Below are 247,000 nucleotides of genomic sequence, written 5' to 3'. Positions count from 1 at the left end.
GCCACTGAACACAGAGGGCACATGAGGAGGAAATGTGTGTAGCTGGAGAAACTTTTCGAGCTACATTCCAGCTGGAACCACTTTTGCCTTAGACCCTACCTTTTACCGATTTATCCATGGGCCAACCATCTGTTGAATATCAACAATGCTGTATTCAGCTGCCATCTGCTGGTTTTCTATTAAACTTCAGCAACTATGAGACTTCTTGCCTTCAAGGAACTGTGTTCTTTTAGCCCATAGCCTCAGGGACTAATTCAGCTCTTTGTGAACCAGTCCCTGGACCTCGTCCAGCTTTATCCTATCTTTTCGACATCTTTGATAATGGATTGGAAAAGATCCGTTATCCCAATTCTAAAGAAGGGTAATACCAAAGAATGTTCAAATTGCCCTACATGTGCTCATCTCACACACCAACAAGGTTATGCTTAAGATTCTGCTAGCTAGGTTTCAATAATATGTGAGTTGAGAATTACCAGAAGAGCAAACTTCAGCAATATGTGAATTGAGAATGGCTGGAAGAGCAGGCTGGTTTTCAAAGAGGTAGAGGAACCAGAGACCAAATTGCCAATATTGTCTGGATCGTGGAGACAGCAGGGAGTTCCAGGAAAAAAACAAACAAACCCTCTTTCTGCTTTATTAACTACACTAAAGCCTTTGACGGGGTGGATCACAACTAAATGTGGCAAGTCATCAAAGAGATGGAAGTACTGGATTATCTCACTTGTCTCTTGAGGAACCTGTATGAGGACCAAGAAGCAACAGTTAGAACCAAACATGGAACAGCTGATTGATTTAAGAATGGAAAAGAAGCTTGACAAGGCAGACTATTGTAGACATTTATTTAATTTATATGCTGAGTACATCATGAAAAAATGCCAGGGTAGATGAATCAAAAGCTGGAATTAAGGCTGCTGGGGAACATATCAAAAGTCAGCTAATATCACTCTAATGACAGAAAGTGAAGAAAAATTAAGGAGCTTCTGGATGAAGGCGAGAGAGGAGAATATAAAAGCTGCCTAGGAGTTTAACATCAAAAAACCAAAATCAAAAAATTAAGATCTTGGCAAATGGTCCCACTACTTTCTGGCAAATAGAAGGAAAAGAAATAGAAGCAGTGTCAGATTTTATATTGTTGGGCTCAGAGACCACTATAGGCAGCAAATATATACATGAAATTAAGGAAGGAAATCTATTGCAAATCTGGACAGCATACAAAAAAAAGCAGAGATAGCACCTTGCTGACAAAGATCCAGATACGCAAAGTTATGTTCTGTTTTGTTTTTTTCCCAATAGCTATATATGGCTATGAGAGTTGGACTATTAGGAAAGCTGAACACTGCAGAATCAATGCTTTCAAACTGTAGTGCTGGAGAAGACTTTTGCGAGTTTTTTTGGATAGCAAGGAGATCAAATCAGTCAATACTGAAAGAAATTAATTCAGACTATTCACTGGAAGGACAGATACTGAAGCTTTAAATACTTTGGCCACATAATGAGAAGATGGGACTCACTGGAAAAGACTGATGTTGGGAAAGATTGAAGACAAAAGAAGAAGAGGATGGCAGAGGATGAGACATAGAGATGGTATCATGGAAGCAACAAACATGAGCTTGAACATATTTTGGGAAATGGTGGCGGACAGAAGGGCCTGAGGTATTATAGTCCATAGGGTCACAAGGAGTTGGACACAGACAAATGACTCAATGACAACAACAACCTTAGTTTTCGTAAATTAATACAAGTAACCATTTAATTATTTGGGCTCTTTCTGGCTCCATTTGTGAGCTTATCAGTTGTTTTTTCCTCTTGATTTTTTTTTGGGGGGCAGTTGGTTGAAGTCATTGTATATGCTCTTCTTATTCTGCTGTTTTCTGGCCAGGGTCTTTCTTTCCAGATCTTATGTAGTCTTTCTGGTTGCCATTTCCAAGGACATAAAAGCCTTCCATGATACCACCATGCCACAGTTGATCCAATCAATTCTCAGTCATCGGACACAGAGGTTGTTTACAGGTTTTCATTATTGCAAGTAAAACCATTATGGATATTTTTGTCCTGGTATATCCTTTTTTCCCCCCCTTAATAACATCCTTAGGCTGCAGTCTCTGTGGTGAGATCGCTGAGTCACAGGATACTCGTTTTTGTGACAGAACTGGAAAGTACCTCAGTGATCATCAAGTCTAATCTTTCATTTTAGTTTATCATGTTTAAATGTTTTATTGATGCTCTTGTTCTTACATTACAATAATTTCTGTTATCTACTTCTTTCTCCTTTTCCCTCCTCTTTTCTTCCCCCATTTCAGTGAATCTTCCCTAATGACAAAGTGAAATATTTCAGCAGAGCAGATCAATGCAACTGACGGCATCTATACCATTCCATACCCTTAGCTCCTGCTTCCCTAATGAAAGGGTGGGGTGTATATCTTTATCTTTTTCAGTAGTTAAGAACTGTCATTATGATCTTACAGAGTTCTAGTTCTTTGTTTTTTTAGATAAGGAAACTAAGGCTTGGAAATTGTAATGATTCTCACCCTTTACATAAGGCAGTTTTAGGCTTGATGAAAGGGAGAAAAAAATTTAAAGCCACGCAAGAAGAAAATGGGCTGCCTTAAGAGGGAGTGGGTTCTTGATGACATGAAGTCAAGCAAAGGCTGGGGGATCCTTTGTGGCTCTAGAAGGCTAGGTAGGGAGTCAGAAAGACCTGAGTTCAAACACAGCCTCATATACTTCCTAGCTGTGTATCCCGAGGCAAATCACCATCACTACTGTGCCTCAGTTTCCCCTATTATAAAACAGGGATAATTATAACAGAATCTACCTTCACAGGTTTTAAATTTAAATCTCATTTAAATGAAATAATATCTGTAAAACACTTTGCCAACTTTAAAATGTTATGTGAATGCTCTGATTCTAAGAAGGTTACAAAAGAATTAAGTAGCTAAGTTCATTTCAAACCCATGCCGATCTCTCAGTCACATAAGACAATATATATCATGTACCATGTATATTGTATTGGAGTGCAATGAATATTCAAGTGTTATTCCCTGACTGCCTCCAGGATATGGAGCAAGCCTGCAGAGACTACAGAAGCATATTGGGAATAGGGACTCATTTGATGAAGGCCAGAATAAGCTTTCAATATTTGCCATTATTTTTAGCTCCATTTGAGCCTTCTGGAATCACAGAGTGATTCAAGGCCAAGTGGATAATGGCAGCAATTTCATTTTCCATCAGTCCCATGAATCATACATGTCTCCACTAAGAGTCTGACGTATGAATATTTCAACACGGGGATCTGAAGAAAATAACATCCTCGTTTCAGAGAAGTTCCGTCGAGTCAGACTATGCTCATTTAGACAGAACAGCATGGAAGCCTTCTTACTGTGTTACTGCCGCCCAGTCACACAAACAGGATGGCTGACTAATGGGCAACCCGGGGGAGTGGATCTGGAGGCACAGGGCTTGTGGGGCAAGTCACCCAGCCCCTCCTGTCCTCAGTGTTCTCATCTGCAAAATAAGGGAGGTGGGCTTAATGATCTCTAAAGTTCTTTTCTTCTCTAACTCTATCATCCTGTGAGTGTTGGTGACAATTAAATTGCTATCTTCATTATTAATTAAATTGATTAATTAAATTGATATCTTCACCTGTTTGCTCATCTGCAAAATGGGAATAATAATACTTGTTTTGTCCCACCCCACAGAGTTACCAAGAAGAACACTTGAGGTACCTCCTCGCGTGCAGGCCACCAGAAAAAATGCCCCAGTTCCAAAGTATTCTGTGGATCAATGTTCCCCTGAAACTATAGCACGTGAGCCCTCACTGAATGTAGTACTTTTACTTAGCCAGTGGCCTGAAGTCAAGAAAACTTGAATTCAAATCTGGCCATGGACACTTATTAGCTTGTGAAACTGGGCAAATCATTTAACTTTTGTTTGCCTCAATCCACTGCAGAAGGAAATGGCAAATCTTCCCAGCATCTTTGCCAAGAAAACCCCATAGACAGTATTGCATGGTATGGTCCAAGGGGTCATGGACATGACTGAATGACTGAAAACAGAGCAACATCAAGGAACTGTGGAATGCTGATTCAAAAGAAAAAAGTCATTTAATCAAATAACATAAAAATGCACACACACACTCAGCTGATTGCATCTGCAGGCAGAGATATTATTGTACTCCAGTGACCTAATTCTACAGATCTCTGCTGCCTCTCCATCAAGTTAGATATCATAACAATAACAATAGTGTAAAAATAACAGCTGAGATACCCATAAATTCATAGAAAACAAAATCCAAGAAAGTATCTGGTAGTAAATCTATAGCCTCAAATGTCTTTGCACGAATCCCTAAAGTTTAGACAATAAGCAAGGCTAGATAATAGTAGTTTTTTTAAAGTAATTACTTGCTTGCTTGTTTTTTTTTCTTTCTCATTTTTCTACCTTTTGATCTGATTTTTTTTGTGCATGATAAATGGGAAAATCTGTTTAGAAGACTTGCATATATTTAACCTATATTGGATTGTTTGCTGTCTAGGGGAGGGAGAAGGGAGGAGGAAGGGAGAAAAATTTGGAACACAAGGTTTTGCAAGGGTGAATTTTGAAAACTAGTTTCGCATGAATTTTGAAGAATACAAAAATGGTAAGGCAAGAAAGCAAAGTTAACTTTCTAGACATTATGGAGACTTATGGGATGAAACTCATGACTGGAATATGGGAGTGGAATATGGGTTTCAAAAGAAACAGGATAGGGAAAAAGCAATTGTATCTTTGTATTCAATTCATTGTGATCCTATTTGGGTTTTCTTGGCAAAGATACTAGAGTGGTTTGCCATTTCCTTTTTCAGCTCACTTTACAGATGAGGAAACTGAGGCAAATAGGGGTAAGTAACTTGACCAGGGTCACACAGCTAGTCAGTATGGGAGGCCAGGGAGATGTTTTCTTGACTCTAAGTCTAACATTATCTACTGCGCCACCTAAAAAATCCAGGCACCAGGGAATAAAGAAGAATGATAGAGGGCACTGGAGTAAACACATGATTAAATGGATGAAGTATTTATCAAGGGTTTACTAAGTACCAAACAAAGTGCCAACTATTGAGGAAGGGGCTCTCAAGGACCTCACATTCTAAGGGGGTGAAAGTCAATGGGGGAAGAAACAAAACATTTAATTATCAGAGTATACTACAGACCACCTAGACAGAAGGAGAGAATAAAGGAAGAGTCTGGGAAACAGATCACAAATCTGGCACAAAAGTCAGATATTGCAATGAGAGGAGAAATTCATGAGCCATCATCATCCACTAGAGCTCTTGCTCTCTACCCCATTCTCCTTCCCTCTTTGCTCTTCCCCACTCTCTCCTTCCTTCTCTTTCCCCCTTCTTTGTCTCCTTTTTTTTCTCCCTTCCTCCTTCCCTTCTCCTTTTCCCTTCCTCTCCCTCTCCTTTTTTCTTCTCCCTCTGCACAATTCCAGTGTCAAGAACAATGTTTTGCTACATCGAGAAAAGGGAGCATCACAGAAGGACCTTTGCTTGAGGTAGATGATTAAGGTAGAACTGCTCATATCTTAGTTCCTATTTTCTCTGCATTGGAAATTATAACAAAGGTGGCTAATGGATGATAGGAAATGTGCACTTAACTTGATGAACTTAAATCACACCTGGCCTAGATGATGTGGGAAGAGCTATAACCTCAAGTCCTAAAAGCCTTGGCAGCTGTGATTGCTGAACCAATATCAATGATATAGGAGAAAGAGCACAGAAAACCAAACTGGAGAAGGGTAATGTCCTGATTTAAGAAAAAAAAAAGTAGAGAGCAGAGTCTGCAAATTATGAGTCAATGAGCTTGCCTTCAACTTCTGGGGAAATTTTAGAATAGACCATTTAAAAGTGTTTAATGAATATTTAGAAGGGATAGAGGTAATGATTACAGAGATCCAGTCGGGCTTCATTAAGAAGAAGTCAAACCACATGTATCTTAACTCCTCTCTTTCTTCCCTCCCACTCCCCTCACGCTGCCATATTGAATCTGATGTCAAATGTTGGTGATTGGATTTTTGTGACATCTGTTCTCTCCACTGATCTTCGGAGTTAAGGATGACCTATAGGCTGTTGGCCTGGGTAACTGGGAGAATGGTGATGTCTTCACAGTAATAAGGAAGTTAGAAAGTGGGGAGGGTTTGGGGGAAAGATAATAAGCTTTTTTTAAGAGCCCTGGAGTTTAAGGCATCTGCAGGATATCTGGCTTGAGAGATGAGACTGGAAGTTAAGAGAGAGGTGAGGGCTGGATTCTAGGAATACTTGAGCGGTTTATGAGTATCTTTCTCTAATGCTGTCATGTAGAGCCCCCATTAGCTATATTCTCCCCACTATTAGACGTCAATAGGTAGCGCCCCAGTTCTACTTAGCCACTTAATTCAATCAGCTTTTTATAAAGAAGTATTTATTTTGAAGAAACAGCAGGAATAAATGTATAAATATCCCCCCAACATTCAGAAAAGACAAGGACCTAGGTGTTGAGGAACTTTTGCTGATATTTTGAAATTCAGTGTTGTAGGGTCTAATATCTTCTCCTAGCACAGAAAAAGATCAAACCCAGAGGTCTGGAGCATTTCACCAGGGTGCTTGGGCACAGTGGGGAGAAGCCCCCAAAGCCTTGCTCCTTATATCATTATCTCTTACTGGTTTGGTCTGATCAGAACTCCAGCAGAAAGCCAAAGAGAAACTGGCTAAAGAACCTAAAGAGCCAGTACAAGTCCTGATTATGTGGCCAGTCAAAAAAGACTGCTAACCATGTGGTTAACAGAACAGAACATCGACCCATCCCACAAAGGCCTCTCCTTAAGTCTCCTTCACCAGTAGAAGGAACATTACACCAGTGCTCATTGTCCCTCATTACACTATCATTTAAAAATTATTACTTTCTCCAGTCTTTGAAGCTTATTCCTCTGTGGTTCTTTTTGGACTTCAGCATCTGGTAATAATAAAGACAAGGATTATTAAAAATACACTGAGGGAAGCTGTTTAAATTATCCGGAAATGTTAGCGGTTTCACAACTTGGATTTTCCAAGTTGGAAATGGAAGGCAAGAGCTAAAAAGGCCTCCTTTCTGGAAGCAGATATGGAGGAACTGGGGTTGAAATGAATCAAAGAGGAGGGGGTGTGTTTGAACTGTGCAAAGGTATTTTTAGACACAGGCAGGAAGATTCCAACTGGCAAAGTTCCCACAGACCCAGACCCGGTTTCATTCCCTATATTTAGCAAAGTGACATATCATTGTAAAATAATGACCAGTCAAAGACATTAAGGACAAAGGCTACATTAGAACACAAGTCTACAGAGCACAAAATAAATGGGCTTTTTATAGTCAAATACATACATATATATATATATATATATATATATATATATATATATATGCTTAAAGAAGCTTTTTAGCTTCCCCTACAGTGAAAGAGCACTGGCTCCATAGTAAGAGGACTTGGGTTCAAACACCATTTCTGACTTTGTCTGTGGGACTTACCTGGGTCTCAGTTAGCTTAGCTATAAAATGAGCACACTGAAGTAGATTGCCTCTAAGGTTCCAGCTCTATGCTCATCATGCTATGATTTAATGACTGTATCACTCTTTGTGTCCTCTTCATGTGAGCAAAAATTTGGAAACAAAATAGGTGCCCATTTGTTGAATAATGACTAAATAATTTGTGATATATGAATGTAATGAAATATTAATTGCAATATAAGAAACACTAGGCATTCTTGTATAAAATTATGTAGAGAAAAGTAAACAGAACCAGGAAGACAATATATACAGTGACTGGAACAATATAATTTGGGATTATAGCATAGACAGAAGATGAGAATTTAACCATAGACTAAAGCACAAAATTAAACTGTGGGTCGCATAACTGAATGTGGGAGTCCTGGAAATTTGACATCAGTAAACAATTTCTGAAATGCAACAATTAAAAATTTAGTCAAAACCAAGTGCATAATGAATCCCAGGTATTTCTACCAGTATTGCCTATATTGCTTCACATGACCCCTGTGATCTTGGATCTGAAAACACAACACCCACGTTTTGTGCTGCACATGCACAAATACTTCCAGAAACACCTTGGGTCAGATTCCAGATAGAATAACATGAACATTTCTTGGGCAACATGGGGCTGTGGGTGGAAAAAGTTTAACAAGAACTAGGCTAAGGTAAGACTATTTGCTGCTGGGATTCAGAGTCTGAATCTAGGAAGATAAGAGGAAGAGAGTTGAAAGGACAGATTTCAGAATTGTATCATTTCAGGAGCACCATACAAATATGAAGCTGGTGTGATGTACACAAGAGTTGTTGCCAAGGAACAAGTTCACTTGTGTAAATAAATAGCTTTTGAATAGATAAATCAGAGAAGCAAAACTAAAGAACAACTAGTTTGACTGAAACATGTTGCCTCTAAGTGTTTGGTCATGCACAGATGAATCAACTCTGCTTCATAACCTTATTCATTAAAGTATTTTGGGGGAAAATTTCAGAGTTGTAAATTACTGAGCCCGAGCAATTGAGCCTCCTTGGCAGGTTTCTGGTTTTCCACCCTTCCCCAAAGATACAGAGAGCATTGATGGGAGAGGGAGACTCAGGTTTACTTGTGGATTGTGCATTTGTAATTGCCTTTATATATACAAGTATCCATGATATTATTTATTTTGACTTATTGCTAAGGAAGTTATATTTAAGGCTTCAAAGTGTTATCATTAGGAGTGGCTGATTTGTATAAATGGAAATGCATTGATAAGGTCTTGGACCATGGTGAACAGGGAAGCTTTCCCCTACTGTTATCCCCACTTCCCCCAACAAGGCTATCTTTGGATCCCGGGGAAAAGTTGAGTGTGATAGCAGCCCTTCTTTGGGAACTTGGGTATATAAATGTGAAGGCAAATCGTGTTAATTGTATGCATGGGTCAAAGGATTAGAAGCTGATCAGGAACCGGTGTGGTAGCTGGGTTCTGCTCAAGTTGAAAACTTATCTGTCAGAGCCCTGGGTGTCTGGGTAAAGCTAGAGGTATTCTGGTGAGATGAAGAAATGGATTAGAGCCCAGACAAGGAGCAGGCTGGGAAAAGTTTATATTCTATTTTTTTTCTTCTTATCATTAATCATAATGATGAAATTCTCATCTTTTTGATTGTGTTCAGAGATAGAAACAGTTCTAGTATAAGTAGCCAGCCAATCATCATTATTTTTCTTTTATATTTAAAGTTCTGGGGACTATTCCAAAGATGGAAAAAATAATTATTTTTTTTTAGTTAAATATTGGACTATAAACTCATTTTCATTCTTGGTACAACTCTGAGGGCAGACAGGACTAGGGAATGATATGTACCTCATTCAGCTTCCTTATAATTTTCTTCCACTAGCCTCTCTATTTAAAAAATCAATCAATTAATTATTTTTACAGGCATATATTAACTATCCCTCCAACTGAACAATAAAAAAGGGAAAACCTTCTTAACCAACATGCACAGTCCAACAAAACAAATTCCCACCTTGGCCACATCCCAAAATATAGATCTCACGTTGCTTTTTAAGTCTATCTATCACCTCTCAGGAAGTAAAGTCTCTATATTCTAAAGCTTTTTGTTCCATGTAGCTTAGATTTGTGACTCTTTGGTACCCCCACATCTGTTAATATTGATATCAGCATTATAATCATCCTTTGCTGATTAGCTTTGAAATCTCCTTACACTGAAGCCCTTTAGTTTAAACCTCTATCTTACAGTCACCTCCCCAGAGCTTATGTAATAGTTCAGTTGAAGAAGGTCTCTTTTCTAACTTAAGCCATAATCTTCTCACTGGATAGGAGGATTTTCCATCATTCTGGCTCTTTGATCAATACCGGCTAAGACAAGTCTTGTAGTTTCATTACTTTGGGTAAGAGACACTTTTTCTTCCCAAGACAAAAGTCACATTCTTTTCTCTCCATCTGTGCATGTGTCTGTTTGTGTGTATAATTAACAAGATGGAACGACCACTCTTGGGTTTATTTTCATCAGGATAATTTCATTATATTAACCTCTAGTTCTCAGACCATACCAAGTGCTTAAGAAAAAAGTAATTCCCTCTCCCCTCCTCCTCCTCCCCTAAAGAAAACTGGGTCATGGACTTCTAAGGAAATAATCCCAGGCAACAATAGATTTGGCTTCTCTCCTAATTAATTGTCCTTCCTCATGATCGTAATTCATTCTTAATCAATTCACCAGAATGATCTCTATTTGCAGAGACCGAGGAGGTACAGCCTTGCTGACCCCAACATAGCGGGCACGTCATATTTTATGCCCGCGACCCTTTGCCCAGCTGACCAGGAGAAGCCTGGGTGATATATCAGCACATGCAGGCCTGGCTGAGCTAATCCCTACCCAGTTATAAATTACAGATTCCAAAAATACTCACCCCTGGGGCAAAAGGCTCCTTCTACTGGGAATCAAGATCACTTGCCCCCCTGAAGTCAATTTGTCTGCTTTCTGGGTGATTTCCGTGTTTGGAAGAGTCTTTTGAGGTATACTGAACGCTTTGAAGAACTCTCCCTAGCAGAGAATTGGTTGGCCAAGGAGATACTTTGTATAATCAACAGACATGCCATTTTTAAAAGGCCCAAATTATATAAAACACTTTTTTGTTGGGTTTTTTTTAAGGTAAGGGTGATCTTTAGCAAATAGTTGATTTTCTTGATGAGTTGATATTGAAAATTCATTTTCCTTCCATGCAAGGAATGGATAGTCTGCAGATTAAACTATAATATATCAGATCATAGAATGGAAGAATTTGAGATAATTTAGTCCAATCCCTACATACAATGGAAATCTCCAGTATGACATATCTGGCAAGTGGCCATGAGATCCTGGCTTAAAGACCTCCAAGATAGGGGAACCACTTTGTTAGGACTCTGCTTGTTAGGAACTTTCCCCTAACATCAAATCTAATTGTCAGTTTTGCAGTTGCCTCCCAAAATTACTTCTGGTTCCATCCTCTGGGACAAACTCAACAATTCTAATTCTAGATTTCTTTCACAGGTTAGTCTTCAAATTCCTCAAGAACATCATCACGCCATAACTATGAGCCATCTCTTCCACAGTTCCTTTAACCAATCTTTATATGTCATGGACTCAAGGTCTTTTACTATCCTCGTTTTCCTCTCCAGCTTCTCAAGGTCCTTCTTAAATCTAGAACCCAACACAATACTCTACAAAGCAGAGGACAATGGATTCACCATCACCCTATCAATGGAAGCTGTGTCCCTCTTAATGCACCCCAATATCTCATTAGTTTTCCTGGTGGCCATAATTTACTGCAGACTCATATTGACCTTGTGTTCCACTAAGCAACTGCTTTTTAAACACGTCCCCTTCTTCTCGACCTTGTGAATGTGACTTTTTGTATCCAATTATAAGAACAAATATTTATCCCTGTTGAAATTCATCCCCAGTCTTGGTTCTAGCCTAAGAATTAAGTGCCTCAGTCTCTGGTGCCGATGGGTCCCATTTGCTGGTGATTAAAGCCTAGTGTATGAGGAAGAACATTCATGTTGGAGTCAAAGGCTCAAGTTCAAATCCTCTCTCTCCCATTTATTAGCTGGATGAATATTGAGTAGTCATTTTGCTTTTCTGGACCCCAGTTTAAAAAAACACAAAGGGGCAGCTAGATGGTGCAGTGGATAGAGCACTGACCTTAAAGTCAAGAGGCCTTGAATTCAAATCCTTAATAATTCCTAGCTGCATGACCCTAGGCAAGACACAACCCCAATCGCTACACACAAAAATTAATTAAAAAAACACAAAACAAGACAAAATTCCTGCAAAATAGAGATAATGAAATTACAGCTTCTGTTTCCCAAGGACTGTGTAAGGTTTAGATTGAGCTAATGCTCATAAAATATTTTGCAAAATTTGATATTCTACATAAACACCAGTAGTTTTGCTGTGATAATGGTGATGATTCTGATGAAGATGACTTTAGTGGCTCTAATCCCTCAACCAATAAACACTGATTAAACATTTACTATGTGATAGACATTATATCTTAGAAAGACATATATGGATAAAGAGAGAAAGAAATAATGTTGTGGATTAAGAGGGAAAGATACCCTCTCCATCTTTCTTCTTTAACACCACAGGTTAGGACTGTTAGAATCTACGACTACTGAGGTATGGATGTAGATTGTGGATGTGGTCATTGCTAGTACAGAGGGAGAAAAGGAACAAGGATAGAGCTTTGAGGAACTCAGAGGGTTAATGGGCAAGCCCCAGATCCAGGAAGAGACTGAGAACTGAACTGATAGGTAGAATCAGGAAAGAATAATGTCAGGGATCCTAGAAAGAAGGGAAAAAAGGATAATTAGCAATGTCAGTCTGCAAAAGGGTCAAGAAGGATAAGGACCGAGAAAAGTCCACTGGATTTGGCAATCAAGAGCTCATGTAACTTTGGAATGAGTTTGGTTAAATGATGAGGTTGGAAGTCAGATTGTAGAAATTTAAAGAGAGCAAGAGAAAGATCATGGAGGCATCGACTGTAGACAATCTTCTCAAAGAGTTTAGCTATAAAAGGAAGGAGAGATATGGGATGATAACTATTGATGATGGTCAAGTGAGGACTTTTTGAGGATGGATGTGTTTGTAGGCAGTATAGAAGTAGCTTTGAGAGATGGGGAGAGCTTGGGGAAGATTAGAGATTGGAAAAAGGGGATTATAAAGGAGCAAACTGGAATGGAGTCACTTCTTCCTATAGGAGGTTATACCTGACATCACTATCACCACCATTATCATCTTTCACTGTCACCTGTGAGACTTTGGATGAGTCATTTATTTATTTCTTAAAGCTTTATATTTTCAAAATATATGCATAGAATTTTCAACATTCACCCTTGCAAAACCTTGTGTTCCAAATTTTTTTACCTTCCCTTTGTCCCACACCTTTCCTTAGATGGCAAGTAATCCAATATATGTTAAACACATGCAATTATTTTATACACATTTCCACATTTATCATGCTGCACAAAAAATTCAGATCAAAAAGGAAAAAAATGAGAACAAAAACAAAAAGCAATCAAACAACAACAAAAAGGTGAAAATACTATGTTGTGATTTACAGTCAAACACCACAGTCTTCCCTCTGTGTGCAGATGATTCTCTCCATCATAAGACCAAGAACTGGCCCGATTCAGCTCATTGTGGCTGAAAAGAGCCACATCCATCAGAATTGATCATCACATAATCTTGCTGTTGCTGTACAAGATGTTCCCTTGGTTCTACTCATTTCACTTAGCATCTAAGTTCATCTATGTCTCTTATAAGGAAGAACATTCATGTTGGAATCAAAGGCTCAAGTTCAAATCCTGTATCTCCCATTTATTAGATGGATGAATATTGGGTAGTCCTTTTGCTTCATCTAAGTTCATCTAAGTCTCTTGGATGAGTCATTTAAAACAAATCTTATTTGTAAAAAATGAGGGGATTTATTGGTGTAGATAATATCTAAGGTCTCCTCCAGAACTAAAACCTATGATAGTATGAAAAGAGCATGGGGCTCAAGTCTTAGTAAAGCACCTATCAAATTAAGCCAGTGGATTACAGAGCACCCAACCCATGAGAATGATTAGTGGTTCCCAAGTAGGGAGGCAAGGATAAGTATGTCAGGAAGAACATATCATACTAAGGCTTGGAGAGCATAGGGGAGATCCTAGCTAATTCTTAGGTCTTTGCCTCCTTTTGCCCACGATGGCAAATTTGTCCAACTTCAATGGCCATGAGGCCATCCTCTGGGCCAGGAATGGTGAGAAGACTGAGCCTGAAGTGCTCTTCTATCATTATGTGATTCTCAGAAGTGGCTCCCCTTCAGTTTTTCTGCCAGATGCTTGACTCCAATCTAGGCTTCTGCTTTTATACCAGCTTTCTAAGATGCCACTAAATAGTCCTTCAATCAATAAGAACTGATTTCCTATTAAATCTAGCTAAAATATCTTTGATTGATCTGATCCAGTTGTCATCTATTCTCACCTGGTTAACATATTAGGGTGTAATTAAGTATGACTTACTTTAAATAAAGTGGAGTAATTGACCAATTCAGCCATCTCATCTTTACACTATCTCCCAGTTTTAATGCTTTCTTCCTCAGTAAATCCATTGCAATGGGTTTGACAATACCAACAGTCCCAAATTTTGAATGGTTCTTGAGTGACTAAGTGACATTATCTTTTTTAAGCACCTTTGCCAGTGCCTTGCACTAAAGTGTGTCAGGAAAAACCAATATTGCATAATTCACTATCACACTTAGGAATTAAGATTCTTCTGTACTTCCAAATACATGGTGATACAATTTTAAAAAGCAAACATCATTTTATGAAGTTATATTAGGTTATCAACTTTTGATGTTTGTAGAAGCCTTTCTCCAACCAAAACAATTAAAGAAAAGGCAAAGAATTCAAGCTTTCCTTTTCAGAGGCAAAGCCTGGCCCCTTACAGGGCACCCTGAGCAAGTAGGACTCTCCCCATGGGATGAAGGATATGAGGTTCTAGAAGTCACCCCCACATCCTTCAGGTAAGAAGCCAAACTAATTTGATTTGGTGCTGATGTGGCAATTTGGTCCAGGGAGGCTGGGCTACTCTTTGCTTCCTCTTTCATGGAGGGATTCCCCCTATTCTAGGCTAATAATAGCTGCATTTAAACTGGCTCTGAGTGATATCATAAGCAAATTTGAAGAACTAAGGATAGTTTATCTCTCAGATCTGTGAAGAAGAAAGAAATTTATAGCCAAAGAAAAACTGGAGGTTATTATTGAATACAAAATAGGTAATTCTGATTATATTAAATTAAGATTTTTTTAAACAAACAAAACTAATACAGACAAAATTAGAAAGGAAGAATTAAACTGGGAAATCATTTTTACATTCAAGGGTTTTGATAAAGACCCAATTTCTAATTTATATAGAGAATTGACTCAAATGTATAAGGAGTCAAGCCATTCTCCAATTGATAGTCAAAGAATATGAACAGACAGTTTTCAGATGAAGAAATTGAAACGATTTCTAGTCACATGAAAAGGTGCTCCAAATCCAAATTGATCAGAGAAATGCAAATTAAGACAACTCTGAGGCACTACTACACAGTTTGGCTAAGATGACAGGAAAAGATAATGACAAATGTTGGAGGGAATATGGGAAAACTGGGACAGTGATACACTGTGGTGGAGAGCATTTGGAACTATGCCCAAAGGGATATCATACTGTGCAAAGCCTTTGATCCAACAGTGTCTCTATTGGGCCTATATCCCAAAGAGATCATTAAAAAGGGAAAAGGACCCACATGTGCAAAAATGTTTATGGCAGCCATTTTTGTAGTGGCTAGAAACTGGAAACTGAATGGATGTCAATCAATTGGAGAATGGCTGAATAAATTATGGTATATGAATGTTATGGATTATTATTGTTCTGTAAGAAACCATCAGCAGGATGATCCCAGAGAGGTCTGGAGAGACTTACATGAACTGATGCTGAGTGTAAGTGAGCAGAACCAGGAAATCATTGTACATGCAATGTATATTAAGATTACACGATGATCAATTCTGATGGACGTGGTTCTCTTCAATAATGAGATGATTCAGGCCTGTTCCAATGGTCTTATGTTGAAGGGAGCCATCTGCATCTAGGGAGACAACTATAGAAACTAAGTGGGGATCACAACATAGTATTTTCACTTTTTTTGTTGTTTGCTTGCTTTTTTTCTTTCTCATTTTTTTCCCTTTTTGATCTAATTTTTCTTGTGCAGCAAGATAATTGTATAAATATGTATGCCTATATTGGATTTAATATATTTTTTTAGCATGTTTAACATATATTGGATTGCTTTCTGTGTAGGGGTGAGAGGGGGAAGGAGAGAAAAGTTGAAACACAAGGTTTTCAGGGGTCAATGTTGAAAAATTATCCAGGCATATGTTTTGAAAATAAAAAGCTTTAACTAAAAAAAAAAAAAAAAAACAAACCTGGCTCTTGATCTGAGATCTAGAACTGGGATCCTTACTTGCTGTTTTCCCCCTATGGCCATAGCCTCCCCAATATCTGCTCCCATTACTACTTTGTTCAATAATTTTCCTAACGTCCAGAAAGTTTCAATTCTTTAGTCTGACATTTTTAAGACTTGACATAAATTGCTTCTATTAGGTTGCTCCATGCACTCTGGGATCTAAGCAAAATAGGCTATTTTTTGTCTCCTAGAATTTGCCTCCCATATCTGTGCCTCTATTCAATAGACTCCTCAGCCAGCCACCCATCAAGTCTTTCCTTATAAAAGATTTTTTAAAACTAAGTATTTCAGCAAAACCAATGGACAAATCAGTGATGTCTGATTGCTCACCAATAGTCCTCTAATGAAAGGAAATTGTGTTCCCTTACTAAGAAGTAAGGGCCAAAGATCATCTGTACCCAAATAAAATGATGTCTCCTTTTGGACACATCTCATAACTCTACCTGTTGATAACAACTTTTACTTTGACCTTCCAATAGTGCTTTATTTTTTTTACCTCTCTAATAAATTTGTATAATTATCGTTGTGTATTATAGCTTTCTATGAGACTGTAAACTCCATGAAGGCAGGGTTAAGATCTTATCCAAAAGATCTATATCTCCTCTAGGCCTACTTCTCCAGCTCTAATCATTCAGATTGTAATACTTCAACTTGGGCTTTTAGGGATCCAAATACACCTTTGATTGATTTAGTAAGCAGTCTTGAACTCTTATATCTACATTAATTGAGGGTAGATCACAGTACAGTATTTTCACCTTTTGGTGGTGGTGTTGTTTATTTGTTTTTTTTTTTCCCCTTTATAATTTTCCCCCTTTTGATCTGATTTTTCTTTGCAGCATGATAAATGTGAAAATATGTTTAGAAGAATTGGCAATGGAGTTTAAAGGTATTTTAAAATTCCTTTTTTTCCGTTACCAACATACATGCTTTATTTTTATTTCTCCAAAAATATGATCAGCATACTTTCCAATAATTCCATATTAATCTATATTAAATAATTTGGGCTATCAAATTAACCTTTTGATATAGAGAAATTTTTAAAATACACATCAAAAGAAAACTTTAGTTGGTCTTGTACTGTACTAAAATGTTTTGTTGCTTTAGTCATCACCTCAGAGTAGGCTCATAGAATCAGACATCTAGAGTTTGAAGATGCCTCTGAGGGCCAACTGAGCTCAATTTTACAGATCGGGAAATTGAAATATTATTAAAATGAAAAATAAATTTTTATTTTTGTTACATTTGAAGCTCTGGATTGACTTCCTCCTTCCCTATCCCACACAAGAGAAGGCCATGATATCCATATCTATTTATCTATCTATCTATCTATATCTTATATTTGTATAAATGTTTTTTTACTTATATTTGTATAAATATAAAACCCTACTATATATATACTGATATTTATAAGTTCTTTCTCCAGAGGTGGATATTATCTTCCTTCATAGGCTCTTTATGGTTGATTTGACTATTTATAAATACTCAGAATTATTTAGTCTTTCACAGTTCTTGAAATAATATCACTGTTATTATATACAACTTCCTCTTTGTTTTGCTTAAATATTCCTAATAATAATTTATTTCTACTTAATGCTTTAAGGTTTCAGAAACTCTTTGCAGTCAACACCAATTGTGAGCTCTTAGTTTGTCACAATAAACCTTAACAAACCATCTGAAAGCAAAGATCCTTGGTAAAGAAAGGGAATTGATGCACTGGTGGGAGTAGTAGTGGGGCACGAAAGAGATAGGAGAGTAGGAGGTGGGTGGAATTAGAGCCACCAAGAAATTAAACTGAGACATCAACTTAGAGACATCGTGGTAGAATGGAAGGAATCTGGGACCTCGATTCAGAGAGATCTTGTTTTGATTCCTAATTGTGTGACTATGGGCTAGATATTAAGTCAAACTTGGTGAACTCAGTTTCCTTATCTATAAATGAGATTGATAATAATATCCACAATGTTGACCTGCAACCCATTGTGAGTCTTAGCAGGGGATAATGTCTGTATGGTGTTTTGCAAACCTTCCAAGAGTCAGTGTAAAAAACACCAAAATCTATTTGGCTGGATCATTGAAGGTGTCAAGCAGTTCTATGCAGTAAATCTGGGCGAGATTGTGAAGGACTTTACATGCAAAAGAGAGATTTGTATTTTTCTCTTAGAGGCAAAACTCACTGGAGTTGAGTAGGAGAAAGACTCTGGCTCTAGAGTTAGAGGACCCAGATTCACATCTTTTTTTATGATACAATCTGACTTTGGGCTGATCAATTGAATCTGTCTGACCCTCAATAAATGATCCCCTCTGAGGTGTCTTCAAACTTTAAATGTCTGATCCTATGATTCCACACTGAGGTGTCCATTGAAGCAACAAAAATAGATGAGATTCTCTCAAGAAAAAAGACAGACCCTTGGGAACTGTCCATCTTGAAGGAAAGAGAACTGCATGAGGAGCTGGGAGAGGAGAGAGAGGAGTTGTTAGTGAGTTTCTCTACAGAAGAGTGGGAGAATAGTCATAATGAATTTATGGGGAAAGTGGGAGTCATTCACATTGTATGGTAGCACAGGATAAAGGAGGGTGAGTTTATAAAAAAGTGCATTCTTGTTCTTTTCGACAATAAGGTGGTTAAAGGTGATTCCAATAGACTTGAGATGGAAAGTGCCATTCACTTCCAGGAAGAAAAACATGGAGACTGAATGTGAATCACAACATAGTATTTTCACCTTTTGTTGTTGTTTGCTTGCTTTTTTTCTTTCTCATTTTTTACCCCTTTGATCTGAGTGCAGCATGATAAGCATGTTTAGAAGAATTGTATATGTTTTAACCTATATTGGAGTGCTTGTTGTCTAGGGGAGGGAAGGAGGGAGAAAAATTTGGAGCACAAGATTTTGCAAAAGTGAATGCTAAAAATTATATTTGCATGTATTTTGAAAAATAAAAGGTTATTATAAAATTTTTTAAAACTCCATTATGTTTAGCAACTAGAGTAGAGTAGATGTGATGGAGTAGAGTGATGGAGAAAGAAACAAAAGTGCAAAGGGCTGAGGACTGTTTGAATGATGAGATAGACAGTGGAGGCTCTTCCTAAGTGATTGCCATGGAAGAGATGTACAGATATAGGAAAATTGTTTCAGAAGGATAAGAAAAAGGTAGCATTTTTTTTGGTTGTTTTTCCAGATAGAAAAGACTTAAACATGTTATATTCTGAGGGAAACAAATTAAAAATGTTGAAAAACGCAACATGGAAAAGGTTTGAATGATGTAACAAGATCAATGAAGAAATTGAAGGGAGAATATCATATTGAGAGCAAAAATAGAGATTAAGCTTTAGCAAGTTCAAGGACCTTTCTTCTCTGAGATTAAAGGGAAGGTGGAAAGAATGGTATTTAATAAAACATTCAGTAAAAATAGTATTTCAAATTTGGAGTTGGAAGGGGTTTTGGAAATCACATTCCCTCATATTAGAGATTTAAAAAACCAAAAATCCCTCAAAGTCATACAGGGCCAACTTAGCAGAGTCTTGACTTGAACATAAGTCTTTTGACTACAATTCCAAAATTTCTTTCATTAACACATTGCCTCTATTATTTTCTGCCTAATTCTTACCTAGCCTTAACCACTGATTGGACTTTGCCTCAGTCAAATAAAGAACTTAAAAAAAAAAAAACAAAAAAAAAAAAACAAAAAACAAAACAAAAAAAAAAAAAAAAAACAAGGTTGACCACTGCAGGGGGGGAGGAGGAAGAGTGTCATCTCCAGTCATCTTGATCTATATCTGGCCATTGGACCAAGGTGGCTCTGAAGAGGAAAGTGAGGTTGGTGACTCAGCACAGCCTTTTCTTGTTTAAATACAATTCACTTACAAGTCACAGTATCACCTCCTTGATGTTATGTCTTTCTCTTTGAGAAAAGACAACAACAATTTCTCCGATAAGATTGAATGACTTGGGATGGTTTCTCTGTCAAGTATGACATTGATTAAGCTCCTACTATGTACAAAATTTAGAGCCAGGTTTAGAATTAAACAGGAGAAAAGAAAGTGGGTTAGATTGCCTTCAGAAATTGCAAAGTTCCTTTAACTACTTTCAAAATGCCAATAGCCTATGAGTGTTGTTGGATGGACTTGAGTCATAGAACACTAGCCTCTGAAAAATTAAATAGGACTATAATGGGGCTTGAATTGCAAATGAGCTTATAGGGCCAACTCTGGGATCATGCACAAAGCTGCCCTACCTGCTTCTGACTGACCACATGGGCCCTTTGGGAATGACTAAGCAATTTCCTTATTGGCTCATGAGCCAGATATTTAAAAGGGGGTGACCTATGTCTGGTATATTTGACTGGAGAGGTTGGGGGTGGGGAGAAAGTGGCCTTTTTTTCTTACTCTGGAATACAACCAAACTGCAACCACGTGGCAGTCAAAGCCAGTATTCAGCTTTAGGTCTGAACCTGAGTTTGGGACTGCCTCTTACCTGTTTGTCTTAGTCTCCGTTGAATGGGCATCAATTCTAAGATGGACCTAACCAGGCTGGTAGGCTAGCTTGTGGGCCCAGAAGTTAGGAGGTCCTGGGTCTCTTAATGACAGCTAAATCCCAATAATCAAATTCTTACAACTATTCCAGGGCTTTTAGAGAAAAGGACCAATAGGCAAGGGCTGAGCCAATCCCTGGCCTGGCTTCCAAAGACATGAACTTTTTAGTTCCTGGCTAAGTGAACTGTCTAATGAACAGTCCTGAAAACTGTGTCACGTTTAGATGGTTTTAAGTATCACCCTCTTGGCAGAATACAACAATAGTTTTGAAGTCTTTCTGTTAATGCGTTTGTTTTCTGCCTAGCATTTTTTTCCATGGGTAGGAAACAAATATCTGTGCCATACATATTGTACATGGAATACTCCAGACCCTAGCCATGAACCAATCATGTATCTTAAGCAATTTGTCTGAGGCGCTGGAATAGGGGATGTAACCTTAGCCCATGGTCACTCAGCTAGTCTCAGTGATCTAGTTTAAACCCAGACTTCCCTTGATTTCAAGTCCACAAGGCTAAGCTCCGTCAAATTGAATCAATAAGCATGTATTTATTGCATACTTACTATGTGCCAGGTGTTGAACTAAATGTAAGGGATACTGAGAAAGGCAAAAACAGTGTCTGTTCTCAGTTGGGGGGATGAACTTGCAACCTATGATCTACATAAAAGACAAATGGGAGGCAACCTCAGAGAGTGGAAACCGTTGGTTGAGGGGTGGGTGGGAGATCTGAAAGGCTTCTTGTGGAAGGTAGGATTTGAACTCAATCTTTTTTTTGGGGGGAAGTTAATTTTATTTATTCAGAGATTTGTCCCTTCCCCCAATTATCTCCCCAGGCATTTCCTTCCTACCTGCAATAGTCTTAAAGGAAGCCAGGGAATGCGAGCGGAGGTAAGAAGGGAGCGCATTTCAGGCATTGGGTACAGGGTGAGGAAAGGTACACCTGTCTGGCACAGTAAGAAGGCAGGTATCCCTGGATAGCAGAGTAGGGAGAAGGGCGTAGGGGAGCAGTAGCCCCTCAGGGTTAGGACTGCTGACCCTTTTTCAGCGCCAATCACCCACCTCTGCTGTCGTTCCCCCATTTCTGATCCGTGACCTCCAACATTTGAAGTGGAAACAACAGAACTTTCTTAGCAGGTGGGCCAAACCAGGCTCAGATAACTGACAGGCTCCGGGGCTGCCGGTGAGTTGGGGGCCCGCGAAGACTTCCCTACAGGCATGGGCATCTGGAGCCATTTCTTTCAGGGACGATGACGGCGTTGGCAGCCAGCGCTCTGGGGCACTTGGCGCTCGGTCGGACACTATCCTGGGCCATCACCCGTTATCCTGGCCCTGGGCTCGGAGGGCTCTGGAAGAGAGGAGGCGGCGGACGGTTTTGCACCATCTGCCTCACTCACGCACAAGTCAGCACGTGATCAGGTCTATTACATTGTTGGGCCAAAAGGAAAGAGACAGAAAGAACACCAAGAAGCAGGAGTTTATAAGGACGGGAGCAAGTGAAATGAGCAGAACAAAGAAAGCGAAATACGCAGCGTTAAAAACTGGAAACAGTATCACCCCCGCAGGAAATTGAAGGAACCGTGATGGGGGGTCCTTCCCGCTGCGGGAGGGCGGGTTCCTCGGGCGTTTGTGAAGTTCGGCCGCCCTGGCGGTGGGAGCCTGGAGGGTGGGAACAGGACACACTTTGTCAGGCTGCTGATGCGCGGGTTGGTTTGGCTGGACTTTCCTTCTTCATTTTTAAGAATTATTTTTTATTTTTACGTTATTGTCAGAGAGCACTCGGCCTTGGGAGTTAATGTAGTTTTTTGATTTTTTTTGGTGAACAGGAGGCTTCTTATTGGAGAAGGTGTGTCCGGAAAGGAAGGCAGAATAAGAAGTTCTCCATACAAATTTACGCCTCACGGGAGAGGGGAGGCAGGACCGATTACGCGCGCACTGTGTGAGTGACAAGTAGGTGAGGAGCCTGGGGGCGGCGCCTCCATCCGACGGCCCGAGTCCTGCCAAGGGCTCCGAAGACCCAGCGGGGAAGGTGCGCACGGGGCCCGTCCCGCCCGAAGCGCGCACGGGGCCCGTCCCGCCCGAAGCGCGCACGGCCCCCAGCTGCCCGCTCCCGCCCCTTCCGCTTCCCGGGCCCGAGCCCGCGGGCGCCACGGGCCGAAGGAGCAGGCGCGGCCCGCCCAAGGTCACAGCGCCCAAACGGGTCCGCCCGCCCCTCCCTCGGGCGCCGCCGTGGCCTTTGCCCTACTTTCTAGCTCCTCCTACTTCTTTGAGCCCCGCCTCGACTCCCGCCACTCTTGATTGGCTGCGTGGCTGCCAATGGGCTTCCCCCGAGGCCGAATTCTCGCTCTTGGCCTGCGTTTGGGAGTGTGGGGGGTGTGTGCAGGGGCTCGGGCCAGGTCTCGCGAGAGTTGGGTCGGTCTACGAGCCGGAGGAGAGTCGAGGTCCGGGACCGGAGCGGGCGCCGGAGCGGAGGAGGCTGGTCCAGGGCAGCAGCCGCAGCCGGCGGCGGGGGAGCAGCAGCAATGGCGGCAACGGCCATATTCCGGGCGGCGGCGGTGGCGGCGGCCCCCGCGCGCCTGAGGCGGGCCACGGTGAGGGCAGCTGGGGCCGAGGCCCCAGAGCGGGAGACCCCCGTGAGGGCCCGAGCTTGGCGGCGCGCCCGAGAAGGCGCCTGCCGAGTGCGTGGCGCGGGGCATCCCGGGGAGGGGAAGCTGGGCCGTGGCTGTCTCCGTGGGCAGGCGGGAGACTGAGACTGGGGGTGGAGGGGCTTGCGGAGCCTGGACCGAGCCCAGGCCCTCGGACTCCGGCACCAGAATGGCCCGAGCCGCCCTTTGGGAGCTAAGCCTCCAGCCGCCCCCTCCCGGGCGACTCCCGAGCCCCGACTGGTCGGAGTGGGGGCCAGACCCCGACCTCTGACCTCGCAGCCGTTCCCGGAAGTCCCCCCAGCACTGACAGCTCAGAACCCCCTGCGGGACGTCATCTCCCCGACTTCTCCGGACTTCCGGTGGGGGGGCCGAGGGGGATCCCCGGTTCTAGCTCCCGCTGTGGGTCTGAAATCTCCCCGGGACCCTCCTCCCTGCTCTCAGCTGCCTCGCAGCCCCGGCTTGTCCGTAGCGCAGAACCCGGGCCGTGGGACCCCAGCCCCTCTAGGCTCCTTTGTTGGGCCGTGGGGTGACCCCTTGGGAGGGCCAGGCAGGGGTTAACGCTGGTTGTCAGACGCCCGGAGTGTGACTGAAGAGCCGGTCTGACCAGAATCCTGCCGGCAGCCATGTACCCATTGTAGAGGTGGGAAAGCCGAGGCCGGGCCCGTCCCTCCAAGTCAGCGCTCGGTGGTTTCTTCCTCTGCTCCCTCTCATCCCCCCTGTGAGGCACCTCTCTCCTGGTTCTCCTGCCTGGCTTCTCGCCAGCCCCGGGACCCCGGGCCCTTTCCCCCAGTAACAACTCCTCTGGGGCCCAGCAGCACCGGAGCACTGGGACATCTCTGTGCCGGTGACCCTCGGGCGCAAACGTTCCGCTCTGACTTCTCTGTTGACTTCCAGCTTCTGCTCTTCGGCCTGGATGCCCCGGAGGCCCCTTAACTCCACGTGTCCCGAGAGGAGGTCGCCGTTTCCCTCCCTCCGCCCCTCAGGCTCCCAGCTGCCGCCTCTCCCGAACAGCCCCTTCTCTCTTCTGACCCCCGTGGCAGCCCCCGGGGGGGCTCTGCTTGACCCAGGGTCTTCCTCCTCCCAGCCACCAAAGTCACTTACCCAACTTGTCACTCTCCTGCTCCTGACCAGTGATTCCCCGAAAGAAAACGCCCTGTCTGGCATTCGGAACGCTTTTAGTCCTTTTAGTATGGAAGTAGTGTAGAAGGCTTTTAGTCTCTACCTTTCCGCTCTTCTCATTCCTTATTCCCCGACACATACGCTTCTGTCCAATGACACGGGTCTCCTGGCTTTTCCATGAGTAAGACATTCCCTCTCAGCTCTGGGAACATACTTCCTCTCTAGCTACGATTTCGTTTAAGTTTCAGCTAAAATCCCTTCTTTTACTGGAAGCCTTCCTCACCCTTTATTCTAAGTCTTCTGCTACCTGCTTCCTATTTATCCAGCGTTTGTTATTTACTTTGTGTACATTTGCTTCCTTAACGCTTCCATTAAACTATAAACTTCCTGAGGGCAAGGATTGCCTTTTCTCTCTTTCTGTACTCCTAGCTCTTAGTGTACTTGGTAGGTGCTTAATGTTTATTCATTGATCCTATTCAGCGATTAAATTAATTTTATGCAGTGATTTAAGCAAAACGTGATCTGAGGTTCTAAATGTCTCCTACTCCTAGTTCTAGTGCTCTCTCGTATTATCTGAGAGACTTGTAAGTAATCCTCATAAAGTCTGACTTGGTGACAAGTATCTAAAGATGGAAATTTCAAATGGTCTTTGGTACGGTTCCAAAGGAATTTGCCCTTGACTTATTTTTAAATTTAGAAGTCACTCAAGGAGAATCAGTCCCTCTTTAGTCATCCAGGGCCCGTGCTTGATGAAATAAATTTGAATTACAAATATATGAGGAAAGGAATAACTGCCAGAGTGGGAAAACAAAACAGGAAAGAAGTCTGGACCTATTCCCCTACCCCTACCATATCAGTAAAATAAAAATATCATCCCATCTCTAGCCCTAAGGACAGTTGGGAGATGCATTAGGATAAGGGCAGGCTGTAGAGTGTTAACCCCGGGGGAATCTGAGTAACAGCTTAAAAGACCCGGAAGAGAGGTGTATTAGTAAACTAAAAGTGAGAGTTAATCCATTTTAGACCTTGGGATTCCCAAGAACTATAATTCTCCCTGTGGTCCTTTGGTAAAGGTCTTATGGGAAAACATTGGTATGAACACAGGAGAAAGTGATCAGTTGCTGTTCTGTCCATTGAGGAAATGCCTGAAGACAGGTGATCTCAAGCTTTTTTCCTTTAAATTGTTTCAGTCCATTTTACTCTAAAAATAAACATGGGGAACTAGGTGATTAAGGAAAGATTAAGGTTAGGAACTGTTTTTAAAGTTTATCTTTAAATAGTCTGCTCTGGTCAGAGTGTTACATTCTGTTCTGAGTGCTGGATTTTAGGAGGAACAGTGACAAGTTAGAATGTATCCCTGTTATAGCAGTTCTGCAGTTGAAGGAACTGGAGAAGAGAGTACTTGGAGTAAATTGGTGGTGGTCTTTAACTGAAAGATAAGACTTAGGGAACCAGGGTCAGGCCTGTGCTTTTGGCTTGGTCCAGGCCTCTAGACTTAGGAGCAATCTGAGGACAGCACAAGTGACAGCTATCCAAAAGGAAAGCAATGCTCTCATTGTAGAGCTCTACTGGCAGCTTGATGGAGGTGGGAGAAGGGATTCTGCCTCAGTGGTTGGATTGCATGACCTTGAAGGCCCTTCTCCACCCAGAAAATTTTGGAAGTGGAAGAAGTCAGTGTGAGGATCGATCAGAAGATGCAAAAGAGGTCCAATTCTCATCCTGGCTCAAGAGGTGGCTCTGAACACGTCCTTTGAGTTTCACTTTCCATCTCTTAAATAACAGTATGATTTTGTCACTCCAGTGAAGAAGCATAGAACAAAAGTGAAGGAAACGAGAGGAGGCCAGACTTGGTTCTGTTACTTTTGCATGGTGACATTAATCTGAATGTGAAACATTTGTACCTAAAGGAAAAATAGTAAAGAAAGGTGTTTGGGAAGGACATGAAGCATGCTTTCAAGGTCATCAGAGTTTGCTGTTAGGGCAGAGGTTTACTCTAAGACCTGCTTTGTCAGAAGCTATGGAAGTATTGTAGCAAAATCAGAAGGTTGGTCAGAGCCTTGATTGATGGAATTTGAACTCTGTAATCCACAATTTTGGTTTTAATCTTTTTTGAAAGGAGAATTGGAGCCAGTTGGGAGGGGGAGGTTTCTAGAAGAAATTTATTGTATGAGGCACATTCTGTAAAATGATGCTGACTGCCAAGGTGTCTATTTAGGGACTTTCCTGTTTTTGAAATGAAGTAAATTGAGCATGCTTTTAATATTGATATCAATGTCATGCAGATGTTTTTATCTGGATTTCTAAAAGCTGCCATGTTTTATTACTAAAAAAGGAGAGGATTAATTTATTTAATTTAAATAAAGTAGAATGAATTATAGAACTTTAGAAACAGTTATTGCCTTCCTTTTCATTTTATGGATGAGACTTGCCTGAGGTCACATTGCTAGTTAATTCTGGACAGAACTTCATCCTTTCCAGTTCTTCATGCTACATTCAGTTACATTATTGTTAAATTATTAACAGAAAAAAAGTGACTTTTAAAAATCATTTTGGGTAGAATTGAAGGGGGGGGGAAGTGACCAACATGCCTAAAGTAGACTATTTTTTTCCCCCTGAGATGAAAAGCAAAGACAAAGGAGACTGTATGTGTGTCTTTTCCTTTGTGTTTCTATTCAGTTCTTTAAAAGTTCTTTAAAGTGGATAGAAATGCATTTTTACCTACCTATTCTGCCAAACCCCTAAAATATAGGTTCCAAAATTATCATCTGAGGAGAGGCTGGAAAGTTTTCTTGCCACTGTAGATGATGGGTACTAGGGATGTTTGAGGAGAGACTGAAAGGAAAATTTAGTGTTCAGTTACATTCACACTCAAAAATTCTATTTGTAGCTAAAGTCTGTGTAGTTTTGGGGATCATTTCTGGAAATCTGAGAGAGACAAAATATGTAGTCATTTTTCTTTTTTAAAATTGAGCATCTCCACATCATTTCCCTTGGTTGGAGACATTTGTTCCTTTTCTTTGCCTGACGGTGCTGTGTGGTTATTTCTGTGTATCTCTTTCTATTTTGTTAGAGGTATGGAGCTGGAAGTGATCTTAAAAATCACGGAGCCCAGTCCTGATTTCAGAGAAGGAAACAGGGGCCTAATGGTCATGTGATTTGCCCACAGTCAACTAATGAGGGACAGACAGACAGAGTTGAGGTCTTCTAACTTTAGGTTAAAGTCAGCAAGCTTTTATTAATGCTTGCTGTGTGTCAGGTGCTGTTAAATGTTGGCGATGCAAAGAAAAGCAAAAAAAAAAAAATCCCTGTTCTCAAGGAGCCTATAGTCTAATGGGGAGATGGCATGCACACAACTATGTACAGATAAATCTGGAGTAAATTGGAGATGATTTTAGAAGTTAGGACTTGTTCAGTTATATCATTTTAGTTTTACAACTTGCAACATCTTCCCCTGTAAAATGCAGGAATTGGACTAGATTTTTTTCTCTTAAGAGATTTGGTCAGACTTGAGACAAATCATTGTGGTGGTTACAGCTGTGTGGACAGTGGATTGGAGAAGGAGAGCCTTGAGTCAGTGATTACAGCAGTAATCCAGGTGAGAGGCAATGAGGACCTGTAGAAGGCTGGTGACTTTGGGAATAGCAGAAGGGATGGAGGTGAAAATGATTTCTTGTTAGGGCATTCTATAGTTGAAAGTGCCTTGTCAGCACTGATATTCTAGATTCTTAGGGATATTTCTGCCTTTGATATTTTGTGATTCTAGTTTACCTCTCTAAGAAGAAAATGGCCTTAATCACCTCTGTTGAATACTTAGAACATGGTTGTGTGCTCCACAGATCATGGAAACTTAAGTTTATTCATTCATTTTATATGGAAAACATTTTTATTTAAAAATGTTTTTGTACATTCGATAAGTAGATAATGAGTGAAAGACACTGAGTAAACCATAATGATAATAACTGACGTTTATTTAGTACTTTAAAATTTGTGAAACACTTTATATGATCTCTTTTCAATCCTTACAGAATATATGTGAAAAGAAAGTAGCACACATACTTGGTGATTTTGTTTTGAGATAAATGACTGAGGCTGTTGAATGAATTGCCTAAATAAGAATCTTAAGTGGAATTTGAACCCAAGTCTCTGACAAGTCTAGCCCTAATTCATTATACCAAGCTGCCTCTCAAAAGTAATTCAAATAGAGTTCCTGTCTTCAAGCAGCTTAAATTCCAGTAATGTTACCTGGTTTTTTAAGTATTTGAGGCTAGTATATAATTGGGAGAAATCAAACTAAAACAACAAGCACAGTGTGGTAGAAAGAGCACTGGGTTGGGAAATAATTCTGGGTTCTAGTCACTATTCTGCCGTTGCTGACATGGGAATATTTTCATCTTAAAAGGGTGGTATTGGGCTTTATTATTTCTGTGGCCCATCCTACTTCTGTCATTCTATGATGCTAATAACATTAAAAAAAATAATACTTTGTTCCTTTTGGATAAAAATGTTTGACTATAAACTTCATGCCCTTCAACAAATAGAAACTTTCAAACAGAGAGACAAAAAAGGTTGTAATAAGATCATAAACTTTCATTATTTAAAGTTCAACAAAAATTAAGAAAGTGGTATATAGTTCCTCTTATTTGTTCATTTCTATTCTTTTTTCCTTTTTTGTTCAGATTTGGATCTTCTAGAGTGACCCTTCTCTGTTGATGCAGAGCAGCAGTGTGACTAACTTTAGTCTTAGAGAATTCGCTGAGGGAATGCCTGAGGGAGGCCCTGGGTGGTTATGACTTATCCATGGCCACTGCCAGCGTGTGCCAAAGACAGAGCTTGAAGCCAGGCCTGCTTGACCCTGAGTGTAATCTTCAATCTGCTACGCTACTACCTATTGTTTTTTGGTGGATTAATAGTATCTTGCTATGTTTTATATTCTAGTTTGTTCAGCTGTTCTTCAGTCATTGACCATTTAAGGTGTTTGCTTTTACAAATAATGTTGGTAAGAATATTTTTGTACAAATAGATCTTTTCCCTTGTCAATATCATCTTTATTGTGTAGTCTCCAGAATAAGATTAAAGAGTTTGTTGAATAGTTTTGTAACTTTAAAAAATTATTTTTTAGTTTTGTAACTTTTAAAAATAATTCCATTTTTCTTCATAAAGAGAACTACACCACGATTATTGTAGTATGCCTCATATTTCCAAGATTCTTTTTTGTAAAACAAATTAATAGTTTATATGAAGTTCTTGGATGCTTTTTAAAACATGACATGACATCAAACATAATAATGAAAATTTTTTTTTCAAAATTTTTGGTAATTGAACCTGATCTGAACAGTTCCAAATAGTAGCCATATCTAAGCCTTCTTATCTAATGTAATATGATCTTATATAATTCTTGTCCACATTATTCTATAATCTATAGTGAATCAGTAAGTTGAACTTCCTCTGTTAGTGATCCCAATCTTTTGAATATGAGGATCCCTTTTTAATATCTATATACTTTTTGAGACTCCTATGTTCCCGTAGTTACACTACAAATATTTTTTGACTGAGAGAATATATGACTGGATATTGCTCTGTTGGAATAATTCTGCAGCCCTCTGTTTGAGAACTATCCTTTCTTTTAGTATTTTATATGTATCAGTAAAATATGCAGGCGTTCTAACTATATTACCTTTGTTCCCACAAAACCACTTTGCTTCCTTTTCCTTCCATTCATATCTGCTCAGAAATAGATTTCTGGGCACCTCTGGAATAGCACCTGGTATGGGAATAGTAACCATTTGGCAATTCCATTGCTTATTAACCACTTCCAGGTTGCAGTTCTAAGTTTGATAGGAATGCTTGTGGAAACAAGCATTGTGGTAACAAGGGAGCAAGGGTCTTATCTAGGTATGAGTTGCAGTTGTTAGGGAATAGTATTCTCCCTGAAAATTTATAGCACCCTCACCTCTTTATACCTTCATACCCTTTTACCTTTATTATACCTTGCTGAAAAAGCAGCATGACATAAAAAATAAGCAGACACCTGCCAGACATCCCTTCTCCCCTTAGAGATGAGGGGATCCCAATTCTAATGAAGTGCAAAATCTAGAAATAGGTTTGAAAAATGAACAAACAATAACAACAAAAAAGAATCTGGTCATAAAAAGTTCTGTGAAGACAAGTAAACTCAACATGAGCTCAAAGATATCTGTAAGCAAAGCCTCAAAGAAAAATACAGATTGGATTGCCCAACAAAAAGGAGCAAATGCAGAAAAATTAAATGTATCCTTTCTGAATCATGATACAAAAATTATATTCAATAAGGGCCTTGGAAGCACAACTGTTTAAAAAATTAGTTGGAAACAAAAAAATTTAATCCCAAAGAAAGAATGGGCTGCTGCAAGCTTTTTCTTTATTGGGCTGGCAGCTGCAAAACCAGCAGCCATGAAAACCTTGATTAAATTGATAGGTCTTTGGATGATATCCCCAAGTTGGATAAGAAGAAAGAAAGCAAGAAGAATTTTCCAAAATGGAATATGAGACTTAAACATATCAGTGCCTATCAATTCAGGATGGGACAGTCCAGAGGGGAACTACAATAGCAGACTAGTTTTGTTAAAGAAAAATAATTGTTTGAGCCTAAGAGGAAGGATTGAAACTGAAAAAAGATGTTCTTATGCATTGACCTGGCAGCTTGGAAGCAAATGAGGTGGAATTGGCCCTATCAGTCAACCACCTCTAAGCGAGAAGAACATACAATAATATTACCTAATGTTAAAAGAAAGACAAGTTTTCAGGGGCAAAATGAAATGCAGATGAAACCAGCCCCAGGAAGCCTCAGCAGTAAAGTAGAAGGAATAACATTCCAGTCAGCTTTACGAGAAATAAATTAAATTAGCAAAAAGACATGCTGCAGCTTTTCCTTTTAGAAGAGGGCTAAAAGTTCAGACCCAGGTACATCCAGAACAACTTTTAGACTGATCAACAGCAAAGAGAATGGTTAAAGAGACTCTAATCTTAATGTTGGACTCCTACCATAAATGGAGCAATTTGGACTGTATCCATCTATAGTCTTGGAGCAATTCATCTTTCAGTAGGTCAGAAACCCATATTAACTTGTTTTTCTGTATCATCATTACTGATGAAAAGGGATCATCCTGAAGAGAAGAGTCCTAAAGGAGTTCCCTTATAATTTTACACAAACAGTGCTGGAAAACACACTAGAATGACTTTGAATGTTTTGAAATTCTGTAGGAACAAAGAATTGCTCTCATTTAGAACGAAGGAAACTAGCTTTGTAACTGTCCAAGGAACATTTGATTGATAATTACTTGTTTGAAAAGTTTAGTTGACAAAAGAAACCATGCCATAGAAATTCAGTGGAACTTTGTTTTGATACAAATCTTAAGTAACTTTTACTTATGAATAGTATTTTTTAATGGCATTTTATTTTTCCAAATATAGGCAAAGATAGTTTTTTTAACATTCACCTTTGCAAAACCTTGTGCTCCAAAATTTTCTTCCCTTTCTTCCTTCCTAAGACAGCAAGTAATCTGATATAAATGTGTGCAATTCTTCTAAACATATTTGTCATGCTGGGCAAAAAAAAATCAAAAGGGGAAAAAACACGAGAGGAAAAAAACAAGCAAACAACAGCAAAAAGGGAGAAAATACTTTATTTTAAACCACTTTAAGTTATCATAATTCTTTCTGGATGTGAATGGCATTGGAATAGTATTTTTTAAAAAATTATGACGTAGTCTCCTGAGATAACTCCAGGAAAATCTTGATCTATTCTTTTCTTAAAGGAATCCCTTTCAATCTGACAGAAAATTCCACATGGATTTAATTAGATGGTAAAAGATTAACATTCTTTGTTACTTATGTAGCATCCTTCTGTAGTATATGTGCAACAGTCCTGTAGAAGTTAATTGATTTTGTGATACTGATATTTAATATCTTTTATTTCTCCTACCCATTAACATTGCTTAGTCATGTCCATTGTAAGAGATATGAGTTTATATCAGTTTGTTTCTAATTGGTATTTGACATGGAATAAATTACATCAGCAAGGATATAAAAGAGTTTATCAAGAAATTCAGAATTTCAGTGTTTACATGTGTGTACCTGAAACTTAATATTTTTCTCCTCAGTCAGCCTTTTTAAAGGCATTGGGTCTGTAAATAGAAGGCAAATTTTCCAGTATATCCCATTTGCTTTTTTTTTTTTTTTTAAGTATTATAAGACTGTAGTAACTTTTAGCAAGAGATTTGACTCTAGGCATTAGTCTCAGTGTGTTTAAAGGTTGTAAGTTCAAGTTTACATAATTACCTTTAATGGCCTGGGGGGAGAATATATATTGTAAAAATCTCACTTTTTAAGTTTTTATTAAATGAAAAGGGAAATAGTTAGGGAATGGCTAATTGAAGAGATAGGTGATGGGACTTGAAATATTCCATCTAGAGGGCATAGATATTATCTAAACTCACAATGGGTTGAAGACCTATTGAACAAGTGTTCAAATCATATTTTAAAACACAACATAAATTGAATCTACCTTGTTAGAAATCTCAGCTGTAAAGTTAACATTCTTAAGTACTGAGCTCTCCTATCTGGGATGTTAAATTTTACATTATTGAAACACTGGGGGAAGATAACATTGAGGTGACACTTAAAAGAGTAGTCTGGTATACTTAAACTTGTCAAATAGGGAAAAAAAGCAGATACTAAATAGGAGTTGAGGTGTAAACTTGTTTTATGCTTATGACCAACTTCATGTTAATTAAGGGATGTTCAGACAGAGAGAAATGGTCATTTTTATTTGAGTTTTTCAGGATCTGTTTTGCCAAGAAGGTGTTTGAAGGAATCCTAGATACTTGTGTAGCACAAATAGTATAATACCAAAATACAAAAGAACATTTCATATATAGATCTTATAATTTCTTGAATAGAAGATAGTGGAGAGAAGCCAGAGCTCTCTTCAGCTTGCCTCGGAAATATCTCTAAATTGAGCCTCTTAACGGATTCTAGAGTGACAGAATCCACAAAAAGATGAAGTAAAACAATATTCTAGTTCAAGACAACTTAGAATAACTTCAGGAAAGTTCTTTCTCACTTGAGTAAAAGGGTTGTTTGTGGGAGGCTCTTAACTGCAGCACAGATCAGCAGCCATGGCTCTTCAGATGTGGCTCAGCAGGCTAGTGGCACAACAGGCTAGCTGTGAAGCCTCCAGTGCCAGCTCAGAAGGTGAATTTCAAGCCCTGGACCTTGGCACAACAGGTACAACTAGATTGGGTCAATTCTGTGTGGTGGACAAGCTGCCAGCCCCTTTGGGCCCAGTGTGGAAAGCAAGTGACAAAGTCCCTTCTCCCCTGCAAAAGAAACTTGAGTCAGTGTCCCCTGAGCCCTAGTTGAAGAGCTCAATTTTCAAAGATGAGCAAAAAACCAAAAAGAGCTTTGACCATAGAAAACTATTATAGCAATAAAGGAAGATCAGAACAAAAACTTGGAAGGGGACAGCAATGGTAAAATGTTCACATGTGATGCTTCAAAAGGGAATATAAATTGGTCTCATGATCAAAGGTTTCTCCTGGGAGAGCTCAAAAAAGATTTTGAAAATCAAGTAAGAGACATAGAAGAATTGGGAAAAGAAAGAGTTATGCAGGAGAATTATGAAAAAAGAAACAACAGCTTGGGAAAGGAAGCATAAAAATTGACTGAAGAAAACAACTTAAAAGTAGAATTTGGCCAAATAGAAAAGGAGGTTAAAAAAAGCTAGCACAAAATAATTCATTAAAGATTAAAATTGGACAATTGGAAGCTAATGACTCTGAGATATCAAAAATCAAATAAAATCAGAAGAATGAAAAAATAGAAGAAAGTGTAAAATACCTCATTGGAAAAATAACTGACTTAGGGAAATAGATTTACAAGAGAGAATTTAAGAATTATTGGATTACACGAAAATCAACAAAAAATTAGCCTGAATAACATTTTTTGAAGAAATTATCCAGGAAAATTGCCCTGATATCCTAGAACCAGAGGGCAAAAAAGTAATTGAAAGAATTTACTGATGACCTGTCATCAGTGGAAAGAGTGATCCCAAAGTGAAAACTCCAAGGAGTATTATAGCCAAATTCCATAATTATCAGGTCAAGGAGAAAATAATGCAGGCAGCCAGAAAGAAACAGATTAAGTTCCTATGAGCCACAGTCAGGTTTATTCAGAATTTAGCAGCTTTATATCTTAAGGGGTCAGAGGGTCCAGAATATGGTATTCCAAAAGGTAAAAGAGCTTGGATTACAACCAAGAATCGAGTTACCCAGAACAATTGAGTAGGGGAAATTTTCAATTTCAGGGGAAAATTCAGTGAAATAGGGGACCTTCAAACTTTCTTGATGAAAAGACTAGAGCTGAATAGAAAATTCAGTCTTCAAATACAAGACTCAAGAGAAGCCTCATAAAGTAAATAGAAAAGAAAATGATTGTTGTCCTTTATATTCAAAGAGGACTAAAATGACATTACGAAAGCCAGATTACAGGGTATCTTGACTGTGACTGATCTTCTGATCACGATGCTTGGAATACTCTGCCACAGATTGGCCACCAAGAGTCCATGGGACCATTTGGGTTGGAATGTCCAACTTTGAATATCTTGTGCTTCTGAGCTACTTCAGTCCTGCTTTGCTCCTAGAGCACTACCCCTTCTCTGCTGAGCGCAGTCATGCAGGGCAGTCCTGTGCCAGTATCTCCCATGTTGTACAGTCAATTCTAAAGTTCTTGAGACCTTGGGAGTGCCCTTGTATTGCTTTTTCTGGCAGTGCTTGGCTTCTGTGAATTTCCCACAAAATATCCTTTTTGGCAAATGTACATTTGGCATTTGGACAGTGTGGCCACCCAATGGAGTTTTGCTCTCTGCAATAGAGTTTGAATGCTTGGTAGTTTAGCTTGAGAAAGGACCTTAGTGTCTGATATCTTATCCAGGTGATCTTCAGAATCTTCCTGAGACATATGGAAGTGATGGAAGGGATTCAGTTTCTTGGCACGATGTTGATAGACTGTTGGGGTTTCTCAGGCACACAACAACAAGGTCAGCACAGTGGCTCTGCAGACCTTCAGTTTGGTGGTCAATCTAATATTCTCCTCTCCCACACTAATCTTTGGAGCTTTCTAAACCCTGAGCTAGCTCTGGACATGTGTGTGTCAATCTCATTATCAATGTGGACATCCCTGGAAAGTGTATTGCCTAGGTAAGTGAACACAACATTCAGTAATGTTAAGTTGTTTATATCCCTACAGGGGAAGATGATATTTGTAACTCTTGAGAACTGTATGTTAGAGAAGTTAGAAGAATTGTATACAGACAGAGGATGTGGGTATGAGTTGACTTTGATGTGAAGATAAAAATAAACTAAGGAATGAAAAAAAGAATTGTAGTGGGAGAAGAGGAAAGGAGGAGGCAGAATATGGCAAATTATGTCACATGAAGAAGTACAAAAGACCTATTAAAGTAGAAGGAAAGAAGGGATGGAGTAAGTATTCTTTGAATCTTACTCATCACATTTGGCTTAAAGAGGGAATAACACACACTGTGTTATTATTAGTTTATTATTTTATTTATTTTACTAATACTAATACTAATATTAGTATTATTTATTAGTTTATTAGTTGAATATAGAACTTTATCTTACTTTATTTCTATGGGATAGATATGATTTCCTATAGGGTAGGATAGGAGGGGAAAGAGAAAGAAAAGGGAACAGTGAAAGGTAATAGATGAGAGGGCAGAAAAATACTTCTACTTAAGAGAAAAGGGAAAGAAAAGGGGTGAGAGAAGGGAGGGAGATGGGAGTCAGAAGCAAAATACTGGTGAGGAGAGATGGTGAAAGGAGAGAAAAAATATAAATAGGGAAACTAGGGTAGAGGGAAATACACAATAATAATAACTGTGAATATGAATAGTATGAACTCTCCCATAAAATGGAAGGGGATAGTTGAGTGGATTAAAAGCTTGAATCCTACAATATGTTTATAAGAAATGTGTTAAGTAGATGCATACAGAATAAAGGTAAAAGGCCAAAGCAAGATTATGCTTTGGCTGAAGTAAAAAAGCAGGAATTGCAATCCTGATCTCAGACTAAGCAAAAGCAAAAATAGATCTAATTAAAAGAGATAACGAAGGAAACTGCGTTTTGCTAAAGGGTATGTCAGACAATGAAGTAATATCAATATTAAATATATATGCACCAAGTGATAAAAACATCCAAATAAGAAGTTAAATGAGAAACATGATGAAATAAGACAGCCCCACTATACTGTGGGGGATCTCAACCTCTTAGAACTAGATAATCTAACCATAACATAAACAAGAAAGAAGGAGTTGACTAGAAATTTAAAAAAAGTTAGATGTGATAGACCATTAAGGAAAATCTAATGGAGATAGAATTATATCTTTTTTTCTCCAGTACTACATGGCAGTTACACAAAAATTGACTATATATTAGGACATAAAAACCACAGTCAGTGGAGAAAGGCAGAATATATGAAATACGTCCTTTTCGGATCATGATGCAACAAAAATTACATGTAATAAAGAGTCATGGAAAAATGGATGAAAAATTAAGTGGAAACTAATTTTAAGACTGAGTGGGTCAAACATCAAATCATAGATGCATTAATTTCATCCAAGAGAATGACAATAATGAGAATATACCAAAACTTTAAGGGATGTAACCAAAGCAGTTCTTACAGGAAATTTTATCTCTTCAAATTTTATGTGAATAAAATAGAGAAAGGAAAGAGGAATGAAACTGGGCATGCAGCTAAAAAAGATAGAAAAAAGAAAAACCCCTTTACCCTTACCCCATTAAATACCAAATTAGGAATTCTGAAAAATCAAAGGAGAAAGCAACAAAATTGCAAATAAGAAAACTAATTGCAAATAGAAAACTAAGTTGGTTTATATGAAAAAAAAAACCTAGTAAAATAGATAAACTTTTGGTTTGGTTAATTTGGTTAGATTTGATTAGAAGAAGAAGAAAAGAAGATTACCAGATGAACTCACCACCAAAGGAGAGGAAATTAAAGAATAATTACATGATATTTTGCCCAAGTATATGCCAATAAATTTGACAGTCTAATTGAAAGGGAAGAATAAGGGAAGAATATTTGTTAAAATATAAATTGTCCAGATTAACAGGAAGAGGAAATAAAATAAGTAACTCATTTTTAGAAGAAGAAATCAAACAAGCCATCAATGAACTCCCTAAGGAAAAAACTCAAACCAGATGAGTTTAGTGAATTCTACCATACATTTAAAGAATAATTAATTCCAATACTATATAAATATTTGGGAAAATAGGCAAAGAAGGAGTTCTGCCAAATTCCTTTTATGACACAAATAATGGTGCTGGTACCTAAATCAGAAAGAACCAAAAAAATTTTTGATGCAAAAAATTAAAATACAATATTAGCAAAGAGATTGTAGAAATTTATCATTAGAATAATACATTAAGACCTCATAGAATTTATACCAGGAATGCAGGGCTGATTCAATAATGGGGAAATAATTGACCATATCAGTAACAAAAGAGAAATGATTTATTTCAATAGATGCAAAAAAAGCTTTTGACAAAATACCTTTTCCTATTAAATAGCGAGCTTACAAATAAAGGGGGTTTTCCTTAAAATGATAAGCAGCATCTGTATAAAACCATCAACAAACATTATTTGTAATGGGAATAAGCTAGAAACATTCTGGAAAGACTGGGGGGTAAGAAAAAAAAAGGATGCCTCAGAGATCCCTTATTGTTCAGTATTGTACTAGAAATGTTAGCTTTAGCAATGAGGAAAAAACAAATTGAAGAATTTAAGAGTAGGCAGTGAGGAAACAAAACACACTCTGCAAATGATATGATGCTGTACTTAGAGAATCAACTAAAAAACTCCTTGAAACAGTTAACTTTAGCAAAGTTGCAAGATATCAAATCCACATAAATCATTAGCATTTCTGTATGTTACCAATAAAACCCAGCAGCAAGAGATAGAAAAATCCCATTTAAAATAATTATAGACAATAATAATTAGAAAAAATACCATTAAGTAAAAAATGGATAGGGATTTTAGATCACATTAAGGATGTTCACTATTTTCCTGTAAAAGGAGATTTTTTTATCCTTTGCCATCTCAGTTTATTCTTCTTCCCATCTTCTGCCTCAGAAAAATCTGGATTTTTCCTCTTTGGCCTCTTAAGAAGTTAGTGATAGAAAGATGTCAATGCCATTTGTGAGCATATAGCAAGGTAGTCGGTCTGAATAAACATAACTTTATGATTTATACTGATGAAGAATTATGGAAAGTCACCCTAAGAATCCAAAAGTAAAATGAAATTGCTCTTAGGGATTTTATGTTTCTAATAGCGACCAGGGACCCACCTAAAATCATTTTCATAGATGCAGTGTTTTTAGTAAATCTAAGAATAGTGAGTTTTAAATTGAAGGTGGTCTAGATTGAGATGATTTTAAAAAATAAATGATCAAAACATGAATACAAGTTCTCAGAGCCATACTGGAAAAGTTTGAAAGATAGTAAAAATTATTTTTATTTTCCTATTGCATTAGTCTTGGAAAGGATTTTTTTTTTTTTTTTTTTGCTGAGGCACTTGGGGTTAAGAGAGTTGCCCAAGGTCCCACAGCTAGGAAGTGCTAAACGTCTGAGATTGGATTTGAACACAGGTCCTCCTGAATTCAGAGCTAGTGCTCTATCTACTGTGCCACTTAGTTGCCCTTGGAAAAGATTCTACAACAGTAATAAAGTGATAATTTTATATTGAAGTCCCTTATTAGATGTTGACATTAAGTACATCAAGCAGCAGATTGGTTTTGGTTTCTCAAGCTTTTTTTGTTAATGCTTTAGTAACATTATTCATCCTAAAGTTTCCTTTTTAAAAATACAAATTTGTATTAAATACAACTTAAATTGAAATTCGTGAATATTGACTTTTAACATAGTAAATGGTCATTTTTGTTAAAGGAGAAAAAAGTCTCTCTCTTGGAGTTTATCTAATTGGCATCCTGTTTTATTGTATACAATTTCTGTGTTCCAGGATGCAACATAAAATTCTTTTTGCATCAGGATCAATATTAAAACATTGATACAATGCATCATAAAAAGGAGGTTTGCATTTAATGAAAGGTTGCTTTAATACTGTATCTTTTAGTATTTTTGACTATAGTAGGAACTATTCTGAAGCTATTTTTAAAAAATGTTGCAGGTTTAAAAAAAGTGAGTGGTCAAAGAACAAATCATAGCAATGATTTCATTAAAAGTAATAACAATGTGACAAAATTCCAAATTATGTGGATTGAAACCAGAACATAATTAGGGGAAGTGTTATATCTCTTTTTTATTTTTTTATTATAGCTTTTTATTTACAAGATATATGCATAGGTAAATTTTCAGCATTGACAGTTGCAAATCCTTTTGTTCCAACTTTTTCCCTCCTTCCCCCCATCCCCTCCTCCAGATGGTAAGTTGACCAATACATGTTAAATATGTTAAAGTATAAGTTAAATACAAAATATGTGTACATGTCCAAACAGTTATTTTGCTGCACAAAAGAATCGGACTTAGAAATAATGTACTATTAGCTTGTGAAGGAAATCAGAAATGCAGGTGGACAAAATAGAAGGATTGGGAATTCTATGTAGTGGTTCATAGTCATCTCCCAGAGTTCTTTCCCTGGGTGTAGCTGGTTCAGTTCATTACTGCTCTATTGGAACTGATTTGGTTCATCTCATTGTTGAAGATGGCCATGTACATCAGAATTAATCATTGTATAGTATTGTTGTTGAAGTATATAATGATCCTATACTATCCTGAGTCCTGTTCATTTCACTCAGCATCAGTTCATGTAAGTCTCTCCAGGCATTTCTGAAATCATCCTCCTGGTCATTTCTTACAGAACAGTAATATTCTATAATATTCATATACCACAGTTTATTCAGCCATTCTCCAATTGATGGGCATCTACTCAGTTTCCAGTTTCTGGCCACTACAAACAGGGCTGCCACAAGCATTCGTGCACATACAGGTCCCTTTCCCTTCTTTAAAATGTCTTTGGGATATAAGCCCAATAGTAATACTGTTGGGTCAAAGGGTACACACAGTTTGGTAGCTTTTTGACCATAGTTCCAAATTGCTCTCCAGAATGTGTCAGTGTCCCAGTTTTCCCACATCTCCTCCAACATTCCGAATTATCTTTCCCTGTCATTCTAGCCAACCTGACAGGTGTGTAATGGTATCTCAGAGTTGTCTTAATTTGCATTTCTCTGATTAATAATAACTTGGAGCATTTTTTCATATGGCTAGAAATAGTTTGAATTCGTCTGTTCGTAGCCTTTGACCATTTCTCAGTTGGAGAATGGCTTGATTTCTTATAAATTAGAGTTAATTCTCTATATATTTTGGAAATGAGTCCTTTATCAGAACCTTTGACTGTAAAAAATGTTTTCCCAGTTTATTGCTTCCCTTCTAATCTTGTCTACGTTAGTTTTGTTTGTATAAAAACTTTTCAATTTGATAAAATCAAAATTTTCCATTTTGTGATCAATAATGATCTCTAGTTGGAAGTGTTATATCTCTTAAAGCTTATATCAGTAAAAGAGATCAGATCATTTGTGCATACTATTAAATAAGCAAGAAAAATAATTCCTCCTTCCCCATCCATGAAACATAAAAATACAAATCATGAAAATTAAAGCAGAGGTCAATAAAGTAAAAAACAAGAAAAATCCAAAACTTTGTTTTAACAAATAAAACCAGGCACTGGTTTTGTTTTGAAAAAAAAATTTTGGTAAATCATTAATTTATCTCACATTTTAAAAGAATTTCTAGTATCAAAAATGAAAAAGTTGAATGTACCACCAATGAAGATGAAATTAAAGCAGTTATTGGGAAATTTAAAAAAATTTTAATAGCCTTTTATTTACAGGTTATATGTATGGGTAACTTTATAGCATTGACAACTGCCAAACCTCTTGTTCCAATTTTTCCCCCTCCTTTCCCCTACCCTCTCGCCCAGATGGCAGGATGACCAGTAGATGTTAAATATATTAAAATATAAATTAGATACACAATAAGTATACATGAACAAACTGTTATTTTGCTGTACAAAAAGAATTGGACTCCCAAATATTGTACAATTAGCCTGTGAAGGAAATCAAAGATGCAGGTGGGCAAAAATATAGGGATTGGGAATTCAATGTAATGGTTTTTAGTCATCTCCCAGAGTTCTTTCTCTGGGTGTAGCTGGTTCAGTACATTTCTGCTCCGTGGGAACTGATTTGGTTCATCTCATTGCTGAGGATGGCCAGATCCATCAGAACTGGTCATCATATAGTATTGTTGTTGAAGTATATAATGATCTCCTGGTCCTGCTCGTTTCACTCAGCATCAGTTCGTGTAAGTCTCTTCAGGCCTTTCTGAAATCATCCTGCTGGTCATTTCTTACAGAACAATAATATTCCATAACATTCATATACCACAATTTATTCAGCCATTCTCCCACTGATGGACATCCACTCAGTTTCCAGTTTCTGGCCACTACAAAGAGAGCTGCCACAAACATTCGTGCACATACAGGTCCCTTTCCCTTCTTTATGATCTCTTTGGGACATAAGCCCAGTAGTAACACTGCTGGATCAAAGGGTATGCACAGTTTGATAACTTTTTGAGCATAGTTTCAAATCGCTTTCCAGAATGGTTGGATGTATTCACAGTTCCACCAACAATGTATTAGTGTCCCTGTTTTCCCACATCCCCTCCAACATTCAGAGTTATCTTTACCTGTCATTCTAGCCAGTCTGACAGGTGTGTAGTGGTATCTCAGAGTTGTCTTAATTTGCATTTCTCTGATTAATAATGACTTGGAGCATCTTTTCATATGGATAGTTATAAAAACATAAACTGTCCACACTATCAGAAGAGGAAATAAGATGAAATAAAATACTTCAATATCTTATCTTAGCAAAAAATCAAAACAAGCCACATTTAAATGAACTTTGTAAGAAAAATTTCCAGAACCCAGATAAATTTACGAGCAGCTTGTCCCAAGCATTTAAAAAACAGCTCAATACTATATAAAACTCTTTGGAAAAAAAAGGTAAATGAGTCCTACCAAATTCCTTCTGTGACCATAAATATGGATTTTATGCCAAGAATCAGGGAAAGAGAAAAACAGGAAAAAACACTCTAGGCCAATTTTTAAAAATAGCTTTTTGTTTTTCAAAATACATGCAAAGATAATTTTTAACATTCTCTCCTACAAAATCTTGTGTTCCAAGTTTTTCTTCTTCCTTCCCATCATTCCCCTCCTCTAGACAGCAAGTTATCCAATATAGGGTAAACCTGTGCAGTTTTTCTAAATATATTTCCACATTTGTCATGCTGCACAAGAAAAATCAGAGCAAAAGGGAAAAAATGAGAAAGAAAAAACAGAAGCAAACAACAAAAAAGGTAAATAAATTATGTTGTGGTCTATACTCAGTCCCCACAGTCCTCTCTCTGGGTGCAGATGGCTTTCTCTATCACAAGACCTTTGGAAATGGCCTGAATCACCTTATTATTGAAAAGAACTACAGTTGATGATCATATAATCTTGCAGTTGCTAAGTACAGTGATCTGGTTTTACTTACTTCACTTAGCATCTGTTCATGTAAGTCTCTCCAGGCCTCTCTGAAATCATCTTGCTGGTTGTTTCTTACAGAACAATAATATTCCATAACATCTGTATTTCACAGTTTCTTTAGCCAATTTCCAATTGATGGGCATCCACTCTGTTTCCAGTTTCTGGCCACTACAAAGAGGGCTGCCACAAATATTTTTGCACATGTGGGTCCCTTTCCCTTCTTTAAAATCTCTTTGGGAAAAAGCCCAGTAGTAACACTGTCTTATCAAAGGGTATGCACAGTTTGATGGCCCTTTGGGCATAGTTCCAAATTGCTCACAACTCCACCAACAATGTATTAGTGTCCCAGTTTTCCCACATCCCCTCCTACATTTATCATTATCTTTTCCTGTCACCTTAGTCACTCTGAGAGGTATAATGTGGTATCTCAGAGTTAGCTGTCTTAGTTTGCATTTCTCTCATCAGTAGCGACTTGGAGCAGTTTTTCATATGACTAGAAATAACTAATTTCTTTGTCTGAAAATTGTCTATTCATATTCTTTGACCATTTATCAATTGGAGAATGCCTTCTATTATACATTTGGGTGAATTCTTTATATATTTTAGAAATAAAGGCTTTATTAGAACCCTTGCATGTAAAATTTCCCCACCCCCCAGTTTTCTGCTTCTCTTTTAATCTTGGTTGCATTGATTTAATTTGTACAAAAACTTTAAATTTTATATAATCAAAACTACCCATTTTGCATTTCATAATGTTCTCTAGTTCTTCCTTGGCCATAAATTCCTTTTCCACAGATCTGAAAATTAGATTATACTTTGTTCTCTTAATTTGCTTATATTATCACCATTTATATCTAAATCATAAACCTATTTTGACCTTATCTTGGTATAGGGTGCTAGGTGTTGGTCAATGCCTAGTTTCTGCCATTTTATTTCCCAGTTTTTCTAGCAGTTTTTGTCAACTACTGAATTTTTATCCCAGAAGCTGGGGTTTTTGGGTTTGTCAAACACTAGATTGTTGTAGTCATTGACTGTTGTGTCTTGTGAGCCTAACCTATTCCATTGATCCACTACTTTATTTCTTATCCAGTACCAAATGTTTCTGATGACTGCAGCTTTGTAATATAGTTTTAGGTCTGTTTCAGCAAAGGCTAATTTTCTTAATGAAATTAATGTAAAAATTTAAAATCTTAAGAGATTGCAATATATCACAAAATATATGCTAATTAGGTTGAATTTGTATTTGGAATGCGAGAGGTTCAGTATTATAAAAATTATCAGCATAGTTAATCATAATAACATTCCACAAAAATCATTTAAGTAGATGCAGAAAGAGGTTTTGACAAAATACAATATCCATTCAAACATAGGAATAAGTAAGAGTTTTTCTTAAAATGTTACTTACCTAAAACTAAGAGTAAGCATTATCTTTAATGGGGATAAACTAGAAGCCTTTCAAATAAGATCAGGGATGAAGTAAGGATGCTTATCATCATCATCATCCATCGTTGTATAAGAAACTTACTATAAGCAAGAAGACAGGAATAAAAAAAGGTGATGAGGAAATAACTTACTTTTTTATAGATGTATATATGTTAGGTAAAGTGCTAGCCCTTGAGTCAAGAGTGACTGACTTCAAATCCGTTCTTGGACATCTGTTAGCTGTGTGGCCTTGGATAAATCATTTTACTCTATTTCCCTTAGTTTCCAAATCTATAAAATGAGTTTGGGAAGGAAATGGCCAACTACTGCAGTGTATCTGCCAAGAAAATCCCAAGGGGGTCACAAAGAGTTGTACACAACTAACTAAACAACAACAAATCTATGATGGTCTACTTAGAAACCAACTTAAAACAAATAACTAGTAAATTTGCAAGTTATAAAATAAACCTACAAAAACCATCAGCCTTTCTATATATTACCAATAAAATCTAACAGGAAGAGATAGAAAGAGATTCTATTTGAAATAACTTTTCAAAGAAACTAAGATTTTAATGACATCTACCTTGTATTGTAAAGCTTTCTTATTTTTACCAAATTAAGATGTATATTTTATGGTGTAGTATATAATTTATACAATCTAACAAAAGATATAAAATAACTGAAGACACAAGTATAGGAAGTTTACCTGCCAAGACATCCGTATACGTCTTTAAAACATATATAAATATGCTTTAAAAATGATTTTCACACACAAGATGGATCTAAACAATTGGAGAAGTATATGTTGCTCTCAGATTTACTGAGCCAATATAATAAAAATGACAATGCTACTTAAATTCATTATTTAAAAAATTTATTATTGCTTTTTATTGACAAAACATATGCATAGGTAATTTTTCAACATTGACCTTTGCAAAACCTTCTGTTCCAAATTTCCCCCTCCTTCCCCTTACCCCCTCCCCTACTTAAATTCATAATGCAGTGCCATACTAAACCATGGAAGTATTATATTATAGAGCTAGGAAAAATAACAATTTATCTGGGAGACGAGATCAAGAATATTAAAGAAATCAATGGGATCATGTGCAAAAATGTTTGTGGCAGCCCTTTTTGTAGTGGCAAGAAACTGGAAACTGAGTGAATACATCAGTTGGGGAATGGCTGAATAAGTTACAGTATATGAATGTTATGGAATATTATTGTTGTATAAGAAATGATTAGGAGGATGATTTTAGAGAGGCCTGGAGAGACTTACACCAACTAAGAGAAATGAACAGAACCAGGAGATCCTTGTACCTGGCAACAGCAAGATTATATGAATATCAATTCTGATGGATGTGGCTCTTTCCAACAGTGAGATGATTGAGGCCAGTTCCAATGATCCTGTGACAGAGAGAGCCATCTACCCCCAGAGAGAACTGAGGGAACTGAGTGTGGATCACAACATAACATTCTCACTCTTTTTGTTGTTGTTCGCTTGCATTTTATTTTCTTACTCATTTACTTTCCTTTTTGATATGATTTTTCTTGTGAAGCAAGAGAATTGTATAAATATTCATTAAAAAAAGAAATCAGTGGGGAAAACAAGTGAAGGAAAGCAGCATAGCAGTACTAGATTTCAAACTATTGCAAAAGGGTAGTCATCAAAACAATCTGATACTGGCTAAGAAATGGAGTGGCGGATCAGTGGAATAGATTTGGTACGTAATATTCAGTAGTAAGGGAATCACAACACCCTAGTGTTTGATAAATCCAAAAATCCTAGCGATTGGGACAAGAACTCGCTATTTGCTAAAAAAAAAAAAAAAAAAAAAAAAAAAAAAATACAACCCCTGGATAACTGGAAAAACTGGAAAGCAGTCTGGCAGAAACTAAGCATAGACCAATATTTTACACCATATATCAAGATAAGATCAAAATTGGTACATGGTACAGACTTCAAGAAGAACATCATAAACAGATTGTGGGAAAATTACTTGTTAGATTTATAGATGGGGGAAGAGTTCATGACAAAAAGAAGGTCACCGGAAATAAAATGGATAATTTTAATTACATGATATTAAAAAAGCTTTTATACTAACAAAACCAAAGCAGCCAAAATTGGAGAGAAAGCAAAAGTAGGAAAATTTTATGTAATTTGTTTAATAAAGATCTCATTTCTCAGTTGTTTAGCCATACGTTTAAAATTGTCATTCCCCAATTGATAGATCGCCAGAGATATAAACAAAGTTTTCAGAAGTTGTCAAAACTATTAATAGTTGTATAGAAAAATGCTCTGTTACTAATAAGGAGAGAAACACATTGGCTTTGTGATCCTTGACAAGGTGTTGCTTATTGTCCCAAACAATTCTGTTTGACTCTAGTGGCCTGGAGCAGGAAGATCTAAATTCAAATCTGGGTCCACATACTTCCCACCTGTGTGACCCTGAGCAAGTCACTTAATATCTTATTTTGCTGCTTTTTACAGCTGAGGAAATCGATAATAATAGCACCTATCTTTCAGGTAATAAGTATCAATTGAAATAGTAATTGTAATGTGCTTAGCATAGTGTCTGGCACATAATAAGCACTATGTGAATTCTGGCTATTATTGGAAAGTTAAATTGATTTGTTCAGAGTCTCAAATAAGTGTCACCGATGTGATTTGAATCCAAGTCCTGGTTCCCAAGTCCAGTGATATACCCATTATACCATGTTGCCTCTTAAATTAATGATCACCTAAAAATGTTAATAGGTAACATAACATATTAAAAGCCTACCAAGTGCATTGCATCATGTATGTTATCTTACTTGATCCCCACAAAAGTCCTGGAAGGTAGATACTATTGCTGTAATGCCCATTTTACATCTGAATAAATAGGATGAGCAAAGTTAAATGACTATTAGGTGACCAGAAGCACACAGATAGTAAATATCTGAGTCAAGATTTGATATCAGGTCTTTCTGACTCTAACACTCTGTTCACTTGTACTGTCTATTATGCTGTATAGGAATAAAACAACATAAGCCTTAAGCATCATGGAGTATACTTTATAGGAGTAGATTTAACTAAGAAGTCTCCCCAGTATTCTTGTTTTGAAAGGAATCCTTTAAAATCTGGAGCTTTATTATTTTGGCTTTTCCTATAGCTGTCATCATATTATGTCATTCAGGATCTGCTGATCCAGTAATATTTGTAGTGCTAAAAATAAGCCAAGTGAGTTATTGGCAAAGAAACTCTATGAATATGTAACAACAAAATGAATTGCCTAAAGGATTATTTATTTATTTGAGATTATTGAGAAACTGGTATAACAAAAGATATTGGACTTCTCTCTGGTAATCTGATTCTTAATTCCATAATTTATTTGTGGTGGGATCTTGGATATATCACATAATCTTCTTAGGCCTAAATTTCCCTGTTAATTGGAAGTTTGCAGTTAGAATTGCTATTTCTAAGTTGAGCCCTGGAAATTGTAAAAAACAGAAAGACATTTATTAAGCACCTAATAAATACAAGGCACTTTACTACATGTTGGTCATAATACAGCAACTGAAAAATGCAGAGATATGATGAGAGTAGACCTTTATCATTTTGGGGAAATGAGGGGAAGCCTTCAATCAGGACTTTTTATAAATGTAGTACAATAGGTTGAGAAAGAAGACAACTGGAAATAAAGATTTTTCCAATTGGTCAGGGTTGAGTTTTTCCAGAGGGTTCGGATATTCAGCAATGGTCTGATCAAAACAAACAAGTAAACAAACCAAAAAACCCCAACCCAAGTAGCTCAGGTTACCTTATAATCAAACTGATCATTAAATAGACCTCAGCTGATACTTTGGATCCTTTGATTAGATTTAATTCCTTTTATACTATTTTCATGGTATACATTTACATGATATACATATACATACTTAAAGATTTTAAGTATGGGGATGTAGTTTGCTTGTTATTTTTAAGTTGAGGGTAAATGTTCAATTACAAGTGTTCTTTTTATATAACTATGGTTGACATATCAAAATACACCTCAGATTCTGTTCCCTACCCACATTTGTTTTCTTGGCAGAGGAGAGATGGACACATGCTTTCTATTGATTTTTGGTTTTATTGTAGTTTGACTGAAACTGATTCCTGAGCCTTGGAAAAAAAAACAATTTGGAAATTGTTGGCAAGTAAAATGATAAGAGTTATTTAGCACTTGACAGTAGACAGTGAGCTTTTCTTACAACAATTTATGAGGGGGGTGGTGGGTGTATTAGTTTCTCCATTTTAGAGGTGAGAAATCATGATTTTGTTATGAGTTTAAAGACTTAAGTTGCTAAGACTCCAGGCTTGTTTTTTACCGAGGGCTTCAGGTTCTTATAGTTCTGCCCTCTTCACTATTCTATACCTCTTGAATTAATGTCTATCTATCACGTGACTGGCCATTGATATATCTATGCCCCCAATATAAATTTAGGATTTTTCCTGAAAGATCTCAATCCTGGCCCCCCTTAGTCTTTGAAGTATGAATTCAGGTATGGGGGAGGAGGGACTAGACCCATCTGGGACTTATCCTTGGTATCACCTGAAGAATTTGATGGCTCTTTGGAAGGGAAAGAGTTCCCCAGATCAATAGGAAGAAAAATGATAGGAACTCCTAAGCAACTTATAGAATGGAGAATGTAGATGAGGCCAGGTAATAGAAATGCATTTTAATGTACCAGAGAGTTAGGATCCCTGGAACCTAAATTTGACAATGCACTTATTGTATATTCTGACTCTCATTGTTAGCTTATTTCTCTCCATGCTTTTGGACAGAGCAAGGAGTGGCTCTTCTCTAAACTTCATTCTCCTGGTAACTGTCCAGTAATCTGCTGGGAAAAGGTGCTTAGTGAATGTTTTATGAATGAAGGGGAGTTTTACAATGTTTTATTCTAACTGAGATTTTAGTAGCAATAAATATTGTAATAATAATTTATTACCAAAAATAATTTTAGTAGTAATAATGATTTTTACAAGATTAGGCAAATGTTAGATTCTGGTTTTCTATTATTTTCTGCCTTAGAAAATGTGGAAGATTGAAAAACTTTTGCTTCTTCCATTCTGTTCTCCCCTCCCCCATTCAAGTTGTTCCTAAAATTTTTAGATCTTTGATTCGGGAATCTCTTCTGATTTTATACTTCACTTAATGTCAGTACTTAGTAGCTCTTTGGAGAGTTCTCTTCAGTGTTTCACTGACCATAAATGGGAGTCTTACATGATGTTTATGATAGGAAGAGACACCAACAAGGAATACTTATTGGAAAACCATTAGATAGTCAAAATTTGAGGGATTGAAGTATATACTTTTTTTTACAGTCACTATTTTTTTTTGCATTGAACACCCCCTTAAACAATATTCAAGTGTCTTTGTAAATTCTAAAAGTTGCAAAATCTTCAGGAGTAAGACCCATTTTATCCAATGACAGGATGTTAAATTATGGCAAAAATGAGCCTGTTGCCACCAAATCATGGATTTATCCTTCATGTGGTGACTAAAATCTCATAACATTTATGGTAAATTATGCATGAAACATAATCAAAAGTATAGTATTTGATCTATCAGTAATAAATAGTTTGTTACTGACATTTCAGATGAACTGATCTTTTAATCATAAATCATACCCTGGGGGCTTAAATGCATAAATTGAATCCCAAGTGCTTTGGAAGATTCCATGCTTTTCTGATCAAGATCAATAATGCCATGTAATTTTATTCATGATCCTAGTATGGTGCCTTACCCAAATCTTCAGAATGGTAGATTGGGATTTGTGGTTAATTTTAATGCCCTTTCCCCCAAAAAATCTCTTATTTTGTATTGTATCAGTTATTTCTTACTTGCTGGCAAATATATTTTCCCTGCTACTTAAACTTAAAACCTCTGAGCCCATCACTGCTTAGTCATTCTGTTATACCATTTCAATCACTATTTACTTTCTGGAAAACCATATGTGATCATGATGGCCATATGAGCAGAGGATAATGCACCACAAGGTGCAGGAATGTCTTTTTCACTCAGCATCAGTTGGTGCCTCCAGGGCTTCACTTAAAATCTGTGCTAGTCTTGTTCCAGACCATGTTTCCTGACAAGAACTGCATTGACACAAATTAATGTCTGAAAAGATAGTTGGAGAATGAATTTTTTAAAAAATGTTTCAGTAGTTCCTGAAAGTTTGGTACTTTGGTGGTTAATTTCAGTGATGTGAGGACTTCTTCAGCAAGTGCATATCACAAGCCCTCCATGTCTTTTCCTTATTTGCAATTCTTAGACATGTTTTCTTTTTTGGGGGTGGGGCGGCGGAGGGCTGAGGTAATTGGGGTTAAGTGACTTGCCCAGGGTCACACAGTTACTAAATGTTAAGTGTCTGAGATCAAGTTTGAACTTGGGTCCTCCTGACTTCAGGGCTGGTAATCTACCCACTGTGCAACCTAGCTTCCCCCCTCCCCCCCCCCCCCCCATATAACTCTTCTGCTTAAGATCTTCTCTTGTCTTTTTATATATCGGGGTAGGAGAGTGCCTATGCACTAGTGGGCCTGTGCTGTCTCATTCTCACTAAGTGATCTGCTCTTTTTTAGTAGTGTAGCTCTTTGATTATTTTTCCACTGCTATCTGTGTGTGCTGTTCATAATTGTTACCATGAATTTCCACAAAAATTTCAAAAGATAATCCCTACCTTAATGGTAGAGAAGACATTAGGAGTTACCACTTCCTCTGCCTGCTTTCTTCTTTTTTTATCAGTAACTACAGAAATTCTTCCTTGACTAAGACTGTTTGGAATATTTACAAGCTGAACACAGGGCATTGTCAGCAACTTCCTTCTCAGTTTCGGGAATTTGCATGTTGGAAACATAGTGGTTATGACAAAATTGCTGTCCTGCATATTGGAACAGACTCGTAGTCAGCACTTTGGAGAGAGATGAACAAGATCAGTCGGGACCTCAGTTGGCATTGATTTTATTGGCTGTGATTAATTTCATGAAACATCAACCCCGAACCAGTCCCTTGGGTTCTCTGAATAGACTGCCACCATGGGTGCCAGTCTTGAGGCCATTCTCTCTTTGGCTGGTGTGTTCCCTCACTATAGAATTCAGTGGTAAGGCTTGTCCAGTGTCCAGCATTCCCACAGTTAGGAAGAAATGAATGGAACAGCAGTTATATAGTAATGTGTGAAAATTTGAAAGTGATGACATATGAAAATTTTAATGATAGGATGATAATAAAGGAAAAAATGAGGGATTAAACAGCCTGCTTGTCCTAGGATTCCAGGTTCTTAGGATTTAGAAGTAGAAGTTTCCTTAAAGCCTCCTCTTTTTACAACTAAAAGTAGGTACAGGAAAGTGTGACTTGCCCAAGGTCATGCTGCTTGGAAGGATTTGAGGTTGGCCATAGCTAAGAAGGGATCCCAGACTTCACCAGACTGAATGTTTAGGCATCCAAGGCACCAAAAAGGGGAGGATCCCCTGCCTTGGACTGTTAGTGCTTAGGCTGGTTAGCACAGTGCTGTTGGTCTGCAGAAGTGATACTGCATCAGTGCTCGTGGAGCTGCAGGCTGGCCTAGAGTCACAGCTTTACTGTTTGAACACCACTGGGTACGAGTGCACACACGTATGCACACATGCACACATGCATGCACATGGCACACACGTGCTCAGCGTGTACACTGCATACGTGCCTGCTTACACACCCACCCACGAACACGTCTCTCTCCTCATACATACATACACTTTACATCATCCTACCCACATTCTATACGGATATATACACCTTAACACACATGTGCACACAGTCTGTGCACCCAAACCTACCTGTACTGTACATGTACACCTAACTGTATACTTAGACATTTTTGTGTTTTGCACATTGGGAAAAGTTTTTAGTGTTTAGTGGGATGGGGGTCGCTAAAGCACCCTAACCTTGTTTTTTAATTTTTCTCTTATTTTAGGCCTCAATGCTACGATTTCAGAGTACTCTAGTAATAGCCGAACATGCGAATGATACACTTGCACCCATTACGCTAAATGCTATTACTGCAGCCACGCGAGTTGGTGGGGAAGTGTCCTGTTTAGTAGCTGGAACCAAATGTGACAAGGTGAGAAACTTAAAGTCAGCCAGAGCAAGTGGCTTCTGTATTCAGAGGCAGCATACGTCCTGGGGAAGAAAAGCCAGCAAGAACGATCTTTATGAAATAGCCAGTGCCAAAGCTTTTCCTGATGCCAGTATAAATGAGGAAGAGACCAGGAGATGCTCTCATTGAGTATTTCTTCTTCTGAAAGGAGCATATAATGAATTTGTTGTAGTCATTACTGTTTGTCTGGTGTTCCAGGTCAAGAATTAGAATAATAGTTGACTCCTTAACAAAGCAGTCCTTTAGGATTGGTGAATAACTGTTTGGTGATTTTTTTGGATTCCTCAGAATGGTCTCTTTGTACAGAGAATTGTGTTTGTTTTAATCGGTATAAATAGAAGGATTAATTTGAATTAATTTGAATACTGCTTCTGTTGAAACTATCAAAGCATAATCACCTTCAGTTTAATTCATTTAAATGTGCTATAATGACTCTTCTGGAAGGCTTGCCCACTGGAGTCTTACTTAATTGGCCTTCCAGGTCTGTGTCAGAGTATGAAGTGACAACATCATTCCCTGCTGGCTGCCACCACGCTGGTGATTTGTACTTGGTGAGTTGGACTATGACTCCACTCTCTAGACAGAGCAGAATGAGCACAGAACATAAGAGGTCATGTTATTCTTTGAAAGGTTTAAAAATGGGAGAGGAGACCAAGTATGGCCCAACATCACACTGAACTGACTCTATGTGTCCTCCAACATTTCTAATCATGTTTTGGTGGAATTATATTCCCTTCCTGAGAATGCACTGCTCCCTGATTTATATACATTTTTAAAACTTAGACACTAGATTTATGATGTTTAGAAGCAGTGACAGTGAAAAGGACACAGGTTGGGGAGCAACTTAAATCCTGCTACTTACTACATCTGTGACTATGGCTCACTAGGTCTCAGTTTCCTCAGTGATAAAATGAGAGATTAGACACATTGACCTTTCTTTTCCTAAAACTGATTTTATGAATTTCTAGATTTTAAAGTATGGAAGGAACCTGAATGAGTATGAAACCCTTATTTAAAGGCTAAGAAAACCACTGCATGTGTGTGTGTGTGTGTGTGTGTGTACGTTTGTTTGCTGTGGGAACTTAATAAATGCTATTTGAACTGAAGTTTAGTCTCCTTTTACATGAAGAAGCACTTTGTAAAGGTTTCTTGAATTGATGTCTTGCCCTGGATTTCACATCAAATGGCTAGAATCTGTGCAGAGACTTGAACCCAGTGTTGAGTTCTTTCAGCGATACTCTGCTGACTTGATTCTTATAGATATAATTAATATTAGCAGGGATAGATCACATAATGAGCCACATTTTCCCCCTTGTCAGCTTGGGGAGATAGAATTACTGGCTCTATTTGGCAGCTGTTTTGTCTTCTAATTATTTAAACCTAGGTAGGAGCATAGACTTACAGTTGGGAGGGCTCTCAGGAGATCATCAATCCAAGCCCCTCATTTCACAGATTAGGGAAATCAGGTGTTAAGAGGGTAAGTGACTTACCAAGGTCCTACAGATGATTTATGGTGGCAAAGCTGGACCTTAGGCCTATGTCTTTCAGCTATAAATGCTGTTTTCTTTCCAAAATATCAAACATATAAGAGTTAAGTCCTAAATATTGCTTTTTGTAAGACCCAATAGTAAAGCACACAATTTACTATCACCAATTTAGAGAGCCATTTATTATCTGGCATACTAATAAATATTGTTCTTTGCCAAAGTAGGACTCTTTCTGAGGTTAATCTTAAATAATTCTCTAAAACTGAATGTGGACTGATATTAACTGATACAAAGAAATCATTTTTATTTGAAGCATTCATTCTTCTAATACTGTTTCCCCTTTATGAAAAGCTCAGCATTTACACAGACTAGTCTTACAACCATATTGTGAGGTAGGATATGCTAGTCGTAGTAGGTGAGGAAAATGAGGCTTCAAGAAGGAGCCTGACTTTCCCACACTATATGATCATAAGATGGAAGCCCTTGTTCTGTATACCACAAGGTACTGTCTTAAGCAGAGAGATTTCTCAAAGATGTCCCTCAAGGTTTCCCTTTCTATATAGATATTTGTAGTAGTGCCCCTATTGACATAGTTGATGACTCTGACTTTATGATGGATTATTAAAGCAAAGGGGGAACTTTTTTTAAATCACAGATAGCCCAAGATCTCTGCAAAGTGGCTGGTGTATCCAAGGTTCTAGTGGCTCAGAATGACGTGTTCAAAGGACTCCTTCCAGGTAAGGTTTCCCTGTGGAACCGAAAAACCTGTTACAAGCTACCTTTTAATGGGAAACAAAGAATCTAAATCAGAGGGTAATATGTGAATGAATATGAGTGTTCTGAAGTTTGTCATGTATGTTTAATTCACAGAGGAACTGACATCACTGATTTTGGCAACTCAGAAGCAGTTCAATTATACACACATCTGTGCTGGAGCATCTGCTTTTGGAAAGGTGAGGGGAAGATGGGAGATGGAGGTTTGTACTGACTATATGGAAGGTTTAAACCCCATTATGTGTATTTGATTCAGCCAGACACATAAACCAAGCTTTGTTTTATGTATCCAATCTCAATCGTCAAACATCTTGTTACTGTCATGCTAAAGAATTGCTTTCTTCAGCTGTTGTCACTGTCTATTCAAAGTCCCTTTGCAGACTTTGAAAAAATCTGCTATAAAAAGCTATTTCTAGACTGAAACTTGGAAATTATTTTCTTTTCTAAAAACTGTGAAAGGTGATCTGATTTGAATTTAGGCTGACCAGAAGGTTTAGACTATTTGCAATGGGATAGGAAGCCTTCCACCTCTAAGTTTCATTGATTGAAGGCAGTGGCCATTTTGTGGATATATGTACTTTCCACTTATAACATACTTGACAGTTTCCAAAATGGTTTCATGTGTGTTACTTTTTTTTTTCTTTTTTTTTTAACCTACACAACAATCTTGGCAAGTAGGTATTGCAAGTATTGTTATTCCCACTTCACAGCTGAAATTTTACACTTGAATGGGTTAAATGTCTCTCCAAGTGACCACAGAACTGCCAAATGATACAGTAGGGATCCCTGTTCCTCTAATTCCCAAGGTTACAGCTTCATGCTGTCATCTGAGACTAGTGTTTCATCTACTAGTGGCTTTCTTGTGGGTGGTTTAGTAGAGATAAAAATGGAGAACTTAGCTTTCATTACTAGTTTCTCTTCTTTAAAGGCCTTTTGGTGAATAAGCTCACAGCAGAGTGTGAATTACATTTCCAGTCAATAAGTATTAAGGATCTCCTACAAGTGTTGGGCAAAGTGTTGGGTTAAAAAGGAAGGCCAGAGGCAGACCCTGCCCTCCAGGAACTCATGGACTAATGGAGGAGAGGGTATGGAAACAACTGTGTCTGAACAGGATTTGACATAGACGGTTCAAATTGAAGAGAATCATTAGAGGGAATCGTTTAGTCATCATTTTGAGCTCTTTCCTATTTCGTTGTAGTTTAAATTTTCAAATTAATTCAGTCAGTTTATGGGTAAAAGACAACATAATCCACTTTAAACAGTATAGCACAGAGGCAGCTAATGAAAGCTATGGAAGAAAAACAAATTGCTGTGAATTTATAAATTCCTGCATAATTTTGCTCATTGGTTTCTTTTGATTCCTTATAAAGAGACTGTTTTTAGAAATCGTTAGCCAGGATGATTGAGAAACGTCCTGTATTGTAGTGGGCAACGCACAGGATTGGAGATTAGGAAACCTGGGGTTGATTCCCAGCTCTTGAACCTCATCTTCCTCTCTAAAATGAGATTATATTACTTGCATTAACAACTTCACAGAAAAGCACTTTCTAAATCTTGTAAGAACTAAATAATCATGAGTCGTAATATTTTGAAAGTCATTGTGGTGTCATAGAAAGAGTTTGGAAGTGGAATCCAGTAGAGCCCTGTGTTCAAATTTCTGTCTGACATATACTGTTGTCTTGGGCAAATCAGCCTCGCTTTCAGCCTTAGTTTCCCCATATGTAAGAAGGATGTTTGAGATTTGTACTCCCTGCTTCATAGGAAGATGTGTTTATGAGTTATGATTTGTTTATTTATTCATCCAACATTTATTTTGAGCACCCACTCTAGTTTTTTTTTTCCCCCCGAGGCAATTGGGCTTAAGTGACTTGCCCAGGGTCACACAGCTAGGAAGTATTAAGTGTCTAAGGCCAGATTTGAACTCAGGTTCTCCTGACTTCAGGGCTGGTGCTCTTTCTACTGAACTATTTAGCTGCCCCTTGATCACCTGCTCTGTAAAATAGACAATATGCTAGGGCCTAGCTAAGAAAGATATAGTCCCTGACCCCAAGGAGCGTATGATCTATTAACAGAAGTGAAATAGAAACATATTGAGTCTTTGAAAAGGCTTTTTTTAAAACTTATTTTTAATATCCATGTCTTTAATCTGTTGGGTAAAACCAAAACAGTCTGGCCAAGTTTAAGTTACAAATTAATACATTTGTTTAAAAAAATTTGGGAGGGGGTAAAGTAAATGAACATTGTGGCAAAAATGGGCCATCTTGGCAGAAAGTGGAACTCATTAACAAAGCACGTCACAAGTAGAGTCCCACTTGATTCTTCACTCATGACTGAGCCACACCAGAAAAGGACAGTTGCTAGTGCTATTTGCTTATCTCTGGGCTGAGGTTAGTTTGTCCAAGGGCAAAGGTCTTGTCCCAGAATCAGCTGACATAAGTCATCTTTGTCCCAGCTACAAAATAAGCCTGAGGGTGGAGAATCTTATCTGCTCCTCCTTTCCAGTGAAGATAAAAATCAATTGTCACAGTGGAGTTATTGTAGAAAATCTAACAATTCTAGGAGCCTGAACATGTAGACTAGAAGTGATCCTGAAGGGAGTTAATTTTCTCTGAGGTTGAAGAAGGCAGGAAGTTAGAGAGAAAATTTAAAGATGCAGCATTTACCACTCCCCCCCAAATAAAAACAAAGTAAAAAATGTTTTAAAGTAGAATTCAGGATCTAATCAAATTAATCAGAATAGGAACTAGGATGAAATTATTGAAATAATTTTTTAAATCATAATTTCTTCCATGTCTCTTTCTCTTTTTCTCTTTTCCTCTCTCTCTTTTCCCCCTCCCCTCCTTCTCTCTCTCTCTCTCTATCTCTCTGTCTCTCTTGCTCTCTCCCCCCCAACTCCTCTCAACAAAATCCCTGCCCTCAGTCTTTCAGACTCCAGGAGGGTTTCCTTGACAAATTAATGTGTCTGTCAGGAAAAACCAAGGCCAAAAGTAAAATATCTGGAGAGCTGTAGGGACAGGCATAATGAGGACTGTAAGGATGACTCCCACTGAAGTCCCACTAAACTGGCTTCACAGAACAGTTCTTTCTCAAGGAGAATGGTGATTCTCCATAGAGAGGGAAAGGAAGTGTCCCCTAGAGCTGAGAAGACCCGGTAGCAGCAATATCTTCCTGCTTCTCCTGCAAAACCGACACAGAAGAAACAAGGGGGTTTTGAGCTGTCTGATGGTGTGCTTTCCCTTTCCCCCACCCTTCTGGCTTCCCTTTTTTTTAGCCTTGGGGACCCTCCCCTTCCTCAGGGCTGCATCTTTAACTGTTTCTGGCAGAGCTCTCCTGCCCAGTTTTAGTAGCATTCCAGGCTGGCTTTGGCCATCTATTTTCAAAGCTTCATGTGAGAGACACCCCCCTCCCAGCCCCTGCAATACATAAAAGTGGCTCAGTGTGAGACCCCCTCCCTTCTGTGGCACATACAAGTGACTCAGTGTGGATTGACTGGCCCCATCAAGAAGACTCTGGACTCTGGCGTGCTGGGCTTTTGCTCTAAGGCACTCACTGGGAGGACACCGTGGGCCATCCCTCCCCAGTCCTGAGCTCGGGGCTGAAAGCAGCTGCAGAGATTGCCCTGCCCCTTCAGCTTCTCTTCCGTCTGGTCCCTGGGGTACCCAGGGAGCTAGGGTCCAGGGCAGAATTCACATTTGTGTCCTTTTTTCCTGTGTTACTCATAGATAAGCATTACTTGGGAGGGCAGAGTGTTCTTTCTGAACAGATGTATCTGTGTGTATCACACTGGCTTCCCCTTCCTCCCCTCAATAAAGCCAGTCTTAAGAGCTTCAGGCCCTCGGGCTACTTGGACTGATCTGAACCTGCCCAGAAATTCCCTTTGCTTGAAGATCTGCAGGAGGAGGAGGCCCCAGCCTAGGGAGGCAGCTCCTTCTGCTTTTGGATCCTCTACTTGTTGGACAGGGGTCCGTCTGTGAAGCCTCAGCGGCCCCTTGTCAGCTTTTGCCCATGGCTCCTGCTTCGGGAAACAACAAGAACAAGTTGGCCCCTCATGTGTGGGATGGGCCTGCTTCTCCCTGCTACATATCCTGATTTCCCTTCCCCTCTCTCCTTATGGCCCGAGTGTCCTCCTGCAGCTCAGCGGTGTCCTTTCTGCATGTTCAGTGCTCCTCAGGACAGGGAGAGAAGGAGGGGAGAGGCAGACCCAGCTCCCCCATGGCAGTTGGGGTGGCTTCCTCTTTGGTTGCCATCGGTACTCCCGGCTGGTGCCCAAAAAGGGCCTGTTTGGTAGCTCTTGGCATGTCAGGCTAAGAAAAGAGTTGGGAGAGAGGAAGGAGACCAAGGGGAGAGGAGGGAGTAGGCAGTGGTAGGAGTGCAGCTTGGCAGGAGTAGGGAAGCTGGGAGAACCAGCCCTCCCTGGGCAGGGTGTGCCTGTATGAGCGACAGATTATATAATAGAAAAGCGTTTCATCCATGTGAGAGTGATGCAGAGTTCTTAGCAGTCAGAGGGCAAGGCTGGTTCTGAGGGAGCCGGGGCCTGTTAATCCTAAGGTGGAGGCCCAGACCCACCAGAAGCAGGAATGGTCGTTATTGGTGGGAATTAGCCAACCTCACAAAAACTTTGTGCTTTTGTCTGTTGAGTCTCATTTTAGTTTTACAACAACTCTGTGAGGGAGGCAGAACAGGCAGGATTAACTTTGTCTTACAGATAAGGAAACTGAGGCCCACCGAGTGGAAGGGCCTTCCGCGAGGCCGTAAAGTCATCTGGTGACACAGCCTAACTTATAGGTGATTGTCTTTCAAGTGTTCTCATACCACAGACTAACTGAAATTCACATCTGGATCTTCACCATGTACTACTTTTTACCTCTGTGTAATTCTTTAATTTATTAAGCCAGAAATATTTAAGAACTTTAAAGAATAATCTTGAGGCAGCTCTTTGTATCATCATCCGGTAGCAAAAGAGTTTTTAATTAATTTTAATTAATGGACCATCAAACAATTTAATGTTCATATGTATCCCAGAGTACCTTTCACTATTTGAGAATTTAACCAGCTCTGAAAGTTGTTTTTTAAACCTTTCTTCTCTTAGTTTAGTAATCCATAATGGTACATTTGGCAAACAAGGCATTTTGGTGCATTTCTGAACTACTAAAACAATATATGTCATAATTCAGTATATTGAAATAAGGGGTTTACTTACTGTAAGAACCATAAAATTCATAATGTTATTACAGTAATGACCAACACTCGTTTAACTACAGAAGTCCCTTGACTCAGGTTGCTCTAAGGATCTCAGATGTCAACAAGCACATGTAACCAAAATATGGTAAAAACTCAAAACTGTGAATTTTTAAAAAAATTGTTTTGTGAATTTTTTTTTATCTTTAGAACCTTTTGCCCAGAGTAGCAGCCAAACTTGATGTTGCCCCAATTTCTGACATCATTCAAATCAAATCACCAGATATATTTGTGAGAACTATTTATGCAGGTAAGCATTAAGGAAAAGGTATGTGATCAACATTCCAATTCTTTTAAATTTCAAAGGCAGAAATTAACCTGAAAAATTATATAAAAAACCAAATGCAGGGATGTTTTCAAGTGGACCACTGTACAGGTTTCTTTGGGGAACTATATGCTTTCTGCATCTGCAAAAGGTAAAATACAAACTGAGGTATTTGAAAGACACAGCCTGTTTCTGGCATGGAGAGGAATTCAGGTTCTTGATGACTCTTTTCAAGCAGCAAAAGCTTGGAGGATGGAGCCAGTGGTAATTTCTGTATGTCTGCCCTACAAGGAACAGCCACGGCAAAGGCTCAGTAGTTTCCCTGTGGAAAAGGCCCGTGACCTGCATACAGAGGGAGTCAGGCCCTGCCTTTCCTGTTCTTTCCTGGAAGTGTGTAGGGATTGCGTTGTTACAGAGAAACTCAGAACTCTAGCAGAGTTCTCTGATTCAAAAACATGACTTAAATTTTTTTTAAAAAATGTTTTTTTTCTGAACTCTTTAACATTTGAATACTGCCCGAGTTGGGGTTTCTTTTCTGTACTACTTCTGTGTGTGTCTCCCCCCCCATCTCTCATCTTACCAGAGAGCTTCATATTGAATGGATCATTCCACCTTTCCCCACTCTGAAATCCTTCTCCCACTGCCCAGCTCTCAGGTGACTTGGACCACGAACCTTTCCATGCCTGAGCCTCAGTCTGTCATTCTGTCACTGAGATCATACCTCCCTGGCTATTTAGCTCAGTTGCATCGTGTAGAGCTGTGGAGAGCCAAGGGCCCTGACCATAGGGTGGAAAAGCAGACGACCTTCCTCCTCCCTTCCCTGTTGTCCTAGCCTCTGGAAGCAGGAGGAGGGGAGGGAACCTGCGCTTTGCCTGATTTTTATTTATTCTGCTGCTGTTGCCCAAAAGCTTTGTCCCAAGGCTGTGACCTTCAGTGACCTTCACCTGGACCACCTCCCATTCTGATGGGACAGAAGTAGATATAGGATTTGGAGATGCCATTTGAGCCAGTACAGTCTCGTCTCTTTGTCCATCCATGGTTTTCTGGCTCCCATTTTCATTAAGAAATTCATTTCAGTATCTCCTGTGTCAATTGATCCATCCCTCAATATATTCTGGTCTCTTGTGGTACAGGAAGAGCATTGGACTCTTTGTTCTTTCTGATTAAAGTTATGTGTTTCTTTACAAATGGTCATTTCTCAAAACTTAGACCTTTCATCTTCAGGAATGCTCAAGGGAAACAGTAGTTAGAGGTTAATTCCTTCTTAATGTCATATAGCTAATCCATAGGAATCCCCTCAAGTACTTTAACAAGGGGGCATCTGGGCACTTAGGTGTCACCTTGTTTTAGCACAAAAATAGTAATGTAGTCATTGTAAATTTGTTGCAGTTTGTGATCAAGTTATAGGTTACATGATTTCTGTTTAGAAATTCAACTCTGTAATCCTTTTGGCAAAAAGCCCATCCTGAGTATTTTCCCGTTTTGTTCTTGAGACATAATTTCTGAGTCTTACCAGTAGTATTTTGACACCCCTTTGTACCATTACATTTAAGAGTGTTAATTTGTGGATGTGAATTCTTCTTGTTGTAGGGAATGCCATATGTACTGTGAAGTGTGAGGAGAAAGTCAAAGTGTTTTCTGTTCGAGGGACCTCATTTGAAGCGGCATCCACAAGTGGGGGGAGTGCCGGCACAGAGAACGGTGGGTATTGGGTTTTCATTTGATGGGCTTCAGCAGGACAGACACATGAGAGATTGCATTGGGATCAGAGGTGGCCTCCCATTCGATTGTTACAGGCACTTCCTTCACTCCTTGCAAGGCTTATCCAAGTGGCCTTTTTGAGATAAATGTTACACGTATGAATAATAAGCATTACTTATCTACTGCCCAAGATAGTTTTGGCCTGGGGAAGATGGGATGAGATCCAAGTTTGAGTGGGTAGAGGGAGGTGGGGAAAGAAGTGCCCTGAAGGCTAGTCTTTCGTATGAATACTAGGTTGCCTTTCTCTCTCCATTTATTAATCATTTCCATCACACTAGGACATTCATTATAATAGAACAATGTGACCTGAAACTCAACAAAAATCTCATTGAGGACCCATTAATCTTTAGCTGTGTCAGAATATGGCATGTGTACTTTCTCTTGTTAAAGTCACTTAGGCGCATCCCTCTTAAGATCACCCTGAGCAGTGTCGTTTAGCAGGATGATTGCCAACACATTGTAACCTGACCTACTACAAATGAACATTGGGAAACCGAGATAGGGCGTCATTCACTCTTAAAATGTTTCGGTAGAAGTAGTCTTGCTTTTCTGTCATTGAGGATCCCACTAAGGATTTAGGGTGATCTATGTGAAGATTGGTAGAGATGTTCATGCACGTACAAGGATACCCAGCTCAATAAAGTGTTGTTTGTGTTGATGTGAGCAGCTCCCAGTGCCTCTCCAGTGGGGCTGTCAGAATGGCTTGACCAGAAACTATCAAAAAGTGATCGGCCAGAGCTGACGAGTGCAAAAGTGGTGGTGTCTGGTGGTAAGTAGGAGGTTGTTATTTGTTATCAGTATTAAAAGCAATCCACCGTACTATGAATTTATTCAGTGGTTCTTTTCAAGAAGTACTGAGGTAAGTGGGTGATAGACGGCAGCCTGTTTTACTGATGAAGAAACTGAGGCATAATTGAGTACAATAAATTATTAACTCAATTTGTGCCATTGCCAGTCTTCATGAGTGGCAGCAGGGGGAGCATAGTACAAATTCCACTTCTGTAGCTTTATTTACCACTTGATGTATTTGTCTTATTAACAGATTTTCATTGGTTAGCTGTGGAAGAAGGTTGGGTTTTATTTCAAAGACAGCAGTGGTCCTTTTGTTTATTTATGTCAAAGTCCTCATGTGGTCACTTTATCTAACTCTGTGCTCCTACACATGGCCATGCCATCTAAGATAGGGAGCATCTGTCTTCTTTTGAAATTATCTCCAGTCTCTATTCATTAAGCCCTTCAAGTATTTCTTCCCTCTTGGGTCTTTCTTTATAGAAACTCTTTTTTGTTTCATGTTAACTATATTTCTTCCTTCCTCCCTCCCTCCCTCCCTCCCTCCCTCCCTCCCTTCCTTCCTTCCTTCCTTCCTTCCTTCCTTCCTTCCTTCACGACTAGCCAGTGATGGCCTTCATATATGTAAAGGCATTTGTCAGACTCCCTGTAACATTGCCTTAGTCTAGAAAAAAGATCCCACTTCTTGATCTGTCACTATATTTTTCACATCTTGAGTCATTTTGCTGCCTATCTCTAGTTTTTCCTTATCCTTTTATAAATGTTACTTAGCCAAACTGCCCATGTTGTTCTGATGAGGACCTTGGCAGGCAGGTCACACTTGCTTTGTGATAGCCTGCTATCATGTTTAAGAAAACTGTATCCCTGTGACTGGGGGTAGCTGTGTTCTGCTACATTGGTGCCCATTCAACCCAGAAATGTGAGTGTCCATCAGGAAAAAAACAAAGCTAAGCCATCCTGAGGAGGTTAGTCTTCAGTAGCAGCTGATTAGGAACATTGGGAAAGGTGGAATTCAGGGTTCTGGAGTGTTGTGCACAGGTTTTTTTTTTTTACCAAATTGTAAACTTGATAGGAATAATATCTCAGCAGCTTTATTGAGAAACATTTAAGACAGACCTGTATATTGGCTTATACTCTATTTTGTTCTTTTACAAGGACGTGGTTTGAAGAGTGGGGAGAACTTTAAGCTATTATACGACTTGGCGGATCAGCTCCATGCTGCAGGTAAAAGGACTTTTGTGGGGCTGGAGAAACATTTCCTTTGGAGGGATTATTTCTTTTCTCTGAATTTAGACTGACAAGTACTAACATATTCATGGTAAAAGTCACCCTGGCATTGGTGTTACGCATTCAGAGAATCATTCATTAGAATCGGCCTAGGGACTCTGTTCCCACAGCCTCATTTTACAGAGAAGTAGAGATCCGGTCACTTTACCCAGATCATGGTGGTAGTGAGTCGTCGCCATAGCTTCTTTTTCAGAGCCTGGTTCTATCTTGTAGTCTGGGCAGGTCACTTCAGCTCTCTCTCCCTGACTTTGCTCCAGTGTCAATTAGTGGGTTAGATTAGATGATTCAGTCAATGATCCTGTGCCTATGAGACTCAGTGTTTGTCAAGTGCTTTGTAACCATAAAGTGTGAGACCAATGACAGTTGCCCTTGTATTTATTGTTCTGGCTGTAGAGTTGTTTTGCTTTTCTGTGGTTTTCAGCTCTTCTCTCTGAAGTCATCATCCATTTGTTTCCCTCTTGAATAGCGCAGTATTGAGTGGGGAGGAAAGAGCTTCCTCTTCTGCATCCTTGATGTGAGGATTTTATACTAACAAAGTACTTTTCTTAGTTTCTTTAATTTTGGTGAAACTTCACTGATTATTTCAAGCTCTAGAATCAATTGCTTTTCTCTTGCTAGGGATCTGATTTAAGTCTCTCATGTAATAGATTTGTTTTTAAGAAGATAGGGAGAGAGCTGCTCTTAAAAGTATATTAGAAATCTGGGGTGGGGGGAATCCTATAAAATAAAAATCAGGTGTTTTTACTGGTTCACTTTTTTATGTCGAGTAACATCTTTTATCAAAGGTGGTAGTTAATTTAAAAAAAACAATGTTTTATTATTTGGATATTGGATCACTGGGTCTGCCCTAGCCAGCAAAATCCATCTCTGCCTTTTCATTCTGTCTGTTTTTTTGTCCGTATTCCCTAAATTAATCCTTCACAGATCATCTCTCCAGGCTCCTAAAGACCTTCTTCTAAGACTTCTGATATTTTGTGGATAGTAGTATGAGCTGCCCTCCCTTACTCGTGCCACGGGATCTCCCCACCGCTTCTCTGGTTAGGCATCCCTTTTTTGTCTTCCTGACTTCTCCCTGCATTGTGGACCACGTTCAGGAGCCTGCTTACACTCACTGTGGGGCTCTTCCCTGGGTACCACAATCCATAGCGCTTTACAGGGAGATTATTAAGGTTTTGTGTTGAGGAGTAAGTGGGAAGCACGGAAAGACCTGCACAAGTCCCCAGGTTCCCTCTGGTCCGCTCTTCTCTTCAGTTTGAGGTCCAGCTATGCGTTGTTGTTTGTTGTTCAGTTTTGCCTCACACCTTCAACACGAGTTCTTTTCCCATCCTAAATACTATTAGTCTGTTCACTGTAGTGCTGCTCCCACATGTACCCACATGATATAAAGATGTGAACCAGAGAGGGTGGCTGGGCCTCTTTTTGGAAGAGGCCTTGTGCTGTCCCTGGGCTTCATAGAATCGGAATGATATCATTTGTTAGCAGCTTATTAATCCTTCTTAATTTTTATTTTTAACTAAAACAACACAAATTCTATCTTTTCCCTCCACTTTCCTAAGCAGAAGAGCAATAAAAATAGGTTTGTGAAGAGGTTGGAATTCAAAGTTGATTGCTATTTCTGTACGCTTTCCGTTCAGTTTATTAAACATTTATTGAGGGCTGACTCAGCACAGCTCGGAGCTGTAGGACATAGACTAAGAAGGGCCAGTCCTTGCCTTCAAAGAGCTTGTTGTCCGTGGGGGAGAGGGAGGCACTGACCCAAATAGGGACAGGACAGAGGGTGCGAAGTGCCCTGGAGGCCTTGGCCCACTGAGAAGGGAGCCAGCTCCGGGCGGCATCCATCCACGAGGGCGGGCTGGGCATCCAGGGGCTCTGTCTGGGCTGGGCCTGCCACTATTGGTGGGGTTAGTGTGTCCTGTGGGTGAGGCTTGTACAAGGACAGAGGCCTGGGGTGGAGGGAGGGAGTGGCTGGGGCGTTTTCAGAGGGCGCACCCAGGGGGGAGTAGGTGATGAGGCTAAAAGTGCTGTGGGGGGGACCAGGGACCGGTCTCAGCAGGGGGTGTCTACCTGTTAGTGGTGGAGCCAGCAGAGACTTGTAAGCCTAATTTCTGTCTCCAATGTGAGGCTGCTGAGCAGAGGAGCCTCCTGGGAGTCTGTTCCTTACACACGTTAGTGTATCAGCGGCCTGGAGTTCTCGCCAAAGTTAGTCTCTAAAGGTACGCTTCCAAGCACGGGTCGGTCCTTCGGCCTTCACTGACGTGAGTGTGAAGAACGTGAAAAAAAGCATCTTTTCTCCTTCCACAGTCGGTGCTTCCCGGGCTGCTGTTGACGCCGGCTTTGTATCCAATGACCTGCAAGTTGGACAGACGGGGAAAATTGTGGCCCCAGTGAGTATCGCAATAAAATACATTGTGCAGCTTTGCAAAGAATGGGGTTGGGCACAAGCTGAAGAACGCCCTGTCTCCTGACTGTATTCAGAGGTCGGGGTGGTATCTTGGCCCAGTCATCTGGGCAGGGCAGGCTCTCCTGCTGCTGCTCCAGGCTGGCCTGAGCGGGTAGGACCCAGAATGGCCACTGACCAGCTGCAGGATGCAGGGCAGGGTGCTGGCGTCCTTCCTGGCGTTGGTGGGAGGAGCGTGCCGGTGTGCCAGGGCTGCTGCTGGAGGATGGCTGCTCTGAGGGACACTTACCTGTGGTACTGGCAGAATCTCTTTTCTTCCAGCTCTATATGTTCGGGAGCCAGGGAGGCAGCAGGGTTAGGGAGGGCGAGGCTTCCTGCCTCTAGATTAAGGAGACTTGGATTCCCTTTTTAGAAGTGGGCATGTGACTTCACTAAGCCTAACGTTCCCCAAAGAGCAGTGAGAGGCTCCGTTATGCCCAAACACCGGGCCTGGAGTCAGGAAGAGTCATCTAACTCCAATCCAGCCTCAGACAGCTGTGTGACCCTGGGCCAGCCACGTCACCCCGTCTGCCTCAGTTTCCTCATCTGGAAAATAAGCTGAAGGAGATGGCAAAAAAACCCAAAAGGGGTCACAGAGAGCTGGGCACAACTGAAAAATACATGGAACAACCTTAACAACAAAGATTCCCATTTGTAGAATGAGAGGTTGGACTGAAGCTCTGGGGCAGGCCCTGCTGAGTCTGTGGTGGGGGCTGATGATTGTGCCGATCGTTGGGGAGGCTGGGCTGGCATGTGGGGCAGTGAGCGAATGACCCCAGGTTGTTGGTGCTCCCTCTGTGCCTAGGCCCTGGGCACCAAAAACAAGCAAGCGCTTCCATGTGATCCAACCCAAATGTAGAGTAGAGCTAGTCAGAACTGGGCACCCAGGCTGAGGAGGCCTGGCAGGGGTTGTCGGGGGAGAGCCCCAGGCTGTGGGGGAGAGGGAAGAGGGCTGTAAGGAGGTAGCTGGAATGGAGGAGAGAGAGTCTTTGTGGAGAGGCCCTGAGGCAGGCGCTCTGTGTCTGCCCTCGTGGAGCTGGGGGGTTGGCAAGGAGATCCCCTCTACCAACATGAACTGCTGCCCCTGTGCTAAAGCCGCTGGCCCCAGCCAGACCACGGCCTCCCTGGGTGCAGCCTTGGCGTTGCTGGAGGTCTGTGTTAGGTCAGCGAGCACTTGTGACATCTGGGAGGATCTGAGAACTTTGCAGAGGGGGAACCCCCGGGCTCAGCTTTACAAGGACTGAGTCAGAGAGGGAGCCGGAGGCTGGGAAGGCGGCTGGAGCCAGGCTGCGGAGCACGGACATTGGACAGGAGTCAAGGGCTGGTGGGGACAGGCTTCTGGCTGGAATGGTTTGGTGGGAGAAGAGGCCAAACCGTGGCGACCGTGGTCAGTAAACACTTATGGGGTCCTCCTACGGGCTGGGCCCAGGGCTGAGCTCTTGAGAGTAAGGAGACACCAGAGACAGTCCCCATCCGTGGGAGTGTAATTGTGGGGGGGAGGGAGGAAGCAACGAGCACATGAATACTGAATATCAGCCAGACGGAGCTGGCCTCCACCCTGTGAGTGCCAGAGCCGGGCAAAGCAGGCTGGAGACCGGACAGCCAGGAGTCTGAGAGGGTCTCACAGTCAGGAAAGGAGGCAGGTTAGGCCCATTTGCAGGGCCCCTTCCCCAGTGCGTGCATGTCAGGGGTCTTCCCGAGGCCACGTGCGGAGATCTCAGGCCTCACATCTATAACTTCCCAGTGACCGTAGCCCTGGCAGTGAAGGGTAACAATAGGCACGAGATGCGCTTGATTCATAGCAGGGCTTCGTGTCTGAGATCCTCTAGAGAGCGAGTGCAAAGGACTGTTGTTAGGGCAAGCTCAAGGCCCAGAGCGCTTGCTGCATCTCAGGAGCTGGGAAATATGGTGTCTTCTAGGAGCCTGACAACACACCAGTTCTTTACCCACTGAATAGGAAAGAATTAGGAGAGTGGAGGCCCTGAAATGAACAACTTTTGGGGAAGGCTTCCCACAGAGGGTGGGGTTTTAATTGGGAATTAAAGGAAGCTAGAGAGGTCAGTAGTCAGAGGGGAAGACGTGGGGAACAGCTAGAGAGAATGGCCAGAGCTCAGACATGGAGGATCTTGTGTCACTGCAGGGGAGTGTGTGTGGTGGGAAGGGAGGCGTGAGAAGCCTGGGAAGGTAGAGGGGGCAGGTTGGGATGTGCTTCTAACGGCAAATAATGGATTCTTTGGGCAGTAATTCTGTTGTTAGAAATATATACAGACAGCATTTGAAAAATGATTCTGTGATTCTGGAGGGGATGGAGCAGCGCGCACGCACACGTGTGTGTGTGTGTGTGTGTGTGTGTGTGTGTGTGTGTGTGTGTGGTGAGGTGGAAATTGCCCCAAACCAAATTGTGTTGGAAAACTGGTAATTATGAAAATAGCCTGAGGTGACCTTGTTTCCTCTGTAGAAATTGAATTCAAAAGACCATTAAGAGGACTGAGATGAAAAGGCATGTACATAAAAGTTGTGTGTTAAGTTGAAAACTGTTCATTTTTAGTTGCAGTTGAGTTATTTACTTTGGACAGAGAAAAGTGGGAGAAATTGTAGGTGATCTTTTTTCTTCATGTCTTATTAGAAGCAAATGTCCTAAATTCACATTGGTTCTGAATTCTCACAAACAGGCAACTATGGTTTTTGCCCCTGTACTTCATGACTTTGAAAGATGTGTGATCTTGTCTGTGTGGGTGCTCCTGTCACTCAGGCATTTCCCAGCTCCTCGTGTTTCCCCAGTTTTCATGACCAAAATAGCATCTGTTGGCCACTGTTCGGTTGATAAGCTCTCTGGACTTAGCAAGGTTGGCTTCAGGGCAATAGTCTTGGAGCTGGAAGGAACGATAGAGACCCTTCACCTGGGAGATGAGGAATGGGTCACAAGGCGACGCCTGTTGGTTTGGGCGATCACCAGGCCTGCATTTTCTTGATACTCCTTCAGCTTCACCTTTGAGATCCCATGGTCTCCTTCATGCCCAGGGAGACTTAAGGGAGGTTCTGAGTCATAGTTTTTCAAACTTAGAAAATATTTTAAATGCTCAAAGATTTTAATGTTTTAGTAAAAGACTAACTTTTCTTTTTTTATTTTTTAAATTTTTTTATTATAGCTTTTTATTTACAAGTTATATGCATGGGTAATTTTACAGCATTGACAATTGCCAAACCTTTTGTTCCAATTTTTCCCCTCCTTCCCCCCACCCTCTCCCCCAGATAGCAGGTTGACCAATACATGTTAAATATGTTAAAGTATAAACTAAATACAATATTAGTATACATGAAAAGACTAACTTCATTACAACCAACTTTATTTTCTTAGAGTAATGATTTATATTTAAGCAAATCAATTTCAAGAATGCATAAAAGATTCCAACAGTTTTTCAGTCCAGTCCCTCTTTGTTAGGAGTTCCTAACGTGATGTCTGTTAACTTGTTTTTTTTTTTATATATATATATTTTGGTAATTATATTTGAATATCATTGATATCTTTTATAATCCTATATATTTAACACCCCTTAAAAACTTTCCTGAGAAAACTCTCCACAGATTTCCCTAAAAACTGCCAGGCAAGTCCGTGACACACAGACATTTAAGAACTGCTCTGTATATTCATTGGGATTCTTTTCATTCTTCTTCACTTGAACTCTTAGGATAAGAGAGAATATGTGCTCCATTTTTCTGATTCTGCTTTTTTCACCTATATGATGTTGTGTAGTTCTTAACTGATTTACACCTGATTTCACCATATTGTCATTTTGCACCTTATTTTGTTGGGCAAAAATTAGTACTGTACATTTAGTTTGCTTCTAGTATTTTACAGTAGTCATTTAATCTTCCTATAAAATTCTTGTACAGATAATTTATTTTTATTTTTTTCAAATGCTTTCTATGTATATTTCTAACAATAGAATTACTGTCTAAAGGCATTATGGTGTTTATTTTTTTCTGTATAGTGCTAGATTATTCTTCAAAAAGTCTCCATATATCTGCAATTCTACAACCAGTAGGCGAGTGTGCTTATTTCTTTACAAATCTACCAACTTTGAGTTTTGTCCTTTTATTTTTTTCCCCAATTTTATGAGTCTGAGATGGTATCTCAAAATTGTTTTTTTTTTAACTTGATTTCTGATTATAAGTGAGTTGGAATTGCTTGAATAATTAAAATGCTAAAAACTTTGAAAACTTATATTTTAATAATTAATCCTCGAACCTAAGATCTGGAAGAGTCTTAGAGTTCATCCAATTCTAATCTCCCACAGTATCTCCATCAGATGGTTATTTAATCCTTGCTTGAAGGGTATCCAGTAACAATGAGCTTACTACTTTGTGAGTCTAATATGTTTAAGGACAGCTCTATTTTTTAGAAGTTATTTCTTTTTTTTAAAGTATTTTTTTAAAATAACTTTTTATTGACAGAACCCATGCCAGGGTAATTTTTTACAACATTATCCCTTGCACTCACTTCTGTTCCGATTGTTCCCCTCCTTCCCTCCACCCCCTCCCCCAGATGGCAAGCATAGAAGTTACTTCTTAAATTAAGCTAAAAATCAGCATCCCTCTAACTTGCACACATCTCTAGGGCTAGTCTCCTATTAAGGGAGATCCCTTCAGAGATTCAAAGTTATCTCCTTACATGCTTCCTACTCCCAACATCTTTTCTTCTCTTGGAAACTAATCCCTCTTCCATTTTCTCTCTCTTCAGATCCATACGTGCCTCTTTTTTTTAGTTTTCTTTTGGAAATTCAGGTGACCTAGTTAGGATCATATAGCCAGTTAGAAGAATTTAGATTTGAGCTCGAGGCACCCACCCACCTCTAAATCCCTAGCTTCTTCCCCTCTCCCAGAGCTGGCTGCCAGTGACCAGAGCATGGGACCTCTGCAGGAAAGAGTTTCAGGGGAACTGGTGACTTTCATTGATCTGCACACTTGGCTTTTGTTTCTTCATCTATTGCAGTGCTCCTTTCTGGCTCTGAATTTATGGTCTGGTGATCATAAATAAGGCCCTGGGGTGCATGCCGCCTTGTATTAAGATTTCCGGTTCATTTTATTACTCATATACTGTTGACACTGGTCAGTTGGCTATTGAGGCCATGAGTCTCATTTCTAAACTGCTTTGCAGGTATTAGAAGGCACAGCCTTCATTATTCTCTTGTGTTATCTGAATCTTTTTTTTCCTCTTTCAGTTTTCAGTTTAAAGCCACTTGATTAGGCCATCTGATTTTCTATCAAAACATATTCCTTCCTTTTTCATAAATTACACTGTACTTCTTCTAGTGAGGAGCCCATTCTTACAGTATTGTTGTTTTTAATTTTTTTGTTTCATTGACATGCTTTGTTTTCACATTAGAAAAACTTCCAGGTTACTTTCACTCCTTGAGATGGTTCTTGAAACAAAGTAAAACAGTTAAGCAAAACTATTGATACAGCAGCCTCATCTGAAAAAACATACAACATTCTTTTTTATTAAAAAAAAAGAATGGAGATCTTTCTTCTTCCTCTCCTACTTCCTATGCCATTGGAAAAAAAGAAAGAAAAACAAATTTCCTTGTAATAAATATGTATAATCAAGCAAAATGAATTCCTTCTTTGGCTAAAAGCAAAAAAAAAAAATTTGTCTCATTTTACACCCTAAATCTATTACGTCTCTATAAGGAAATGGATATAACATGTTTCATCCTCTGGAATCAAGAATGACCATTTCCTTGGTTATAGTTCTTACAACTTTCATAGTTATTTGACTTTATGGTATTTTTCTTAATGTATACTTTTTTTCTTCTGACTATTCATTTCATTCTTTATCAATTCATTTTTTAGATACAATTTTATTTTATTTTCAGTATAAGTTTATCCTTTCCTCTCTTCTACCCATTAAGAAGGCAAAAAAAGCAGATCATGCTTAGTGAATTAGAGCAATTTAAGATGTACCAAATTGTAGAAGGCCTTGAATGCCAGGCCATCAGATCAGTAATGGGGAACTATGAAATATTTTTGAGCATCTCTGTCTCTGTCTGTCTGTGTTTGTCTCTTTTTTAAAGAAATATTTGGATAAATCTCATTGGGTGACAAAGTGGACTTGTTCTTCAACAACCTAACCCTATTTTTTAAAATAACTTTTTATTTTTCAAAATACATGCAAAGATAGTTTTCAACATTCACTCTTTTTTTTAAATTTAATAGCCTTTTATTTACAGGATATATGCATGGGTAACTTTACAGCATTAACAATTGCCAAACCTCTTGTTCCAATGTTCCAATTTTTCACCTCTTACCCCCCCACCCCCTCCCCTAGATGGCAGGATGACCAGTAGATGTTAAATATATTAAAATATAAATTAGATACACAATAAGTATACATGACCAAAACTCAACATTCACTCTTGCAAAACCTTGAATTCCAATTTTTTTCCCCTTCCTTTACCCAGAGATCAAGTAATCGATATATGTTAAATGTGGGCAGTTCTTCTATACATATTTCCATAATTATGCTGCACAAAAAAATCATATCAAAAAGGAAAAAAACGAGAAAGAAAAACAAGCAAACAATGACGAAAAATGTGAAAACATTATGTTGTGATCCACCTACTCAGTGCCCACAATCCTTTGCCTGGATGCAGAAGGCTCTCTCCATCACAAGACCAATGGAACTGACCTGAATCACTTAATTCCAGCTCAATTTCTACAGTATTGAGCGCTTTTCTCACAATAAACCTGTGAAATATACAGTGAATATATTACTCCCATTTTCCAGATGAGGAAAATGTTGCTCTGAAAGGAAGGATGACTTGTTTAGGGTCCTCCAGATTTTAATTGGTGAAGGGGGGAGGGTCTCCCAGCACTTCTTTCATGTTGCCTCTAGGATGGTGGAAATGGAAGAGGGAAGAAAGGGGTAGACAGAAACAGCATTCTGTAGCCAGTGTCCACAGGAATGGTGATGAGGGAGACAGACTCTTGTAGGCCACGAGGAGAAAGGGATGCAGGAAGGAGGATGCTCAGGTTTCGGACAAGAAAGTTAATCACAGCATTAATGATGAGAAGGAGGGGAAAGTTTAGGGTATGGATAAAAAGATCAGGTGAGTTGGAGACATCTAGATCTTTGTTGGTTTGGTGTTCATAGATTCTCCATTTTATTTGACAAAGATCTTAAAATAAACTAAGCATAACCTAGTTGTCTGACACGTTAGTGGGGGTGGGTGCTTCCAGTGTCTCCTAACCTGTCATTCATTCTTTTGTTCCCCTCTATTCAAATATTTCCAGTCATATGATTTGGAAATTGAAAGAAAGGAAAGGCTACTAAATGTGCTAAATAAAATTATTAATATATCTTTACTGTATTTAAATTTTTTATAATCGTCAGAAAGGAAACTATTATGGTGTATTCTGTCTTGTGCTGTTTTTTTAACATTAATTTTCATTTTCAGATATCTTCTTAATTTCTTCTTTTTATAGCTTTTCTAAGTGATCATTGTTAAAGTTTTTAAATGCTTAGGTCTTTTTCTTATTCTTTTAGCCTTTCCCCTAGTTTAACACACAGATCTTATTAAGTTTAGATTCATCGAAACAAGATGCTAATTGCAGCTGTCGCCTGGTTCTTCAGACTGCTCATCTGCATTTCTTTTTTTCTCCCTTTCTCACTTAGTGCTTATTAACGCCTTCATTTTCTAATTTCCCAAACATTCAGACTGTCTGTATCAAAACTATTAGGCTTTCTTTCCTAAGTTTGGGTGCCAATTGCAGCCTCTTTCTGACTTCATACATGGTTTAATGATTTGCAGTGGTCCCAACCATTTATCATTTGCCCCCCTCTATGTTGATGAGCTGCAAAAAACTCAAATTAGCCTGGCCTTCAGTGGCTCAGAGCTTTTCCAGATGGACAGTCCCTGTCAGTGTATGCTCCCTTGGAGTCCCCCTGGAGATGCCAGAATTGTGCTCATGCATGATGAGGAGAAGAGAAAGACTTCACTGGAGGTCCTGTAATCCACCCCTGGTGAAGTTCTCACACCTGCTGCCCATTGGTGTGGGGGATTGTGTTACGTTGCCCGGCTTTGTGGGTGTTTTAGTAACAGAGCAGCAGGTGCATCTGTAACTGTGAGGAGAGGCAACCTCATGGCAGTTGGTTGGCCAGATGGAGGAGAAGCACTGGGAAAATAAGGGTATAAGGGAAATTTGTTTTCTGAGTATCTCTTTAGAAAATTCACTCAAGTTGAAAAGTGTCCACGGGAGCAAACTTTGTGAAGCTATTTGTATGCAGCTGGGACTGAATTTACAGACCACCTTTCTCTGACTTGCTAAAAAGCTGAAGATTGACAACCCCTTTCATACTGCATTATCCAGTTTGGCTTTTAACTCCAGGAGAACTGTGTTCACAAATTGATGCTCTGTTCCTCTGGGGTTGGTGCAGAAGCATTAAATTGTACTAAAATATTCATATGTGAGTGCATTTAGCTGAAAGCAATTGATGTTCCCATTCCCAAGGGAGCCAAGAGAAATGCTGTATGGCCCTGCACTCTGGCAAACACCCTAAACACACTTCTTGAGGATAATTACATGGCCTGGATGATCAAAGCTCACACAGCTCAAGAGGATAAGAAGGAGGTAAAAATCTGGAGTGGATACACTGTTACTGAGGCATATGTGTGCTGTTCAGCTGTTGACTAACTTAGAATTTTAAAGCAGTTTTTCCTAGAGTGGGCCTATTGCTAACCAGGTTTTTTGGGGGATAATTCCATGAAAAAAAGGTTGATTTCAGAAGACCTATTCAATATGAGCAAGGTTCTTCCACTGACATTTCACTACATAAAGTTAGAATTTCTAGCCACCAAGAAGTCTTATTGAAATCTTTCTACATAAATATTATTCTAGCTAATATAATGATAAAGGACATGTCATATAGATTATCAGTTTAATTTAAAAGTTGGCATGGAAAATCATTAGTAGCCTATTGGGATGAAAATAATTGGGATAATAGATAACCCTCTGTTACCTGTGAAAGACACAAAATTCCTCGAACTATCTCCTATTAATGTCTAGCCCTTTTTTGAGGGGCTTCTTTTTTGCTACTATAATTTATTGTCTCATGCATGATTTCAGGTGTATTAAATAGGTATATGTCACAGGCATAGTATTAAGTAACGTGAGACTCTTGGAAGATCCAGTGTCTAGTCAATGAATAATTGGTAGCTTGGCATGTGTAACTGAAAGCATTCAGCCCAGGACCGAGGACAATAGCAAGGTGGTAAGGAACATCTCAGGAACCTTGTTTAACTGCCAGTTGGAGAAAGGCATTTGAAGACTGTTTATGGGGAGAGTTTGTCCCTGACTTACTGATTTGGAGACTGGTAGAAGTTGGCTTCAAATAGAATAAACGTCAAGTTTGAGAGAGGGAAGAGTTTCTTCTTGGTGTTAGATTTTCCTACAGCATCACTCTGACCCCAAACTTAAGCAGTTTCAAAGGGTTTTTAAGGAGATTTTGAAGCGCTTGAGCTGAACCTCAGGGCTCAGGTAGCTTGTTGGCTTTCAGGGCCTCCTTTGGACTGAGGTTTATTTATCTATTAATTTTAGATTAAATATGTAGAGGCTATTGGAGAGAACAGTGTGCATTCTGCAGTTTGGGGGAAGGGAAACAGTAAGGAGTAGGGAAGGGCCCCCTATCTGGGAAGTAGGAAAAAGCTGGGTTCTGGGCCTGGCTTTATTGCTGTTTCACTGGGTGACTCCCCTTTGCTGGTAAGTGGTATCCTCTATAAAATCAGGGTTTGGATGGATTTTGGAAGCCTCTTTTACCTTTCTGTGTACTCTGTTAAACCTCTTGCTGTGAAATCTTATCTGACCTTCTTTAAATGTAAATAAAGCCTTGGAAGAGTCTGAATTGTAATTGTTTTCATGCAGGGCAATTGATCCTCTAAATCAATTTTGTAAATATTGATTTTAATAAGACACTTGTATTTCCATAGATGCCCCTTTCCCCTTGTTTCACTTACAAGAAGTTTAAGAGACATTTTTCTTTTCTTTTCTTTTCTTTTTTGCTGAGGCAATTGGGGTAAGTTACTTGCCAGGGTGTAACTAGGAAATGTGAAGTGTCTGATGTTAGATTTGAACTCAGGTCCTCTTGACTTCAGGGCTGGTGCTTTATCTAAACACTGCGCCACCTAGCTGTCCCCAGGCATTTTTCTTAAATGGGAAAATTTTTGAGCCAAACTGAAATAAGTAATTAAATGGATAAATGCCAAAAAGACTAGCTAAAGTCGTGTGTTATTTGTAAAATGTTTTCTTTATAAATAGATTTCAGAGTATCACCAATCCTACAAAACTGACACTTGCAGTCAAAATACTTTCAGGTACTTAATGAAAAGCTGCCTCTTCTTCCTCTGATTTACTATATTGGTTTTGTGAATGAGAGCTCCCATTTTTATAGTCCTTCTATGTTTACAGAGTCCCTTTGTGATCACAGGGATGTTATTGCTCTGTAGAGGAGACTCCTGATGATGTTTTATCTGAAGTTAGTGTCAGAACCCAGACTAGGAACCCAGCTTTGCTGACCTCCAGACTGAGGAGGGGAGTAGTCCTTCATTGTCTCCACTTCCGACCCCTCAATCAGTCAGGAAACAATTTTGCTTTCCAGCCCTGTCTGTGAGGTCTTGCAGGAGACGAGTAGTATCTTTTATCTTAATCCTTGTGCTGGAGCAACTGAGCCAGCCAGTGCAGAGGATGACAAGAAGTTTACCCATGATAGGTGACAGTTTATCCCTAAGTTAACTCTAAGAAAAGTAGTTGCTTTTTGGTTTGTTGCTTGTATGCAAAAATTGTCAAGGATAAAGTGAATGTCTCCAAAGTTCTTTGAAGTCTTTGGACGGATGATACCAGGGAGAACTGAGAATACTGAACAGGTTAAAAACCAGCATCCAGTAGTTACCTCTTAGAGACCCACCTGTTTGGGTCTTTAGGTTTTAAAACAATAAAAATCCTTATCTAATTACTATAAAGATTATATGAGGTAAAAAGAATATTATTTGGATTTAAGTTGGCCATTCATCTGGTATGAAAGGCACTTCTCTCTTGATTACTTCTTTCCAACAAAAACAACAAAATGAAGCAAAACAAAAGCTACTCTGCTCTCCCGCCTGATCCTGTGAGATCTTCAGGTTTAAAACTGGAAGAGACTAGTCCACCTTGCTGATTCTACAGTCAACAAATGGAAGTCAGCAGATATTTATTTTAAAAAATGCTTTTTAGATTTTATTTATAATGGCCTTTTGTTTTTCAAAATACATACAAAGATGATTTTCAATATTTATCCTTGCAAAATCTTGTGTTCCATATTTTTCTCCCTTTTCCTCCCTCCTCCCTCCGCCTCCCCCCCCCCGATCCCGAGAGCAAGTATTCTGATATAGGTTAAATATGTACAATTCTTCTATGTATATTTCCACATTTCTCATGCTGCACAAGAAAAATCAGATCAAAAAGGAAAAAGAGGAAAAAATCAAGTGAAGAAACAACAACAAAGGTGAAAATACTATGCTTGATCCACGTTCAGATTCCATAATTCTCTCTCTGATTACAGAAAACTCTCTCCATCACACGTCTGTTGGAATGGGTCTGAATCACTTTATTATTGAAAAGAGCCATGTTGATCATCGCATAATCTTGTTGCTGCTATATTCAATGTTTTGGTTTTTTCTTTTGCTGAGGCAATTGGGGTAAGTGACTTGCCCAGGGTTACACAGTGTTAAGGGTCTGAGGTAAGATTTGAACTCAGGTCCTCCTGACTTACGGGCTGGTGTTCTATCCACTGAGCCACCTAGCTGCCCTTATACAATTTTTTTTTGCCAGCAGATATTTAATAAGCATTATGGGCTAGACTTATGGAGAAACTGAGACATGCTGAGAGGAAGTGACTTGGCCAATATCCCACAGGCTTGTTGTTTGCCATCGCAACGCCAACTTATGTTTGTTCCATGTAGTAGTTCTCAGGCCTGTCTTAAGTCTCATTTACAAGAGAGCTGAGTAATAAGTACCTAGACAGAATGTATGTTAAAATGGAACATGATTCTCTTAAGTTTTTGGTTAAAAAAAGGAACATGATTCTCTTAAGTCTTTGGTTGAAAGAAATGGGGCGTTATACTGTTCCACCACGAGCCTTTGATGGAAATACATTAGTCTTATAATTTTAGTGGAGGAATAGCATAGCACAACCAGTGACAGAGGAAAGGATACAGTTTTAATTGAAGGACATTGGCAGGTTGGAGACAATTTGAATTTAAGGGCTCTTGATAAATCTTGGGTGAGACTTTTGACTCAGTTTCCTAACATACAAAATGAGATCAGAGCTAGTGCGTGGCTGTTGTGAGGTGGTGCGTGTGAAGTTCTTTGTCAGCCTCTGTGTAAATCTGAGTTATTACTAGTAGTTATTGCTCAGATGGCAGCTGGGGTCAGGAAGCAGTGCCTTCAGAAGCAGACTCCCCCGGCTAGTCGTGCCCCAGGACTTCCTGGGATGATGAGACCAGGGCTATGGCACTGACTGACCCCATAACTCTGGGGTTCTACTTGGGCTTGGCTTTTGTGTGTTTGTGGATCCAAATGATCCTTTTGGGGCAAAGCCCTCTTGGTGTTGGAAGAGACAGAGGATTTACACTTGTGAGCCCTCTGGTAGGAAGACTCATCTCAGCCAGCCTAGGGACCCCCTTAACCCTATTTGCCTCATCTATCAAATGGGCTGGAGAAAGAAAAGGCAAACCGATGCAGTGTCTCTGCCAAGAAAACCAGATTACGAAGTCTGACACAGCTGAAAAGCTTCTGAAGGGGGCTGTGGCTTGTCTCCCAGGAAGGGCCGGCTTACGGGGGCTCTTGGTCTGCAGTACAGGTCATTTGGTCTTGGAGGGAACGACTGTGATTATTAATCCCCAGACTCTAGAGGAGGCAGGAAGAACTCTCTCCAGAGGCTAATTGGGGAATGTCTTCAGTACCATAGGCCTGTGCTGAGGGGAGCTGAGTGAGCGTCAGGCTCCCATCGGGGTGCTCCGGAGCTTGGCCGATAACCAGTGACGGTTTCTGTTGTCTTCGGTCTTCCTCCTTTCACTCTTGTGGGGTCACGTGCTGCCTTTCTTGAGAGCCAGGCCTGAGCAGGGACCTCTGTCCAGGGTGTGGTGTTTGCTTTCAAGGAAAATGCTTCTACCTCTTGTTTCAGATTCATTCTGGGGGTTGGGGCCCCGAGCAGAGGCCCTCAGGCCCCATGACAGGGCCCTGGAGGAGGTGAGGCTTGGGGAGCCTGCATTTGTGGCATTCCTCACTGACACATCAGGAGAAAACAAAGCAGTAAATCTGCAGGGTGGGGCCTCAGGCCATCTTCACGATGGGGAGCTCAGAGTTAACATACATGTGGATTCACTGAAGCAATTGCTGTAAACCTGGGAACAAAAATGACTCCTGAAAAATGGAATTTTTCCATGTAATCTTAGCATCATCTTGCTTAGGGATTGTTATTGAAGTTAAATCTGATAGAATAAAGTTCCAGCATCTCTCAATTACAAAAGGCCCCTCTATTGGTCACTTATTCCAGCTCTTGCCTGAAAAGGAGTCCCCTCTAAGAGCTCCCCCCTCTTTCCCAACCAGTGGTCATCCAACTTCCACTGGAAGCCTCCAGTTCTAAGAAAGCCCCTCTCGAGGTTGTGCCTCCTATTTGGGGGCAGCTCTCCTAAAAGCACCTCTTTGACTTACACGAACTGATGCTGAGTGAAATGAGCAGGACCAGGAGATCATTATATACTTCAACAACAATACTAGATGATGACCAGTTCTGATGGATCAGGCCATCCTCAGCAACAAGATCAACCAAATCATTTCTAATGGAGCAGTAATGAACTGAACCAGCTATACCCAGAAAAAGAACTCTGGGGGATGACTAAAAACCATTACATTGAATTCCCAATCCCTATATTTATGCACACCTGCATTTTTGATTTCCTTCACAAGCTAATTGTACAATAATTCAGAGTCTGATTCTTTTTGTACAGCAAAATAATGTTTTGGTCATGTATACTTATTATGTATCTAAGTTATATTTTAATATATTTAACATCTACTGGTCATCCTGCCATTTAGGGGAGGGGGTGGGGGGGTAAGAGGTGAAAAATTGGAACAAGAGGTTTGGCAATTGTTAATGCTGTAAAGTTACCCATGTATATATCCTGTAAATAAAAGGCTATTAAATAAAAAAAAAAAAAAAAAAAAAAAAAAAAAAAAAAAAAAAGCACCTCTTTGCCTGCTCCAGCTATTGCTCTTCTGTCCTCAGGGCCTGTCCCATGAGATGGACTCATGTCTTTGGTGTTGGCCATCACATCCCTCCCTGTGGGTCACAGCTTGGCAGCTCTGGGAGGCCGCAGGATCATGACTGAGGGGGTGGGTGAAGGGACTCGGCTGGGGGGCTGGCTCCAAGCTGGGCTGCAGACGCACTCCTCTGGGACCTCTTTCAAGTGGCCTTCTCTATTGCTGCAGGTCTTGGCTCTTCCATGTTCTCTTGTGATTTGGACTTTGGGCTTCTGTTCTGGCTTCAGTGGCTCGTGCCCTTTCACTCTGACCCTTCACTTTGTACCCCTGCTCCTGCCTAAAGGGGGCTTGACCTGCATCTTTTGGTTCTGACCCTGTTGCTTGCCTGGATCACTTCCTGAGATCCATCTTGTCTGATCTCATTCAGCTCCATTTCACTTAACAGACATTTACCCAATTTGTCCTAGGGGAACCCACAGTTTTCTGGCCTTTGCCCTTTGAGGAGGGTTCCAAAGCTAGAAGAGGGCTTACCTCTCTGCAGACCGGCTGGCCCTGGTATGAGCAGCCCCTTCTTTTTCAGATGAGAACTCAGCCTGATATTACCTGTATCACCTGCAAGCTCAGTATAGAGCTCATTTAGGCCAGGGATCAGCTAGCCAAGAGTGGTTTTTTGGCACATTTAAATAAAGTTTTATTGTATTTAAAAACCAATCCAAAACAAACCCTTGTGGGCTGTACAGATGGGGGCCTCCCAGACTCCCAATCTAGCCCAGTCTCCTTTTGTAGGAGAAAAAGGATTAAGGCCTAGAGCTGAGGTGGCTTGTCTAAAGTAGTAGGGGACAGAGACCACTTTGACCTTGACCTGACCTCTCGGCTGCAGTCGTGGTGCTCCTTCTGTTATCCTGCTTGGGGCAGGGTCTGACCACGGCCTGCCATCTTCAGAAGGATGCCCACCTCTAGGGTGCTTTAGACTGACCTAGGAAAGATCATTGTTTCCTCAGTTGAGCTGGAAGGGATCTTAGACACTCTCATCCGCACCCTTTTTTAACCAATGAAGAAATGGAATCCAGAGGGATAAGGGCTTGACTGAAAATCAGAATAGGAAGTGGGGGTTTTCTGTGACCCCAGCCCGCTACTTCCCATGACCACCCTTCCACGGGCTGCTAGCACGCCCTCTGTGTCACTGGGGCTCCTTCCCCAAAAGAAGAAAGCTGAAAAAACACATTTGGCCAATGGGGAAAACGGCGTGGCCTGAGCAGCAGAATGAAATATTTTCATAATATTAAGGTATGGCAGGAGTGCAGTAATTAGAAAATATAGTTGGGTTAATCTGTTTCACAGAGGGGCTCATTCATTTATTTGTTGGGATAAATTACAGCATTTAACTCCTAACCTGGCATTTGTCCTGGGTATACATATCATGTTTCAGCAGTAACAATTACTATTTGAGGTCGTGCCATTTTATGCCTCTGTAAAATAATAGGAGAACTCATTTTAAGTTCTGCTAAAATCCCATCCTGGCTGCCCATTATTTCTGAGCCTGTGGCCCAGGATCCTGATCTGTAATCATTTTTACTTTGGGAGTCTTGAAAGAAACTTGGTTTTTCTTGTTTCTGCCAAGCAATGAGGGCATGATAGCAGAGAAAGAACATTGCACTTGAAATCAGGAGACTCTCACTCTAGGCCAGGGCTTCTGAAATTTTTACCTGACTCTAGGTATACAAATCAAATGTTTACTGATAATATGTCATAAATTTATTTTAAAACAATTCTTGAGTATGTAATATAGATCTATAATTTTACCATTTATTAAAATGAAAATGAGTTTGCATACTAACGAGATGGATGTCCTTGTTTATTTTTACATAAAGAATTAAATCTTGGCGGGACATTGGATATCTTTTGCTATTGCCAAGTTTTTCATGGTCCCCCACATTCAGTTACACGACCCCCGGTGGGGTCACAACTCATGGTTTAAGAGGCTTTGCGCCAGGTGCCTAGATCAGGTCCTTCACCCGTCCAGCTCTCTGGCTTCCCATGAGCGGCGAGCGCTCACGCTGCCTCCCTCCCTGCACTTGAAGGAAAGCACCTTGGCAGCTGTCGCTTGCAGCGGATGTATGTGCTCTTGTTAAAGTTCGTCAGCAAGACGACAGGAACAGCGCTTTCTATGGAGAGATGACTGACACTGCTTTAGTTTGTGCATTGAATTGCTCCCATTTTAATGACTTTAATGCCTCATCTTCTATACTGAACTGTCCCCGGCCTAGAGTTGCTCCATTCCCAGAGCAGTGCCGAGTCCAGAAATGATGTTGTGAATTTGTTCAGGGAACTTCAGGCCACTTTCAAACCCCTGGGTCTGCTGTGTGTGCTCTGTGGCACGCCTGCAGTAGCCTCCCCACCTTCCCGGCGCAGTTCTTCCCTGGAAGGAGGAAGGTGAACTTAGGTGTGTTGTTGGGGAGGCACTCGTCGCTGCATTTCAGACCATGTGGTTCTCCGCATGTGCTCTTTGCACAGGTTTTATAAAGCGAACATTTTAACAAATGACTTTGTTGTTGTTGCTGCTGCTGAGGCAACTGGGGTTAAGTGACTTGCCAGGGTCACACGGCCAGGAAGTGTTGAGTGTCTGAGACTAGATTTGAACTCAGGTCCTCCTGACTTCAGGGCTGCTGCTCTACCCACTGTGCCACCTCGCTGCTCCCCCTCCCCCCAAATGACTTTTAAGAAGTAACAGCCATAATTCCTCTTTCCTGTAGCAAGGATTGTTATCTTCGTCTAGAGCTTCATCAAATGAAACTAAGGAGAGCGGAGGTACTTGTCAGATTCAGCTAGTCAGTAAGCATTTATTAAACACCACTGTATGCCAGGCACTGTGCTAAGTGCTAGAGATAGGAAGGCCAAACAGCCTCTGCCCTTCAGAAACTCACAGTCGGATGGAGGAGACAGAAAACCGGACAACCAGGCTGTGTCCAAGATAAAGGCTCCGGCCTTCAGGAGGATGGGCTTCCTCTGACGATGGGATATGGACGGAGAAGGTCAGCAGGAGGATCAGGGGCAGACAGAGCTAAGACTCCTCTCTGGGCCTGTTCAGCCCTCAGACCAGCTGGTGGGAACAAGCTCTGCTTTTTAATTCATTTGGCAAAATGATCCCAGAGAGGACGGGTCGGAAGGAAGGGTGCCCTTGGCCTGTGTGGCTTTTGGCGTTTCCTGTGCCAGTGTGAGAGGAGGGAAGGGGCTCGTGGGGGAGGGGGGATTTCGCCTTCCTGTGTCTCTCCCAGAGATGGAGACCCTGCTCTCCTCCGAGGCCGGGCCTTTGGCTGACTCGCTAAACTCGTGCTGCTGATTTTCCTTTTCTGTTGTTTGTCCCACTGAGCTTAAAACGGCCTCATTGATCTTGCTTTGAGCCGGCTCTCAGAAGGCTCTGGACACACAGGACTCACATCAATCTCTCTCCAGATCTGCCGTCAGCCCCTCACTGTCACAATTAACTGCCGTGTGCTTACAGGGAGGCTCTCTGTGGCGCCTGCTTCCCAGTATCTTGGATCTAAGACAAACACGGCGGCTAAAAACAACATGTCCAGGAGTGGGGTGGGCGGGAGCCGGCTCCCAAGGTCTTACTTTCTTTGTGAGGGGACTTGCCTGAGCGGTCTGGGATTAAGGGGAAGCTCCTCCCCCAAGAACGCCCCCCTCCCGCTCCCATTCTTCAGGTGAGTCTGGTTTGTGAAGCTTGGACCAGAACCCTTCCAAGTACTGTTGATTTTTCTCTTTACTAAGGATGCTTATGAGAAACAAAACCAGAGAAATGATATTAGAAGAACATCATTGGCTATAGGGCAAGAGCAGGGCAGACTGGGATCTTTGCTCTTAAGAGAAGGCAAAGATTTTGGATTTACCCACCTTTGCCCTTAGCCACTCCCTGTGCCAAAGGCCTTTCCACTGAACAATGGAAGGTTTTAAGAGAAGAAATCACATTTCCATGACTGCATTTTTCTAGTCCTTTTGACAGCTCTATTGTGGAGAAAAGCTCCGGACTCTCCTAGGCAGGGATCCTCCTGAGTGTGGGCCGGGAGCCCAGCCCAGAGCCTCCCTTCTTGGTCCTCCTCTTCCTCCTGCTCGCTTCTCTTCCCTCCCCCATACCTTTGCCTCCTCTTCTTTATCCCCACTAAGACCCCCCAGGATCCCCTCTTCCTCCTGATTGTTTCCTTTAATCCCACCTCCTTTTGAAGCCTTAATTGTTGTTCTCCACTCCAGCCACTCTCTCATTTTCTCTGCAAGCTCTTACTCTGTGTCTGATTTAGGAGGTAAGCTCCTCCGGGCAGGGATTGTCTGCTCAGGTTTATGAAGCCGCGTCTAAAGTGCTCCATAAATTAGCGTTTGCAGAGTGCTGTGTAAATGCTAATTATTATTATTGGATAACAAAAATGCTTTTTGAACCGTAAGCAAATCATCTCGAGTTGGGAGCTAATTGCCTGAATGTGTTTGAAAGACCCAAAGCTTTCCTCCTTTCCCCTGAAAGCCTGGGAGGGTTCGTCTGTCCAGAATCTGCCGTTTCAGCACTTACCGGGGGTGGGGCTGGGCTTAAATATTTGTGGAATAGCTTATTTTCAAACAGCAAACTGGAAATTGACCCTCTGAGTCTCTGAGACCTGTTGAAAGGTCCACAAGGGCCCCGGATCTTTGTGGAACACGCAGCCTTGATTCATTTTTGTTGTCCAGAATGGCCATTTCCCCCTCTGTGGGTGTTTGATATCAGAGTGAATTAGCAGGAGGGACTTTTAAAATATGATGAGTTTAAGGATTAAAAATATATGGCAGCGACTCTCTTAGGTTATGCTTGATTTTTAAAAATTGCTTTTAAAGACTAACTCTGGTTGGTGAGATTTGTCATGTGTGTCCATGTACGCCTGGGAGACACTCGTGCTATCTTCATGCCTGTGGGCCAGCCGCCCCTCATCACCTTTGCTTTAGTTTCCCTGACCTCGGACTCCACAGAAATCTCCCCTGGAGGCCTGTCCATTTTGCTCGTGTCTTACCTATCATTTGTGTATTTAGCGTATTGCCTGGCACACCCTCAGTGCTTAATAAATGCTTGGTGAATCGACTATGGATTAGTCTTCTTGGGGTCTGCCTTCCCTGAGACCCTCCTCTCCAAAAACGCCTCCCAGCACTCAGCAAATGGTTAGACCACCCTCAGTACCTTTGTAGCATTATGATGGCTTCTAGCTTGTGCTCTTCACAGCCTGGAGAACATCAAGTCCTCATTAGCAAATATTTATTGATTGAGTAACTGATTGACCTCTGTGCCCCAGTGAGCCTTACAGTAGGAAGGCTTCTTGAAGAACACACACTCCTTCCCTCCCCTCCCCCCTTCCTCCCTCTCTCTCTCTCTCTCTCTCTCTCTCTCTCTCTCTCTCCCTCCCTCCCTCCCTCCCTCCCTCTCTCTTTTTCTCCCTCTCTCTCCCCACTTCTCTCTCTCTTCCCCCTCTCCCTCTTCTTCTCCCTCCCTTTGTCCCTTTCTCCTTCCCTCCATCTCCTCCCTCCCTCCCCTTCCCCTCTCTCTCCTTCCTTCCCTCCCTCCCTCCTTCTCCCCCCCTCATCTATTTCTCTTTCTCTCCATTGAGGGGTAGCTCACTGTTCCTTCACACATCAGTTGCTATTACTGACTTTAGAGGGATTTGGGAGAGTAACAACATAGGAAGTTAATTCTTTTCAGGATTGTCTGTTTCCTTTTATAACAAAGTGGTTCCCTAGTGTCCTGGGACTCCTAGAATCATTGGCTTTCCAAAGTTCAAACCCACTGATATGCCCACAGTGCATAGGAGAAAATTATACATGTCAGAGTTATTATGAATTGGAGGGAGAAACCTTTCAGAGTCATTTTAAGTATGGAAATTGGAGGCCTAATTGAATAGGAGAGACTGGCCCCTCACATCCTCAGGTAGGTAGATGTAGTTGAAAAGGATCACAAAGGGAGTCGGCACATCCTTCTTTAAAGCTTCATGGTTTCAAACTCTCTCCTGTTCAGTGGGTCATGGGCATAGTGCAGAGGGAGCTGCAGGGGAGGCTGCTCATCTATTTGTCAGATAATGGAGGTTCCTTTGCCTTTAACTTCTAATAAACCGCCATGCTTTGGAGCCACCCTTATGTGCCGCTCACACTGTGGCAGGATTCTGGTATCTTTCGATAACTTAGTTTAGTTATGTGTTAGCTGCATCTTCTCCTTCACCCCCACGTTGTTGGTACAGTTGAAATGTGGTTGTAAATTTGGAGCTTAAAATATGGCCTTGTGACCCACATTTGCTAAAGTGTTTGTGGCAGCCCTTTTTGTAGTGGCAAGGAACTGGAGACTGAGGGGATGCCCATCAGTTGGAGAATGGCTGAATAAATTGTGGCATAGGAATGTTATGGAATATTATTGCTCAGCAATAATCAGCAGGATGATTTCGGAAAGGTCTGGAGAGACTTGCATGAGCTGATGCTGAGTGAAGTGAGCAGGACCAGGAGATCATTGTACACGGCGACAAGAAGATGTAATAATCAACTGTGATAAACTTGGCTCTTTTCAACAATGAGCTAATCCAGGCCATTTCTAATAGGCTTGTGATGGGAAGAGCCATCTGCTTCCAGAGAGAACTGTGGGGACTAAGTGTGGATCACAACATAGTATTTTTACTCTTTCTGTTGTTGTTTGCTTGATTTCTTTTTTCTTTCTCATTTTTCCCTTTTTGATCTGATTTTTTCTTGTGCAGCATGATAATTGTGGAAATATGTAAAGAATTGCACATGTTTCACCTACATTGTATTACTTGTCAAGGGGAAGGGAAAGGGAGGAAGGAAGGGAGAAAAATTTGGAATGCAGTTTTGCAAGGATGAATGTTGAAAATTATCTTCACATGTAGTTTGAAAAATAAAAAAGCTCCAGAAGAAGTGGCCTTGTTAGGCATAAGGGAAAAATTTAGTCTCTTGACTAAGTCCTTATGAAAAGAATCCTTGTTTTCTGTGAAGTTGCTTTTGATTTTAGCCTTTCCATATAGCTGATCTTAAAGTGCAGACCGAGAATGAGTTTGAGCTCCATCCTGCCAGGCAGGCTCGACTTTTCCTCTCCCCATCATTAGTAACCCATTTGTTGAAGCTGGGCTGAGGACACAGCACATAGAAGGAAGACTGGCAGTCTTCCTGGTCAGCGGGAACACCATGTGGAAAATGAACTCATCATGAGTGCCCGGGGAAGGGGAAGGGGAGGGTCCAAGCCTGGGCCTTGGGGCTCCCAGGGAAGGGGATCCCCTCCCCTAGGGCAGGTCGGCCCTTTCTGTGTTGCTTTTAGGCTTGGCCATTTGCGCAGACGCCCAGGCAATGTTCCTCAGAGCCCAGACTTGTCCCTTTCAGTCTGAGCCCCTTCCCCCTTTTCACTGTTTCCTAGAAATGCTTGTTTGTACTTACTTGTTTGTAGGTTCTCCCCCATTAGACAGTAAGCTCTTTGAGGGTAGACATTCTTTTGTATTTGGCACAGTGTCCGGAACACAGCAGGTGTTTAATAAATGCCCATGGACGGACTGACTACCCTGGCAGCAGCGTGCATCTCTTGCACAAGTATTAGTGTGAGTTCTGGGCTTTTGAAAATGTCTCATTGGGTCAGTGTCAATTAACGCTGCCACCGTTTGTCACAGGAGCTGTACATCGCCGTGGGCATATCAGGAGCCATCCAGCACCTAGCGGGGATGAAGGACAGCAAGGTACGTGACGGGGCGCTGACCTCCGGGGAGGGAGCGGGTCTCCGATGGTGGGTCTCTGGGGCAGGTTTCTCAGGTGGATTTCCCAGGTGGATCTCCGATGGTGGGCTCCTGGGGCGGATCCCTGATGGCGGGTTTCTCAGTGGCTTGTGTGAGTGGTTGATGTGTGAGACTTGTTGCTTTGAGACGTAGCTCGGAGCAGTAGAGCGATCCTTGCTTGAAGTACCACGTGTCTGTCTGACATGAGGCTGCGCCCCCAGACCCTGTTCTAGGCTGGAGGACCCGCTTCCTGCCTTCTGTGGGGTGGAAGCATTTGAGCCTGTTCTGATGAAGCACCGGGCCCCTGGGCTGGGCAGAGAGGGGCTCCTGCCCTTAGGGCGCAGACAGGGGCACACACACTTCCTGCTGATGAGGGGGCCGGGTCCAGCCCTTGGTGGTTCCCAAGGCGCCTCTGCACCTTCTATGAGCTTCCCAACACCTTGGGCTTGGGTCCCGTCACCTGCATTTTAAGATCAGACAGTGAGATGGCCTTTCTGACTCCCAGGTGGGACCTTCCCTCCTTCCTGCCTTATCCCGTCCACAGAGGCCTTTGGGCCCCCAACCTGTAGCTCAGGGTCAGGTGCTCTGAGAAGGGTTGGAGAGGAAGAGCTTCCCTTTAACTCGCTGCCCAGCTCGTGTCCAGGGGGTGGGGAGGACTGGATCGGATGTCCTCCTTCTGGAATGTGACATACTAATCCATGCATGACCAGGCATAATTTGGATTATGAACCGAGTCTCTCGGAGTCAGCGATGCCAACATGTGTGCATTCGCCTGCTCCCATGGAAGCCAGAAGTGTCATCTAACTTTAGCAGGCCCCATGTGGCCCTTGGTCTGGGCCCTCGGCTCGCCCTCGGTCTTTTCACAAAGCAACATTCATGTGGGGTTCTGGTCAAAGGTGGGCGACACAGCTACCTCTGGGTGTGACATGGGAAGGAGGGATGCCCTGGGATGGCTCTGACTGGCGAGGGGAGAATGGGCCCATTCACGGCAGCGCCCTTGCTCGATGGCAAGCGACACACGTGCAGAAGGTTTGCTAGCAATCAACTGCAGGGGGATGAGTCCTGTCGAAGACGTTTAGTCTGTAAAGTGTCGCAGACCGGGTGCTCTTTCCAGAATGTGCTTCGCTTCAGACACAACTCTGATTTATAATGAGAATTATGAACAGAGGCAGTTGTGGAGGGTGAAAGAATAGCCTTTTATTCTGGAAAAGTCAGACTGATCTTAGCGAGCCATCGGGTGCCTTAGTTATCTGCTATTTTAAGGATGAGACAATTGTGAAAGGAGAAAACAACTGAGAAAGAAGCTCAGACGTCCCTATTTCTGAAAAGGGGGCAAAGAAGGCATCCCCAGGAACAGATGCCCAGAAGGGGACAAATGCCTGGAAGGGGGAACAGGTCCCCATTTTGTGGAGGATGGGAGTGAATCAGAAACCTCGAGGGCCGCAGGATGCCCGTGAGCAGGAGCCGCTGCCTCCCCCCCTCCCTGGGCTCCCCCAGCATTACTTTGCTGACAGGGAGTCCCAGAGACAATCCTGGCGGGGGGTCCCATCTCACCAGAATCTGGGGGGCCCTGCCCAGGGCCAAGCTACAGCGGGGGAGGGGGGCTGGAGTTACAGCCAGGGCTTCCTGACCCCCACACTCAGCCCTCTGCCCACTGCAGGAAGGAGAAGGCCCCGAGACAGGAGGCAGGCGGCTCCCCTGGCCTCTCCCTGAGTGAGATGCGTGGTCAAGCTGGGCTTGCTCTTCTTTTGTCTTACAGACGATTGTGGCCATTAACAAGGACCCAGAGGCCCCGATTTTCCAGGTGGCAGATCTGGGAATCGTCGCAGATTTATTTAAGGTGAGTGGCCTTGGGGGGGAGTCAGCTTTCCTCGTCTCGCTGTGGAGGGGACATCTCCCGGGTCAGGGCATCTCCAGGGTTGGGGCATCTTGGTGTGGAGGGGACATCTCCATGGTTGGGGCGTCTCCCGGGTCAGGGAGTCTCTATGGTTGGGCCGCGGGGGCTGGCAGAACCTCATGGAATGTTTACAGCAGAATTGCTTTTCCCAAGTGTTTTCATTGGGGCCTGGCGCGCTCCGGGCGGAGCGCTGGGACAGGGCAGGCTTCGGCTTCTGCCTGCAGGAAGCTGACAGACCACGAGAGCTGGAGCGGGCCATGGAAGTCATTGACTTCAGACCACGTCGGGCGGGGGGGGGGGGCAAGGGGAGCAGTTCCCCCGAGTCACCCCCCACTGGCGGCAGAGCCCCAGTCTCCTTACTTCCCACTGCCGTAGTGGGAGACCCCATTCGGGGCAGGCAGCTCTTTGGGGCACTCATCGGGCCGAGTGCAGCGTGGAGCTGAGGCCTTCAGAGACCCCATGCTGCCCATTGCCCTCCGGGAACGCACCAACAGGTAACTGTCCCCCTGTAGGTGTCGGCACTTGCAACTCCTGACACCGCCCACTGCCACCTGCTTGGCCAGGCCTGGGGCTGCCTCCTGTGGCCCAGTGACTGCTGGCTGACAGCCGGCCTCTGATTCAGGGAGAAGCTTTGGTCAGGACGAAGGCTGGGTGGCCATGCTCGTGGGGGGTCACTCAGCCGTGGCTCCCGGCCGTGTCTTGGCCCGCCTATGAGTGGGGGGCTGCCGGCCCTGCTCGGCTCCTGGTTGTGTTGTTCCACAAGTGTTGGAGTCATGAGATTTTTGCTCTTCTCTGCAAGAGTTTTTGTTCTTTTTGGGGTAAAGTGAAATTGTCAGAGTGGAGGATTAGGAGACATTGGGTTCATTCCTGGAAAAAAGAGATGGAGTCAGACATTGGCTGCTGCTCACTCTGCAGTGCGAGGATGGGCAGGGCCTGGGGTGGGCCGAGGCGACCCCGTGTCATCTGTGCATCCTCAGTGGGGCATGAAGGCTGGCATTGTGCCTGTGCTGAGGTTGCTGAACCTAAATGACATCCCCTGGGAGCCTCCCCCCGCCTGGAATATGAGGAACAAGCAACCCTGGGAGCGTCGGCGCTCCGACAGCCCGGGGTGGGCCTGTGTGGGGTCGTGCTTGGGCAGGGCCGAGGGCTGCCATGGAGACTCCTGATGGATGCAGCCTGTTTGAACGGGAAAACGAGGCCGCAGCACAGCTGGGGGCCGGCAGCCAGATGCACCCCTCCTTCCCCAGCGGCAGGGAGAGGGTCAGGCTGTTGGGATCCACCTTCCGGCCCATGGCGGTCACTGCCGGGGTCTCCAGATGAGGGCAGAGACCTCACAAGACCATGGAGGGCCTGAGCTTGAATCCACAGCATAGGAACAAAGAGGACGTTTCCTCAGGGGGATGCGCTCCTTCTTCTCAGCTCAGAGGGTCCCAAGAATTGGCAGCAGAGCTCTGCCGGCCCTTGTGTGCCGCCCCTGTGAGCCCGATCCTGGGGGGCTTCCTCCAGTTGCCCCGAGTGGGTGCCCTTGGGGAGTCACCTCTGCTTTCACAAGGGACGCTTGTTGTTTGGGAAAAGCACAGACAGGCCTGCAGGCCCAAGGGACTCCGAGCTCGGCCCACCCGCAGTGGGCCCTGCCTGGAAGCCCGCTCTGGCTCTGGCCCCAGGGACACTGCACACATGCGGCTTGGCCTGAAAGCAGTTTCCACAACTGAACCGGGCTGGCCCTACTTAAAAGCACCACGAGACACCCGCCTCCTCCATCTGCCCCCGGATACTTACTCTGGAGGGACTGCATTGTCTCCGGCTCCCTCCTTTTGTAGACAGGGACGAGGCCTGGGGGCTCCAAGAGCCTGCTGGGGCTGGGCCGGAATCTGTCCTCAGGACCCGTAACAGTGGGCGTGGAACCTCCTATAGGGGTTCTGGTTGGGAACTGACTCTTGCTTGGCTGGTGAGGCCCCCACCCATGCTCAGGGCCTCAGGACGAGGCTTCACAAAAGGCTCATGCCCCCCGCCCCCCAGCCCCCTCACACCCACCAAGACGTTTAAATGACAAGAAGATCAGTGGATCCCGGGAGCTGTCACTTCTCCAGCACAGCCACATTTGTGCGCTCGCTTACACTGACCCAGGAGAGGGCCGGGCTCCTGGTGCAGTTTTCAGATACAGAAACGGGGGCTAATGGGGCCAGAGGGGCCCTGACCCATCCAGCACCGCCTCTTGGCGCCCAGAGGGGTTTGGGCTTTTAAAATGCCTTTTTAAATGATGAATTTCAATATCATTTTCTTTTCCCCAAGTCAGCGGGGCAGAGCTCCTCTGGTTCTAGTAATGCCCATCCAGGAGAGGCAGAGGGAAACAAGTTAGTTTCTGCACGTGCGCGCACACACACACACACACACACACGCACACATGCACACACGCACACACACCCGCATGTGCTTTTACAGAAGGGGCTCCATCAGGCTCACCATGAAGCCGTGCCAGCCTTGGGCACTGGCGCCTGCAGGGGGATCTGTGTCGGGCCGTGGGATTGCTCCGAGAGCCCCCAGCCGTCCCCAGAAGCTGTGCCAGCACTTAGTGCTCTCCCTGAGTGAGCGCCGCCCGCCCGCGCCAACGTGGGCTTCCAGGGAGCCAGAGACAAAGCGACATTTGCAACAAACAACATGTCGACAATTTCCTTAATAAATTTTGTACGAACGCATTACTTCCACCTGCTGGAAATGCAGCTCTCTTCAATAATTGAGAACCTCCTCACCGGGGGCGAGTTCAGGGGGGATCTTTGTGAGCCAGGGCGGCCACAGCCCTCACAAAGACGAGGTAACTGATAGGGAGCCGCCAGGCCGCGTCCCGGGCCCCCCGCTGCCCCCGGCTCCTCCCTGTGCCAGGCCCGGCGCGGAGCCCCCAGACCCAGGCGCTCGGGTTGCAGCAGTGGGCTCTGCGGCAGGCCAGGGCCTTCTGCCCTATGGTCCCCAGCAGCCTGAGGCCGTGAGCGCCCGGCCTGGCAGCCCAAAGGTCTGGTTTCAGGCCCAGGCCCTGCTGCTTGTGTGGCCTGGGACCAGACGTTTCCCCTCTGGGGCCCTTTCCGCTTAGCTTCTGCCCCCAGAGCAGGGGATGCAGGGTTAGTAGTGACGTGGAGCCTCGTCCGCAAGGGCCGCCTGAGGTCACTGGTGATGGAGCTGCTTTTGGGGTCAGACCTACAGAAGGCGAGTTCTGGCCTCCTGAGGGTCGGTGTGAGCTTGTTTCTGAGTCTCAGCTCCCGGAGCTGTGGGAGGTGCCTTGGGGCGGGTGCTTTCTCTCAGGTTTGTTCTGTCGGGATGTGCGGGGGGAGCTGCCTTTAAGGTGTCCGTGGCTGACAGATCGCTTAGTTTTGGGACGAGCAGCCTCCCTCCCACGAGTGTCACGGGGCAGCGTCTGGTGTGCGGCCTCTCCTCTGGGCCAGGAAGGGGCGGGGCCCCCAGCACGGCTGCATGGACAGCCAAGGTGGCCTTGGGACCCCGGCTCCCCCAGTCAGCCGGCAGTTTGGGGCGCCCCAGGGGCCTTCTCTGCAGGTCCTCCCTGTGCCTCCTTTTTGGCCTCTGCTCCCCGGCCTGCCAGCTCGCTTACCCTCCAGGGGCGGCGGCTGGGGGCATGTGCCAGGGAGGGACACCCTTCCAGCCCTTATCCCCCTGCCTTGGCCCACTTAGTGGGGAGGGCGCCTCCTCCCTGTGGCCTTCCCCCACCCCACCCCCCTTTCTTGAGCACTGATTGTAGGTTTTTTGGTGACCCTGAGGGTTTGGCATGCAGCAGGTGCTTAATAAGTGTTTGCAGCATTGAGTCATTGCTTCTGATAGCTACGAGTGCTGCCTGGGAGACTCTGGGGCTGCAGCTTTGAGGTGTGACTAGTGCAAGCTGCGGGAAGCCGGAGCCTGGGTGTGCCTGGGTGGTCTCTGCGCGGACACGGCCTAGAGAGGAAGGGCTTCTTGCGCACGATTTCTTCTCCAGCCCCTTGGTCTGGCAGAGCCCGGGAGCCCCGCACTGCTGCCCCGGGAGGCTCTGGCCTGGCTGGGAAGGGGCGGGCAGCAGGGCCCTGCCCTGGGCTCTCGGAGACACCGGCCTCGTCGCCTGTTGGCTCTGAGCTCCCGTTGGGGTTTTTTTGCAGGTCGTTCCTGAGATGACCGAGATCCTGAAGAAGAAATGACGAAGCTGCCAGAGGTCGTGCTTTGAGAGGCAGTTACCCAGGTCACAGAATCCATCAGTGTGGCAGGTGCCGCGGGAAGCTTGGACAGCCGATTTCAGACAATTTAAAAAATTCTCTGAGGTGCCAGAATGTCTTCGGTGGGAAGACCCACGTTTTCTGTTCATTCTTGGTCCCAAACCTCATCAATTTTGAATGTTTTCTAATTCTCCAATAAAACCGATAATAATCAGCCTGACACTGAGACGCCTTTCGGGCTTTGGCTTTCAAGAAGTCCGACCTGAGCCTTTGGGGAGATGGGCAAGGGGACGGCTGGCTTTGCTTAATGGTCAGAGCCGTGTGCCCACGTCCCCCTGCCCCGTGCACACGTACGTGCACGCACACACACACACACACACACACTCCCCAGCCTGTCTGCGGGACCCTGGAGTCCTTGCTCTGACCTTAGTGGTGTTATTGGGACCTCAAGAGGAGCCTCCCCTGCTCTCTCCGAACGTGGCTCAGCTGCTCCAGGACAGGGCAGTGCCAGGCCGGGGCGGCACGTAAGTTCATCCCGCTGCCCCGGGCAGCTGCCCTCTGAGGCCCCGGGGACGTCACAGGTCCCGGGCCGCATGGCTCGTGTTGGGCCAATGACCTATGTGACGTCCTCCTTCCCCCAGCCCTTAGGAAAACTAGGGGGTGGGTTTTATTATTTCCAGTCTGCAGATGGGGAAACTGAGGCCCAGGACTGGTCTGACCCAGCGGGCATAGGGCACAATCAGGGCTCAGGATGGCACAGGGCAGCACCAAGGGAGAAAGGGCTGAGGAGGGCACAGCTCGACCCCGAAGCCTGCCCAGGCTCTGAGAATGGACCAAGATGCACTGGGGGCTTTGGCACCTTGGGTTAGCTTAGAACCCTCTGTGCCCGCTCAGGAGAGGGAGCAGCCGGAGCCCCATGGACCGCTGCTGGGGCCAGATATTTTGGTGCTTCATGAATGTTTAAAACGTTGTTTGGAGAAGGCACTGGCTTCTTGCTCCCCCAAGGTGTGTTCTGCAGCTCCCACGAGGAGTCGGGCCTTGGTTATTTTGGCAGCCCCGTGCCCCGGCCCCCCTCCCCCATCCCCCTCGGTCCCTACAGGTCCAGGCCCAGGTGGGCCCGCTCCTGTCCGGCCCCTCCCCCTCGTCCGCTCCCCAGTGCCAGGCTGTGTGTCAGCCCCACTTCAGTCAGCCCCTGGTCGATGCCACCCTTCACAAGCCTCATGTGCCTGAGGCTGCCCCAGGCCCCTGTGCTTCTCCCTCCTGGGCCGCCCCAGTAAAGCCCCTTTGTGGAGTCAAAGAATCCGCCAGATGTCCCCCCCTCCAATCCCTCACACCTCGAAGCTCCGAGTCTCCCCTCCGGCTTTAACCTAAGAATCGGGGGTCTCAGGACCTGGCTCGGCACCGCCTCCGGCCCGAGGCTGCCCCCGTGCCTCCCTCGCCTGTGATGGGCTTGGGTCCGGTTTCCCGATGCTCCCCCGGCCAGTCACCAGCCCCCGCCGACCGCCTGGCCAGGCCCTCTGCCTCTGTTTCCTCCGGCTCCCGCCCCCGGCTGGTTTCTCCTTTCTCCCTGAGGCGTCCCCCAAAGTCGTCGGTTCGGTGGCTCCTCTGCTCATGGCTAAACCACCAACTCCGGCTTTGGGGGCCCCTAGAGGGCAAGGCCAGAGTTCGAATCCTGCCTCGGATCAGGGCACAGCCTGTTGGCCTCAGTGTTCTTGTCTCTAAGCTGGGCACAATGACATCTGCAAAGCCTTTATTATTAACGTTGTTTGGGATCCTCCCCCAGCTCCTTTTGGCTTCATCCCCAAAGTCCGGCCCTGCGGGGTGGGAGCACCAGCTCCGCCTCCCACACAGAATTCTGCAATGGTGTCTTCCGCCCCTGGCCCGCCGACCCTCCCTCTGCCCCCGGGCTCCCAGAAAGCCTTTCCCCCGTGCTCCCCTCTCTGCCCTCCCCCCCCCCAGCGCCTCGGGCCTTGTCCTGTGTATTTACAGTGAGGTGGCGGCCCCCAGTAGCCTGTAAGCTCGGAGGCAGGAACCATTTGTCCCACCTTTGTCCTTGTATTCCCTGTGCCTACAACAGTGCCTTGCTCACAGGAAGCGCCTAATAAATGCTTGTTGAATTGAACTTAATGTTCTCATCTGTTCTGGGACGGGGGAGGCTGCTGGTGCTGGTGCGAAATGAGGAGCCGCTGGTGGGAGAAACAGGTCAGGGCCACAAAGGGAGCAGATGGATCTATCTGGAGTAAAGGTTGCCGGGCCAGCGTCAGAGCATCCCTCAGAGCATCGGTCCGAAGTGAAGGTCGGGGTGAGCGGGGGTACAGAGGAAAAGCAGGGGGGTCCCAGGGCCTGAGGAAGGAGTGGGGGCCCTGGTGGGGGGCCCAGGAAGCTGGACGGACAAGGAGACCTTTTATTGTTTTTATAAAACTTTTTTGCTTTTCAAAATCCGTGCAAAGACAGTTTTCAGCAAAACCCTTACAGATTCTGGTGTTCTAAACTTCCCTCTCTTCTCCTCCCTTCCCTCGACAGCAAGTACTCCAATAGAGGCTAAACATGTGCAGTTCTTTTAAACATATTTCCCCATTTGCACAAGAAAAATCAGTTCAAAAGGGAAAAAAAACAAGAAAGAAAAAAATTAAGGAAAACAACAAAAAAGTGAAAATATTATGCTTTGATCCACATCCAGTCCCCATAATCCTCTCTCTGAGTGCAGATGCTCTCTCCATCACAAAGCTATTGGAACTGGCGTGAATCACCTCATTGTTGGAAAGAGCTGGGTCCATCACAATTGACCATTGCATAGTCTTCTTGTTGCTGTGTACAATGATCTCCTGGTTCTGCTCATTTCTCTCAGCATCAGTTCCTGTCAGTCTCTCCAGGCCTTTCTGAAATCCTCCTGCTGGTCATTTCTTACAGAACAATAATATTCCATAACATTCATATAGCACAATTTATTCAGCCATTCTCCGACTGATGGGCACCCACTCAGTGTCCAGTTTCTGCCACTACAAAGAGACCTGCCACAAACATTTCCCTCCTTTAAAATTTCCTTGAGATAGAAATACACAATTTCTATATTTATTATATAAGCTCGGTAGAAACACTGCTGGATTAAAGGATGTGCATGGTTTTATGGCCCTTTGGGTGTATTTCCACACTGTTCTCCAGGATAGTTGGATCAGCTCACAACTCCACCCACAATGCACCAGTGCCCCAGTTTTCCCACATCCCCTCCAACATTCATCATTATCTTTTCCTATCATCTCAGCCCATCTGAGAGGTGTGTAGTGATATCTCAGAGTTGTCTTGATTTACTTTTTTCTAATCAATAATGACTTGGGAGTATTTTTTCAGATGACTAGAAAAATGGCTTTAATTTCTTTGTCTGAGAATTGTTCATATCCTTTGACCATTTATCAATTGGGGCTTGTATTCTCCTAAATTTGCGTCATTGTTGTATAGTCTAGAAATGAGGCCTTTATCTGAAAGACTGACTTTCCCCCAGTTTTCTGCTTCCCTTCTAATCTTAGCTTTGATTTTATTTGTACGAATCCTTTTTTACTTCATTATAATCAAAACTATCCATTTTGCCTTTCATAATCTCTAGTTCTTTGGCTGTAAATTCCTCCCTTCAGGCAGGAGATCTTGAATCTGAATCGTGCTGTGTGAGATCCTGGATAAGTGCTAACTTTGCTCACCTGCGAGCTGGAGAGAAGGCAGGACCTGCACTCACCGGGTGTGTGCACAAAATGCGCTTTATAAAACCTGAGGTGGGTTACTGAGAGTTCCGGAGCCGAGGCCGAGAAAATCAGGAGCAACTGGAGAACGGGTGTAAAATGTAACGGGGCAGGACATGGTTAACCGAGATGGGCAGAGGCTGGGAAGCTTTTATGTGTTTCCAGTTAGAGATGCAGCCAATCCCCAGGTGGGACTGGAGGTGAAGCGCAGTGGGAACCTCACTGGATTGAGGAGTGATGTGAGGGAACCGAGGTGGGGGCAGATGTACATTGGGAGGAGAAATCCCACGGAAGCCGGGTGTCCCGTGGAAGCCTTGGCCCACGCTGCCTGAAAGCCGACTCTCTGCAGGATCCCCATCAAATATCCCCGGGAAGAAGGCCCCGTCAAATCAAATCCCATCTTGAACATTAGGGCAGATTAACTGCACAGATCCTCTGCTGGTTAAAGGCTGCTAAGGGAAGGTGCCATATTAACCCTCCTTCTCAGGCCTAGTCCCGTCTCCCTCCCCACAGCTTCCTGTTGACCCCTGAGACCCTTTGGATTTCCCTATTTTCCAGGCCACCCTAACCCGGTTCACCCATGACTTAACCAGGGGTCCTCAAACTACGGTCCGCGGGCCAAATGCGGCAGCTGAGGACATTTATCCCCCTCACCCAGGGCTATGAAGTTTCTTTATTTAAAGGCCCACAAAACGAAGTTTTCGTTTTTACTCTAGTCCGGCCCTCCAACAGTCGGAGGGACAGTGAACTGGCCCCTCATTTAAAAAGTTTGAGGACCCCTGACTTAACCTCTTCTTTCTTGTCCACAAATTTTTTAACCATCGACCCTTCCCGTTAGTCCTTCTGAAGACGCCAAATTCCTCCCAATTCTCTCACTGTCTCTAGACTATTCCTCTCTCATTATCCTTCCACTATCCCTCTCTCTCCTTTTGAAATCCTCCTAATCTGCATGTACCACCTTCTCCTGGGGCTGGATATGACGCTCCAGATCTCCATTTCACTTCAGGCACACAATGAAATAGGCATCTCTCTAATTTGGTTTTCTCTTGGTCTTGTACCTCTTTGAAGCACTAATGGCCAGGGGTCCTCAAACTTTTTAACTAGGGGCCAGTTCATTGTCCCTCAGACTGGTGGAGGGCCGGACTAGAGTAAAAACAAAAACTTCGTTTTGCGGGCCTTTAAATAAAGAAACTTCCTAGCCCTGGGTGAGGGGGATAATAGACCTCTGCAGCAGCATCTGGCCCGGGGCCGTAGTTTGAGGACCCCTGGTAGCCCTTTGAAGGCCGCTCTGGGCTCAGTCTCCTGTCCTCTGTCTCCCCTGTTCTCACTAAACTTGGTCTTCATGCTTAGAGTGCCTGCGATCCTTCACCACTCCTGCCTCGGTCCTGGCTTGGCCATTCATCCCATTCTGGCCCCGCTCGTTTCCCATGCAGCCCAGACCCAGTGGTTGCTACTTGGGTGCTGATCTTAATAAAAAACACAAGTCTGTCTCTCCTCCCCCCTGGCAAAGCTCAGGATCAAAAATGGATTCCATTCCTAGCCTTGCCTCCGGATCCTCATTGGGAGCCAGACTAGAAATTATTTGGTCAGAAGATCTTTTTTTACAGAAAAGGAAACTAAGCCCTGTGGAAGTTGAACTCCTTTGTGGCCCGAAGCGAGCTGCCCCCCCCCCCCCCCCAGCTTCCCTTGGGGCCTCCTCTGCTCCCTCATTTGGCAGGTGGAGGAGACAATCCCAACCTAGTTAAGAGCCTTAATTGATGTTAGGAAGGCTCCCGGACCTTTGGTGAAAGGTGCCCTATAAATCGGAGTCATTGGAGGATTTGGAAGCTGTTCCTTCTGGCTTTCCCCGTTCTGATTGATGGGTGGGGTCGTCAATTTAATTTCCTTGTTTCAGAATAAATAGACAGTTTGCTCCCCCACCCGCTGACGGCATTTTTGCATAAAATCCCGCCAAAGCCATCTCTTTGGCAGCTGGCTATAAATTTCAGCAGCTGACGTTCCATCATTTTCTTTGGGTAATTAAATTAAATATGCACCAGACGCCAATAGCAAACTTTTTTCAGGATTGGAGCCTAAGAAGCTAACTTCATTAGGATTATATTGAGCATTTAATGTCTGTGAAATATGATGGGACCTGAGCCTCCATAGATTTTATGCCTACGTGGAGAAAGGGGTGATGGAGACAAGCATGGCTGCAGAATCCAGTTGCAGTTTATTGGCTCCTTCAGAGAATTACGCTAGAACCTGGGGCTCCCAGGGAGACTCTGGGGGAGGACAGAAGAACCGAGGTCGGGTTTTGGGGACCCCGTGTAGACTTAGAGTTTGGGGATTGGAGGCAGGCTGGATGGGACCCTCCAGATTCTGCTTTTCTAAAGGAGGTGAATCATAATCCCTGAAGGTCTCTCTCTCCATCCTCCGGCCCCATTACCCAGACCTACCCTGTGGCTCTGCTGTTTCTGGAGCCCTCATTCAGCCTCTCTGCTGGATTCCAGCTCATCCCTTAAAGCCCCCTGAACTGCCAGCTCTTCTAAAATATTCCCTTGGATGCCCAGCCCCAAGTGCTTGCACCCAGCAAGTGCTTAATAAATGCTTGTTGATTTGGTTTGATTTGTGCATTGTACTATATAGATTCAGACCAAACTGATTTCTTCTTAAATTAAGTCTTCAGTGTGGAGAGGGGAGCACGGTGGAATGAGAAATCAGAGGACCTGGATTCAAATTCCGACTCTGCTTTCTGTGTGAGGTACCTGTCCTGGGCTCGGGGCTCTCATCCGGAATAGAAGGGACTTAGAGCCACTTTGCAGCTCTAATTACTAGGCAAATATGATGGGAGAGAATGGGGACCTTTTGTGGCACACAAGGGTCATGGGGAAACCTAGGAGGAACACAGAGAAAGAGAAAAATGGTGGCCGGGAAGGGGAAAGCTACTGTGGCCTGGGAAGTGAGAGGGATGGCGACTGGCGCCACGGGAGTGGACTGACACGCTCTTTCCCGGACTGAGGGGAGGATGGCTCCAGACGTGGCAAGCTCGTCTCCCCGAGCGGCCCTGCCCCAGCGTGAGCCCTTAATAGGCGCTTGTTGACTGACTGCCCAGCCCTGCCCTGGGTGGGCGTCCCCATCAGAAATGGGCTCCCTAACCGGGTGGCGGGTGGGCGCAGCCAGAGCCCGGGGGGGGCAGCTCTCCCCATCCCAGGCTCTCCCCCAGCTCCGGGACGGGCAGCCCCGCTGGCCCAGGGAGACGCGGGGCTCTCCTCCCGCAGCAGGGCCGGCTAAGCCTGGTGGGAGGACGTAGTCACCTTCCCAGGACGGCGGGCTCTGTCCCCTTCAGGTAGGGTGCAGGTACTGTCCTGTACCCTTCAGGTAGAGAAAGCTGAAGCCAGGAAAAAAGCATCATGAACTTGGAGCCCAAAGGCTTTCGGGATGGGCCGGCACGGTCCGGCTTAGCTCTCTGTCTCCGGGACCAGAATTGTGCCTTTTTCTAGCTTCGGATCCCCATGCTCGGACCCCGGGGGCTCTCCTCTGGTGGGATCGGGACCCGCCTCCGCTGCCTCTGCTGCCTCTGCTGCACGGTTCTTCCCGCCTTGCCAGGAGCCATCCGGAGAGGATGCTCCTAAGGACTCCTGGGAGTGACCCCCGTGAGCTGTGGCGGCCTCCCTCTCTGGTCACGTGCGTCCTGGAGGGCAGCTTCTCGTTTTATGCTTTCCAAAGTAATGTGATATAATGAAGGAAAAATGACATTAGACGTGCTGAAGGGTCCGTAAAACTTGCTCCTCTTTTTTTTTTTTTTAAAGAAAGCAGTATTTCTTAAGGCTCTCATGAGAGAGTATAATTATCTGGGGGAAACTCCAAGTGCCTTTGAAAAGATTTTCCTAAAATTATGAATATAATTTTGTGACAAACACTCAAAATACAAAGAACAAATTAGGAGGGCTTCCACTGGGGGAAAGGACTGGGGAGAGGGGAGAGCTTTTTCAAAACCACCAGGAATGCATTTTAGAAGTTGTAGAGAGAAGGAAGAGAGGGATGGGTGGGAGAGGGGCTGGCAAAAATAGAGCAGCTCATTACCACCTAGATAAATACACATATGTGAGTACATGTATATTTATAAATAAACATATCTGTATATTCACACATACATATTTGTATACATAGAAAAACATTTGTGCACATATGTTTATATTAAATATATATTTGCATGTAACAAAATGTACATGTGTATGTATACATATAGAATTTGTATATACACAAACATGTAGTACACATTTGTGTACACATATAGTTATATTAAATATGTATTTGTATGGAATACAGTGTATATATTTATGTGTATATATATATATAACCTCTATATATACAAATCTGTAAAATATATATTTACTTGTGCACACATATTTATTTTATATATTTGTATGTGGCACAAATGTATATGTGTTCTTATATAGGTATGTATATTTATTTGTGCAAATATATATATTTGTATGTAACACAAATGTATATGTGTATTTATCATTTATAATTTTCACATATACAAATATGTAGGTAAGTATATGCACATGAATGCATAGTATATATTTAGATTATAGGTGTGCACATATATATTATGTGCACATATATATGCATGTGTATGTTTGTACAAATAGTGCAGTTTCAAAGCTACTAAGAACTTCTGGGACTCCCACCGTTTATGGTGAATGTGCAAACTGTCCAGCGGGTTCCACTGATTTCACTGCCACCGTGCAGACAATTCTTCCCAAGTTTCTCTGCACCCTTCACGTTTCTCACTTTCCCTGCCCACAGTTTGCCCCACCACCCCCGGCAGGCGGGTCCTTTGTGACCATGGAAGGAGCTGCTGTAAGTACTGTTGTATAAGTGGGCCCTTCCCCCTGCCCTGATCTCCTTGGAGGTCTGTGCCCTTTGGGGCAAGCACGGGACCAAAGAACATCCCAGTTAGTGGCGTGGGGGTTAGGGGTCCGAGCTGCCTTCCAGAGTGGCCGGCCCTGTCAGAATCCCCCCGGGGGGATGGGATCCCAGCTTCCTGGTGGCCCCCTCCCACAGACCGGAAGAACCGCGGGTGCAGCCAGACCGGGAGCCGGCCGTCTCCTGTCCGGGGACCAGCCGTCTCCTGTCCGGGGACCAGCCTGTCTCGGCCGCCTCATCAGTATTCCTTCCTGGTGTTCCCCTTCTGCATTCTGCTGTCTCTCTGGCCGCTTGTGTGCGAGTCATCCTTGGCAGCACCAGGGTGCCCGGCACCGAAGAGTCACTGCAAAGGGCTTTCTAAATGAACTTACTACCTCCTGTCTACACCCTCCTTGAACCTTTGAAACGTCCTTTGCGTTTTTGGCTTGTTAGGTTATTTTTTTAAACAAGTTCTCTTGATGGCAGTTGCTTTTCCGTCACAGTCATTTCTGGATATTGCCCCTTCCTTCTGTCTCCTGTCTGTCCCCATAATTTAAATACTCCCCTGTAACAAAGAAAAACAGGTAAACAAAACCAGCCCCCAAAGTGATCATATCTGGCAACGTATACACCATTCTGTACTTGTAGCCTCCCACTTCTGCTTCCTTACTGTTCTCCTGCATCAGGACCGGTCATTCCAATGACTCAAAATCTGCTGTGCTTTTTGGGGCATCAGGGTGGCCCTTGCATTTAAGTCATCACTACAGATATCGGCTCTTTCCCTGCCCCTTTTTCCTGAATTTTTCATGCAGTGGGAGCCACATTCGAACTTCTCATGTAGTGTGGGTGGGTTTTTCCTTAAAAAGTATGGAGGTCCCTCTGACCCCAATGTATTTGGTTCAGGGGAGTAAGGGCTTAGGGGCTGGTTGACATTCTTTCTGGATCATCTGAATTACAATAAGGGCAAGGTTTTCAGCCTGGCTTTCGGACCATGATGGGCAGCTCACAGGCAGGAAGACCTCTCCCGGCTGGCTCACTCAGCCCTTGGTGTCCTTGGTGCTCAGCCTCGCTGACTATCCTTCCCCTGCTGTGGCCAACGGAATCTTTTTTTATCTGTCGGATGACTTATGTGTGTCTCATTTTGTTCTGATATTGAACCACCAGGGAGCTGAACGCTGAGTAAAGCCTGGCCAAGGCCACTTGGTATTCATAATTTCTTTCTAAGCACTTTTGATTCTGCACATCATGCTACTCCGTGGACTGTAGCCATGGAGCGTCACCAGGAGAATACTGATGGATTGTCATTCCGGGGAGCAGCTCGACATCCCTAAAAGCCCAGTCCGTTCCCCGCAGGTAATGCAACCTGTTTTCTTCCTCTGCTCGGTTCTGGATCTGGGTCATTGTCCACTCACAGGATCTATCCGAGACATGTGTGCTGACAACATCCTTAGAGCTTCCTGTAAGGGAGGATTTGAACTGATTCCTGGGCCAGGGCTGTTCCCACTGAGCTTTAATGAATCCACATTAGCCTCTTCTTTATATTTTCCTGTGGATGCTTCCCAGAGCATCTCAGGATGGATTTGTTGTGGGCCTTTTTACATTTCTTGATTTTTGGGACAGGGCTTGTCCGGTCTGGTCTTGAATTCTCAGGAACGATACCAGGATAACATGGGTCCTGACAGTTGGAAAAGAAACAAAGACACCAGTGTGGGCCTACAGACAGACTTTGCTATTTGAGCATCAGAGCAGCTACATATGGAGAGAATCACCTTCAGCAGTGACAGTGACAACCCATGAAACAGAAATCTTACCAGTTTTCAAAAAGGAATTTTCAACAAATACAGTAATTACATTATTTGATTCTCATAATTATTCCAAAATTTCATTGGAGGTAGAGAGACAAATATTCTACAAACATTTGTAATAAAGACTACAAAGCTTTCCTTTCTCCATATGTAGTAGACAGGGAAAGTACATAGATGCCACGTTACTCCTTTCCTTATTTTATTTTGGGAAGCAGGTTTGCATAATTTGAATGACCCATCCCAGGGAGCTGTCCCTTGGCGCTTGTCTCCAAAAGAGAAGTGATTATCTGAGCCTCTAGTCATATACTGGGGATGGGGGAAATATTCTATCTGAGTGCTGGTAGGGAAAGTAAGTCAACTGTGATGTTATCATCTCTTTTTGGAGAAAGACAGCCTCTTGTTGGATCCACAAGAAGATTTCTCCAGGAGTCCCTGGCTTGTAAGAAGTCCCTTCTTGCTTGTAAGACTCAGGAGTATAGAGGAAGTCTCTCTAGAAATAGAATCCCTTGGAACTATGTTTTTGAGGTCTGATACAATTTAACTAGAGGGTTTTGGAGATAGAAAATAAAGTCGTCTCCCAAGAAAGGGAACAGCCCTCATCTACTGGGAGTTGAAGAAAACTGAAGGAAGCCATGGACTGCTGGCAGGCTAGCCTATGAGACAAAAGGTTATAAATAGTACCAGAGCCATCTGTTGGAAACCTAAAAGAATTGTGGGAGAGGAGAGATGTAGGTGGAACAGTGAACTGCTACAGGTGAGAGTTGGCAGAGGAGCAATGCTATACAATCAACTAATGGAACCACGTAGGAGAAATAACCTGCTGGAGCCCTACCTGAGGAACAGGAAGTGGCTGAGTTCACTGGTGGGTGTTTTCTATATTTCTGATATAAATTTTAAATAAACCGGTTTTTATTGAGCCTTATGAGCCACCTGTGCTTGTAAGGGGGAACTGGTGACTCTACCCTTGAGGCGGAGGTTTTAGTGGGTAGGAGGGACATGTTATCAGATACTGAAATCCCCAAATTTTCTGGGTAGATGTAATAATGAACCAGAGAAATAAGAAGGCCTATTAAACATAGCCACATGTTTCATGTATAACTCTAGGTCTGGGCATTTATAGAATTAGCATGTTAGTGGGGAAGGGACTGGACTTGGAATCTGCCTCCATCTCTCTTTTGTGCCTTTATTTGATCACTTGACAGTTTCCATGTTTGGTATTGAACGTGTCCCCACATGAAAGCAATAGCAACATGGAATGAGTTGTATTAATGAACCCTGAGCTGGGAGGTGGGAAGTTCAATCTTGCCTTTGGCAATTAGAAGCCATATAACCACAAGGGAGTCATAGAAGTGTGTCAAATTGAATTTTAGAGCCTGCTGTGGTCTCCAGAGAAGCATTATATCTCCCGGTGGGGATTGCAGTGGCTCTGCATGAGAAGGATTAAGCCAAAGCCAGACAGAGACAAAACTATGGCTTAAACGACTTTCTTGCAATTATATGGCTACTAAGTGCCAGAGGCAAGATTGAACTGGTCTCTTCCTGACTTTGGTGAGCCCGATATTAGGGAGACTCTCAGGCTAATTCTTGCATTTTTCTGAGCAGAAGTCAATGGAATGTTGCTACTATTGATCTCAGGATCTCAATCCAATCTCCCTGAACAAGAATCTTAGGTTCTGGAGTCTGAAGGTCTGAGTTCAAATCCTACTTTGGCTAGTTACTCTCTGTATAGCTTTAATCAAGATCCCTTTCTCCGTTTCCTCATCAATAAAATAGGGAAAGGGAGATTGGACTAGAAGATCACTTCTTTCAGATCTAGATTCATGACCCTAGTGGACATCCATATTCTGCAGTAAGGAGTAACACTTGCCTTCTGGGGCAGATGGTTCCACTTTTATAGAGTTCTCCTTGTTAGGGAATTTTCTCTTACACTTGCAATCTGGGGCAGATGGTTCCACTTTTATAGTGTTCTTCTTGTTAGGGAATCTGCCCTTACACCTGCAATCTGCCTTGTCCAAGCTGCAGCCCCTACCCATAATTTGGCCTTTAGATTCATGAAAAATACCTGCCTGTTTTCCAGCCTGTCACTGTCTTGCCTAGAACGTGGGATGTGATGCTCCAGGTGTGGTCGGGCCAGGGCAGAACACAGAGGGCCCATCCCTTCCTATCGCTCCTGGGATTCATGGCCACGGTTAGCATCCAAGCCCATTATGTTTTATGGCAGTGATATCACACTGTTGACTCACATCTACACAAAGCTGCCTCTCCCCGGGTCGCCCTTTCTGCCCCATGGGCTGGCTTCTTAAATGGGTTACCACCTCTCAGAAATGTTGGGAATAAAGTACTTGGTAATCCTTAAAACTTCTATGGGATCACAGGATTTTATAGCGGGAAGGGACCTTGAAGCCACATTTTAGACACCCTCCTCCCATTTTATAGATGGGGAAGCTGAAGCCAAGGGAAATTAAAAAGTTTGTCCAAAGTCACACAAAGTCCTGGTCTTCTTATCCCAAGTCCTCTTTTTCCTAATAATAACTGGCATTTATGTGGATCCCATAACAAGACCAGAAGACAAGGACTCCAGTTACTATTATTATTCTTTTTACCCACGAGGAAACTGAGCCTTGGATTTCATGATTAGTATCAGGGGCAGGATTTGAATCCAGATCTTTTTGGCTCTGCATGCTTAGCACAGTTCTTGGCACATAGCGGGTACTTCATGCTCATTGCCTGAGCCCAATACTCTGCCCATGAGACCACACTGCCTCCTAAATGAAAGTACCAGGAGGCACTCACTAAAAGCTTATTGACTGATTTTTATGCAATGCAGAGAGTGGCCAGAGCCCAGTTTTTAAGCTCCTGGGCGCCGTGTCCTACCTTCAGGAGCTGGAGGTGAGCCCGTTTTAGGTCATGATGCCATAGTTGGCTCTTCGCTCAGAGCATGCACAGGTGCTGGTGGCTGTCTCCTGGCTAGGTACTGTTTCTGTTGGCCGCTGGAGCCAGAACTGAGCAACATGACAGGTCCCAGTGTGGAAACTCACTCTCTTTTTCTCTTGGCCACAAAAGGAACGTCAGTGGGAGAAGGGGAGGGCGCACTTTCCAGCCCATCATACCAGTTAGTGGCCCCCGGGCAGAGCCGTGTCTGGGATGGGAGCCAACTCCTCTCTCCTTTGGAACAGGACCTTGTCGGATCTTAAAAGTCCAAGGATGGGAGCCCGTAACAGAATGTATCATAATGGAACCCAGTGATGGCCACAGCCCCAGGGGAGGATGGAAGGCAGCCAGCACCGTGTTCTTCAAACAAGAGAATGACTTCCATTCAGATGTGGACTTGATGGGGAACGATTTGTAGCTAGCCCCCACGTTTGAGCCTGCTCAAAATATAGGAGAGGGTTCTGCTGATTGGAAGGGGGACAAGTTGTGTCCTTTTGGGGTTTGTGATGAGGGGGTATTTTGGACTTGGGATGTCTTTCCAGCAAATATCTCTAATTATGTTAGTGGGATAAAAGGTATTGGGACACTCATCACCAGGCATCAATGACATGGAGAAGAGACTAACTTTAAGGAGTGATTGCTGTGGAGCACATCAGAACAGGGGCTTCAGCCAATAGTATTGAAAGAACTACTGCCATTGTCTCCTCAAGAGTGCCCCAAGACCCTGAGAGTGAGATGCAACAGGCTCTCTTGGCTAGCGTGTGTTAGGAGAGTAAGTTCGAAGTGTTACTGCATTTACAAATATGGTCATTCAAATGACTGGTCTCAGTGATGCATTATTGTAACAGCTGCCGCTGTCATCCTTCCTGGATGCTTCACAAGTGGAGCGACTTGTGGCTTTATAGACTCTGTCAACCAGGGGCTGGTGCTGGACAGGACTCCTCTGTTCTGTGGGGAGTTGGCCATGGGGAAGGCGGGCAACAGGTCACACTCAGGGAGACCTTCCATGGCCCAGCTTCAGTTATGTGCCTCTCCCCTGCCCGTACACTCCAGACCAGCCGGACTCACCTCTTCATTGCTGCTCGTCTCCAGGCTGTTGCTCAGCTTGTCTTCTGGGCTTCCTCACTTTCTCCCTGCTTCCCCTCAGAAGCCCATGTCTCTCCAGGCTCCCCACCCATGACAGGAGACTTTCCCACTCCCCAACCCGGTGTTAGTGCCCCACCCTCCCAAATTATCTCATCTTATAGGTATCTAACTGGGCCTTTCTCCCTGGCTGTCCCTATGCCTGGAATACTGACCCTCCTGGTCTCTGCCGACTGCCTTTCTTCAGTTCTCAGCTAAATTCTCCTCCCTGCTAGAGCTTTTCCCTCTCAGTCTTAGTGTGGCCCCTCAGAGCCCATCCATAACTGTCCTCATTATTAAAGCCACAAAGTTATAGCCTTTTTCCCATTTCCAATCTGTCTTGTTTGCAGGTCTCTCCTTTAGACCTGATCTTGAAGGCAGGGACAGTGTTTTTGCCTTTCTTTGTATTCTCAGAGCTTAGCACAGTGTCTGGCACATAGTAGGTGTTAAACAAATGCTGATTGACTGACTATATGTTCTCTCCCCTGCCTAGCCTGGCTATCCTGAAGGACTGGGTCTGGCTCATTTTGAGAGCTTAATGTTTGTTGATGGAGTGAGGGGAGTGAGCACCCACATTATTCGATACAATCCTGCCTGTTTTAGAGTCAGCACAGATGCTCTGGCCAATTGTCTTCCTTCAGTGGGGAGACATGGTCAGGAGACCAGGTTTTTTAGCTAAGACCGGACACCCCAGTCAGATACCACAGCGTGATCCACTTAAAGCTGCCTAAAGGACCTGGCTTTGGGGAAGAGTAATCTCACCACGAGGAGCTTAAACAGATAATTTTGCACTTGGGGCAATCGCTTGGAAAGCTTCATCCTTTAGCGCTGGACACGCCTTTCCTCTTTCTCTTTCCCCTTAATATCTTTTTAATTAGGTTTCTAAAAATTAGTATTATTAAAGCCCCAAAATTGTAGCCCTTTCCCCATTTCCACCTTCTTAGACTTTACCAAGTTGGCCCAAGATTGGAAGCTCCTTTCCCCTTTTTCTTTCCCCTTAATATCTTTGTCAGTTAACTAGGTTTCTAAAAATGAATATTATCAAAGCCATAAAGTTGTAGCCCCTTCCCCATTTCCAATCTCTTAGACTTTACTGAGTTGGCCCAAGACTGGAAGACCCTTTCCCCTTTCTCCTTTGTAACTAGGTTTCTAAAAATTAATATTATTAAAGCCACAAAGTTATAGTCTTTTCCCCATTTCCAACCTCTTACACTTTATCGAGTTGGCCCAAGACTGGAAGACCCTTTTCCCCTTTTTCTTTCCCCTTAATATCTTTGTAAGTTAACTAGGTTTCTAAAAATTAATATTATTAAAGCCGCAAAGTTGTAGCCCCTTCCCCATTTCTACCCTTTTAGACTCTACTGAGTTGTCCCAAGATTCGCTTTCAGAATATTCCCAGATCCTGGTGATAAAAATATGAGACTGAAATATGAGAACTATGACATACAAGACAGAAAGATGAGAAATATGAAATATGAGATTGGAAGTCAAATGAAACAGAGACAACCTCAGACACCATTTCTTCCTGTCTTGACCTTCCAGAAAGATTCTCTGAAAAGGGCTTTTGGGGACAAAAATACACTGAAATAAATAAATAAAAACCAGCCACAATCTTGGTACAAAGGGGTTTAGAGCTGTTGTGTACAAAGAAAATGTAAGAAATCAGAGAAAGAATTTGACACTCAGCTGTCCTCTCCCCTGCCAAAGCCAGACCCGGACATAAAGGTCAACAATCTTTGTAAAAATGACTTTAAAAAAAACAACTGCTATCCCATCCTTGTCCCCCTTCCCGTCCCCCCAGAGTCCACCCTCCCCGCCTCCGGGGCCCAGAATGAAGTCTGAAGAACCTGATCGGCTTGTGAAGTCACCGGAGAGTGCAGTGGCCCCTTGGGGTGGGCGGCTGGACCTTCGGAAGTCGGGACAGAATGGATTTGTGCTAGCTCTCAGGACTCATGCATCCGGAGGAAGTGGGCGTCTTCTCCGGCCCCCCAAGGAGCAAGGCCCTGCTGGTAATGGTCCCCGCACACGGTTGTCTCCCGTCCTCCCCCCTCCCCGCTTTCTCCAATCCCTCCCCGCTACCCACACCGGCCTCCCTGAACCCCACTTCAGAACGCGTCAGGACTCCGGGATCTGGTTCGACTTCTGCTCTTTGGAGTCCAAAGCCTTGTACTTATCCTCGAACGTGGCGGGGTTGGGCTGAACGTGGATGACCGGCTTGATCTGGAACACGGTGAAGCCCTCTTGGTTCTTCTCATTGTAGACCTTCACCCTGTGCTCCACCTCCGGGCTGGTCAGGGCAGAACTGGCTGGGCTCGGCCGTCTGAGGTTGACCAGGTCCAGGCCCTTCTGGGCTAAGCAGGAGTCCTCCGACAAGGAGGACAGGAGTTCCTGGACCACAGTACTGTTGACCTGGGGCTGGGGGGCGGTCCCCGGGGGGAAGGGCCCGCCCTGTTCCAAGGGGCAGAGCTCCGACGACTCGTCCCGAGTTGTGCTGAAGTCTGTGGAGGAGCCCAGAGTCTGGCTGCTATCGCTCTGGGCCCAGGTGACGGAGCTGCCCAGGGAGCAGGACACGCTCCCCGACGTGATGCTGGGGCAGGTGCCGTTGCTCCCCAGTTTCAGGGGCACATCCGCTGTGAATCGGTCAGAGGAGGTGTCGGGATGGTGGATGTCGATGGCGGCCGTGGTGATGACGCAGATGGCGGGCTCCGGGACGCCGCTGTCTGTGGGCAAAGAGGAAAATCGGAATTAAGAGCGTCTGCCCACAGCCCTCCACTCCATACGCTCCCTAGTACCTCCAGGAGCAGATAGAGAGCTTCCCTTTGGCCTCTAAAGCCCTTGGTCACCTGACCCCTTCCCAGGCTGCTTCACTCCCCTCCACGGGCTCTGGGAAACACGGACACCAGTCCTCTCAATGTCCCTTGCTCACGCCCTCCCGTCCCTATCTCTGGACTGTCCAGGCTGAATGCTCTCCCTCCTCCTCCGCTCTGCCTCCCGGCTTCCCTGACCTCCTCAAGAAGCCTTTCTTTGGTGCCCATCTCCACCCCCGTATTGCTAGTACCTATCCTCCCCAGCTGCCTCCACTCCCACTGTAATATCTCTTCTCTGTACAGTCTCTGCACGTTTTCTTCCCCATTAGAAAGTGGGTCCTCGAGCACAGGAAGTGGGTTTTTGCCTTTTGAGATGATATCCCCAATGTCCGCACAAATGCCCGGGGTAATGTAAGCGCTAAATAAATGCTTGTTGACTGGCCGACTGAGGAGATAACAGTTTCTGTGAAAGGAATATACATATATATATATTTTTTTTTTTTGAGTGGTTCTTAATGGACTTCAAGTTCATTATATGTCAAAAGGTAGGAGAAGAGGAGAAACAGCTGGGCATGAGAGAGAGAGAGAGAGACTGAGAGAGAGAGACAGAAAGAAACAGAGACAAAGAAAGAGACACACAGAGAGAGACAGAGACAGAGAGACGGGCGGAGACGCCAGCTATTCCCCTAGCCTTTGCAAGAGCATCATCAAGGAGTCACAGGGCTGGTGTTAGCTACTGCCTGGAAAAGTGGTCTGGGTGTGGAGGAGGGAGGGGGGAGTGTTAATGGAGACTCGGCCTTTATGTGGAGTGCTGGGAAGTTTATGAGTCTGAGTGCTCTTTGAGAGCGTAGGAGTGTGGGAAGGTGAGTGGAAGCGGTTTGGGGCAAATGATGGGCGGGGGAGCATGGAGATGGCCGGGCTGTGGCGGGGGCCAGAACCTGCTGCTGCCCCCCAGCGGGTCACCCAGACTGACTCCAAACTGCAGCGAGGAGAGACTTAGGCTCATCACCCAAACGAGACATTTTCTGAGTTCTCTCTGGGGAGAGAAAAGTTCTCTCTTTGGGAAAAGGGCGATGGGCATCTCAACATGATCCCGACCACGATGGGACATTCAGTGACATAGTTTAACCTTCAGCATTACTGGGACCTAACATGCCAGAGCCTATTATCCCTTCAGCTCTTATCTCCTACCCTCCTTCCCTTCTTGGCTAAACCACTGGAGAAAGTCGTCAGTTGCCTTCATTTGCTCTCCTTTCTCTGGAGGCTCTCAAGGCTTCCATCACTACCCTGATGGCTCCCTCCAGTTCCAAAGGTCCCTTCACTGCCAGGTCTCTGATGTCCTCCTTCTCTTTGACCACTAAGCCGCCTCCCCCAACATCAGCCACTCTTTCCTTCTGGATGGGCTCATTTCTCTGGGTTTTCACAACACTGCTCTCTTCTGGTTCTCCTTCTTTTGGGGTGGGGGGGGATGCCTGGCTAGGGGGAATTAATCCAGGTTATGTGACTTGCCTAGGGTCACACAGCTAGCAAGTGTCTGAGGCCGGACTGAACTCGGGTCTTCCTGGCTCAAGGGCTGGTGCTTTCTGCCTGACTTCCCTTTGTGAGTTTCTCATATTGTAAGAAAGGAAATTCCTTTCTTCATTCCTAAGAAAGGAAATCGCCTGCCAAGGTTTAACCTGTTTTCTCTTCCCCCTTCTCTCATCTCTTCTCCTCTTCTCTCTCCCTCTCCCTCTTTCCAATTTCCTCCAATCCAATATATGTTAAACATGGTAAAAATATATGTGAATCCAATATAGGCATTTATATTTCCACAATTATCTTGCTGCATAAGAAGAATCGGATCCAAAAGTAAAAAAAAAACAAGAAGGAAAACAAAATGCAAGCAAACAACAACAGAAAGAGTGAAAACGCTATGTTGTGGTCCACACTCAGTTCCCACAGTCCTCTCTGGGTGTAGATGGATCTCTCCATCAAAAGATCATTGGAACTGATTGGGCATTATCTTTTAGAAAAGACATTGACAAATCCGGAGCGGTCCAGAGCAAATTAACTAGGTTGAGAAATCCTGCAATGGAGAGCTCAGTTGAAGGTATTAATACTATCCATTCTGAAGAAGAAAGAGAAGGCTTTTGGAATAGCTGGATAAGGGACACACACACACACACACACACACACACACAGCCCACAAACACACTCATAAGCCATCTTTAAGAATCTAAAGGGCTGTCATGGACAAGTAGGGTGGTTCTTGTTTCCAGATACAAAAACTTCAAAGAATAGATGAGAAGCAGATTTTGGCCAGAAGAAGAAAATTCCCAATACCAAGATCTGGTCCAAGATGGGACAGGTGGCCTGGAGCAGCAGGGGACTCCATATCACTAGAGATCTTCAAGTGGGGATTTAGTAACCACTCTTCACAAATGTTATAGAGAGAATTTTTGGTTGGGCATGAGTTTAATTAGATGGCCTCCAGGAACTCTTGGAGCTCAGAGATTCTGAGATTGAAAATGAGGTGATCAGAGCCCAAGACAGAGAAGTCCCTGTTCAGGTGAATATGTCATTGCCAACTTTGCCAACTGTTGGGTCCAAGAGATGTGACTTTATCAGTTAGGTACCCTTACTTTCCCAAGTACTTGAGTGAATGGGAGATGCTGGCTTAACTTCTTGTGGGGTCAAGAGTCTTTCTATCTAGTATTCCCAACCATCAGAAAAAAATTAAGGAAGGGCAGCATATTAATATAAAAATCAAAATTCTATCTATCTAGCTGTCTATCATCTATCTTCTTATTCCTATAGAATAACTCCTATAGAATTATTCCTTAACTCACCTTTAAAATTAAGAACAAAATTGAGGAAGCAAAACTTTATTACAAAAGCATAAAACATTTTTAAAAATTAAGTTCTGTATTTTAAAGAATTGTGGGAGATTCAGGGAAAGTAGGAATGGAGAAAGTAAGAAAAGCACAATGAAGAAAGAGAGAGAGGAGAGGAGAGATAGAGGATGAGAGAGGCAGAGTGGTTTGGTCACCTGTTGGTGACTGTTACTCAGAGATTACATGCTGTTCAAGGTTAGCTTCAGAGTATTATTATTTGTTATCTATTTGTCCTCTAACAGTCAGATTAACCATTGTTCCCAGCACTTTATCTGCTCTATCAATCCTTCTATCTCTAGAGGCTCTGTGCTAAATGACAACCAGCACAGGAAGAGGTGACTAAATGGGGTGTAAGTAGCTGGATTCAGAATAGTCACTCTAAGGGTTAAAGGAAATCAAGCTACAGGTTAGCGTTGGCCCACAGTCTGGAGCTTCCCATTCTGACTTTCTCTATCATCTTCTCATCCTCCTCAGGTAGTATTTATTTTGAGTGCTCACCCTCACTCCTGGGCTTGCTTTCAGATAGACCCAAGATCTGTGTTTGTATTCTAGATATACAAGTCATACAGAAACTGAATTCATGGATCACATTTTTAAAAAACGAATTCGATGTTCAGGAGGAAAAAATAACTTTTTTAATACTTGAAGATATTTCAACAAGAATTTGAGGAGCATAAGATTGAACCCAAATTCACAATCCTGAATCTGCCATTGATGGTGTAATCTTGGGTCTTTTTGGGTCACAGTTTCCTTATCTCTAAAATAAAGGTATTGAATTAGATCCTAAGATCTCTTCCAGACCCAGATCCCAAGATCTGAAAATGCCTGCAATGGAGAAACATTAGTCTGCACTGTCCCAGAGGTCAGACTCTCTGTGGGCTGCTGCTTTTCTCTTGAGCACTTTGTCATTCAAGGCTACCACCATCAGATGGAGGAGGTAGGGTCTTACCCTTGGAACATTCACTTGGAGCTTTTTGCTGAGGTTCCTGTGGGTAGCACGGAAAAGGAGAAGACAGAATCTGGAAAATAATGACATCTGCCTCATGGCGGCCACCCGTTTGGGCTTGTTTGGATGGTCAGGGCTCAGGAAAGGACACTTACCACTGCTAGGCTCATTGTGATACTGGCTGATGTAGCTATTCATGTCATCCTTCACCAAGGCTTCTGGGAGGGGGAGACAGAGAGGCAAACTGCTAAGGGTTCCTTAATATTTATGGAGTATCCATACTATGGTAGGTATTCATTCAATTGTTTGTTTGACAAGCATTTATGAAGCGCCCACTATGTGCTAGATGCTGGAGATAGAAGGACAAAAATGAAATTGGTCCCTGCCCTCAACAAGCTTGCACTTTATTGGGGAAACTACACGCATGCCGAAGAATAAATATAGAACACATTTTGATCTGTAATAATATTTTCTCCATCGCTTTCTTAAGTCTAGAAAATCAGCAAAACAATAAACTGAGCCTTGATTTGTTGCATTTGCTGATTTCCGAGCCCATCTCGAAAATTTAACAACCGACTCTCCTAAACCGTTACCAGCTCGCTCCAGCTCTTCTCTCTTCCTCTCAATCCTGCTCTAGCTCTAGTCCCACGTCCTCCCTAAAACTTTCCTGTATAACTCCAGCCTAACACTTCCCTCTCCCCTTCCTAATTTTCCAGGTACTAAGTATTCCATACATCCCACAATTCACAGCGATAGACGATCCAGTGACTCAATGCGCCTGGATTTTCTCATGCCCTCGTTGTCTCCGGTAGCTACCTTGCCTCTCCAATCCCACCATCCGGCCCAAGAGCACGATCTTTCTTTGCTCTATCCCTGGTCAACCCAGCAACATCCAGCACAGGGAAGAGCTTGGGGGACACAAAACAAAGACTTCTCAAATATAACCTGAGATCTCTCAGGTTAAAAAAAAAAACTTTGTTTCTAAATACATTTCTTAATTTATTTAAAAAATATTTTTTGGGGGGGCATGCATTGCTTAGTTTGTTTTTTAGATTTTAGATTTATTTTTTAGATTGTGGATTGATATTCACTCAGATTTATCGATATTTCTCCTTCTATGGTTTATTTTCTCCTGATTTTGACATAAATAATATATTTGACTAATAAAAGGATTCTGCTAAAATGTCGAAACATTTCTTTTAAATTCATTGAAAATGGAATCGAAAATTTTCAAATTAGAGTCTTAAGGCCTTATCCTGAGAATGGGCCCATAGGCAGATCGCTGAAGGGAATAAATGGATTCCCAGCCCCTGCTCTGGGAAACGAATGAACTTCAGATCCGTCAGTGATCAGGGATTCTCAGGGAAGGAGAAAGGGGCTCCTCGGGAGGGATCTCTGAAAAGCCCGAGTGGAACCGGGTGGAAAGGGACCCCGACACCCCGCTCTGGGACTGCTGGGACAAGCAGGCTCTGCAGCGGGGGCTGGGGCCGGCGGCCGCGGCCCTGAGGGGGAGCGGGGGTGGGGGGCTGCTGCTGCTGCAAGCCGGGGGCACGTGCTCTCGTCCTCTGAGAGGAGCCTCTCTGGCCAGCCCGCATCTCGCTGAGGCTCTAAAAGCCTCCTCTCTCTAAGTGCTCGGGGGGAGGGGCGGGCTGAGCAACCCCCCTCCTCATCCCCCACCGGCTCGGGAGGCTCCCGGTGGTTTGCAGGTGAAAGGAGCAGATGTTTGGAGCGCTCTCCCGACACGCCCAAGCAGGGCCGGCCCTCCCGGCGGCGCCCGGTGCCGCGGCCCACCCGCTCGGAGAAAGCTTTTTTGGCCCCTGTTGCTCCTTAAACGCCTCCAGTCAGAGCTGGGCTCGAGCTAATGTCGGAGTTTAAAGGGGGCCGGGTGAGACGCCCGGGGGCGTACTCCGGGACCGGCAGCTCCTGCCGGGAGCTGAAGGCAAAACTCGCTTCTTTGTGCCCATCCATAATTCATGCTCTAAATGCCATCTTCCCATCACGGCGGGGGGTGGGGTGCGGCTGCCTGAGCGTGTGGGGAAAGGGGGCGGGAGCTGGCCCCCCTGGGGATCAGGGAGAGAAACCCAAGCAGGGCTGGCAGCAGAAAGGTGCGCAGGACCCGGAGGAAGGGGTCGCGGGCCGGGTGGCAGCCACGGGGGCAAGGAGGGGAATGGTACCCAGCCCTTCCGTCCGGCTTGGCCGGCCCTCTCCTTCAGGAGTCCCTGGCAAATGGGAAGGGGACCCATTACTCCTTCAGAATAGAGTGGTGAGCACCGATGTAACCAGGGTGAGGTGGTGGGGATGTTGGCTCAGGTTGCCCGATATAGTGAGCCCTTGTAGTCCTTTGACAGTGTAGAAACAACAGATATTGTTTAGTAAACACGTAAAATGCATGATTCGTAAATGCCCTATGAGGTCAAGCAGAATGAATCTGATTCCTCTTGCTCATCCCATCCTCCCTCAGTCTTCTCTCTGAGCTAAACAGCCTTTCCTTCATTCTATGTTAGTATAAAATGGGAATCTCCTCCGCCCTTGCCAAAGATGTCTGATTTGAGGTGTTTGCCCCTGGTGCAAACTTCCCTAGTGAAAGGAACCCAGAGTGAAGAAGCATTTCTTGTAAGATTTATATAAAGCCCTGACATTTCCTAAGCATCCACCCAAAGCCTGGGAACATACTTCATAGTGATTTGGAAGGTGTAGACGCTACTTCCGCAGGTAGAGACGGCAACCCTTCCGCCATTTAAGTTTATAGTATCATGAGTTGCTATGATTGAAAACAAAATGTTTCCCTGGTAGAGGAGCCCTCCTGTGCATTTAAACTATATAATGAACACTTTGAGGGCAGGAAGTATCTTAGATATTTCATGGGTTCAAATCTGGCTACAGATGCTTACTAACTGTGTGAACCTGGGCAAGTCACCTCATCCTCTTTACCTCAGTTTCTTTATTTGTAAAATGAGTTAGAGAGAAAAATGGCAAACTCCTCCAATATCTCTGTCAAGAAAACCCCAATTGGGGTCACAACGGGTGGGACACAATTTTAAAAATGGCTGAACAACAACAGAGGATACCAGGATATCAGTTCACTAACTGATCTCACCACTCCGTTCCCTAACCTGCTGAGCTAAGGGGCCAGGGTTGAAAGGCCTTGAGAATTAAAGATCAGATCCCGGCCTTCCTGTATCTGGCATGTTCACCCATCCCATCTGGAGTTGCTGAATTCCTCTTACCTAACTGTTAAAAGCCAACTCAAATGCCTTTCCTTCCATGAAACCCTCCCTGAAATTCATTGTAATGAATTATCACATAGTACTTTCTTTTGTGACGTTCTAGTATTATACGTTCTAAAAACCACGCCAGCATGGGAAAGTTGGAAAGATGGTAGATCACTCATTACCTGAACAGGAATCCCCTTAGTCATGTCCTTGACAAGTGTTAATCGAATCTTTGTTTGAAATCCTCCAGTGACAGAAAATTCACTGCGGAGGCCGCTTATTCCACTTTGGGACAGGTCTTAAATTTGAGAAATATTCCTCTTAAATCAGGTCAAAAGCAATATGGAAATATGTTTAAAACGATTGTACATAAATAATCTATAACAGATTGCTTGCTGTCTTGGGAAAGGCGGAGGGAAGGAAGGAAGGAGGAAAAATGTGCAACTCAAAAGCTTATAAAAGTGAATGTTGAAAACTATCTTTACGCGTAATTGAAAAAAAAAATACTATTAAGTGGAAAAAAATGAATCAGGTCAAAATCTGCCTGCCAATTCCACTCATCAAATCTCTTCCTGTCCTATGAGGTCAAGTAGAATGAATCTGATTCCTCTTGCTCATCCCATCATCCCTCAGTCTTCTCTCTGGGCTAAACAGCCTGAGTTCCTTCATTCTATGTTAGTATGAAATGGGGAACAGTCTTTTCATTATTTTTTCCAATCGTTTGTGTTATAGTGTCTTGTACTGTTATTAGATCATAAGCTCCATGGGGACAGGGCCAAGTTTTAGCTGATCTTTTTATCTCTCCGAGGACCCAACAACGGATTCTACAAGTAAGAGATTTATTGTAAATATTTTGTTTCCAAATGGGGAATTCTCTTATTGTGTATATATTCCCATGGATCTGTGATCTCACCGAGGTGGACATTCCCTCCAATGGTGCAGAGTGTCACCCATCTCTCCTTGCCTATTTTGTATGCTTCTTGTCTCTGACATCATGTCAGTTTATCATAGAGGGGTTAAGGATGAGGGTCCTCCCAACATGGGCTTCCTTAATTTCTCTTGATATCACAAGTATCCCAGTGGAGCATTTGAATTATCCACCAGCCATTCTTGCTGGCCACAGTGCCCGATCATCTCTTCTGTGAACAGTATGTTTCTCTGTTGTTTCTCATCGACTCTATGGTGCAATTTGTTCACACTTGCTATATACCCCTCCTCTTCATCTGCAAGATGTTCATTTTGAATTCTTTGGGCTATACTACTGTTAGGCTGGTGGACTCTACTGTGATGAAATTACAGGAACACGCATCTCCCCCATATGTTATTATATAGGAAGAAAGAACATGTAGGAAACTGGAAAACCCATTTGGACCTTTCTCCCAGAAGCCAAAATGACCTAATTCTGGCCAAAAGACCAGTGCCCTCAGTCTGACCTTCTGACCTTCCTTGTTGGTCCCTCGGTGGGATGTGGGCATGGAAGAGAAAGCTGCCCCAATTTAGGAATAAAAAGCTAAATTTAGAGAAAAATCCTTTCCCTCTGCTGAGCTCATCTTTTATTTTGGTCTCCGGGCAAAGGTAAAAGCAGTAAATTTGGTGCTACCATAAATGCCAGCCCAGACAGGAGACGCCAGTTCTTCTTCTTACCGGCCTTCCCCCATCCCAACTTCTGTCAAGGTCGGCCTGCGAGCATCTTCTCAATGGTTTCAGTGTTGCGGCTGCCAACAGGCCAGCTTGGAATAGCATTTGTGCACATTTTTACGACGGCGTTTGGAAGGGGCTGTTAAGTGGTTCCAAGCATCCTCGTGCTCCTCCAGCCTTACAACTTTTATTTCGGCCCAGTCCCTCCCAGGCCCATCAGCTCTTCTCTGTTGTTCAGTGGATGTTTTTCTAGACAAAAGAGCTATTCTCCTTATAACAGGCTCTGGGGTGGGGGGCGGGCAGCCCAACGTGTCCTGGGATTATTTAAAGAAGGACTTCCTGATAATCAGAGTTATGCCCCAATGGCGGGGGCTGCCCTGGAATCAGCTGGCTGCGGTAGCTGTGAATTAGCTCAGCTATGTGGCAGGGCTGCTGGATGAGCTGGCAGCAGAGAATACATTGGGATTTGAGGGCAGCCTCCGACCTCAAAGATTGCCCTCAGTGTCTTGGGGCCCAAACATTCACTCTTGCATTTCTTGAGAGCTTTGAGAATTTTTTATCTCCAAAAATCCTTTTGAATGAAAAGGGCTCCCCTTTGGTATTGGAAGCCCCCTATGACTGGGTTCCAACTGAGCACTTTCCTTCATGCCCTCTGTTGTCCAGCCAAACTGGCTCCTTCCCATTTTCCCAGATTTATTCCCTGCTTCCCTTCCATACTGGTACAATCCAGAACCGTTGGCTTTCTTGCTGTTGCTCACGCATAACATTCCATCAACCGCATTTGTGACTTTGCACTCTCTCCTCCCCTCAGCTTTTTAAAATTCAGTTTCCTTCAAGTCTCAGCTCAGCCCAGGGAGTGGAGAACATCTGGGCTGCTCCATCCCCTCCATTCATGGGGATGAAGAGTTTATATTTTTGTGGCGCTTTAAGCTGTAAAAATCCTCCCCTCACAATTGTTCTGATAAGTGAGAAGTGTGGGTATCACGATCCCCCTTTTACAGAGCTGCAGACTTGGCCAATGTCAATGAGCTTCTGAGGCCAGCCTCCAACCCTGGTCTCCTGAGCTCCATCCAAGCCACATTCTACACCTCTCAGTGGACGTGCTTGGATCAGGTTAATATGTTTATCGGGCACTTTGAGAATTACAAAGCACTGTGATCCTTAACAGCCTTGGGAGGGAGGCACTCTTATTAACCCAATTTTACAGCTGGGGAAACTGAGGCAAATCAAGTTTAAGTGATTTTCCTAGGTAGTGTCTCAAGGCAGGTTCTGAACTCAGATTTTTCCTGATTCCAACGACTCTCTTCCCATAATTACCTAACATGGAACTGTGGGCTGTAGAATTCCAAGATTTAGAGTTTGAAGGGATCATTGACATTATCTAGTCCAATTCCCTCAGTTGTAGGAAACACAGTTGAAGAACTGTTAAGTCTTCTGAAAAGAGGCAAATCTCCCCTCTCTGACTACGCTGGGGCTATGGGATCATGGCTTTAGCGGTGTAAGAGACCCGAAAGATCATCTAGTTTCATCCCCCCATTTGTTAGATGTGGAAACTGAGGCTCAGAGGTAAATTGACTTCCTGGATATCGAGGCAGCCAAGGGAAGTAGTCGTACCCACTAGTGAGATTCTGTTGGGGTCCCCATTTTGGAGATGGGCCCACGTCTAGTATGCTTATTTTATATCTGGCTGCATACAAATTTTGTTACCATATACATGGAAGGATCTATCAGCTCTTCCATCCTTTCTCCAACTCCCTTTGATGTGTTGCCTCCTCTATGACATAATGTAAGTTCCTTGAAGACAGGGATTGTGTTTCTTTTGCTTGTAGGTGTATCTCCAGCACTTTGCATTGTACCTGACATACAGTGAGTGCTTAAGAAATGCTTACTGTCTTGCAGCCAACTTGGAATGTGAAATCCTAAGCCTCTGGGCCAATGGGACTTTTGGCAGTGGGCAGGAGGCTACAGAGAATGCCCACGGCTCTGTTCCTTTGTACCTTCAAGATACTTTCCTTCCTCAGCACCCAGAGCTCTTGGCAACCGTGACCTCATTAATCCTTCCAAAACCCCAGTCAAGTGCAGAGCTGACAGCCTTCCTTAATGAGCTTTGCCCTCTGGGGAAAGCAGCCTGACTTGCCCAAGGTTGCAGCATCAGGGAGTGGAGGCTGGTGAGGGCAGGTGACATGAGTCACTGGTAGAGTCTGGGAGGGAACCCAGGAATCCTGACTCCGAGCTTGGCAGCAAAAAAAAATCCCAAAGGATTTTGAGAGTGACACCGAGTCACTGAATGTCTGAGCTGGAGGCATCCTACCTAGGTGGGAAGAGCATAGGATTTGTAGGCTGAAGAGCTGAATTCAAATTCTAGCTCTGCTACTTAGGACCACCAGGTTTAAACCTGTAAGGATTCTTACAACTCACTTCATCCAATCCTTTCATTTTATAAATGAGGAAACTGAGGCACAAAAAATTCAGTTCAAAAGTACTTGGCTTAATCAAGATTTGAAGCTAAGTTCTCTGATTCCAAATTCAGCACGCTTCCCACTTCCCTACTTCTTATTTGACTGACTCTTAGTGAAAAAGCATTTATTAAATGCCTTTGGTATATACTGAGTATATAAACACAAAAGAGAGACAGTCTCTACCTATAACAATCTTATGTTTCTAGTAGTAAAACCTAGAAGAGTTTTTTTTTTTTTGGAAGAGTTATTTTTTCTCTCTGGACCTCAGTTTCCTCCTCTGTAAAATGAGACAAGCTCTTGGTTTGAGTTCTCTCTGCCATCTCTTCTATCATATGCTTCACAGCCCTGGCAGAGGACTGTAACTTTTTTCCTCTGACCTTTGGCACCTCACCCAGATCCCTTCCCTCTAGGAGGTAACAAAATCACTAGCACAGAGAGCCTCGTCGGTGGCGGGGGAGACAGATGGACAAGGCCTCCATCTGAGCGACTCCTGCGATTTTGAAATGTCAGTATGGTGGAATGGGACTCCGAGGGCTGGGATGATATACGGGCCGACGTGGCTACACCCGCTGGGGACTGTAATTCATTCATTATGGGTGAGCTTCAAGACTAATAAATTTGGGAGGGAAGTATTAATGCCTACACTGGGGCACTGTGAACTTGGCAGTCCCTGAAGCCTGGGACTTTGCAGCCCTGGGTTTTAAAGATGATTTAAAGGACTTGGGCTGGAGCAAGTCTGAACAGAAACCAGCCAGCGTTTGTCTGCTTGAGACCCAGTCGGCAGCTTGGGGTGAGGGATGGGGTGGAGTAGGGGGGGAAGGGGGGAAGGGGAGCTTCTCTGGCTCTTCTGGAAGGGCTTGGCCATGGTTGGAAGAATTTCTGTTCAGATTTCACCACTTCCACTCCCTCTGGATGCCGAAAGATTGCTGAGGACAAAGAAGCTTCCTGATTTCATCACATTTCTGTCAGACTTTCCACAGTAGCAGGGACTGAGCAAGTAGTGGCTGTTTTGAACCCTAGCATAGTTCAAAGTGGACTGGTCTCAGGGCAGAGGGCATCGGAGCTGGAAAGGATGGCATCCTCCTGGCTTATACTTTATTCAGTGCTATGAGGCACAGGAGACACTTTCTATTATCTATTTTATCTTATTTAATTCTCATTTTTATAGCAGAGGAAATGGAGGGAAGGAAGCTGTCCAAGATTACGCAGCTAGTTGGTTGGAGGACCAGGTCTTGAACTCAGGTCTCCTGGTTTCAGAGTCCCTGCTGTTCTCCTCACACTGCCATGCTCTGTCTTGTTTCTTGTCCTATCTTCAGAGCCGTAACTGGGAATTCTGGTTCTTAGGATAAATTTTGGGGTGCTGGCCATGAGGGATGGACACAGACACTCTGGGAAACCCTAAGGTGATCCCAGTGATGATCCTGGGGGTAATTCTTTGTCCAGACAGTCTATGCTAGTTGGGCGTCATTACCCAGGTGCAATGGTGGTATAAGACACACTGGGAGACACAAATAAGAACCACTGCACCATAGAGAGGAAGGGACCCAGGCCAAGGAAGTGGTAAGGGCTCCATCTTGGAATGGTCCTCAGGCCTTGATATCTCCATGGAGAAATGCCCCCTCTCTATGTGGGTACCAAAGACAAAGCCTGATGACTCTGGGCTGGCCCCATCTTTACTTGTCACCATAGTTCCCATAATTCTGCTGGAATATGCTCCGCCTTTCTTTGGAAACAACAATTCTACCATCCAGCCTCCAGCCCCTCGTTATCTCTTTCCAACAAAATCAAGTCTCCTAGTTGGTTGTAGTTAATGGCGATTTGGAAATGGCACAGAATCAAAATCTAAGCGCTTTGAAGTAGCTTTTGAGCTGAGCAGAGTCGATCAGCCATGGGTAGCTATTGTTGTCACTTCTGAGAGTCAGGATGCTTGGGCTTCATCCTGACTGTTGTTAATTTACTACGTAAACTTTCTGGGCCTCTGTTTACGCATCTGTAAAATGAGGGAGTCAAAGGGACTCAAGAGTCCCTTTTAGCATTGACATTTTGTATTCTAAGATCCTTCTCGTCTTATGTCTATGTGCTATAGTCCGGTGGTTCTCAAATCTTTGTTCTCAGTATCTTCATGTTGTTAAAAAACTATCGAGGATCTGTTCAAAGAGTTTTTGTTCACATGGGTTATATTTAAAGCTATTTACTATATTAGAAATAAAAAATAATTTTGAATTTGTAGACCCTCTGAAAGGCTTTCAGAGACCCCAACAATTCTTCGGACTACACTTTGAGGACCACTGCATAGTCTTTCCAAGCTGTGACACTGTGCTTAAGGTGCTCTTGTTCATTCTAGGTTTTATATTCTAAGGCCCCTCCCAGCTATATCTTAGGTTGTGTGTTCCATGGCCCCTCCCAGTTCTGCCATTCTATACTTTATGGTCCCTCCAAGTTATGACATTCTGTTTCCTAACTGTATGGTCCCGGGTAAGACACTTCCACTGTCCGCCTCAGTTTCCTCAACTGGAATATAGGGATAATAATAGCACCTAAATCCTAGGGTTGAGATATTTGTAAAAGAGCTTAGCACAGCTCTTGGCTCAGGTGTTTTATACATGCTTATTCCCTTTCTCTTCTCCCTTCTATGATCCTGCTTAGCTCTGGTATTCTCTGTTCAGTGAATCTAAGGTCTCTTCTTGTCCAGCCACTCTCTGATAATCTACATTCAGCGATTTCTTTTAGTTCTGACATTCTGGGCTCTAACTTTCCCTCCAACTCCGATTTCCTAGGATCTAAGTTCTAAGTCCTCTTCCAAGTTTCACATTCTGGGTTCCTCTGTAGCATTCTGTGCACATTCTAAGGTTCCTCCCAGCTAGGCCCCTCTGTGATTCTGCCACATTTCTGATGATTCCTGGACTCCGTGGGATCATCTCAGATTCTGCGTTCCTCACGCACTCCATGTGTCTATGCATTAATCCATGCATCTGTTCTCTGCTGTCACATGTCAGCGAGCCTTTTTAAAACACAGTTGGCTTGGAGGTGGGGTTGCCAGCCAGGGCTTCCTTCATTCCTTCATGGGAGCAGCCAGACAGCTATTCCAAGTCTTGTGGGGCTCTCCCTCTATGGGCATTTCCCAGATGCCAACTGAGAAAGCAGTTTCAGTGACTCCCCAGTGAAAGTCTAGGGTGGGGAAAGACTTATTTCAACTCTACCGATGGACCAGAGCCTGAGCAAGAGGAAAAGCATGATATGGGTGTAGATTTTCTCAGCCATTTATTTTGTCTGTGCTCTCAGAGACTCTGGCCCTTGGTTGTGAAATAGCTGACAGATGAACTCAAAACTGGAAACATCTGCCTTCGGTATTGATGGGGGAACGAGGAAATGCAAGGTGGGGGATGAGGGTGACGTGTGGAAGCTGGAACTGGGAGATGGCACGTAGGTCACCCACAGAGGGAGAATCAGGGCCAGGAGGAAAATGGGACTCAGAGGCGCTTTGTAGGGAATCAAGGAATATGGAGCAATTTGAGTCTTGTTGACCAGTGTATGTGAAGGGTGTCTTTATGGAGAGAAAAGGCCATTTCTCCAAAACCTATCCCAGTGTCCTGGATTTCGTTATTATTCATGGGGACTTCTTGGACCATCACTTTCCAGGATCCTAGACTGGCAGTCTTGGAGTCACTTTCAACTCTCACTTTCACCCTCTCCCCCCATCCAGTTCATTGCTAATTCTCATCATTTCTATCCTCCCAATACCTTTCACTTATCTTCTCTCCACTCACATAGTTCAGGCTCTCTCCATATTCACTTCTAATTGTCCTCCCTCCCTTGAGCTTCTCCTCTGGTCAACAGTCAGTCAACAAATATTTATTTAGTAAATGTGCTTCTAAATGTGAGTGATACAAAAAGAGACATCTGCCTTAGGGAACTCACAATCTCACAAGCAAAGAAATATGTACAGATAAGTATCCACAGAATAAATAGGGAATAATTACAAGAGAGAGAACCCCAGAATTAAGAAAGGTCCTCCACACAGCTGCTGAAGCATAGGACTGAGCATGTCACTGTCTCCTCAGTAACTTCTTGTGGCTCCCTATTACCTCTAAATATTAAGTTTGTTTTTTGCAAGGCAATTGGGGGTCAAGTGACTAGCCCATAGATGGTTAGTGTTAGGTGTCTGAGGTTCTATTTGAATTCAGATTCTTCCTGACTTCAGGGCAGGTGCTCTGTCCACGACACCATCTAGCTGTCGTCCAAATATTAAATATAAAACCCTCAATTTGGTATTTAAAGCCCCTTACAAACTGTGACTTTCTTGTTCTTACACGTGACACTTTCTCCTGACTCCATACTTTTCCACGGGCAGTCCTCCATTTTGGAACACTTTTCTCTCCTCCCTCCTCCCCTGCCTTACTTTCCCTCGTTCCTTTAAGTCTCACTTCAAATCCCACCCTTGGGAGGAAACTTTTCCTGATCCCTCCAAAATTATTGTTTTGCTTCAGGACATTGTAATCCCCACTGATATTACTGAGATCCCCAAGGAGGAGGAGGAGGAGAGGCAGTTCTGACAGTGAAGTCCGCATGCAGAAAAGGGAGAGAAGTTAGACACCTGCCAGGTAAGACCTGAAGCATCTGCCTAACGGTGCTCCCTGGGCAGGGGATCGGGATGAACTCACCGTGAGGAGGCCTCAGCTCCGTGATGTTCTCTGTGGTCTCGTCATCGTCCGAATCTCCCGTGTCCACCACCTTGTATCTGGCGCTGCCCTGGGGGTTGAGGACGTGAGGGGCTTGCAAGGCTGCCTCTCGTTCTGCTGCCAGGTCTAGGTCTTGTTGAGCCAAGTGGGCCCTCAGCTGCCGGATCTCAAACTGGAAGACCAAGGGCAATGGATCACTGGTTGGGCTTGGTGGGGAGAGGGGATAAGAGGTGGCCCCCTTTTTGGCAGGGAGGTGGGCCATCTTTCTTTTTTTTAAATTTTATTTTCCCCAGTTATATCTAAAAACAGTCCTCAACATTTGTTTTTAAAACTTTGAGTTTCCAGTTCTCTCCCCTTCTCCCTCCTTACCCCAGGCCCTCATCAAGAAAGCAAGCAATTTTATACAGTTGCATATATTTTTGTACACGTGTACAAAACATTTCCATAACAGTTATGTTGTAAAAGAAAATAGACAAGAAAATCTTAAGAAAAATAACCACAACAAAAAAGTACGTTTCAATCTGTATTCAGATTGTATCCATCGGGAGGGATAACATTTTGTATCCTAAGTCCGTTAGAGTTGTCTTGGATCATTGTATCGCTGAGAATAGCTAAGTCGCTCTCAGCTGGACTACAGCACGACAGCAGTTGCTCTGTATACAGTACATGGCCCTTTGCATCAGCTCCTGGAAGTCTTTCCAGGTTTTTCTGAGAGCATCCTGCTTGTCATTTCTTACTGCACAACGGCGTCCCATCAAAATCACATAGCACAGTTTGTTCAGCCGTTCCCCGACCGATGGGCAGACCCTCAATTTCCAATTCTTTGTGGGGCATCTTTCTTTAGGAAGCTATTTTCCTGTATGAGAGTCATTTCAGTGCCAAGGAGAGGGCCCTGCTCTCTTATCAGCACCTTCGGGAGCTGCCTTCAAGGACACTTCTTACGGGAAGCCATTCCTTATAGCCCTAGGTTGAAATGCTTTGTATAAACAGGATTTACTTAGCTAGTGATATTTCCCTAGGGTCCAGCACAATGACTTGTATAAAGAGATGCTTAATAAATACTTGTTAAATCAAATTGAATTGATTTGGGATCCAAAGACCTAAATTTGAGTTTCAGTCCTATTATTTTCCAACTTTGTGACCTTAAATAAGGCACTTAACTTGAACCTCAGTTTCCTTACTTATAAAATGGAATTATAATGTTTATAATACCTACCCCATGGGGTCCCTGACTTCTCCCAGCTGTTAGTGTCCTCCTTTGACAAATTTCCTTGTATTTATTTTGTAAATTGTATATATTGTGTACCTTACATTTATTCTATGTGCACATATTTGCACACATTCATATATATACACATGTGCATATATGTATTTTTTAAATTAAAGCTTTTTCTTGACAAAACAGATGCCTGGGTAATTTTTCAACACTGACCTCTGAAAAGCCTTTTCTTCCACCTTTTCCCCTCCTTCCCCCCAGCCCCTCCTCTAGATGGCAGGTAGACCCATACATATTAAATATGTTAAAATATATATTAGATCAATATATGTATATATTTATACAGTTATCTTGCTGCACAAGAAAAATCAGATGTAGAAAGAAAGGAAAAAACCTGAGAAGTAAACCAAATGCATATATGTATTATATAGCACGTATGCATGCACAAATACACATATACATATGTAGAGTGGCAACGTAGAATATATTGTATATAATTTGTGTATTAGATATAATACATGACATAATGTCTGCATTACAATGCATGCATATGTCTGCGTGTATACATGCATTTATGTTTGTGGAGTGACCAAGGAAGGGACTTTGGCTTTGGGAAACCTTAGGGATGGTAAATGGAATCATTGGAGAGCCAGCTGACACATTTCCTATGGAGGCAAGAGTGATGGAGATTTGATTACAATCTCTCAGCAAAAGGTAAAAAAGAGTAGGTCCCGAGAAATGGTTGGCTGAAGAAGGCGGGGCTCATGGCAAGCCCTGAGGAAATCTCCATTCAGTCTGTTTTTTCTATTGAATGGCCTTGAGGAAATCAACATACACAAATTCTTTGCCTTAAGAAGGTCCAATCCTCTGCAGAAAGGATGCTCTGGGAGGAAGGCAGAGAAGGATGGACAGCCACAGCATCAAGCCCTGTATTCCAGAAGAAGGAGGCTACTCAATGGATTTCTCCTTCCAGGTTTTATTAGTCTGAGGGAGGCTTTATTTAGAGTTTTAGATTTAGATTTGGGTAGGTCCTGAAATGACTTAGCCCACACAAAAGGCATCCAGGTCCTCTGACTCCAAGTGCCCAGAGCTATCTCACAAGGTAGGGAAAAGAACTTTGTACACATTAGAAAACAAAAGAAGTGAGAATGATAGTAAGGATGATTATTCTCTGATTTAATTTTATTTTTGTTATGGGGAAGAAAAAAATAAACTCTGTGGATGAAGCACTAAAGCTTGGAACCAGGAAGCCCTGAGTTCAAATGTGACCTTAGATACTTCCTTGCTGTGTGATCCTGGGCAAGTCACTTTATTGCTGTCTGCCTCAGTTTCCTCAGCTGTAAAATGGAAGTTATAACTTTGCCTTCCAGGATGGTTGCAAATTAAATGAGGTTATATTTGTAAAGTGTTTAACACAGTGTTGTTTGTCCTTCATTCTCAAAGAGGACCAGGACATCAGAGAGGGGGTGCCATGATGTGCAAGTGAATTGGATTGGAAGGAGGCCAGGCTGTGCAAGGTCACCTCCCTCACTTTCCCCTCCAGACCCATCTGGGGCTAGTGGCCAGATATAGATCAGGATGACCGGACATGGCCCTGGATGCAGTGGGAGATCTTGGCCTTTTGAAGCTAAAATCTTTACCAGATCTCAATTTGACTGAGGCAACCACTCCCTTCAATGATTAAGACTTAGTAAGAAATGAGGGAAAAAATGGCTTCTTTTGCCTAATAAAAAAAAATCAAATTTTGGGGGAAAGCTCACAGGGTTTCTGACCAAAACTGAAACAAATGCTATTTATAGTCACTCGGAACAATCAGGATCCAAACAGTGACTCAGTGGGCTTGACCCGGGACCTATTATTGACCAATAAATGAGAACCAGAGTGATCTGGGTTTAAGGCTCAAAGCATCTACAATCAGCATCAAAATGTATATTCCTCTGGATAGAGCACCCGCAGGTGAGGGCATAATACCCTATATGGAAAGGAGGGAGGAGAGCGGAGGAGAGGAGAAGAGGAAGGGGCTGTTGACCCTATCAGATAGTCCCAATTGGATCTGGTGCTTAATAAATGCTGCTTCTTTTCTCTCCCCCCTTTGCATCCTCCATTGACGAATGGAAGCTTTTCCTAGCTGGGTCCCAGGTCCGGGTGATGTTCCAGCACGGAGGAAAACGTTAGGACCCCTAATGCCGATTCCGAGGAGTTCTGGGGGAAGTTTGCCCACTGGGCTGACCTTGGGAGTCAAAAGCAGAAGTGCCTTTAGTGCCACCTAGTGGTCAAAACGCGCACACAGACTCACGCCCGGCCAGTTGGGTTTCGTGGCCAGCCCGCTGTGGAAACTGCCCAAGCGTGAAATATCTTCCCCTCGGGCCACGAGAAATAAATTCTCGCTGTCCCACTGTCACCCGCCTCCTCTGGCCAGGATGGACGGCCTCTAGGCTCCGGGTTACGCGCCGGGGGCTCCCCGAGGGGGGCGACGGGCCCCTGGAAGCCGAGGGTGGCCGGTCAGAGTGGACAGAGCAGGGGAGCCCCAGGCCCGGCTTCCCTGCCAGGGGCTGCTTCCTTTGGGCAAGAATGACGCCAGACGGAGCCACGGCCACCCAGCCTTGGAACCTAATTCTTTATCCTGTCTTTAAGACAGAGCTTTCACCCCAGACTTATCCTGAATAGAAACTGAGTTCTAACCCTGGCTTCAAATTGAATCTAATTCTAGCTTCAGCCTGAGTCTGGTACAAACTGAGCCCTAGCCTTGACCTTTGATTTGTTCCTTCTCCTGAATATAAAGTGAACCCTAACTCTGGCCTTCGATTGAGCCCTAACCCCAGCTCAAAGTGAACCCCCCTCCAGCCCCAGCTTGGTGTTTAACCTTTAACCTGAGCCTTGACCCCATCTTCACACTGAGCCTCCAGCCCGACAATTTCTTGACAAACAATGGCTTCTTGAAGACAGTTCTCATTCCCTCCTCCTCCTTCTCTCCCAAATCATTTTGTCTTCAAGCTGGACAATTTTTGGTAATTTTACCCAACCCCCTACCCTCATATGACATGGTTTCTGGTTCCCAACCTCAGCCACAAAGCATCCATCTCACAAATATATATATATATATATATATATACATATATATATATATATATACACACACACATATACATACATACATATATATATATACATATACATACATATATATGTGTATATATATATATATATATATATATTCCTAGTTGTGAAATACAAGTCCAACTTGTACTGGAGGAAGAATTCTCTTTCTAAGTGTTTTTCCCAGCCAGACTCTACCTAAGACTTCCAAGTACAAAGAACTCATGCTCTCCTGAGACATCACATTGCACTTTTGAACCATCCCCGATGTTTTTCCTTTCACTGAACTGAAGACTGACTCTCAAGCAACAAGTATTTATTAAACACTGACTGTGTGCCCGGTGCTGAGGATACAGAGACAAAAGACCAGTTCTACCTAGTTCCGCTTCGGGGACCAAAAAGAAAAAGTTTATCACCTGTGTCATTTTTTAACCCCCGTCTTTAAAACGATCCTTCAAAGACTTCAAGACAATACTAGCATCCTCCCTGCTTGGCCAGAGATTTAAAGCTAGAAACTGATTTTAGACAAAAACTAGATTAAAAGAGCAAACAGGAGTCTGGAGGTGATGAGACTTTCCTAGCATCACATACTAAGTGTCCTACCTAGGATTTAAACCCATACCCTTTGATTCCAAATCCGGGGCGATTTCCACAGCACAAAACATGGCCCCTGCCTTATTGGAGTATAAGTTTCTTGAGGAAAGGAGCTGTTTTTGCCTTTCTTTAAGTCCCCAGAATTTAGCACAGTCCTTGGCACTTTGCAAATACTTAATCGATGCTGATGGATGGATTGATTTTTGGTGATTTTCTCACTTAGCAAATGCCGAAAGCTCTTTGAGAGCAGGGACTCTCTTGTCTTTCTAGTGTATTTCCAGCCTTAGCACAGCACCTTGCACCTAGTAAGTGTTTAATAAATGGTTTTTCATTCATTCATTCATTTCTTCATTGATTGAGTTCTTCATTCATAAAATGGGGCGTTCAGAAGTGAACACAATATTCCAATGGAACACGACCCAGGCAGTGGACAAAAAGCCAAACTCTCCTTTCATTATGGCCCCGATGCTTCCATTAATGCAATCTAAAGTCACATTAATTTTTGGCTTCGATGTCACACTGCTGACTCAGTCCACCGGGCAGCCCAGTTAGTCTTCCAGGTAGGAAGGCTGAGATTCCTTGGAGAAGGGAAGCTTCCCTGCACTCTGTCTGCCCCCATCCACAATGATTAGCCATCACCCAGGGCTGAAAGCGGTCCCTCTCCTGACGTGGGGGAATGATTCCTTCTGATGGCAAGACTCAGTCCTTGGGTGTGCTTGTCATAGGGTTTGAATGTGTCATTGAATGAATGAATGAGAATAGGGTTTGAAAAGCAAACGAACTATACAACAGTTGGGCATTTGCTGAGTAGAAGGAGAGCAAATATGATACCCATTTTATAGATGCGAAAATGGGCGAGGTTAGATGGTTCTAGGACTGGGCGGAGGTAGATGACAATGCTGGGTAAAGGTGGAGAAGCTGTGGCCCTTGCAGGGTGTGCTGATCAATCCCCATGGAACAACGGTAGCATTTAGGGACTTGGAACGACCTAGCTTTGGGAGGGGCAAAAAACTGCCTTAAAGTTCTGAGCCTCCAGGGGTTTCTGTATGAGAAAGGCGTTTGGGGAGAGGCTAGAGGACTTCAAGTCTGCGGGAATCAGGAAACTCTCATGGAAGGGGAGTTGGGGCTAGTTAACCTGAATCACAGAAGTGCAGCATGTTTTTTGGAAACTAAGAACTGAACTTTACATTTCTGCCTATTCAGTTTCTCTCAGATTTGATCTGTCCTAAGGGGACTTTTTGGATCCTGACTGAGCCTCCCATCATTCTATCATCTGAAAATAGATTAACGTGACATTCGTGACTTCTGGGTGGTGGATACAATGCCCACTCAAGCAGGCTCACCTCAACTCAATGAGCATTTATGAAGCACCTACTATGTGCCAGGTGCTGGGGATAGAAAGACAAAACCAAACAGCTCTCAGGGACTTTGCGTTCCACTGGGCCAATGGTCATCCTACTCTGGCCCCCCCCTGTACAAGGAAAGGTTTGCTCTAGAGCACAGAGTCATAAAATCTTGGCATTGAAAGCAACCGTCCAGTCCAACCCAGACCGGAACAATTCCCTTTGTACAGTGTTACCAGACCCACGCCCATCCAGTTTTTGCTTGAATACCTTCAGTAACAATCAACTCATTACCTTCCAAACTGCTCCTTTCACTGTGGGGCAGCTCTCCTTGTAAATTTTGCCCTTTCGTTGAGCCAGAAGTTCATTCTCTTCAGCTTCTATCAGCCCCCCTTTTCACCCGCCCCCCATTCTGTCTTTTGGAATCTGGCAGGGAAAAGCCCGAGCCCTCATTCAGATGAGAGCACTTGCAGCGTCTGCACTGGGCTTGCCTGCTGTGGCTGAATGGGCGATGCTCAGAGTCTCAGATCCGGTCGGTGTCGGCCCAGGAAGGATCGTTTGCTTTTGAGGGGAAGGTTGGAGCTTTGAGACCAAATGTGGAGAGTTCAGGGACGAGACAAAATGGCTGAAGGACAGGCTCCTGAGACACAAGGAGCTGGGGCTGGGGCTGGTCCTTCTCCACGGCATCCTGGACACAAACCCCCAGATTCTCCCCTCACACCCAAACACACAAGTGCTTCCCCTGAGGGGGAGGGGGCCAGTCCATCTTGGGGGTTTGCAGTGGGTTTGAAATTGGGGCCCGGGAAAGATGTTTGTATGATGGTTATTCCATGTGCACCATTTCTGCTAAAGCTGCGCCCCTGCCTCCAGCCTTGCTCAGGGTGAAGGATCCATCCCTGCTTATTCACAGACAAAACCATGGAGGGCCTGGGGTCAGGGGACAGGGAGGGAAGAAGGGGCTCCCCTGAGCCACCTCCCATGGGCACTCCCAGCCAGATACCCATCTCTACAGCCCAGAGCAGTGTGTGTGTGTGTGTGTGTGTGTGCGTGTGTGTGTGTGTGTGTGTGTGTGTCTGCATGTGGAGTGGGGTGGGACTGTGGGGGGTGAGGTGGGGGTTCCATTCCAAACTGAGCTAATGGCTCGCCTGGGCACTCAGTGTCATTTGTTATTTATAAGGAGCAAATAATCCAAGCAGCCGTGGCCTAATGAGGAGGGCAAGCGTGCATTTATTCCACAAGCAGGAGGCAAACAGCTAGCGAGATCTGAAGGTCAACACACTCTCTCTCTCTCTCTCTCTCTCTCTCTCTCTCTCTCTCTCTCTTTCTCTCACCCCATGTGCAAGGATGTCTGTGGCAGGTCTCTTTGTAGTGGCCAGAAACTGGAAACTGAGTGGATGTCCATCAGTTGGAGAATGGCTGAATAAATTGTGGTCTATGAATATTATGGAATATTATTGTTCTGTAAGAAACGACCAGCAGGAGGATTTCAGAAAGGCCTGGAGAGACTTATGTTTGTGGCAGCCCTTTTTGTAGTGGCTAGAAACTGGAAACTGAGTGGATGTCCATCAGTTGGAGAATGGCTGAATAAATTGTGGTCTATGAATATTATGGAATATTATTGTTCTGTAAGAAACGACCAGCAGGAGGATTTCAGAAAGGCCTGGAGAGACTTACACAAACTGATGCTGAGTGAAATGAGCAGGACCAGGAGATCATTATATACGTCAACAGCAATACTATATGATGATCAATTCTGGTGGATGTGGCTCTCTTCAATAATGAGATGATTCAAACTAGTTCCAATTGTTCAGTGATGAAGAGAATCATCTACACCCAGAGAGAGACATGTGGGAACTGAGTGTGGACCACAACATAGCATTTCCTCCTTTTTTGCTTGCTGCTGTTGTTTGCTTGATTTTTTTTCTTTCTCATTCTTTCTTTTTTGATTTGCTTTTTCTTGTGCAGATGACAAATGTGGAAATGTGTATAGAGGAAGTGCACATGTCTAACATTGCGTCACTTGCTGATGGCGGGGGAGGGAGGGAAAAATTAGAACACAGGGTTTTGTAGGAGTGAATGTTAAACATTATCCATGTATATATTTTGAAAATAAAAAGGTATAATTAAAAAAATCCTCCCAAACAATACACATACCACACATACACCATACGTACCACCCCCATACACACAACTGCTCCCACAGTACAGCTCCCTCATATACAATACACATCATGTAGCACACAGGTACAACATAAATACCGCATACAAATCCACACAGTGGGTCAAGGGCACACAGATCTTTGCGGCTATAATCACAATCTCTCCCTTTCCTCTCCTCAGTCACGACTGAACTGTGGTGTCCAAGATCAGACGAATAACTAACTGAAAGGCAGGTCGTGTTTCAGAGGCCCAGGCTGGAGGACAGACATCCAAGCCAGGGAAGCCTGAGTTCAGCAGTCCTCCCTCTGAGGGATAACATAGCCTGGGCTCCCAGTGCTCTAGCCCACTTTCTAAGTCTCTTTATGCAGAGTTGGCCACCCTCCCCTGGTACAGGGCATTTCTTTATATCCCACATCCAGTCTCTATTCCTCCCGTAATATTATCTCTAAGCTCTACAGGTGTGATAATTATTATGCAATTCTTCATTCGGTTTTGGTGGGTGATTTCATCAGTGCAAATAAAGAAATCCCAGTTTCTGTCAGTATAAATCTGAGCCTTCCCAACTTGGTGAGCTGCTCGGGAGCCTCTCCCAGATCTCCTTGATCTAAATGACTTCCCTCTAGCTTCAGTTTATCTCCTCTAAATCTGGTTGGTCTGGAGCTGTGCATCTGATCTGCTCCCCACCCTTTACACTGGGATGTCCTGGAGGGCACAGAGAGTGTTTTTGCCTCTCTTAGTACCTCCAGCTCTTAGTACAGTGCCTGGTATAGTTGTTAATAGCCATTTTCAGTCTAATTCTTTATGACCCCATTTGGGATTTTCTTGGCAAAGATACTAGAATGGTTTGCCATCTTCTCCAGATCATTTTACAGATGAGGAAACGGAGGCACACAGGGTGAGGTGACTTGCCCAGGGTCACGCAGCTGAGGCCATTTTTGTATGTAAGTCTGACTTCCTAGCCACTACACCACACAGCCTCTCAAAGCCTTCATTCCATCAAGGTTGTATTTTGATTACTGTGTTTTAACACAATTGGTTTCCTTTGTAATCCTATGTATTTTATTTTCTGCATCTAAAAACATTATCCAAAAGGGATGTCACAAGAGGCTCTGAACCCCAGAAGGTGAAGGATATAAATGACTAATGAGGTGAGATACAGAACTTCAGGGGATGCTAAGGGTGGAGCCTGACCCAGAACCAGGACCCAGGGGAGGCAAAGGAGGCATTAGCCCAGGGCGGAGCACCAGGGGAGTGGCCACCCCGAAGGACACTTAAAAAGGAGACTCTTTGTAGGGCCACAAGTTGCCAGCCCAACCCTCTCCTTCCTCCCGGACTTGAGAAGGACAGAGGTCGGGAACTGGGGTGGGTGAAGGTACAAGTTGTACTCTGGGGGCAAGGATAGAGGTTCAGACCATTATGGGATGGGCAACCTCGGGCCTGGGAAGGGCTGTTGCCCAAAGTCCCTCCCAGAACTAGGTCCAGGATCCTGTGAATTAATAGTCTTCCCAAGTGGGATGAAATTGTGGGTCCTCGAAGCACGTAAGTAAATGCAGTTATTACTTCTTGTCTTGTATTTCCCAGGATACCTGGTATAGTGCCAAGGACAGCACAGGGCAGGCTTTTAGGACTTGGAACCGAGAGACCTGGACAGAACTTTGCTCTCCGCTTACTTCCTGCCGCCTCCTCAGCCTTTGCCTTCATATGTTGTTTTCCCATGAAAATGTGGGCTCCTTGGAGGCAGGGACTGTGTCTTGCATGCTGCTATCGGCATACATATATATACATGTATATGTATACGTGTGTGTCTAGATCTTCAGTGCTTGCTTAGCACAGAACGTAGTAAGCGCTTAATAAAGTTTCTCTCTTCTCTCTCTCCCCACTCTTTTTATCTTTCTTCTCTTTCCTCTTTCTCCTCACTCCTTTTTCCTTTTCTCTTTTCTTCCTGTCCTCCCTCTTTCTCTCATCCCTTCTCTTTTCTATCTCTTCTTCTATCCATCAACCCAATCATCTATCTATCTTTCCATATCTATCTATCTATCTTCATCCATCCATCCATCCATTCATCCATCTATTCATAAACTCATATCTCTCTCTGTCTCTGTCTCTCTCTGAGTCTATCTCTGTCTCTTTCCGTCTCTATCTCTCTGTCTCTCTCTCCTTATCTACCTACTTCTGAATATGTCTCTTCCCCTGTCTGGCCTTCATTTCTTTCCCAGCTCTCCCATTCTATGGTGGCCTGAGCTGGACCTATGCTCATGACCTCCTTCTCTTCCTATCCTGTGCCTCCACTGTTCCTTTTGTCCAACCTTATTTTCAGCCAGAAACAGTAGCAGTTGTACTACTGGAGGTAAAAAGACCTCTCCCGGTGTTTTCTTGTTTGAGCTCCGATCTGCCTGGGGAGGTAGGTGCTGTTATTATTAATATCTACACTTTACAAATGTGGTAACAGGCTCTGTAAAGGTTAAGATACTTGCCCAGCCTTGCAGAGCTGGGATCTGATGGGGAATCGGAACCCAGGACTATCCTGACTGGGTCCAATGCTCTCTCTGCTAAGCCACATTGCCTTTCACTGGAGATTATAACAGGACGTGGATTATAATGGGAAATGGGATGCAGAGAGGATGATATAAGAATGCATGAAGTTGTACTGTCCTTGTAGAGTATCTGGCAAACAGTAGGTGCTTGATAAATGCTCATTGACTGACTGACTGGATTCCCCTAGACCACTTAGAACAAAGCTATACTGGGGAGTAGGGGGAAGAAGCCTGAACTGAGAGTCAGGAAACCAGTGTTGTCATCCTCATCTGGGCATGTTACATTAAAGCTTTGAGTCTCAGTTTCCCCCTCTTTAAAATAATCCCTCTAGTTCTCAGGTGGTTTATAAGGACCAAATGGCCCAACCTTTGTAGAAGGATCTTGTAACCACACAGAACCATGTAATGACAAGTGACATTAACTGGCCCAGAGAGGAACTGTGGCCTTCACATCCCACCTCTTATATGCCGGCTCTCAGTCCCTGGGAAAACCACTTAACCTTTCAGAGATACCTCCGGCAACTCTCCTGGGCAAAAACCCTGGAAAATAGTTGCTGATCTACTTTGTTGGTGCTACTTGTATGACCCTGAGCAAATTATTTATTTTCTGTTTCCCTCATTTTCTCATGTATGAAATAGGGATGATAATAGTCCCTACTTCACAGGGTTGTTGCAAAGATCCAATAAGATAATCATCATATTTTATATATATTATATTTTTGCTTAGTATTGTGCCTGACACATTGTAATTTAATCACTACATAAATATCAGTTATTGTTACTATGCATATAATTCTGATTTTGAGAGAAAAAAAAGATTTCACTCAGCTCTTCAGGGTGAAGGACAGGGGAGGCAAAAACCTGTGGACCCACTGGAAATGGATGGCAACAAATCTGATGTTGGCAAACTGGGCTATTGGAAAACAACAGAAACTACCCCCAAACAACGGACTTGGGAAGAATTAACATGCAGTCATAGCCCCACTTAATGCAATCCATTAGCCAATTATTTATAAACAGACAGAATGACAGGGACCGCTATAGATCCTCAGGGAGGCCCCCCTCGTGCATTACCAGTGAATGGAGGTGCCATCCGTCCTGGCTCGAGCTGGACTCCATGTACATGAGGAGCCTCGGGAGGAGGAGATAAATGCACTGAGCACTTCTCCTTAATGGGCCGGCCGGGGAGGGTAATTGACGTGGCCTTGGATGGATCGATGGACACTTTGGCAATGGGCTCCATTGCATCTAATGGAGGAGCCGTCATTTCTGCTCCATCCTCTTAGTGCCGTCTACACAGACGATCCAGCTCGAAAATTCATCTGCTGTTGGGACGCCATCCAATGTTTATTTCCATTAGATTCGCCATTGTTGGGAACAATAAAAAAATCAAGAGATAGTTGCAAACTAATGATTTACAAGCAAGGTGAAGTGGAGGCCAACCTTGGCCACTTTCCATGCACTAGGAAGATGACTGGGAGTTGGATATAAATTTAAATTATGGCGAAAGGATAGCATAAGTTATTCCTCTGATAGCTAATTTTATCAGCTAAAGAGGCATGTCATTAAAGCTATCAGCTGTTTTACAAATCACTCTCTAAGTTAAAAAACTTGACTTTCCCTTAGTTGAGAGTTCTGAGAATCAAGCTGATGAGTTCAAGCCAACTTCATCAATATTTATGAAGAACCTACTATGTGCAAGGCCACAGGCTGAGTGGGAGGCGGGGGAAGAAGAAAGATGACAGAGTCTCTGATCTTCAGAAATTTGTTATCTAAGGGGATGGGAAGTAGAACATGTCCACAAATAAGTTCAATGGGAAGTGAAAGGGTTGGAATAAAAGGTCTCCAAAGTGTCCTCTATCTTTGAGACATTGTGGTTCGGTGGAAAGAGCACTGGTGCTGGACTGAGTTCAAAATCCTCCTCTGATAATTATCACCTGTGTCTCAAGGGGTTGGACCAGATGGCTTTTGAGGTCCCTCCTAACTGTGGATCAACAAAATGATGAAGGAAGCTAGTTCCAGTTGGCTCGGAACTGGATGCTTCAAATAGAGACTCCATCTTACTTAACCTGTGCACCAGACCCCCACTACAGATGCACGGTGTCATCAGGGCAATGGGAAGGTCCATAAAAAGTGCCCTAGAAAAATCTGAGGAGGGAGAGATCTCCTTCAACTGGAATCAGGGGAGGAAGAAACAACGAAGCTTTAAAAACAAAATGGCACCCGAGGAGGGACTTGAAGTAATCCCAGAGGCAGAGATGAGATGGGAGTGAGTTTGAGATTTCTTCTATTCAAAAGAAGTCCATTCCTGATTTTCCACACTCCCCCAACTGCCATCCCTATGAGGAATGAGCAATTTCTCCCTTGTGAAATTACTATGGCAATACTAAATATGACTAGCATTTGTATAGTAAAGCACTTTATAATTGTATTATAATATAACGTAATTTATATTGTAAAACACTTTAAATATGACCTCATTTTATCTTTACTATAACCCTGGGAAGTAGGTGCTGTAAATTTCCCCATTTTACAGATGAGGAAACTGAGGCAGATAGAGGTTGTGACTTGCCCACAATCATATTGCTAGGAAGGGTATGAGGCTGGATTTGTATTACCTATATTTGCAGGATTTGTCCATATCTTTGTATATATGTTATATTCTCCCAGAAGAATATAAACTATTTAAAAACAGTCCCCATCCCCCCTTTTTTTGGTCTTTGTCTGCAGGGCCCCCAAAATGGAGCCTTCCCCCACTAAATGTTGAGGGGTCAGTCTGTGTGAATGCAGGAAGGCGAGCAGGACGAGGTCAGGGAACAGTCTATGAGAACATAGAGTGTAGTAAGGGGGAATTAGTCTGAATTAAGACTGTAAAGACTTCAATTATGAGAGGAGGCACAGAACTGTGGAAGGAATACTGGAGGACACTCACCATGGGCTGACCATTGTCCCTTCTTTGAGCCTCAGTTTCCCTGTCTATAAAATGGATATAATCATACTTATTCAGGATGACTGTGCGGAAGGAACTGTGCAGACCTCAACCTGTGACATAAATGTGAATTGTTATCATCAGGCTTGCCCTTGGGGGGAAAAAGTCACCACTCTGACCCTCAGTTTCTTCATCTGAAAACTAAATCATGTAACCTGTAAGTCTTGTACCTCATAAGTTTGTTGTGAACCTCAAATGGAATCACATGCATAAAGCACTCTGAAAACAGTAAAATGATTGCTGGAGGCAGCCCATGCCCACTGACCCCCTGGGCTCCCCTGCCCCCCGCAGAGTGAGAAAATGAACCCAGCAGAGAAGTGATCTGAGGCCAGATCGAACCAGCAGCTGCCACCATTGCTCGCCCTCTGTCCAGCTCTATAGAAGCCAGGAGTCAGGCAGCCTTTTGCCTGGAGTAAAAAACACTGATTCCAAGGGAGGGAAGAGATATGGCTGAGAAGAGTCTGATGATGGAGGGTAGCTGTACAAGGAGGTGTAAAAGACTGAGGGAGAAATGAGGGCAGGACTGTGCTAGCTGAAGGAAGAAAGGGCAGAATTGTGAGGGCTGGGGCAGGGGAAGGTAGGACTGTGCAGGACTTAAGAGATGCCATAAAATTGGGACTACGGAGGTGAGATTGTGTAGAGTGAGTAAATATGGCATAAGTTGACAAAGAACAAGAAGTGAGACATGAACGGCAGTCTCCAGATCACTATGGCGAAAAATCATTGCTCTCCCTACAATGTCAGCTCCCTGGGACAAAGCTCTGATTGTCCCACCCTAGTTACAAGGTCACGTTTGGGATTATATCATCAATTTACCCCATATCACTGAGAGTCGGTCAGCTCCTCTGAACATTTGTCTGAATGCTCACTGTCTCCTTTCATCCCCTGCTCCTGAACCGACAATGCTCACACTTTCATCAAAAATGCCGGTCCCCAAGTTCCACGCCCTCATCACAAGGAAGACGCTCCCTCGCCATCTCCTGCCTTTCTTCTCCACATCCAGGCTATTCTTTCCAATCTCCTCCACTAACATCGACCCTGAGATTCCTTCCTGCCAAACAGACCAAGCATTTTGTGCTCTACTGCCACTGGTCCTCGATACCTAAGTACTGATTATTCAAGTGCCGCTTCTCCTTTACCAAGGCTTTCCATGGTCTGACTTCTGAGTCACCCCCATCTGGATGGGCTCCAAGCTGATCAATATCCTTCCCCAAAGCTGGCATCCCGAACTATCTACAACTCCCACGAGTATTCACGGGGTCACAGAGTTTGAGCTGGAAGGACTCCAAAAGCCATTCAGTCCCATCCCTTATATTACAGAGAAGGGAACCAGGGGATTTCAGGAGCCCTGAAGGTCACACAGAGAGCTACAAACTTCAGAGGTGGGATTTGAACACAGATCCTCTGCCTCTGTCTTTCCTTGTTCCAAGTATATTCTGAGATAGAAGATAATAGGATTAACACAGTTCTCTTCTCAGATGCTGAGAAATTATATTACATATATATGTAACATAACATAATATGATAGATATTATGTTAACGCTGTTGGTTGCTTTATCAAATGCTGGCTCATGTTAACTCATATTGTCACTAGAATCCTCATTTCTATTTTATGTAAATGGTCAGGCACAAGACTTCCCAATCCTTGGCACATGCTAGGCACTTGGTGGGGAATATATATATATTTTGCACTGAACCCTGTTGTTGCCAACCACACCTCTATTTTAATGGACTCTGAACCACATGTCCATATAATATATTCCAAGAGGTTTTTACGTGAATTAGAATCTCTTGACTTCCTGGGCTTAGTTTAATATGTCCATCCACGCTGATCACTGGGTCAGTCAGTGAGTGGTTCCGGTGGTGTTTGTTGCCCAGCTGTAGGGTTTATGACATTCATAGGGACCCACAGAGAAGCAGGATTTTAGCCTTGGCAGGGAGCACCCGGTCCAAACTTCATTTTACAGATGAGCAAACCAAGGGCACCGGGGTTAAGTGTGACCTCCAGATTCAAGGACTGGCTCTTTCCACTACGACATCACGTTTCCTCTCCTAAGGCAAAATCAATCGAGGCTGTTCTCTCTACTGGGGTCGTCCTGCTCTTTATGGCCGAAGGCACAGCTGCGAGGTGGCTGCTCCATATGGGATGGGGCGACTTCCCCTTCCATCTCCAACTGTTCATTGATTCTCCCCATCTGTACTCCTTGTCCTCAGAGAGAGATTGAAAGGTTTACAAAGCCTTTTAGAGACATGGACTGCTGAGTCTCAGAAGCAACTTCGTGAATCTGAAATTATTGTCTTCGTCTCATAGTTGAAGTAACAGAGTCAGAGATTAAGTCACTTTCCCAGCATCACACAGTTTGTAGCAATACTTGAATTTGAATCCGTTTCTGATTTCAAAACTAGTTCTCTACCATTCTATAAAGTATCCTACATTTCTTCCCTTTTTTGAGGTAAACAGGGTTAAGTGACTTGCCCAAAGTCATCCAACAAGTGTCTAAGGTTGGATTTGAACTCAGGTTCTCTTGATTCCTGGATCAATGTTCTATCTGCTGCACCACATAGCTGCTCAGAGTGTGCTATATTTCTGACCCACTCTTCCATTACATATTAAATATGCTCTCTGGAGCCCTATAGCCCTATTCCCTAAGCCCTTCTTCCTGATCCTGTGTCCTCTTGTTCTCCCCTTGCTCCTCTCTGCCCATCTGAATCCTGCTCATCCTTCAAGGCTCAGCTCAACAGCACTTCCTACAGGAAGTCTTCCAGGAGCACTCCAGGTCACACTACTGTCAGAACATCTTCATTTCTCTGTAATAATCATTTGCCCTTTTCCTATGTCCTTGGGCTGCTAGCTATCTCCTTGGGAATGTGTGCCTTGTTTCTCTAGCCAAACTATAAACTTATAGAGGATGGAGAGTAGATCCTCCATTTCTTTGAACTTTCCAAAGTTCCCAGCACAGGCTCTTTTAATTAGTTGGTCAAACAACGAAGCATTTATTGAAAGTGACTACTATGTGCAGGCACTGTGATGAACTCTAGGGCTACAAAGAGAGGCAAAAGCAGTCCCTATCATGGTTCTCAATATAAATTCACAGGCACACGTATCAACCAGTCTCTCTCCAGCTTTGGCATTCACCCTTACTTTCCCTGGTTGAGATTTGTCCAGGGGAATGCCCACAACCTTTCTCCTCAGGGAACTCAAAGCACCTGCTTCATGGGGTTGCAGCGAGCCCCAAAGGAGATGTTCTACATAAGAGACTTTGTAAATCTTAAAGTTGATTGGCCAGAAAGCATTTATTAATTGTTCACTGTGCACCAGGAACTGTGTAAATGCCAGTTATCATTATTGTTACTATTGTCATTTTTATTATTATTTCACTGGACCTCTGATTCCTGGGAAGAACCTTCAGCTGACCAGGACCCATCTTCTATGGTCTTGGAGAGTTGTTTGGGGCATGCTTGGGACTCCCTTATCCTTGACCCCATCCAGCCAATATTTCTTGCCTTAATGGACCAAATTCTCTTAGAAGCTTCTCTCAACCTCTGTTCCTCTGTGTTCTCCCTAGCCACATTCTCCTTCACCCCCACTCTATCTGATCTCTGCTCTTGAAGGTCACCAATAACCTCCCAGTTGCCGAAGCCATTGGCTGGTTTTCAATCATTTTCCTCCTTGACGGGTTGACAGAATACGATGCTGTTGACCTTCTTGCCAATTCCTCTGCTCCCTCGGCTTTGGGGACATCATGTTCTCCTAGTTCTCCTCCTTCCTCTCCAACTGTGCCATCTTTGTCTCCTACACTGGTTTTGTGGCTTCTGTGCACTTCATAATGTGGATGCTACTGGTGGTTCTGTCCTTGACACCGGAAAGTTCAGACCTCATTCTCCCCCCACCTCTTCCCATATTTGCAGGGGGCATTAGCCAGTGAAGGAAATGACAAATCCCTCCAGTATCTTGGTCAAGAAAACCCCAAATAGGGTCATGAAGGGTCAAACAGGTCTGAACAACAACAAAAATCACAGTCACAAGAGCTTGAGGATAGTGGCCAGAGGCCATTTGTACTTGTTAGTATATCCAGTCCTGTCTGACTCTCTGTAGCCCCAATGGGAGTATTCTTGGCAAAGATACTGGAGTGGTCCGCCATTTTCTTCTCCAGCTCATTTTACAGATGAGAAAACTGAGGTAAACAGGGTAAAGTGATTTCCCCAGGGTCACACTAGTCCGTGTCTGAAGCTGGATTTGAACTCAGAAGTTTTCCTGACTCCCTGCCAGGTGCTCTATCCACTGTAGCTCCATCCAGCAGCCCCACAACATGGTGGCAAAAACTAGGGAGGGCAGGGGAATAAATGGTTGTCTTGGGGAGGAAGTGTGCCATTAGGAAGGTTGTTGTGCCCTCGAATATATTGGCACCCTGGGGCAAAGCCCCACTTCCTCCAATGTAATCCCAGTGTCATATCACAGAATAATGGGATTTGAGAGTTGGAAGGGACCTCAATGGCTTTTTAGTCCAACCTAGGCGCACACAAAATCTCCATTATATTGTTGTGTGCCCCACAAGTGCTCACGTTTTATACTCAGTGTTCTATGATTATTGCACAGTTAGAGAAAATAAATAACAACTTTTCCTATTGATTAGAAGTCTTAGCATGCAAAACCATGGTTTTTTTTAATTCCCTGAGAGCATCTTTGGGACATCTCTAGTAGCTGGCTTGAAGACTTTTATTCCATGTATCTTGGAGGTTATAACTAATTATTTGGGATGGTGGCATCTGATCACCATGTTTTTAATCTATTCTAGTCTTCCTCCTTCCTTCTTTCTCTTCCACCCTTTTCCCCTCCCTCCCTTCCTCCTTTCCTTCCTTGCTCCCTCCCTCCCTTCCTCCCTCCTTCCCTTTCTCCTTTTCTTCTTTCCTTCCCCTTTCTTTTCCTCCCTTCTTTCTTTTCCTGCCTTCCCTCTCTCCTTCCCTTTCTTCCTCCTTCTCTCCTCTCCTCTCCTCTCCTCTCCTCTCCTCTCCTCTCCTCTCCTCTCCTCTCCTTTTTTTTCCTTTCCTCCCCTTTCCTTTCCTCCTCCCCACCTCCTCCTTCATTAAGGTTTTATTATTCTTATGGTTACTACTACTACTACTACTACTACTACTACTACTACTACTACTACTACTACCACCACCACCACCACCACCACCACCACTTTTTCTGCCCCAGTGAGGCAGGATAACACAGAACCATCCTTGCCAATTTTCTCCTTTTCCATCTCTTCGGAGACGAGATGCGCTTTAAGTGTTTTTTAAATCAGGCTGCTCTGCTCCCTCTCATTGCTTTTCCAGATGTTGCTCTTCAGGGAAAACCTGTCTTTCTTTATTGGCTCTTTCCTGAACAGAATCTGTACAGTTTAACCTCTGCTAGAAACAGGCACCCACAGCTGAAAACTAGATCCAGGAGGGACCTTAGTGAAACAGAGACCGTGTCTGGGTTCAGATCCCACCCCCAAAGCTTTGGTGCCTGGGTGACTCAGTTTCCTCATTTGTAGCACATGGTTTAGAGGATGCCCTTACAGCTCTGTGACTCTGTGAGCCTTGGCATTGAGAACCCTCCATGCTGGGGCCCGTGGCCGCACGAGTGGCAGGGCAAGGATCTGAAGCTCGCTCTCAGAACTTCCCCCCTAAACATTTCAAAAGAAAACCACGGGGAAGCGCCTGGGTCTGGGACATTTAAACGTGGTGGGAGATGTTTCTCCTGTCCTGGCTTTGTGGATATTTGTGCCATGAAGGTGACTTTACTCAAGCTGACAGCCTGTTCCCTGACGAGTTATGAAGCTCTTAATTTATAGGGGGAGCTGGGATGCAGCATCTCCTCGGCCGCTGCTGCAGCAAACTCGGGTGCTTCCCTCCAATGGCGGCTCAGCCCAACGTCTGCATGGCCCCACTTCTGTCGGGCCAGGGGAGATTTACGGGCCGTCGTCTGCCGCTGGGTGAGCCGTGGCTGTCCGTTGGTCCTTGGCTGCTTCCCAGGGCTGTGGTTCCATCAGTGCGGGGCTCCCTCTGCTGTCCTCGAGAGCTCAGGGGCCGACAAGGCTCATCATCTGGGAGCCAGACCAGGGTCCGCCAGCATCCTGGCTCTGCTCAAATAAGCTGGGACACCTCCCAGCTCACTGTCGTGTTGGGAGGAGGGCTTTAAGGCTCATAAGACTCCGGAGTCAGAAGTCTTGGGCTAACCTAGTCTTCTCTAGTTTAGCCTTTGTCTTTTACAGATGAGAGAACTGAGCTGTGGAGACTTGCTCATGTCAGGATTTGAACTCGGGTCTTGGACTCTGCCTAAAACTCACCTGCTCTTTTGTTTCCACCCTGTGATGACCTCTTCTTCTGCAGAGTCCCAGTAACTCCCACAAAATCCCACTCTATTCAACACAACAGCCAATGAGTCCCTGATTCTAGCGGACACATGATGAGGGGATGTACCTCCTGTCAGAGGGATGGACTCATGTCCTGGGCCTGGCTAATGGGGAAACTAGCTCCCATCTTTGTTTGGTTTTGCTTGATGAGGCGTACTTGTTACCAGGATTTCCCTTTCTCTTCTAGTTATATGTGGGGCTGGGGAGATAGGAGGGAGAGAAGGTGGGCTTTCACTAAAAGAAAAAAATTATATAACTTTATTTTAAGCCCAAAAGAAAAACCTGGTCTATTAAAATGATTTCAAAGATGTGACCTGTTTATTTTAAGGAGGATAGTTCTTTGCTGTGATTACACAGTCACCTGTCCTTTCCTTGGTTTTTCAATCTTTTTCACTGGAAGATCTAATTTTATTAATTAAGAGATTTATTCAGATTGTGAATAATTAGTAAATGTAAAATACTGGAGCAGGGAAATAAAAGTCACATGGATACTCAAAGACAAGACTTGAATCCTGGTCTTTGGAGTCCCCCATGTGCCTTCTTGCCCATGCTGGCTCAGCTTGTGAGTCTTAGATACTCACTCTGTGACTCTGGGCAAGTCACACTCTATCTGTGAGATGGAAATAATTATAATTATAGTACCTATCTTACTGGATGGTTGTGAGGATCAAATAGTGTGTAAATCACAGAATTTATAAAGTTCCAAATACATCATCATCATCATCATCACTATCACCATCACCAAAATCATCACTATCATCATCATTATCACCATAATCATTATCAAAATCATCACCATCATCATCATTATCAACATTATTATTATCAAAATCATCATCATCATCATTATTATTCTGGCTGTGCATGTATGGGATAAGCAGCTCCAGGATCCTGGGTCCAGAGGGATGCTTCTGACTTTCGCTGGCACAATTAAGTATGCAGGAGCATCTATAGGCCCCAGGGCTATGTGGCGGAGGCCAGCCTTCCCTGCCTGACAGGCAGTCCCGCTGGTCTCTGACACAATGTCTCCTGCTTGACGGATAGACTAGAAAGTCCCCTTCAAGGTGCAGCTCGAGTCTCGTTTCTGCCCCCATCCCATCTTTCCCAGGGAGCTCTCCTTCTGCTCCTGTGTGGCTCGCTGTTGGCACCACTCCCAGCCTCACAGAAGGAGACCTGCCGCGGGACAGACCTCGGGGACCACCGGCCCAGCCCCCTCACTCACGTCGTGTCCCCCATGGTCTGGGGGACTTTTGTGAGCGGGATCCCTCCCTGAGCTCTCAGAGCGCCTGCAGATACCAGGGGCTCGGTAACTTATCTTGTTTGGAGGAGTCTGCTTTAGAGAAGGCCAGAGGCCTCTGAGAGGGGAGGACTCAGGGAGCCTGCAAGGAGAGCCTGATCTTGGAGAGGGAAGGCTGCTCTGGGAGTTACCGGTGGGCTCCAAATCTGCCCCATCTGGCCAGGTAATGGAACTGCTCTGGAAAGCCCCTGCCCTCCGTTCTGTTTACTGATCCATGACAGAAGATGAGCTTCGATTACCTCTGAAGTCAGAGGATCACAGAGCATAGATTTTTGGAGCTGGGAGGAGCTGTGGTGGCTGAGTGCAGCCTCCTTATTTAGTATATGAGAAAACAGAGGTAAGTGGAGGCGGAGTTCAGAGTCAGCCCGCTAAGGAAGGTTCTGAAGCACAGTGGAACCCTGGCCTTCCTGACTTCAAGGCTGCTTTTCAATGCTCCCTCCCAGTTGTGACATTCTGTGTTCTAAAGTTCCTCCCAATTTTACATTTTATGTTCTAAGGCAATAGTCAATATTCTAAAGTCCGTCCCAGCTGTGATGTTTTGTGTTCTAAGGTGACATTCTATGTTCTAAAGTCCCTCCCAGAAGTGATGTTTTATGTTCTAAGGTGACATTCTATGTTCTAAGAGCCCTCCCAGTTTTAATATTCTGTGTTCTAAAGTGGCATTCTATGTCCTAAAGTCCCTTGCAGCTGTGATGTTTTGTCTTCTAAGATGACATTCTGAGCTCTCTCCCAGTTTTAATATTCTGACTACAAAGGTGACATTCTAGATTCTAAGGTTCCTCCTGGCTGTAACATTTGAGATTCTAAGCTCCCTCTGAGCTGTGACATTTTAGGTTTTCAAGTCTTTCCCAGATGTAAAATTTTAGGTTCTAAAGTCTCTTCCAGCTGTGACCTTTTAGATCTTAAGGTCCCTCCCAACTGTGACTTTTTAGATTCTAAGATCATGACAGTTACAACACTTTATGTTCTAAGACTCCTTCTATGCCCCTAATATTCCAGGCTTCGAAATCTCAGTAGGATCAGGGCTATTGAACAAAGACCCAGCCAGAGGAAAACCCCAGGCGCCTTACCCCTTGCTCCTGGCAAATCTGTGTTAGCCTCTCCAGCTGCTCATCCTGGATGACCTTGGCTTTCTCGTACTGCTGAATGACCATCTCCAGTTCCACCTTCACCGGCAGGACATAAGCTGAAAGACAAGAGATTATTTAATAACTCAACAAATTTAACAAACACGGCGCTGACCTGGCTCGGGCTGGAGCCTTCAGAGACATCCGCTCTTTGTCCTGTCCTGGTTAAAATGTACCTGAAGGTACGGACATTTTAATGAAATTTCCATGCTCCTGCTTCTTTAAAGGAAAAATTGTTGACCACCCAAGGGCTGCTAGAAGATGGGACCTAGTGAAAATAGTCACATATTCTTAGATCCACCTAGGAAGCCTGAACTGTTTACCCGAGGCTCTTCAATAGTGTTGGGAAGTCTGTGGGTCAGTATCAAAAGTTTCAACTAGTCTCTGAGTTTTTTGTCATAGTCAGAACCCCCTTTTATATTGTGCATACTCAAGAGACATGGGTTCAGATCCTCCCCTTGAAACTTATTAGCTGTGTGACTCTGGTCAAGTCACTTAAAAAAAAAATCTCTCTGTGCCTCAGTTTCCTAATCTGTAAAATGGAAACAATAATAGCACTTACCTCATGGGGTTACTGTGAGGACCTAGTAAATAAACATATGGTAAAAAGCTCTTTATAAGCCCATATAAAAGCCACCACCAGCAGCAGCAATTGTTGTTGTGAGTTGTGCAATCATGGGGGAACTCATTGTACTTTTATGGAACTCAGCTTTCACATCTTTAGAAAGGGGATAGCAATGTATACACTGATTGATTGGCTGGTAAAACTTTAGGTGCTACCACAAATATCAATGAACTTGATTGTCATTTTATTTAAAATTATTATTATTATTAATTCTTTCAAATTTATGATTAAATTTATTGTCAGTATTAATTTTTTTTAAAAAAAGAAGGGATTCTTGCCCAGGTATCGGATAGGTAAGACAGACTACAAGTTCCCTCCCAGCTCTGATTCCGTTATTCTTCACTAATCGGTGTGACCAGACAGGTCTCCCGTGCAGGACACGATAGGGCTGCCCCTTCGTGTGTGCTCCAATGAACAGCAGGTTCATGTAGCATTTTTTTTTTTTTACCGGGAATCTTCAGGAGGGGGAGGGATGGCAAAGGAAAAGGGAGCGGCACATCCAGGAAGAGCATCCAGGAGGGGAGCTGTTATCTTCCATTAGTGTCTAAGCATCCATCTGGGCAGAGTAGGTAGGGAAGATACAGGCCCCCGGAGGAGTTGTCACTTTAATGGTCTGACAGAGCGAGGTCAGCTAGAACAGGGGCCATCAGGGAGGTGGTGGAGTGCAGCTGATGGAGTCCTGGACCCAGCCTCGGGAGCCTGCTTGTTTGCCTTAATTCTTGGGTTTACTAGCAGTGGGCATATGGGGAATGGGATAAGCATTAATGTGGCACACACTATCAGGCACCGGCTAAGCTCTTTACAATCAGGAGATCATTTGACCCTCCCAACAATGCTGCTGTTAGTGTCCCCATTTTTTGATTGAGGAAACTGAGGCAAACGGAAGTTAAATGACTTGCTAGTCCTTAGATCACACAGCCAGGGAGTACCTGAGGAACTCGGGTCTTCCTGACTCTACGCGCTGTGCCATCTGGCTCCCTCTCTCCAAAACTCAACTCCTTGTTGGTAGAATGAGTACAATAAAACTTGGATCCCCAAGTTATGGGCTTATGGATACATAGATTTTGAGTTTGATCTCATTTTACACATGAAGAAACTGAGGCACAGAGGGATTAAGCGATGACTTTGGGTATGCATCTAATAAACATATAAGGACAAGGTTTAGTCCTTTAAACACTAAATAGAATTATCTTTCCAGTACATGGATCTGATTGTGTCTCCCTCTCTCAGCCAGCTGCCCTTGCTGCCAAGGTGGCCTGATATCTGTCTTATCTATGCAAATGTATTCTCTCCATAGAATGGATGCTCTCTGAGAAAAAGCACAATTATTCACTTTTATCTGCCTGGAACACAGTAGGTGCATAATAAGTGCTTGTTGCTTGCTTACTAAACAATTTTCAGTGGTTTTCTACAGCTTCCAGAAGCAAATTAATCTTCTAAAAATCATGTACTCCTGGACCTTTCTTCCTAATGGATTACTTTCTTTTAGGCTCTTCCAGTCACAGCTCCCTGGACATGCTGTCATCTCCCACCTCTATTTGCTTACATTGTTACCCTTGCCTGGAATATATTATGGAATATGCTGAAGCTGGATTCGATTTCAAATCCTGGCTCAGCTGCTGACTAGTTTTATTACCCTGGAGTAGTCATTTAACTTTTCTCTGGACAAGTTTCCGCATTTCTAAATTGAGGGGTGTGGACCAGAAGAAATCTAAGGTTTTTTTTTTTTTTTTTAATAGTTCTAGATCTTTGATCTTATGATGCTTGTTGCTCCTCATCCTTCCAAACCTACCTCATATCACCTTCTCCATGAAGTCTTTCCTGATTCTCCCTATGACTTCAGGCTGTACTTCTCTTTGCACACATCTAAAATGCATCGTGTAATTATAGCATGTTTGCCTGGAACCTAGTAGGTGCACAATAAATGCTCATGGCTTGCTCACTTGATAGTATCCAGTGGTTTCCTACAGCTTCCAGAATCTAATTCTGTATTTGTCTTTTAGTCTGCAAGTCCCAAAAGGCAGGGTCACTTCTTATCTAACTGCTGAGTCTCCCCCTGCACTGGGGATGGTGATCCACACACAGGGATGTTTCGTGCTTATTTAAGAAATAGGCCAAGATCTTCAGCCAGCTGGAGGACTGCCCAACGTCCCCCCCACCCCCAGACAGATCTTTCGAGGGTGCATGCACTCACCATCAATGATTCTCTTTACTCTCCATATTCGGAGGGTGATGATCAGGCTGATGGCATCCCAAGGGCTGCTGGGACCATTGGCAACGGTGGAGGCTACCATAGGGGCCAAGGATAAGATGATCACAGCCCCATCAAACACCTGGGAAGAAAAGGAGGTGGAGGATATCAGGCGGTTACTTGACCATCAGCACTGGGAGCTGTCCACGTCAGCTGGGGATAGGATGGGGTTGTGGGTGCTTTGAGCAAGGGACAGAAGCCATCTGTGTTCAACAAGGGGACAGATCATTCCCATTATATATTTTGAAAATACTTCTTTAAGAGGCTATGACTATTTCCCCCAGCCTGGAATTTATGCTGCTTCTTCCTTTCCTTTGTCTCTGTGAATCCTTCCATCAAGGCTTAGCTCTGGTACCCCCTCTGCCAGGGAGCCTTCCCTGGCCACTCCAGTTCTCTGATTTGTCCCTTCCTTGAATATCTGCCTGCACTTACTCATAGGGTTGGACAGGTGTAGACTGTAAAAGGGACTTTGGAGCTCTGCAAGACTATTGTTAGTTATTACAATCATATATGAGTCTTTGTGACTCCCTTCTAGAGTTTTGTTGGCAAAGATAGTGAAGTGGGGGCAGCTAGATGACGCAGTGGATAGAGCACCAGCCCTGAAGTCAGGAGGACCTGAGTTCAAATTTTATCTCAGACACCCAACACTTCCTAGCTATGTGACTCTGGGCAAGTCATTCAACTCCAATTGCCTCAGGGGGAAAAAGTGGAGTAGTTTGGCATTTTCATTCTAGCTCATTTTATTTTTTTTTCTAGCTCATTTTATAAAAAAGATGAAGCAGACAGGGTTAAGTGACTTTTCCTATATGTGCTTAGGGTCACACATATAGGAAATGTCTGAGGCTGAATTTGAACTCAGGTTTTCCTGACTCCATCTTACCCACTGCGTCACCCAGACACCTCTAGCCTAGGAGATCCTAAACTTGCTGAAGATTATGGACCCTACCTCTGGCAGTCTGGGGAAGCAATGGAAACTCTTCTCCAAATCATGTTTATAAAAGCATATAATAAAATACATGGGACTGCAAAGGAAATCGGTTAGACAAAATACCAATATCAAAATATTTTCCTCACCAAGTTCATGAATCCCAGTGATCTAGACCCTGATCAGATTTTATAGATATGAAATTTGAGATAAAAGGTAAAAAAGTCATTTACCCAAAAAATACAGCTCATCTGAGCAGGGTTTAGTTTGTGAACCTGAGAGTAACAATTCTCAGCCAGTTCAATAAAATATCTGTTAATTGTTTGCAACATATTCTGTGCTGGGGTGAAATAGGACACACTTCTAATTCTCAAGGAGCTTAGAATCCCATCATTGAGCATTCTGTCCCCTTAATCTTTTCTGCAAAGGATCTGATGAGAAGGTAGGTGAATGTACTTTTTAAATTGGAGAGCCTTAAACAAATGGACAGGTGGAAGGCATTATTACCATTAGGATAATGTCACTGGCAGATTGGATCAATAACATACAAAACGATCCTCTTTCCTCTGTCTGACTGTTGAATATCCTAAATTGCATCAGCTCTGGAAGTGCTGATGACATCAGCTCTCCACTCAGTTTTTCCATATTCCTTGTTCCCCCTGTCCCATATTAGAATTTTCCTCTGGGAATCTCCTGGTGTGAGACACCAACTGTACCCATTCCACAACCCCCTATAATTTCAGTTGGAGCAATATTTCCTAGTTTTTTGGGAAAACTTAATTTGGTCTTTTCTTTCATCTGACAAATGTCCTCTTCTTAGCATGTCCCAATGGATCTTTGTAGCCCATACGGTTTAGTATGGCTTCCTTGGAAGTAAATTAAATTTGACTTGAGATGCTCCTTGAAATTGGTTGGGATTGTCTGAGGCATTTTGCCAAGGCTGGGCCCTGGTGATCTAGAGTCATAATACCAGCTGAATAATTGTTCATGAGTGAATTTAATTGAACTTGAGGGCACTGGAGAGTGGAGGGACATTTGTTTCTTTGCGGGCAGATGTAGTAACTGTCTTCAGAAATCTTAAGGGATGTCATATAAAGCAGGGAAGAGATGTAGAAGCTAGGATGCTGGGATTCTAGCATTTAGTATTGTCAGGAATCTCTGCAATCATCCAGAACATGGATTTTTAACCAAGAGACTCATGGGTAGATTTCAGGAGGTTATTGAACTTGGATGGGGGAAAATTTATTTTCATGAATTTGATTTCATGAATCATTGATTTCTCTTATTATCCTGTGTATTTTATTTTGTTCATTTAAAAACTTATTCCAAAAGAGGGCTATGGGAATCATCAGTGGATGATCAGTGGATCAGTGGACCCAATGGGTCCACCCAAAATTCAGGATAGTGTGTGTGTTTAGGGTGTTTAGGGTTTTGTTTTGTTTTTGCTATTTTTTTTTTTTTGCTGGGACAATTGAGGCTAAATGATTTGCCCAGGGTCACGCAGTGTCTGAGACTGGATTTGAAGTCAGGTCTTCCTGACTTCAGAACTAGGGCTCTAACCACTGTACCATCTAGCTGCCTTAACAGCAAGACAGAGTTTGATCCAATACAGAGAAGAATTTTCTAATGGTGTCCAACAATGGACCACCCATTAAGGTAGTAAGTTGCCCATCACTGTAGGGTTTTCAAATGGAAACTGGATGCGCACTTATCAGGGATCTTGGGAAGGGGATTCCTGCTCAGATAGGAGTTAGATAAATTGGCCTTTGAGGTTTTTCTATGCAAGTCCAAGATTTTATTATACTGATTATTGTATCTTTAGCAATGGCAGACATTGGGCATGTCACTTACTTCTCTGGGCCTTAGTTTCCCCATCTGTAAATGAGAGTAAATTTTTGGACATGGCACCTAAAATCCTATCCACGAAATCCCACAAAATCTATGGGCCTGTGACCCCCCCCTCAGTATTCTCAGTGAAGATGCTAGACTTCCAGATTCTTTCCTGCTCTATTGTTCTATGTTCTAAAGTCTGTTTCAGGTTCATCATTCAATGTCCTATATTTTAGATTCTCTTTCTTCCAACTCTGCCATTTTGTATTCTGTTCTAAAGGCCTTCCATCTCTACTCTTTCATATTCTAATGACCCTTCCAGGTCCAACATATGACATCTTGTATTCTAGGTTCTGTTATTTCCAGCAATGCTATTTTGTATTTTAAGGTCTTCTGGCTTCCAAAATTCTATACTGCCTATTCTAATACTCCACCATCTCTGGTGCTCTGTGTTCTAAGGGCCTTCCAGTTCTGATGTTCTTTGTTTTAATGAACCTTTCAGGTTCAATAGTGTGGGTTCTGTAATTTCCAGCTCTTCATTTTGTATTGTTTTTGTCTTCCAGCTTCCAAAATTCTACTCTGCCTGTTCTAAGAGCCCTTCATCTTTGCTATTCTATGTTCTGTGTCCTAAGAGTTTTCCAGCTCTGATGTTTTGTGTTCTAATAAAACTTTCAGATTCATGATTTGATGTCCTATATTGTAGATTTTGTTACTAGGTTCTGTTGCTTCTAGATCTGCCATTTTGTACACTAAGGAGTTCTAGCTTCCAAAATTCTATTCTCTGTTCTAAGAGCCCTCCAGGTCTGGCATTCTCTGTTTTAAGTTCTAAGGGTCTTCCGGCCTTGAAATCCCTCATTATAAGGTCCCTTCAGTTCTGGCATTCCATGGATCTTTACCAGTATACCGCTATGTGAGTTATTTCTGGGACCACAAATTAAGGGAACAGATACCTTTAAAATCTCTTTTTCAATATCACCTCCCTCTTTTTTCACCCTCCCCTCATTCCACCATGGATAGAAATCAGGAAATATCAGGCCATCAAGGATGAGAGCAACAATCTTACCTCTATTTTGTTTTCAATATAATCCCAGATCCCAAGGACCACAATGCGTAGAATTGTCTGGGGAGACAAATTGAGAAAAGACATTTTATGGAGACTTCTTGTTCATAACTTCCTTCAAGAGAAAACAGAGTATTTTTGATTTTCATGGAATTACAAAATCATAGAAGGTCAGAATTAGTGGGGACTTTGCAGCCACCACATCCATACCGGACATGAGCAGAAATGCCCTCCACACCATCTCTGGTAAGAGACACACTCCAGATTCCACCCAAATACCTTAAGGAATGGGGAACTCACCATCTCATGAAGCTTCCTGTTCCACTCAGAAATACCTCTAATTGTTTCCTAATATTAAAGTGAAATTGGTCTCCCTGTATCTTCATATCCCAAATCTCCTATTTATTTGGTGGCCATGGGCAAACTACCTCCCCTCAATGGGGCTCAGTTTCCTTCTTTTTAAAAGGAGTTGGACAAAATAATTGTCTTTCCCATCCCAAGATATTCTAGAAGCTTGGAGATGGAACAGATCCTTGAGTTTATCTAGTCCTGCCAGTAGCAAAGCAGGTTCCCTAGGAAACAGCTGAGATGTTTTCTTTACTGAAAACATCCCAGATCCATTGTTCTAGAGCCAGGGTGGGGAATGTTCAGCCTGCAGACTGTACAAGGCCTGTGAAATCATTCGGTCTAGCCCTTCCAAGGGCAATCACAGGTGACAACAATCTCCTATGGCTTTAGTTCTTTAAGGTGATAATTTTGAATGGCCCGTGAATGATGTTATAAATAATTAAAAAGTCCTTGGCAGAATACAGGTTCCTCACCTCTGCTCTACAGAGATGCTTCCTCACCAAGAGTTCATAATGACATTTAGAGGACATGATCACTACTATCTCTGATTTAGCCACTGTTTATCCTGAAAACCATCTTGATCCATTACTTTGGACTGGTGAATGAATGAGGATTTACTTTATTGAAAGCTCAGAATATGCCAAATAGCCCCATCCACTTCCATCTTGCTCCTGCATGTTATGACATCACCTCCCCAATATCATGGTTTTCTTTGAGAATGAAAGACAAACAGGAACCTCGTTAGTAGCAACAAGATCTTCCCCATTGGAGAGCCAACCAGAACTGGCCAATTGGGCAACATAGATTCTTTTTTCCTTCCTGTTTCCCTTTCCCTTTCCTTTCCCCTTTTCCTTCCCTTCCATTCTCTCCCTTTCCTCTGTCCTTACTTATGGATGCTCTGTCCAGAGGAATATAAATATTAATACTGGACCATGCCTTAAAATGAAATTACTCTGACTCTCATTGAGTGACCAACAATAGGTCCTTTTTCCTTTTCCCTTCCCTTTCCCCTTTCCCCTTCCCTTTCCTTTTTCCTTCCTTTTCCCTTTCCCTTTCTTTTTCCCTTTCTCTTTCCCTTTCCATTTCCTTTTTTCCCTTTCCCTTTCCTTTCCCATTTTCTTTTTCTTTCCCTTTCCCTTCCTTTTCCCTTTCTTTTCCCTTTCCGGTTTTTTCTCTTCCCCTTCCCTTCTCTCCCTTCCCTCTGTCCTTCCTATGGGTGCTCTGCCTAAAGGAATGTAAATTTTAACACTGGATCATGCTTTAAACCGAAATTACTCTGACTCTCATTGAATGAACAATAATAGGTCCAAGGCCAAGGCCTACATCGTCATTGTTAGGGTGCTGATTGGCTCTGAGTAGATGTGTATAGCAATTGTTTCTGTTTTGGCCATAAACCTGAGGGTCTCCCCTCCCAGATGTGTGTGTGTGTGTGTGTGTGTGTGTGTGTGTGTGTGTGTGTGTGTGTGTGTGTGAAGGTCTCCCACAGTATCCAGGGCCATCTCCAGTTGTGCTGATCTATATTTTGCCTTTGGACCCAGATGGCTCCAGAGGAGAAAGTGAGGGAGGGGACCTTGTACAGTCCTCCCTCACTTCAATCCAACTCACTCAGAAGTCATGACATGATCTCTCTGATGTCATGGTCTTCAATAACGAAGGACAAATAACAACAACAGCTCCTGAATAATGAATAAGGGGCAATTGTGGAATAGCAGACAAATGTAGACCAGCCTTGAAGTGTCATTGTCATCGTCATCATCAAAATCATCATCATCACCATTCCTATCCACCAGGGAAGAGGACCCCATCCCCTCCTCAGGCCATCCATTCCTTTTCTGAGGCTGTTACTGTTAGCAGCAGTTAGTTATTGTTAGCAAGTTTTTCCTGACATCAAGTTCAGTTTTTTTCTTTTTGCAACTTCTATATTTTTCTTCTGTCCTCAGGAGTCAAATAGAACAAAGCACACCCTTCCATGACAGCCCTTCAAACACTTGCTGGCAGCTATTGTGTCATCCAGGTCTTCTTTCTTCAGGTTCAGCTTGTTCAGGTATTTCAGGTGGTATAGTTTCTGGTCCTCCCCCCCCCCCCCCCTATCATCCTAGCTGCATCCCCAGGGATGCATCAGTGTGCAGATGTACTTCACACAGCTGGCATTGAGAACTGGGCACGATCTTCCATGTGTGATCTGACCTGGACAGGGGTGGTGGAACCATTTCTTTCTTCATTTGGGACCCCCTACTTCTCTCCATGCAGTCTAAGGTCAAGTTATTTTGAGGGTATTTGGGTCACACTGATGACTTTTACTGAGTTGGAGGTTGGCTGGAAGCTTCACCCTGTTACCCCAAACTCACATAGAACAAAAACAAAGGGTGATATGTTACCTCCATGACCTAACTGGTTGCCAGCTCTGGTTGTGCCCAGATGCTTCCTATTAAACTGACATCAGAACTGGGCTGTGCCCAGAGCTGGCTGCTTTTTGCCTCTGAATCGCAGTACTTGCCCAGCACTTAGTCCCGGGTGCTCCAGACTCTGGCTTCTCTGAGTCTCCAGAAAGTCTGTTTAGATGGAGCTTCTGCTCCCTCATCAAGGACAGAAAGGAGCAGGAATATTATGAGGAAATCCAAACCCTCCGCCTCTAGAATTCATAGAGGGAAGGACTTCTTTTATATCTCAGTTCCTGGCACTTAGTAGGAGCTTAATAAAAGCTTGTTGGTTGACTGATTACTTCAGGAGCTCCTGAAAAACACCCCAGATTAAAGATATGGGGGGATCAAAGCTCATAGTGTTCTTCTTCAGGAGACATCTTCAGGAAAGGCTTGAAGACTCCTTGTTGGGTCCAGTGGGCAAGGAATTCTTGTTCAGGTACAGGTTGGGCCCTTAGGCTTTGAAATCCCTCCAGAAGTCAAGATTCTGGGGATCCCCAAGAGGCAAAGTGAGCTCAGACAGACTGGTTCTTCACCCCAAGATGAAGAAATCTGTTAACAGCAGGTGCACGGGCTGGGGCTGCTGCCCTCCCTCCTCCACCCAGACCTTCTCTGAGAAGCACTGAGCCGTCCCCAGAGATAAGGAACTGACAGATGGTGGTTTAAATGTCCGGGGCACCTCCAGAGCCTGTAAAATGATGAGGGTTTAAGTGATAAAAAGCAAGGGAAGAGGGCAGCTGGAGTCCAGCCCTTAGAAACATCTGGAATAGCCTCCTCAGGGTCCCTCAAGCTCAGCTTGGGCTCTGGCTACTTCAAGAAGTTTTCCCAGCCCACTCGAGCCTGACAGATGCCCCTTCTTTGCCATACGAAACTGCTTTGCATTGTTAGTTATACCCAGAGAATCATACGTTGAGAGCTGGAAAGGATTTGAGAGGTCATCCTATACAATCCCCTCATTTTATGGGGAAAGAAACTGAATCCCAAAGAAATCATGACTGACTCCTGGTTATGCAAAGATTAAGTGGAAGTGCTGGTATTTGAACCCCAGGCATGGGATCATAGATCTGAGCTGGAAGAGACTTCCACGCCCATTTAGTTCAACCTCTCGTTTTACAGATGGAGAAACTGAGGCCCAAGTAGTTTAAATAGCTTTTCCAAGGTCACGCAAGTAGACAATTGAATGCAGCTTCTCTGAGACTAGACCTAGGGCTCCTCCTGAGCCAGAGGAGTCACAATAGTCAGGAGCTCCGAGGTGTGTGATTGGGGCAAATCATTCACATTTCAGTTTCCTTATCTCTTAAGTGAAAGATTGGCCAAGATGAAATCCTTTCTAACTCTAAGCACTATAAAAGACCCTCTACCAGAGTATAACTAGAAATTTTGGGGCCCAGGGCAAGTGGTCAATATGAACTCAATACAAGAAACCACTTGGACAAATTCACTCGGGGTTAAAAGGGGAAGTCGCTACAGTGACTCATGTGGCAGAAGGAATGTGAGGGTCCAACTTTTGCACCCTCTAAAGCAGTGGTCCTCAAACTTTTGTTCTCAACATCTTTATCCTATTGAAAATGATGGAGGATCTGTCCAAAGAGTTTTTATTTATATGGGTTATAGTTATAGATATTGATCACATTAAAAATAAAAACCAATCATGAATTTGTAGACTCTCTGAAAGGATTTCAGAGATTCCGAGGATGCTCTGGACCAGACTTTGAGAACCACTGCTCTAAAGTTTAGTGTCCTGGGAGAAAACTTCCAGCCACCGTGTCTTTGTAGGAGCTCCGTCTGAGTCCGGAATCTTAGGCTGTCATAGTTCGAGAGTCCTAATCTTGACTCATCTTACGGAGACACAGGATTTGGCGTCAGGTCCAATCCCTGCTGCTTGCTCCAGGACCTTTTCTGTGTCCTGTGTAACTCCTTGGACAAATCACTGGCTTCCATGGGCCTCACTTTCTGAGAGGCAAATTAGGGAAACTGATTCCATTGATCTAAATCCCATGATTCTAAGTACTTGGGGCCAAGGCAAGAAATAGAAGAATTTCCCGCCTGCATCTCCGGGGGCCTTGAATGCCTCAAAGACAACTTGGGATTTTCAAAGACACTTTGTCAGAGCTTAGCAAACTAGAGGGTGAGCAGGGCCAATGGGCTGAGTACCATCTGGGCCCAGCTTCTCCAAGCTCAGGGGCGCTCCTCATCAGAAGGGCACTCACCAAGGGAGAAATTCCTGGAGAGGTCCATTGTGGGGGGCTTTACCTGCCTGCAAGGAGGGATTGTGAAATGACAGAGCTACGTTAGTCATCAGAGAAAGGGCTCGGGTTGCAGTCACACAAAGGAAGTGACATGGCCCTTGCCCTCCGAGAGCTAGACTCTCATCGAGAAGCCAAGGTTTATACACATGAAAATTAGCAGTAGCTCATCTTCATATGGAACTGAGTCTGTTGTCTCATTTGTTCTCACAACAACCTGGGGGAGGTAAGGGCTATTCCTACCCCCATTTAAAGAAGAGGACACTGAGTGACTTGCCTGATCACACAATTAGTGTCTGGAAAGGATCTGAACTCAGCTCTTCTTGACTTCAAGCCCGGTACTCTCTAATATACTGGGCAGACATTCATGGATGCAAGTTTTCTGCCACTTGGACAAGCCTCTGGCTCTCATCTGTAAAATGGGATCAATCACAGCACCCACTTCACAGGGTTACTCTAAGGTTCAAATGAGATTATGTGCACAGAGTGTCCTGCAAACCTTAAGTCTCCAGGTAAACACGAATTATAATTATCAGGGAGAAGAAATGAGCCTGTGATTTCATTGATAAAGAAATTCCCTCCCTTTACTGGCGCGGGTTGAGGTTAGAATTTGAGGATAAGTGAATTAATAATAATCATTATCGTCCTCCAGCGTCAGCATTAGCATCATTATTGTCCTTCCTAAATTAGGGTGCCCCTAATAAGCCTCAGAAATGTTTAGGGCGAATGTGCTGAGGGCTGGTCTGGCCACAGAAGGCCTCCCAGAGCAGGTGGGATCTGAGCTGGGCCCGCACATTGCTGAAATGGTTGCTTCTGAGCAGATGTGCACCTGGCTGCCTGCTCCGGGCCCCCAGAAACTTGCTGTGAAGGCCCCAAGAGATCCAAAGGTAGAGCAGGTTCCATCTTTTCTAAGGACTGCCCTGGTGAGCTGGACCCTGGATAAGAAAGAGAAACAACAGTAACTAAAGCTGATGCTAGGTGAGCTCTCTCAGGCTCAGTTTCCCCAGCTGTAGAAAGGAAACAATAATACACCAACCTCAGATGAACCAGAATTGATATTTTAAAGTTTGAGAAGCGCTTTATATTCACCACAAGAGAGAGTCAGAACAATTGACTTATGGAGCAAGTGAAGGGCAAAATTAAAGTTAAAATCAGGAAGATCCCTGGTCTCTGAGCTGGGTTTGAGACTGTCACAGTAGAGCTGTATATAATGAAGAACCGGAGGAGGTTTTAGATGGTATTGTCCAATAGAACAACTTTGTGTTATATGTGTCCCCGGGACAATTTTGTGCAAGGAACCGTGCTACTCGCTGCCATCTGAAACATCGAGAACCTGCAACGTCTGGGCAGCCGTGGTCATTGTCACAGAAGGTCTTTGACCTTCTGAGCTCTTCCTTCCCATCTCAAGGATTGGGTAGTTGTGGAAGTTTTAAAAGGGTGTCCTCATTTTAATGACTGGCTTATGCAGAGGTACATGCATAAATATATATCTGTATATATATATATATATATATATATATATACAGATATATATTTATATATATATATATATATACACACACACACACACACACACACACACACACACACACACATATATATATATATATATATAAATGTCTTGTGGATATGTGTATGGATATGTATGGATATGTGCTCATATGTATGTATTCCAACACTTCATCTGCCTTTGCCTTTTTCTTTCCTATTTATCTGCATAAGGAATAAAAACAAGCTTGGGATGAATACAATTGGAGAAGGAGAAAATGTCAAATGCAACAGCCCTTGGTGGTTTGCTGAAAGGGCACCCTCTGAAACGATTCGGAAGGAGTCCGGCTCGGCGTTCAGAAATTAAGTGGAAGTTATAAAGACTTTCCAACCCTAAATCAGGAAGAGGCTCAGGACAAGGCCATGGATCCCCATAGGAGAGGAGGAAGGATTTCATAAAACACAACTTTTTTCCTGGGTAATTTAATTGTGTTATTAATAAGGCCAGCAGGTTATTAATAAATGATGGTCACTTGGCCATCTCTCTTGGACCAAACAGATGTTTATCTTAGCTGTTTGTGGGGGCTCATCGTCTTGGCCATAGCCAAAGAGCCCATTCTCTTGGAGCTCTCCAGCCACTGCACCCAAGCAGACAAGAGGCAAGAGAGCCAGCAAACACTCCGAAGATATGAAGTTCCTTTAGGAGTTTCTACAGAGAGGAATTTAGGCACAAAAGCAGAAGAGGCACATGGCCACTGACAATGGGATGCTGCCCAGGAGCAGCCATACAAGACTGAAGGAAGTAACACCTTGGATAAGATGGGGCCATTTGCTGGCACAGGAGTCCGGTGGGAGAAGGTTGCTGGCTTTGCCAGGAAATACTAGCCCGCCTGCAATGGGGGATCTCTGAGCTGGGACAAGCACCCATTTCCTACATGGTTATCCCCCCAAGTGTGAGCCTCAGCCACGTGTGCTCCCTGCGTGTCCCTTCACAAGTGCCCCCGGGCTGCGTTTCCTACGAGCGCACCCCTTCATGGGTTTTCCCAAGGAACTTTTTGTCTTCCCACTGGTGATAACAGGAAAATGCCTCGCGCTTTTATGGGGCGATTTGTGTTGTTGGGACTTTTCTTATGCAATTTCACAAAATACCTTTGCTCTGAACTCACAGAGAAGTCTGGCTGATTACTAAAAGTAGACACAATAGTTCCCTTTCATAGTCCTGGGATTTGAAGTTGACTCAAATCCAACCCCCTGATTTTACAGAAGAGGAAACAGACCCAGAGAGAAGAGATCCGTCCAAGAAAAGATCTGGGAAACGGCAGAGCTGGGAGATCCTCTGACCCCAAACCTAGCATTCCTCCCTCTGTTCCAGGCTGTACGATTTTGAGGGACAGAAGTCCTGTAGAATACCCCACGTTGGAGTCAGCTGGTCTGGGGAGAAGAATCCAGAAAGTGCCCTCCTTGACTTTGGGCCCAACATAAATACCCTGTGTTCTGTATTGCTCACATGTTCTCTCTGTTGCTGTGGGGGTCTCTAACAACCAAATTCTCCAGAAGTCCCTGGGTTTGCATTGGAGGGAGTTGGAGCCCAGCCCATTCTGGTCTTTTTAGACAGAGGGGAGCAATTCTAGACTCTGGGCTTGACCTTTTAGTGAATTCCCCAAGTGTGAAGAGATTTCTTTTCCTTCTCCTGAGCCGCATGGAAAATTCAATGCCTTCTCCAAATCCTCCTTTTGACAGGGACGCTGTGTTCTGGTGAGCCAGGAGCGGAACGGGAAGAGTGGCTAATGGGCCTTGACTGGATCATGCATTCCGAGGCCCACGGCTGGCACCTGGAAGGCTCATCAGGCAATCCCTTCCTAAAAAGATTTCATGCTTCACTCCCTTCCCCTTCGGTGGACCCACCTGGCTAGTGGGAAGAACATTTGCTGGCGGATGCTGGATTAGGTGGGAATGACTTCAGGGAGCTTAACTGAAGTCACTTCATATGCTTAGTTTATCCCAGGAAGAAGAGCAAAAAAGAAAGATTCAGATAAATACAGAAAGGCTTTATAGATTTATTTCATTCATTCATCCAGCATCTTCTTCTGTGCAGGCCCTATTCTGGGCACCACAGAAATGGATACACAAAGAGGGAGAAGACACCATACCTGCCCTTAAGAGGCTTACAATCTCAATGGCACGGCCGCTTGAAGTACAGGGCTACAATACAGGGTACTGGGCGATAAACAGTTTGAACCCAGAAAACTAAAATTCTCTAGGGAATGGGCTGGGTGGGGAGGCAGTCTTCATGGAAGAGAGGAGGAAGAAGAGTAGGAGGATTTGGAGAGGTAGAGATGAGAGCAAAGGCCTTCCATTGGTGGCAACCCGTCCACAAATAAGACATTTTAAGGTAAACAACTCTGCCTTATTTAAATCCAATTCATGTACAAGTCAAGACATCATCCCATGAAACCGCTGGTCTTTGAAAATGAAGGTTCAGCACTGACAATTTCCTAAGATTAAAACATTTTTTAAGAAGCATTGACTTGGTTTGACTCGGGGGTCATTTCACAGACTCAGAAGAGAAGGAGTCTCAGGACACTTCATAGACTGGCTGATGCCTGAACAGGATCTCTTCTGAAACATATCCAATGAGTATGTTGCTTCCATAGCAACCGGGAGCTCCCTGCCTGGGGGTCACTGACTTCCCCTTCAGGACGGAGTTCACAGTTGGGATGCTTCTCCTTATGTTGAATGTTTTTGCAGCTTCCCTTCATGGCTCCTAGTCCTGTTCTCTGGTACCCAATGGAACAGACCAAATCCTGTCTTGTCCAACAGCTCTTTATTTAAAGACAACATTCACACTCTTCCAAGTCTGGTCTTCCTCAGGTGGGCATCTCTACATCCTTCAGTGGATCCTTATGGCACAGTTTCAAAGGCACAGAGCCCTCCTTTGAACAAATGGCAGCTGGTCAATGACCTTCCTAAAACAGGGTTCCTAGAAGTGGGTGTGTTATTTCAGGTGCAGCAGAATCAGGGTAAAAGGACGGCGAGACAAGTATCTTCCTCATTCTGCACATTAGGCTTTTATCAAGACCACAGTTGATCTTTTGTCTTTTGTCACCCTGGACTGATATTAAGCTTGCAGTCCACTAAGACCTTGTAGATCTTTTCCATTCAAACTGCTGTCTCATTATACCTCCTTCATCTTGTACCTGTGTGATTGACTTTTAAGTCCAAGTGCAGGACTTTTCATTTGACTACCTGAAGTTTGATTTTATTCAGTTTGGCTCATCATGTCAACCTAGGAGGATGTTTTGGGTCCAAATCTCTTGTCCAGCATGTTGGCTCTCTCTAGTTTCTCATTTGTTCTCACGGTTTTTGAATAAAAAGCTTCTGGTTGCACCTGAAAAACAAGGAGAAAACTTTTGTTGGCACATTGGTCTGCTCTGCTCATAGATCCTACCTGAAATCAACTGTATTCAAAGGGGAACATGAAAGGAAGAGAGGGTTAACTATGGGAAGGAACCTGCTCTTGGCTGAAGGAAAACTGCATTCAGGGAGGCCATTCACTCATCTTGGGGCACTCTTTGGTCTCTTTCTGAGTTAGCACAATGATATGTCCTGAATTTTGTATTGGTCTAAAGTCTTGCACATCTGACTGAAAGGGCTTTAAACTTTGTATACATATGATATCTATCTATCTATCTATTTATCTATCGATTATCCATCTATCATCTATCTATCTATCTATCTATCCATCTATCCGTCTATCTATCCATCCATCCTCCATCTATCTATCTATCCATCTATCTATTATATCTATCTATCCCATCTATCTATCTATCTATCTATCCATCTATCTATTTATCTATCTATCTATCCACACATATATAATCCATCCACCAAGATAGATATCATACATTCAACCAATGTAGAAAGAAGACTAGCGAGAGAGAAATCTCTAGAATTTAAGAGGAGACAAATTCCAGGAAAAGAGTCATGGTCTCAGGAGTCTATTATATACAAATGCATAAAATAAGTGTAACTAGCAAGATGAATGAAATATCTTAATGCAAAAAGGCAAATTTAGCCTCACTGATATTCCTGAGCCTGGATGGGATGAGACCTCTGTCTGGAATATGGCTCACCAAAGAGCCTTCTTATTTAGAAGCCAGAAGATAGACTCATAAAGAGGAGGAACATATTAAGAAGTCATATTCATGTAAGGGAATCCAGGAACCAGAGCAGGGAAATATGACAGAGAGCAATCATGTGGAGATCAATAGAAGCAGATGCAGAATATTTTAATTTCAGATCATTTGGACAGAAAGAGGAAGAAGTATTTGGGGAAATGGTCACATGGAAGCATGATATAGTAGAGGAAAAAGCAGGGGTGTAGTGGTAAATGTTTAACAACCAGCTCTCTAGGGGGCAGGAAATGTATGCAGGATCCTCTTTTGTGTTTAATCTGCATTAGTAATATTTTATCCATCCTTTTCTTAAATCTAGATAATCAACAAAGCAATACATCAAACCCAGATTTGTATTGTTTGTGGATTTCTGAGGTGCAAACACTGAAAATTTAATAATCAGATCTCTTGCATACTACTGAGTAGGGGACTCGAATGATCTAGAAATCTGCTGTACCTTTTTCTTTCTCTTTGTCAACAGAAGAGAGCAGATCAAAATTTCTTGGTTTAATTTGAGTGATAATTTTGTTCTTTAAAAGGTAGAAGAACCAAGCCTGGGGTAACCTTTCTTGTACTCAGTTCCCACTGAAGAAAGAACTGATTTCTGGGGTGGAAAGGCTAGGAATTTTATATTATAGGGAGTGACCACTCCATCTTAGAATTTTTTAATAGAGAGAAAAGCCATGATCTGGATTAAATCACTCAAACGCTAGATTTCAAAAGGATCAGAGAAAGGATAGATAGGTTTCTGTGGACTAAAGTCTGAGAGAGGGAAGAATTCCCAGAAGAATGACAAGCTCTCAACAATGAAGTTGTACCTTTTTTTTCTTTCCCTTTAAATCTGTCTTTCCAGGAATGGCACACTGGGGACGTCATATTTTAGAAATGAAAGTGATGAAAGAATGAAAGGTATCCATAAAAATAAGACAAGTGTGTGTGTGTGTGTGTGTGTGTGTGTGTGTGTGTGTATAGTTTGTTAAAGAAACAGGAATATGTTTAATAATACCTATGATAGCAGATAACATTTATATAAGGTTTGCACAGCACTTTATATGTAATCTCATTTGATCCTGACAACAACTCTGGGACGTGGGTGTTATTATTACACCCATCTCACAGCTGAGAAAACAGGCTGAGAGTAGTTAAGTGACTTGATTAAGGACATACTCCTAATTGACAGAATTCAAACTCAGGGATTGATTCCAAGTCAATTTGCCAAATCAGAATCCAAATTTTACTTTTATTTTTGTTTTTTTAAATAGTATTTTATTTTTCTAAATACATATAAAAACAGTTTTCAACATTCATTTTTGTAAAACTTGGTGTTCTAATTTTTTCTCTCTCCATCCTTTATCCCCCCTCCCCAAAACAGCAAGCAATCTGACATAGCTTAGATATGTGCCATCCCTTTAAACACATCTCCATGGCAGATTTTACTTTTAAAAGAAAAGTGGAGTTCTTGAAAATGAAAAGAAAAACATTTCCAATGAGGAGAAAAAGATGAGGCTATTTAAAAAGGCTACTTGGGTACGCAAAGAATTTGCTGACCCAATTTAGATATTAATAATATACAGAAGGTGAACCCGAGGGCAGAAAACAGAAATTGAATCTAAAAAGCATGGCTCAATTTTGTAAGAGTAGTGTTAGGACTGGGAAAACTTATCTAGTTAGAAAAATCAAGGATAATAAAAGATTGCTTGGTTTTTTTTTTTAAAGGCTACAATGAGGAAAAGAAGAGGATAAAAGAAGAGAATGGGCCATTTCTCCAGGGGGGATGGAGTGATAAGTGATGATGGAGAGGAGTAAAACTTCCAAACTGGCTGAACCAAAGTCAGGATAATATGGGACATTTTCCTACACAAGTGGAGAGACCAAGGCAGAGAGAGAGAGAGAGAGAGAGAGAGAGAGAGAGAGAGAGAGAGAGAGAGAGAGAGAGACTGACTCACTTGCTTTGGGTCACACAGCTAGTATGTCGGTAAGAATTCAAACCCAGGTTTTCTGGCTTCAAGACCAATTGAGACATTTATTTCTGAGCCTCTTGGCTAATTGCCCAAGGGCAATGAACAGCTCCTTCCTATGAGTCCAGTCTTCTTATACTTCCATTCTCTCCACAACAAACCAGTCACAGGAACTTACTTATTCCTTTTGGAGGAGCCTCCATCTCCCACCTCCACACCTTTGTGTATTCAGCCTGGGATCCCTGACTCCCTTCACGTCTCAGTTTAAACACCACTCTCTACAGAAGGCCTTTCTCAGTCTCCCTGCTTGGTATCATTTTCTCCTGTAAGGTTGTCTTCCATCTTCTCTGTAGGTATATTTACATACCCATTTATCTTGTTTCTCCTCTTAGAATATAAGCTTCCTGATGAATGGGACTGTATTTTTGCTTTGTCTTTATATCAGCGGTGCTCAGCATTGGGACTGGTACAGAGTCAGTGTTTAATAAATGCTTGTTGATTGATTGCTTGGGGCTCTCTTTCATTTCCAAGATGGAAAGTGGATGTAGGAAGACCCTTCCCTTCTTTTCTGTTTTTAGACTTGGGAACCAAGGTTGTGGAAAGGAAGATCTATGTGGTAGGATCTTCAACTCTCCCAGGGGCCCTGCTGCCTTGCGGTGCCTTTAACTTACTTTTGGTTCTTATACAACCTCGGAAAAAGATGGAGCTCAACTTATGGCAGTGCCCTTGGAGCAGAAGACTATAGTCTTAACTTAGCATGGCATACATCCTCCCCTTGCCTCAATTAGCCTCAAAGTTCTATTCCTTCAATAACCAAAATCCACTTACTATCATGTGGGCCAGAAATCAGTGGTTTCTAAAACTGGACTTCTCCCTTTTCCCCTTCAGACCTGCATCCCTCTTCCATTCTGCAGGAGACCATCTTCCTGGTCTCCTAATCCTGAAGCTTTGGAGTCATCTTCCCATCTCTCTCTCTTTCTCCACACCCAGCCAATAATCTTTCTGAAATCTAGCCTCTCCTATCCATGGATCCTGCAACAGTCTTAGCTTAGGATCTCAGCTCTGCTTATCTAGATTATTTTAATAGCCTCGGAATTAGTCTCATTGCCTTGTTTTCCCCTCCCTAGTTTACTTTGTACGTGACTGCCTGAGTAATCTTCCCAAAGCACTACCAGAGTGCTCCAAAAAACTTCCGCTGGTCCCTGTGATCTGCTGAATAAAGCAGAGACTCCTAATTAAAGCCGTTCACCATCCGACTCCAAATTACTTTTCCAAGTTCATTCTGTGCTATTTATTTCTTTTCACACACCAGCCAAACTGATATTGGTATAATTAGAGAATTCATTAAAAGGTGGGAAATGGAGTTGAACTGCTCCCCTTTGAATGGAAGAGTGAGGATGGGTGATGTTGCCAGCTCCATCTGAGTGGGATCTGGCATTTCTAGATCATTTTGGTCCTCACAGTTCCCTCACCTTCCCCAGGGCTACAGAGTACGCTCTCCTTCCCTTCTTATTCTGTCCTGTCCCCTTTCTTTACCTTTGGTCCCATTTCATCTCCTAGAATCTGTCCTTTCTACCCAATTTGTGGAGGTAGCGTGGTATCTGATAAAACCTGAACTAGTGATCCCAACCTCCCGCTTGTAGCCCTACTGTATGGCTGACAAGTCATTCAACCTCTGTGCTTTTCAGTTTGCCAATCTGTGAAATGGAATAGCAACATTTGCCTCATCTACTGCCTGCACCTCATGAGCATCTGATGAGACAACAGAGATAAAAAAGGTTTCGAAATGTGTCAAAGCTATGACCGAAGTCATTAACTCCTACAGCTCCTTCTCATCTTGTAGCTTGAGAATAGTCCCAGTCCTGCCGCTGCTGACGATATCATCTTCTAGCCCTATTTTGGAGAAATCATCTACCCAAAGGAGTGACTGACTATTTATTACTCGCTAGATAACGAGAGTCGGCACTCCAGGCTGAGGTCGGGGCGTTTCTGAGTCTCACCATCCTCTGCCATGGCTGATGCATGGACTGGAAACTGCTGCAATTTGGAAAGAGACCTCAGAGACCCTCTAGATCAAGCAGGAAACTGAGGCCCCAGGCTGGTAACTGAGCTGCCCTAAGTCACACAGGTGATGTTCCCAAGGCAGAAGCTGCATTTTTGCCAGATCTCTTCCCTTATTATGGGACTCAAAGCCCGAGCTTTGGACCAAAGCTCTTTCCACTGTCCCCCCTCCCCACTTTGCAGCCCGGCTTGGGCACGGTGCCATCCCATAGGAAAAAACACCCGGGGCATCACAGGAAAGGAATGGAATACACATACTTACTGGAAACTGTTCCCTCAGACGAAAGCTCCTCCCTCCAAGCCGCACCTGGGCACCGTTTGCCTGGGCTCTCCTCTTGACCGACGCCACCCTTTGCCTTCTTTGGGGGCCTTGGCAGCCAGGTGGCATCCGACTGGGGGGGTGGGACCCAAACCTGCCCGTGGGAAGAAATCTCCCCGCCCCCATCAGTTCCCTGCCAGCCCGGGCGCCATGGGATTGCCATGATGCCCACGCAGAGCAGGACCGTTAGTTTCAGATGGAACATCTCTGGGCTGGCAGTGACAGGGAAGGAAACGAGAATTCACATGGAGTCATAAATTTTCCAAGAGCCAACATCCTGCCTGCCGAGGGATCCAGGAAAAGCACTCTGACAACTGGCTAAACATTTGTGTTGGCACTCTCCAATCCATGGCACATTTGCTAGGGTCTGAGGCAATTCCAACAGCTGGCTCTGGCCAGCGGCGTAGGGCTGTTTTTTCAGCGTTTGGGGGAATGGGGGCTTAGGAGGGTAACACAAGGAGAATGGACGGAGAGCATTAGGGGCAGGTGTCCAAAACACCCTAAATCACTCAGTTTGTAACAAAAAACACGGCTCTGTGTAACTCCCTCCATCTGCCAGGGCTTCTTGTCTCCCCTCTGCCTCAGAACAAGGTGAAACGCGCCTGTGCTTGGAGCCTCCTCAGAGTAACCCAATGCCAGAGGGTGAGATCCCCCCAGGGGCACGAGCTGGGTCCCAGTTCAGACAAGTGGGGTTTTGGAATGGAACCAGAAGAGCCCGGATTCCATGGAGCCCCGAGTGAAATTCCACACCCTCCCTCCTCAATTCCTGCCCCAGACCCACGCAACATCAAATGCTGCAAGCAACTAAGAGAGTAGGCAGATGTCCTCATGGAAACATGATCTGTTTGGGCTCAGCGCCAGGACTTAGCCAATGCCATTTTCCTTTCCTCTCTCCTCTCCCTCTAGGTGAGTCTTATCCATCTTCTGAAGTCCCCTAAAGCCACAGCTCCTCCATGAGGAGAGCTGGAAGAGCACTCCGAAGCCATCTAGTCCAAAGCCCTCTTTTTACAGATAAGAAACTGAGGCACAAAAGTTACACAGATAGGAGTAATAGAGCCAGAATCCAACTATAAATCCACCCCCTTCCCATTGTCCTTCCCCTCCCCACTTTAAAAATTTTTATTTTCAATAATATTTTATTTTCCAAATACACGTAAAGATAGTGTTCACCATTCGTTTTCGGAAGACTTTGTGTTCCAGATTTTTCTCCCTCTCTCCCCCTCTCACTTCCCCTCTCCCCCAGACAACAAGCAATCTGATATAAGTTAAATATATCTCCCTGTGTTTTTCAAATAGCGACAGTTACCACAATCGCCTTGATCAAATGACCAAAAGCCCTCTGAGGACTTTAACGTATTATACATGTTCTTCTTTTTGTTGCTTGTTATTATTTTTGTTATTATTATTGCTCACATTGTTTAATGGTTTCATGAGTGCTGTCTCTTTTCTCATTTTTCTCCACAGCTGCCAGAGTAATATTTCATCTCAGAATTAGGATGGAGGGATATCATATTAACAAATCGACATTTGTTAATGCAGTGAAATATTATTTTCCCTGAACTTTTCATGTGCCGTATTTCTTTAGCCGAGGCACAGAACACCTGCAACTCAGGAATTCTGGGTGTTTTATTTCTCTTACCTTTCAGGATGGTCACTTCATCTTTTTAAATTCACTTCAATGTGAATGGTCGGCCACTCTTCCCTCTGAGTCTCTGGTTGCACGGACACATCTTTCTCCCCAGGATGTTCTTCTCACTTTCTTAGCTCCCCGATCTACCAGCTCATGTCCCACCACCAGCCTCCTCTTAGGTCCTATAGCACCCATGATCTACTTATTTGGCTCTGAATCTATCAAGAAATGTTTATTAAGCCCCTCCTGTATTAGGCCTGAGATCACACATTGCTGCTGCTTCTTCTCACATCACTGGGGCATATTCTTCTTTCACTTTGGTCTCTCCAGCCAGATTGCTGGAGGAAGGGAGGCTACTTGAAACTATGTCTCCTTGCCCCCTAGTCTAAGTTATACTCGTGACATATTTCTATACTTTAGTTGATCTCATCAATGTAGGCATTTCATCAACTGTGCATTTAAATCATTAATCTACCAGTTATAGAATTCTTCAGAAAACTGCCCAAGGGGCCAAAAAAGATGGGACTATGGGCTGATGATGCGGAGAATATGACCAGTATCCCAGAGGCCAGGAAAGAGAAAATAGACCATTCGCCAAAGCCCCTCAAAGCCCCTCATATTACGAATGAGGAAACTCAAGCCCCGGGAATCAAAGGCCTTGCCCAGGTTCCATCGCTAGTAAGCGGCTTTCTTTGAAGAGAAAGGATCTAGTGTTTTACCCACCTCCGAGAAGAATACAGACAGGATGACCAGGCTGATCCAGTGACTGACTCCAGCAAACTGGGAGGAATTTGAAACTGCAAGGAACAGGATACAAGAAAAGCCAGGCTTAGGACCAAGGAGTTAAGTGCATAAGGAGGGGGTATTTAGAATGTGATTAGGGGGCCTGGAATCAGGGCCAGCTCTAGGGAGTGCAGGGAAAAACCCCCTGTGGGTGTATCCTAGGAATATAGTGTCACTGAAGTCAATAGATAGAAAATCTCAAAGATGATCATGAAGAGAAATGTAGGCACAAGCTAAGGGGATGTGTGTGTGTATGTGTGTGTGTGTGTGTAAGTGTGTGAGTGTAAGGGTTTGTGTGAGTGTGAATGTGTGTAAGTGTGTGTGAGTGTGTGTGTGAGTGTGTATACAAGGCAAGGAAAGAAAGACAAACAATTCCAACCCTTTCCCTCAAGGCCAGTGGGAGGCTTTAAGAGTTAACTTTGGGAAGATGCTCTCCCTGCCTTGGATTTTTTTTAACATCAACAAATGAAACCACTGTAACCACCAAACTTGGGGGCAGAAGAGCTGGGTTTAAATCCTAGCTCTATGACTTACTAGCTGTGTGATCTTAAGTAAAGCAGTTCATGTGCCGAGACCTCAGTTTCCTCATTTGTAAAGGGAAGGTCCCTTTCAACACCAATGTTCTATGAGCCACCTAGCCACAGCCTAAGGGTAGCATGTATATTCACGATGGTTCCATATTCTTTGACCTGGATGGGGTCCTGCCTCTTACTAGCTACTAGTGGCCTCCTTAGTGATCTTACTCATACTCAGCATCTCCCCTCCCCAAGCTGTCTTTCACACATTCTTGTGTCACTTGCCTTGGCGATAAAATCATTCCCGTGTTAAGGCTCATTACTATCTGACTCGAGCTTATTTTTCGATTATCCCTCGGTGATGTCCCAGCAAAAATGGCCTTGTCATTGTTACTTAAACATCGCACTATATTTACTGCTTTCTTTGCCCAGGATCTATTCCTAGAACGTTCTCCCTCTTTACCTTCACTTCTAGAAATACCTAGTTCCTTTTAGAGATTAGCACAAGGGTAACAGTTTTGAAAGAGGTCATTGCCAGCCAGATGTGGGGACGCTTCCTATAGTTCCTGCTGCTGGGGAGGCTGAGGTTGGGGGACTGCTTGAATTTGGGAGCTTGAATTGCAGAGATGACCTAAAGCACTAACAGGGGAGCCCCCCAAGAGCAGAAGCCACAGGGCAGCTCAGCCACAAAGACAAACCTTCCCACGTCAGAGATGGAGCAATTCAAAGACCCAGTGAGCTGTGGGACTGTGCTCACAAATGTCTGCCATGTTTTTAGCCTGGGCAACACGGGGAGACCTAGTCTCCAAAAGAAAAGAGTCGCCTTTTTGACTCCCTTAGTTATTAACCCCCCTTCATTGTACATTTATTTTAAATAATCCTATATTTACCTGTCTGTGGACATCCTGCATCCCTCGCTAGAATGTAAGCTCCATAAGGGCAGAAGTGTATCATTTTTGAATTTTAAATCTACCGCAGTCTTTTTGATCAATGCATTGATTTTTGACCAGCTTCTTTCTCTCTTTGGGTCTCGGCTTCCTCATGTTAAAAAAGTTAGGTGTGACATTCTTGGGAAGTCTAAGGACCTTTTTGGTCCTGACCCTTGGTGACTCATGTCTAATGGCTGTTTCCCTTAGTCACTGCCCAGAGTCAGGAGCCTCCTCTCCCCTCCGCTCTCCAAGGTGCTGGCCTTGGGGGATTTCTTGTCTCCTTGCAAGGGGCTTGACATGGAAGACCTGCCAAGAAAGCCTCACTATGTCTGGAGGGATGGCTGGGCTCAGTGACTCGCTGGGGACCTCACATGAACCTCTGGCAGTGAAAGGGCACGGGGATCTCAGTGGGCATCTTGCCCAATCCTTTCATCTTATACATGAGGAAACAGAGACTCAGGAAGGTTATATGATTTGCCCAAAGTCACAGGTGGGATTTGAGAACCCAGATCCTTTTTTATAAGCCCTGATTGTCAGAGCTAGGGAGAATCAGGCAGAGGAGTGACCTTGGAGGGGGACTCCATCACTTCTCAGGAGGGTCACCAGCATCACCTTAGGGAAAGATGTCCAGCTCTGGTACATCCTAAGGACTATCCTACATCTACCCTATTGGGACAGGAGGAGAGCCTAGCCATTTAACCCTCTCACTCCAGTACCAGATCAGCAGCTGAGTATATATAAGCATTTCTAAGGCATGAAAAGCCCAGAGTGGGGGCTGTACTGTGAAGGGAAGGCTGGGCCTCCCAGGGGCAGCATAATGAGTCTGGGTGACTGGTGGTGGAAGAGGGAGAGGGGAATAAGGTACCAAAAGGGACAGTCATAGGATTTGGAGCCAGAAGGGACTTTGGAACCATCTCATGCAACCCTTCACCTGCCAGGAGGGGAAACTGAGGCTTAGAGAAAGTGCCTTGCACAAATTCACACAGGGAGTTTTATCTAAATTTGTGATCTTATCAAATTAGGGACTCCCAGCTGAGAAAGCACGTTCTATCAATACACAGGTTTATAATTTAAAAGACTAATTTCTAGCACTGAGAAAGTAAGAGTCACAACCAGCCCATAGCAGAGTTAAGACTTGAATCCATGTCTTCCTAAGCTCTGAGGTTGGCTCTTCTGCTTCTATTATAATCGCATTTTAAAGATGGGAAAATTGAGGTTCTCTGAATATTAAGTGAGTTGCCCGGGATCCCACGGCTAATATGTGTCAGAATCCTGGGCTTGCTTACTCATTGTGTCCCCCACTCTCTTGTAACAATAATGGATCCCATTTCAATGGCTCTTTAAGGTTTATAGAAGGTTTTCCTAAGGGAGCCTTCATTGCATGAGGAGGCTTATTTTTCCATTGAGGGCCAGGGAGGGGAAGGGACGTTCTGAAGGTTACACTGGCCTCTTTGTTGTTCTTTACACGTGATGCTCTGGCCCCTGATTCTGGGCATCTTCCCTGGCTGTCCCTGGTGGCTGGAATCCTCCTCCTCATCTGTGCCTCGAGGCTCCCTTTAGATGTCACTAAACATCTTGCACAGGAAGCCTCTCTCCCCTGTCAATGCTGTTGCCTCCCTCTGTGATTGCCTCCAAGTTCTCCTGCTGGATCTGGCTGGTTCTTCGCTTTTGTATGCTGCCCACTGCTGACCCCTCCCACCATCAGACTGTGAGCTCCTTCTTTGTGTCCCCAGTGCTTAGCAGCATCCTTGGCACATAGTAGATACTTAATCATTGCCTGTTGACCTGACATAGAGTCCGGTGGCTCCAAGCTAACTGTGTGCAAGGCTATTTTTAATACCAGAAGAGTTGGGGAGTGAGAACTCTGGGGAAGGGGAAGGGAAGGGAATGAGCATTTTCCTATAGCAATACTCTGTGCCAGGTGCTGTGCCAAGTGCTTTGCCATTATTGTCCCATTTGACCCTCACAACAATCCTGCCTGGGGTTTGTGCTGTTTTGTTATTATTCCCTTTTTTACAGTTGAGGAAATCGAGGCAAACAGAGGTTAATGACTTGCCCAAGATCACATAATTAGTAAGTGTCTGAGCTGGGATTTGAATTCAGGTCTTAACTGGATCAGAGCCCTAATGTCTGTTCTATCTCTCTCACAGGGAGGGCAAGGATCAGGTCACTGGACAAGTGACAGGGAGAGAATTTGGCTTTGTGGGTACATTCCTTTTGGCCACTGGCTTTAGGAGATCTGCTCCTTAAACTGGTCTGGTTCCTCTGGACCTGAAACCACTTAGGGTCAAGGGAAAGTGCTCCAGGGAACCCAGCATCTGTGTGATTTGAAAAGAACTGGAGGAAGACTGAGAACATAAAACTCTCTCCGTCCGTTGTTCCTCAAATGAATTCCTGGGCCGTTTTTTATTTTATTTTATTTTATTTTACGGCTTGTTTGAGAAGCGCCATAAATCTCTGGCCATCCATTTTATGGAATTTAAGATGCCTTTTATGAGCTGCCATTGGATTTCCCACCAAAACCAATCTCCTGGATACTTCATTTTAAGCAAAATCCCAGTCCGTGTCTGCTGGTTTCTTAGCCCTACCCAATGGTTCAGTTACAGGCCGAAGCGGCGAGGGACCGATGGAGAATTCACGGCATGGAACCAGAGTCTCTGTTATGATTAAATCGCATAAAAATCAGACAGTGTGGATGAGGGGAGGGCGGGAGGGAGGGAAAATATAACGTGCTTTAATTCAAGACAGGTTGGCCGAGTATAAAACCAATGTCTGTCAACCCTGTGCTGGAGAAATACTTTCACTGGGACCCGGGGATCAGGCACATTAACGTCAGATGAGTTTGTCCGGTACAGAAAGTCCGTCTGTTCTGACAAGCATCCTTTGTTAGAAAGGGCTTCTCTAGTGGAGGGTTTGAGGGACCCAAAGATCAGAGTCAGAGCTGAAGAGGAAGGGGGCCGGGGGTCCAAGGTCCTCATTTTACAGCTGGGGAAACTGAGGACTTGAAACTTGCCTGGGGGGACACATCCAGTAAGGGACAAAACTGAGATATGGACAAAAGGTCAGTGTCGCAGCCATAATATCCTGGGTCACAGACAAGACAGACTGGTTCTCTTCAGCCCGCTGACTAAGCAGAAAGCAGAGGACGTCTTTGCTTCCATGGGAGGAACTCTGGGAGCGACCTTTGCATGGAGCTGAATTACTCTGAGTGAGAAGTGAAAGCAACTATTCCATTTATCTGCTTATCTTTCCTTGTTTCCCTCACGAACCTCATGCTCTTTGTTGGAGGAAGGCACAAGGAGCCAGATAGTACAGAGGATAGAATGCTGGATCTGAAGTCAGAAGACCTGAATTCAAATCTCACCTCAAACATGATGTATGCAATCCTGGGCAAGTCATTCACCTTGTCTGCCTCAGTTTCCCCATCTTTAAAAAAGGAATACTAATAGCACCTGCCTCACAGATTGGTTGGGAGGAAAAAAGAATTAACATATGAGAAGTGCTTTGCGAACCTCAAAATACTACATAAATGATAGCTGTTAAGCACGTGGGAATGGTGACAGGTACAGAGGAAGAGGGAGGAACAGCAAAGATTTTTGAACAGCAGATCTTTAAACTCTGTGAGGGGCTGGGAGCTCCAGGAGGCTGGGGACCCTCTCTCCTGATGGAGGGAGGCTGTGAAGAAGGAAGGAGACTCACCTGAGATAATTTTAAAAGTACATTTTCTAGGGGCCCCAACTTTTTCCTGATGAAGAGTTTCTCCGATTTGTTTACATTCAGGAGAGGGGACTGTGTGTACTAGTTATTGTGGGGATCGCAGAAGTAGATCTAGAGCAGAGAGAACCTCACGGAACTCATCTGGTTCAATCCTCTCGCTTTTCAAATGAGAAAAGTGAGCGACTTGTTCCCCCGGCAGTAAGTGTGTGACCTGGGATTAGAATCCAGGGCTCTCTGGCTCCAGGCCCAGCTTCCTTTCTACCCATGGCTCCTGCCCCACTGCAGGGGAGGAGAAAATGGCGACTGGCCACATCACCAGGAGAGCCACAGGACGGGCCCAGCTGGCCCTGACCGGTTTGGAGCCACCCAAGGAAGGCACAAGTCCCGCCCACAGGGGGGTGCTGCTGGTTGGGTCCCCCTGTCACAGGCAAGCATCCCCAGGATACATCAGTAAAGACAGACGTGTATTACACACTCACACACACACACTCACACACACACTCACATTCTCTTTCACACACACTCTCACACCCCCCCACACACGCACACACAGTCTCACACTCACATACTCTCACACTCATACTCTCTCACACACACTCTCTCACACTCACATTCTCTCTCTCTCTCTCTCTCTCTCTCTCTCACACACACACACACACACACACACACACACACACACACTCACACCTCCCACCTCACTACTCACACTGGAGAGCCTTTATGTCTATCAGCAGTTCCAGCGTCAGCAGGATCACCACCAGGATGACACAGGCTATCAGGAAGCTGTTGAGACTCGCGCTCAGGAGGAACACCTGCCACACCGAGGCCCGCCTTCCGCAGCACGGCTTCAGCCAGTTGGACCTGGGGGACAGAGCGGGAGGATGGGAGAGGAGGAGCCGGGCACCCCCACCAAAGACCCGCCAGGGCCCCCGCCTTGGGGTCATCACCGCCACACCTGATGACCTCTAGTTGCGTTCCCGTCCTCCCTGGGTTAAACACGGCAACCTGCCTGAACTGATGCAGGACAAAGCAAAGAGGTGGTGATGATAAACATGGAGCAAAAAGAACGCTAAGGGAGTGACCATAATGATCAGTCTTGGTCCAATAGAACAGTAAGGAACGGACCTTCCTCCTTCCAGTGGAGAGGTGAGGGACTGTGGGACCCAAATGCTGCATACACTGTCCGAGACACACACCATATTGATTATCTCTGATGAGCTGTTTTTATTTGTTACAAGTGAGGGGTTCAATGCTGATGTAAGAAAGGCTTATATGCAGGAACGATGTAAAAACAGGAGGCAATAAAACACATGATAGAGAGGACTAGACTAATGTTTTTTGCCCTGTGCTAGGTCCTATATGTACCTTTCTCAGAAGGTTTATTTGCTATGGGTTCTCTTTATGGTGCTGGGATTTGATGGGAAGTCAAGTCTCTGATATACAGATTTGATACGTGTCTACATATCTATTAACATATACATACATATGTGTGTGTTTATATACACATGAATATTCAGTCCTTCTTTTTAAGGTATTAGGAGTAAGAGCTCCACTTGAATTTAACATTATTTTCCCTACACAAATAATAATAATAATATATATATATACACACACATATATGTGTAAATAATTTATTTTTGTGACAGGGGTGTGGGAAGACAGATAGAATCCTGCTCCTGTTTCAGTTCTTTGTCTGAGGAGAGCAGGAAAACCAACGTCTAATTCCAATTTCCTGCTTTCCTTTTAGGAAGGAATCAAAGTTTCCCTAGGAGAAGTGTGGGCAGAAGAAAGTCTAGAGATGCTTATTTAGGTCTTCCTCTGAGCTGGATTTAAGCATCTGGGTGGTGCAGTGGAGAGAGCACCAGGCCTGGAGTCAAGTCAAGGGTGACCTCAGACGCTTACCAGCTGCATGACGCTGGGCAAGTCATTTTACTCTGTTTTCCCATCTGTAAAATGAGCTGGAGAAAGAAATGGCAAACACTTCAGTATCTTTGCCAAGAAAAGCCCAAATAGGGCTCAGGACAACTGAAATGAAGGAACAACAAATGAACTGTATCTAAACACAATTGTGTGGACAGACATCACCTTCTTCACACACCCATAAAGCCATCCCATCTCTTGGATCGGGGCCTTGCTAGACTGCCTCCCATGCCCAGAATGTAGACCTTTCCTGCATCGATTCCGTGGATTCCTGCTTTCTTGCAGGGTGCCGATCTCCCCAGTATGTGATTGTCATCTTTTAGCAGCTTCAGATCCCACGTTCCACAAAAAGTGTATCCCCACCCATTAATGCTACTGCCTTTACTCTGATTTATCTCTGACTACTCTGATTTATCTGATTACATCTCAAATTTATCCTGCATGTATCTTTTCTCAATAGTATTTTATTTTTCTAAATACATGTAAAGATAGTTTTCAACATTCATTCTTGCAAGATTTTGTGTTCCAAAATTTTCTCCCTCCTTCCCCTCCTCCCTCCCTGAGACAGCAAGCAATCTGATGCAGGTTAACCATGTGCAATCCTTTAAACACGTTTCCTTATTTGTCATGTTGCCTGCACACATTTTGTTTATGTGTTAACTCCTCTCATTAGAGTGGAAACTCCTGGCAGATAGGGACTGTATTTTGCCTTTCTTTATATCCCCAGTGCCTGGCACATAGAAGGTACTTAATAAATGCTTGTTGTCTTGACTTGTGTTCAAAGGTGCCAAGTAAAAGGGAATGGATACTACAGTGTGTCCAAAGTCATCCCCCTGGTGTGGGAATCCCTCAAGTGAAGGCTGGAAGCACTGGGGTAAGGATCAGAGGAAGGAGGAAAAGAAGTCATACTGGGGAGCAAGGCTATTGCAGACCTTGACAGGCAGTGGACTCCTCATCACTAGAAATATTCGAATGGAGGGCCAGGTTTGGGATTGAGGGAATTCCTGTTGGTGTATTGTGTGGATTCCTTGGCCTCTAAAGTCCTTCTTCATGCTAGGATTTTGGAGGGACTCCCGGAGACTGTGATCTGTTTAGGAGAGGATGCAGGCAAAGATGCAGGAGCTGTGTTCTAGTCTCAGGTCTGACACCAGGCAGTCTTGGGTTCAAATCCTGACTATTTAGTTGAGTAACTTTGGGCAAGCCTTAGGCCTCAGTTTTCTCAGATGTACAATGAAGAGATTGCACAAAATGATCTCCAGAGAAAAAATTAATATTTCCAGGAATTGAGAGTTGGGTGTGGAGCACCCTATACCTTTCAAGGGCAGAGAAAAAGGAGGCAACAAAAGTTGGAAAAGAGGGGGGGGAAAGTCAAAAGTTCTAACTAATCTGGATCATGGCACTAACTCACTTGTTAGCTCTGTGCCTCAGTTTCCCCATTTGTAAAATGAGGGGGTTGGATAAGATGACCTCTCAGGTCTCCTCTATCTCTACATCTTCAATTCTGTGGAGCCAGCAAGTCTCCCCATTTTACAGATGAAAAAACTGAGATCCAGAAAAGTTAAATGATTTGTCCATATACAGCTAATAAGTATTTGAAGCAGACTTTGAAAACTCGGTTCTCTCTTGATTCCAAATCTAGTACTCCATCCACTGTGCCACATCCATGATCTCAACAAGTCAACAAGCATTTATTGACCACCTACTGTGTGCTTACTCTGTGTCAGGCAATGAGGATACAAAGACGGAGTTCCTGCCCTCAGGGAGTTTACATTCTATTTCTAAGCTTTTCCCAGTCCCCTTGACTTCCCAAGCAGGCTGGTCAGGTACAAAAATGACAGATCTTTGGTTTGAACCCAAATGATGGGAATCTATTCATTCTAAGGAGAAGTGAGAGGGCCATGGAGCCCTCGTGGGGATCTGAGGAACAGGATGGGACAGGACAACTTCACCCCAAAGCCCGGCCAGTCATCCACTGGTAGGCTGCTGGTCCAGAGAAGGCTGCATGTCATTTTTGTGTATGTCAAGGTCTCCTGATGTTTAAAAATACCTTTGGCTAAGATGACACCTTGGTCCTTCTCTCTCCTGACTCATGCCTCCTTGTCTCACCTACGTGTCTCTCCCTAACACTTGGGAGAGGACCCTCCCTCATATACGTGACACTTCCTGCCTCGGAGGCCAGGCTCTCTCAGCCCCATTTCCTTCTTTCGCACATCCCGCCTCCCCTTCTCACGAGGCCTCCTGGCTGCCTCAGCAATTTCTCCAGGAGATTTTCTTCCTCCCTGCTCTTTCCCTCTGTCTGTTGACACATCCCTCATTCCTGGAAGGGCTGTTTAAGGCTCCCCTGGGGATGAAGCCTTTATTAAGTTACTGAGTCCCCCCCCCCTCCATCCTACATCAAACCAAGTGGAATTGGCTGTGCCCCCTGGAACTGACAGCAGTTGATGGCCATCTGAAACCTCCGCCAGGTGCGCTCCCGAGGTGATAAATAAAGAGGAGCAGGCAGACAAAGGCCATCGCCCTCCCCCAGCAGGTCATGCTTGGCTTACTGGCAGGCAGAAGGCTTCTTTTTTTGTTGGGTTTTTTTTTTTTTGCCTCAACTTTCAGAGATGGGAACTCTGTATCCAGACAGATTGGGGAGAGCTTCCCAAAGTCACCTTAGTGAAAAGTGATTGACAAAGAATGTCAGAGCTGGGAGGAAACTTAGAACAGAGAATACGAGAGCTAAGGAGAATTTTAGAACAGAGAATGTCCAAACAGGAGGGACCTTAGAACAGAGAGTGTCAGAGATGGGAGGGATTTTAGAACAAGAAATGTTGGAGCTGGAGGAGATCTTAGAACAGAGAATGTCAGAGGTGGGAGGGATAATAGATAGAAATTAGTCCACCCTTCCCATTTATATTTTTTTACCTGAAAACCAGAAAGTCTTCTCAAGGAAAGCTTACCAGTTCATAAATAATTTATACAAAGTAAAGCATATGTATACATAAGCATAAATCACTCTTAGTTTTTATATTGTATTTAAATGCATGATGAGTTTGAAAATGTCGCCCATAAATATTAGTCAGAATTAATACCAAATTAGAAGAAAGAAAATAGATGAGAAAACCTATCATGTAATTATCTTACTAATAACCCAATTCATTAAATATGCTATGCTAGGTGGGGCAGTGGATAGAGTGTTGGCTCTGGAGTCGGGAGAACTTGAATTCAAATCTTAGATACTTCCCAGCTAAAAAATGTGATCCTGGTCAGGTCATTTAATTCTCCTTTGCCTCAGTTTCCTCATCTGCAAAATAAGCTGGAGAAGAAAATGGCAAACCATTCTAGTATTTTTGCCAAGAAAATCCCAAATGGGGGTCATAAAGAGTCAAACATTATTGATTTTGAAACAAAGAGTCAAACAATTGATTCTGAAAAATGAGGAATGGATAAAAGTAAAGACATTGACTCTGATGAACATCTTTCCACATAGAAGTTTAAACAATATAAAATAGTCACTACCAGACTGGGCTAAAAAGCCCAGTAGCTTGGTCTCTGAGAGAGCAAATATTTTGCTCTTTAAGCAGAAAGACACAACAACCTATGTTTAGAGTATAACTTCCCGCTTAAATACTTAGAATGTAAGTCCATATGGAAAACATTATGGAGGGAAGATTGGAATAGAAACTGATGAGTAATGTTGCTTCACAAAATGATGAAAAGCAGCAAAGGGAAGAGGTGTTCATTAATTAGAGGAATAACTGAATGAATTATGGATGTAAATATAATGAAATATTACTGTGCTATAAGAAATGAAGAAGGGAATGGATCCGGAAAAACTTGCAAAGATTTGTATGAACAAATGCAAAGGGAAGTGAGCAAAACTAGGATAACAATTTATATAGGAGTGGCAATGTTGTAAAGATAATCTACTTTGGAAGACTTAGTAACTCTGATCAATGCAATGACCAACTCTGATTCCAAACAGCTAATGAAGCAAAGTGCTCACTTCTTAACAGGCTAGAGGTGCCAAATGAGACTGATATTTTTGGATGAGATCAATATTTTGCTTTCTTTTGTTTTAAATGCAATCTTTTTTTTTCTAGGAGGAAAGGAATCAGAGAAGAACAGAGGTTAGTGATAGTAATGGCAAAAAAAAAGAAAAAATTGAAGCTTTTTTTAATGTCCAGAAAAAAACAGATTGAAGTTTAGAGAAAGCCACACAAAGAAGGAAAGCTTTAAAACAATAGGTTGCATATTTATTATATACCAAAACCAAATAAAAACCTCCAGATTTCACATAATAAAAGTATACTCATTCCTTTTTCTATTTTTTTGTGTGTTCCTCTATGTTGGTGTCTTTCAAGTTCAAAATAACTAAAAAGAATAAAAAAAGAAAAGCAGCTAAGGGGAAAATGAGGTTATTGAAAGCTTTCTAGGAGCATGAACTTTGCCACCTGGTACCCGGAGAATTTACAAGGACAACAAATGGACTTGAAGTGGAGCAGATTTGCCAGCATATTTCTAACAATGTAATAGTGGAGCCGCTATCACATCGGATCTCTTAACACATCATTATGTGATGATATAAGAAAGTAGAAATAGATTAAAGAAAACTGAGCCAAAAAGAGCAGCCAGACCCTAAAAAAAAATATGTGCTAAAGATGAACGATTGAAAAGGCATTTGGGAATCCATTTCCAAGATAACTCAAAGAAGGAAGATTCCCCTGTCCCCATTAAAGTCTTGAAAGAGCGATGAGCTTAGAGTCACAGAACACGATTTCAATCCTGGCTCTGCTGTTTGATATGACGTTAGGCATGCCGTTTTATTTCTGGAGATTGTTTCCTTCTCTGTGAAATGAGGGGATTCAATGAGATGATCCCTACTCTACGATCTGAGGAAAAGTTCATCAATGATCTTATTATATAAGAAGACTTCAGCAACTACAATCCTATATGCTAATTTCTCATCTCTATTAAAAGTTATGTGGCTTAATGTCAAAGAGAAATATTAATCATAAGAGTTAGAGTGATGTTAGGCAAGTGATTGCTCAGTCTAAGATGGAGCACACCCAGATGCTGGGGGGGTGGGTGGGAAAGCTATGGGTCAGAGCCAGTGTAACGTGGGCCAGCGTGCAGAGACTCATGAATGCTGATTTAACCTTTTCCGGTGGAAATGCTTACACTTGGGTGGAGTTCCTAGGGCAGATTAAACTGAAAAGAGAGTCTTATGTATAACCCCATCCCTAAAGAGCTGGTTATGGCCAGAGCCAAGGGGCAGTCTAGGAGCAATCGGACATATTTGTTCTCACTACAGGGAGGAAAGGTAACTCATCTTCGAAGCAGCTGTCGCCAATAATGCTAAATTCTTGGGCTACCTGTAGCCAATTTATTTAAAAATAAGAGGCATACCATATATTGATTTAACATATTTCTACCATGTTTACATATATTGGATTACTTGCCATCTAGGGGAGGAGGTGGGTGAAGAGGGGAAATTACACACAAGATTTTGCCAATGGTTAATGTTGAAGAATTATCCATGCATGTGTTTTGAAAATAAAAAGCTTTAATAAAATAAAAAAAGAGGCACACCAGCTTCCGGAACAGTGTTTCCTAAGCTGGCAAGCTGACGATGTGGAGTGGAGTCAAAGAATCAGGGGCACCTCTTCAAGGCAGAGAACTGAAAGCCATGGGGTTGGCTTTCCCTGAGTATTCCCCCCCCCCCTTTCTCTCTGTGTCTCGGAAGTTGTCATGCTTTGGGTTCTCAGCTTATGATAGTTTTAGGCAGAGAATCCCAAGGGCTGGGTAATACTGAGTCTTCCACAAGGACAATGACACATTTATTCTCAATAACACCTTCTGAATCCTTCCCTGTTCTCTTAGATGGGCCTGTGCCAAAAGTCAGAGAACTCGGGCAATTGGGTCAGAAGACCTTAAAAAGTCACATTAGCTATTATGGAGACAAGCCTCCCTTCTAAGCATGGGAACTTTAGAGAGCCTTGCCCAAGAGCGAATGAGGATTTATATTTTGCTCTCTGATTTCCAAACCACTTGGACCATATTGAGTGATTAAAAAGAAAGAGAAGGAGCAGATGGGGAGAGTGTGACCCCTGAGGAGTAGGTGATGTTTGTCCTTCTGCCCTAGCCACATAATCATTATCTATGAGTAAAGCCCAGGCTACCCTCTCTCCTAAAAGAAAAGGTACCGGACCTCTGAAAATGCCCTTCATACTGCAGAGTAAATAACGCACTCTAAAAGAATTTTAGTGTGGAAACAGAGAAACGTGAGCTGAAGAGGCAAAATTGTCAAAAGTTGGAGGGTAGAAGGAGGAGGACCATTGAACACTTGGAGGGAATGGATAGGAAGCTGTTTGCAAGGAGGAAGCAGTTGCTTGTTACCCAAGGAAAAAAGACATAGATGCACAGGTGCCTTTATGTGAGAGAGAAGCAAAAATGAGAGGAAGAAGAAATGAATAATCGTGATGGATTGGCCATCTCTTGCAGGGGCAGCTATTTGTCAATGCGATAATGAAATTATGGGAATCTGCCATCTTCCTGGGGCAGGTATCCAAGGCAGAATGGAGAGCCTGGTCAAGCCAGATGACCGCTGTCCACTTCTGCTGATATGTGGACACAAAGGATGCAACACAAAGTCAGGAAAGCATGGTCAAAGAGCAGAGAGCGTTGGGTAGTAAACTGAAGATCATGGGGTACAAGTGGTGAGTTTTTTTATCTTATCACTGCTGCCAATTGAGAACAGGGACTTCAGATTAAAGGGGAAATGAGCAGCCAGTTAGGTTGATGTCTTAGAACAGGATTTCTGGACAATGGATTAAAAACAAGGAATGACTCCTGCCCAGTGATGATGTGCCCTTTAAAAGAGGCTGGTAAGAACCTAATTAGGGCAGCTTAATGGTGCTGTGCTGCATAAAACACAGAGCTTAGAACTAGGAAGACTCATCTTCATGTATTCAAATGTGACTTAAGACACTAGCTGTGTGATCCTGGCCAAGTCATTATCCTGGTTGCCTCAGTTTCCCCCACCTATAAAATGAGCCAGAGAGGGAAAGAGAAAACATCTCCAGTATCTTTGCCAAGGAAACCTCACAAAGAATTGGCCATGACTAAAAAACCAATTAAACAACAAGAAGACTGGCCAATGGAAAATTTGTTTTGACTATCCACAAGGGTTTTTAAACAAGGGTTTTGTTTTCCTTTGTTTTCAACTGGAGGGAGTAGGATGAAAGGAAGAGAAGGTGGATTTTTTCTGATTGGAAAAATTTTTTTAATTAAAAAAGAAATTTTTGCTCAGTCTTGCAAATCTGATCCCAAAAGGCATTCAAAACTGAAAAGCAGAATGAAGATGCCCAGAAATTCACAGGAGGCATAAACCAAGAAACTGGCCAGTCCCAAAGTCCGTGGCTTCAAATGTCTATATCCAAAAACAGAGAATATAAATAGCGAGCAAGGTGAATCAGCAATCTTAACACAATGAGGCAAATTTAATCTGAAAGGTATTCCTGAATCTTGTTTGGATGGAATCCAGGATTAGGCTATGTCTCTGGAAGAGCACACTTAATTTAAATGGAATGGAATATATAGAAGGGGATAGTGGTATAAGGGAATCCAGGACCTCTGGGGCAGAAGCGGGGTAGCAGGATTGGGTGGGAGAGAGGCAATCATGAAGGTTATTTGGGTGAAGATCAGTAGACACAGAAAGAAAAGTGATAATGTCATTGGAGGATAACATAGTAGCTCCAAAAAGTTAATGCAATTTTAGTTTGCTTTAAGGAAGGTCTAGCATCCAGAATCACAGAAAGGATGTTCTCTCTATACTCTGCTCCTGTAAGACCATGTCCAGAGGATTGGATTCATCCCTGGTTGACACACCTGGTCCAGTCTTACCTTGCCAGTCCTCTTACACTTCCCCTATACTTCCTATGTACTTTAGGATCAATGACACTGACTTCCTGGCTGTTCCTTGTATAAGATACTCCATCTCTGGAGCTTGGACATTTTCACTGCCTGCCTCTCCCCCATGCCTAGAATATTATCCCTCCTCATCTCTCCCCCTCCCTTCCTTCAAACCTCAGATAAAATCTCACCTTTGTCAAGAAGCCTTTCACAGTCCTTAATTTTAGTGCTTTCCCTCTGAGATTGTGTCTAATTTATCCTGTCTATATTTTTGGTATATTGTTGCTTGCATGATGCCTCTCCATCAGATTGTAAGCTCCTTGAGAGATTGTTTTTGCCTTTCTTTATATCCCTGCATTTATTAAGCACTGTGCTCAGCACATAGTAAGCACTTAATAAATGCCTGTTAACTTAGAAAAGCATCCAGAGGAGGAAAGGAGACGTTGAGAATCAGGGATGTGCTGGTAAATGTTTAACAATCAGCTTTCCAAAAGCCCACAGCATGTTTGAAAATTTAATCTGCATTAGTAACATTTCACCCATCTCTTTCTTAAATCTAGACAATCAATAAAACAATAAATAATAAAAAAATGAACAATGAATGAATGAATAAATTTGTCCTAAGAATCACACTGAACATTTAACAATCATCTCTCGGTGTGAGCTGACTCTAGCACACTCCTGCTTGAGATCATATTATAAGAGGGTTGTTTGGAGGAAATGAGAATGAGATGTGGGGGCACAGAACATCAGATATTTCCAAGGCCGTCCTGCGGATGAGGGATTTCATTTGTTTTGGTGCCTTCCAAAGGAGAAAATATGGCTCAGTGGGTGGAATGAGGCAGATTTCAGATAGATGGAAGGAAAGAGTTCCTGACAATGAGACCTAGAAAAGGGCAGGGAGCTCGGTCAGGTCCCACACAGGTTTCTCCACTAAAAAAGACGCATTACTGTCTGCCTTGCTGAGGCAGGTGGAAAATGCATAGCAGAGTAGCTGCTTAATAAATGCACTTCTCTCCCCCTCACTTTGAGCAAAGCCTGGATGGCCACTCACTGGGGACGCTGGGAAAGAGAGGCTTATTCGGGAGTGGGTGGACCTCGATACTCTCTGGCGTTCCTTGCAGCTCCAAATCTCTTCCCGGGAGCTATAAATGGAACTAGAAGCTGCTGATGGACTTAACTATGGCAACGACCTTTCTCCCATGGAGGCGGCCTGTAGTCAGCTCATGAGATATGGGTAACCAAGGTTTCTTAGCTGGCATTTCCCGACCTGCCCCAATTATGGTGACAAAAGGGAGAGAAAGATCCGGGTGAGATTTTGAAGGCAACAGAGGGGAGGAGGACAAACACCGGGACAGCCTTCCCTTGGTGTCTTTCTGGGAGTCCTCCCCTTTCTGCCATGGATTTCCTTGGGAAGTCCCCTATACTGAATGTGCAGCAAATTGCCTGAGGTCTAAGGTGAAGGATGCACCAAAGGGATGTCCAGAGATGACTCTGTCACAAGGTCGGGGCAGCTTCACCCCAAGAAGCGCCTTCTGCATCCCTCTCTAGCCTAAGCTGGGGTCGGAGGTCATGGGGCGCTCGAACAGTACGGCAGAACCCAGAACCACACAAGATCAAGAATCAGGAGATCCTCGCGTCTATTCTTCCTCGCTAACCCCAGAAAGGGGATGAGGCTGGACATGGACAAAGGGAGACAAGTGGGAGCACTGGGATGGGATAGGGAGGGAGGTAGAGGTGGCGGTAAGATGGAAGAGGAAGGGGACAGCCCACTTCCTCTGCAATGACCCACCGCCCGCCATAACTGGCTCCATTGCCTTCTTCCCCCTTGGGACTTCATAAATGCATCCCTTCTGCTCACACAAAACCCAAGGGAGGGACCTGGGCATGTTGGAATAAAGGGAACAGATGGGCTGAGAACATCTGCAGACTGCTGGCAGTCTCCTTCCTGATTGTTCCACTGTTTGCTTTCTCTCTTCTCTTGACTAATAATAAGGGCAGGGAGGTGGTGCAGTGGATAGAGCCCCAGGTCTGGAGTCAGGAAGAGCCGAGTACAAATTGTGGCCTCTGACATAGCTGTCTGACCCTGGGAAAGTCAACTATCCCTCTTTGCCTCAATTTACCCATCTGTAAAATGATCTGGAGGAGGAAAACGGCAAACCACTCCAGTATCATTGCTAAGAAAACCCAAATAGGATCAAGGAGGATTGAACACAATTAATAATAATAATAATAAAAAAGACAAATGGTAGGCACCCAGATACTAGGAATGTAAGCTCCCTGAGGATAAGGACTTTTTTGTATTTGACCTGTATCCCCAGAAGCCAGCCCAGGACTGGGAATATTGTTGGAGCTTAATACAGGCTTGCTGGGCTGGGGCAGGGCGCCCCATACTTGCATGCCTGTGGTCTGGGGTGTCAGGGAGCCTGAGGGAGGTAGATCTCTTGAGCAGGAAGTTCTGAGCTGGGGTCAGGTGAGATCCAATCAGGGGTCCGCACTAAATCCAGCACCAAGAACAGGGAGCAGCAGGTTTGCCCCAAAAGCGACAAACTGGAGCAGGTCATCGGGGAGCCGGCCAAGGTTTCTGACAGGCATGGGATCATTGGGGGCAGAATGGGGGGCAGGGGCAGGACTTGCCAAAGCCACTCATCAGCCTGGCAGGGACTCGGATGGAGGACGGCTGCCCATGTCTTTCCTTAAAGCGGAAAGTTCTAATCACCTGACTGTGCCACGGAGATGGGGCCCCAGATCCAAAGCAAAAGGGGCCTAGGGGGACACCCAGTCCGAGCCCTTCCTTTTAAGGAGGAGGAAAAGGGGTCCCAGGGAATTAAGCATCATGCCTAAGGTGTCAGGGATTCAGAGAGAGGCTCCAAACATCTAGCAGGAGCAGCCCCCCCCCTCCCCATTTCACAAGAATCAGTGACCCGCGGACACTATTCCTGTTCCTCCTCCTGTCCCAAGGGGACGCGAGCGCCCGCTCTCTCAAAGGCTGCGGCCTCTGCTCTCCGAGTCCTGGCCTGGGGAGCGGGAGACCGAGCTCTAGTCCCTCCGGCCCCGCCTCTGGTCTCGAGAAGAAGGAGGGGCTCTCACCTCTCTGTCTGTCTCTCTGTCTCTCTCTGTCTCTGTCTCCGTCTCTGTCACTGTCTGTGTCTGTATCTCTGTCTCTTTCTTTTTCTCTATCACCCATATCTATCTATCCGTGAGGGAAGGGCCTGTTGCACATTAATCCTGGCATCCCCCTGGCACAGCCCCTGGCACAGGGAAGCTATTCCTGGGGCGCCACACACCCCCCCCCACTGGACCCCGGTTTCTCCTCTGTACGAAAAGGGAGCTGAAAGATGCCGTTCCCCGTCCTGCCGCTGTCCCGGGAGCAGATGCAGCTCTGTCAGTGGCTGGAGGCGGTGCTATCTTTGGAGAGGCCAGCAGAGGGCAGGTGCTGCCCAGTTTCCGAGGCCGGAGCTTGGCCGGCTTTGCGCGGAGGCTCCCGCCAGGCCGCCCGAGCTGTGAGCGAGAGAAAGCAGATGGCCTTTCTTGGCCCCGGGCTGTCCTTCCGTGCGGGGCAGCGTCCGACCAGGACGCCCCAGGCTTTAGAATAAAGCTCCTGCGGGAGAGGGAAGGGGGCCCCTCGGAGGCCCCTCGGGCCCGGGTCCCTTCGCCTGGGAGGCGGCAAGAAGGGGGTCGCAGGGGGAGCTTGGTCCCGCGGGGAGGGGACAGAGCCTGATGTCAGCGCTCCGTGGGGGCTACGACACTTTCCTGACATTTACCTGGCCCCAAACTGCGACCTGGGCAGGCCGGAGCACCCGGTGCCAGCGCACGGACCTTGGTGCCAGCGCACGGACCTTGGTGCCAGCGCACGGACCTTGGTGCCTGCGCACGGACCTTGGTGCTTCCGCACGGACCTTGGTGCCTCGAGGCAAGCGCTCGGGGCTGAGGATTTTCTAGTCCCGGAGCCATGTGACCGGACTCTCGGGACTCGGTTTCCTTATCCGTCACAGTGGAGGCTAAAGTAGAGGTTGGGGGTCACTCCCCTCCCTCCCAGGACTGAAAGTAGAAGTTTGCTGGTTCCCGCTCCATGCTCACTTTCCGTCCGGCCTGGAGGAGCGATCTCCAAAAGGCTGTCCTATAAATATCTGAAAACCCAGATTCGCTCCTCTCCCTCAAACTCTACCTTTTAAACTCCCCTCTTACTGTGGAGGGGGCACGGACTCCCGGCCCCCAGACCGACAGCCGAGGCCGTATCCCTGACTTCTCAGCCCTTCCTCTCACCTGCTTCAGCCTCTTTCCAAACCTATTTCCAGTTTGTCACCAGAGCCCATCAATTTTATCTCTGGAAACGTTTCTTGCCTCTTGCCCCCCTTCCTTCCTCCTCGGTGGAGACCCTCATCGATGACCCCTATTGCAATAAACCGCTGACTGAGCTGCCAGTCACTCGTGTCCAGCCTTTATTCAGTGTCAAAGTCACAAATCAGACCCGTCTCCACCCCTTCCCTCATTCAGTAAACCTCAGTGGCTCCCTATTACCCCAGATCACCTATAAACCCCTCTGTGCCAGGATATAAATCCCATATTTTAATCACCTATAATACAACCCTATCTTTGGCATTCAAAGCCCCTCACCACCTAACTCTGCCCCTATTTTAATCCCGTATAAACCCTCTGTCTGGCTTTCGTAACCGGGCCCTGCCCCGTGCCCCTTTCCAGTTTTCTCGCGCCTCCCACCCTACCTCGCCCACTGGCTCAGTGACCACGAGCCTTGTTTTTCTCGGCTCTGACACCCATCTGCGGCCTAGTATCATCAATGTGAAAAAGGCTCCTGGGCTAGCTCTCCCCCCTTTCACAAAAGAGGCAGCCCTGAGATGATTGGCTCAAGGTCACCCAGGTAGTCACCGAAGCGGGAGGAAGATCACACGTGATCATGATTTTTAAAGCCCGGCCTCCCCCCCTTCAGGAGCCTCTCTCCCGGGCTGCCTCTGATTGCGCTCTGACCTTGGCGTGATCTCCCTTCTGCCGGGAGCCCTTGCGGCTGCAAGCGGGCGGGGGGCGCAGCAGCTGATGGGAGATTGTCGGCTGGGAGCAGAATTCCTGCTAACCTCATTTCCTATTTACTCCCGGCTGCAGCTTCTCGAGGGGACCCGGGCCGGGCCCTCGATTAATGACAAAGTGTTTCTCTCGGCGGGCCGCGCACTTCAGACTCGGGGTCCCTGATATTTATCTGGCCTAATTGAATTTTACTTCCCCTGCTTGGGAGTGAGAGCCCGCCAGAGATAAATGTCTCTCCGAGTCTGATTTTGGAAACAGAATGAATGGCTGGGGCTCCCCCTCCTTCCCTCCTCCCTCTTGGGCTGGAGTGCTGAACTCCAGGGCCTGCAGCTGGGCTTGTCTCTAGGGTGCTGATTTTTAAGGGCCGGGACGCTTCTTTAGCTACTGGTGACAGAGACCTGGGCAGGCGGCTTGGCCGATGGGGAGAATATAAAGAGCCAAGGAGTCCTAGGAACTTTAGAGGCTCTCCCTGGGCCTGAGCAGAAAGCCTCCCTCCTTCATCTCTTGTTAGCCATCATCCAACCTCTGCTTGGACGCCCAGGGATGAGGAGCTCGTTACCTCTTCAGGAAGTCCCTTTCACTTTGGGGGAGTCCTAATTACTTTTAATCAAATGAAATAATAATTATAAAGCAGTAAACAATGCCTGGCACTTAGTAAGTACTACATGTTAGCTGGAATTATTATTAGTAACAACCATAATAATAATAGTAGTATTTTATGGAGCATTTAAAGTTTATAGGACATTTAACATAGATTATCTTGTTTGATCCTTTCAACCACCATGGGAGGTAGGTGCTGCGATTATCCCCATTTTATAGATGAGGAAACTGAGGCAAATAGAAATTTGGTGATATATCCAGGGCCATACAGCTGGTGAGTGGAAAGCCTGAGGACATGGATGCTCACCCATGGGAAAGGTCATGGTTTCCTTATTTGTAAAATGGGGGGCTGGAAGACTGAATCCTCTTGAAGTTCTCTGGCTACCCTAAATTGATGATCCTATAATTATTGAGCTCTTTGTCTAGCTAGAACTAGTCTTTATGGACAAATCATTTCCCTTTTCCACATGAGAATCTATTTCAATAATAGAAATTCTAAATGTCTATAATTTATCTATTATAGATAATTTATCTATTATCAATAGATAAATAGATGGATAGATAGGCTATATAGATGTAATGAATGAATGGATAGATGAAGACAGGAAAATAAATATATGGATGGATAGAAGATTTTCAAATCTTCTGAGATCTGAAGACAGATTTTGAACCTGATGAAGCTTTCGCTTGTCCAGACTGAGCAGCCCCCAGAACTGGGCCCAATACATCCAGTGGGATCTGATTGGGACCCCCGAGTCCCAGGGGGCTCTGAAGAGGAGCTCAGGAATGACCGGCACTTACCCTTCCCTTTGGAACTCCTCATCTAGGTTGGACAACAGCTGTGAGCCGGCGGCGGAGAGGTCCAGGGCAGCCAGCGGCAGGTCTCGGTAAGCCAAGTTCACTAGCTGGACCGGGGCCAAACTTTTCGTTTCTTCTTCCACTTGTTGGGAGATGATCTCAACTTCAGGAACTCCCCCTTCTATGGCGGGCCTGGGGTAGGAAGAGAGGGAGGAGAACAAGGGGAGTCGGGTGGCCATGCTTGAGAACCTGAATGTCCGGAGGCTTTTAGGTAGGAGTAGGGGATAAACTTGGCAGCATCAGCAAATGTCTAAATGTCTCCCATTTAAGTATCATACCAAAGCTGTGAGGTATGGAGCTCAGGCAGGATTATTCCCTTTTCACAGATGAGGCAGTTAAGGCTTTGAGATGTTCAGTGATTTGGCCATGATCATATAGCTACTAGGCATCTGTGGCTGAATTTGAATTCAGCTCTCCCTGACTCCAGACCCAGAGCCCTTTACTATGTCACTTGGCTGCCAACCTGCCAGAGTTTCTGTATTTCATTTTTAGAGTTCTCCTTTAGCTGAAGCTTAATACCTTGGAAAACTCACATAACTTCCCGAGGACTCAGTTTCCTCATCTGTAAAATGAGTAGGTTGGGTCAGATGGCCAGGTCTTGACCTAAGAGCCTCTGATCTCTGTCCCATTCTTGTCCCCACTTCATGCAGAGGGGATAGTGGGAATGGCCCCTTACCCTTCCCTCCCTCTACCCTTCCCTCATATCATCCTGCCATGGGATCCCCCCTGGCTGTGTCAAAAGAGCCCTGCTTGCAGACTTCCAGTAATGAGGAATAAAATAAGGAGGCAACATGTAATAATAATGATAATTCCTTCTTCCCTACCTCTCCTCCTCCCTCACTCCATTTCTTTTTCCTTTCCTTTCTCCTTTTCCCTTCTCTTCTGTTGCCCTGACTCCCTCCCTCTTCTTCCTTCTCTCCCTCGTTCCTATTTTCCTTCATTTCTTCATTTCCTTCTTTTGTTTCTTTCCCCTCTCCCTCCTTTTTTCTTTTCCTACCTTCCTTCATTCCCTATTTCTTCCTCTTTTCCTATCCCTTTCTTTTCCTTCCTTTCTTCCCTTCCTTTCTTCCTCCTTTCTTATTTCCTTCTTCTTTTCTACCTTCATTCATTCTCTCATTTCCTTCCTCTTTTTCTCTCCTCTTCCTTCACTCCTTCCCTTCTTCTCTTCTCTTACACTTCTTTCACTCTCCCTTCTTTCTTCCCTCCCTTTGTTTCTTCCTTCCTCTCTCCATTTCTTCCTTTCTTCTTTCCTTCTTTCCTATTTAATAAATGTCTTTTATTCATGCATTCATATGGTCAGCCTCTAGCCTCTCTCTTATCTCTTATTTATTCCTCACACATCTGCCAAAAATTCATAGGTCACTCTCCTGCTCAAAATCCTTCGGGCTCTCCCACGGCCAATTGAATAAAGCACAAATGTCATCTTCCCTGGCATTTAAATGGTTTGACATCTAAATACACACTAGACCATATAGCCTGTTAGAGCTATTGGTTGACTCCAGACACCTGACCACACTTGACTTTTGCATCCCTTCCAGCCATCTTACCATCTACCCAACCCATCTCACCATCCACTTGCTGATGCTGCTGTGCACCCCTTATTCCCACATCAGCTCCTTTCCATCTCTTGCCATGAGCACAGTAATCAAACAAAACAGATATCATAGACAGCAACGTTCTCTGGGATTCCCCAGAGCAAAATCCCCTCCCCTGGTCATCACCCTCTTATAGGTCTTGTTTTCCCCTATTAGAATGAAAATATCTTGAGGGCAGGGGTTGTCTCTTTTTATATTTGTGTCCCCAGAGCTTAGCACAATCCTAGTTACTGTTTGCTTTTGTTTGTCAGAGAACCATGACCCTGGGGAGGTGATGATTGGATTGAAGTGAGGGAGGGCTGTTCAAGGTCACCAGTCTGACTTTCTCCTCTGGAGCCACCTGGATCCAGCGGCCAGACAGAGAACAGGGTGACTGGAGATGGCCCTGGATACAGTGGGGGACTTTGGCCTTTTTTGAGCTGAGGTCTTCAACGTATCTCAACATAGTAAACATGGCTAAATGCATTTTCCATTCATTCATTCCACTGACAATTTCCCTTCCAGCCTTCTCGCACCCTGTCCCATCTTGCCCAATTCTGTTTTTGCCAAATGTTCCCTTATCTTGCCCAAGGTGAGCAGAGTAATTTTTTGGGCTCCATGTTTTCTTTTGGTTACTCTGCCACATCATCTTAGGTTACTTACTGGGGACTGGTCATGGTGAACGGTACATTCGAAGCACTTGGCTTTCCTGATCTTTAGCTGCCCTCCTCTCTGAAGCCTTCATGCATTGTTTCTACAAAAGATAAAAAAAAAACCATTAGGTCCTGAAAACAAATAATGGAATGACAGTTTTATTTTAAAAATTAGATACAAATTCAGAAAGTTCCAAATCCTTAGTGCAAACCCATATAGTTCTCTTCAGTAACAACCACAAATAGTTGTTTTCACTTACGTTGGCCTAAGTGGCCAGTTTTTGGAAAACCTGGAATTCCCAGTGGCCTCTGCATTTTCTTGTGGCTTCATTCAATATAAAGGGAAGGCTCGGGAAAAAAAGGTGGATTGACTAGATGGAAAGGGCAAGAAATGATTCTTAGATTGTCCAAGTGCTCCACTGGTACTCTGGGATATAAGGATTAACAGACAGACCCACAGAGAGAAAGTTTGATAGATAGAGAGTAGGTAGATAGATAAACAGACAGACAGAAAGACAGAGAGCACAATAGATATATGATAGATAGATAGGTAACTAGATAGATAGATAAGTAGATAGATAGGAAGATGGATCAATAGATAAATGGATAGATAGGATATATGGATGTGCTGAATGAATGGATAGATGAAGACAGGAAGATAAATATATGGATGGATAGACAGACAGACACAGACAGGAAGAGTATTTATTGTGTACTTATTATATACTAGGCTCTTTTCTGCCAAAGGCCATTTGGATATTTGTAATCTCATTCGTAGGCCATACAACAATGTCACCTTATAGAACGCAAGCAGAGGCTAGGGTATTGTACCAAGCTTTCATCTCGTCATTTCCTGTGATCTCCTTGGCAGATTATTTTGCAGACCTTACACAGCCCTCAGTCAAATGTTCTTCACCCTGCGCCCCTGCTTGACAAAGGAAAGGAACTGTCCCACCCTTTGGGTTGATCCCTGTGGTGGACTCAGGGGAGATCCCAGATAAGTCCTACAGGATGGGTTGTGATTTGCATTGTTGGAAGGACCGTCTAAATGGGAGTTCACGGCTCCACTTGAGTATCTGCATTCATAAGTATAAATAAATAGGGTATGCTCAGAGTCTGAGTTTAAGAGGGGAAGAATAACGCTCCAGGTAATGAAGACCCCAAACTACAGCCTAGCCCTCAATCCAAGGAGCACTGCGGGTCAGGGATCAGAAGCAAGGCTTCCAACATCTGGAATACAGGAGGAAGAGGTCACCGACTGGGAGGCTATTTATCTTTTAGCATATACAAAGAATTATAACATAGCTGTTGCCTTTAGAGAGTTCACAGTGTGTACAGTAGGGAAGACTTGTGGGACCATAAGACCATGGTTTCTAGAATGTCACTGTGAACCAAGTCCACCATTCCACAAGCAACTTGAAAATATGCTAAGAAATGACTCGTGTCCGTCCTGTTCCATCTTCAGCTCAGAAATACCCCTCCCAAGCATCTACCCCAGGAACATAAAAAACCCAAGTGAGATCCTGCCCACCCCAACTTATTCCCAGCAGCACATTTGGTGAGAGCACCGAAATGGAGACAAAGTTGATTAACCAGGGAACGCATAAGCAAGTTGTGGCCATTAACGTAATGGAACATTACCACTCCTTTAGAAACGATGAATACGGAGAATTCAGACAAAGAAAATGCCAGGTTCTTGTTTCCTGAGCAGCTGATGCTGTGATGAGACCCATAAATGGCTTATCAGGCTGTTATTTAAAAATAATAGCCCCCAAACAGAATGTACTGTGAAGCACAGAGCCAAAGGGGAGAGACAGCTGGTCTGGCACTCTCTAAATGCACCATCAATGTGCAAACCTGCTGTCTAGTGATCCTGGGAGAAGGAGAATTCAGCTTGTGGCTTTAGAGTAATTGGTTCTGACTCTCCGGGGAGAAAAGTTTGTCTGTTATTTTAAGTTCCAGTCAAAAGTTGCCTGCTGCTTTTAAACCGAGTGCGTTTTCTGGCCAGTTATGTTAACTTACTCCAACAGCCCTCATGGCTGCCCTTATGCCACAAATCACAGTCCAGACTTCTTGGGGCAACAGCCTCGGAACACCTGACCTTCCAGAGATCTTAGCTGTGGGCCAGAAGCTACCTTTTTGTACAGATGGGAAAATTGAGCACCCCACAGGAAATGTAACACACTCCAATTTGCACAGTGGATTAGCCCCTGAACTGGGTCATGTGGCTTTCAGGCTTGAGATCTTTTTTGTTAGTCAACAACTTCATTAGACACTTCCTATGAGCAAAGCCAAAATTGAGATTATTTAGATACGGCACAGTTCCTACTCTCACGGAGTTTCCAGTCTAGCAAGGGAATAAGACATAGACACAGATCACTGTGTGAGGGAACTTGGTTGGGAAATTATCATGGGCGGCTCATTGGGAAAGTCCTTCCCCCTCTGCCACTATAATGAACAAGAGAATGGAGAACCAATCTGTGTGAGGTCCAAGGGCTGCTTACCTCCTGGGAGGATCCGGGAAGGCTTGCAGTGGCAGGACAGGTATAACTGAATCAGGAGAGCCCTCTAGGTGGCAGTAACACTAACTTTCCCCGTAGACCTGCCCCAGTTCCAGGGCTTTGGAACCATCAGGGTGTTGGTCGATACCACAACCAAGATGGCTCACTTCTTCTTCCTTTGTGCCATGGCTGTTCCTGAGGGAAATCTCCTCAAAAGAAGGGAGGTTGTAGGGAAAGTTTGTCAGCTGACACAGAGTGAAGGAATAAACCCACAGGACAAAATATGAGATGACCACAATTAAGTAACAGAAAATAGCTCTGAGACTTCAGAGTGCCGATCCAACCAGTAACCAGGACTTGTGAAGTTTTCCTTTCTTTCTATTTTTTTGGGGGGGAGGAGGTGAGGCAACAAGGATTAAGTGACTTGTCCAGAGTCAGACAGCCGGGAAGTGTTAAGTGTCTGAGGTCAAATTTGAACTCAGGTCCTCCAGATAAAGGGTCAGTGCTCTATCCACTACACTATCTAGCTGTCCTTGGGACAAGGAGGACACATGCTTTGCCACTTCTTGGTAGTGAGATGATGGACTAGAGAGGTCTGGAATGAGGTAGCCACTGTCCGATGTGTTCATTGTGTTGAATTGTCTTAGGATTTAACTATATTTATTTGTCCAATGGAAGACTTTTATGTGGATGTGAGGGAAGTTGGTGGATAGTGAAGAGAAAGACAGAAAGAAAGGAAGGAAAGAAGGAAGGAAGGAAGGAAGAAAAAAGGGAGAGAGAAAGAAAGAAAAAGAAAAAGAAGGAAGAAAAAGGGAGAGAAGATGAAAGGAAGGAAGGGAGGGAGGGAGGAAGAAAGGGAGAGAGAAAGGGAGGGAGGGAGGGAGGGACAAAAGGAGAAAGAAAGAAGGAAGAAAAAAGGGAGAGAGAAAGGAAGAAAGGAAGGAGGAAAAATGAAGGAAGAAAGGAAAAGTCATCAGTGAAATATTTTTTTTTAATTCACAGAAAGAAGTTTAGGCCAACAGACAAGCAGGGCAACACTGATACTATTATTTTAAATTTAATAGGTATTTTAAAATATCATAGAGATTAGTAGTTTCAAATACAATAAATCTTTTCTGAATTTTGCATATTGAAATATTCATGTTGATGTTTAAAGTCATACTAAAATATAATAAAATTAAACAGATTGAAGTAAATGATCCCTAAGGTCCCTTGCAGCTTTAAATATAAGATCCTATGATTCAGGTGGTTCCTGTCTGTGGAAGCAACAGGATCCAATAAGAGGCAGTATGGTGTAAGCAGGGAGGTAAGAAGACTTGAGTTCAAATTCAGATTTGCTCCTGAGACCTTGATTAAGTTATAGTTTTCCACCCTCCCTCCTTCCCTCTCTCTTCTCCTCTCCTCTCTTCTCCTCTTCTCTCCTCTCTTCTCCTCTTCTCTCCTCTCTTCTCCTTTTCTCTCCTCTCCTCTTCCTTCCTTTCTTCCTTCCTTCCTTCCTTCCTTCCTTCCTTCCTTCCTTCCTTCCTTCCTTCCTTCCTTCCTTCCTTCCTTTCTTTCTTTCTTTCTTTCTTTCTTTCTTTCTTTCTTTCTTTCTTTCTTTCTTTCTTTCTTTCTTTCTTTCTTTCCTCCCTCTTTTCCTTTCTTTTATCCCTTTCCTTCCTTTTTTTTCTTTCTGTCTTAACTTAATAGTATTAAATTTTTCCAATTATATGAAAGATAGTTTTCAACATTCATTTTCATAAGATTTTGATTCCCAATTTTTTTCTCCTTCCCTTCTTAATCTCCCCCTTCACCAAGACAGCAAGCATGAACCTCAGTTTCTTGTCAGCAAAATGGGGTTAAGAACATGACCTAGCTTTCAGGTTCATTGGAAAAAATGTGCTTTGCAAATTTTCAAATCCTATAAAAACACGAGTTGTGACTATGTTATTTCTGCTCTCACCCTATTATGCTGCAGTTTTCACAGCCAAAGAGGAGAAAGGGTGAGGGGTTGTGGGCTGCCTTGGCTGCCTTGCTGTGATGTACCTGATAAATAGCCAAAGAGGTCTGCAAATGGGACAGATGGCCTTTGCATCCCCAGGGTGCTTGGAGCACAGGGAACCAAGTCCGGCTGTCCCCTTTAATCCCTGTACCTTTAGACCTTCCCCACCTCAATAGTATTTTGTTTTTTCAAATACCTGTAAATATAATTTTTAATAATCATTTTTGTAAGATTTATAAGATTTTGTTGCAATTTTTTTCTTCCTCCTTCCTTTGCCTCTCCCCTTCCTGAGACAGCAAGCAAGCTGATACAGATCATATGTGTACAATACTTTTAAGCATGTTTTCATATTTGCCTTTGGATCTTTTTTGAAAATAAAAAGGACTGTAGACTTCTCAAATCAGTCAATCGATATGTATTGATTAAGTGCCTGCCAGTGCAAAAGCATTGGAGATATAAGCACAGAATCAAAACGGTCCCTGCCCTCAAGAAACTTTTAGTCTTTTGGAGGAGACGACATGTAAGTATAGATGTCTACACAGAATAAATACTTCAAAGCACCTTCCAAGAATTAAGGGATTTCACAAAGTACAGTGAGGAGCGATTGTGTTTGGAGCGTGTGGAGATGGAGGGCTCTAGATGAAGAAGTCGGGGGCCAGACTATATATGTAAGGGTGTGCTATAGAACAAGGCTAGAAAGACAGGGGAGAGCCAGGCTGTAAAGAGCATGGAATGACCTGCAGAGGAGTTTATATTTGACTCTTAAGATAATGGGAAAATCACTACTGTGTTCCAAGTAGAAAAATGACCTTGAGATTCATGCTTATGGATAAGTCCTTGGTGGGGGGGCAGAGAATGGCTTGAGTGAGGAGAGTCTTGGGGCCGAATGATAAAGCTTCAGGAGAGGATGGTCAGGATCTGGATGAAGATGATGGCTGGGAGTTTAAGGATGGATGACACCAATATTGTGGACCTGCCTTACCTCTCTTTATCTGAGCCACTCTTTAAGACAGTAAATTGATGATTTACTTCCCTCTAGTCTGGGGAGAATTCTTCACCAGGAGCTCCCTATGCTGGTAAAATGGCTTAAAAATCCATCCGAGATCCTCTCCCATTTTTATTATGACAGGTTTTCAGCTTAACTTTGAACCTAAATCCTCCTGGTCCGCACCTGCCGGTGCTATGGAAGGAGATGGAGATAAAGGATTGATGGTTCAAGATATCTTCAATTCACAGAGGTGGGAGAATCAGCTCCCATCAGCCAGCGGATATTGTCAATCAAATAGCTTTTAAAATGAGAGATGGGAGGCCATCAGGCAATGTGCATGACTCTGGATTGAATGAGGTCATAGCACCAAGAAAGGGCTTCGGTGTCTTGGGAGGCTGGGGAAGTGGATGCGGATGAGAGAGGGATAGTTTATCAGTCTAGAGATAAAACTGTTTCAGGAAAGACGAATGCCAGTCATTGTCCTCTGACCTAGAACATTTGGTAAGGTGCAGTTAGATGAAGCAGTGAATAGACTATCAGGCCTGGAGTCAGGAAAACCTGAGTTCAAATATGGTCTCAGACACTTATGAGCTGTGTGCAAATTCCTTAGCCTTATTAGCCTCAGTTTCCTCATCTTTACAAATCCAGAGAAGGAAATGGCAAATTACTCTAGTGTCTCTGTCAAGATGATCCCACATGGGGTCAGGAAGAATTGAAATGAGTGAATAACAACAATAAGTGGGCAGAGAAAGTGAGAGACACCAAGAGACTAAAACTTTGGGGAGACAGGTTGAGGCAGAGAATCAGTTCCTGCTTTTGGCCTCTTGCTCCAGCCTCCATTGCTGCTCCATCTGATTTGCTCCCTTCACTTATTCCTTGAATTACTGGGTTTTGACCTCCCATGCCCAGCTGTTCAGCTCTCCTCCTTTTCCAGAGCCCATTGTCTCTACTCTTAAACAGGGATCGCCCTTTCCTGCTCAGGTATTTGCTCAATCAACATATACCCACGTGTTGGTTCTTTCTTGGGTAGGATACAATGGCATGGGGCTGGTGGATTATCAAAGTGGCCCAGGTAGAAAAGCTGGATGTCCTGTCCCCCTCCGAGGGGAGGGGACTGGCTAACCCATGGCAGGAAAGCTGGTCGTGAGCCCCAGGGATTCAATAGGAGGGCAGACCTGGATTGAGGAGACGTAGGTTTAAATCCCAGTTCATACTTCTACCACCATACCCCTAACCAGGATCAAAAACTTAAGTTCCCCAAGCCTCAGTTTCCTCATCTGTAAGATGGGAGCTCTAATAGACTGTCTACTTTACAGGACTGTTGTGAAGACTGCTTAAACCTTGAGTGTTAGGGAATGCTATCCCTTTTATTACCGTTATTATCAAGTGTTAAAATAATGCTGCCCGGATTTTTTTCTCCCTCAACCAGGCTGGGAAGATGAATCCCACAGTTGGCGAGGGTGATCTTAGCTTGACACCTCAGAGCTTGTTGAAAACGGCTTCTGAGGGGATGTTGTGTTGTTTCATCTGCCAAGGGTGCAGGTCCACCGCCGAATCAGAAGGTCACTCTGATCACCCAAGGTCAATTCATCAAGGATGAGTTGTCATTGTCAATCAACAATGAGTTCGTCATTATGATGTTATTGATTATCATTCTGATGGATGTTACATAATTATTAATTTTTCATGGATAACGATGAGCTAGCATTATTAATTAATCAATAAATAGTTATTAGGTATCTACTATGTGCCTGGTATTGTGTTAAGAGTTGAGGATACAAAGATAAAAAAAGAGAATCCTTGACCTCAAGAACCTTCCATTGCTTCCATTACTGGTACAGCTGGACACTTATCCCCATTTAGCAGATGAGAAAACCAAGGCAGAGAAGGTAGGTGAACTTCCAAGAATCATGCAGCTATGATTATGTGATGGTATCAGATAGCAGGTCTGTATTCAGATTTCTCCTGACTTCAAGTCTACTGCTCTTCCCACTACAGTGTGCTCTCAAGATGAGATGTGTTGTTACCTTGGGATGTTCTGGTACTGAATCTGAGACCAGAGCATCACTGATTGAGGGCTGCAAGAAACCTCAGAGGCCACTCAGTCCAGTAGTCTCATTTTGCAGATGAGAAAATCAAGACCCAGGAAAGCTGTGATTTGTTCAAGATCACATGGATAGTGCATATCATATCCGGGTCCTCTGATGTGGAAACAGCTCTCTACCCCAAAAATACCCCAGATTCCAAAGGCAGAATTTTTCTTTTTCTTTTTTTCTTTCTTTCTTTCTTTCTTTCTTTCTTTCTTTCTTTCTTTCTTTCTTTCTTTCTTTCTTTCTTTCTTTCTTTCTTTCTTCCTTTCTTCCTTTCTTTTTCTTTTTTTTCCCCTGAGGAAATTGGGGTTAAGTGACTTGCCCAGGGTCACACAGCTGAGAAGTGTTAAGTATCTGAGGCCAGATTTGAACTCAGGGCCTCCTGACTTCAAGGCTGGTGCTCTAAGAATTTTTTCTTAAAAAAGAAAAAAATCAGAAATGAAGACCTTGCTTATTTGACAGGTAACAGCAGCTAGAATGATGCCATGTGAATATATATGCATAGAGAATGTGACTATATTAATACATGCATATAGTGTATAAATCTATATCTATATATACATATACAGAAGCATATATGCACACACCATACATACATGATGTATTCATACACACATATTATATATGACTTTAAAATCCAGAGGATGGAGCTGTTCCTTGTTACAAGCAGCTGGCTCTCTGCCAGGACCGATATTGCCCCCGACGGTGCCCTGGACCTCAGGGAATCTGGTCCTGCAATAAGCTTGTTTTTGCTAACACATCTATACCAGCTCCACCTTTCTTTTCACCTTATGATCGATTCCATTGAGTTCATTTCAACAATTATTAAGTGCCTACTGCATTCAGGCTACTATTATGGGCGCCAGGGATACCAGAGATATGCCACAGAGCTCGCCCCGAAAGAGCTTAGATTTTAATGAAAATATAAGAAAGGCAGACATATCACTCTAAAGGAGGAGGGATGAGAAATAGGGCAGAGATCATTTTTACTGGGGAATGGACGCTGGGGAAGGCTTTGTGGAGGAAGTCCCACTGGAATTGGGCTTGGAGGCAAGATGTTGGTGACGGGGTCAGTGCCAGTGATGGGGTCAGTGCCAGTGACAAGCTAAGTGTTGGGGAAGGGAGGAACAAAAGAAGCCAGTCAGAACAGGGGCAGCGATTTGTGGGACAGGGAGAGGGCAGCTGCTGCCAAATCCAGAATGAGGGCGCCGGTGTCTTTCCTTCCATAGACACCTGTAGGAAACAGAGAAAAAGCAGCTGGATCCTTGGCCTCTGGGCTGGTACTGAAGCTGGTTCCGTTGTATTCTGTTTTTAGAAATACTCCCACTGGCTGGGCAGTGGGGAGGGGGGAATAGGGGAGACCACTTTGTGGTAGATTAGTTGGGTTGTGGGCAGACTGATTATTTGGCCGGCTTTTCCTGTGTGTAAGTGTGTGTGTGAGTCTGTGAGTGTGAGTATCAGTGTGAGTGTGTGTGATTGTGAGTGTGTGTGTGTGTGAGTGCGAGTGTGAGTGTGTGTGTGTGTGTGTGCGCGCTTTCTGTGTTGTATATGCCTCTGAGAGAAATCTGTGACTTCAGCCGCACACTATGGCTCCAATCAGAGCCCACCAGGTCCTGGGCAGGATGGCCACATTGCAAGGTCAGGGACAGCTCAAGGGCATCCTTCAGGACAGTATCCTCTAAGCTCTTCCCTGCAGTGTGGGCCAAAGTGAGAGTCCCTGGACTTTGGTGGTCAATCAGAGGGGATGGTGCCTTGGCAAGGAGGTGACGGTATAAGATTAAGGAAAAGGCGTAGCTCTACTTGACCAAAGAGAAGCTAACAAGAAGAGGGAAAGAGGGAAATGGAGGAGGAAAGGGAGGTTAGAGCCTTGTTATGGTTCCAACTTCAGGGGGTCTAAAGGGGCCCCTTACATTTGGCATCTGGGGTAGGGTAGAGCCCCCTGGGCTTGTTTCACTAAACACAAAGGAAGTGCCAGTGATGGGAGACCAGCTGAGCCTCCAGGTTCCTCTCCAATTCTAAATCTCTGACTGAGGATGAATTGTGCTCCCACCTGTGGAAGCAGAAAGATACGGTGGGAGGGAATGTGATACATCAGGAACTTAAGGTCCTCTGAGTGGTCTTTTTCACCAACAGGCATCCACCTGACCTTCTGCCTCATTTCCATGGAAGTTAATCTCTCCCCAAAAGTCACAGAATCATCACTGGCCACAAGTGGTCGGCATGCTGTCTCGTGTCTCACCTCCACACCGGCACTTCTCCTGGCACGGTGCCCCTGGCACCCTGAGGGGCATTTGCTCAGTCAGGAGCTGGGGATGAGTGCCATGGGCTGACTCACCCACACTCGCTCTGCAGAACCCAGGGGTTCTTGAAGGTCTCCCCACATGGTGCTGTCCCCATGTGACTCTGCCTACATCTGTTGAGATCAGAGAAAGAAGCAAAGGATCCATTCCATTTTAGTTCAAAGGGAGATGGAAGAGGACTCGTTCAGATGCTAGTGATTCTGCGAGAAAAGGAGAAAGTAGAGAGGGAAGCCAAGTCCAAAGTCTTGACAATTCACTTCCCATTATTTATAGACTTTCGGCGATGGAAGGGAACTTCACAGGTCAGCCCATCCCTTCTTCAGTGTCCCCAAACTATGCTAATCCAGGGGCCACTTCAAAGTTTCTGGTGTTCAATACTCCCAAGACAGCACATTTAAGTTCCTGGCAGTTCTGGTTGTTTCCTGTTTCCTAACATGACATTTATCATGCCATTTACCAAGGTAAGCTCCAAATGGATATATGACTTAGTCATAAAAAGTCATATAAACAAATGAGAGAAACAAGGAAGAGATTATCTTTCAGATGTATAGAAAAAGGAAAAGTTCATGTTAAACAAGGGATAGAGAGGACCTCACAACGTAAACAATAAAAAAAAAACCCAATTTTGATTACACACAAGATCAAGAAGTTCTTGCACAAACAAATCCAATGAAGGTAAGGAAGGTTAGAAGGGAAATAGCTAACTTGGAAAAAAAATCTTTGCCTCAAGTTTTTCTGATATATCTCCCATTTCCAACACAGATGAGGAACTGATTCAAATTCATAAGAATAAGAGCCATTTTCCAACTGATAAATGGTCAAAGATATGAATGGGCAGTTTTTAAGGGAAGAAACTCAAACCATGTGATAGTCACAAGAAAAAAATGTTCTGGATCGCTAATCACTTTAATTTGCATTTAAAACAACTCTGGGGTGCCATCTCATGCTAGTATGATTAGTAAAGTTGACCAAAAAAAATTCTAGGAGCTACAGGAAAACAGGAACATTAATGTATCAGGGGTAAACTTTTGAATTGGTGTATCCATTCTGGAAAGTAATTTGGAACTATTCTTGTAAAATTACTAAATTGTGTATACATTTGATGCAATAATATCACTACTAGGCATGCACATCGAAGAGATCAAAGAAAGAGGAAAAGAGCCTCTACGTACAACAGTATTTATAGCTGCTCTTTTTGTGGTGACAACAAAAAAATAAAAGGATAAAATCACTGAACAACTTATGATATATAGACATACACATATATATATATTTATATTTATTTACATATTTATATATGTGTTCATATATGTATATATACGCATATATATGCATTAATATATACTTATTTTTATGTGTTGTATAAAATACATAGTACAATGTATTTCTGGATGTATAAAATAAAACACATGAGGCAATTATAGCAAATTTAAACAGATATGGGGGCCACTAATCTGTACATAAGAATTCATGGTAGTGAAGAGACCAGCATTCAGCTTAGCAGTGGATCTACCCCTCCAACTCAAACACCTTGCCCATCACTGAAGTTTGTGAGGGCTGTCCCTAAGAAAGAGAAAGGACATCAAGGCTTATAATTGCAGAGTTACGAGTTGTCTCATCCACACAGATGTGTTTCTTATGGTACTTTAAGCTTGTGCCCAGTCTGCCTCACAGATACTACTTGTCTCGGTGGTGGAGCTTACCCCCTTTTGTGAATACAATGTCATATAATGATTTGCCTTTTGAATAAATACATTTGTCAAAAATCTGTTGAGTCATCTGATTGAGTTCCTGATGTGAAGTGCACTGATGGGGGCTCCCCTCTGGAAAACTCTAACCTGCCAGGAGGAATAAAGATTGGGGGTTAAAGAGCCCTTGGTGAAAATGTTTGTGGCAGCCCTGTTTGTAGTGGCTAGAAACTGGAAAATGAATGGATGCCCATCAATTGGAGAATGGTCGGGTAAATTGTGGTATATGAATGCCATTATGGAATGACCAGCAGGACGAATACAGAGAGGCTTGGAGAGACTGACATGAACTGATGCTGAGTGAAATGAGCAGAACCAAGAGATCATTATATACTTCAACAACGATATTGTATGAGGATGTATTCTGATGGAAGTGGATTTCTTTGACAAAGAGACCTAATTCGGTTTCAATTGATCAAGGATGGACAGAAGCAGCTACACCCAAAGAAAGAACACTGGGGAATGAATGTAAACTGCTTGCATTTTTGTTTTTCTTCCCAGGTTATTTTTACCTTCTGAATCCAATTCTCCCTGTGCAACAAGGGAACTGTTCGGTTCTGGATACATATATTGTATCTAGGATATACTGTGACATATTCAACATATATAGGACTGCTTGCCATCTGGGGGAGGGGGTGGAGGGAGAGAGGGGAAAAGTCAGAACAGAAGTGAGTGCAAGGGATAATGTTGTAAAAAATTATCCTGGCATGGGTTCTGGCAATAAAAAGTTATTATAATATTAAAAAATAAATAAATAAATAAAATGAAGGGAAAAAAAAGAAAAAAAAAAGAGCCCTTGGTGAGAGGGGGAAGTTCAAGATGGGGAGGCCAGGGCACAGCACCTGCTCCACTAAAATTGGGTCTCTGCTCTTAAAGGGCTTCCTATGAAGAGTGAGGAAGGGAGGACAAAGGGGGATCTACAACTGTTCTTAACTGCCTTTTGTGACATCTTAATTTGGTATTGTACTTTCTACTTAGTATATTAGTAATAAAATGAGAAATGGGACCTTTGGGATCATCTACTTAAATAATAATCATGATAGTCTAATCTGTGACTTCATCACTGCAGGGAAAAGAAAGAGGGAGGGAGGGAAGGAAGAAGGAAGAGAGAGGGGGAGAGAGAGAGAGACAGAAACAGACAAAGAGACAGAGACACACAGAGAGAGACAGAGACACAGAGACAGAGACAGACAGAGAGACAGAGACAGAGAGACAGAGACAGAGAAAGAGAGGGGGGAAGGAGAGGGGGAGGAAAAAGAGAGAGGAAGAGGGAGTGGGAGAGGGCGGAAAGGAAGGAGGGAGAAAGAGAAAAAGAAAGAGAGAGAAACAATTAATGTGGTACCTACTCACCCAACAAGTATTTATGAGGGACCTATGCTGTGCTAATATAAAGAGCAACATAGTGGGGATAGAGACCCCAAAATGAAATGATTCCAACTCTCAAGGAGCTGACATTCTTTTAAGGGAGACACATGTATGCAGAGAAGAACATACTGAATAAATACAGCCTAAATAAATACAAAGTAGGCAAGAGGAGCAGCAATTTATAATGTTAGGGAGTTGAGGGGCGAAGTTCAAGGTCAATAGCTAGTATGTGTCAGAGACAAGATTTGAGCCTGGGTCTTTTTTTAAATAATAAAATCTTTCTAAATATTTCCATAGTAATTCAATGTTAAATGCCTTGCAAATCTTGTCTCATTTGATCCTCACAACCCTGTGAAATAGATATTATCCTGATTTTACAGATGGAGAAACTGAGGACAAGAGAAATGAATTGATTTGCCCAGGGAAATAGATATCTGAAGTGGCTTCAAAGTCTTCATTTGACCTCAATTTAGGTTGAAATAAATCAACTTCATAAAAAACACTATGACAATAGTCCATCTGAAGAAAAAAATTGGGAGGTCCTAGTGGACTGCAAGCTCAACATGGAGTAACTGTGATAAGAAATAGAAGAAAACAAATGCAGTCTTAGGCAGCATTAAAAAAGGCAGGGTGTCCAAGACAAAGGAGATGAGAGGACCGCTGTCCTTGACCCTCATCAGACACATTTAGAGTGAGGACTGTGCTCCGTTTGGGGTGCCACCCTTTAGGAAGAACACTGATGAGGCGGAGAGCACCTGAGGGAGGGCAACAAGAAGGATCAAGGGCCTCAGTTTGTGCCATTTGAGGAAATATAGGAGTGAATGCTGGAATTTAGCATGGAGAAGATGTGGGGGGAGGGGAGGAAGGGGATCTGAAGGGGTGTCATCTGGAAGAAGAGTTAAGCCAGTTCTACCTGCCCACCTCAGAGCCCAGAATTAGTGACATTTGCCATGAGGCACATCAAGGCTCGATGTAAAGGAAAACCTGCAACCACCAAACTGTCAGTAGAACAGAGTGCCTTGGGAAATGCAAAGTTCTGGCTCCCTGAGGGTCTTCAGCTGAAGTCTGGGGGACACTTGGTCAGATTTTGAGGTCCAGATTAGATATTCTAGGTCCGTTCTGTCTCTGAGATTCTGCGGGGACTTTCCAGCCAGAGGGCAGAGAGTCCCGAGGAGGTGGGGTCCCAGATAAGGTTCTACCCATAAGTCTAGAGTACTATATAAGCCTATGGGAAGGGTTAGGGGTTTTCCTAGCTGACCTTTCCCGTAACGGCTCCATGATCCCAAGCTGAAAATGTTCCACTGGCTTCCATTCATCGGATCAAGCACCTTTTTGTAAGCCGAGCCCAGGAGATGAAGAAGGACCAAGTTCATCCTTCTCCTGCAATGGAGAAATTAGCCTTGACTTTGTCATCAAACCCAAAGGTCGTCCTCGAGGAGGTCGGACGCTGTCCTCTGGCTGGCAGAGTGCCTAAGGATGAGTGTGCAAGGTCATCGCTGTTTCAAGGAGAAAATACCAAGGAGCACTTAGTCAGCAACTTGCCTTGCTCTAGAGGCTAGGATTACGGTTTTGCACTTAGAGGAAAGTGTGTCCTCCAATGGGCAGAGCTGGGAGTTCTCTGACCCGTGGGATATACTGAGGATCGCTTAGGGGCAGCCCAAGTTGGCAGATCAGTCGTGAGATGTGCCTCTGGCTGAGTAATAATAGCATTTCTACATCTCTGTACTTTCAAGAATATCATTTCACTTAGCCTTAAGTGTTAGCCTTACAACCACTCTACAAGGAAAGGAAGATAGCTCTGACTGAACCCATTTTACAGCTCAGGAGACCGAGGCTTGGGGCAGTCCAGTGTTCAAGGTCACATTCAGCAAAGTCAATTCAACAAACATTTATTAAACATCTTCTGTGTACAGAGCAAATGTGCTGGAAGATGGGGAAAGAGATAGAGATGCAAAGATAACAAAGCAGATTTACATGTGTCCAAAGCTTTCTTCTTAAATGATCTCATTTGATCCCCAGAGCAATGGGAAATTGCTACAAGTGTTATCATCCTAGTTTTAAAAAGAGAAAACTAGGAGGCAGCTAGGTGGTGCAGTGGAGAGAGCACCAGCTCTGAAGTCAGGAGAATCTGAGTTTAACACTTACCATTTCCTAGCTGTGTGACCCTGGGCAAGTCACTTAACCCCAATTGCCTCAGCAAAAAAAGGAGAAAACTGAAGCAAAGCAGGGGAAATTAAGATCACACATCTAATAAGTATTAGAAATACAATTTGAATGCAGGTCTTTCTAACTTCAAATCTAGCTCTGTATACTAGAAGCAGCTGGAATGGAGCATGGTGGGTGTTGGAGTTAGAATCAGGAAATCCTGACTTTGAATCTGGTGTCAGCTTGGGCAAGCCATTTAACTTCTGTCTGCCTCAATTCCCTCATTTGTAAAATGGGGATGACATCACCTGCTTTCTAGATTGTTGTGAAGATAAAATGAGATACTATGGATAAAACGATTTGCAAACCATAGTGATTTTGTTACTACTACTACTACTACTCCTCCTCCTATTATTATTATTCCCTAGGCCATAATTCCTGCCCTCATGGAGGTACCATTCTAAGAATGGGACATGATTTAGACAAAGATAACCAGAATACAAAATAATACAAGCTTGGAACATGGTAAAAATAAAGCTTGAACAATATCCAGGGCAGGAGTGGATCATACATAGAAAAGCGATGTTGTGGAGAGATGGGAGTTCACTGAGGAGATGGCACCTGAGCTAGACTTTAAGTGGGGGGAAAACTTAACCGAGGGACAGGTTACAGAGTGAGCGAACATACAGAGGCAGGAAGGCCCCGGTCATCTACCGAGGAAGTAACCCAGTTTGGCTTGAGCATGGATTATACAGGGGGTCACAAAAATCTCAGTGCCCATGTTAAAGCTTTTCACAAAGACTTTTGGGACATCTCGAAGAGTTCTTGGTAGTATGGGATAAGTCCAGGAAGATACAAAGGCAAGTTTCCTTGCAGCATCAAGTTGCCCCAAAATAAAAGGGGCTGCCCTGGAAGCTGAAGGATTCTCCATCACTAAAGATATTCAAAGAGAGGCTGGATGATCACTTGTCAGGAATTGCTCCCTGTGTGACCTCAGGCAGATCATGAAACCTCTCTGACGTATTTTTTTCATCTATTAAAGGGGGTTGAACTATCTCACTTCTATCCCTGAGATTCTATAGTGGTCATTTCCAAGTTTTAGCTTCCATCCCTTCTCCCTGCTAAGGAAGGAGAATACAGATTTGAGAATGTTCTTGATTCTTATTCACAACCCCAGATCTGGCCCCTCTCCTCCAATGAGAACCGGGGGAGTAGAAAGGAGGTTGGTGACCTTGAACCAAGCTCTTGAGAGTCTTAAGAGATTGTTGGTCCCAGTTGGTCCATGGAAGAGATGCTCCAGAGGTCATGGTGGCTCCAATAGCGACTCTTACCCAGTTCCCAGGCAGTGCTCATGACAGAGAATCAGACTGAGGCATGATGATATTGTTTCATCCTCTGGTGATATGTGATGGACCACAGGCAGCCAACATGGACAGCTTTAGGAACTGAGTTTAGATGAGGTGATAAGAACATACATGCTCTATAATTAGGACCATGGAACTAGGAACTGGTTCTAGGAACTAGAACTGGAAGGGACCTCAGATACCACTGATTACAACTGCTCCATTTTACAGAAAAGGAAACTGAGGTCAAAGGAAGTTAAGTGACTTGTTCAAAATTACCAGATAGTAAGTATTATTGGAGGGATTTGAACCGAGCTTCTCTGACTACAGAGCCAGTGTTCCTTCCATGATATTACATTGCCTCTGTCTTAGTATGTAAGGTACTGAGTTGTCTGTCATTAAAAGTTTTGACACTGTGCTGTCCATATTATTACTGCAGGTTCCATGGCTTCTTGGGTTTGATCAATTGTGCAACAAAGTTCAAGAATGATGTGGTGTAGGAGCCAAAAAATTCGAATGTCCTCCTTTGGTAGTCGGCAAAATCTGTTTCCCTGGGCTTAGTTGTCCTTTCCTTACTGACTTCTCCTCACCTCTATGTCCCAGTTATTAGTATTTTCCCCTTTTGAAATTATTTTAAATCACTTAGTATATAGTACTGCCCCGGGGATATTCCCTCAACTCACACTCATACTTGGGAGTTGGGTCCTCAGAGGATTCCACAGTTCTCATAATTTCTAGAGCACAATGGTCTGGGTTCTTAACACTAGAATCCATGGGTCCCCACTAGTGTGCTCCTTATTACTAATCAGGTGGCAAACAGAGGTAACTCTTAGCAAAGGCATTGACCGAAATGGCACAGTAAAAACAGTCATGATGAAACACTCTGCCCATAAACCTGGAGTGCACAGATATGCATGCAAATAATGGCCATCCACTTAAAAGTACAATAGAAATGAGGCTCATCTGTATGATAGATGAGGCCAGGTTTACAACAGAAGAATTGGGTCTTTCTTAGTGAAGTCCTCATGAAGTGGCTCGTGTTGAGTGGATTGTGCAGCTGGGCTTTCAGGTTCTGCTCTCAAGGACTAGTTCTTTTGAAGTCATCTCTTCTGCTAAAGATTATAGCTTTTTTTAGAGCTCTTCTCAGACTCAAATCACCATCTTTCTGTATCCATGTCTATCTGGACTGTGGAACTCTGCTCCCCGCCCAGTGTGCCTTGGAACTCTCCAAATACTGGATGAAGTTTCTCATTCAGTGATTGAGTCAAGTCAAGGAGAGAACTCCCTCCCCCTTCACTCCCTTTCCCCCAAGAGATAAAGGTAGTTTTTTCCCTAACTTTTGGTTTTTTACCCAACTAATATGACTTCTCAAACTGTCTCTACTATCTCTAGATATTGAAGGGCCTGACATAATCCACTAACTTTTAGGGTCACCCAGGACCATGCCCATCTTCTGCCAGTCAATGGGAAGTTGCCTTTGTAATTCAGTCGAAGGTTTCACATTTTCTAAAGTGTTAACATTATGTTAACACATTAACACCTCATTATCTTAAGATTTCATTCTGGATATTAACCCCATTATCTTGTTATTATATGCACCGGTGGGAGAGACTAATCAAATGGTCAAAGACCAGTTCTTTCCTTTTATACATTTATAGATAGATATATTGATCAATCAGTAAGCACTTACTATGTTTCAGGAACTATTCTCAGTGCTTAAATTACAAACAAAATAGTTTCTGCCCTCGAGAAGGCAATCAGGGGGAGGGGACACACATAAAAGGGAGATAGAATATACCTTTTATTTACTTATTTGTGTACATGTTGCAGCCCCATGAAGAATATAAGTGAGTTATGGACAAAGATAGCTCTGTTTTTATCTGCTTCAAGTCTGTCTAGTATCTCGCCTGTAGGAAACTGTCAATAAATATCAAAAAATGGAATAACATTGTGACAGACTATCTCAGCTCTGGAGATAACTCAATATTTCAGAAAAGGTTGTTTAAACATCTTAATAAATGGTGCTCATATGTCGCAGTGGCCAAAAAAAACCTCCCTCATCTCATAGTGGCCAACTTCAGGGATAAGTTTCTCTGAAATCCTTAGCATTTGGGCTCTATTAGCAGATTTCTCGAGATGCTAGGATGACTAAAGCTACAGGGAGGCTTTAATGGAGATTGGACACTTAGGAAGCTTTAAGATACACAGTCACTATATACCTTTAGTAGTTATGTGCTTCTGGGAAAGGACTTTAACCTCTCTGTGCCTCAATTTTCCCATCTGTAAAATGACAATAATGGTACTTCTATCAAAGGATTGCTTTAAGCAATAAATTAAATGAAATTTCAAGCACTTTGGAAAACTTAAAAGGCTAAATGATTAATAGTAATGATAATAATAGCTAGAATAGTTATAGTGCTTTGAGGTTTGCAAGGGGTTTTACTGATATTATATTTAGACCTATAAGAACTCTGTGAGGTCAGTGCTTTTCATTATTCTCACTTTCCAGATGAGGAAACTGAGGCAGACATTAACAAAGTGATTTACTTGGGATCATATAGCTAGTAAATATCTGAAGCTGGATTTGATTTTGATGTTCTTGAGTTCCTGACTCTCATGTTCTTTCTATCTCACCTCTTAAATTTATGTATATATGTAAATAATAATAACAATAATAATGTAACAACATAACATATGTAAGTAATAATAATAACAATAACAACAATAAATGTGCAGTGTCTGCGTCAATGAAGGTGCTAGTCCTGATGCCTTCTGCCCCAGTCAGAACATAGCTGAAGTATCGTTTCCAGTTCTGGGTCCCACATTTCTGAGGCTGGTGACTTGAGCTTACTAGGAGGAGAATAACTAAGATGGTGAAAGATTGTCTTGTGACAAATGGGCGAAGGAACCGAATATGTTTGACCTGGGGAAGAAAAATCTAGAGGGCACATGATTAGGTGTTGTCAAATATTCAAAGATTTGCCCTATGAAAGAAGGACTAGACTTATTTTGCTTAAATCCATAGGGAACCTAGAATTAATCAATGGAAGGTCTAAGGAGGCAACTTGGGGCTCAACAAGAATACCATAACCACTGAAGTTTTGTGAAAATGGAATGACTTGTGAAGTACTGAGTTCCCTGTCACTAAAAGTATTCACACAGTGCTTGGACTTCTTCTATTACAGATGTTGTAAAGAGAAATCTTACACTGAGTAGGAAATTGGTAAAGAGGTACTCTACTATACCTTTCGATTCTAAGATTTTGTGGTGCTCAGTAATTGCCATGAACCTCCTAGAGGACTGTTAGATGCCAGAGGCATCTATTTTGACTTTCCAACAAGCTATTTGAGGAATGGCATGGTGTTACATATTCCCTCGCCTCCCACCATTTTCCTACCCACAGTGCCTGGCACAGGGTTGGGTACATGTTAAGCCCTGGGAAACATCTGCTGATAGTCATGCAAAGAAATTTGTAATAATAAGCATTTTAATATTTGGCATCAAAAATCCTGTGATTTCATAAATATGAACATTCCCTCAACCGATGCAAATTGCAACCCTTTCATTGTCCAATAGATGGTGTCGTGAATTGCTCTGGATGAAAACAAGACATCACCTGGTGACATGTCATTCTCATGCTCAACAATCTCAGATAGCTCCCCGTTACTTTGAGAAACAGACACAACCTTCTCTGCTGGGCAGATGCAAAAACTCTTCCAAGGGCTTTATACCTGACCTTACCTGCCCTTTTCAGGGTAGCTAACACTATACCCTTTCTACTATCCAGCCATACATACTGTCCTCCTTGCTATTGCTCACATTGAATTCCATCTTCCATCTCCTGTTCCCCATGCCTGGAATTCACTCTATCCTTTCCTTCCCCTTTCAGACACATATCTTTTTTTAGGTTATTTCTTTTTTATATAGCTTTTTATTGACAAAACATATGCACGGGTAATTTTTCAACATTGACCCTTGCAAAAACTTCGGTTCCAACTTTTCCCCTCCTTCCCTCCACCTCCTCCCCCAGAGGGCAGGTAGTCCCATACATGTTAAATATGTTAAAGTATATTTTAAATACAATATATAATTACCATATATCTTAAGACATATTTTATCCATTATATATTTAATATTATATATGCATATATAAATGTTATGTATAGTTGCATGTGTAATAAAATATAATTACCACAGATCTTAAAACATATTTTATCCATTTATATATTTAATATTATATATATATACATAAATGTTACATATAGTTACATGTGTAATAAAATATAATTACCATATATCTTAAGACATATTTTATCCATTTATATATTTAATTTACATGTGTAATAAAATGTAAGCTCTTTGGGAGTCCACAATGCATTAAGTTCTTTGTGCTGTGTCTTTGGAGCCCATCACAGCGCAACTGGACTCATGGTAGATGAGAATGCTCATTGATTGATTGATTGATTAGGCGCTGAGTCCCTGTGCACTCACCTAGACTGAGCTCTGCACAGCAGACACATTTGTCACCGGATGCTGACGCTTTTCTGGGAGAGTAAGCCCTGTTAGAACTTGCTCTCCTCTCTCACACCTTCTATATATACACAGGATATATGGGGGGGGCATAAATGGGTTATCTCATTAGGGAAGGCACAAGGATCAGAAAGAGCTAGGAAAGGGTTTTTGCAGAGGAGGAAATTTTAGCTGAGGCTCAAAGGGAGCCGTTCTTCAGGCTTGAGCTGAACATTTGATTCTCCAAGGAGGAGTCCAAGCATGAGCCAACCCAAGTCTTTTTAACTTTTTTCCATTTTATCTGTCACTGGGAGCCAAAGCCTGCTCCTGTACAAGTACAAATAAAGAAAGGCAAACTCTTAAGTAAGAAAATCCAAGAAGAAGAGATGAGGAGGGAGAGCTTCCCAGACATGGGGAGAGTTAGAGATTGAGGCCAGTGTCATTGCATCGCACAGTACATTGAGGGAAGGATGATTTTTTGGGGGGGGGAGGATAAAGTGGAAGACTGGAAAGGTAAGAAGGAGGCAAGTTATGAAGGGTTTTAAGAAGCAAACAGACTATCTTTACATTTGCTGTTGGAAGTGATAGGGAGCTACTGAAATTTATTAAAGAAGGATGTGATATGGTCACGCTGTGATTTAGAAATTTAATTCCTGAGAAGTGAATGGCCTGGAGTGAGAAGAGACCAGCAGGTTATTCTAATAACTCAGACATGAGGACCTGTACTATGGTGGCGGGTGTCAGAGGAGCGAAGGGAGCATATATAAGACATGTTGTAAATTGAATAGATTGGAAATGGGGAGGAAGACTGAAGAGCTGGGGATAACATCGAGGTGCAAATCTGGGAGAGTGGGAGATGCTCTTTACCGAAATGGCTAAGTTAGGACCAGGAAAGGGTTTGGCAGTTGGAAATTCGAGCATGGAGGTCAGGAGAGAGGATGAGGCTGGATAAATAGATCGGAGAACCGTTTGCATAGAACTGATAACTGAATCCTTGGCAGCTGATGACTTCACCAACAGAAATTGGACAGAGCCTTGAGAGAGCCCCAGGTTAGTAGGCTTGAGTTGACTGAAGACCCAGCAAAGGAGACAGAGGAGGAGAGACTAGAAGGCAGGAGAACTGGGAAGGGGCAGTGACAATAAAAACCTAAAAAGAAGTGAGTGTTAAGGAGAAGAGGGTGGTTGATAATGTTCATGGCTGCAGGGAAGAGGTTGAGAAGAATGACTACTGAGAAAAGATCATTGGATGATAAAGCCTCCATTACCTGGCTCCCAGATTGTTGGGAGGATAAAACAAAATGGCGCTCCCAAAGCACTTTTCAAACATTGTGCTGGAAAACCCACCCTGCTATTATTATTGGTGCCCACGTGAGAATGGACCAGCTTTGCACAGAAGAAAAAAGCTACACTAAAAGTCAAGGGAGACTTTGATTCATGGTTTGAGTCCCATCAGACATTCCTAGTTGTGTTATGATCAGTAAGTCACTTTACTTTCATGGACCTCTATTTTCACATCTGTAAAATGGGGAGATTATACCAATAGAAATGATTTCACAGATCATTGTAGGCTTGAGTGGGACCACACACATTAAGCATTTTGAAAATAAAGGGGTTTCAGAGAAATGCCAGCTGCTATTCTTCTGCTAGAGCTTATTGGATCCTATCAGAGAGAAGCATTCTCTCTCCAGGTTAGGGAATGTGCTCTGTTATTATTCCCATGCTTGGAGCTGCTCCTAGGTCTGTGTGTTCCATCCTGAGAGAGCTGGTCTCTGCAGGAGGATATGCTGCCTCCTGGGCAGGAATCCAGGGACTGGGGAATTACCTTTTTGGCATATGGACCTTTCTGTTACATCCCAGGTTCTTCCACCCTCCCCTGTGGGGTTGGGCAGCTTTTCCCGGGGATTATGAGGGGCAGAGAATGGAGAGCTGATGTAATTACTCCAAAGGAAGCTGGTGCATAATTGCAGACACAGCAGGTGGGGAGGAGGCTAGATTAGGGAATAACAACTCATATTTATGTAATAGGTTTTCAGGTTTCCAAAGAACTCCCTCCCCAATAGCCCTATAAAGTACCTAATGTGCATATTTTTATTATCACATCTATTTTACAGCTGACTAAACCGAGGCCCAAGTAGATCAGGACTTCACCCAGAGTCACTCGGAAAGTGAGCATCAGTCAGGGTCCAAACTCTGCAGTCAGACATCATTCCACCCATCAAAGTCGGTGGGAGAACTGAAAAGCAAAGCCTGGTCTCCTGACTTCAAGTCTTTCCCAAAGTCCAAGCTGTTTTCTGCAAACCAGGTGCCCATCACTCACTAAGGAGATGGAGAAGCGACTTTAAAGAAAGGGACCTTGGCAAGGTCCCTCCCGGCTCAAAATCCACGATTTTTCCAGATCTAGTACTCTGTTTTAAGGTCCTTGATGGTTTGATATTCTATGTTTTATGTTCTAAGGTCCTTGATACCTCTGAATTTCTATGTTCTAAGGTCCTCTAAGGCGCTGGCATTTTCTGTTTCATCTTCTAAGGTCCCTGTTACCTTTGAGGTTCTGTGTTCTAAGGTCCCCTATAGCTCCGGAATTCTCTGTTCCATCTTCTAAGATCCAAGCTACTTCCAAAGTTCCATGTTCTAAGACCTCTGCTACCCCTGAGAGTCTATGTTCTAAGGTCCCTGCTACTCTAGCATCCTCTGTTCTATCTTCTAAGGTCCCTGCTACCTTTGAATTTCTAAATTCTAAGATCCCTGCTCCCTTTGAGGTTCTGTGTTCTAAGGTCTTTGCTGGTTCCAGCATTCATCATTCTATGTTCTAAGGTCCTACTATCTCTGAGAGTCCATATTCTAAGATTCTGCTAGCTCTGGCATTCTCTGTTCTAAGGTCTCTCTTGACCCTCCCATTCTTTGTCTGAAGATCTCTGCTGGCTCTGAGGTCCTCTGTTCCATGCTCTATGCCCCTGGCTGGTTCTGGGGTCCTGGGCTACCTGCTCTAAGGTTTCTAGATATTATGTCACCCACTGTGTTGGAGAGTCGCTACTATTTGTACGAACATCTGGTAATCCACCACATATGGCTCCCCCCATCTCCCTGCAAACAAACCTCTCAAGATTCAGCGTGCTCCAGTCTCCCTTGGCTCCCTGGCCAAGAAGTGAGGCTCAGTCTGAAATGGAGGGATGTGCCCGGTTCCCGTCCCCGACGCAGATGCTACCTGTGCGACACGCAGCCCAACGCTCACCAGCCCATCGTGCTTCTGGAAGCGTCTTTCATGTTTCTCGCTTCTGTCATTTGATAATGTGGTGCCTTTTGACACAGGGAGAGCTGCCTACAGGGTCTAATTAAGGGTTTCAGATGTACAAGGTTTTCCTCCTGCCAAATGCTGTTTATCCTGGCTCCACTCTTCCAAGGAACCTGACTTAAGGATGATTTGTAAATCCCAGTCTGTTTAGCATGTGAATTATTTGGTCCTGCTGTTTTAAGGAAGATGCTCGTGGTTTAGAGGAATAGGAAAATATCTTCCCGATGGCTTCAAGTGGCAGGAATCTTGGACTTTTAACATTATAAGGACCCTTTTTGACCCTACTCTAGAGTGGAACAGAGGACGGAGTATGACCCCTGTGTCAGGAAGCCCTGGGTTCAAGAAGCTTTGTGATCACAGGTTTGGTGATCACCTGATTGGTCTCCAAATTTGATTTTCTCATCTATAAAATGAAAAAGAAAATAAATGTAGGACCTATCTTTTCTTTTTTTGTTGGTGCTGAGGCAATTGGGGTTAAGTGACTTGCCCAGGGTCACACAGCTAGGAAGGGTTTAAGTGTCTGAGATCAGATTTGAACTCGGGTCCTCCTGACATCAGGGTTGGTTCTCTATCCACTGCACCACCTTGCTGCCCCTAGGACCTACCTTTCTTTATAAGGCTGAAGTAAGACTAAAATGAAATCAATGAGGAGCATGCTTCAAAACTTAAATGTTATAAAAATGTCATTCTCTGTGAGACAGGAAAACTGAGGCCCAGAAATCAAGTGCTTTGCCCAAGATCATATAAGGAATTAGTGGCAGAGCCCAGATTAGAACATGGATTTCCTGTCCCTCAAGTCAAGGTTCTTTTTACAATGCTATCTAGAATTCCAATCCAGTGCTCAAACCATGACCATCCTGATTTCAAGGCTTCAGGGAAATAGGATCCATCCCCAAGGGACCTCAGCCCTCTCCTGGGGGATGGATCCTATTTTCCTGAAGCCTTGAAATCAGGCAGGCAGGGCTGTCCATGAAGTCCCCAGACCAGGAGATGAAGGACATGTCTGCTGGATGCACATTGATCCCTTCATTAGCAATGGCAGTAAGCTATAGAGTTAAAGTTATGGCAGCAACTACAGACTTACAGACCCACCCCAGCCCCCAGCTAACTCTAAGGCCCAAATAAGAAATGAAATCTCTCTGGCATCCAGCTTCTTTTAGCTATAAGAGTAGCAAGGATGATCTCTAAGCCCCTTTGAGTTCAGACGTTCTATGAGTTTGAGACTGTTCTAGACTATAAACTCCCTGAAGACAGGGGTTACATTTTCATCCTACAAAGATTTAAAATATGAGTATGGTGCTCTGAATTAGGGGTGTGGCAAAGTGGAGAGAGTGCTGGGTACAAATCATGGAAGTTATGGGATTGAACTTCTCTGAGCTTCTGTTTCCTCACTTGTAAAAATGGATTAAAAATAGCGACTACCCCAAAAGACAAGATATGTAGAAAGTCCCACAGCCCCTAAAGTAATGCCCAAATGTGAGTTACTCTAATTATTTCTGAGCGCAACTCGGTGATTCAGTGGGTAGAGTCTGGAGTATAAAAGATCTAAATTTAGATCTTTTAGAAGTCAGGAAGACCCGAGTCTCAGATACTTAACACTTCCTAGCTGTATGACCCTGGGCAAGTCACTTAACCCCAATTGCCTCCGCAAAACAAAAAAACCAAACAAATAAATGAATGAATGAATAAATAAATAAATGAATAAAGAAAAGATCTAATTTTAAATCCAGCCTCATATATTAGCTGTGTGAACCTGGGCAAGTCATTTATCCCTGTTGGCCTCCCCTATGGAACAAGAGAAGGTAATGGCAAACCAATCCGGTATCTTTGCCAAGAAAACCCCAAATAGGATCATGAAGACTCAGACCCAACTGAAACGACTGAACAACAACACAGTCTTCTCTGTCTTTCAGTATCCCTCTTTTCCCTCCAGATTCAGCTCTGAGATCTCCTCCACCAAAAGACCTCTGAACCTTCAACTTCTAATGCTTTTTCTTTCTTCAAATTACTTTGCCTGCTATTTCTCTCTCCCCAATATGTCACATTGGAAAAAATACTGAAGCTGGGGTGAAGCACTCAGTGTCCTGGAATCCTGACTCTACTCCTTATTCCCTGGGTGATTTTAGTTTCTGCATCTGTAAAATGGGAGGGTGATGCAGATGTCCATTAAAATCCCTCCCAACTCTCAATCTATGACCATGGTGGCTTTCCAAAGCTGGATTAAATGATCCTGGTGGATCAGTGGATGGATGGATGATGGGGTTTGGGCCGCACGAGCCCTTTGAAGGCCAGAGTGCTTTTTGTTTCTTCTCTAGCACACTGCCTTGCACATGGGAAGTATGGAACTGAGCTCGATTGCATGGGATTTAGACGAGGCAAGTACCGAGAGCCTCCTAGCTGGGAACTGCTGCGTTCCGGGCTCTGTCTCGGTCCCCAGACGCCAGACTGCTCACGTCCAAACATCTTGTGCTCCCTTGCGTGTGTTCTGTCTCGCTGAAGACATTTAAGTAAGTCAGATAAGATGTGTCACCAAAGCACGTCCTCCCCAGGGGAGGCGGGCAATGTGTCCCTGCCACTTTTAGCTGGGCCTGCAGCAGCTGCTGCCACAAAGCACAGGTGATCCTTGGCCACAGGGAGACCTGCAGACAACTGACACTTCTGGCTTTGATTTCAAGGCAGCCCCTCTCCCCTTCTCATGCAGATGAGGCGATTAACCCCTCTGAAAGGGAAATGATTAGTCTAAACCAGAGATCTGGGGAATTTCCCAACCTGGCTGCTGGTTGAGGAAAGATCCCCTGGCATTGAAATGCAGCAGGGACTGGAGAGGGGATGATGGGAGAAAAGTGAAATTGTCTTGGGATGGGAAAGCTTGTCCTGGAGCCACTCCAGAGGGCTCCTCACTCACTATATGCCCTGGGCAAGAAATCTAAAGTCTCTGCGACTCAGTTTCCATTTCTCAGATGAGGAGAGGAAGAGGAGAGGGACTAAAGCTTGGCCAATGCCCAGGTGGGAAGAGAAAGGAAGGAGCCATAAAAGGAACCTGTGAAAGATGAGAAGAGATAAGTGGGGAGAGGTGAGATTGGGGTGCGGGGGTGTGGAGAAGCAGGATCCCAGGTCAGACACCAAGGAACTCATTATGTCAAGAGAGAAGGCTGAGCCAGTATCGAATATTGAAAGGAGATGAGAGGAAATGAAAAGGGGGAAAGGTCATTGACTACATCGGTACACTGAATAATTTGGTAATTGTGAGGTCAGGGGTGACCTTCGAGGGTACAATTTCAGCAGTGGAGAGGACTCAAGCCAGACTGTAGAACTTAAAGGAATGAGGAGGAAGAAAAGAAATAGAAGCCTAGATATCGACTACTTCTTGGAGAAGCTGGGAAGGGAAAGAAAGAAGAGATTTCCCAGTTTTCCTATAAATGCACATAAGGTCATCTAAAAGATTTTTAAAAAGGAGACAGATGTCAGTTGCATCGGATCTAATGAGCAAGACAATAAGTTTTAGCAATTAACAAAGAAATTGCTCAAGGTTTGAACAAATCGAATTAAGGCACGTTAAGGTTAATAGATCTATATATTTGTTTCCATGAAAAAGTAACACGAAGAGAGGTGATTCAGTTTTATTTATTGATTATAGATGGAATCTGAGGCCAAAAATATAGGTTGTATTGGGGAAAAGTTTGCTCTAGTCATTCATTTATTAGGTACCTCATATATGTAAAAGGGCAGCAAGGTGGTGCAGTGGAGAAAGTGTCAGGATTTCAGAAAGTCAGGAAGATCTGAATTCAAATCCAGCTTCAGAAATTTCCTTGGTGTATGATCTTTGGCAAGTTAATTAACTTCTGTTTGTCAATGGAGAAGGATATGGCAAACTACTTTAGTATTTTTGCCAAATCAATCCCAAATGGGGTCACAAAGAATTGGATATAACTGAAATGGTTGAACAGCAATAATATGTGGGAAGTCCTTGTACCTTCCCATTTTCTATTCCCCAAGCCTCAAGTGCTCTTCTTCCTCCTCTTCTCTTAGAATCCTTAACTCCTTTGAAAGCTCAAGGTCCTACAAGAGACCTTGCCTGATCACCCCACACCTTCAAAGTTACTTATATTGTATTTTTTCCTATCTACGTTACTTCCTTTGATTAGGATCACAGACTTGGGGCTAGAAGGGACATTCATGAACATTCCTCTCTCCTATTTTATTCATCTACTCCAACCCTTTCATTTTACAGTTAAAGAAATTGAGGCCCAGAGAGGTTAAAGAACTCAGATTACATAGATAATGAGTGATAGAGAAAGGATTTGAATCCAGGTTCCATAACTCTAGAACTAAATCAAATCAACAAGCATTTATTAAGCCCGAAGTAAGTGCTGGGGACATGTTCAACAATACCCAATTAATCGCAGTCTTCTAGAGAATACATCATTTCATCCTTGTCTGTAGCTTCTGAGCCCAGTGGAGTGTCGATGCCCAGTAGGTGCTTCATGAACGCCCGAAAGCACCCCAGGGGCACCGAGACACAAAAGCAAAGAAGACATTACCTATCCTGGAGGGGTTTGCAATGTACCAGGATCGAGAAGACAGGTGCAAAAAGAATTATAATACACAATAGGATGTGATTAAGCACACAAGAGAAGTCCACACAAAGTGTTAGGAAATTCTTAAAGAAACACTGTTTTTCTTAGGGGTGGGGGTACATGGAAGGGGATAAAAGGGAAAGCTTCCTTCTGTCATGGAGGCAGGTCCTGAACTGGCAGGTGAGGTTTGATAGATGGAGATGAGGTAGGCAGAAGGTAGCAACACAAAATAAATCTGACAACTGATGAGTGATCCCTTTGGCTGGAGCATCAAATACTTTGGAGAGTTGTATTAGAGTTGGGAAGGCCTTGAATGTCAAACTGAAGAGTTTAGACTATTCAGTGAGCAAGGATTTTGAAATCTTTCATCTTTCAGTATCGTTTTCTTTCCTTAAGGCTGATTTCCCAGATCTCCACCAAGAGAACTTCTCTGAATCCCTCAACTGCTAATGTTTTTTTTTCCTTTTCCTCAGTTTACTTTGCCCAGTTTTTCTCTATATACATGTTTTCCTTGCCCATGGTTTGATCAGAGCTTGGCGTTAAGAAAATTAATACTGACTTGTGCATGGATGGGCTGGAAGCACAGGAGACACTGACTGAGAGGCAGAAGGAGAGAGGAAATGTGGGCCTGACCTGTAGGCATCCAGCAGCAGGAATGAGAGGAGAGACCACCAGGCACATATTATTACTAGGGATCCATTCCAAAGAGAGGGGAAATGGAGCCCATTGTACAAAAATACTTAGAACAGCTCTGAAGCAAAGAACTGGAAAGAAAGGAGAGGTCCAAGAATTGGGACATGGCTGAACAAATTGTGATATATCAAGGTCTCCATTAATGGCAATGCCTTCCCTTAATGATTATCTCTTATTTAAAAATAAAATGCTTGTATCTCAGTTGTTTGTGTGTTGTCTCCCCCACTTAAGGCAGCTGGTACTACAATGGGTGTTGAGCTCAGAGTCAGGAAGACCTGAGTTCAAATCCAGTCTCAAACACTTATTCCATCTGTGACTCTGGGAAAGTTTTTGCCTCAGTTTCCTTAGTCACAAAATTTGAAAAACAATCACAATAGCAATTTTCTTGCTGAGTAACTGGAAGAAATCAAATTAGATGTTTTTAAAGAGGTTTGCACAGTGCCTGAAGTAGGCTATATAAATGCTTATTCCCATTAAAGTATGAGGACAGAGCTGTCTTGTTTTTGTTTGTATCCCTAGCCCTAAATATAATGCCTGATACTTTGTTGTTGTTGTTCAATCTTTTCAGTGTATCCGATTCTTTGTAACCCTACTTGATACATAGTAAGTGCTTAATACAAGCTTGTTGACTTATTTTACAACAAGAAATGATGGAAGAGGTAGCCTCGGAAAAACTTGGCAAGATTTATATGAACTGATGCAGATTGAGGTGAACAGAACCAAAGGCACAATTTCTATGACTATCATACTGTAAAAGGAAATGAGGCAGCACAATGGATAGAGCACTGAGCTGGGAATCAAGAAGACATCTTCCTGAATTCAAATCTGGCTTCAGAGTCGGACACGATTGAAACTACTGAATAACAAAATCACATTGTAAAGGAAAAACATCCTTGAGAAACTAAACTAACCATGTTTCCAAAGATCAATGATAAAACCTGCTGTCCAGAAGCAGAGATGGGATGGACTTGGGTCCAGAATGAGAAGTAATGGATTATACATATCCAATGTGGACATTGGTTTTTTTCTTTTCTTTCTTTTAAATGGGAAACCAGAAACTTTACTGTACTACTGAATAACCTATTTAAAAAGAAAAAAGAATAAAATCCTCACTCTGGTTTAGTATTTCACAAGGCCCTTCTAGGTGTTTATTAATGTATTAGGCTATAGCTATGGAAGGAGAGAATATGAAAGAAAAAAACAAAATAAAATAAAACACCTTCACAATTACATAGAACTTTGTTTGCCAGATGAGACAAATTAGCATACTGGATAAAAAAGTCAGGTGGGGAAGACGAGTATACTTAGCACTTCTGAAACATGCTAGCTCTGTGACTGACCCATACTGGCCCATCACTTCACCCCCTTAGCATATTCTAAACAATTGTCTAAAATGACAAGTATAATGAAGGTGTTGACCTACGTTAGTAGGGGAAATTTCTTCATCCAGAAGTTTCCTACTACAACAACATCACAGATCCAGTCCCTACAAAGAGTTCTTCTAATAACAACCCTATGAGGATACTGCCTCTGTCTTCCAAGACCTTAGGATCTAGTTGGGGAGAAAGAACTAGTAGAGGAGAATTGACCAACATGAACACATGGTTAAGAGAAAGTTTATGTGGTTCAAACTTGAAATTTTTTTTTATTTTAATAGTATTTTATTTTTCCAATTACAAGATGATTTTCAACATTCATTTTCATAAGATTTTGAGTTCCAATTTTTTCTTTCCTCCATCCCTTTTTCCTAAGACAGAAAGCAAAGTGTTGTAAGTTAAATACATAGAATCAATTTTTAACGTATTTCCATATGAATCATGTTGGAAAAGAAAAATCAGAGCAAAAGGGAAAAACCATAAGAAAACAACAAAAAGTGTAAATAGTATGCTTTGACCTACATTCAGTCTCCACAGTTCTTTGTCTGGATGGGAATGGCATTTTCCATCCGAAGTCTATTGGAATTGTCTTGAATTCCTCTGTTGTTGAAAAGAATTAAGTCTATCATAGTTGCTCATCACCCAATCTCGCTGTTTCAGTGTACAGTGTTTTCCTGATTCTACTCACTTCACTCAGCATCAGTTCATGTAAATCTTTCTAGGCTTTTCTGAAATCAGTCTGTTCACTGAGATTCCTTTTTTCTCGTCTATACTGATATGCCACAAAGGAGGCCTTTAATATATGGAAGTAATTTATGTTTAGTCATTTTAAATCACATCTAACTTTTCATAATTACTTTTGGAGTTTTCTTGGCAAAGATCCTAGAGTGGCATGCCATTTCCTTCTTCAACTCATAATACAGATGAGGAAAATGAGGCAGAGTTAAGTGATTTGCCAGGGACACACAGCTAAGAAGTGTCTGAGGTTGGATTTGAATTCAGGTCTTCCTGACTCTAGGCTCTTTCCACTGAGCCACCTAGATGCCCCCTTGGGTAATAATAGTGATGCAAAAAGAAAAGATAAATAACACCAAAGAAACATTTTAAAATGGGCAAGAGGGAGTAGAAAGAAGTTTGGAAAGAATGTATTCCTAAATTTATTTAATTCACGTTAAATTTAGTATCTACTTTTAAAATACTATTTTGTACATAATAGAGAATGATGGTTTCACAGTCCTCTTTTTCTGTTTTTCATATATGGAAATTTTGATACATGTTAATATTTATTAAGTTCTGAATAAAAGCAGAAAATCGTGTGTGTGTGTGTGTGTGTGTGTGTGTGTGTGTGTATGTATGTGTGACAGAGACAGAGAGAGAAGGGGAGAGAGACAGAGACAGAGAGAAGGGTGAGAGACAGAGAGAGACAAACAGAGAAAGAGAGAGACAAACAAAAAAACAAAAAAAGGAGAAAGAAAAGGAGATAGAAGAGGAGAGAGGGGAAAGAGAAAGAGAGAGAGAGAGAGAGAGAGGGAGAGAGAGAGAGAGAGACAGAGAAAGGAGGGCAGAGAGGTGAGAGCTTTTGACCAAGTTGGGGCCCTTGCAGAAAACTTGTGTTGAGCTGGGTTTGGATACTGGAAATATGCTTATGAGCTGTCAAATCTCAGAACTCAGACTTATTCCAGAAAGGAGAGGTTATTGCAAGGCCAAAAATAGTTCTGGAAGTATTTTGGCTTTAATGAGATCTTGGAGCCGGGGTTTTCCCCAATTTTGCCCACTTTTTGTTCAATTTCCAATAAAAACCTAAGGCAGTTTTAGAAAGGGATCATTCCTCTTTTGAAGAGCAACAGACAAGTTAATAAAAGAGAGTTAATATGTCATGATGACTAAAGAATTGTCTTTGGAGTCAGTAAGAGCTGTATTCAAGTCTGCCTTCAGATACACACTGGCTATATCTCTTTGTGTCCCAAATCTATTCCCTGATCCTAGTTTGATCTGGACCAAAAATTACTTTCTGAGAATAACAGAATTTAAATGGAATGTGGTTGGAGTCTGGGGCCATTTTGATCAAAGGAGCCAACTTCAGTCATCCTAGGGCTGTAGCTCTGCTTGTGAATATTTAATGCTGACCACTTCTCAACAGTAATGGAAAGGGTGATTGACTTCTATGAAAGCTACTTTATAAGTGTTCTTGGCACTGAATTGAACTCTGTTGCCAACTATCATAGAATGAAGACACCAGCATTGAATTGTTCTCATCTAAAAGACGTAACGCATCAGGATTAATGGTGTGGAGCCTGAACCAACTGCCAGGCACTATTGAGAACTTCCAGAGGTGTTCTCTTATCTTCCTTCCTGGTGAGATGATGGACAGGAGTTATTGGATTCTCCTATGGTGGTGTTTGAGAACATCAATGACCATCCATCTGTCTGAGATGAGTTGGATAAAATCCTACCTGAAATAACGGCTAACATTTAAATAGTGTCTACTATGTGTCAGGTATTATGTTAAGTGCTTTACAATTATTATCTCATTTGATCCTACAACATCCTAGGAGATGGTGTTAATTTACAGATGAGGAAATGGAGTCAGAGATTAAATGACTTGCCCAGAGTCACAAACTAGTAAGAATAGATTCGAACTCAGATCTTTCTGACTTTAGGACTCACACTCTGAGTCATGCAGAAAGAGGGGAATAGACTGGACCATCTCAGATTTGATTCAAGGCCATGATTTTCCCAATTAAAGAAGGTAGCATTATTGATGCAAGTATCCATTCCCTCTCTAGAAATAAAGGAAGAAAGATTCTCCTCTGCCTCAAAAGAATTAAACTTCAACAATTTGTTTCTGTTTTTAAAACACTGTGTGGAGAGCTCTGGACTGGGGGCAACTACAGAGTTGAAATATTACATAATCCTTGCCCTCCCAGAGCTTACAGTCTTTCAGGCAGATAAGATTGAAATTTCAACACTGTAATGACCTCTGATTTTGCTGGTGTGGCACTCCTTCCACTAACTGCAGTGACTTTGTGACTCAGTGCATGCTCAAAAGTCAACTGCGGCCAAAAAATTCAACATCCTTACTCTAGCCTATTGGTGAATAATTCAGCAGAAAGAGTCCGGGTTCTACAGTCAAGGACCTGTAGTCAAACCCCGCCCCCTACCCTAATTCGACTTCCAAGTTACTTCCCAATCCCAGACCTCTGTTTGCTCATCTGCACAATGGGTAAGTTGGATTGCATGACCTCTGAGATCCCTGCCAGCTCTGGACCCTCTTCAAATTTGGCTAAGCTCATCTCCATCTGCCAGACTGAGACAGTACAAATCCATCTGCTTCCCAGGGATAACATCCCAGAGCTAGGATCCTTCACTGAGGTATCCAGTGGAGAAGACTGGGACACATATACAACCACTCCAGTACATAATTGTACCCAGCAAGTTCCTTAGAGAATCATGAGCACAGTGCATTGAAGGGAGAAACTCATTCCCAAATAAAAGATCAGGGAGGACTTCTTGAAGGACGGGGTATTTGGCTTGTGTTTTAAAGAATAAACAGAAAAGTGCTTGGGAATAGGGCCTTCTAAGCACAAGGAACACCCTAAAAGAACATATGGAGGCAGGAGGTATGCCAGGTTTGACTAGTAAAGAGTATTTGTAAATGGCTTGTGCTTCATTGGGAAAAAACCATGGCTTTAGAGCCAGGAGTTTGGGGTTCAGATTCCACTTCTGATATATAACACTTGTGTGACCATGGGCAAGTCCCTTTCCCTCCCTCAGCCTTGTCAGTGAAAGGGTGACTTTGACCTTGATGGTCCCCTTGGTCTCAGAACTCCCTTCCAGGGCTGGATCTGTAACCTGTGTGAGGGAGCCGGATGAAAAGCAGATGGCAAGAGATTGAGGAAAGTTCTTGATTAGGTGGGACCTCTGAGTTGACCAGACATGAGGGGGGGCCTGAAAAGTTTGGGTGAGGGGAGTGATGGGAGCAATCTATGCCTGAAGAAAACTGATTTGCCAGAGGTATGATTACCTCTGATTAGAGATGGGGGATGGAGAGACAGCACCGGAAAGGTATTTGGGGGAGCCTGTTGTAATAACTCAGCCTGGTGGCAACAGAGTTCCAGACAAACTGTGGGAATTAAGAGGAGGAGACCTGAGGGAGAGAAAGAGAGAGAGACAGAGAGACAGAGAAAGAGACAGACACACACACACACACACACACACACACACACAGAGAGAGAGAGAGAGAGAGAGAGAGAGAGAGAGAGAGAGAGAGATGAAGTTCCAGACTAGATGTGAGAACAAAGAGAAGTGGACAAGAGAGACAGAGAAAGAGACAGACAGACAAAAACAGAGAGACAAACAGAGAGGCATAGAGAAAGAGACAGAGAAAGGGGGAAACAGAGAGAAATACAAAGACAGAGGCACACATAGACACAGATACAGAGACAGACCTACAGAGGGAGGGGGATCTAAGGTAATAGTGCTATAGTTTTAATCATGAGAGAAGGTGAATGCCATGGCCACTGGCAGAGAGTGTGACATCAGAAGGAGGAAGTTTTAGGGGAAAGAAAATAAAGTCTCTTGAGCTGGTGGAACATCCACATGGAGATGCCCTTGGAGCAGCTGGGAATTGATACTGGTATATTTGGGGAGGAAATACTGGCCATGGCTTCAGGAGAGATGTGAATACAAATCCTGTATCTGGCGGTCATCAAGTGACCATGGGCAAATTACTGAAACTGTCTGAATTTTTTTCCCTAAACCACAGAGTCAGGATGGTAATGGGGATGAGGATGAAGACGAAGATAAGGATTACCTGGAGGGCCTGAATCCCAGGACTGTTGTGAAGATAAAATGAAATAATGGCTCCAAAGCCCTTTGTCAGTCTCGAAGTATGACATAACTGTCAGTTACGTCATCACGGTTATTATTGGTATCTCACGTCAGGAGCTTGTGAGAGAGGTCAAAAGAGAAGATATAAATCTGGGAGTTATTTTTGTACTGGTGATACTAACAGCACAGGACTGAACACTAGTGCCACAGAGAGAATCAGTGAGTCAGTCAACAAGCATTTATTTAGCATTTCCTGTGTACCTAAGCACAAAACACGATTGCATGAGGCTCACAGTCTAATGAGGGAGACAGCATCCAAATAACCACGAATATAAGAACTATGTGGTATAGATGGGACATTGCATCAGCCATAGAGGCCATTGACAAAGGCCTTTGGAAGAAGGTGGAATTTGAACTGAGGCAGGAACACCAATAGATGAAAGTAGGAAAAGTGTTCCAAACATAGGGGGCGGCCAGAGAAAAGGCAGGAAGCTGGGGTCAGTGTCCAGGAAGAGCAAGATCTGGGCTGCGAGATTGTGGAGCAGTGGTGTCAAACTCAAATTGAAACACACACAGAGACAGAAACACAGAGAGAGACAGAGAGGCAGATAGAACCAGAGAGAAAGAAACAGAGAGAGACACACAAAGAGGGAGAGATAGAGACTGTATCCTTTGGGTGTGTATTGATGTAGAAAACCACAATTATGTTTTATTTTATTATTTATAATTTGTATATTATTTATATATGTAATTATAGATATAAACAATAATATATAATTTATTAAAACATTATGTTTTATTCATTTTGTTAAATGTTTCTCAATTATATTTTAATCTGGTTTAGGCCACACTTGGGAGTGTGGTTGGCGGCTGGCTTGGTCTTAGACAAAGTGGAAGGGAATAAAGTGTAAGAAGGTTGAAAGGGGCAAGGTTGTGAAGGACTTAAAATGCCAAACAGAAGATTTCCTTTTTGTCCCGAAGGCAAGAGGGAGGCACTAAAGTACAATGAGTAGGAATAGAAAATGTGCAAGACATGATCATCTGTAACTTTGGGGAAATCATTTTGGCAGCTGAATGGAGCATGAATTGGAGAAGTTGATGAGATGAGTTCAGGAGAGAGATTAGGGTTTAATAAAATAACGTGGGAATCATTTGCATGGAGCTGATGAGATCACCAAATGAGGTAATAGAAAGGGAAAAAATAATACTCATCCATGACAGATCTTTGGGGTACACTCATGCTTATTGGGCAGGACATGGACGAAGATCCAGCAAAGTGAATAACAAGCAGTCACCCACATAAGAGAAGAACCCGAATGGAGAAAAAGTGGGGGTGGAACTCTGAAGAACAAGGGATTGAAAAGGACCACATAAAAATATAGTCTCTGATTCAGAAAGGGACCCTACTAAAAAAATGAGAACAGGAGACAGAGAAGGCATCAGGAAAAAAGATAGAAGGAAAACCAAGATTATGTGGTTTGTGGCAAGTCATGGGAAGTCTTGATACAAAATGAGTGCCCAAAACTGCAGAGAAATCAAGGAAAATAAAAACGAGGGGGGGAAATCCCTTTGGATTTGGTGATGAGGATGTCACTAATGATCTTGGAAAGATGTATCCCTCTAGGGTAGTTCCTTGAGAATGGAGACTATTTCATTTGTGTCTGTATTCCCATACCTTGCATAGGGCCAACACATAGAGGGGACTTGATAAATGCTTGTTTATGGACTAGTTGAAGGAAGTAGCTACAGGAAAGTGGGGAGGTAGAAATCAAGACACAGCGGATGGCAGAAAAAAATGCACAGCGAGCTAAGTGTAGACAACTTCCAAGGAGTTTGGCTGGTAAGGGGAAGAGGCAAGGGGAAGTCGTGGCTGGGTGGATTGGGAGGGAGAGGGATGGCTTTTTAGGACTGAGGGTACTTCTTACACCATTCCTAATGGTATAAATTTTCTAACCAGAGTTTAGCTGACAACAGAATGAGAAGCGGGGGGGGGGGGGGGGGGGGGGGGGGGGAGCCACAGAGGAGAAAAGAATTCATCTCAGCCTGTCCAGACTGGTTAAGGAATGCACTCTTTCCAGACATCCCAGGATTGGTTTAAGTGACTTAAAATTGCTGTACAAATAGCTTTTCTGTCTACAGGACCAGCCAAGACAGCACCAGAAAGTGATGCTTAATACTTCAGAGCTGTAAAGTCTCCTGTGGACTATTGCAATAGTCTCCTAATTGGTGTCCCTGTCTCCAGTCTTTACGTACTCCAGTCTGCCAAATTGAAAAGTCATGAATTTTATCACGTGACTTTCTCCCCTACTCAATAACCTGCAGTATCTCCCTATGGCCCCTAGAACCAAGACAAACTTTTCCCTTTGGCATTTGAAGTTCTTTATGATCTGCCCTTTATATTATATAATTATATTTTATTTTTACATTTTATTATTATTTTAATATTATATTTTTATATATTTTTCTATTATATTATTATATATTATAATACATATTACACATATAATATATATTATATATTCTTTCCCTTTATTCATGCTACCATAGTCCCTGCAAGTGGCCCCTCTTGATGATCCTCATCCAAAACATTCTTGTCTTTTAGCTCTGTATCTTGGTAATCATTGAACTCCTTCCTTCGGCTAGTGTTCTCCCCCCTTGCATCCTCCTCTTAGAGTCTCTAGTTTCCTTCAAGACTTAGGTCAAGCACCATATTCTCCCTATTTGCTGATTCCTAGTCCCTGCATGGTCTGATAACGAGAACACCGGATCAGGAGTTGCTATTTGCAAACAGAGGTAGACTGCAGCAAGATATCTGATGGATAAAATGTGACCTGGATGATGGCAAGCTCTGATGGATTCAGAACTGATATGAATGACTGGATCCAAGGAATGGTCACGAATGCATCAATATCAATCTGCAGGTAGATTTCTATTGGAGCCATCTTAGGCCTATTCTGTTCCCCATTTTATCACTGACTTGAATTAAGGCACACTTATCAAATCTGTGGATGACATAATTCTGGGAGATACAGTTAACACCCTGAATGACAAAGTCATGTTCCAAAAAGATCCTAAGAGGCTAGGATGATGAGGTGAATCTCATAAGATGGAATTTAATTGAGTTTTAGCATCTCCTTTGGGACTGCTCCCCAGATTTGTATTTGCCCTTGTGATCTGGAGACCTCAGACTTGCTTGACTATTCCTTACCCTCTGAGTTCTAGATATAACCCTGAGGGACTGTGGTTTTTTTAAATTATTATTACAGTTGATTATTTTTAAAAATGCATAGATAATTTTCAACATTCACCCTTGCAAAACCCTGTGTTGCACATTTTTCTCCCTCTCTTCTCTCCCAACTCCCTCCCCTAAACAGCAAATAATCCAACATAGGTTAAACAGATGCAATCCTTCTATACATATTTCCACAATTATCATGCTGCACAAGAAAATCAGATCAAAAAGGAAAAAAAATGAGAAAGAAAACAAAATGCAAGTAAACAACAACAAAAAAGTGGAAATGCTATGTTGTGATCCACATTCAGTTCCCACAGTCCTCTCTCTGGGTACAGATGGCTCTCTCCATCACAAGTCTATTGGAATGGTCCTGAACCACCTGGGACTGTATTTGTGATGCAAGAATACAGTATACTTCTCATTAACTATTAGCAAATGTAATTATAAAGACAACATAGTAAGAACAATTGGTACAAAATATTCCCCTCAAAAGCCTGGGGCACATTCTCCTACTCTCCCACAAATATACGTGGGTCCATGAGAAGTACTTTGATAATAAGGCATATGTGGAGGATACACAAGTAGCAAAAGGGTAACTCTCAACTCCTGTAAAACCCTTGAGTCTAGAGCTGGCATTTTTTCTCTGGTGTGAATCGGAGTCACACTCCTTGAAGGTGCCTCCTTCCTTAAGACACTGTCTTTTCACATCTGTTTGTCCTGATTGTTTCACAGCCAGTACAGTCTCTGATTCCAGTTGGATGCACTGCCGGCTATTAGTCTAATCTAACAAATATGATCAAGAGAGAATAGGGAGGCGGGGGGGGGGCAGCAGGAAAGAAGAAATGAGAGAGAGAAACTGTATCTTTTTCCTAAGAGTATTTCCTTCTCAAGGACCTGGCTCCAATTCTAGAATTCTAAATTTCGGAATACTAAAGACTGGTCTACCCTTGCATTTATTGTTGTTTTAATTATATAGGTCCAGAGTTGTGTCTGATTCTTTCAGACAACAATAACAACCAGCATTCATATGGTGCTTTTAAAGCTTGCAAAGTACTTGACACAAATTACGGCATTTTATGTTTCCTGTGTATCACCATCTGTTTTCATCCATTGGCCAAAATCTTATCATTCTCTCAAGTTAATTACTGAATGATTCATATATTATGATAGGATTGTAAGAAAATCCCTTATGTCTCTCTCTTTTTAACTATTGATTAATTGAATACATTGAAGTGACTTTTGTTATTTTGAAATTACATTGTTATGTCTTTTGTAATTCCATCAGTTCAGGTAAAACTAAAAATCTCAACCCTCAACTTGATTAAATATAAAGAACCGCTTTTGGGTTCAAAGTATCAATTGCACAAGTAGATGACATAGGGGACATGGTTAGGCAATAATTAATGTGAAAATGACCTGGGTTTTAAATGGATTCCAAGTTCAAAATGTAGTGTGACATGAAGGTCATTTCAATATTAGATTACATGAACAGGATTATGGTACTCAAAACAGGGGGGAAGTCTGATAATAGCAATCTGACCCAACATGCATCTATTAACCACTTACTATATGCATGGCATTGTGCTAAATGTCAAGAACAGAAAAAAATAGAAAGCAATTCTTGTCCTCAAAGAGCTTACTTTCTACTAGGAGACACAGCATATAAACAGATAGGTATTCCACCATTGTCAAGTCATTCAATCAACCGGCATTTATTAGTACCAAGCTCTAAATTAAATAAAGATGACATCTATAGTATCTTGGCCACATGAGGATCAAAGAATTGTAACTATTCGTCTAGAAAAGGGAAAACTAAGAGAGGAGGTGAAGCCAGCAATGTAAGGAGGAGAGGATTTAGAGTTGTTTTAATTTGCCCACTAGTACTCAACTATGAACAAGAATGAGCCAAAGGCAGTAGAGAGGCAGGTTTCAATATTTAGCATTAGGAGATTTTCCTGAACAGAGTTGCCAGATACCTTCTTCCCACTCCTACCCCTAGCTTTTCAGCTCCTTTTAGTCTTATTTTTGGCCATAAGAATGTCAGCTCCTCAAGGACAGGAAATGTCTCCCCTGCCATGTGTCTGTATCCCCTGTACTTAACCCAATGCCTGGAACACAGTAAGGGCTTAATAAAAGTTTCTACACTTAACTACAAAAGTCGAGTGGGCTCCCATCACCAGATGTGTTTGAGTAGAGCAATAAGAATTAATGAAGCATCTACTGTATGCCATTCACCGTATTAGGCACTGGAAATATCAAGATTTCTGCCCTGGAGAAGCTTACATTCTATTGAAAAAGACATGTCTGGATAGTTATACACAAAATACGATTTTTAAAATAAATGCAAAGTGATTTTGAGAAGGAAAGGTGCTGGTAGCTGGGACTACTGGGAAAGGCTTCAGAGAGACCGAATCTTTAAGAAAACGAGGAGTTTTAAGGCAAAGGTGAAGAAGGAGTATATTGCAGGTTTGGGGGATAACTTCTACAAAGGTGTGAAGATGAAAAGTCGGGCATCGTGGTGAGTAAGAAGATCAGTTGAGAAGTAATGTATAATTAGGCTGGAAAGATGGGTTAGGGTTGGGTTATGAAGGTGGAGAAGCGGAAAGGAAAAGGCATTAATAGAGCACCTGCTATATGCCGGCATTGTGCTAAGCACTTCACAAATTTTCTCATTTGATATTCACAACACTGTTAAGTAGATTCTCTTGTTATCTCAATTTTGCAAATGAGGAAACTGAGGCAAACAGAGATGAAGTGATGTGCCCAGGGTCATTTAGCTAGTAAGTATCTAAAAACTCCAGACTTCTAGTACTCTGTGGTTTCTTGCCTCCCTAAATCATTGGGCATTGCCTCAGTCAAATTGAGATCTGTTAAAGATCTCAGCTTAAACAGGGCAACGTCTCCTTGCATCCAGGCCATCCTGATCTATATCTTGCCACTGGACCCAAGTGGTTCCAGAGGAGAGAATGAGGCTGGGGATTTTGCACAGCCCTCCCTCACTTCAATTCAGTTCACTGCACGACAGGGCATCGCCTCCCTGATGTCATGGTCTTGAAGGACAAAGGACAAACAACAAGAACTGTTCGGCATCACAAGTTGCCATGGGGCTTTAATACAGAGTAACCATTCTGACAGGGATGGTGTCAAGGGGATTCCTGTTCTGGAGGAGGTTTGAGGCAGTGACCTCTTGGGTCCCTTCCAGCTGAGATTCTGTGATTCTCTGAAAAGCCCAGGAGCACAGCTCAACACCTAAATTGCAAGACATCTAGAAAAATACAAACGCCTCCCTCTCCTAGCTGAATATGGCAAGTATAAAGGTGCACATGAATGACTTGTCATGTCCCTGGAAAAAACTCCATTATGGTTGAAGACTGTGATATGGGTTTGATTTTTTCCCCCTTCTTTGATAATGTTTTCAGCACATACCAGCTTGTGAGAGGCAGTTCTGTGTAGCCCCAGGACTGGACAGGGAGAGAAGAGGTCTGGGAGGTGAGAGGAGCTGTTAAGGGAAAGGAGTGGATGATTCATTTGGCACCCTCTCTCTCACTTTCTTACCCATATCTGGGATGCTTAACTTAACTTACCCATAACTGGGGACAGGGGGAATCAAATTACCTCTGAAACAGGCAGACTTAATTACTTGTTGGAGGAAGTTAAGTTGAAGCATAGCTTATGCTCCATTTTATGAAAACACAGAGGGATAACACAGATCCCGTGCTGACCCATTTTATAACTCCATTTCCAGTAAAGGCTGCCTTGAGCATTTCACATTTTCTGAATCTTAGCGTATTGTCTTGGGGCAAGGCCCCTGGTCTCTTGGGTGCTAAGTTTTCCAGGAGGTGGTGGTAGAAATAATACTTGTGATGAAGTTGTGAAACTAAATGAAAATTTGAGACCATTTTATACTAGTTATTAAAAGATCTTACAGTAATTTACATAAGGTTACTTAACATCCTAAGCCTCAGTTTCCCTATCTGTAAAATGATGGCACTGGATTGTTCCCTTCTAGCTCTAGACTTGAGATCTTGTTTCTCAGCCCCACCATTTTGTAGTTGTGTAACCATGTACGAGTCCCTCCTCCTGACTAATTCTCTGTTCCTTCATTCATGAAACGAGGACCTGAAAGATTGGGTTATGTCAGTGTGAGCATTCTCTCCATGAAGGCAAATCACAACCCCTGCTCACCTTAGTTAAGATTCTTTGTGGATGGATTTGTGCACAAACTACATTTATAAAGAGTTTACTAAATAGTGAAATTAAAAACTCTTTTGAGAGGGAGGGAACTAGCATTTGCGGGAGAGAGGATGACAGAAAAGGATTTATGAAGAAGGTGATTCCCAAGCTGTGTCCAGAAGGAAGAAAGGGGAATTCTATGAGGCAAAAATAAGGAGGGGAGGCATTCCAGGCATGTGGCAGAGCAAGTGCAAAAGCATGGAGATGGGAAATGAGTGTTGTATATGAGAAACAAAGAAAAGATCAGCCTGGTGGGGACCACAGGGCACAAGAAGGGCCATCATGCCTTGTGATACTGAAAAGATAGCTTTGGACAAGATCACATGGGGCTTTCAAAGACAAACACAGGGGCTTATATTTTGCCCTGGAGGCAATAGAGAGCCACAGGAATTGATTAAGCAGAGGAATCACATGATCAGATCTTTGTTTATGGGACACATTATTTTGAGAGCAGTGTGGTAGATTGACTGGAATGTAGAGAGGTTTGAGGCAAGAAGACCAATTGGGAGAAAGTTGCAATAATCCAAGCAAGAGGCAATCAGAGCCTGAACTAAGATGGAAGTTGTGTGAGTTGAGAGGAGCTGAGTATGAAAAATGTTGTTAAGATAGAAACGACAAGATTCGGCAACTGATTAAATAAGCGAGGTGAAGTAAAGGGAAAAACCGAGGACAATTCTGGGGCCACAAATTGGGAGACTAGAAGGATGGTGGTCCCTTTAATGAGAATAATGAAGTTTGGGAAAGATGGGAGAAAAGAATTTATTCTGTTTTGGGTGAGTCGATTTTGCTGAATTGCAATGCTCAATTGGTGATGAGGATGAGATCTGGAGAGAGACTGGGGTTTACTACATAGATCTGGCAGTCATCTGTCCAGACATGATAGTTAAAACCAAGAGAGTGTGTGAAGACAGAAGGACAGAGAGCTGAGGACCAAATCTTTCTGAGATAGTTAGGGGCCTTGGTCAGGATGATGACCTAAGAAAGGGAACTCAAGAAAGAAATAGCAGTTGGGCAAGTAGGAGGCAAACCAGTAGAGAATGGTGTGATGGAAACCCCCAGAGAAGAGAGAGTAGCCAGGAGAGGGGTACCTGGGTTAATGTCAAATGTAGCAGCTAGGTAAGAAAAAAATGAGGGTAAGAAAAGACTGGGAGATCTCTCTCCGAGGCTCAGCCTCATGTCACCAATTGCCTTTTGGCCATTTCTAATTGGATGGTTAGAGACATCTTAAAATCAACTCACACAAAATGGAATAAATTCTCTTTCTCCCACCTCTCCCAAACCTTCCTGTTCTTGGCAAAGGGACTACCGACCTTCTAGTCTCCCAATGGGTAATTTTGGAGATAATCATTTCAGTCCAGAAGTTTGGACGCCAGACTGCAAGGGCTTGGGAAGTAAGTGAAAGGAGAGGAAGTGGAGGCAGTGAGTGTAGTGGCTTTTTTCAAGGTGTCTGGCTGAGAAAAGAACAAGAGATATAGGATGCCCACTTGAGAAGATGGGAGGGTCTAGGCAATGGTTTTTGGTTTGTTTTGATTTTTTCTAAGGATAAAGAGACTCAGATATGTTTGAAGTCATAGGGAAAGAATCCATTCATGGATTTGAAATGTGCCCAGATTCTTGCCCAAATCCCCCTGGGGCAGGATCTCTAGGCCTCTCACCACCCTAGCCCCCTCTCTGCTCTCTGGCTGCCCTTTGATGAGAATGCATAAAGAGCTTTATATCTCTGTAGGATCTGCCAGATTTCACTCCTGTGGCACAGCCTTTGAGATCTCAGGCTTCCCTCTACATCACGGAGAGAGTGAAAAATAAGATGAGAGGTTTCAGGCTGGAAGGGACTTGGGAGGCCATCTAGTCCGACCTCCTCATTCGACAGATGAGATGCTGCAGTCGAGAGAAATTAAGGGCTGGAACCAAGGTCGGAAGGGAGAGCAACAGAATTTGAACCCAAGGTCTCCAACTTCCGCCTGGTCTTTGCCCTGTTCCTTTCCTATTCAATGACAGTATTATAAGCTGTGCTCGGAAAATCTTACAAGAAAACGGTATAAAAATCCCCGGCAGCACGCCCTGAGAGTTTGCAATAAGCCTTCCAGCCTATTTCCCATCATTTGCAACCACGGACCTAGAGAGGAGACAGAACTGTATTGGGGTGGGCAAGAAAGATAAGCATTTGCTGACATCTTTCTCCTCCTCCTAAACCTTCCAAACTGTTGCTCGTAGCATCAGGAAAATGAGGAAGCCAGGGCCTCAGAGAACCCTGGAATTGTGACATCATTGATAGACTGGGCTCGGCGCAAGGGGAACTTCAATGCCATTATCCCAGAAGATCCTCCAAGGGATGGGTCTCATTCAGGAGAATGCCGCCGGCCCTGTGCACCGGCCCTGGGAATCCCCTCCGTCCCCGCAGGGTGGGCAGGGATGAGCCGGGTGACAGCGTCTTCCTGGGCTTGGACTTCCTTCCAACAGGTGGAATCTTAGTCATGGCCAGGATGCAAAAGCCTCTAATGAGTTTCTGAGTGTTTATTCCCCCACCGAAAGTCTCGCCGGTTCTGTTCAAGGCCTCTGCTAAGCCAAAATGGAAAGCGATTTTTCTAGGTCGAAGGTTCCTTGACAAATCGGAGAACGGGGAGAGACATTTGTCTTTGCCTCCACCTGGCAACTGCCTTGGACTCCGGCCTGACTAGGGGGAAGCCCTCCATCCTTCACTCCCACACACGTCGCAGGCGCGGGTCGGAGTATTCCGGGCTCCTCTCCACCAAGGGGGAAGTGGTCACGGGGAGCCCGTCTGGGAGGCAGACCACACGTCTCCGCTCCGGGGGACCCAAAGTTCCCCACCGCCTCCGGGGACGGAGAACCCGAGCCCAGCTGCCGCCGGGGCTGCTCCCGCTCCCGGGAGGCTGCACCGCAATGGGGTTTCCCAGAGCCCCCCCCTCCTTTCCCCCCCTCTACTTTGCATGTTTTATTAATAAATGCAAGATGGCACAGGGCGGCAAAGAATGGCAGGGAAGGCATCTGCAGTCGGACCCGGGCGCCGCAGGCAGGCAGGTGCCCGGCGCCCGCTGGCCGCCCGGCCGGCTGCCCGAGCGCTGCGCCCCCTCCCCCCCGAGCCCGGCCCGCTCCCCCCCGGGCCCGCAGAGATGAAGGTCAGCCCGAGAGCCCACCGGCGCCCCCGCGCCCCCCCCCCCCGCGGCTCCCCCCGGCCGAGGGGCCCGGCCGGCCGGGCGGGGAAGCCCGGGATGCCCGGGCTTTGCGGCCGGGTTTAAAGGGACAGACATACCTGCTGCTGCCGGGGAGGCTGGAGGGGGACGCTGGCCAGGGTGCTGCTGCTGCTTCTCCCGCCCGGGTCTGCGGCGCTGACAACGACGCCAGCCAGGCAGCCAGCCGCGGCTCGGGCTCGGGCTCCCGGGGCTCCCCTCTCCCCCGCCCCCCTCCCCCCGGGGGCCCTCGTCCCTCCGCCCACTTCGCGCGTGGCACGGGCACGCTCGCAAGCTCGCTCCTCCGCGGGGCCGCGCCGGGAGGGCTCGGGGGCGCGCGGGGGGGAGGGCCGGGGATGGGCGCGGGCGCAGCGGCGCGGGGGAGGGGGCGCCCCGGCCGGGCTGGCCAGCGGAGCGTGGGGGGGGGGGAGGGCGCGTCACGTGCCGGGGAGGCCTCTGACGTATAACGACGAGGAGAACCACACTAATCAGAAGAGCGGCGGGGACCCGGAGCGGGCCCCCCGCCTATTTCACAGATGCGAAGACTGAGGTTTGGAGGGGGTAAGTGTGACTTCCTAACGGCTCGCTTCTTCCTTAGCCCGGGGAGCGCTCCGGAGCGCTTCCTCTCACTCGCCCCCGAGGCGGAGAGTATAAATAGCATGAGCCAATTTTACAGATGAGGAAACTGAGGCGCAGAGGGGGAGCTTGGCCCGGAGACGGTACCTTGCAGTCCTGCAGTCCCTGCGGGCTTCCCGGCGCTTTCCTCCAGACCGCTCCGGCAGAGCCGCCGAGGCTGTGGGTGGTCGCGCACCACCTGCAGCCGGTGGAGAGCTAAGCTTCCATTTTGATGCTCTGGGGAAGGCTGTTTGCCCAGCAGAGCAGCTACGTAGACGGAAACCCTCGGCCGGCCTGTGAAGGAGACGTCGGGTGCTTTCTCATCCCCCCTTCCTGCAGCTTTCCCTCCCAGACCTAATCCGGATTGGGAGTCGCCCCCATCCTGATTGCCCCGGAGCTCCCACCCCTGTCACCTCCCCGAACAGAAGCTGCTCTTGCTCCTTATAAAAGTCCGGGGTTTTGGGGTTTGGTTTTTTGAGAGGGTGGGGGTGGGGAAAGAAAAGCTGGAACGTCCTAGTGTGGAAACTCCTTCCTCGGGTGTAGAACAGCAGCTCCTGACCGAGGCACTGAGAGATCGCTCAGCCTGTCTGCTTCCCAGGCGGGACTTCCACTCCAGCCTTCCTAATGCGTCAGCCCCCTCCCTTTTTGCTCTGTTGTGCAGCAGTCTCTTTGGGGGTTTCTTGGCCGGAGCTGTTTGCCTTTCCTTCTCCATCGTATTTTGCAGATGAGGAATTGAGACAGACAGGGTGAAGGGACTGGTCCAGGATCACACAACTAGTGTCAGTGGTCAGACTGGAACTCAGAAGATAGATGGGGCTTCCTTACTTTAGGCCTCGATGTACCACTTACTTAGCTGCCCCAGGCTTTCTCACCTTGTCAAGGCCCTGATCTGGTAACTAAACAAGCATTTATTAAGCACCTCCCAATTCCAAGCCTTTAGACTCTGGAGATTCAAAGAGAAAAGAACAACAAAAGAATAGTTCCTGCCCTCAAGGAGTTTACACTCCACACTCCCGCAGATTAGGAAATACAGAATACATCTTGAGTAATTGAGCTGGGCCAGAGGAGGTGGGAAGAAAACTATAGAATCCAAACAAGGGAATTAGAAAATAATTTTCGTAGGATGCCAGATTTGAGCTGGTCCTTGAAGGGAGCTAGGAGTTAAAAGACTCCTACTTGAACAAGGTATGAGTCTTTGCTAGTTGAATTTAGACATCAAATTCAAGACTTAGGGGATGTCGAATGCACAAAAGAGCAGTCAGGAGAAGTAATAATAAGAGACATTTGTGGAGAATGAATATGGTCCCCATTTTTCAGAAAAAGAAACAGACTGAAAGAAGCAGGGGTTTGCTCAGGGCCACTGAGCTAGTAAGCAGGGAAGAGGGGATGGAGTCTAATTTCTGATTTTTTATTCCACTTAACTTTATGACATGTGCCAGCTTTGAATCATTTATTAAAAGCGTACTATGTGCAAAGCATTGTAGTAAATTCTACCAAAAAGCAAGTCAATCCCTAATTGCAAGGCATTCACATTCAGAATAGATTTTCTTTTGTAAGTCAGGTGAAAA

At 43.6% G+C, this 247,000-nt stretch overlaps 2 protein-coding genes and 1 pseudogene across 4 annotated transcripts; 2 read left to right on the top strand and 1 right to left on the bottom strand.

Moving 5' to 3' along the window:
- Window positions 1–22,848: 22,848 nt before the first annotated feature.
- Window positions 22,849–94,989, top strand: ETFA (electron transfer flavoprotein subunit alpha). Its single transcript, XM_031956797.1, has 12 exons — window positions 22,849–23,168; window positions 52,399–52,545; window positions 54,724–54,805; window positions 54,939–55,021; window positions 60,231–60,330; window positions 61,936–62,046; window positions 62,774–62,875; window positions 64,051–64,119; window positions 66,484–66,566; window positions 88,579–88,644; window positions 90,440–90,520; window positions 94,711–94,989. The coding sequence occupies exons 1-12, from the start codon at window positions 23,100–23,102 to the stop codon at window positions 94,747–94,749; spliced, it is 1,032 nt and encodes a 343-aa protein (XP_031812657.1). The 5' UTR covers window positions 22,849–23,099; the 3' UTR covers window positions 94,750–94,989.
- LOC111718517 lies at window positions 23,179–31,793 on the top strand (annotated as a pseudogene).
- Window positions 94,990–110,776: 15,787 nt separating the features above from the next.
- TMEM266 (transmembrane protein 266) lies at window positions 110,777–245,913 on the bottom strand. 3 transcript variants are annotated; one of them, XM_031956796.1, is made up of 11 exons: window positions 244,901–244,960; window positions 198,437–198,527; window positions 196,143–196,331; window positions 180,592–180,746; window positions 174,665–174,738; window positions 157,300–157,356; window positions 153,425–153,563; window positions 150,549–150,664; window positions 127,846–128,035; window positions 116,031–116,093; window positions 110,777–111,969 (listed from the first exon to the last, which is right to left on the bottom strand). In XM_031956796.1, the coding sequence occupies exons 2-11, from the start codon at window positions 198,448–198,450 to the stop codon at window positions 111,365–111,367; spliced, it is 1,602 nt and encodes a 533-aa protein (XP_031812656.1). In that variant the 5' UTR covers window positions 198,451–198,527; window positions 244,901–244,960; the 3' UTR covers window positions 110,777–111,364. The 3 variants fall into 3 exon arrangements, with proteins under 3 accessions (XP_031812656.1, XP_031812655.1, XP_031812654.1); XM_031956795.1 differs by lacking the exons at window positions 116,031–116,093; window positions 244,901–244,960 and adding an exon at window positions 245,541–245,913 and having other exon boundaries at window positions 110,778–111,969; XM_031956794.1 differs by lacking the exon at window positions 116,031–116,093 and having other exon boundaries at window positions 110,778–111,969.
- Between the last annotated feature and the right edge of the window lie 1,087 nt (window positions 245,914–247,000).

Source organism: Sarcophilus harrisii, chromosome 2 (genome assembly GCF_902635505.1).
Source record: "Sarcophilus harrisii chromosome 2, mSarHar1.11, whole genome shotgun sequence".
Taxonomy (NCBI): Eukaryota; Metazoa; Chordata; class Mammalia; order Dasyuromorphia; family Dasyuridae; genus Sarcophilus; species Sarcophilus harrisii.
This window is presented reverse-complemented; position numbering and strand designations above follow the sequence as displayed.

Excerpts from the sequence above, each read along its gene's own strand:
- ETFA (XM_031956797.1), top strand. The coding sequence starts at position 23,100 with ATGGCGGCAACGGCCATATTCCGGGCGGCGGCGGTGGCGGCGGCCCCC. Across the intron at positions 54,806-54,938 it reads GTTCAAAGGACTCCTTCCAG|AGGAACTGACATCACTGATT; the intron begins GTAAGGTTTCCC and ends TTTAATTCACAG. Across the intron at positions 62,047-62,773 it reads GAGTGCCGGCACAGAGAACG|CTCCCAGTGCCTCTCCAGTG; the intron begins GTGGGTATTGGG and ends TGATGTGAGCAG.
- TMEM266 (XM_031956796.1), bottom strand. Across the intron at positions 180,747-196,142 it reads GAGGAGTTCCAAAGGGAAGG|GTCCAACTGGCTGAAGCCGT; the intron begins GTAAGTGCCGGT and ends TCTGTCCCCCAG. Across the intron at positions 157,357-174,664 it reads TGTCTGTATTCTTCTCGGAG|ACAATTCTACGCATTGTGGT; the intron begins GTGGGTAAAACA and ends TTGTCTCCCCAG.